The 269512-nt window shown below is 48.5% G+C and overlaps 14 protein-coding genes across 22 annotated transcripts; 9 read left to right on the top strand and 5 right to left on the bottom strand.

Annotated features, from left to right (window-relative positions):
• Positions 1-6867: 6867 nt before the first annotated feature.
• PGAM1 (phosphoglycerate mutase 1) lies at positions 6868-14021 on the top strand. Its single transcript, XM_082854077.1, has 4 exons — positions 6868-7110; positions 11002-11276; positions 11967-12147; positions 12936-14021. Exons 1-4 carry the CDS (start codon positions 6972-6974, stop codon positions 13103-13105), a joined length of 765 nt encoding a protein of 254 aa, XP_082710203.1. The 5' UTR covers positions 6868-6971; the 3' UTR covers positions 13106-14021.
• Positions 14022-17732: 3711 nt separating this feature from the next.
• EXOSC1 (exosome component 1) lies at positions 17733-23629 on the bottom strand. The gene is made up of 8 exons (XM_082853926.1): positions 23572-23629; positions 23349-23464; positions 21467-21541; positions 19882-19970; positions 19064-19097; positions 18510-18560; positions 18296-18380; positions 17733-17960 (listed from the first exon to the last, which is right to left on the bottom strand). Exons 1-8 carry the CDS (start codon positions 23600-23602, stop codon positions 17854-17856), a joined length of 588 nt encoding a protein of 195 aa, XP_082710052.1. The 5' UTR covers positions 23603-23629; the 3' UTR covers positions 17733-17853.
• Positions 23630-27169: 3540 nt separating this feature from the next.
• On the top strand, positions 27170-32699 carry ZDHHC16 (zDHHC palmitoyltransferase 16; the record flags this gene model as incomplete). Of its 2 annotated transcripts, XM_082854317.1 has the most annotated exons (10): positions 27170-27417; positions 27598-27792; positions 27943-28031; positions 28433-28461; positions 29083-29216; positions 29356-29403; positions 30257-30342; positions 30998-31121; positions 31307-31377; positions 32120-32699. In XM_082854317.1, the coding sequence occupies 10 exons, from the start codon at positions 27175-27177 to the stop codon at positions 32232-32234; spliced, it is 1134 nt and encodes a 377-aa protein (XP_082710443.1). In that variant the 3' UTR covers positions 32235-32699. The 2 variants fall into 2 exon arrangements, with proteins under 2 accessions (XP_082710443.1, XP_082710442.1); XM_082854316.1 differs by lacking the exon at positions 29356-29403 and having other exon boundaries at positions 27175-27417.
• A 242-nt stretch (positions 32700-32941) lies between these two features.
• MMS19 (MMS19 homolog, cytosolic iron-sulfur assembly component) lies at positions 32942-65089 on the bottom strand. The gene is made up of 31 exons (XM_082854929.1): positions 64975-65089; positions 54014-54062; positions 51953-52053; positions 51123-51208; positions 50658-50732; positions 50178-50247; positions 49667-49795; positions 49520-49581; positions 43592-43678; positions 43095-43169; positions 42608-42685; positions 41952-42090; positions 41548-41702; positions 41204-41282; positions 40667-40792; positions 40390-40471; positions 39984-40081; positions 39730-39879; positions 38053-38208; positions 37142-37241; positions 36555-36657; positions 36342-36410; positions 35988-36114; positions 35184-35284; positions 34986-35042; positions 34651-34837; positions 34246-34328; positions 33955-34119; positions 33813-33872; positions 33419-33519; positions 32942-33338 (listed from the first exon to the last, which is right to left on the bottom strand). The coding sequence occupies exons 1-31, from the start codon at positions 65084-65086 to the stop codon at positions 33311-33313; spliced, it is 3090 nt and encodes a 1029-aa protein (XP_082711055.1). The 5' UTR covers positions 65087-65089; the 3' UTR covers positions 32942-33310.
• Positions 65090-65699: 610 nt separating this feature from the next.
• On the top strand, positions 65700-117915 carry UBTD1 (ubiquitin domain containing 1). Of its 2 annotated transcripts, none has more exons than XM_082854075.1 (3): positions 65700-66014; positions 115229-115456; positions 116829-117915. In XM_082854075.1, the coding sequence occupies exons 1-3, from the start codon at positions 65945-65947 to the stop codon at positions 117212-117214; spliced, it is 684 nt and encodes a 227-aa protein (XP_082710201.1). In that variant the 5' UTR covers positions 65700-65944; the 3' UTR covers positions 117215-117915. The 2 variants fall into 2 exon arrangements, with proteins under 2 accessions (XP_082710201.1, XP_082710202.1); XM_082854076.1 differs by lacking the exon at positions 65700-66014 and adding an exon at positions 112109-112224.
• A 1552-nt stretch (positions 117916-119467) lies between these two features.
• ANKRD2 (ankyrin repeat domain 2) lies at positions 119468-129209 on the top strand (the record flags this gene model as incomplete). Its single annotated transcript, XM_082853831.1, is given in 10 exon segments — positions 119468-119560; positions 119562-119651; positions 122826-122930; positions 124459-124617; positions 124725-124832; positions 126329-126427; positions 126788-126886; positions 127706-127804; positions 127915-128013; positions 129060-129209. Coding segments are annotated over 10 exon segments (1086 nt in total). The 5' UTR covers positions 119468-119482.
• A 725-nt stretch (positions 129210-129934) lies between these two features.
• On the top strand, positions 129935-151486 carry HOGA1 (4-hydroxy-2-oxoglutarate aldolase 1). Of its 2 annotated transcripts, none has more exons than XM_082854002.1 (7): positions 129935-130353; positions 140850-140978; positions 141205-141332; positions 141826-141960; positions 142219-142315; positions 144031-144164; positions 146119-146430. In XM_082854002.1, exons 1-7 carry the CDS (start codon positions 130143-130145, stop codon positions 146146-146148), a joined length of 864 nt encoding a protein of 287 aa, XP_082710128.1. In that variant the 5' UTR covers positions 129935-130142; the 3' UTR covers positions 146149-146430. The 2 variants fall into 2 exon arrangements, with proteins under 2 accessions (XP_082710128.1, XP_082710127.1); XM_082854001.1 differs by lacking the exon at positions 146119-146430 and adding an exon at positions 149853-151486 and having other exon boundaries at positions 129943-130353.
• Positions 133074-134750, top strand: LOC309971163 (uncharacterized protein C10orf62). Its single transcript, XM_082854000.1, has one exon. It carries the CDS (start codon positions 133609-133611, stop codon positions 134656-134658), a length of 1050 nt encoding a protein of 349 aa, XP_082710126.1. The 5' UTR covers positions 133074-133608; the 3' UTR covers positions 134659-134750.
• Positions 151487-152366: 880 nt separating the features above from the next.
• Positions 152367-164415, bottom strand: MORN4 (MORN repeat containing 4). Of its 2 annotated transcripts, XM_082854948.1 has the most exons (5): positions 164327-164415; positions 156440-156532; positions 154380-154494; positions 153877-153986; positions 152367-153627 (listed from the first exon to the last, which is right to left on the bottom strand). In XM_082854948.1, exons 2-5 carry the CDS (start codon positions 156504-156506, stop codon positions 153479-153481), a joined length of 441 nt encoding a protein of 146 aa, XP_082711074.1. In that variant the 5' UTR covers positions 156507-156532; positions 164327-164415; the 3' UTR covers positions 152367-153478. The 2 variants fall into 2 exon arrangements, with proteins under 2 accessions (XP_082711074.1, XP_082711075.1); XM_082854949.1 differs by lacking the exon at positions 164327-164415 and having other exon boundaries at positions 156440-156655.
• Positions 164416-169537: 5122 nt separating this feature from the next.
• On the top strand, positions 169538-197200 carry PI4K2A (phosphatidylinositol 4-kinase type 2 alpha). 2 transcript variants are annotated; one of them, XM_082854916.1, is made up of 9 exons: positions 169538-170006; positions 176866-177066; positions 181376-181507; positions 181874-182027; positions 186634-186695; positions 188387-188486; positions 189453-189586; positions 190089-190148; positions 193933-197200. In XM_082854916.1, exons 1-9 carry the CDS (start codon positions 169572-169574, stop codon positions 194092-194094), a joined length of 1440 nt encoding a protein of 479 aa, XP_082711042.1. In that variant the 5' UTR covers positions 169538-169571; the 3' UTR covers positions 194095-197200. The 2 variants fall into 2 exon arrangements, 1 of the variants encoding a protein (XP_082711042.1); XR_014326747.1 differs by lacking the exons at positions 190089-190148; positions 193933-197200 and having other exon boundaries at positions 188387-188823; positions 188983-189553.
• A 12-nt stretch (positions 197201-197212) lies between these two features.
• AVPI1 (arginine vasopressin induced 1) lies at positions 197213-205869 on the bottom strand. Of its 4 annotated transcripts, none has more exons than XM_082854918.1 (3): positions 205800-205869; positions 199172-199459; positions 197213-197970 (listed from the first exon to the last, which is right to left on the bottom strand). In XM_082854918.1, exons 2-3 carry the CDS (start codon positions 199456-199458, stop codon positions 197811-197813), a joined length of 447 nt encoding a protein of 148 aa, XP_082711044.1. In that variant the 5' UTR covers position 199459; positions 205800-205869; the 3' UTR covers positions 197213-197810. The 4 variants fall into 4 exon arrangements, with proteins under 4 accessions (XP_082711044.1, XP_082711045.1, XP_082711043.1 ...); XM_082854919.1 differs by lacking the exon at positions 205800-205869 and adding an exon at positions 205450-205790; XM_082854917.1 differs by lacking the exon at positions 205800-205869 and adding an exon at positions 205568-205790.
• A 7682-nt stretch (positions 205870-213551) lies between these two features.
• Positions 213552-214073, top strand: MARVELD1 (MARVEL domain containing 1; the record flags this gene model as incomplete). The annotated part of the gene is made up of 1 exon (XM_082853925.1): positions 213552-214073. One exon carries the CDS (start codon positions 213552-213554, stop codon positions 214071-214073), a length of 522 nt encoding a protein of 173 aa, XP_082710051.1.
• Positions 214074-226850: 12777 nt separating this feature from the next.
• Positions 226851-248519, top strand: ZFYVE27 (zinc finger FYVE-type containing 27). The gene is made up of 12 exons (XM_082854946.1): positions 226851-227012; positions 228754-228951; positions 232403-232473; positions 234045-234231; positions 236004-236099; positions 237316-237428; positions 238163-238308; positions 239582-239653; positions 241644-241788; positions 246081-246127; positions 246453-246534; positions 247586-248519. Exons 2-12 carry the CDS (start codon positions 228755-228757, stop codon positions 247648-247650), a joined length of 1221 nt encoding a protein of 406 aa, XP_082711072.1. The 5' UTR covers positions 226851-227012; position 228754; the 3' UTR covers positions 247651-248519.
• Positions 248520-255566: 7047 nt separating this feature from the next.
• On the bottom strand, positions 255567-260900 carry SFRP5 (secreted frizzled related protein 5; the record flags this gene model as incomplete). The annotated part of the gene is made up of 3 exons (XM_082853843.1): positions 255567-256577; positions 258131-258208; positions 260378-260900. The coding sequence occupies 3 exons, from the start codon at positions 260898-260900 to the stop codon at positions 256231-256233; spliced, it is 948 nt and encodes a 315-aa protein (XP_082709969.1). The 3' UTR covers positions 255567-256230.
• Between the last annotated feature and the right edge of the window lie 8612 nt (positions 260901-269512).

Genomic DNA, 269512 nt, shown 5'->3' with positions numbered 1-269512 from the left:
AAACAACAATAACAACAATAAACACACACACACACACACACACACACACACACACACACACACACATACAAGGCTGCAAATAAGAGGAGAGTTTATTTTGTTCTTAAGAATTGCAATTCTAGGGCTTCCCTGGTGGCACAGTGGTTGGGAGTCCGCCTGCCGATGCAGGGGACATGGGTTCGTGCCCTGGTCCGGGAGGATCCCACATGCCGCCGAGCGGCTGGGCCTGTGAGCTGTGGCCGTTCAGCCTGCGTGTCCGGAGCCTGTGCTCCACAACGGGAGAGGCCACAACAGTGAGAAGCCCGCGTACAAAAAAAAAAAACAAAACAAAACAAACAAAAAAAGAATTGCAATTCTAGAGACACAAATTTGGGTGAAACCTAAAGAGTGTTCCAGGGAAGGGAGTCAGGGGCTTTTAAAGGCAAAAGCCACAGGCTGCACTCTGGCACAAGAAAGGAGATGTTTGTCCTTAAGGGATAGGCTGTCACAAGTGCTTTAGGGTAAGGGTCTGATAAATACCTTGAGTTTCTGGAACATTGGGCAGATGTCCTGGATGCCTGCATTAAGGTAATAAGTGCTCAAAAGGTCAGATTTCTATCCAGGCCTAGACATGCATAAGTCACACTTCCTCAAAGGCCTCCCAGCTCCATTTCAGAGTGCTGTCTTAGCAACACTGACTCCATTTTGATTTTCCTTTCACATCGTTATCCACATTTTACAGATGGAGAAACCAAAGCTGTGGAAAGTCAAGTAACTTGCTTAAGTTCCCAACAGCATTAAATGGAAGAGTTGGAATTGTAACTTACTTTTCTCTCAAGTCCTTTTCCTCATGACCAGCTGGTTACAAAGAGATGAAAGTAGCCTAGTTCTCACATCCAGCACTCGCACGCTGGTTGGGGTGGCAGCAAAAACACCTGGTGGTGATGATCAGTGCCATCATCCAGGTACACCCAGGAGGACAGGAGCCCCGAGCCCGGCTGGGTGTGGGCAGGCCTCAGAGGAGAGTCAGGGACAGCTTTCAGGTAAAAGGTGACAGTCTTGGTCTATTCGGGCTGCTATAACAGAACACTATAAACTTGGTGGCTTATAAACAGCAGAAATTTGTTTTTCACAGTTCTGGAGGCTGGGAAGCCCAAGATCAAGGTACAGGCAGATTCAGTGTCAGGTGAGGGCCACTTCCTGATCCATGGACTGCTGTCTTCTTGCTGTGTCCTCACATGGCAAAAAGGGCAAGGGAACACTGTGGGCTTTCTTTTATAAGGTTCTAATCCCATGAGCCCTCATGACCTAATCACCTCCTATAGCCTCCACCTCCTACTGCCATCACATTGAGGGTTAGGATTTCAACAGATGAATTTAGGGAGGACATAAACATTCAGTCCATTGCAGTGACATTGGAGCTGCACAGTGACTTGAAGTTGACCTGAAAGGAAAGTTAGAGGTATGGGTCAGGCCAAGGGAACAGCAGCTGCAAAGGCACAGAGGCTAGGGGTACCATAACATGTTTGCTCTAGAGGTGGGCGCCAGTTAGAGACTACTGCACCAGTACAGGCAAGAAAGAATGAGGTCTGACACCAAAGTAGTGGCAGTGGGAGCAAAGAGGAGAGGACAGATTGAAAAGTATATTTAGGAGGTGGAATGGGCAGCACTCACTGACTGACCAGTTATGAGGGATGAGCAGGGTTGCAGTGTGCAGTTGTGCAGACTGTGGACTGCTCAGTTTCCCAGCTGAGGGATCTGAAATCCCATCTTCATTGGAGCCTGTCTAGAAGAAGGGTTGGTCTTTTTCTAATTAACCAAGACATCATAGAGACTATCAATAGCCCTTGAAAGGAGGAAAAATTACTCCCAGAGAGGTGACATTCCAGAATATTAGTGGAGGGTGTCTATGGAAGACACCCCTTCTCAATAGCTGAAACAAAAAGCTGAATCTCTGACTTACTTCAGGAAGACAGAGCACTGTCTGTGGGGCAGTCTCCTTGAGTGGAGCAGGGAAGTGACCCTCTATGCGGTGCTGGGAGGTGTGAAGGTCAGTGATGGGCATGCTTAGAGAAGGGGGAGTTTAGGGATTGGTTGGTGAACTGAAGTGTGGCTGTTGCTGATTGGCTGGCTTACAGAAGAGTGGTCACTGAGGCAAACTGTCATTGTTCAATTAAAGGGAGATGAGTTATCATTGCTTAAATGGTTTAACACCCTTTGGGGTGGTTACTTGTTGCCATGGCAACAGGACAGTCTTTGGGGTATGAGAACTTTTTTTCCCTCAAGTGACAGCTGGCTTAAACCATTCACCCCTCCCCCACAGGGGCGTTTTACTTTACCGATGGACCATGTTTCTCAAGGGGTTAAATCTCCAGAGGGATTTAGGGGCTGTTTGGGGCGAGACACCTGCCTGGTCCAGGCAGTGGCAATAAGGTCCAGTTTCTGTCTTCTCCCTCCAAATCCTGGGCCTGGGGTGATCCCAATAAGGGACAAGAGAAATTAGTTGTATAGCAGGGGAAGGTCCCGGCCTGGGGGAACGTCACGTGTCAAATCAAAAATAAGACCTAGGAGTGAATGAAATTTTATCTGGGCACCTTACTGAGGACTATAGCCAGGGAGACAGCCTCTCAGATAGCTCTGAGGAACTGCTCTGGGAAGGTAAGGGTGGAGCCAGGATACATAATCGTGTTTGCTGAAAAGACAAAACAAAAAACAACCCCCCCCCCCAAAAAAAACCCATGTAGTCAAACATCAAAAGTTTACTGCTAATCACAAAAAACAGACATCTCAAATTAATGAGATGTCTGTTTTACACTTAGAATTTAATCCAAAGAAACAGTAGTCTATGTTTGGGAAACTGGGAAAACAGTTTGATGTGAAGGAGAATAGACGGGTTGGCTTATTGCCCTGTTTTGAGCATTTTTATCATCATAGTTCTCACACACAGGGCCTAGAGGCAGAGGACCCCATGCACCCCTGGTGGTTTCTTTTCAGAGACTGAGAGTTCCATAATCCCGGGAGAAGGGTTTTTATTATGGCTGGGCTGGACACTCAAGTCTGAAGCTGGGTTTTGAGGTTGGAGAAGAAAGGGTTTTGTCAGGGGAGCTGTAGGAAGCCAGTTCCAGCCAGTTCCAGCTCTATCTTCAGATGGCAACTGTAGAAGGCTGTGAAGCATGTGTTTTACCCTTCCTTGAAGCCCTGCTTCCTCTCTTAGAAGCTCAGAGTCTTGAGACATGAGCCACAATCATCTGGGCTCACCTTCCAAGGCAGGAGTCCTCTCCTCCTGAGGCACCAGCTGAGCTGGGGAGATCTGAGCATCACGCGATGAGTTTGCAAGATGTTGAACAAATAAAGACGTGGTGTCCTGATGGGGAGTCCTGTGGGCTGAACAGCAGCCGCCCGCCCCACCTTCCACCCAGCAGAAAACGCGCTTCACCCCACTGGGATTCTAAATCGGGTCCTTCACTGAATGTTTGGTACTTGATAAGGGCGTTACCCTTCTGCAGAAAAAAATAAATGGGAAGGGAAGCTTGAGAGAGGCCTTTAGTATTTTAAGGGACGAGCGGGGGCAATAGGGCTGTGATCACTGATTATCTGAGTTTTCGTAGCAGCTGAACCAACATGCTTGGTGGTTGGAAGCTGTTCGAGTCCTGGGGATTTCCTTGAGGCCTGAGGAATTAGAGCACTGAGCTAGAAGGGAGGCTGTCTGCCCTAAGAGTTCAGGGATTAGAGGTTGGCTGGGGGCCCCAGGAAGAGATGAGAGCTGTCACTGATGAATGTCCTGACCAGGAGATGAGAGTAAAGAAGGCTCTGAAGCACAGGCCCCCACCCGCATGCGCCAGGCAGGAAGGAGGGCTTATTTGGCCATAGTTGCTCCCTGCCGGGCAGGGAGGGAAGGAGGTGACCTGTTTGGACCCCTGTGCAGTGGGTCCCTCAGGCTGCTCCCCAAGCTGCCCCCAAGCTGTGATCAGAGCCTTCACACTGCTCGGTTCTCAGGTTATGTGAATGCGCCCCTGTATCCGCCCACTTCTTTAGAAGGGCCCAGGGATCAGCCCTGACAAATGTCTGTGTGTCTTGTGTTCAGGAGAGATAACAATTAAGATTTAAAAAAAAAAAAGTAGTAGAGGGCAACATACACTGGTTTATCCTTACCCTTTACTGTCATTTGAGAAATCTTGGTTTGATAGGCTCTAAGCTTCTTCCCAGATTTGTGATGCTGTGGTAGATGTTGAATGAATCCCAATCTCTGCCCAGGAATTCTGGCTTCCAGCTGCAAAGCCTTCACAGTCCTCACGTGGCTCCCCCCAGCCCCCTTCTTTTCCAGACTTCTCCAGGCTCCTGCCTTTCCCTGACACAGCAAGCCCCAACTTTGGGGCCCTTCTCCGTGGATCACCTCTGACTTCTCACTTATGAACCCAGTCCCCTGCTCATCTCCTGTGCTTTTGAAAGGCTCACCTCACTTTCCTCATCTGTTACATGTGGACTGGAGGTGGCTGGAGGTGGGGACTTGCAGTGGAGAATTATCAAGGTCTCTCTTAGCTCTGACACTCAAGGACACTCAGGGAGTTGGCCATGGGCAAAGGCATCATGCTTAGTGCTTGTGTATGGGTGTATAAAATAGAGATGCAGTACCCACCCTCAAGGAGTTTCTAGTTGAGTGGATCTGACACATACATAAAAAAATCTCTGATGCTCCAAGGTAGATATGCTGTGAGTTATCAGAGCTCCTCAGAATTCCAAGGAGATGAGAGATCCCTTCTGGAGGCAGAGGGGGTTGGTGAAAGCAATAAAGTAGGACTTCCCGGGCTCTTTCCCAAGGCTGGTGGCACAGAAGCCCTTGGCCTCCTGCCCAAAGTATCCTAGTTATCTGCTCAGTTCCAATCCCAGTGGGCAAGGGATCCCTTACCAGGCATCCTCCTGGAGAGAAAATCTGTCCATAGACCCTCAGATTCATATGCTCTAAATCGGTACCTCATTAAATCTTTTTTGTCTTCTTGATCACATTGCTAATAGTATTTATTATTAATATGTTAATAATACATTATTATTATTTATGGCTATTTGCTGGTGTGAAAAACCCTGGGAGGGCCTGGGCATCAGTACTGGGATGACCAAGCAGAAGGAATGACCAGAGGGAGAACTTCCAAAGAGGGATTCTTCCAAGGTCCCCCATGTGGGCCATGCCAGGAGCTTGAACAAGGAAGCCTCCCAGGACAGCTTGCTTTGCAGCCCTGGGAGACTGTAAGCTCCAAGTGCAGCTTTTAGTGCTGGACCGCATCCCAGTCACCTTCCTGGTCACTGAATTCCATCTTCTCCCAGCTGCAGAGGAGGAAGGTGTGGCTAAAGTGCACAGTAGGCCACTGCACTGCCTGGGTTTGAGTCTTGGTTTCTTCTTCACTTCTGCTCCGAGCTGTGACTTTGGACAAATTATTTCCCCGGGCCTCAGTTTCTTCATCTGTGGAATGGAGCTATAATAGTACCTATATTATATGAATTGCTGGAAGGTTGAGATAATACATTAAAACACTTGACACGCTAAACTTTCACAAACAGTAGATGACATATCTAAAAGCCAGTCTTATGTATTTTGGTTCATGTCATTCCCAAAGTGCCTTTTCTCTGCCTCTCAAAACCTTCCCACTCTTCAAAGTCAATAAATGCCTAAAATGCATCAAATATGTGGAGGCCGCAGAGAGTAGTAGGTCAGATAAGTGTGGACTTGGGAGCCAGCCATACTAGGCGTGAATCTTGGTTCCTATAACCTTAGACAAATTACTTCATCCCTCAGTTTCTTCATCAGTAAATAGGGACACAATAGTACTAGCTTCATAAGATCATCATGAGGATATGAGGATTAAATGAGTTAATGTTTGTAAAGCACTCATAACACTGCCTGGCATGTAGTAGGTGCTTTACGAGTGCATGCTAAAAATTTTTCTATAATCTGTCAAAGTATAGCACACGGCACAATTTCATTGTTAGCTGTTTCCATGTGGGTCTTATTTGCACTCCACCTGCTATGAAGGGTAGAAAACACATTCAACCCATCTTTGACCCTAGCCCACTGCCTGATTCATGTTTGGTGCTCAATAGAGTGGCTAGATTGAAATAAACCAGGAAAAGGGGCATGGGCACCAGAGAGCTGTCCAGATAAAGCAGATACTGAAACTGTGATTGGGTGTAGGGCAGGCACAGGCAGTAACTCTTCTCTTCCTGGAGTGTTTGATCGGCCTAGAATTTGCTTCACTGTGGTTGGTCCAGGAAGCACTGGCCAGAGGCTGTGAGAAACTAGAAGGCCGTGTGTTAGATAAAGAGCGTGGCTTTCGAACCAGCAGTCAGAACCCGTGTCGTTATGGAGATCAGTGTCCATGGAAATGAGATAGAAACAACCACCATTTACTGAGCACCTTCCAGGTAGATAGGCACCAGCTAAGTATTTACTACGTCCATTTACAGATGGGGCTGAGCGAGGTTAAGCGAGATACAAAGCGAATAAAATGGAAGAGTGAAGACTGGAACACAGGTGTGTGAATCACACCCTGCGTACGGATGGGAAAATGTGACCTGGCCGAGCCAAGCGCGATTCAAATGATAAAAGACCATTTGATTACAACGAAGGGCTTATGAATAACGGCAATACGACCACACTCCGGCCAGCGGGCACAACCGGGAACAGCCCGAAGGCCCCACCTCCCTTCGGCGCTTACGTGCGCTCCGTGACTACCGCGGCGGACACGGAGCCGACGACGGAGGCCGCATGCGCCCTGGCGTCCTGGAGGGCGCCCCCTCCCCCTGGCGGCTGCAGCGTCCGCACGGGGCGCATGCGTACATCCGGCGGGCGGATGACGGCCCCCGAGCCAGTGGAAAGATTTGGCCGAGCAAGTGAGCGGGAGCGGGCCGTTGGAGCGCGAGCGCGCAGGCGCGGCCGGGGTAGGGCCGCGACTCCGGAATCTCGGTGAGCCCCAGTCTGCGCCGCACCCCGAGCCGCAGCCATGGCCGCCTACAAGCTGGTGCTGATCCGGCACGGCGAGAGCGCGTGGAACCTGGAGAATCGCTTCAGCGGCTGGTACGACGCCGACCTGAGCCCGGCCGGGCACGAGGAGGCGAAGCGCGGTGGGCAGGCGCTGCGAGGTGCGGAGAGGGCCGGGGCAGTGGGTGGGGGCTGCGAAGGCTCGGGCAGGCGCCGCTGGGTGAGGGCCGCTTGGCCGCCCCCGCGCCCCCCCCGGAGAGCCCCTTCTCTCCAACAGTTTATTTTACAGTTGAAAAAATGGGCCCAGGGTGGGGGATCGACTAGCTCAAGGTCACCCAGCGGAGTGTGAGGGGCAGTGCCAGGAAGAGGACCCGGGCGGTAGCCCCGCAGCTTACTGCGCTCTCCACGACACAGCCTTGAGAAAGTCCCCTTTTTCCTAGTCCGAGCACTTAGTAACTCGGGGACGGGTTGCTAAATGGGATGCCCGGTGTCTTCCAGCAGCTATAACCAAGCCTACTCAGGAGGATGCTGGGGATCCTGGTGAAGCGGCAGGCCACATGCTTCTCCCCGCTGCGGGGGAGTGACGCGGCCCCCGGGGCCGGGGCGGGGCGGGGGGCGACCAGCAGGGTTCTAGGTACAAAGACATCCACGTGCTTGTGCAGAATGTTGTTTACCAGCATTCCGCAAATCCTGTGTCCAAAATGCGTCCACAAATGTAATTGAGTAAATGAATGATTTGAGTAGATCCTCTTCACAGCCCTATAAATTATACAGGTTTTATTCCCCTCCTTCCCATCCCTCCCTGGCCCTCTTTTCTAGTTGGGAAAGTGAGGATTGGAAAGATGACTTGTCCAAGGTCACATCATATTCCTAGTCTGCCGCCCTGGCCTCTGTTCTGGGGTTGAGTACCGGGTAAGTGCGAGGAACTGGTAGGCTGTTATGGGCAAAGGTGGAAGTGGCAATGAGATAAGCTGGCTTACCCAGGCTTGCCCCCGCTGGCAGACAGCTCTTTGTGATTTTGAAGCGCTAATAAGGAAGCATTCCCTGCTGCCAGCAATTCAAAGCGTCTCTGGACCGAGGAGGTGCTTCCACCAATCCTTCCCTGCTCCCTTTTAACCTCTGGACAAAGCAGCAGCCATTAAAAAGGGTCACTGATTCCTGGCTGATGTGAATCAGGTATTTGGCCCCAGTTTGCTCTCTCTAGCTTCTTGCCTTCACTGTAGATCCTTTAGAAATGAAGCAAAGGTTCGGAAAGTATGGGAAATGTAATCCTGCTGGGGATGTGTGTGAATACTTTGGGATGGCCTGGTGTGACCTCATACCGGTTAGGAGAGGCCAGGATAGGGAAAGTGCTGGTAAAGGAGGCCATTTTCCCTCCTGCTGTCTGGCAGGAAGAACTGTATGGGTCTGTGGTGGTTTGCTGATGACTAGCCTAGGACAAAGCAAATTGCAGCTGTCCTCTAAGACTGATCAAATGCCTTAACTTGTAATATCTTAAAATAACAGACCCTATTTCAGTTTTTAAGTAAATGTTAGTAGCATTAGTTTCAAAAGAAATCCCATTTAAAATTTTAATAACTGTTTAGGGGCATCACAGATGATTAAATAAAAAGTGAAAGACCAAAAGCAAAAACTGAATGATGAAGACCATATGAATAATCTAATACTGTAAAAGACCTAAAATAACATTAAATTCACTAGGGCTTTAAGTATTATAGGGTTTATAAAATCTTGAATGATTTCAGGAGGAAGCTACCAAGAACTGAGTTTTCCCATGCCGTCTTGCTCCTGGGGGGCGGATGGAGTCCACACTGCACAACACCAGCTAACCCCATCCCTGGAAGTGGCCTAGACTATGCTTTTGTTTGATGGCCAAGTTGAAGGAAGAGGATTTAGAGTTCTCTGTTAAGAGTTGTAAGGGGAACTGCTCTTTTCCTCGGGGACTGACTTGTGTATCCAATGTGCAGCACTCCATTGCAAGTGGAAAATGCAGTGAAACCACCAACAGCTTTTCAGCATGGGAGCTGAGGCTTGCACTGTGGATACTCAATTCCCAGTGACTCCCTTTTATTGGGGAGCCATTCCTCCCCATAAGATTAGGGAGGGGATGGTAAGTGAGTCTACTCGCACTTGTCAGTGAGCCTTAGTGATGAAATCTGTGTCTTTTCCCTTGTGGATTGTGGTGAGTTTCTTGGTGATTAATTCTCCCTTCCCCTATCAGTGTAGTTCTTACAGGCCTTATTCTCAGTTGAACGGCTGGCAGGAAAATTCACTTCACATTTCATTAATTACTGTTGGCCACCTCAACATGAGGCAATGCGCAGGGAAGTTTGTGCTGAATTTCAAAGAGGGCCTTGTAGCCTCATGGAAGAAAACAGGAATGTTTTCCTGGTCCACTACTTAAGGAAAGGACCATCTCCCCATTGAAGTGGGAGGGAGAATAATCGTTTGTGAAACATGAAGACAAATAGTTGTAACTTACTGGTTGGGCCAATATAACTTGATACCACCCCTCAGTAACTGCTGTGTATGGAGGAGAGGTTCATTTACAAATGCATCAGACAGTGCACAGCATTTGCTCTTTCTCCAATGAGTGGCTTCTCTTAAACTTGGTTTAACAATTGACGTAGGTAGATTATATTCTCTGGGTAGTGAGGTAATTTGACGATAGCAGAAAGGAACTGTGGATGAAGAGGTTGTGATGTGATTTCCAATACTCTAGGGAAGGTATAATTTCATGCAACAAACTAGTTTTACCAGCATCCTCTAAGAGCTCTTGCTGTGTCCTGATTGTTGAGAGTTCAAAATCCCATTTCTCCTAGACCAGAGGTAGAGAGGACTGAAGTATGTTAATAATTATCAATCAGAAGTGACAGTTCTAACTAAAATACAAACATCAGGATCCTTAGAAATTAGCAAACTATGGAGATAGCTAGAGGTGGTGGTTATGAGTTAGATTTTTAAAAAATAAATTTATTGATGTATTTATTTATTTTTGGCTGCGTTGAGTCTTCGTTGCTGGGCTCGGGCTTTATTTAGTTGTGGCGAGCGGGGGCTAACTTTTTGCTGCGGTGCACAGGCTTCTCGTTGCAGAGCACGGGCTCTAGGCGCACGGGCTTCAGTAGTTGCAGCACGTGGGCTTTGCAGTTGCGGCTCGTGGGCTTTAGAGTGCAGGTTTGGTAGTTGTAGCTCGTGGGCTTAGCTGCTCCGCTGCATGTGGGATGTTCCCAGATGAGGGCTCGAACCCATTTCCCCTGCCTTGGCAGGTGGATTCTTAACCACCGCGCCACCAGGGAAGTCCCCTGTGAGTTAGATTTTAGAGTCATACTACCTGGGTTTTAATCTCTTTTGTGTAATAGCTGTGAGCTCGGATAGTTTGCTTAACTCCTCTAGTTTCTATTTTCACCTGGTAAGATGGGTTGTAATGATGTAACCTTATAGGATTGTTATGAAGACTAAATAAAACACATACAAAGTACTCAGTCCAGTGCCTGACAGATGGATGGTAAGCTCTCTATAAGTACTAACTATTATATTTATTAAAAGATTCCAAGTTTTTTGAATCCTTACCTTGAAAGAATTAAAGCAAATAAATTCTTAAAGTGTGCTTAAGCACAGCACTCTGGGGATTAGGAAAAGTAGCCCAGATCTCAGGTTAGCTGGTTGACAGTACATTTGGGCCTTGGGTTAGATGAATTATTGGGGAACCACTGGGAAGTATATTGTCAACTGCAACATAAATCAACAGATTTTATCTTCCCCGAAGGCAGAATATTGTTTTTCCTGCTAGGGTGTACAAAATAAAATATTTAGCCAAATAATTTTCATTTGGGTTGTCTGTACATGACGAAATTTATATGTAAGAAAATTCTGGCTCTAGGGAATTCCCTGGTGGTCCACTGGTTACAACTCTCACTGCCGAGGGTCCGGGTTGAATCCCTGGTTGGGGAACTAAGATCCCACAAGCCACATGGTGCGGCCAAAAAGAAAGAAAGAATTCTTGCTCTAGAGTGGACCTGATTAGCTTATCACTTTGAACTTATAATTTCCAGATGCTGGCTATGAGTTTGACATCTGCTTCACCTCAGTGCAGAAGAGAGCAATTCGGACCCTCTGGACAGTGCTGGATGCCATTGACCAGATGTGGCTGCCAGTGGTGAGGACTTGGCGCCTTAATGAGCGACACTATGGGGGTCTGACTGGCCTCAATAAGGCAGAAACTGCTGCCAAGCACGGTGAGGCCCAGGTAAAGATCTGGAGGCGCTCCTATGATGTCCCACCACCTCCGATGGAGCCCGACCATCCCTTCTACAGCAACATCAGTAAGGTATGGACAAATGGAGGTTTGGCTCGCTCCACCCAGGACTAGGGTGTTAGAATCTGGGCTTCACTCTTTTAGCTTTTATTAGGGTCTGCCTAGACCCACTGAGTTTCTAATTTATGATAAAATAGTTACTTGTTTTTTTCTTTTCTTTTCTTTTTTTGGCTGTGGGGTTTGTGGGATCTTAGTTCCCCAGCCAGGGATCAAACCTGGGCCCTCGGCAGTGAAAGCACAGAGTCCCAACCACTGGACCACCAGGGAATTCCCTAAAATAGTTAATTGTAGTCCCCTTTCTCCAAGGAATGACCTCCACTTGTTAAAAGATTTAGTTAAGAGTTTATGTTGTTTATCTAAAAAGAATATATCTTTTTTACATCTACTGCCATGTTTTAAAAAAACCCATCCATAGCTGATAGGGCCTTCCTAAGCCAATTGCAAGATAAAGTGAATTGGTTAGAGCCTTGTAGCCTACCTTTTTTTTCTCCTTTCCTAAGTTATGTTTCTTTTGAACTGTCAGTCTTCCCTATAGAGGGTAATGGGGGAGGGAGGGGCAGGATAATAATTATCCCCTTTCCCAAGCTCTCAGTGCCCTGGTGAGAGACTTTCACCCATCACTTTGATCCTTCAGGGGATGAGAAATAGGCAGAATGGATGCAACTGGTAATAACTGATACGCTTGGATTTTTTGTTGTTTAGGATCGTAGGTATGCAGACCTCACTGAAGATCAGCTGCCCTCCTGTGAGAGTCTGAAGGACACTATTGCCAGAGCTCTGCCCTTTTGGAATGAAGAAATAGTTCCCCAGATCAAGGAGGGGAAACGAGTACTGATTGCAGCCCATGGCAACAGCCTTCGGGGCATCGTCAAGCATCTGGAGGGTATGTACGTTTTTCAGAGGGGCCCTCAAAGAGGGCTAAAGCAGAACTGTCACTAATCTGGACTTACTTAGTACGAAGGAGACCTTCAGGAAAGGGCTGGACATGTTGATAGCCTTAGAGACAGGCCAGATTGTCTCCTAGTAGAAACACACTTTCTATCCTTGTCTCTCAAAGCATCCTCTGCATAAGCAGAGGCGGCCAGACCCCACTGGGTGCTTATTGCACATGCAGAACCTCAGGTCCCACTTCAGACCTGACTGAGAAGATGCATCTATCACCCAGGTAATTCAGATACACATGGAAGTTTGAGATGCCCACCTCTAGACTAGGATTACCAGTCGAAACTGCTGATAAAAATCCTTCTTAATCACAACCTGGTACAACTCCACAGATGAATCTCAGTTTGCATCTTAAATTGTTCACCCAAGGGCCTAGAGGCCCAGATGTGCTGAGTTTTGGCACCCTGGATGGACTACATAGGACATTTGAGGTATGTATAGTCCAGCTTTACTATGGGCTTCCAGATCTCACTTTGGGAGACATACCTTTCATCCATTTTCTTGCTTTTCAGTGACTGAGAAATAAGCTACGAGGGCATTCCTTGGGTGAGCGACCTACTATAACACAGATCATTACTGTTACGACAAATACCAGAAAGGTTGTCTTGTTTTAGTTCCTACGAAAGTCCTTGGAGGACCTGTTTCCCCACCCGGAGAATGAATAGCAACGCTGGAGAGGTCTGTGGATTCATATCTTGCTTGACTGATCATAGTGGGGTGTATTTTCAGGTCTCTCCGAGGAGGCTATCATGGAGCTGAACCTGCCGACTGGCATTCCCATTGTCTACGAATTGGACAAGAACTTGAAGCCCATCAAGCCAATGCAGTTCCTGGGTGATGAAGAGACCGTGCGTAAAGCCATGGAGGCTGTGGCTGCCCAGGGCAAGGCCAAGAAGTGAGGTCGAGCAGCAGATTACTTTCCCAAGGATTACCCTTCCTCCCAAGCCCATCCATTCCTCTGCACCTCTCCCCTGCACACGTCACACTGACGACATCTGTAGGCATCTTAAGCTGTAGCTGCGGATGGGGAGCAGTGGCTCCCAATTTCATTTTAGCCATCTTCTCTCTTGCACCCACTCCCTTCATACAGTCTAGTCAGAATGGCACGTCTGGGACATGGACCTCAGTCCAAGCCAAGGGAAGACTTATCCAAGAGCGTTGAGAGGTAGTAACTGGGGCGGGGCGTTGCTAGTGGCTTGTTTATTACTAAGGACCTGCTTGAGTAGGGGATAGGGAGGAACCATGCCAAGGTGTGACCAATGAGGAGAAGCAAGAGTGCCTATTTGTGTTCCCAGAGGCTAGCTGGGCACTGTTCTGTTCAGGTGACTGGGGGCTCTAGTCATTCCAGTGGAAGATGAATGTAACCTGCATGGTGATTCAATCAAACACTTCCTCCCTGACTCCAAAAGATTGGGATCAATCCTGAATGTTTATGTGTTGCATTTACTTTTACAAAAGAAAAATTTATATGTATATATAAATAAATTAAAAAAAAAACCCTTCTGGGGTTTCTAGTGGCGGTTGAAATATTCCCACATGTGGTCATCAGAAAATGAGCCATTCCTTACACTTAAGCTTCTTGACTTCTAAGGTGTAGGAGCTCATCCTGCTGTGTGTTTTAGAATCCCTCCCCCACCTTATTGTTTTATGGCAGCGGAATGCCTCTTGATCACATCCAAGTGTGTCTTTCACTGTGCCTGATTTCTGAACCATGTTCCAGTTGCTTGGCCCACCACTTAGGCCCAGTACTCATTTGAGCATAACTGTAGTAAATCTTTTTTCCAGGTCAGTATGATAAAGGAGTGATGTGCAATATTTTCTGTGTCATGTGTGGTATGTCTTATCTGAGGAAATCAACTCAAACATTCAACTTGAAATGTCTCTCATTACCCAAGTCCTTGTATGACAGATTAAGAGCTTTTAGGACAACCAGTCACAACTTTACATAGCCTGGTCCAAGTATCATGTATCTCATTGGGTTTTCCGTGTTGGAGAGCTGAACTCTGTATTCCTGTTGCCTCTCTACAGCTCTTGCTCAGTGGTGCTGTACCGAACACTGGAAAATCAAATTCTGAAACTAGTATGCCCTCTTTAGAGTAAGGTAAATGCTTGTTTACTAGACTTAAAAAAGCCAACCCTTTTTTTGTTAGTAACTTTTAAACTTGATTCACACCTTTCTTTTTGGCCCCTAAAATTTTAACCCTATCAGTCAACTAATTAACATCCTCAAAAGTTACACATGCAGGAGAAAAGGGATATACAGTCATCCCTTGGTATCTGCAGTGGGGGACTGGTTCCAGGACTCCTGTGGATACCAAAATTAACAGAAGCTAAAGTGCCTTATGTAAAACTAAGTAGTACAGTTGGCCCTCCGTATTCACAGGTTTCACATCCATGAATAGGGAGGGCCGACTAATTATATACGTAATAGGGAAGGGGCACTACTCACATTTACCTTTTCTCTAAGGCCTTTGAAAAGATCACTGGAACATGAGAAAGCCCATAATGCCTTTCTCTTCTAGTAGGAGCAAGTAACACCATCTCTAAAGCTCTTATGAAGTGCCTCTATGCTAGCCATTGGGTGAGTACGTTACCTACATAATCTCCAATCTTGACAGCCTCCGAAAGGGCTGGTATCCCCAGTTTACAGAAGAGGAAACATGCTGAAAACGATAACAGAAACTTGCCAGAAGGTACACTACTAAGTACTGGAACCCAGATGAATGTTACTGCAATTAAATCAAAGATTCTTATTCTAAAATTTAAGTACTTTTAAGCATCTTGCTTTTCAAGTTTAGTTTTTTATTTGATCTACACATTAATCCTAGGAAGACCTTTAGTAATTTAAGTCTCCAGTAGCCTGGTGGGATGTTAGTTTACTTAGCTGGTACTGAATCTTAGACCAGAAGTTGGTAATTTTGTTTGATCAAGTGCTCTTCACCCAAATCAGGCTGGATCAGCTTTGATTACTACTACTCTATGTCCTGACATCACTTGAGTTTACAGCAGTCTCCATTCCTTGCAACTTAGACTCCTGGCTAGAACTCCTGCCTTATGGGCAGGAAAATAACAGAAAGCCATCCTCATTTACCATTATGGCTAGGAGGCCAACAACTACTATCCCTCCAAGACAGTGTCTCTTGGCCAGAGTAGCACATCAGAATCACCTGTGGAGCTGAACAAACCCTTAACACCCACAGGTTCAACCATGAGATTCGTAAGCAGGGCTAGGGCACCTGCAGTCTTTTTTTCCCCTGCACTCCCCCTGCTACCCCTTTACCACTTACAGGCAATTTTGAAGTTCACCTAACCCAGGCTGAGAACCACTTTTCCAAGGCACAGAAAGTATATCCTCCCTGTCTCTAGATTAACAAATATCACCATTACTACATATCAATCACTGTTTGGGCATAGCTATTCAGTCAGCTATGAGTACGCTCAAAAAATTTTTATTGAGCATTTGCTACGTGTTAATCACAGTACCAGGTACTGGAGATTTGAAGATAGAGAAGACAGCATGCTGCCCTTAAAGCTAAGGTAAGTAGGGGAGACACGCACACAACTAACAAACATGTAATACAATATTGCATGGTTAAGGGTGAGAAAATCTAACCTGGTTCGCAGCAAATCAGAAGGCCATTACCCAGTTGTTTCAAATGTTCTTCTTTATGACACTTTTTAAAATTACTGTTTGAAATTATAACATTTCCGTATTTGTTTACTTTTCATTTGTCTCCCCTCCCACCAATGGTCCCCCCCAACTAGAATGTAAGCTCCACAAGGAAAGGATTCTATCATGTTCACTGCTTTACTCCCTAGTTCCTGGAGCAGTGGTGGGCAGAGGAGTTGCTCAAATATATTTATATAATGAATGAATGATGTCCAACAAGCACATATAATTAATTAACCAATGTCAATTTGGAGAGCCTCTAATTGCATGCCTGAAGTTTCTGTTCAATATTTGGAAAAATGAGGCACCATGGTACAGAAGGAAGGGCCCAGGCTTTACAGTAAAACAGATCTGAGTTTGAACACTGTTCTGCCTCTTGATGTCTGTGAGATTTATTAATTTTTCTAAGCCTTAGTTTACTTATCTGTAACATGTGGAAATAATTGCTACTTTTCCGGGTCACTGTGAAGTTCAGAGATAACGTAAGTAAAATGGCTAACACTGTTGAGAAAATCAATTGGTAGCATCTTTCTGCAAGGCAATAAGGGAGAATCTAACCAAAAATTTAAATGTGCATATTCTTTTACTCAGCATTATACTGCTAGGAATCTGTTTTGCAAAAGAATCATAGGCATGCACAAAGATATATGGTATAGGGATTTTCCCTGCAGCACTGTCTGTAAAAGAAAAAAAGTTTAAAAATATCTATCAATAGGAGACTGATTATATCAATACAAACTACACTGAAGTATCTAGCATTAAGTCCTGGCATTTAGTAGATACCTGATAGAAGGCAATCAGTTATATAATAACAACAATAATATATAACAGTAATATTGGCATGTACTAACCACTTTTATACATTTCCTCATAATAATCCTATGAGGTCATACTATTCCAGATGAGGAAACAGACTTAAAGAAATAAAAATAATTTACTCAACGTATAACCCGGCTTAAGGCAACGAGAGGACACAAACCCAGGTGGGATGACTCCAAACCTTACCCCAACCATTCTCACTTCACAGAGAAGACATGGGCTCCCTAATAACATCTCAAGAAGTGACATAATTCATCTCTCCTTTCATTCTCTCTGCAACCTCCCCATGCTTAACCCTCATCCTTTGCTTGTCCTCAAGCTTGTGTGTACATTCCTGATTCTGCACTTTGCTTGGGCTTCTCTCTCTGCTCTGAATATCTTCACCTCACTTATCTTAGTTCTTTAATTCCTCTCACTTCATGTTACAAATCCTTTCCTGGCCACTTCACATGATAGTGTTCTGTACCTCTTTTCAATTCAGATTTAACATTTCCTGGAGTATCTACTGTATCAGTAATACTTTGTTTACCAAATTACTTTCAGAATTACTAACATGCTACCTGAATCACCACATGTGTCCCATAATTTTCACTAAACCATAATCTCTCTAAATGAGGAAATGTATATAAAGTACTTAACCTAGTGCCTGACACATAGCAAGTACTCAATAAGCAAAAGTATGTACAACAGAATATACAAAAAAGATTGGCAATTAGGCGTTGTCTAGAGCAAGAAAGCACGTAACACATGTCTGTTAATCGGTGCCACCAGGCAAGACCCTGCTCTAAATGTCATGACACTGTTTAGATTCTTTTCCCTACTCAATATAATAGAAACCATAAAATTCTTTTCATAAAAATGTTTTCTTTTTCACAGCAAAAAATACATATTTATAAGACTGTCAGAAAGAACAGGCTATTTCCACCATCATACAGTTGGTTTGCTGGTGCCTCCAAAAGAGAAATTTATCACTCAAGAGGATGAAATCCACTGAACGATTCACAGGAAAAATGTTTTGCCTATAGAGTAAGATTTTTCTAGAGGTGGCTGCTGGCCAGCCCCAGGTGCCTGAATGAAGACAACAGCACCCTGATGTCACGTTCACACATGTACTCTTGGAAAGAGCTTACTCCTATGCATGGGGTAAAGTGTGGCTTCTTAGGTCTGTAAGAATTCAGGCTGTACTCGGGCCACTTTCCGGAATTCTTTAGTGTGGGTCTTAGGGCACTGCATCTCACACCAGCTGATGGGAACCATCTGGACACCTGGAAGGGAAAAGGTGGAGTTGGAGATGGGACCCCAAATATTTGCTTGAGACCCTTCTCTTTTCAGCTGGGTATGAACTGAAGTGTCACCAAGCTGCCTAGTGAACCTCACCTCATACAGAAAAAAACCTTGTTTATTCCACTGATTTATGGAGTGAGTGCCTCTTTTCCTTAGATTATATAAGGAGAATCATTCTAATCTCAGTAGTAAGTATCTACACTAGTATTGCTTTTTAGATAATTAAAAAACAAGGGAAATGAGGGAAAACAATGGACTAATCCCAAACCCTAGCTCCCAGGTAAAGGTAAGCATGTGGAAGCATGGACAAACTCACCCGATTCACTGTGGGCCACCACCACTCCCAGCTCATTTTCAGCAGTGGTTAGGAGGTAGTTGGACTGCGTATCACCTAGGGAGATCTAGTCACATCACACTGGTAAAGGAAAACAGAGTTATAAGCCATCCCTCCCATAGCCACTTGAGTGGTTTCTCTACTTCCATTTCTTCTTTTGACAAAGGACTACAAGTCTGAGGGGAATAAAGGATACCACTTTGGCCAAGACAATGTCCCCTGGGCGGAAACTCTTATAAATTTCAACCTGTAAAGAAAGAACAGGAGTGTTAAGTGAAAGCTCCGAATCAGGTCTACATGAAACTATTAACACCCCTGGCAGAACCAGTCAACTTCTAATCTCAGAGGGTAGAAGTCATCACTACTTAAGTCAATCAACAACTTTTATTGTTTCTGTGGCATCATCACATAAATGAAAGATTTTGAACTCAGTAACCTAATCAGGAATCTGGCTTGGACAAAAGTACTATAGTTGCTCTGAAAGGCTCCAGAGTAAGTCTGAGGAAACAGCAATGAATAAATACGTGGCTTCAAAGGCAAAGAGTAAACTAGCCCCTCTCTGGTCAACAAAGTGAACAAAAATGATATGAAGAGGAAAGGGACAGTGAAGTGAATTCCACACCTTCCAGAAGGGAACACCTTAAAATTCCTTGGACTCCACATTTCCATAGACCTTTCAAATTCACTGGAATAATTTAAAAGGATTGAGATTCCTAAAGCCATGAAAAAAAAAAGAACCAACCAACAAACCTTGTCTTTTTCAGTAGCTCGGACGTCTTCCTTGCTATAAAGAAAAAAGAATTAACAGAAAGGTTAATTATCTGTGAGAAAGAATTATCCTGCAGACTCCTGGCAGACAAAGAGCTACAACAGCAGAGAGAACAAGTCCTAATGGGGACCCAGCGGCCACCCAGAGGAGCAGGGTGAAGATGTATCCCTAGTCTTCTCCTGGAGGAGAAAACCACATTTCCCATTCTTGGATCACACAGAGCAGCAGTATCAATACCTCCCACTAGAGAAAAGTGGATCAGATTTAGCTGGGAAGGATAAGGAACTTCACTGCCTTAGGAGAGCTTGAACAGAAGCACCACAGAACAACACAGAATCCTGACGGTGGAAAGAGCCTCAGATGTTAAATTATCTAGCTCACGAGAATTGTTTGTCCCTTCTCAAGAACCCATAGGAAAAAATTTACCATTTCACCCACTACCCTTTTTATTGTTTTACACTCCTTGGGTTTAATTGATATTAAATTCAAGAAAGAAAGGTACTTCTTAAAATGCTTTCTACTTTGTTTGATATGAATCATCCCTACAATGCTAATCTCCAGCTTAGCTCAACCCTTTTTGTTTTATTTAAAGCCCTATCTCATTAATATTTTCCTTTTGTCCTAACTCACATGTTTTAACGTTTTCTTTGGCTACTACCTGGGGAGAATCAAAGCACAAAGGAAGAGAGAAATGGGCAGGAATAGAGAATGTAATTGTTCCTAAAAATTCCAGGCTCCCATTCTATCCTAACCTCATTCCAGGTGCTGAGGCAAATATGAAGACAAAAATACTTCTTACCGGATAGTTCCTCGAAAAGAGTTCTTAAGCGGTGTGGACCCCACATATAGGATGTGTACTTTGGCAAAGCGTGAATTGATGCTAGAGACCTGTGCAATAGAGAAAAGAGCAGCACTAGAGTGAGTATTAGTCGTTGTCAGCTGAAGGAGGCGGGAATAAACTAGGATTCTGGTCCAAGCAACCCTACTAAGTATAGAATTTAAGACAAGTTAACTCCTACTTATCCCTGTATAAGTCATATTTGTAAAGTGGAATAAGAGCCACTCTGGCCACTTAATAGAGTTACTGTGGAAATCAAATAAGATGGAATAGGTTTTGAAAAATATACAAGTCTAACATAAATACACAAGGGTATTTATAATATATAGCAAATCTAGCTAGACCTTTAACAGATCTTACTATGAGCCCTGTAGTGTGAACAGAATTTAAGTCTCCATTTCAGCTGCTGCATAATATTTAGATCACTGCCTCTCCAGTTATTTTCAAAATAACACATACATTCTCTCTCCCGTTCTGTTTTTTTTTAAATTTGGCATGCTTCGCAGCTTGCGGGATCTTAGCTACCTGACCAGCGATTGAACCCACGCCCTCAGCAGTGAAAGCTCGGAGTCCTAACCACTGGATCGCCAGGGAATCCCCACATAGATTTTCTGCTGGAGAAATTTATAGAGAAAAACTAAGAGCTGCAAGTTAATTTAACTGGCAGAGAGTGGGGATGGGCAGGGAGTACTGATATATTATAGTTACTGACCAGTACCGCATTAATGTGTACTTTCCCTCAAAGACTATCAAATCTTTTGTTTCTCTGCAGAAAGAGTTTTGCTTCAGTTGTTCAAAAATGGGCCTTCTGGGACTTCCCTGGCGGCGCAGTGGTTGAGACTCCGTGCTCCCAGTGCAGGGGGCCCGGGTTCAATCCCTGGTTGGGGAACTAGATGCCACATGCATGCTGCAACTAAGAGTTTGCATGCCACAACTAAGAAGCCCGCATGCTGCAACTAAGGAGCCTGTGAGCCACAACTAAGGAGCCTGCCTGCCACAACTAAGGAGCTAAGCCACAACTAAAGGAGTCCTCGAGCTGCAACTAAGGAGTCCACATGCTGCAACTAAGGAGCCCACCTGCTGCAACTAAGACCCAGCACAACCAAATAAATAAATACTAAAAAAAAAAAAAAAAAAAAAAAGGGCTTCCTTATCACCCTTTGGTGCCCGTCTCCCAGACAAAAGTAAAAAATTACAAACTCAGGGAATCAGCTCTGTGAAAGAACTATGCAAGCTTGAACTTGACCTCATTGATCATTATCCTAGAAATCTCTAGACCAGCATAGTCCAGTAAAACTTTCTGTGATGATAGAAATATTCTGTGTTGACCAATATGGCAGCCACCAACCACCTGTGGCTACTGAGCACTTGAAATGTACCTAGTGGAAGTGAGAAAATAAATTTTAAATTTTGTTTAATTTTAATTTATTTAAATTTAAATGGCCATATGTGGCTACTGGTTACCATATTGAACAGTGCAGCTCTACAATGATCATTATTTCAGCATTGGACAGTATCCTAAGCAGGGAGGTTAGGACCAACTTACCTTACAGGTTACAATAGCTCCCACATCTGGCAGTAATTGGGACTCTGTTTCTCTCATCACAGATATGACAGGAAGCTACAGAGAGAACAATAAAACATGAATATCCTTGCTAAGTCTTGGGTAAAAGTGTCTGTGGCTTGAGAATAATATAGGAATGCCATGGGCCACAGTTGAGGTCACAAGTGCAGGTGGACTACAGATTCATTTGCAGTCCAGAGCAGAAAGCCTTAGACATTTTAGGCTATAGGATGGCCAAGGGGCCACAGGAAGAAAGCTGCTAGAAGACATAATCTAACCATTTCAGACGAGTTCTAAGTTTTCTGGTGATTTTCTTAGAGCTTTTTGGCATACAACTATATTGCTTGTAATCACGGATAATGTGACTCTTTCCTCCAAAGTTATACCTTTCTTTCTGTTTGTCATTTTATTGGACAGGCTAGAATTTCCAAATAAATGTTATATAATAGCATACATAATAGCACCTTGTTCACTATGCCTCAGCTCTCCTGGCCTTTTTTCAGTTTCATGAATTCACTAAATTTCTTCCCATCTCAGGATCTCTATTCAACCTGTTCTTTATGCTCACCCACTCAACTCTTATTTATCCTTTATTCAGGATAAATATAAATATTCAGGTTAAAGATTCAGGTTAAATGTCACTTCTGACTAGGGTGGGTTTGCCTATTACATGTTCTCATGGTACCCCGTAATATGCTTTCAGAGCAGGAATCACATTTGTAAGCATACATTCATTTGAGCATATATTTGCTTACAGTTTGTGTTTGTGCCCCCGATAAGAGACCATGTGTATTTGGCTCATTACAACATCCCTAGAGGTCAGCACTGTGCCTGGCACATGAAAATGCTCCATAGATAGCTATATGTATAGCTATGTAATGAACAAACTTTCAAATCCTAAGGAAATTCCCAAATTGATCGAATAAAAAGTCTCTCATTTTATAGATGAGGAAGAACCTAAAACCAGAGAGTTTAAGTTTCTTTTTTTTTTTTAAGTTTCTTATCTAAAGCAGAATCAAGGTTTAGTCAATACTGAAGTGTTCTCACTCTGAATCCTCTTTCTACTACGCTCCTTTAAGCTGCTCCTTCAAGAACTGCTTATCTGATCCTGAGCTAATCGTGGATCAGCCTCTGGAACCAGGGAGAATAATATTACTCATGCATTCAACACACATCTACTGAGCATTTATCTTGTGCTAGGCGCGGCGGTTATGGAGTCTACGGGAGAAGGGTCTAATGGGGAACTTATTGATATAACTGAGTGTTTAATTACATGCTGAGCTAAGTGCTTAGAAAGGGAAGAATACAGCTCTTTGTGAGTGCTCAACAAAACAGACAAAAACAAAACTTTTTTCGACCAGTGGCTAGGACAGCTTCTCTGAGAAAGTGATACTAGTGAGGCTATCTGAAGGGTAGGTAGGAATTGAATAGGCTAAGGAAGAGAGGAGCGTGTTCCAGTCGGCGTGTGTACAAAGGCTCTGTGGCGCACTGGCGACACCGAAAGAAGCCAGTACTACTAGATAGCAGAGGGTGAGGCGCGGGTAGCGGAGCGAGACAAAGTCGGAGAGGTAGGCGACGTTCGGACAGGATTCAGCTCACTGCAGGGCTGAGCTCGCCTCCACTCTTCCCCCAACTTGCTTCCCCGAGTGTCAGCAACACAACCAAGCCGGACCAACAAAACTGTTCTGTGATGGCTAAGTGCCCGGCAGCGGGGACCACAGCTGTTCAAACTTAAGAGACCAACTTCTTTTACTGAACGAGGCACTGAAGACGCGCCCGCAGGTCCCCTGCCTAAGAACTGCGAAATCAAAGGCAGCCTAAGAAAAAGGCAGAGACGGAGAAGAGGGGAAGCCGCCCCCTTTACCGCGCCGTTCTCGCTGGTCTTTATCAGGCAGCCAGCAAGCGACGAAAAGATGTAGCCATGCCGGGTGTAGGTGCCGCTGCCGGGGCTGCCCTCTTCCAAGTTACACAGACGTTCGCCTGCGGAAAAAACGCTGCATCAGCCACGGGTCCGCAGAAGCTGTTGGTCGTCGGGCCTTCCTGCCTCCGTCCCTGCCCAGGATTCGCTCTGGGCACCGCTGACTTACCGGGGATGCAGTACCTCACGGGTGGCGCCATGACTGCCCCTGTCCCAAGTCCGGAGGAAAATGAAGCCGACCTCTCATTGGCCAACATCCAGGTGCAGTTCCGCAGTAAGAAGCGTGCCAATTGGTGAGCTTTATCACGTGACCGCCGGGAGCGCCTCCTTGAGATGTAAACTCCATTTCCCAGATTACCCCGGGACGAGACCGGGGGCGGATCTCCGGCCCGCATGCGCTTGCGCTTACGCTTGCGCTTGCGGATAAGGATGGGCGGGCGGCGGGTACGGGGCTGGAGGGTGAAGCTGTGGGCTGTGGGCCATGGTTGGTTGGATTGAGCCAGGCCGGGCCGGGGCGCCGAGCTGGAGGGGGTGGCAGTGAGCGGCGGCGGAGGCTGCGGGGTTCGATTTGGCTGACTGGGGAGTCGGCCGGTGGCAGGTAAGAGCGAAGCCGCGGCCTTTGCTGCCCGGTCCTTTCCCTTTTTCTAGGGTCGGGCCCTGTTCTGGGGCCTTGTGAGTTCCTGCTCTGCACGGCCTTGCCCTCGAACCGGGCGGAGCTCACCCTCCGGGCAGCCTTAAGGCGCGGAATTGGAAGGTCAGCCCACCCAGCTCGCCCATTTCACAGATTTGGAAACTCAGCCCCAGAGATAGGATTTGACTTGTACAGTGTCTCTAGAGACCAAACCGGTACCCAAGTTATTTTACTTCCTGCCCATCATACTTTGGCCACGCCAGCCTTTTTGAGAAATAAAACCTTTCCCCGGTTTCTGTAACTGCAGCTTTCCGATCTTGCTGTCGGATCCTGTCAAGTGGAGCATGTTAGTCTGGAAGGGAAGTCTGCACATGAATAAAATGCTGCTCTTACTGATGATTGACATCTGCTGCTTGAGGCTGTAAACATCCTGAGAAAGCCTTTGTCCAAATGAGATTTGTCGACCTTCTTCTCAGTTTCCTCTGCCTTCTGGTGGCTTTGGAATCTGTGTGTGTACTCCCACTCCCACCCCTATGTCCCTCATATACGGTTTCCCCTTGGGAAAGAGATGGTGACTTAGACCCTTGAGAAGAGGGGGATGCTGTGGCCTGCCGTCCCCTCTGATCTGGTGGCAGATGTCACTAAGTGGCTACTACTGAGGGATCAGAGTGCTCAGAGCTTGTGCTGGGGGTGATAGCGAAACTGTGCGTGCTCTATTTCCTGCCCTGTTCACTTCCATCACCACCCCTCGCCCCTACCACACACAATTTTTTGAGCTCTGCTTTACCTCAATTTCCTGAGAGGAAATGTTCAGTTGTGGTCCCATGGACTACATATCTCTTCCCTGGCATTCCCATATCCCCCAAACCCCACTAAATAAGTGGTGTGGCGGGCTTGGCTTCAGGTTTCTTTTACACAAATCTGATCTTTAGCTCTGCACCTACAAGCTTTTGGCTTACATGTTTGGGTTGATTTCTGGTTGGACTAGTTTTTAAAAATGACTTCTAGCTCTTGAGTGCTATGATTCTAACAATGGTTTTCATTTCTCAGTAGACACTTACTTAGCGTTATCATGTTGGCAGGAGTGTCCTTGCTGTTATTTGTAGGACAGATAGACATCTGACCAGCCTTTCCACTTCAGCATCCCTCCAGTTCATTCATTCAACAAGTATTTATTGAGCACTTCCATGATCCAGGTATTGCGCTAAGCACTTTATAAGCATTTCGTTTAAACATCTTACCAAGTGTATATATAGAATCATAAAGGGGTAGAGCAGGAAGGGACCTTAGTATTTAATCCTACCCTCTCACTGAATGGGAACACAAGAAAATTGAGTGCCAGCAGGGTTTGGTGATTTGCCCAAGGTCACAGAACTACTTAAGGGCAGAATTGAACCCTAAGTAGTCGAGTTATGGGGCAGGTGAGAGTTGGTAAGTCTAGTGCTTGAGGCAGTCATTTCCTGTAGAGCTCAGTTATTCTGGAAGTGGTTGAGAACAAGCTGAAAAGTGGAGAATCAGAGAAGGGAGATTTTTTTTTGTAGACAGGAGAGATGGCATATAATTCATGTTTATTACAGATGAGGAATGCATCTTATTTGAAAGTTATCGTTATAAAAAGTATTTTAGTAAATAGGAAACTCTCCATTAGCCATAGAAGGGGAATGAACAATATGCGGATGACCTAAGTCACCTGGATTTGCTATGGGGTAAAATGTTTTGTCCCACTCTTACGTTAGATTTTAGCTGTATACTATTCGAAAACTCATGCTTTAAGCCAAATCATGATTCGACACAATAGGAGTCCAACTCAAAGGAGGTAGGAAGAAGTTTGAGCTTTTCCTTTTTCTTTTTTCTACACGGCCCCTTAATTCTCTTATACCCTTGGAGGTGATGGGAATGGCCACTTACTTTATCCTGGTACAGAGAGCAGGTCCCTACTGAATTGTCTGCCTTCTCTTTGCCGGCCTTGTCTGCTGGATTTCTTTTTGCCTTAGGTCTTTAGAGGGCTTGTGGAAGGAGATAATTAAGTTTTCTTTGAAAGGCCTCTTGTGGGGATGAGCCAGGGTGCAAGGAGAGTACCTTGCTCCAGTTACTGAAATGAAACCACCCCTACAGTGGAGCAGCCTCCTCCAGTTTCTGCTGGGTTTTGAGCTGCCTGTTAAATAAGTCAGTGGAGTTGCTGAGGACAAAGTAGCCATAGGAGAAAATCAGATAATTTCCTTTCTGGTAAAGCCCTTAATCTGCAGAATTGATGAGACTGTCATGAAGGAATCTGTGTCTTCTGTTCTGGGCATTGCCTGGGCAGCTGACCTCCTGTGGCTATTAGATAAGGTAAAAACCACATGGAGGAGGTGAAGGCACTTGCAGAGGAGCCATGCACAGGGCTAAAGAGCTGGGAAGGTTGGTTGGGAAGCTTGGGGCCAATGGCAGCAGCCACAGAGAAAGCTCTCGAGTGTCCAACTAGAACAGGGCGGGGGAGACTCATCACTCAGAGGGCAGGCCCTGTGGTCTTCAGGAGCCACTAACCCTCCTCCCACTGCCCGTGTCTCCTGCCTGTGGTGGTGTTCTGCTCTGAACACCAGAAATTGTCTTGGCTTCAGTAAGCTTGCGGTGGGGCTGGGACTAGAATTGGAGACAAAGCATCTTACATCATGCAAGGGGTAGCTGAGCTGTCCTGACAGGAGACTGGGACTCTTCATGCCACCAGGCCTGTAACGTCAGCAGGAAGGATGAGTATCTTTTGCCAAGACTCAGGTAGCATCAGGGAAGATCTAGGTGCAGTATCCACATGCTGTGAACTCACTCCCCCACTGGCTGTTCCTGGTGAAGACAATTGTTAGGAGGTAGGCCAATGGGCCAGGGCAGGCAGGAGATGCCGGGACACCTCTGCTACTGTGGCCAGGCCCTCAGAGGCACGTGGATGGCTTTGTGCACGTTGGTCGGGCTCCACCCAGTGGTCTGTCTACACAGACAACTCCAGAGATCCTGCTTTGGCTTGGAGTCACCTCCCTACTTCCCACACCTACTGACTGGCCCAGCGGGCCTCGGTCTTAGGTCTCTGCCTCTAAGCGCCCCACTGGTGGGGCAGGGAGGGACAGGACCCAGGCTGGCCCCTCACAGTTGCGTGCTCTCCTAGGAGCCATGCGGGGCCAGCGGAGCCTGCTGCTGGGCCCTGCCCGCCTCTGCCTGCGCCTGCTTCTGCTCCTGGGCTACAGGCGCCGCTGCCCACCTCTGCTCCGCGGCCTGGTTCAGCGCTGGCGCTATGGCAAGGTCTGCCTGCGCTCCCTGCTCCACAACTCCTTTGCAGGCAGTGACACCGCTGTGGATGCTGCCTTTGAGCCTATCTACTGGCTGGTGGACAACGTGATCCGCTGGTGTGGGGTGGTGAGTGATGCCTGGGGACAGGAACAGGGATGTTTGGGGGTAGCAGAGGGACATGTGTCTGATGGACCTACACTGGGTTTGGACTCACACTGGCCTCCTACCCTGGGGAAACTCCCGAGTCTACCCTGGGTGTTGGCAAGCTCTCTCACTGCGTCTTCTTGACCTCCCTGGTGTCGGCAGGTGTTCGTGGTGCTGGTGATTGTGCTGACCAGCTCCATCGTGGCCATTGCCTACCTGTGTATCCTGCCCCTCATCCTTCAAACCTACTCAGTGCCACGACTCTGCTGGCATTTCTTCTATAGTCACTGGAATCTGATCCTCATCGTCTTCCATTACTACCAGGCTATCACCACTCCACCTGGATACCCACCCGCGGTGGGTACCCCCTCAGGGGCATGGGGGAGGGAGAGAACTGCAGGCTATTGGAGCCAGTTCCAGGAGTGCGGAGGGAGAGTGCCTTGGTATTTTGGAGGTACGAAACCGGTGCTGCCACAGTTGTCATGGTGCTTTTCTCCCTCTGCACAGGGCAGGAATGATATCACAACAGTCTCCATCTGTAAGAAGTGCATTAACCCCAAGCCAGCCCGAACACACCACTGCAGCATCTGCAATAGGTGGGTCTCTGGGAACCCCAGATGTGGCCCTTTTGCTGTAGTTCTAGGGCAGAACCTAGACCTGGAATTTGACAGGACATTTATGAGGCACCCCTCATGTGCCAGGCAGTGTGCCCTCTATATCGGGACACCTGGTCCTCAGGATCGTCCTGCAAGTTCCGCATTTTCACCACTTGTGGAAAGTGAGATTCAGAGAGATGGGCCAGGGTAGGCAAGAGACCCGGAGTTAGCTTGTCCAGTGTCATGTAGCCAGTGAAGCAGGGTTTGAAGCAAGGCCTGGCTCTCCTCAAAGTCTGTGCCCTTTCCACCTCAGCAGGATGCTGGTCCTTATAGGAAAGGATTGGCACTGACATCTCAAGATCCTTGGCCACCGTAACAGAGCCTGTGTCCCTCCCTCACAGGTGTGTGCTGAAGATGGATCATCACTGCCGTATCCTTTTATTATCTCTTCTGCCTGAGGCCTCCTTCTTTAGCTCCAGAGCACTGCAGAGGTTTAAGGGCCACAAACCCAAGGCTTCTAGCATCACCCTGCAGAGAACACTGGGCTCATGAGAAGTTTGTAGAAGAGCAGATTTGGGGGCTGACATCTCCTGGGAAAAGCAGGAGGCTTACATGCATTCTGGGATGGATCTTCTTGGAGCAAGGCACCCATCCCTAACAGCTCTTTCTTTTGTAGACTGTCGTGCTAACATCTATTGGATGGAAAGAGATGTTTGGTTCAGTGGGTTGTCCAGTAGGTGTCCAGATAGAACCATTGGTCCCTTGCTGCTGTCCCACACAGATGTCTGGTTAACCCGTTAGGTTGAAGTATTGGCAGACTCATTTTACTGAAGGATTTCAGTTTTCATGATCTCCTGATGGGACTTGTGAGGGCTTTGAAAAGCTTTAACACTTTCACCTCAACTTCAAGGAAGTCCCATATTTTCCTGCCTTTGGTGACAGGAAGCCTTGGGCTTGGATGATGTTGTCAGGAACCAAGGATGAACCAGAGAAACCTGGACACCCCCTGAAGTTGTGTGTTTGGTCTTGTCCTTAATCCTGCCCCCACCAGCCTGGCTAAACAACTGTGTAGGCCACTATAACCATCGGTACTTCTTCTCTTTCTGCTTTTTCATGACTCTGGGCTGTGTCTACTGCAGCTACGGAAGTTGGGACCTTTTCCGGGAGGCTTATGCTGCCATCGAGGTGAGCCTGTAGTTAGGAGCAGGGCAGCTCAATAGAGAGCACTTTGGGGTGTGGAATCCGTCCCTAAGGAGTGGGGCTGGTAGCACCCCCCATCCTAGAGGTCTGGGAGTATAACCAGCACTGTTTTCCATCCCCTTAGAAAATGAAACAGCTCGACAAGAACAAACTACAGGCGGTTGCCAACCAGGTGGGCTGTCCCCACCCCACTGCCTCCTGCTGCTCAGGCCAGGGGTATAGAGTTGCTGAGGCAACTGGGGCCCACCTGTTAGTCGAGTTGTAGAGGCTGGGGTAAGGGGCCAGTCGAGACTGGATCGGGGTGTTTCTGGGCACTGTCGGCCGTGGGCAGACTAAGTGGCCTAGGGGCAAGCTGGGAGTCCCTGGTACGTGACAGTTTTTGAGTCTCTATTCCATTATCACCTTCTTTGGGCTGAGCAAGGGCTCTGCCTTGGTGATGGCCTGAGCAGCAAGGAGTCTATGTTAGTCTGTGTAATGGGGTTCCAGGGGACAGAGGTCGGGCTGGGCCAGTCTGACCATCCTTTGTTCCTGGTCTGTCTGCGTCCGCAGCAGGATCGTCCCTTCTCCCCTGGCCTTTTAGGACTCCTTATTCTGAGCAGATCTTGGGCTTGTGATTGTGTCTCTGCTGCCCTTTCGGTCCTTAGTGGGGCTCACAGTTCTCCCCCTCCAGTTATTCCATTCTGGGTATGGGTCTCGTCCCCTCTTGGGGATTACAGCCACACAGTTCTAGCTGGGGAGTGGAGTGGCTTCCCCTGGAGCCCCATTTGTGTTGTCAGAGCTAAAGGCCCAGGGTTGGTCCCTCCTGTGCTTTACCATCCTGTCCAGACCTGCTCTGCCCCGTGTTTGTCCATGATGATGCCGCCAGCTTGGTCCACCCATCTGGCTGCTGCCCTGACTCCTCTGTGGCTTAACCCCCTATTTTCTCATCATGGGCTTGGATCACTTCCCTGCCTGCAGGTGTTGGGCTCTGGTAGAGAGAAACCAATGGAGCAAATGATCCAGACTTTGCTGTTTTCTTTTTCTAGACTTATCACCAGACCCCACCACCCACCTTCTCCTTCCGAGAAAGAGTGACTCACAAGAGTCTTGTCTACCTCTGGTTCCTGTGCAGGTATCTCAACTCTCATTTTTGACAGTTTGAGGGGCAGCTTCAGAAAAACCTTTTTCGGTGCCCACAGCCAGGCGGGAACCCATCCCCATGTAAACTGCTGCTGTTCTTATTCTCACTTAGGTTGGCAAAGAGTAGGGCTTAATTTGCTTCAGCATTTCGGGGCAGGGAACATTAAAGATTTGGCATTGTTTGGTATGTGCCAAGGGAAGTTAAACTCCTACTTAAAGGGTAGGTGCATTTCATAGATGAGGAAAATTGCAGATCTGAGGGGTGAGGTGATTTGTTCCATGATACACAGCTGGGAATGATAGAGCTGGAACCTGAATGTTGTGCCATTTTATTCTAATTGTTAGTGCTTTTACTACCTCTTCTGTCTCCCGAGCATGGGTATTTTAGGAAATATATAACATTTTCATTAATAGAAATAGACTTATTTCCCCATCTTGCTTTCCACATCATTTATTCTTAGCCCACATTGATGCTTTTTCATGGATGCAGTGAAGTAAAAGTTCGTCTAGGACATGTACGCTGGGAGTTAAAGCAGACTTAGACATAAGCCCCTAGGCAGTCACTGTTGCTCAGCTCAATTTCAGACCTACACATGGCCTCTAACTCCCTCCACACTATCCCACGGTCTTTGCCCCTCTTTTCTCAGTTCCGTGGCACTTGCCCTGGGTGCCCTAACTGTCTGGCACGCTGTTCTCATCAGTCGAGGTGAGACTAGTATCGAAAGGCACATCAACAAGAAGGAGCGACGCCGACTGCAGGCCAAGGGCAGAGTGAGTAGGGCCGGGATTGGGGTGGAGGGATGGGTAGGTAACTGAACCTGCCATCCTATAAACAGAGGCCATGGTCAGGGCCAACTAAGGCAGGCATCATGAAATCCAGAACTTGCCTGGCCAATTTAGGCTCAAAATTGGTTTAAGGAAAAGGATTCATAGAAACATGTTTTTCTTTGCTCTAGGTTTTTAGGAATCATTACAACTATGGCTGCTTGGACAACTGGAAGGTATTCCTGGGTGTGGACACAGGAAGGTAAAGTAAAATATTTAGACCAGCACTGTTCACTGAACTTTCTGGAATGAGAAAAATATTCTATACCTCTGCTGTCTAAAACATTAGCCATTAGTCACATATGGCTTTTGAGTGCTTGTAATGTGGCTAGTATATCAGTGAATTGAATTTTAAATTTAATTTCATCTTCACAAATTTAAATAGGCATGTGTGGCTAGTGGCCCCCATATTGGTACGGTAGCAGGTGACTACGACAGAATCCTTAGAAAGCTGTTCTCGAGAAGGGACCTCTAGTTAGGGTATGCTGGCCACCAGTCACCTCTCATTTGTATGGCAGTGTCTGGATTTCAAGCACATAATTTGTGGGATTGAAGTCATCTATTTGTGACAGAGGTCCTAAGACAATAAATGAAGCTAGTTCCCTCAGCCCAAGAGACAAAGGTAAATCATTCTTCAAATTGCAACTACTGAGGCAGTAAAAAGTAGGTGACTGGAAGTACCTGCCCTCTTCCTTTTCCCATCCTATTACTCCTGTCTGTCACTGTGCTTACAGTGGCCCCTTAGAAGTTTAGCTCAAAACCTCTAAAGGCCTTCTAGTCACCAGAGGGCACATTTATTGGACAAAACTGGAACTTTTATTACTTTTGCGATGAATGCCAGGGTAGCTTCAGACTACCTTGATATATCTTTGCTGAGGAATGAGGCTCAGGAAGGAAGACTAGGAAATCTTAGATCTCACAAGTATTTCTGTCTTCTCTTATAGGCATTGGCTGACTCGGGTGTTGTTACCTTCCAGTCACCTGCCCCATGGGAACGGAATGAGCTGGGATCCCCCTCCCTGGGTGACCGCTCACTCAGCCTCTGTGATGGCAGTGTGAGCTGGAGTGTGTCAGCCACAACTTGAGCACCACCCTGCTTCCGACATTGCCTCAAGGGCCTCCAAGGATAGCTTCTTGGAATCCTTGAGCAAAAAGAGCCAGTGGGCCTGCCTTACGGTACCATGCAGGGACAGCTCAAGGACCAGTCTCCCGGCCATGGCGGAAGCAAGGCATGATGTGGAAAAATCCTAGGACTGATGTCCCTTTACTCAGGCAAACAGAAGTTCCAGCCCCAGACTGGAGATCAGGCAGCTAGCAACCTTGCCAGGTACTGACCCCGACCTCCTCCAGCTTACAGCACTGGGGTTGGCTACCACCTCTTCCACTTGCCGTCTGAGAAAACACCTGAATGGTAGAGCTGAGATCCTGGCTTCTCAACAGGGCAAAGATACCAGGCCTACTGCTGAGGTCACTGCCACTTCTCATGTGCTGAAGGGAGCAAAAATAAAGGTATTTGATTTTTTAAAGATATGTAGCTTTTCACTCTTTGCCTTTCTCTTGTGGGGCGGGGAAGGGGAAAGTCAGGGTCAAGGCCTAGTGAGTGGGTGTTACGGTCCTGCCACCTCTGCCCCACTTGGAGGGGCTGGATGTCCTGAAGAATTCCTGGCCAGTTCCTATCACTACTGTTTCTCTAGCTTATGCAGTGTTGTTTCTGGTTATGTACTGCTGAGGCATAAGTGGAGAGAGGGAAATAACTGACGGCCCCATTACCAAAAGAATCTTTATTCTCCAGCAGGTACACACACGCCACCATCCCTGGTCCTCGGGGCCACGCTCATCTGTATTCACCCTCAGCAGCATATCTCACTTTTTCTGACATATAAATGGAAGAGCCCCAAGACCAAGATCATTCTTCAAACACAAGTAGTCTCACACTCAGTTATTCACAAATCCATTAGAAGTCAGGATTCCTATGTTTCTTGTACAGCCATGCGACAGAGGCCCAGCATTTGTGCGGTGTCTGTGGGAAAGGCAATCAGAAGCCAGTCATCTCCCTGCTTTGGGCAAGATGGCTTGATAGTTAGTAATTTCAGGTTAGATTGTCTGTCAGAACAGTGTAGGCCAGGATGGAGGGCTCAGCTGCCAGGGCTCCCCAGCAGAAACCTGTAGGCAAAAAGAATGTTGACAGCATTAGTGGTGAGGCTCATTTCAGTCCCATCTCTCCCCATGACCTAAAAACTCACCATTCTCCCCTGGCTGACACTGCTTCCTTACGCACCAGTCTCTTCTTGTCATCCAGGGGTTTGGCTAAGGCCCGGATCACCTGCAGTTTGTACGGCAGCAGCTGTGGAGTTAGAGGAGCTAACCTTAGCCTTGTTCAACCAAGACAACCAAAAAAGCTGCTCTGACTCTACAACTAATACTCTTCCTATTCTTCTTTAGTGATTCCAGAGAATGCTATGTGGCAGGCTGGCCATTATATTTTAGGGTAGTCAGGAGATCCTTGCCTATCTGTACCCTACAGTGCATATCTCAGTCACACAGCAGGGTAGCCAGTCCCTCTTGACTAAGGCAGAAAGGTACCTCTGGCTCTTCTAAGAAGCTTCCAAGCCAGAGAGGGACATCTGCGGTACTCACCACGGGGGTGGGCAGGTGAGTAACAGCGTGCATACACTGCAGTGCAGCGATCCGGACAGCCTGGAACACAACCATAAGGAGGTGAGGGGAGACCCACGAATGGGAGATGTACAGGCCAAAGAGTTGTTCAGGCTCAACGCACCATGGAAGGGCTGGAGCTGAGGTTTAGGAACTTGGTGACGAGGGTGTCAACGTGAAGACTCATTACTTGGGGTGCTTCCAGTAGAAGAGGCTGAAGGCAGCTGAGGGTGGAGAGCTGTACCACAGAGTCTGGGCAGGACAGGGCCTCCAGCAGCAAGGAAAGCAGCTAAGGGGCCACAGGAAAGGTGGGATGACCACATCTTTTGATGAGCCTGCCTTTCCTCCCCTTTCTAGCCCCAGCTGGGGGACAATGGCTTGGTCCCTGCTTAGAGGCTGTGACCGCAAGGCTTACCGTGGGCAGCTCCGGCAAGAGCACAGGCTTTGGCAGCCTGTTAAGTACATGAGCCAGACCCTTCAAGTAATTTGGCTTCACATCTGTAAAAAATGGAAAAGCTTAGGGGAAAAACTGGGCTCAGACATAGAGCTTAAGAATTCAATTCTAATCTCTGGTGAAGCTGGGACATTAGCCTACAAAAAGTTTTTTTTTTTTTTTTTAAAAAGCCCCTCAAGCTCAGAATAGCCAAGATATGCCAATCAAAGGAAAAGAGTGGGTCAAGAATCTAGATGTTCAGCGCTTCAGGTACAGGTCACACTACAGCTCTAAAGAAGCACTCAGGTCCTAAATTATTTTAGAGACTGTGGCCTGACCAATGGAGAGGTCTGTATATTTGAGGACTTTCCTTTAGACTCTCCTCACCTCGAGGAGCAGCATGGAAACCCCGGACCAAAGCAGGCACGTTATCCGTGAAGAACCGCTGGCGAAACATGATCCGCACTTCAGCATGGCCAGCACGAGTCAGCACATCAGTGCAGTCAGACATGAGCAGAGAGAAGCCATCAGCTGCTGCTGGGCCTAGTTCTGGATCACTCAGGAGGCCCATGAGCTGGAGAAAGGAGAGCCTTTGAGGTACATCAGCGGGGAAGAATCTTAAATACCCAAGAGGAGGACAGTAGTCATTTTTGGGAAGAAGAGGATCGACAGGGAAGTTCCTGTTTAGGTCCTAGGTTCTGCTGTCTTCAGCAAGGACTTACCCGGTCTGTAAGGCAGGAGCTGAGAGGATGATATCTGAGCACTAGGGCCTTTGTGACCTGTTATCAGAGAGAAAGAGAACAGTCAGGGCATGACACTCAAACCCTGAGAAGCATGCATGCGCTTCAGGGTTAAATGGAGAAATTCTTTTTAACCAGACCAACTGCTCTGTCTAACTGGAATCCACTCCGACTCCTTACCCAGAGAAGCAGTGTGAAGGCCTGACTACGATAGGGCCCAGAGCTCAGCCCAGCCTCCACTTTGTCCACAGCCAGCTGTAGGAATTCATCCAGCTGTTGCCCTAAAAAGGAGGGAGGAAATGCTGATGCAGATGCTACACATGTCCGTTTTACCAACAAAGGTGTAAATCGTTTAAATGTAGAAGCCATTAGAAAAAAACCAATATTGTTTTGGTTGTGGATTTGGCCCACTCAGCTCTAGGACACCAGCACAAGAGCCTGGTATTTCCATAATGTAGGGGTGCTGGCATTCGAAAAAGAGTTGTCTACTTCTAATAAAGAATTACCCCTAAGGGCTTCCCTGGTGGTGCAGTGGTTGAGAGTCCGCCTGCCGATGCAGGGGACACGGGTTCGTGCCCCGGTCCGGGAAGATCCCACATGCCGCGGAGCGGCTGGGCCTGTGAGCCATGGCCGCTGAGCCTGTGTGTCTGGAGCCTGTGCTCCGCAACGGGAGAGGCCACAATGGTGAGAGGCCCCAGTACCGCAAAAAAAAAAAAAGAAAAAAGAAAGAAAGATTTACCCCTAATAGCTCTTTGTAGGGAATAGGATGACAGAACTAGATAGAGCACTCTGCTTGAAGCCCTTATGTCCTATAAAGCTTTGCCCAACTCTGGTCTTGACTCTTGTCCCACGGGCTGTCCCTTGGAAAGCCCTATTACTGATATATTAGCTAACTTCCTTTAAAAAGAGAATGAGAACTAAACGTCAAGATTTCATCAGAAGTTGATTCAGGGAGGCTCCCAACCCACAGCCTCACTCCAGTACCTGCAGGATGCTTGTTCAGAAGTCCTGCAAAGCACTTGGCAGCAGCAGTGGAGGAGAAGGGGCAGCTGTGGCAGCAGCTCAGCTCTAAAAGTTCCCGCATGAGTTGGTTCAGCTGAGGGATTTCCACCTATAGAAAACCTGGCCATGTCAGGGACCCAGAGAACACTTGAACTCTAAGAGACACCCAGGAGAGAGTGGCGGCAGGGGCCAGGGTGGATGGGAAATAAATTCTCCAGTGGGAAAAGCAGAAAATCAGCTTAGCTTGTGACAGATTTCAGCCCAGAAGTCACCCAGGATCCACCTCCCCTGGTCAGGGTTAAACTAGGGTACTCCCCAAATGTTGTGGTCACTTACATTTCGAGGCAGGGAGCAGACAAAGGCCATAAGCAGTGCAACCAGCCGCCTCTGCCCTGAGGAGCCATCCTACAGAGGAAGAAGAGCCTTAACAAGCCTGTCCTGCTAGCAAGAGGCTTGTCTGCCCTGAGGATACCCATCCCAGGTTAGCCCTAAAAATCTGAAGGACAGAAGTCCTAAGATTCTCCCCAATCTGATCCATCAGACCCTTACCTGGAATGGTTGGAATCTGCCAGGGAAGCTGTTTTCAGGCAGGAAGGTGATGTTGCCATCCAAGAAGAGGGGCACAATGTGGGCGACACTCTGGGCAGCCAAGCTGGGGGGAGAGCACTAGGTGTCACCGAGGAGCTGGGCTCTACAGCAGCCCTGGGGTTCCTGGTAGTCACTGAGTCCGTGGGCCAGAGCTTGATCATTCACACCTTCAACAAATACTAATTCAGCACATATTATATGCCAGGAACCATTCCTGTTCTAGGCCTTGGTGCTACAGCAGTGAACAAGACAGATCAAATCCCTGTTCTCCTGGACCTTACGATCTAGCGAGAGAACTCAATGTGTATTTCAGAAGTGCTCCACAGGTGACTCTCATGCACATTTGCAGCTAAGAACCACTAGTCTCTGGCCCCCAGTCCATGATGCTAAAAGGCCCCTTCTTACTTTGCCAGCAAGACTTAACAAAACAAAAGCTGCCTCCATGTTTCAATCTGGGTAAAAGGACAGCTCAAAAGGAAGTTATTTGCTGCTTCTTCCCAAGAATTCTGTCCTCCCTGGGATCAAGTCACATCCATGATTATACTCACTCAGGGCTCAAGTGGGTGGTGGCAGTGCCAATGACAGACACCATGGCGGCCAAGACCTCATCCTGCAACAGCACTTTCTTCAGAACTGAGTGCTCCTTCTCTGCAAAATCAAAACACACACAATCACAGGCCATGACTGTGGCTCAGACGATTAGGTCCTGTCATCATCATGACTGGGCCTTGACTCTAGTTACAAGAGGAGCAGTTTTTAAACTGTCCTCTAGTAGTGCTGTAGCCCTGAGAAGCAGCAAGGCACCAGAAGTAGGAGTGTGTAATGCAGGCCATAGGGAGCTCCCGAGAACTTTGTGCAGTCCTTTTGACTGGGCAACAGTGGAAAATAAGGCTAGCTAATGTGAACATTCTTAACATCAGAAATGTTAGTCTTTTCAAAAACTTAAAGGTAACATGGATTTATCTTCATGGGTCCTTTTATACAGCAGCTACCACACATACATACATTACTGTTGACAAGCACTGCACATTAACTTATTTAATCCTTACCAACTACCCTGTGATATAGATATTACTCTCTATCAACCCCATAAAGTGAGGAAACAGAAGCTTAGAAAGGCTATCTTCATCTAAGTTGGCAAGTGGTAGAGTTGACCACGAAACCCAACCAGGTCTGCTTGACTCCAGAGCCTAACTCTAACTAATCTAATTACACAGCAACTAAGGGGGAAAAAGTGTGCATCCTTTTGAATGTTGCTAACACTAGTAGATTTTGGTTCCTGCCGAAGGTCAGCTTGGCACCCTCTGCTTGAAGTGAAATCTCATGTGGACACAGGATTCAAAAGAAGCCTCTGCTGGTACAAAATGCAATACCAGTGATACCCCGAGGGTGGCAGTGCTGTTCAACACTAGTGGAAGGCTGGTTCGGGAGGAGGGACGGGTGAGGTGGAGGAAGTTACCTGGCATGGAAGCCTGCACAGCCAAGGCAAGCAGGCAAGGTATAGCTGTCTGATGGAAATACCAGCAGCTCTCGGGGTCTTGCTGGCATTTTTCTGCCACCTGCTGGAGACTCTGACAGACAGCAATAACTTCACTTGTTCCTGCAACCGTATTCCCTGTGTGGTGAGAAAGTTCTCTGTAAGGTTTTCTTAACAGCACTTCCAGGTCTGTCACATACAGAATATGGGAAGAATAATCGAAGACGAGTAACTAAAGAGACCAAGAGTGTCTTATAAAGAGCCAAGTCATTTTATCCAGGAGCTGAGACCTGCCCAGCCAGCTCTGCAACAGAAGCATTCATACACAGCTGATCGTTGAACAAGGCGGGGGTAAGGGGAGCCAACCCTCCTGTACAGTCGAAAATCCACGTGCAAGTTATAATGGTCCCTCTTTACACAGTTCCTCCATATCTGCAGTTCTGCATCTGTGGACTCAACCAACCACAAGCATATTGTACTATAGTTTTTACTACTGAAAAAAATCTGTATACGTGGACCTGTGCTGTTCAGACTTGTTTTGTTCAAGGGTCAGCTGTACATTCTCATTTAGTTTTCATAACAACTCTCTTAGAAATATCATTTTCCCCATTTTATAGAGGAGGATGTGGAGGCTCAATCAATTACCAGTGGTTTTTCCAGGGTAACAGTGAAAAAGTCAGGAATCAAACCCAGGCCACGCTCTGAGTCCAGTGTTCTTTCTACTTTACATCAGGTGCTGGATCATCCACAAAGGGCCGGGCAGTACAGAGTGGGGCACTTAGGGAATTAGTGAGGTTCTATGGTGTGCATGCACAGGTTCACAATAGCAATAGCTGCTGTCACTTATGAGGAGCAGTGCTTCTCAAACTCCAGGGTATGTACAGGTTACTTGGAGATCCAGTTAAAATGCAGATTCTGATCAGTGGCACCTGAGATTCTGCATTTCTAATAAACTCCCAGATAATACCCGTGCTGCTGGTTGATGAACCCTATTTTGAGTAACTTGGCCTTACAGTGGAGCTTTTCTTAAAAATTTTTATTTATTTTATGTTTTTATTTTTGGCTGCGTTGGGTCTTCGTTGCTGCATGCAGGCTTTCTCTAGTTGCGGCGAGTGGGGGCTACTCTTTGTTGCGGTGCATGGGCTTCTCATTGCGGTGGCTTCTCTTGTTGCAGAGCACAGGCTCTAGGTGCGTGGGCTTCAGTAGTTGTGGCGCGCAGGCTCAGCAGTTGTGGCTCACAGGTTCTAGAGTGCAGGCTCAGTAGTTGTGGTGCACAGGCTTAGTTGCTCCGCGGCATGTGGGATCTTCCCGGACCGCGGCACAAACCCGTGTCCCCTGCATCGGCAGGCAGACTCTCAACCACTGCGCCACCAGGGAAGCCTGGTAGGCGATTCTTAACCACTGCTCCACCAGGGAAGTCCCCAGTGGTGCTTTTCAATGGCCTCCGTGGGCATTCTTAATAACTGTTGCCCAAGTCTCATCCCTCCTCAGAGGATGAATCAGTTGGACTAAGACCCGCGCATTCAGCACTTTTTAAAAGTTCCCATGTGACTCTTACTATAGCCACCACTGGAACCACTGCTTTAGAGGCATCAACTCCAAACCTGACTATGGTTCCGCCTTCAGCCCAGTTCCTTGAGGACTGTTCTTGGTAGTTACCTTTGTTCATCTGGCGGAGATGCTGCAGCAGAAGAGGCAGGGTCTCCTTGACAATACTGGCATGTGTGGATATAGCTGACAAGGCTTGCAGACAGCGCCGATGCTGGGAGCATTTGGTGGGCCCATCTCCTCTAGCCAAATCTGACTCCTCTGAAAGCAACCCAGGAGACAAGGTTTCACTGTGTGATGGCAAGCATGAAGGCCCCCAAGCCTCCCTGGGAAGGGGTAAGCCACGGAAGATCAGAGACACATACCTATACACAGCTCCCCAGCAAGCTTGGGCACTAGGTGGCTGCTGAAGGCCACAGGGTAGAGAGTGGCCAGGGTTCCTGATGCTTCCAGTGCTGCCACCCTGCCGGGGCACAAGGCAGATGAGCACTAGCTGAGCCTTGGTCCATGGCTCTCTTGCCTAGGCCTGTCACTAGGCAGATTCAGGAGTGTGGGCTTCTGAGGCCACCTTGCTGAAGAGTAGGATTCCAGTACTTACACCACTAAGTTGGACCGGGCTTCTTAATGCCCAAGAAAAGAGAGCATTCCCACACCTCCAACCAGGGAGCAGCCAGAGCCAAGCATGGGGCCCACCTCCCCTACGGAAAGCCACGGGTCGGAAGCACAGAGCCCCGGAACAGCTTGCTCGATCTCGCTGCCTTATATTCTCACCAACTCTGGGAATCCTCCTCCAGGAAGCTCAGTCTGTATAGATGACCCACTGCCAGCTCCAAGTCCCCAGAAGACAGGAGATCTGTACAGGAGGGAAACACGAACCTCACCTTTCTTCCCCTGCAGCCATCACAACCCTTCCTGAAGTCCTATAAGAAGTCCCAAATCATCCAGAGTTGTAGTGAGAACCAGGGAATTAAGATTGCTCTTCACTTAAGACAGAAAATCACAAGAAAGGGACCAATACTCCTATCTTTTCTCTTTCCCTTTAGCACACCTGGCTGGGCACCCAAGACTGTGAGTGTACGGATGCCAACAAGCTGAAGCTGGGTGCTGGGGTCCGTCAGGGCCATGAATACCAGTGAGCACAGCTGGTCCTTGAAGTCACTCAGAGGCCTTTCATCTAGGAAGAGACAGAGTCCAGGTTAGAGGGAAATCCTATTCAGAAGTGATGCAAAGATAACCTGGGACAGATTTTTTTTTTTTTGCCGTGCTGTGTGGCATGTGGGATCTTAATTCCCTGACCAGGGATCGAACCCGTGCCTCCTGTGGTGGAAGCACAGAGTCTTAAGCACTGGACCGCCACGGAATTCCCGGGGCAGATTTAAAGAATTTAATCCATTGGGTATCTGGGAAGTACACTAGGAAAGAAATCAACAGCTCTCAACTGTTAAATGTTCTCTTGGGCTACATCCTCAGAACAACAGGTCCACTGTTCTAGACTACTTCTCTGTAGCGCTCTTTGCCTGCCATCCTTTATAGGGCTATAGTGCTCAGCAGCCCCCAGGATACCACATCTAGAAGATGGCCTCACCCTTGTCTTCATAGCTCCATTTCTGTTGCAGCTTCAAGAAACCCAGGATCATTTCAAGGATTGTCCGCCGCTGGTTGCTCTGTAATGTTTTAAGGGGTATTCAAGTCTAAAAATACTTTATTTTTAAAGGATTTCAGTCCTGCTACTTGCAGAATTGGGGAGAATTATCCTTTTACATAAGAGTGTCAGGAAAAGAGTGAACAAGGGAACCAGCAGCAGCTAATGGGAGCAAAACCCGAGATCTACTATATCTAGGCCCAAGCTCAATGCTTAGCGCTCTCTCTGTGAGACAGCGATCCTGGCAAGGGGTCCCATCATTTCCCCAACAGATTCTGCTTCCTTACCTGACTGTGCTTGTGGAACTGTTCCAGCAGTAGGGGCAGCACGTTGCTGGTGATGTGGTCACAGGCCCGGGCAGACGCACCTGCAGCCGCCTGCAACAGTTTGGCACTAGGCCACACCAGTTTCATGTCTGGTTCACACAGATGGTGCCTGCAGTCTAGAAAGGCAGCACATCACAGACCTAGGGAGTAGGCTGAATGTTGCCTGGTTCCCCTGCAGGCCATAGAAGTTGGAGGCTGAGCCCTGGGACAGTTGGCTAGCAGTTACCACTTAAATTGCTTTCAATTCAAAGCAGGGCTCCAGCACCCAAATCACTGAACATGGGGGCCACTCATGAAAGGTCACTGGCCTTAAGGAATTTCTCTGTTGTGCTCACTCCCCTTTCTAGCTGCCATGGCCCCATTACCCTGTAGAATGTTGCTAAGGAAGGAGTCAAGGAGGTCCTCAGCATCAGCCCTCAGCACAGAGCGAGACAAACACGCAGTCAGGGAGTTAAGGGCTGCCAGGCCCTCGGCCTCTACCCGCTCACTTGCCGTCTGGAACACCTGTCAGGGAGGGATCCCATGGCTACTGAGGTGAGCCTGCACCAGGTGAGACCCCACCCACCTACTGCCTATTTCCTTTGCGGGGAGGGGGTGATGAGAACCTTTGGGGCACAGCAATGGATATTAACCCCCCAAATGAGTTTCTTCTCAATTGGTGTATTCTCACTAAGTCCTCAGTCCCACTAGGATTGATACACATACTTTTTGAGAAACTGAATACAACTTTGAGCAGTGGTTGTTGGGAACCCCTTTCCTAAGTCTCTTCCTCTCCCGCTCTACTCAGCATGACCTATGCTCCTTACCATGGAAGGACAGGAATTGGGCACTGTGTGAGACTGATCATGTGCCACGACCAAACAGCTGACCCTACCTTGTCATTCAACTAGAAGTATGCCCCCTTGCTCTCTTGCTGAATAACCAAGCACAGCAACAGAGGGAAAAGGATACGGTGTGTTATTTCCCCTCGTGCCTGACAACCAGGAGTTAATGGTAGTGAGTTTATCTAAGTAACACTCACCTCTCTGCGGATAGAAGCCCAAAGGCTGGGGAGGAAGTCCTTTAGTTCTTTCTGTCCGTACACAGCACAGCAAGCATTCTGCCAAGGAAAGCACAGGTAATGGCTATCTACACACTCAGACTTCCTAGGACATGCAGGCCCCTCAGCATAATGGCACCTGAAAGACCCCGGCTCTCAGCAGTAAACCAGCAGGATTTCATAACCATCCTACCCAGGTCACTGAAAAATAGGAGCTTGTCCTGACTGATGGAAAACAAGCATGAAGAGGGAGCCCTGGTCAGCCTTTCCTCAGCTGCCACTCAGTTACTACAGAACAAGACAAAATGCAACTGGGGGCTTTAGGTCAACATATAGGCCCGGATTCTGGGTATCCCTCTCTTGAGGCCAATGAACTATTCCCTGGCTCTCCAAGAATCAATTCATAATCCTTTAGCACCCCTAAATTGTCTAAAGACAGCTGGATCCTCAAAAGAGAACAATCACTCACCAGAGTCTGCAGAGAATCCAGCTTGGCACTCAGAATCTCGGAATCCACTTTCTCAATCAGCAGGGGGAGCAGGAACTGTGGGAGAGAAGGAAGAACTAAAGAGTGAGATATGGGTAGTGCTGCAGCCACACCAAGGCCAACCATGTCCTCACTGCCACCAGTTCCCAGGGGTAGGTGTTACATCAAGGAGCTATACTCGAGTCGAGAGTAGTGACTGTAAACCAACCTCCCTCTCAATCCATGGCCAGACTCCCAGTGACCTGAGAAGTGGGCTAGCTGGCAAAGCTAAAGAATTTCAAAAGATAGCACCAAATAGGGATTGGTTTACTATTTTAAATGAAGAGATGGTGAAGTTTTTTACTTCGAAGGTCTGAAGACACTTGCAAGATGCCATAACCTAAAATGTATACTGGAACTTTTCCCCCATGCTTCTACTGTTCTTTCTTCAGACCCTTCTGTGGGTTGAGGCTACATATCCTAACTTTGGCTAGACCCACCTCAGCAAATCGCGGTGTAGAAGCCAGCACAGCTCGAAGACTCAGGATGAGATCTTCTCTCTGGATACCATGGGGATCATTAGGTGGCTGGAAAAGGCAGAAGGGGGCGTGAGCTTGTATAACTCTTCAGACCACCCCTGGACACAGGCGTGAACCTGGCAACCCTGCAGAATAGGGTGAGATTTACACCCAATCTGGCAGAAGAAGTTTATGGTATGAGGCCCCAGCAGGAAGACTGCTTGCTCTTACATGTTCCTTGGGAATTTTTGTCTGTTGGGCATTTATTTTCTATCTGATCACACAGTTTCCATCTTATCTATCATCTCACCACTCAGAGATAAGCACCCTTAACTTTCTGGTGCAAGTTTCTTCTCTGTATATATACTATCATGACTATGTGATTGGTAGACGCTGTTTCCCTTTAAAATATATACACTTTTTAAAAATGTGATCTTTTGAATATATTTTCTGCAATCTATTTTTTCACTTAATACTAGGTACATTTTTTCATGTTATTAAATTATTTTTTCATAGCATTACTTTTAGTGGCTGATACTATTTCATTGTGTGGTTAAGCCACAGTTTATTTGGATAATCACCCTTTGATGGACATTCCTATTTTTTTACCATTATAAAAAGCTGTAATTCTGGCATTATAAAAACTTTCATGATTTCTGCGTCAAGAAGGCAGATTTTTTTTATTGAAGTATATAGTTGACTTACAATACTGTGTTAGTTTCAGGTGTACAGTAAAGTGATTCACTTATATACATATATATTTTTTTCAGATTCTTTTCCACTATAGGTTATTATAAGATACTGAACATAGTTCCCTGTGTTATACAGTAAATCCTTGTTGTTTATCTATTTTATATATAGTGGTATGTATCTGTTAATCCCATACTCCTAATTTATTCCTCCTCACCTTTCCCCTTTGATAACCATAAAGTTTGTTTTCTATATCTTTGAGTCTGTTTCTGTTTTGTAAATAAATTCATTTATATTACTTTTAGATTCCACATATAAGTGATATCATATAATATTTGTCTTTCTCTGTCTTACTTTACTCAGTATGATAATCTCTAGGTCCATCCATGTTGCTGCAAATGGCATTATTTCATTTTTTTATGGCTGAGTAGTATTCCATTGTGTGTGTGTGTATGTATACATACACACACACACACACACACACACACACACACACACACACACACACACACACACGCACCCCCCCCCCCAACATCTTTATCCATTCATCTGTTGATGAACATTTAGGTTGCTTCCATGTCTTGGCTCTTGTAAATAGTGCTGCTATGAACACTGGGGTGCATGTATCTTTTCAAATTAGAGTTTTCATCTTTTCTGGATATATGCCCAGGAGTGGGATTGCTGGATCATATGGTAGCTCTATTTTCAGTTTTTTAAGGAACCTCCATACTGTTTTCCATAGTGGCTGCACCAATTTACATTCCCACCAACAGTGGAGAGTTCCCTTTTCTCTACACCTTCTCCAGCATTTATTATTTGTAGACTTTTTGATGATGGCCATTCTAACAGGTGTGAGGTGATACCTCATTGTAGTTTTGATTTGCGTCTTTTCATGTGCCTGTTGGCCACGTGTATGTCAAGAAGGCACACTGAAAACATACATCAGATTTTCCTTTTCTCTTTAGAAACCCCACCAAAAATACAGTAAAGGGATTTTCCTTTCTTTTCTTTTTTTTTTAAAGCTATAAAGCTAAAGGTTGACGAGAACAGGATAAGGGATGTTAGCAACAAAACTGTAGAAGGTGAAAAGCAGATGGATAAGAAGAAAATGACTTAGCAGAGCCAAGACAACAGAATCCTCAGTAGGCTTGGGGAATGCTGAGTAACTCCCCATATACACCAGTCTCCTCAAAAGGCTTCGCAACCAGAAGTACCAGGTACCTTTGGAATTGGGAGTGGGGTTCGAGAAGCAATCTGACCTCCGAGATTGCTTCTCAAGTCCTCCCTAGCTGCAGTAGAATCTGGAGGTTTAATTCTTTAGAGAGGGTAAGACAGAGGTCTAGTCTTAGAGACATAGGTGCAGCTGAGGGCCTGGGTGCTGAATCAAAAGAGGTCTAAGTGGGAATTCCCGGTGGTCCAGTAGTTAGGACTCAGTGCTTTCACTACCAGGGTCCGGGTTCAACCCCTGATTGGGGAACGGCACGGCAGGAAAAAAAAAAAAAAGGTCTAAGTGATACAGTTTTGAGAATTGAGACTTTCCAACCCCTTCCAGCCCTATTTGCTTGTAGCCAGACTTCTCCCTCTAGGCTGATCTAAGGTCTTTTTCTAGAAGAACCTGACTAGCCCAAGAGGAAGAATACACTGGGGGTTCCCAAGCTGTCCATGTAAGCCACTATACAGGGAAGTTCATCCTCAGCCAGCCCATTCCCTGTGCTCAGAGCTCCCACTCAACTTTATAATTCTCACTTTGAAACATGTGCAAACTCCCAAGGATTACCAGATATCTGAAGAAAGCCTCTAACCTGGAAATAGAGACCAAAAACAAACAAAAAAAAACTTGGAGGAAACAAAGACCACATGTGTGGGGAGAGTTTTCAAAAACAGTAAGAAAGTAATTCATTCATGGATTAAATAAGAACAGAATGCTAAAGAAAAAAAGACCACCAGTCTTAACTTGGTGGTCCAGCAGTTAAGACTCCGAGCTCCCAATGCAGGGGGCCTGGGTTCGATCCCTGGTCAGGGAACGAGATCCTGCATGCCACAACTAAGAGCCTGCATGCCACAACTAAAAGATCCTGCATGGTGCAACTAAAGATCCCGCATGTGGCAACAAAGATCCTGCGTGCTGTGACTAAGATCCAGCACAGCCAAATAAATAAATATTTAAAAAAACAAAACAAAAGACGTTCAAGAGATCATCAAAAATGACAATAAAAGGCCCTGGGAAAATGGATAAAGAAGATGTGGTACATATATACAAAGGAATATTACTCAGCCATAAAAAGGAATGAAATTGGGTCATTTGTAGAGACGTGGATGGACCTAGAGAGTGTCATACAGAGTGAAGTAAGTCAGAAAAAGAAAAGCAAATATCGTATAATAACGCATATATGTGGAATTTAGAAATTGCAAATGCAAAGCAGATATAGAGACACAGATGTTGAGAACAAATGTATGGATACAAAGGGGGAAAGGGGTGGGGTGGGAGGAATTGGGAGACTGGATTGACACATATATATTATTGATACTATGTATAAAATAGACAACTGATGGGAACATACTGTATAGCACAGGGAACTCTACCTAATGCATTGTGGTAACCTAAATGGGAGGGAAGTCCAAAAGGGAAGGGGATATCTGTATGTGTACGGCTGATTCATTTTGTTGTGCGGTGGAGGCTAACACAACATTGTAAAACAACCATACTCCAATAAAAATTAATTAAAAAAAAAAGGTCCTGGGAAATTCAAAGCATGAGAGCAGAAATGAGAAACAAAATCAATAGAAGGGGTTAATAGGAGATGTGCTAGTCCTGGGCCTTTCTGCCCTCAGAGCCATTCCTTGGGCTGACCACTGCAGGCTACATTTCCCAGGCTCCCATAATGGCCTGGGTTCAGCCAACGGGAAGCAGTTGTAGAAGAATGCAGGTCAGAAGGAAAGGAAAACCCAGGGCATTTCTTCCCATTTCTCCAATTTAGTGGGCGCTTTCAGCATTGGCAGCATCTCCTCCATGGCTCCAGCTTCTACTGATAGGCCTATGTTTTTGTCATACTCTCAGCCCCTGAGGTCCAGTAACATCAACTCTTCCCTTTGTCCCTCCAGCCTAGGGGTGATAATGGCTTCCTGCTATTGATAGGTTGCCTCACTATCCTGTTTGGCTTCTCAGCTTTCCCATAACTTGTAAAAACAATTTCCTGCATTAAATTATTTCTGTTTTAAATACCAAAGTGGTTTCTGTTTTCATGCCTGGACTTTGACTGACAGAAAAGATAAAACTGTAGAATTTTCTTATAAACTAACAAAAAGGGAGAGGTAAGAAATATGAAAGAAAAGTAGGAGATTCAGAGGTCTAACAGAAGACTGATAGGAGTTCCAAAAGGAAGGAACAGAGAAAACAGAGGGAAAGAAATCATCAAAGAAAGAATGCAAGAAAATTTCCCAGGACTGAAGGACATGAGTTTCCAGATTGATGGGACCTACCAAGTACCCAATACAATGCATGAAAGCAGACCCGTACTAAGGCACATAATTGTGAATTTTCAATATATTGGGGGAAAATAATCAAAACTTAAAAGCTTCCAGAAAAGAGGAAAAAAAGTGACCATAAAGTTTTGCAAATCAAAAAGAATTTAGACTTCTTCACAGCAACTGAAAATTCGAGGTAAATGTAGGAATGCCTTCAATTTCATACCCATATTGTCAATAAGTGGGAGGAAAGAATGAAGACATTCTAGATTTACAAAAATCTAAATGTTTCACTCTTTTTACACACTGGGGAAGCTAATAAGGGATGTGCACCACCAAAATGAGGGAGTAAACTATAAAATAGGAAGTACATAAACCCAGGAGATAAGAGATCCGATCCAAGAGAAAAGACAAAGGAATCCCTAGATGATGGTAAAGGAAGATTATCTACTCTGCATTAAGAGTAGGAAGCAACCAGTTAAGACTGTATGGCCAAGTTAAGAATGGTTTTTACATTTTTAAGTCGTTGAAAAAAAATCAAAAGAATAGTATCTTGTGACACATGAAAATGATATGAAATTAAAATTTCCGTGTCCATAAATAAAGTTTTATTGCAATATAGCCACTGTACCACATTCCAGTGTCTATGGCCGTTTCTGTGCTAGAACAGCAGAGGTGAGGAGCTTCAACAGAGACCATATGGCCTGCAAAGTCTAAAATAGTAACTATCTGGCCCTAACAGAAAAAGTTTGCTGACCCCTACACACAGGATAGGAACCATCACTCATACTGATGTGATCCACTATGAGGATGGCAAACGGCCAAAACAGATTGGTAAGACCATAAAGAGTATTTCTAACATAAATTGTTACACTAAAAGCCAGGTGTCCCTATTTAAAAGGCTTAAGTTCTTCTGAGAAGAAACAGTGATACTGATTACAAAAGACATGAAAAGAATATCAGAGAGGTGGTCCCAAGCAATTGATGTCAACTAGAATAAGCTGGTTAAGAAATTCCCTATGGCAAAAATGGCTGTGTATCTTTAAAGGCACTGAGAGTCAATGCTCCAATGTAGTTTGGTATGCTGTGGTATAACTCCTTTCATTTTTTCCAAATCACTAATGCTTGCAGTACACATACCCATGCGTACCCATATAGTGATGAGACCCTGAGTATTTGGAGAAAGAAGGAAAATCAAGATGCAGAGTGGGAGGAAAGTCCGAGGGCATCAGAGCAAACACCTCCTGTACACACTGTGCTCAACTGTGTCGTCTTTGTTTAGTCAATTTGTTTCTACTGCCTGAGATGCACCCTCAGAATCCAGGATCATATCCTACACATCCTTCAGAAACCAACAGAAATCCTATCTTATCTGTGAAGTCAGTTCCTGCTTACTCTAGCTCACACTAAACTCTGTCTTCTTTGAACAATTATAACACCACTTGTTTTGGTCCACAATCTCTTACTGTTACTTAAATGTTTCAACTTTCAAGGACATGAATCATGTTATACAATCCTGTAGTTCGAAGCACTACATACTTTGTCAAGGACTCTCCCAAATACCTGCCGAATTGAACCCTTCCTCCCATGGCAAATGTTTTTCCACTTCCCAGTTTACTAAAACGTTAAGTTCTTGAGGGCAGGGATTGTTTCTTTTGTTCACCGCTGCACCCTCAGGGCCTAGAACTGGGCCTGGCACATAACAGACATTGGACAAATATTTGAATGAGTGAATGAATGAAAGGTACTACTTACAGGGGTAAAATCAATAGGGAAGTAACAGGATGTCACTTCAAACAACTCCTCCACAAAGGGTCCTAAGGCAACAGAAAAAGAATGAGGACTTATAAGCCTCTCATCTGACAAGCCCCAACCAGCTAATTCAAGGCTACAAGGGTGTACCCAGGCTATAGTCTCTGGAGATGAGGTCATGGACGATGCGGAAGGCCACCAGAAGATTACGGGGATCCTTTTCCCCATCCATCACCTGGATGAAGCCAAAGGTGAAATCAGCTCCTAGGCCCTTCAGCTCTGCGGAGGAGAGAACAAGATCATTACTGTCCCGTGGGATAGAAAGCTGGGCTTTCTTCTGGCCTGTGTTCTCCCTCTGCTATCACTGACTTTCCTGCCTACCAGAGCAGGCCCTTTCTGTTTTCCTATTCCAAGAGAGTTCTCAGTGAAGAGAAGATGTGCAACAATACATAATTGTTACAGAGGTAAGAATTTAAAACATCAGCTCAAACTCCACCGTTTCTTTACTTTCCTGGGGAGTGAGTGGCTCCCAGTTTCCCTTTATCATCCTCTCAAAGTACTGGCTCTTCTATATCACCCCTGGGCTAAAATGAGTCCTGGTAATGGGGGAAAAAAAAGATGTGCTCACTTTTCAGATTTTCCAGAGAGCCCTGCCTCTTACCTTCTTCCCGGGTTCGCATGAAGTTGGTAATGATACTGTAGACTGTGTGTCGGTCCACCTGTGGCAGGGACTTGGTAGGAGAGACAGGAAGTAAGTAAAGAAAGTGCCCAAAGAATACCTCAGCTGACAAAACTACTTCCTGCTTCACAATCTCTAAGTGGACAGTGCTCTTTACACCAGTATAAGATGAACCTCAGAGGAAATGTAGAGAAAGGATACGGCTATTGCCCAGCAGTCCAGCAGTGGAACCGATAACCAAAACCTGTCTGCTGTATGCCTTACTTTAAGTGTAAGAGGACACAGGTCAGACATAATGGCATGCCTCGCTCTCCTTATACAGTAGCAAGGGATAGCATGTGAACGTGGTCAAAGACCTGAAAGAGTTCAGAACTTAGAAGGCAATTTTTTTTGCCATCTAATTCTAGTTATGTCAATGGCTGGGAGATAGAGGAGAATACCAAGGTGACTGTTATCACTCACCTGTACGTGGACCTCCTGGAAGATGGCTTTAAGCACGGAGACAGCCAGCCCTGGGGGCAGGGCCACACACAGGCTCTGGGGGAGAAGAGAAGTGTGAGCACAGAGGGAATTCTGGGAATTCTAGCACAGCCTTCAAGACACAAGCCTAAAACAGGGCTATTTAGCTACAGTGGGAATCACAACATCCAGGTTTGGGAAGAAGTGCTAACAGTGAGATACATGGTCCCTTTTCTCAAGTTGATTAGGTCTCTGCAGCTCCTTCCAGTTTGGCTTTGAATTGCAGTCCCCAAAGGATACTTTTACTCTACAAACTAAAAACAGAAGTGGAGCTGGCTGAGACTAGTTTAGTCCCACATCTGGGTATCTGCTTTGAAGCACTTGAAGTCTCACCCTCTAAGGGGAAGGAGAGAATTCACTGGAAATAGGTTCCTGCAAACATGGTATGTAATACAAAAAAGAACTCACAAGTGCCCTCAAACCCTGCAGGACAGACGGGATCACAAGATGATGGTCCTTCAGCCGGTTCTCATAGAATAGGATCAAGTGTACCACTGCACAGACCAGAAATTCAGCCGTTAGTTTACACAGGCTGGAGGAGGGCCCACCGGCTTTGCTCCTTCCCAAAGTTTATAAGGGCTGTTCCTGCTTGGGCTTCACTACAAATTTTCTCCTTCACTGAGAGATATGTCCCAAGCCCTCCCATTTGAGGGTGACTTCCTTGATCTGTCAGGAAAATAGGTGAACATCTTTTATTATCCATTCTCACTAGGTCACAATCAAACCCATTCTCAAGCCGAGAACTGCCTTTCTACAGAACTTGGGTTGGCAAATTTTCTCAAAGGGCCAGACAGTAAATATTTTAGGCTTGTAGGACAAAGTATGTCAAAACTACTCAACTGGGCCGCTGTAACATAAAAGCAGCATACACAATAGGTAAATAAATGGGCATGGCTAGATGCTAATAAAGCTTTATAGAAGATAAATAAGTTGTTGGCTTTTTTCCTCAGGACTTCAAAACACTTTGATATTTCATTACTTTTCCACTCCATCTATGAAACACTACTTTGTCCATTTTACAAAGAGGGGAAGATATACTGAAAAATACTGTCTAAGGCTACATTTGAAATCCATGTGTCTTGTGTCTCAATTCTTATCTTCTCTGCCACATATACCAGTGAGGAATGAAGACCCTGAATTAAGAGTTCACAGATACCTTATGTCCTCCCTCCCTCCCTGTAAAGTTGGCTTGAATAGACAAGGCCTTGGCTCAGCACTCCTACTAGCGATGCCAGTACCTTCCTTCTCCAGGAGCAAGGAGTGACACTGCAGTAGCACCTGTGACAAGAGCTGGATTCCTCGTGCCCGAGTTCGGGGTTCTGGATTCTCTAGAGAGGACCTGGGGTAAAGTAAGATAGAGACAGCCTGACATTACCCAGTTCAAACTTTTGAAGTAAATATTTTGCAATTAGTCACACTCACCCCCTGGGCATGGAAGCCAGCCCAGGAAGGTATTCTGGAGGTGCTTAGCATTACAGACAACACTAAGGCCAATCCCCAGATTGACCTGGCATCGTTAGAGGCATACGTGACACCACAGCCAACGGAAGTGTCCATCTCCAGGCACTGACTGGGCATGGGGCTTACTCCTTCTCATACAACTGTGACATTCCTCTGAAACAGAGCTTAGCAGCTAACCACAGGGCTCAAGAGATGACTGGCAGCTGCAGCTTCTACCAAAACAGGAGGAGAATAAATATATCACTGTTAAAGCAACCACTATAGTCTTAGGGACCATATCGTCTTTATAACTGGAAGACCATTATGGTCTTTATAATTGGAAGTTTACAAAGTAAGATGGTCAGAGTAAAGGTTTTAACTATTTAGGATTATTGATATGGGAGGACCTAGGCTGAAGCAACAAGGAGGTGATTTATCATCAAAACAACCCACATTTAGACATACCAGAAGGAATCTAAGTAAATGCAGGAGGTAGAAGACTTCTGAAGGAGAACTGGCCAGGATACATGAATGAAACCTCAAGGTTAAGAGTATCTATAGCTAGGGGTAATGGGGTAAAAAGAAGCTCACTTTTGACAGGATCCTTAGGACAGGAACTTATAGAAAGGTAGAAGTAGAAAACTGTGCATTTAAAAATGGACCAAGGCACACAAATGCTCATAGCAGCATTATTCAGAATAGCCAAAATGTGGAAACAACTCAGATATCCCTCAACGGATGAATGGTTAAACAAAATGTGGTATACCCATATAACAGAATATTGTTCAGCAAGAAATGAAGTACTGATACATGCTACAACAGGGATGAACTTTGAAAACATTATGCTAAGTGAAAGAAGCCAATCACAAAGGTTACATATTACTGTATAATTCCATTTATGTGAAATTTTCAGCATAGGCAAATCCACAGAGACAGAGTAGATTAGTGGTTGCCAGGGGCTAGGAAGAGAAAGGAATGGGGAGTGATTGCTAATGGGCGTGGGGTTTCTCTTTGGGGTGATGAAAATGTCTTAAAACTGACTGTGATAAGGGTCGTACAAATCTGTGAATACACACTTTAAAATGGTGAACTTTATGATACATAAATTGTATCTCGATAAAGCTGTTATTTAAAAAAAAATGGACCAAGGCCACAACATGAGGAGAAAGGCCAAAAGGTCTCTTATGTGGGAAAAATGCATAATAGTGACCTTACTCCCCCACCCTCTCCCCAATTTTCTAGTTTTTTCTGTTTTAGAAGACATGCTAGCCATGACAGTTAACAACCTTCGCTAATTTAAATGTCAATTTAAATGGTCTACCAAGTATGAAATATGAGGAAAGCAGACATTAGACTACAAGCATATAGTTCCTCTGGAGCTTGGAATATCTGGTGGTAACACTGGTCTTCCAGCTGTTTTTCCAAGCCTTTTCCTATAGTGGGGAACCTGGTGCAAGGTCAGCCTCTTGACCACTCCCCAGGCTGGGCTCACAGCAGGTGTGAGTCAGATGTAGGCTGACTAGAATCCTATTGGGGAGGGTGGGTCTAAAGAAGCAGAAGAGGAATCCCAGCTCTAATTAACTAACAGTTGATGGCTTTCAACCACCCATCTCAGCCTAAACCTGTGGGCTGACCCAGGAGCTAATGTGACCCACAGGCGGTGTTCCCAACACTTCCTTAGGGGCCTCAGTCAGGTGGCAAGAATCATTTTTCAGGAGAAACACTGGCTTAACCTGAGGTACTGATATGGGAGGGGGAGGAGGGTGTTGGGCTACAGCAGGAGAAATTCAGGACAAAATAACTTTTTCAGAGTGCAGCGCCAGGGCTGGAGACTGGTATTCTAGAGCAGAGGCTCTTACCCAAGGGCTTCCACCACTTGTAACACCGTATAGCTTCCAGATTTCACATCTAAAGGAAAGAAGAAAAAGAAATCTGAAAAAATAAAAATAAAATTCCATCCCAGGGTTCAGTGGCTCTAATTACCAATGTTTTTGCCTACCCTAGGTCTTACACCATGGGGCCCACCATGCTTGCCAAGAGCCTCTCCTACATGAAAAGCATTTCTGTAACACTTCAAGTATGCAGCTCCAAGTATAAAAATTGAAAAGAAAATCAATATATCATTTGCAGGTAACTGTTTATCTAGAAAATCCAAGAGAAATAAATGAAAAAAATACTACAAACAAAATAATTCATTAGGGTGGCTAGATACAAAATTAATATGAAATTAAGAACTTTCACATACACACATACAATAACCTGAAAAATTATATAAAGGAAAAAAGAGCCTATTTACAATAGCAACAAATAAAAATTAAAAAAGAGAGAAAGAGAGAGAAAAATACCTAGATATAAACCTAACAAAAAATGTGAATATCTGGGGACTTCTCTGGTGGCTCAGTGGTTAAGAATCTGCCTGCCAATGCAGGGGACACAAGTTCAATCCCTGCTCCGGGAAGATCCCACATGCCGTGGAGCAACTGAACCCGTGTGCCACAACTACTGAGCCTGCACTCTAGAGCCTGAGAGCCACAACTACTGAGCCCATGCGCCAAAACTACTGAAGCCCGTGCGCTCTATGGCCTGGGTGCCACAACTACTGAGCCCATGTGCTGCAACTACTGTAGCCCACGCGCCTAGAGCCTGTGCTCCACAACAAGAGAAGCCACCACAATGAGAAGCCCACGCACTGCAACGAAGAGTAGCCCCTGCTCACTGCAGCTACAGAAAACCTGCAAGCAGCAACAAAGACCCAATGCAGGCAAGAAAAGAAAAAAAAAAAAATATATATATATAAAAATGTGAATATCTGAATGGTGAAAACTTTAAAGAACCACTGAGAAAGTTACTGTGTTAAAAATAATACATAATTAGACAGGCAAATTCTGAAAAAGAGCAATGAGGGAGGGAGGGAAGGCAGTTCTTCCAGATAGTAAAAGATTGTTATAAAGTCACAGTAATTAAAATACTGTATAGTTTTTTGTTTTTGTTTTTGTTTTTTTGGCGGTACGCGGGCCTCTCACTGTTATGGCCTCTCTCGTTGCAGAGCACAGGCTCCGGACGTGCAGGCTCAGCGGTCGTGGCTCATAGGCCCAGCTGCTCCGTGGCATGTGGGATCTTCCCAGACCCGGGCACGAACCCGTGTCCCCTGCATCGGCAGGCGGACTCTTAACCACTGCGCCACCAGGGAAGCCCATAAAATACTGTATAGTTTTGAATATACTTTATGTTTTCCATAATAAAAGTAAAAAACAAAATATAACCAGTGTAGTATGAGTTCATATTCAAAGAAATCAATGGTACAGAAATAGAATAGCAAATCCAGAAAGAGACACAAATACATGAGAATATGATTTTAAAAATCATATTTCAATTAATGAAAAACAGACTATTCAATAAATGGTGTTGGCATGATTGGGTAAATATTTGAAACAAACAAACAAACAAACAAACCAATGGCTCCGAATCTTTCACCAAAGTAAATATCAAATGGATTAAAGAAAAAAACACACGAGAACATTTCTAAGTATAACATAGTTATATTTAGCCATAAAAGAAAAGATTGGTTAAAATCAGCTACATTAAAAAAAAAATTGGATTTTCTGCAAGGCAAAAACAAACATCATAAGACAAACTGGGAAAAAATATTTGCAATTCTTATAACAAAGGGCTATTTTACCAATATAAAAAGCACTTCTACAAGTCATTGAGAAAAAAGACCAACAACCAATTTTAAAAGATGCTCAACCATATTAACAACAGGAATGCAAATTCAACTCCCCAAAACGTTGGTTTTTAACATACTAGACTGGCAAAGATCAAACATTTTGTATCACGCTTATGTTTGGTGATGGTGTGTGGAATTAAGGCACTCTTAAACACTGTAGGTGGAGTAAAAATTGGTACTGCCCTTTTATGGAGCACCCCCCCCCCTTTTTTTGGCCGCGCCTGTGGGGCATGGAGGATTTTAACTGCTTGACTAGGGGTCGAACCTGCGCCCCCTGCAGTGGAAGCGCGGGTCTTAACCACTGGACCACCAGAGAAGTCCCTATGGAAGGCAATTTGAAAATACTTTTTAAATTACAAATGTACGTAGGCTTTAATCCAGGGAATCTTCTCAGAATTTATCCTATATACTTGTAAAAGTGCAAAATAATGCATGTACAAGTTTTTTCATTTCAGAATGATTTATAATAGCAAATGACTGCAAACAACAAATGGCTGGGACATGGAAGCAACCTAAGTGTCCATCGACAGATGAATGGATAAAGATGTGGCACATATATACAATGCAATATTACTCAGCCATAGAAAGGAACGAAATTGGGTCATCTGTAGAGAGGAGGATGGACCTAGAGACTACAGAGTGAAGTAAGTCAGAAAGAGAAAAACAAATGTCATATATTGACGCATATATGTGGAATCTAGAAAAATGGTACAGATGAACCAGTTTGCAAGGTAGAAATAGAGACACAGATGTAGAGAACAAACCTATGGACACCAAGGGGGGAAAGTGGCGGGGAGGGTGGTGGTGGTGGTGGTGGGATGAATTGGGAGATTGGGATTGACATGTATACACTAATATGTATAAAATAGATAACTAATAAGAACCTGCTATATAAACAATACATAAATAAAATTAAAAAAAAAGAAACAAGTTAAATAAGTTATAGTACATCCATAATGGAATTCACTGTAACTACTTAGGAAAAAAATTGAAAAAAGACTGAGGAACCTGTATATTTATACTGATAGTGGGAAAAGATTTAAAAGCAGAACATAAATAGAGTGTACATAAATAGTATATAGTATGTGCATAGCATTGTTTTTAAAGGGAGGGAGAATTATTTCTATTTGTATTTATTTATATCTCTAGAAGATGAAAGGAATTAGTAACACTGGTTGTCTCTAGGGAGGGAGACGGGTAGCTGGGGATTGAGAGGTAGACTTAAAAAAATGTTTTACACTTTGGAATAATTTTAGATTTAAAAAAAGGTTGTAAAGACAGTATAGAGTTCCTGTATACCCCTCACCCAGTTTCCCTGAATGTTACCATCTTACATAGTATATCTGTCGAAACTAACAGAGATTAGCATTTGTATATTACTTTTAATTAAACTCTAGACTTTATTCAGATTTTACCAGTTTTTCCACTAATGTAATTTTCCTGTTTCAGGATCCAATTAAGGACACCACATTGCAACTAGCCATCATGAATCCTTAGTCTCCTCTAGTCTGTGAAAGTTTCTCAGTCTTCCTTGCTTTTCATGACCTTGGTATTTTAAAAGAATTACTTTATAGAATGTCCCTTGATATGGGTTTCATTGATGTTTTCCTCATGTTTAGCCTGGGGTTATGGATTTGGAGAAAGAATAGCATAGAGGTGAAGTGCCTTTCTCATCACGTCATATCATAGGTACAGTATATCAACATGACTTATCACTGGTGATTTTAACTTCGATCACTTGGTTAAGGTAGTGTCAGCAGGTCTCTGCACCATACATACTGTTACTATTTTTTCTTTTCCCACACTCTTTCCTTTGGAAGGGAGTCACTAAGTCCAGTCCACAGTTAAGGGGAAACAGGAGATTAAGCTTCATTTCCTAGAAGGAGAGTATTTATCTATCTATGTTATTTGGAGTTATTCTAAGGAAGATTCATCTCTTCTCTTTTCTTCATTTATTCAGTTGTTTACATCAGCATAAGCTCATGTATATTTATTTTATTCCTTGGGTTATAATCCAATACTAGGTGTTTTTTTGTTTTTTTGTTTTTTTTTGCCGTGCGCGGGCCTCTCACTGTTGTGGCCTCTTCCATTGCGGAGCACAGGCTCCGGACGCGCAGGCTCAGCGGCCATGGCTCACAGGCCTACCCGCTCCGCGGCATGTGGGATCTTCCCAGACCGGGGTGCGAACCCGTGTCCTCTGCATCGGCAGGCGGACTCTCAACCACTGCGCCACCAGGGAAGCCCCAATACTAGGTTATTTTGTTGCTCAAATTTTCTATCTTTGGCCATGGGGAGCTTTTTTAGGTTGGCACCAGTGTCCCTTTGCCATGCCCCATCCTTTTATTTTTTTAAGTGCTTTCTTACTTTCTGGCACTACAAAATACTACAGGGTCATCTTGTAACTTCCCTGACCCAACCCTTGAATCAGCCTTTTCTCCAAGAAGCCCTGGTTCCTTTTATTGGAGAATGGTATTAAAAACCAAGATCTGGGTGTAACTGTGCTCATTGCTATTGGGGTGTCACTGCTTCTAGGCCCTCCTCAGCAGAGAGAGCTGGGAAATATATGTACGTATTCTAACCCACGTATACACACATATTATCATTATGTCTGTATCTACCCATATATATTAAACTAAACATAAGATCATATTAGTCTCCCCTCTAATCTAGTGCCACAGGGGTCGTTCTAGCCTTCCCCCTTGCTTATTTGTAATTTATTTCTCTGACAGTGAGAAACCTGGTTCCCATTATCTATTATACCATTTATTATTCTTTTCAACACTAGTGTAGCTAATAAACTACTTTCAGAATTGTCAGCCTCTGTGAGAAACAAATTTATAAGCAGAGTACAGTATTTATGTACAGTTTTCTCTTTAGCCTTATAGTCTCCAGACAAAATATTGTTTTCCAAAGTCACTTAGATCAGCTTTTCCCCCCACCCCCTTTAGCAAGGATGTATCATACACTAGTAATATAGTAAATTCATTTGTCACAGTCTGCATGCCATCTTGGGATGGAAGGGAGACTCCTCACTGTGTATCCTTTTGCACCTTTTGAATGTTGCACCATGTGAGTGTATTACTTATTTTTGAAAATGCAATTTTAGCAGCACAATGGTAATTCACATAGATCTAACAGAATCATCTTGGGATAAATTTTCAAAGGAGAAACAAAGAGCAAAGGTTAGCCATCTTCCTAAGCGTTTGATTAACGTAGAGGGGTTTTAGCTCAATAAGGTGTGGCAATCAGGGAATTACTTTCGCAGCCTGTTCTGGGTCCCCAACCCACCTACTTCTAAATGCAAGACCTAATTAGTCAGCTCTCGACAACACCAGACTTTGGCTAGGTGAAAAACAGGCTTGAGAAAACTCCTAAACTTCCGGTCCCCCTTAAGTCTGTGGTCTCTGAACAACAGCTGTGAACTGAGCTGAGGCGCAATCTGGTACTAGAGTAAGAAGTCCGATCTGACTGAGGAAGGGAGTGCTCTAGTTGGGATTCATAGCTCGTGACTGGCACCAATTTAGACATCAGGCACTCTTAGCCTTACTCGTGCCAGGATGTGGAAGGCCCAGTGCTGCCCCTGCTCCTGAGAAAGAGCCAAAGGGAAAAATGCGCAAGCTGTGGGGTGGGGGAAGGGGCAGCAGCTAGACTAAAAGGACAAACCAAGGCACTATCAGTTGTTCTACACCCAATTCCTTAACGTCAGTACTGAAGAGAGATACCCATTTCTGGGTTACAAAGTTGCACCATTTGGGAGGGTGGAAAAGGGTACTTTTCTGGAACCTCCTGGACAGAACCCAGGAAACTCTACTGAAAAACCCATCTAAAAAATAATTTCAGTAGCGGCCACAAGGGTGTTAGCACATAGGAAGCCATAGGGGACTGATAACTGTTACTGAACTGAACCATCCTTCTTCAGCAACACCATCAAAGTCCTCTGTGTATGCTGGGCTAGGGACTCTCTTTGGAAGTACCTCAAGTGCTGTTAAGACAAAGTACCTGACTATTAGGCCTCACTCAGTCACCTCTAATTTTTTCATTAAAAAAAAATTGAGGTATAATTTACATACAGTGGAATGCACAGTGAACATATAATTTGATTAGTTTTAACAAAAGTATACCCAGAGTAACCAACACCCCAATCAAGATATAGAATATTTCTACCACCAGAGAAAGTTTCCCTCACACTCTCTACTAGTCAATCTCACTGATATAGGTTGCCTCAAATTTTATAAATGAAAAAGAGTTCTTCAGCATTCAGTATACATCATTATGAAACTGGCTGTTTTACAATTACAAAGAAACATCCATTTGCATGTGATTTCTTGAATCCCAGTATATGGGTGAATTCTCCTGGCAAAGCCCTTTAGTCTTCATACTTTCACAAAGAATCCATCTTGAATTAATGCAGCACAAACATAAAAGTGAAGTACAAAAGTCATACAAAATTAGGAAAAAATGAAGAAATAATAAAGCTATTGCAACAGTAAATAAGAGTAAGGAAAATGGCAAATAAGGTGGCAAAGAACTAGAATCAGTATTTTGAAGATGTTTTCACAAAGGTAACTAAATCTAACATCTTATTCTAGTTCTGTTGAGCCTATCTTAGAACGTCTTTCAAATTTTCATCTTTTCCTTTTCATCCCTTATAACCAGACTATACAGGGACAGCTGTCAAAATAACCTTCAACTTTTTAGTGTAATGAAAAGGTTCTGTAATTTTTAGATAGTGGTGGTAGTTGTAGAACATTGTGAATATACTAAAAGCCACTTATTTGTACACTTAAAATGGTTACAGTGGTGAATTTTATCTCAATTAAAAAAAAAAAGCCTTCTGATCCATCCCTAATCTATCTAAAATGCACAATTACTTCCCTGCTCACCAATCTCCCTTTGCCCCTCATTGCCTAAGACCTGACTCCTTGGCTTGATGTCATTCACGATTTAGCCCTCAATCCCCTCCAGCCTCACCTTTGATCATAACTCCTATCATTCAGTCACATGAAATCTCAACATGTCAAGCTCTTCCATATCCTTAAGCCTGGAAACACATTCCCTTGGTTTGGAATGCCTCTTTCCTGCCCTTGTCAGTCTGAGGAACTTCAACTCCTCAAGACCCAGCTCAAATGGCAACTCTTCTGTGAAGCCTTCCTTGATTCCCAAAACAGAATTACTCCCTCTTACACGTTCCTTGAATCATTCTTTAAAAAAATTGTCATGTACGTTTGGTTTCATTTATCCATTCAACATTTATTGAATACCTATTATAAATCAATTACTGTGTTAGGACTGGAGAGAGAAATATAGACAGGGAGCTTTTAAGGAGCCCAGTCTGTTGGGGCAGAAAGACACTTAAAACAATCAAAGAACAACAAGTTCAGTGTTACCACAGTGATATAAACAGAGCCTGGGGTAACATAGGAAAGGAGTAAAATTCTTGGGTGTATGGGACCGTCCATCACTAACTTTAAGTGATTAGTTCTCTTAACAATAAAAGTTCTTCCAAATGAAAAATACCTGGAAGTACTGTTAATTATGCACTTGGACTCTAGGGATGAAAGAAGCTAATAAAAAGTTAATTTTCCTAGGGGTAGTCTCACTGGCATAAGAAAAACAAATGTAAGTTCCTTTCCCTATATAGGTTGGCTAAGTTTTTCCAATGTGTCCAAGATCTGTTCTCTAAAAATGACCTACTAGCACCTGCTAAATACCCACTCTTTCCTCAGCAGGGCACCAGTCCGTGTGGGGCACTGAGGAGTCGTCAAAGGAGTATTTATATGAGCACTGACATAGAATGCACAATCAGACCTCTGTCTGATGGAGTTGCAGCCTCTTGAGAATCTGGAGTAGCAGCCAAGGGGGAAGGGGAGAGGGGGGAGGATGTGAAGGAACAGGAGAGAGAAAATTCCCAATCAGGACTCAGTTCCAATCAAGCTCTCAAAATGCCCTTTCTGCTGAGAATGCCACAGACATTTCTCAGAACTATATTTTACTTTTCTTTAACAGTTTTCTGGTTTCAAGAATAGTGGTCTCCTCGTGGAATTACAAATGTAGGAGAATACAATAAAGACTGAAATGAAGGCAAATCCAAATAACCAAGAGGAAGAAAATTTATATCCATCACCTATAAATCCAACATGTTCAAAATCAGCTCCCTTCCCAATTTTTGGACATAGTACTTTTCTTTTGCTCATCTTCAGGCTCAAAAGCTGAGGTCATCTTAGAGTCCTCCCTCTCCTCCAAGCCCTATAACTAATTAGCCCTCAAATTCCAGATTCTTCCTTCAGCATCTTTTATTCCATTCATTTATACCACCTACTTATGCTAGTCTCCAGGAGACTATGGTGGTAGAAACAGGCAGGTAGGATGCAGAGATGTGTACAGAAGTAGCTACTAAACAGTCTGCAAATAAGTATGAGTGGTTGAGAAATAAGTACCACAGAGATTCTGAACTGTGAGATGATGTCTGGCTGGAGTAATCAGGAGACACTTGGGGGCAGGCAGTGAGCACTCAAACTGGGCCTTTAATCCCAGGCCTAACTTTAATTAGATGGAGCCAGTGGAGGGATCTGGGAAGCAAAGCAATCAGGGGAACAGCAAATCAACTGGCTGCCTGGAACTAAAGATCCAGGAGGGGAGTGGTAGCCATTGAATGCCTGGCTGAGCAGCCTTTAACTCTTAGGCTGCCAGGTCATTCCTCTTCCATCATTTGCACCTTTACATCTGACACCTACTCTTATCAGGAACCCAGGTGCAAAACAAAGTTGGTGGTAGCTGCCTTTGTGATCACAGGACGTTCCTTCTGCAGTTACAATTTGTAGGAGAGGCTGCGGCTATGAGTGGCTGAATAGAAAGCTGGTCCCTTCAGCACTAACGAAGCTTGATTTAGGCTGGAGGATTAGAAAGCACATCTTATTCTTTCTGGGGATGCTTTAAAACTCTGTCAGCCTTCAACAACCCTAACTAAGGCTGTGATCTAAGATTGAGAATACCGATTTAATCCTTCTCAAATTCATCTTCACTATATGACTCCCTTGCTCAAGGATCTACATTGATCCCAATTACCTACAATAGGTCATTTAAATCCCTCTGTTTAGAATCCAAGGTTAGGCATCATCCAACCCCACCAAACCTTTTCAGCCTTATCTGTTATTACCCCTCTGTTAGTTATCTGTTATTACCAACCTCCTTTCCTAATCAGGAGAGCTAAATTACAACAGGGCTAGTGTTACAGTCTTAGCTGAGCTAAATTTAAACTAGACAACAGTTTAGGCCACTTTTTTTTCAAAAAATATAAATTCTACAAAAATATTTATAAGAACTTGGCGGTCTTTATTCATGCTGACTTCTCAAGTGTGTTCTGAATTTGAAGAACCCTAAATTACTGTGTTCATAATGTATAAATGTGAAAAAAGTTACAAATAACACTTTTTATAGTAATGTTCTTTATCTTGATAGTGGGTAGGTATAAGCATTTTTCAAAATCAGTGAATGTATGCTTAAGATTTGTACACTTCATTGAATACAAATTTTACACCAAAATTTGTATTAAACTATAAACAAACCCTAGTCAATGATATACATACCAAAGCAGTTAGAGGGAAGTGTACTGCTATCTGCAATTTAAATGACAGATAGATACATGATAAAGCAAATTATATTAAAATGTTAATGGTAGAATCTAGGTCGTGGGTGTATGTGTGTTTTTCTTATGAAAAAATTACTTAGACTTTGCTGTATGTTTGAAAATTTTCATAATAAAACATGGGGAAAAATGACATTGATAATACACTGTAGTTGTTAATCATAAGCACTGACGACACACTATACTGCACAAAGCTGTAAGAAGTTAACTTAGTGGAAAGGCTACATCAGGCATTTATTTGCTCCTTGGTGCTTCCATGTCACCCTGCACATAACTCTTACAGCCCTTTTCATGGTGTACTATCCGTTTGCATGGCAGTCTCTCCCACCATATTATAAGTCCCTGGCAGGCACACATCTAGCGTAATTTGTATTTATATCCCTATTACTTTGCATCGTGTTTCAAGAATAATGTGTTCAATAATGGTGGAAGGATTAAATTAAATTGAAATATTGCTAAGGATCAAAGTATTATACTTCTGGCAGATTCACATTATTCATTTCTCACATATTCTAATAGTGAATATGTTCAATTTTCAAGAGAAATGTATCCTTTACTTCTCCCCAAACACGCAAAATTTCCAAAAATAGAGACAAAAAGCATCTGTGCTGACAAGATTATTTTGTATTCTATTACTTAAACACAAGGTCTGAAGGCCTCCTAACATTCAATAACTTTTTAGATTTTTTTTTCTAAAAGAGTGAAAAGTCTCAGAATTCCAATGAAATCTGTAATTTGTTTGATTCAAATCTTAGATAAGCTGTCAGAACTAAGAGATCCCTAAACTGATCAAAAGCAGGAAAGTGGAGTTCTGGGGAAAAGATAAAAACAAACTCCACGTTAAAAAGTCACAAAGCAAATTAATCAAGAACTTTACCAAGCAACGGAGGGAAAGCCTTAAGGAAGATACGCAGAACTTCTCAAACTCCCCCTAGACTGCTTTCTCTCCTCCTCTCTCCAACTACAGCCAGTCAGATATCCGGCCGCCCGGCCACTCCCAGCATGCCACGCGACTGGAGCTGATGCCGCTGAAGATGCTTCTTGTCACGTCAACTTCCTAGAAACAACGTGCTTTTGCGGCGTGAGCCCGTGATTCTGAACTGCAGGAACTGGGTCCGAGTCCCAGCTCCCCCACCGGCCTGATCTGAGAGTCTCTTGCCCTCGCTGGGCCTGTTTCCTCATCTGTGAAATGGTAATTAATCTCCTAACCCCGGCCGGCGCACAGGATGGCTATAAACCGAGACAAGGGGCGTAAGGGCGCTTTAAGGAAGACTGCAAGCGACTCGCAATTTGTTATGGCTCTTAAGCACGCGGTGCTCACAACCAGCCCCGGACTAATCTCTCAAAGTCACCGCTGTCCCTCACTCCCTTCCCTCCCGGCGCCTGTGCTGAGGCCGCTCCCTCCTGGAGGCCCCCAAGCGGAAGCCGTGCGGCGCCGTCGGCCGTACCTGCAGCCACTTGGTCAGCGGGGCCCTCCTGCTGACCCATGACGAAGTCTTGCACGAGGCCCCACAGAGCGCCCGTAGGCGCCACCGCCTCCAGAGCGGCGGCGGCGGCCATGACGCGAACTGGAAACCGTGGGAGGGGAAGTGGGAGGTGGCATGGGACGGACCTCTCCGCGCACGCGCCTCCTGAGCCAATTGCGTGGCGAAAGATGAGGGGGCGGGGCTCTCTCTGGATTACGTGCCTGCCGGCTCCAGGCCCGGCAGTTCCAGGGAGGGATGGGACGGTCCCTCCCCAAGGGGCGGGGCCTGGAGTCGGGGCGGTGGCTCAGGAAGGGAGGGCGGCTGATGGGCACGTAGCCGGGGGCCTTTGAGGGCGAATAATTCCCAGCCCAGCTCCCTGGGAGACGGGCGGTGGGGCGGGCACCTGGCTGGGTGGGGCCGAGGGGCGGTACGCACCCTGGGGGAAGCCAATGAGAAAACAAGGCCGGCCCAAGGAGGCGGTGTCGTCGGTCACATGCGCACCTGGGGGGGCGGTGCCGCCGGCGCGGGCACCAAGAGCGGATGGCAGGGAGCGGGGCCGGGCTGGGGCGGGGTTAGGCAGGTGAGTGACAGGCTCCGGGGGGCCGGCGCCAGCTGGGAGCCCCGAGCGAACCGGGAGTAGCTGCGGCGGTGCCCGCCCCCTCTCTCCGCCCCTCCAGCGGAGCTGGTCTCCGGCCGGGCACCGTCGCGGGCCCCCCTGGCCCGGCCACCTGGGACTGTGCTGGGTAGTCGGCCACCTTCCTCTCTCCCCTCGCCCGCAAAGTTTGTGGCGAAGCCGGTGCAGGGGTAGAGCACGCCCCCGGGGGAGATTGGGGAGCGCCGGATGCCGGGCGGCAGGAGCCGTTGACCCGGGACGCCGCCGTCCGGGGCAGGAGCGCGGAGCAGCCGACCACCCCGCCGCCTCCGGTGCATGGGGCCCGGCTGAGGAGCCAGCATGGGCAACTGCGTGGGGAGACAGCGCCGGGAGAGGCCGACCGCCCCAGGACACCCCCGCAAGCGAGCAGGTAACGACAGGGAAGGGAGCAGGGTCGTCGGCGCCCCGCCAGTTGTCCTCCTTCTTGCCCGAGACTTGGGCTTCCCGAGCGACCTCCCACGGCTCCTGGCGCCTGGGTTTCCCCGATGGCTGCTCCGGAGCCAGACGGGGTCCCCCTGTCCAGCCCCGCGGGCCGGGGGAGCCGAGTTGGGGCAACGGCGAGCGCTGACCCGGCTGCGAGCCCAACTCGCTCCAACTGGGAAGCTCCGGGTGGGGGTGGGGGCGGGGGCAGGAAATGTTTGCAGACCGCAGCTGGGCCGGCGGCGGGGAGGAGAGCCCCGGGCGGGGGCGCCGCTGGCCCGTCAGCGGTGCCGGGGTCGGACGCCCGCCCGTCGGGGCACGGCGCGGGCGGCCAGGCGTCCCCAGAACTTGGAGCGAGCGAAACGAGAACAGTCGCTCCTTCCAAAGACTGTGTCATTATCGGGCTGCAGATCGTGTCTGCCGGAATCCGACTTGCAAAAGCAGCGCAGGACTCTGGGAAAGAAATCTTTATTTTTCCCGCAGGGCTTCTTAGAGCCTCCCGGTCGTCTGAGAGTCTAAGATAGGTGGGGTGCGGGGTGGGAATGGCACTCGGGTTGTTGGGATCCTTCCCAGCCTTGGGAATGGGATCTGCTCCCTGGTGATCCGCGAGGGCCGGCAGCTCCTTCTCACTTTCTGGGTACGCTCCTCCTATCCTGGCGCTTCGCCTGGGTAAGAGGTCTGGCGGTCGTTTCCCCGGGTCTTGTACTCACTTCACTTCCTTCTCTGAGGGTGTTGCGAGGGCCTTCTGAGAATGATAAAATCGCAGACTTTAGAGCTGAAAGAGACCTTCGAAACTTGTCTAGAGTTCAGATAGACCTACCTCCTCTTGTCTATGAAAAGCCCAGCTCCAGAGAGGTTGAGCAGCTTGTCCCCAGCCACACAGCTAGTCAGTAGTACAGCTGGGGCTAGAATGCAGTCTCCTGTTCCACTCAATTGCCACATATCCCTTTATGTAAGAGGAGCCACAGGCAGAGTTGTTAATGAAGTAGAAACTCTAGTTGGAGTTTCCTGTCTCCTTTGACACCGAAGGTTTGTGTTGCTTGAGTTCCGGAAACTGGGACGGAAGATGAGGGGAAACATGGGGGAAGCAGGGAAGGATGTCTGTGTGGTGGACAGGATGACTTGTGCAAGAAGCAACATGTGTTTATAGGGAGGACGATGTAAAATTTAGCGTTGAAGTCCTCTTGTCTGAGGGCAACCCTGGCCATTCTTCTGACTGAGGAAAGTTGATTCTCAAATCCAAAGGCTTTCTTCCTTTCATTCATTCACTTATTCAACAAATACTTATTATTTATGTGCTCAGCCCACATAGTTGATTTGTAGCATTTTTTATTGTTGACAACCCTCTCCCATTTGAAACTCCAACACCTCCCCCAACTTTTCCCTCCTTGGCATTGTTTTTTTCTCTGATCACTCCCGCCCGCCATCACCTCCTAGTGTGGGACGCCCATGGTTCAGTCTGACATTCCGTTTGTTTCTCTCATCATGCTCCCTCCCAGAGGAATCTTACTCAGCCCCCCAACTCGTCCATTGGGAAGGCCCCTATGCTGTATCTTCAACTATTGTCTCTCCAACCCCAGACTCATATATCTAAATGCCCACTAGACACAGATGTAGTTAACCTTAGGTTCAACAGTTCTAAAACCAGCTCTGCATCTCTCCTCCTCAACTAGCTTCCCTTTACTCTTCCATTCTTCCAGCTGCCTAAATTTATACTTTGAAGAATTCTCTCTGCTGTCTTTGTCTCCATGTCCTGGAGGAGTCATTCTCTGGGCCCTGCTGGTTCTTCCTTCAGCAGGTCTTACAAACCTGCCCTTTGTCACCTCAAGGCCAACTCGTCTCCCAGACTGAAGTTAGTTCCCCACCAAAGGCAAATACATCTTCAGTTATTCATCCAGTGCGTGCACATGGTAGTGTCCCAGAAGGCATTTGTTAAATTAACCTGTTCTGAATCCTGTAAGTTCTATGTTCAGAAATCTTTCTGCCCCTCCCACTCCTACAAGAACTTTAACTTTCAAGGCTGTTCAAATCTGGTCCAGTCCTACCTTTTTTTTTTTTTTTTTTTTTTGCGGTACGCGGGCCTCTCACTGTTGTGGCCTCTCCCATCGCAGAGCACAGGCTCCGGACGCGCAGGCTCAGCGGCCATGGCTCACGGGCCCAGCCGCTCCGCGGCATGTGGGATCTTCCTGGACCGGGGCACGAACCCGTGTCCCCTGCATCGGCAGGCGGACTCTCAACCACTGCGCCACCAGGGAAGCCCCAGTCCTACCTTTTAAGGCGTGATTTCTTTCTCTTCTTTGACATTAATGTCACCTGTGTTTGCTCATGCCCTTTCCCCCTTCTTATCAAGAGCCTTTCTTCTCTTCAAGGTCCACCTCAAATCCCTTATCTTTCTGGAAGCACCTTGCCTGACAAGTCCCCCCCACCCCCCAGCAAACATGATTGCTCTTTCTGAGAACTCCTGCAGTCCCATTATACCACTTACTTAACAATTATCTATTCCACATTATTAGTCATTTCTTTGATGTTACAGTCATATCAGCAACTGCACTGCAAGCCTTGAAGACCTTGTGTGTGTGTGTGTGTGTGTGTGTATGTGTTTGTGTGTGTGTGTCTGTCTCTCTGTCTCACTCATTCATATAGTCATACACACACACACACACACACACACTAGGCGCTTATCACAATGACTTGTACAGAGGAAGGACTCAATATTTGTTGATTTTAGAAGGCTTACACGGGAATTCCCTGGCAGTCCAGTGATTAGGACTTGGCTCTTTCCCTGCCATGGCCTGGGTTCAGTCCCTGTTGGGGAACTAAGATTCCACAAGCCATGTGGCGCAGCCAAAAAAAAAAAAAAAATTAAAAATAAATTAAATAAATAAATAAAATTTTCACCTAAATATTTTACTGAGGTATATATCTGCATTTTAAAAAAAATCTGTTAGTGTATCTTTATTTCACTTCTGTGGGTCCTACTATGAATAGCTTTATTCATACAGTCCAAAGCCAAGGGGAAGTCTGGAGGATGACAAGTTTGGTATAAGGGATGGACTCTCTCTTTTTTTTTCCTTTTAAGTAATTTATTTATATATTTATTTTTGGCTGTGTTGGGTCTTCGTGGCTGCACGCGGGCTTTCTCTGGTTGCATTGAGTGGGGACTACTCTTCGTTGCAGTGCACAGGCTTCTCATTGCGGTGGCTTCTCTTGTTGCGGAGCACAGGCTCTAGGCACACGGGCTTCAGTAGTTGCAGCACACAGGCTCAGTAGTTGTGTCTCATGGGCTCTAGAGCGCAGGCTTAGTATTTGTGGCGCTCGGGCTTAGTTGCTCCACGACATGTGGGATCTTCCTGGACCAGGGCCCGAACCCATGTGCCCTGCATTGGCAGACGGATTCTTAACTACTGCGCCACCAGGGAAGCCCGGGACGGACTCTTTCTTAACTTCACAGCGTGCACCTGGCATTCCTGTGACATCTGCAGTTTACCCTTTGACAAGGACATAGTTTCATGTTGTAAGACAAATGCCTAAAACTCCCCCTGCCTCCCACCATAACTCTTATCTTTCCTTCACCACTGCCGTAGTGGGAAGAAACCCTCAACAGAGAGCTAAAACCTGACTTCTAGGTCTAGGCCTGCAGCTGGGTAACCCTGGGCAAGTCATTAACCCTCTCTGGGTCACACTTGCAATATCTCAGAAAGGGAGGGGGCTATACCAGATCATTAGAGCTGTTTTTACCATCTTCACAAAGGCAGCTGTTCTACACTAGAAAGTTAATGAGCTGAAATCTTACGCATTCTTATGTCACTCTTTGGCCTTTGTTCTGTCTTCCTAGTCACTTGATGGGTGAAGCAGAGACACAAGGCCTACCGGTCAGGGAGTCTTCCAAGAGCTAGAAGGATTAGGCGGTACTCTCATCTCATCAAGATTTGTGGTTGTCACTCTTTTTTTTTTAACCTATTACTCTTAATACATTCTCAGTAGGTCTGAGTTCTCCCCTTCAGGTGCTGGGTGGTCTTTGCATGCTCCAGAGAATACGTGGGGAATTACTCCTTTGGGGGGCTCCCACCAACCCATGCATATACCCTGGATAGATCTGATATCTCTGCCCATGAAGTGGGTGAGGCAGCCCCTCCCAGGCCCATCCCCGGGAGAAATAGAGGTGGTAGAACAGGCAGGTGTCTTGCCCAGTTCCACCCTTTGAGAATGTGGCAGGGCTGAAACCCAGCTATCTGTGATGTGCCAAGCATATCCACTTACGTTCTGGAATCTCAAGCTCGGGGTGGACAGACCCAGGGCCCTGTTTTGGGCTGGCTGGGCTTGGCTCTGTGGTTACAAGAGAGCCTACTTCTCATTGTGTGGGCTGCTGTGGCTATTCTTGAGGGAGTAATTGGGCAACTTCCCCATTTGCTCAGTAAATATTTACTGAGTGCCAGGCACGTTGCTGGCTGTGAACAGACAGAGGGTCCTTAGCCACATGGAGCTTATAGTTTTGGGGGGCGCAGACAGTAAATATACAAAGTGTGTGTGATCATACATAGAAATCCGGTATGATAATACATACAATTTTGTATTATTACGTATGCTGGTGACTCCCACATGTATAATTTCAGCCCAGTTTCTCCAACTCCAGCGTTGTATATTTTGCTGCCTGCTCAACACACCTAATGTCTAAAAGGCTTCTCAGTTTAACATTTCCAAAACAGAAAGAAGGCCCACCCCACCCCCTGTCCTCCCAAAGTCAGCCAATGGTGATTTCATCCTTCCAGTTGCTCAGGCCCCCAAAACTCTAATATCATCCCTGACTGCTCCCTTTTAATCCCACCTCCACTTAATCAATAGATCCTGTTGTCTTTGCCTTACATGTATCCAGAACCTGACTCTCACCATCTTCACCACTTTCACCCTGGTTTAAGCTACCACTGGCCTTTTAACTGACCTTCCTGCTTCCTCCCTTGTCTCCCGACAGACTATTTTCATCACAGCAGCCAGAGAGATGCTGTAAACTGTAAGTCAGACTTTGTTACTCCTTTGCTCCCCGTCTCATTCAGAGTCCTTGTGTTGGCCTACAAGACACGATAGGATTTTCAGTACCTTGCCTTTCCTCAGCCATCTCTTGTTCTTCATCCCCTGTTCCACCCCCTAAAATCTGAATGGGTCCCTCTCTCTCCTCCTCCAAGGCTCCTCCCTTCTTGTCAGTCAAGGCCTCCCAGGCCATCCTTTTTTTTTTTTTTTTTTTTTTTTTTGCGGTACACGGGCCTCTCACTGTTGTGGTCTCTCCCGTTGCGGAGCACAGGCTCTGGACGCGCAGGCTCAGCGGCCATGGCTCACGGGCCCAGCCGCTCTGCGGCACGTGGGATCTTCCCGGACCGGGGCACGAACCCGTGTCCCCTGCATCGGCAGGCGGACTCTCAACCACTGCGCCAGCAGGCCATCCTTTTTAAAACTGATCCCCTTCCTTCCACTACCTGCTCTCAGCATTATCTACCACCTTTTCCCTATTTTATTTTTCTCCCTGGCACTCACCACCGCCTGACATTGGCTATCTCCCCTACTACGTGTGACCTGAGATTTTTATTTTTTCGTTCCATGGCACCTAGAGCAGCACCTGGCATGTAGTAGGTGCATAATAAATATTTGTGGATGAAGCTAGTGTGTAGAACAGAGTGGGTACAGTCTGTAGAAGAGCAGGAATGAGCAGGCCTGATTGCTGTCTCATCTTAGGTGGGTGGATGTATCCTAATGGACGGATTTAACTGCAACCTCAAAGTGGTGTTCTGTTCCTGGGACTGGCTTCTCTCTCACCCCAGGCCTGGGTAAGGTCTCAAATACCTGGGATGTAATTTCCTGTGGTTTGGGAGCCTCTTGCTAGGAGTTGCTGGGGCTGAAGCAGGAGGACAGAGTGAAGCCCCTTACTAGGGTCCCAACCAAGCAGTTAGCACTTTCTTGTTATTTTACGTGTGCAACTATGTAAGAGTGGACCCTTCTCCCAGGCACACATGGTATTTGTGGTCATTAACTCAAGAGGTGGATGTGGGGTGGTCTGATAGAGTGTGAGGCAGGAAGGCGGGTGACGTGGACTCCAGGCCTCTCTACCCATTGAATTGACTTGCTGGGGAATTTTTAGAATCATAGAATTTTAGAGCTGAAAAGGAACTTAAAGATTTCTTTAACCTCTTTTTCTTTTCCAGCTATTAAAAAGAGAATAAAGGTATGTCTACTCCCTGCCAAGTTCACAGAAATATGGTGCAAACTATATAAAAACTGCATAAGCTCCTTTAAGTTTTGAGTATGCTAAGGTCAAGAAATTGTGGTCAAGGTTGAGCATATTCAAAAGGGAGGGGGTGTGGTCTCTTTGCCACTTTCTTGAATGGTGATCTTGGGCAAGTCATTTGTTTGCTCAGTTAATCATCTCTTAAAAAAAAAAAGATGATATTTCCAGTTTACTTCAGAGAGATGTTGTGGGGATAAAATAAACTAACATTGTTTTTAAAATCACTTTCATGGCTTAATGGTCTGCTCAGATATGAGGTCCCAATCCAGAGTGTGATCTGCCATTGATGGGAAATAAGGCCTTGGTTCTCTGCTCCTTCCTAGTTGTGTGTGCAACTTTAGACAGGCCTCTTGATCTCTTTGAGCCTCAGTTTCCCCATTTGTACAATGGGATGACTGCTGCCCTGCTCACCTCCCAGAGAGATTGTAAGAATCAAGTGCGATCCTGGATGAAAGGAGACTTTGTGAACTTATGAAGTTCCCATTATTCAAAGGTAGAGGATTTTTACACACAAAAACCATAGCCAGTGATTTTCCCCAGATCATTGAAGCTTACTCTTTTTTAAAGAGCAAAACTATAAAAGAAATGTTTAAAAACTATTTTTGGATGGGAATCTTTCTGAAACGGATGATATGCTTCCCAGCAAAGTATACTGAGCATGAATAACCTCCTCTTTGCAACTTGGGGGTGTTGAGTTTGGACCTGTATGTACAAAGCCCTGCTTGGTGGAGATGGGGACCACAAAAGCCTCTTTCTCTCAAAAGCCTTTATCTCTGAAAGAAGGTGAGGGTGAACTTGTGGCAGGTGGAAGGTAAATTGCTGAGGAAGAGCCCATTACACAGTGGCCTGCCTCGCGGTCCCAAGCAGTATTGGTTTGGGTAGGCTCTTGAACCCTGTTCTGGGCTCTGAATGAAAATAGCAGTCCTGCCTGATCAGTTACTGTACTCACGACAGTGTGAGGCCCCCAGGCTTTTCAGAATGTAGGACATTGGGTCCCAAACTAAATGGTTCCCAGCTGCTGTGCTTTTGGGGTTCATGTTTCCACCTATAATTGTTGCTCTGTCTTCTCCCTGGTAGTCAGTGTCACTTTTTTTTTTCTCATTAAAAAACTTGTGGTTAAATATACACAAGATAAAATATACCATCTTAACAACTTTTTTCTTTTTTTTTTTTTTTTTTTTTGGCGGTACGCGGGCCTCTCACTGTTGCAGCCTCTCCCGTTGTGGAGCACAGCCTCCGGACACATAGGCTCAGCAGCCATAGCTCACAGGCCTAGCCGCTCCGCGGCATGTGGGATCTTCCCGGACCGGGGCACGAACCCGTGTCCCCTGCATCGGCAGGGGGACTCTCAACCACTGTGCCACCAGGGAAGCCCCTTAGCAACTTTTAAGTGTACAGTTCTGTAGCATTAAGTATATTCACATTGTTGTGCAGCCATCACCACCATCCATCTTCACAACTTTTTCATCTTCCCAGCTAAAAATCTGTACCTATTAGACACAGACTCCCCATTCTCCCCTTCCCCAGCCCCTGGCCACCACCGTTCTACTTTCTGTCTCTATGAATTTGACTACTCTGGGTACCACATAGAAGTGGAATCAGGCAATATTAGTCCTTTTGTGCCAGGTTTATTTCACTTAGCATAATATCTTCAAGGTTCATCCACGTTGTACATGTGTCACTTGCCTTGCTTTTTAGGGGTGAATTCTATTGTATGTCTATACCACATTTTGCTTATCCATTCGTCTGTTGATGGACACTTGGGTTGCTTCCACCTTTTGGTTATTGTGAATAATGCTCCTATGAACATGGGTGTACAAATATCTGTTCGAATCCCTGCTTTCAGTTCTTTTATGTATATGTCTAGAAGTGGGATTGCTGGATGATATGTTAATTCTGTGTTTAATTTTTTGAGGAGCTGCCATACTGTTTTCCTCAGCGGCTGCACCATTTTACATTCCCACCAGCAATGCACATCCTAACCAATGCTTGTTATTTTCTGTCTTTTTGATAATAGCCATCCCAATGGGTGTGTAGAGGCATCTCATCATAGTGGTCACTTCTTGAGATCCTGACTACCAGGCTCAAATAGCAGCCCCTCCAGTTTCCTGGGGGAACATATGGCTGAGATTGTTAGACTCGTACCTAGAGAGAGAGTAGATGGTCTCAAAGTGAAGCCCGAGGGGCCCTCCAGAGAGGGAAGTACAGGAGTTTGGGCAGGTAGATTCTGTGACATCTTTTCTGGTCAGTCAGAATCTGGCTTGCTTCTGGGTTTCTAATAATGTGGTCGATGGCTGGGATGGATGGACAGTGGCTTCCAGTTAAGCAAAGCAGTTCTTTGTTGTTACAATTCATGTGGCTCCCGAAGAACGTTAATGCTGTCTTACTCATATTGAGTGCTCCCTTTTGCACAAGAGATGCAGGACTATGGTTCAGGTGGGAGCACTTGGGATGGGTAAAAGGCAGGGAGTATTATAATGACAAGGCCACCTGGTGAGCTTGTCCGCTGCTCCAGGCCATGTGCTTCTCTCTAAGCTGTTGGGGACAAGATCTCCCTGCTTTCTGAGCCCACAGGGAAGGGGGACCAAGCTTAGTGTACCCTCACACCTCTGACCAGCCCCAGGCCATCAACTTGTGTCCCTTATTGCCCTCGGAAAGGGGAACCTGTCAGGAAAAGGGCTGGCGCAGGGTATGGGGTGGGGGGAGTAGGGGGATGGGAATGGCTCCTCATTTGTACCTGTCTCCTCTGGGAGGCTGCCACCAGAGCCCAAACCTAGGCAGCCAGCCAGTTACCAGGCAGCCTGGATCTTAGAGGCGAGCCTGTGGACTTGGAATTTTGTTCTTTTTAAGGGCTTGTAGAGATGAAATTAGCAACAGCTCACCTTTGCTGGGTGTGTACCATGTGCCAGGAGCCTCCTGAGCAGTATCTTGATTAAACTTCATATCCATCCTATGGGTGAATACTATTATCACCTTTTCACAGCGGAAGAAATGGAGCCTTAGAAAGGTAATGTCTCCTCTCTAAGGCCATGCAGCTTGTAAACAGCAGGGTCTGATCTCAGAGCCTGAGCTTTTGGCCCCTGTATAGTTTACCTTCCCAGGAATGGGAGGAAGAGAGCACAGGGTTTTTTTGTTTTGTCTAAACAAGAGTTTGTTATTGAGTACCTTAAGGCACCCTGCTCACCTTGTTCAATCATCTCTTTTGATTCTCCTCATTTTGCCTTATGAGAACATTCCTACCCAATTTACATAGGGGAAAGTAAACTGATTTCTGGTGGTCACAGGCTGAGCAGAGGCAGAGCTGGGACTCACTTTAATACTTTGACTCAAATTTCAGTGCTCTGAGCTCATTCCATTGTGCTGCCTCCCCCTATCCCCATGAGAAGAATTGGGAGGTGGCTGTGAAGTCTGCAAAGCTGCAAGGACTGGAGTCACTCCGCTCCCTTCCCATTGCTGTCTCCTCATCCTCTCATTTCCTCACCCCCAGACTATATCTCGGGGTCCCATGAGTCCATCATTATGCATCTAGTACTTGGCACTTTGGCACATAGTAGGTGCTCAGTAAATGTGCATTGCATGTTTGAGGGCTGAGTGTGGTGGAAGCAGTAGAATCTCAGCCAGCTTGTTCCTGAAGAGGAACACCAGCAGAATGCAAACAGCATTGTTTTCTCCCTCTTCTGCCAGAAGGAACCTCCACTTCCCAATGCCCAGATGCCAGGGACTTGAAGAAAAGAGTGCCTTGGCTCTGCAGAATTTCCCAAATTCCCAAGGGAAAAGAGGCAACAGAGCTACATTAGCAAAGTGCTTGCAGGATCAGGTGTCATTCTTTGTAATTAATAAGACTAATGATCCCTTGCAATGTTCATTTTGCCATTTTCAAAGTGCTTTCTCAAATATTATGTGTCATTTGATCCCCACAACCATCCTGTTAGGTGATCAGGACAGGAATCATTTTTCCTGTTTTACCGATGAGGATACTGAGACTTAGGATGTTAAGAGCTGCCCAAGGTTGTTGACAAGTAAGTTAGGCAGAAGCCATGGGAGGCAATGGCCCCTCTGCTTTCTCATTGTGGTGAGAAAGCCTCAGGTCAGAGCCTCAGTTTCTGCATCTGTGAAATAGGGACAAGAGTAGACCACTTCAGGTATTCAGGGATTAAATGTGATGATTTGTGTGAAGTGATCAGTGCAATGCTCACACAGGGAGATGCTTAGCAAATGATGGCAGTAGGCCATTAATGACAATAACCTAGGCTAAGTTCATTGTTTCTTTGGGGACTTGTATTCTACTGACTCTTGTTCAGCTCAGAGCATTGGGAAGAGCAGAGTGTAGCCTCCCTTACCTTGACCTGGGAAGTCCGACTCTGGCCGCCCTCTGGCCCTTCCGCTGCACTCAGAGTGTATAGCAAGGGCTGACCCTGAATTTCTCTTGATTTGCAAAATCTGAGGTCTTTCAAAGAGGACGTTTATAAGGTAAGAGTTTTTCTTTTGGTAACAGGTAATTATGACAATTATGACAAATATTTTATTCACTTAGTATCCATTTGCATTTTTTTATCCTAGCTCCTCCAGCTCATTAGCTGTGTAATCTGGGCAAGTTGTTTTGGATTTGGGGGCCTCACCTTCCTCACCTGTAAAATGGAGATAACAGTATCTACTCATAGGGTTGTCTTGAGGATGAAATGAGTTAAAGCACGTAAATGCTTAGACTGGTGCCTGGGGCATATTAAAATATTCAGTAAATAGTAGGTTTTTTTTTTTCATTATAACCAGCATGCTTGGCACTGTATTTAAGCCAGCTGTCCCCAGCCTTCTTCTTCCCCCCAAGTTGAGATATATGGCCAATGAAGTTCATATACAAGACCTAGCTTCTGCTCTGTACCCTGGCTATTTACCATTCTTGTAACTCCACTTATTCAGGAAAACAAACGGGAAGCAAGTTGCACAAGAGTGATATTATTGCAGAGATAGCCTTGAATCTAGCTTCATTTTTTTTTTTTTTTTGCGGTACGCGGGCCTCTCATTGTTGTGGCCTCTCCTGTTGCGGAGCGCAGGCTCCGGACGCGCAGGCTCAGCGGCCATGGCTCATGGGCCCAGCCGCTCCGCGGCATGTGGGATCCTCCCGGACCGGGGCACGAACCCGTATCCCCTGCATCGGCAGGCGGACTCTCAACCACTGCGCCACAAGGGAAGCCCCTAGCTTCATTTTTTTAAAAATGTGAATCATTCACAAAAACTTGAGAACTTCAACTCTTGTTAGTTACAGATCTCTTGCAATGTCCCGCATATTCTTGCCGATTCCAGCAACAACTAGTAGCTGCTTTTCTGGGCTCTCTTGGAACAGATGCAAACACTTCTTGCCTGGTAGGTTCAGGGCTCGGGAGTGCCCTCAGTGTGCTCATCCTCAGCTTGGCAGAACATGTCTGGGTCTGCTGGGGCTTCCTTCCTGGAGCCTGGCACCTCCTCCGTGAACTTCCAAGAAAGCAGTGATAAACATCACAGCAGGGCCACTTGTCCACACTTGATACCCAACTCCCTGCAAGTGGATTCAAAAACAATTGTTTTATAGTTATTATATACTGCTGTTTATTGAGTACTAACTGTGTGGCAGGCCCTGCGGTAGGTACTTCATACACATCTCCTCTAATCCTCCTGTTAATTCACTGCAAGTGATGTTGTCCTCATATTAGGGGAGAGGCTCCGTGTATACTAACTATTGCGCCCAGGGTCACATGGTGAGAAATGGAAGATTTTGGATCCCAGGTTACTGTTTTCCATTTTCAGCCCTGCATTCCTTCCATGAAACACCTGCCTCACTGTCAGTTTCAACTGAGGGCTCACCGGGCCCTAAACAGGTATAGCTGGTTTACTGACGTCATTGCCACCCATGACTATCAAATAGTCTGCTTCTGCCAGTTCTTGCACTATGTATCCCGAGTATGTTAGGAAGTGCACTTTGCGACAGCCTTCATGGGTTTGTCCCCCCTTCCACCTCTCCCCATCTACCCCTACTGCAGTGTCTGCTAAACAGACCACACTGTCCTCTGTAACATGGGATATCACACATGGCATTAATTTTTTTCACTTATGCAATGCGCTCTGTTCCCCCAAAATAGACTGTCACGTGGCCGGAGCATTTCCTTTCACGAACCCTCACAGCAGCTCCAGGAATCATCACCCCTGAAGCAGTCCCGTTTATGTGGTGATTACCACGTGCATTAGGCACCCTACTACATGTTTGACATCACTGCCTTCAGTGTTCACGTCAGCCCCAGGAGGTAGGCATAATTACCTCCACTTTACAGATGAGGAAGCTGAGGCTCAGGGAGGTTAAGACCCTAGTCCACGAAAGTGGGGGAACTGCTGTTTGAATCCTAGTAGGGGGATTCAAGGGGCCTGTATCTTAACCGCTATGGGAAACTGCCCCTAAATATTCACCGTAACTGCCTTGTCCCGGCCGTGGTGTTAGCACAGGGCGCAGCATGAAGAGTCAGTTCCTTTCCTCAAGGAGCTCACGGTGTGGTGGGCTGAATAATACCGAGCTTCTGTGATCTGTTTTTATTTATTTCATTTCCATGTGGGCACACCCAGGTGTGCAGATTCATGACACACAGCTCCAAGGTTGCAGGGTGAGCTGAGGGGACAGTCCCTGGCGAGCTGGCAGTGCTCTGTACGGCTGTGTTTATGCCCCAGGTTTACTTCTCCGTTTGCTATTTGCCCTTCTTCCCTCTGGGCTCTCACATCAGGTTCATAGAACCCCGAGCTCATCCGGGTCTGGCCCAGTGTGATATTCCTGTTTGTGGCCCAGTGCAGGGCTGGCTGGTGAGGACAAGGGAAGCCTTATTTGACTGGAAACTTGCTGCTATTATGGCTTTTTATAAGGCCCCAAATTATTTTTTGAAACATGCTGTATGCGCTGTTATTTGGTCCCGCTCCCTGAGGAGCAGAGTGGGCTAGTCTTTGGAGTCCATAGGCAGAAGGAAAGCTACATTGGACCCTTTAATCTGTAGCTGACCCCGCCTATCTGAAGCTGAGCTTAGCGTTGCCCTGCTTTGACGTATGTCCCATGGAAGATCCAGGGCCTGGATGTCTGGTCCATTTCTGGCCATTAAGCACGTTTTCCCGCAGCCCCGGACAGAGATTCTCAGTCTGCTGCTGTTGACAGCACCACTCCTTGGGCATTCACCTATGCCAGGGGCCTAGGCCCAGGGGAAATATCCAAGGAGAGACTTCAGCCTGTGGGCCCTGTTCTGCATGTGTCTGGCTCACCACCCGATGCTGGTTTGGATATGGATTGATGGGGACCCCTTTTGTAGGCTGGGCCTGGGGCCTCAGTTTTTAGAGGTGAAGTGATCCAAAAGCTGTGGGGCTGCTCAGAATCCACCCTTACCTTTTAGAAGAGAATTGGCATTAATAAGGAATTCGGATGGAGGAACTGGTTCAGAAATGTCAAGCCCCTGGTCTGTGGTCTGTCCTGTGCAGTCAGAAGTGGAGCTGGTACCTGACCCAGGGAATTGACTCCATTTCCTGTGTCTTTTCTGTACATCCTGCCTCATTCCCGTGTATGCATATTATACATGTATGTCTCATCATCCATGATGGCTTACAGTCTATCTGGGGGAAGGAGCAAAGACAAATAGAGGTGTGATACAATTTCAGGCAAGATAATGTGTAGACAAGTGCTGAATCATGCGGTGTAGACAGGTAGAGACAAAGGCAACGTGTAGACACTTGAGAAAGAGTCGAGGTTGGATAGGGCAGATATTAAGGGTAAGTGAGGAGAGTTTACAGAAGGGTTAGTGATTTGAGTAAGGGGTGCAGGTTGGAGAGAAGCAAGTAATACGATTTTCTTTATTGTAAAAGCAGTCTGTGTTTATGTAAAAAATGTGAGCAATACCAGAAAGCCCAAAGAAGAAAATCTCCTTCATATTCCCACCACTCAGAGTCTCCATTCCCGTTTGGCGTTTGTTCTTCTAGCCTTTCTTTCTTTTTTATTTTTTAGGCAGTAGAATCAAATTGGCGGTGTACACCAAGGTTAAGGGAAGGTCTCGAATAGCAAATGGGGGGCGTAGGTCAGAGCAAGCCTCTGCTGGTTCCTGACACATGGAGTGCAATGAATGAAGTGCTTCAGGAAGAGGCACCCAACATCCGTGAGCAGATGGGATCGGAGCCTGTGAGGAAGCAGGGCCTCTTCCACCCAGAGCTGGGACTCAGATTTCGTCGCCCACTGCAGAAGAGTCTCAGGTTTACTCCTCACTGCTGCTTCCCAGGGGGTCAAGCGAAAGAATTTGTCCTGAGTCGTCTCAAAAGCTCGCTCCCCCCGACACACCCCTATCCCACAGACTCCTCTCTTTCTTACTTACCATCCGGTTTCTCGAGCAGAGTTCTCCTCCCCTGGAGTCGGGGCCACACAGCCGATTTTGCCACACCACAAAGCTGTGCTGCTACCTGAGGTCATTTCAGGGGAGAAACTATATATAGCGGAGGACTAGCATCAGGACATCTCCATATTGTTCTGACGGTGTAGCATTGCCCTTCAGCTGATGCAGACAGGGTCACCTGGGACTCAGCGCCCGTCAGATGGGCTCTGCGTTGTATCTTCAGCGCTCTCTCTGTGTTCCCCAGCCAGTGCTCACCCACGCAGGACCGGGGTTCTGACCCCTCCCAGTTCCAAGAGAGCCTTTAAAGGAGCTGCCTAGGGAAAGGGTCAGGAGGGAGAGTTCAGAGCCCAGAGTTCTCTTCCAGCTCAGTCACTTGGCACCTGTGTGGCCTTATGCCTATGAATCTCTGGCTCCTCATCTGAATGATAAAGGAATTGGTCTGGAACAGGTATTTTTGTTTGTTTGTTTGTTTGCAGTACGCGGGCCTCTCACTGTTGTGGCCTCCCGTCGAGGAGCACAGGCTCTGGACGCGCAGGCTCAGCGTCCATGGCTCACGGGCCCAGCCGCTTTGCGGCATGTGGGATCTTCCCGGACCGGGGCAGGATCCTGTGTCCCCTGCATCAGCAGGCGGACTGTCGACCACTGCGCCACCAGGGAAGCCCAGGAGTTTTGTACTATTGGTTTAAGCCACTGGAACCCTTTCAGATGCAAGCTTACAAGGTAGCCTGATACATACAACCAAATGGGCGTGCCCCTGGTTGAGGCTGGGGACACTGGAGACCCAAGAGGTTCCATTGAAGTCTCAGGGTCCCGCAGAGTGCACAATTTGAAAACCACTAGGTGAGACAACCCTCTGAGGTTTCTTCTTCTAGACTTAGGATTCATGGTCTGGCCTTGCAATGGCCTCTGGCATAAATGACCCATCAATAGGGGTGGAAACTTTGTGACCTCTTGGAGACTTTGATGGTCATCTTGGGGGAGGGGAGAATGGTACAGGGACAGAAATCTCGGGGCAGAGGTTCCTGTAGTGGGGGCAGCCCAGGGGAGCAGTTTGCAGATCCAGTTGGACGTGCTGGCCCGCACTGCCATGGGCTATTTTTCTCCAGCCTGCTCCCGCTTGCCTTTCCTTTGAGTGCTGGTTTGTCCCAAAGATGAGATGAAAATGAGGATATAATGCACTTCAGGCAAGGAACGTGCATTTAACTTAAGTTGCCTGGGGCTGAGTTACATACTTGATACGTGGAGTATTTGTAGAGCATGGTGGTACCTTTGGCAGGAATCAGAAAGCCAGGATCTGGGGCCAGTTTTCTTCATTCAGCAAGTTTGTTTGTCAGGCACCTGCTTTGTATTCCTGGAGAAGCATAAGGGAGATCCCAGCTTTGTTAGGACCCCTTGATTTCGAGTTAACAGAAACCAGCTGAATCTAGCTTAAGCACAAAAGGTGATTAATTACAGGGTTTCAGGGGGTGCGCAGGACCCCACGGCAAGATTGCTGCCTGGCCTTAAGCAGGGATTGGAAAAACCTTGTCAGATTCTCTCTCTTCCCCTCAACTCGGCTTCTCCTTGGGCTTCCTCCTGTCTCTGCAGCCGGGCTTCCTCCTCCTTCAGGCCACACGGCCCCAGTGTTCCTGCTGCAGCTCCAGCCACACTCAGGGGGGCTTAGCTCTCCCAGCCCAAAGTCCAGATTACCAGAGCAGTGGGTCCAATTGGCCCAGCTTGGTCCACTCAGCTCCAGCCAGGGGGTGGGGTCACATGCAGTAAAACCTGTCTCGTGGGGGCCACTTCTGACCCCGTGCGGATGCGGGGCAGCTCCAGAAGAGGGGCACTCGTGAGCCGCACAGACAGCTCCAAAGCTGTGTGCTCCTCCAGACCTCGGTGAGGAGCTCCAGTCCCAGGGCAGGAGCAGGTGTAAGAGGAGCACTTACCAGGCTCCCAGGGAGGCAGGAAGAGAGGTGACCCTTGGCAGAGCCTGCTTGTTGCCGAGTACACGGCTCTCCCAGTTGGGGCTGTCAGACGGAGGCGGCAGGGCTCCCCGGGCTGGTGTTGGCAGTGTTCCCCACAGAGCAGGGGCCCCTCCGCGTTAGCTCAGGGGGAAAGGGTTTGTTGGCAGGATTACAGCGAGGCAGCCGGCCTCAGGGAGCTGGGCCTGAAGAGCAGTCAGGAATGGAGGCGGCTCTGTCTTTTGGGGGCTGTTGGCCTCTCCGCTTGTGTCTGAGCATCTGCTCCTGGCTTCCCCCTCCGTAGACCCAGCCTTCTCTTCTTACTCATCGGCTTGTTCCGTGACTGAGCACACCAGTGCCAAGTTCTGGCAGCGAGTAGATTGGCTACTCTGTGGCCAGGGACCACCCAGGTACAGGCAGCAGGTGGGCGCCTGATCCTGCAGGATGCTGGGCTGCCCCTTTCAGGACTCTGGGCAGGGCAGGTGTTAAGAAATGGTCTCCTCATACCTCCTGCAGTCAGGGGGAATGCTTGCGGACAGAGGAGAGGGGAGCCTGGAAGATGGAAGAGAGGAGGGGGCTCAGGAGGGTGACCAGTCTGAACTGAAGCAAGGGTGCAGGGAGGGGCCGGGGGGCCAGTGCGTGCTTCGGGGAGGGGACAGTAAGAGGCAAAGTCTGAAAGGCACCTTGAGAGCTGAGCTGTGGGCCAGGGGTGTGGAGGGGATGGGGAGCCACTGGGAACGTGTGGCCAGGGCACGCTGCCGGGGACTTGAAAGGGTACCCTGGACTCCGAGGCTGAGAACGATGGCTGGGGAAGGGATGGAGCATGGCTGAAGACAGCCAGGCCAACTAGGGGGAGGAGGGGAAAGGTCTGCCCTGATATGTTGGGAGTGGAAGTCCCTTTGAAGAAAGAATCCACAGGATTGGGTGACAGGTTGTCGGAAGCAGAAGGAGGGCCAGAGGCGTGGGGGGAGGGGTGGGAACATTGGGGAGGGCCTAGCGACACTGGGAACTTGGGGAAGGGAGGCTCCTCTAAGGAGAGAGATCGTTAGCCTTACAGAGCAGCAGGGCTGCTGGAGTGCTTGTTGTTTTATGTTGGGAGAGCTGAGCAGAGTTAACAGAGAAAGGGAAGTCCCAGGCTAAAGGAAGGAGACTTCTGGAGAATGGGTCCTGGGCCCACCAGCTCTGCTTCTCAGGAACTGTGATCCTGCCCAAGGCGCTCAGCTTCCTCATCTTCAAAATGGGAACAATATCTGCCCAGTCTTCCTCCTAGCGATGTGAGGAGGGTCAGAGGTCACACACATGGCGATGCTTTGTGCACAGCAAAAGCTTGTACAGATGCGGGCAGCCCTGTTACTGTGGCTGTTGGTGTGCCGGCCTGCACGGTGACCCCCTCTGCAGGGTCAGGGAGCCTTCCTTCCCGTAGCCACCCCCGACTCCCGGATGATGTCGCTGCCAACTCCATGTTACCTGGGGTCATGTTGAGATCAGCACCCTTCTGGAATTTGAGCCTGGGGGTACCTGGATGGCCGATTAGGTCTAAGATTAGTCACCCCTCACCAACTTCAAGCATTCTCCTGATGGGTGCTGTGTGTGTGTGGAGTCCAGTGGGCCGACTGAGGCTGAGCTCTCCCTCCGGGAGAAGGAGAAGAGGCAGTTGGGGAAGGGCGGGATGTGGGCAGGCTGAACCATGTACATTTCAGAGTGGAGCTGGAAGGTGATTTCTCCCCCGCGTGGGCCTCCTTGGCCTGTTCCCCAAAGAGAAAACCACGGAGCACTTGTTTCAAAGTTCCCAGGAAAAGGGGAAATGATGAAACCTGCATCCTGTTTTGCCACCAGCCTAGGGAGGAGGACCCAGGTGGGGACAATAGATGGTGGCAGTGACGGGAGTACTGGTGAAATCCTGGGGCCTGCAGAGTTGGGGCAACAGAGGCTTGAGGAGGGGACCCAAGGTCAATGAGGGGAGAGCGTGTGGCCCTCCTTCCCGTTCTGTCGCCACCTTGCTCCATTTAGTAGCATCCGGCAGCCTGATAGCCTGCTTCGTTTTCCCCAGCCACCCCTCCCTCAGGATGTGGCCCGGCTTTCCCCTGCTGCCCACGTCCTGTGCTTCCTGGCTTCCTCCTGGCTCACCTGCAGCTTCCTGTCTCTGGGAAGGCCGACTTCCTGTGCCCTCCTGTCTTTGGTTTGGGTCTTTCCCTGGTGCTTTCTCTTTTTCCCCCTCCAGCCCCTTTGGCTGTGTCTGTCTGTTTCGCTCCTACAGAGCCTCTGCTCCTCCCAGCCCAAGTGAGACTTTGTATCCTCCTGCCAGCTCCTTTCCAAACTCGGGCCCCTTGGAGTATTACTTTTCCTAAATCGCAGCAGCTGTGCATTTTGCTGGCCTACCCAGCTGTTCTTGTCCTTGACCACAGAGGTCATGTCGTTTATGACAATAAATAGAAAATGAGAATGAGAGGGTTGCCCGGTGCCTCTGGGCTCCCCTTCCAGCTGCCTGCAATCCTACTGGGAAACAGTAATAGTAATAAAAATAATAAAGCTAATGCTTATACTCTGTATTTTCACTTATCATTTTCCAGATGCTGTGCTAAATATTTTACATGCCTTATTACATTTAATCTTCATAATAACCTAGAGACATGAGTTGTTTAGTCATCCTCTCACAGCTGAGGGAAACTGAGGCTCCAGAGGTTATGTAAGTTGTCTGACATTACCTGCGAGTAAGCGGCAGAATGAGAGTAGAACTCGTGTGGGTCTGACTCCCATGCCCATCTCCTAACTTTGGCGACCTCTCTGCCTTCCACTGGAGGAGGAGAGTTGCCACAGGGCCAGGCATCCCCTCAGCCCACCTAAATTTCCAAGTTCACCTTTCCCCCAGTTGCCTGTTGAAACTAGTAACTAGCCCAGATAAGGAACCCTTACAGCGTCCTTCTCAGAGCTGTGCTTTGGAAAGACCTTCAGGTGGCAGGGCTCATAGTATTTCTCTTTGCTGTGGACTCCCCCATACCAGTGTCCCATTTTACAGATGGGAAAATGCCTCCTAGTCTTTTTTTTTTTTTAATTCTTATTGGAGTATAATTGATTTACAGTGTTGTGTTAGTTTCAGGTGTACAGCAAAGTGAATCAGTTATACATATACATATATGCACTCTTTTTTAGATTCTTTTCCCATATAGGCCATTAGAGAGTATTGAGTAGAGTTCCCTGTGCTGTACAGTAGGTTCTTATTAGTTATCTATTTTAGATATAGTAGTGTGTATATCTCAATCCCAATCTTCTAATTTATCCCTCTCTCCCCCACCCTTAACCCCGGTAGCCATCAGTTTGTTTTCTACATCCTCCTAGTCTTAAGAACTTAATTTGACATTATCCAGACAAAGGAACTTCAGAACTAGAAATAATAGTCTAATCTCTTGACTTCCATTCGATACTCTTCCCACTGAGATCATGTTGCCATTCTGTTCTGAGTGTGCTAGAACTATGCCCCAGAGGTTGCCTCTTCCACACATTCTGTTTAGAACACTTCTGCTCTTTGCAGTCGGCCCTCTGTGTTCTATTCTTGTCTGTGAGCGGTGATCATCAATGGGAGAGAGATTGAATCAAAATCTCTGGGGATTGGGGCATATAGGAAGTTTGAAAGAGCATATTCAGTATCGTAATCACATCTTAGGTTTGGAAAATAAACCATTTTTAAAATGTAAACTATCAAAGGTAGAGTTTGGCAAAAATCTTGCCTGATGTTACAGTAATTCCTAAGTCGGGCATGGCACAGTTGTGTGTGTGTGTGTGTGTGTGTGTGTGTGTGTGTGTGTGTGTGTGTGTGTGTGAAGTCTGTATTTATCAAAAGGGTGTGCGCTTAAAAAGGCTGGGAAACGCGGTTTTCCAACAGGAGACTGTATTGTCTTGTCGTTCTGTGTCCTGCGGCCCTACAAGTGTTTACTGGAGGTGCCTCAGGATGGCTCGCACTATATGGGGGCATCCTGCCTGCCTTGTCTCGGTTGGACCGAACCCTCTTGGGGCTCTGGGTGGCCTACCCGATGGCTTTGTTGTATGCCAAATGAAGGTGATATCTAGTGTGGAGGCCCGGTCCTGGAGAGTTCAAAGCTAATCTGAAGTATATACCTTCATAAAGCTCAGGCGTGCATTGAGTTTGTATATGCCTGGCCCCATGCTTGGTCCTGGGTATGCAACTGAACAAAACAGGTATAGTCCTGCCCTCATAGAACCCACAGAGTTGTGGGGAAACAGATTATGCCCAAATAATCAAAATGCATATGACAAAGGGGAGAAGAGGTGTTGGGAGAGAACTGTGGGGTAGGGGGAATGAACTATTTTGGGGTGGACGATCAAAAACACTTCCCTGACAAAGATGCCTAAGCTGACACCTGAAGGCTGAGACTGAGGGAGCCACGTTTGTCTCATGTGACCACACTCCACTTTGGCCAGGACTACTTGCTGGCCCATGAGACCCCTCTAGATAAATTCGAAGGAGATGCTTTTGGGCAGAGGCAGTCCTGCTGGGGCCCATTGCTGATGATTGAACATGAGCTGGCCCCTGCTCCTGGTGCTTATGTGCTGGGTACAGTCCAAGGCAGGGAGGTGTGGGGGGAGGATTACCCAAGCCAGATAGAAGGAACTGCATGAGTGAAGGCCCTTGGACAGCAAACAGCTTGATGCCTTCCAAGAAGTGAAAGAAGCCATTGGAAGAAGCAAGTTGCCACCTCAGCTTTTCTCCCCTGGTAAGGAGGTATTTTCCCTTTCAAGGAGAAGGGAGAGAGAGGCCGTGTCTGGGGCACTGTCCAGAGCTGCGAGGCTGTCCAACAAGCACTTGGATTCTGGCTTCCATGGGGCCATAGCTAGTTGGTGAACGTCTGCTCCCACCTTCTTCCCACAGCAGATGTCCCTTCCACAGTGTCCTAGGAAGAGAGAAGGACCCTTAGGAGGGAGTTCTGGGGAAGCCAGGACAGAGACCAAAGCCCAGGGCCTTCCAGCTTCCATTCAGCCACCCCAGGACAAGTACCTACTCTGTGCCAAGTTCTGTGCTAATCTTGCCAATTTGGAATGTCATGAACCTTTAACCTTTTTCTTTGTCTTACCTGGGACACACAGCCTTTCATTCCACAGGTAGGGATGATGGACTCAAATGCGAATGATGGCTGCTGGGTGCAGAGCTCTGCTCGCCTTGGGGAAGGAATTGGCATTTGAGTTCGGTCCTAGGTGCATGGATGCACAGGGACCATTAATTTATGGAGTGGACTAAACTCTAAGCTCTTGAAGGGAGGGCTCCTGTTGTTGGTGGTGCATCTGCAGTGCTTAGCGTGATGCCTGGCTCGTCACAGGTGCCTAGTATGATATAGAGATTTACTTGGAGATTCAGCATCTCTCCAGGAAGGCCGTCCAAATTCGAACCCAGGTTTCTGTCCCTTTGCCCGAGGCCTGCCACTGGGCCACAGCTACCTAGTGACAGAAAAACTAAGGGATGTTTGAGGAACTTGAAATCATGTCTTGGGGAACTGGGACTGCTTGGCAAGAAAACACAAAGGCACAGGGGGATCAGGAACGTGGTCTTTAAATCCTCCAAGAACTGTTGTCGTGATATTGTTACCAGTTACTGAGCCCTTCCTTTGTGCCAGGCACTGTGCTAGGGGCTTCACACATGCAATCTCGTTTAATCCTCGCAATAATCCAAAAAGGAGAATATTATTATCTACATCTGAGAAGGGAGGGAACTGGGGCTTAGATTAAATGACCCCCCAGGATTGTCTACCTGAGATTTAGAATGGGTCTCTCTGACTCCCAGACCCATAATTGCTGAGAGATTTTAACCAACCCAACAGCACTGCCTAGAGATTTTGTCATGTGCTTTCAGAAACTAGAGCTGGCACTCGTGGGTAGGAGCTCCAGGAAGGTAGTTTCCTGTTCCCCATAGGGTGATTTCTCTTCCTAAAGGAGAACAGTCTGAAATTAGAATGGGCTGCCCAGCTAACACTGCAGGACCTCCCAGGATCTTCACCTTCAATGGGATCTGGTTCTACAAAAGCTGAAGCCCTCCTGCCTTAGCCTGCTAGGGGCTTTTTCTGAACTGAGTTGACATGAGCAGCAGTACTCAGACTTCCTGGGTCAACCCAGCCCGGACTCTGTGTTCTGCTCCCTGTTCTCCCTGAAGCCCAAGCTATAGGGCTGGGTTCAGGTTTCTTCCAAAAGGAGCTGGGCAGGAATGTGCACCTGACCCCCTTTGGAATGGGCCACGCAACCACATGGCCAGGTCTCTGGACCCTGGCATGGAAGCTGGCACTTGTTTGGGCTTCAGGGGAGGGCAGATTAGAGTGGACGCACCTATTCTAGGCTCTTTAGGGCTACAGATGTTTACATGCATACATTGATTGTCCTGTGCCTTTCACTTTGCCTCACTGACTTCCGGTGGCCATGTGGCAGGCTCCAGGATACAGAAGGGTATGGGTTGGCTCTTGAGCCCCTGCCACACATCGAGTGAGTTGATATCAGTGGTTTACACAGGAGGCTGCAGGAGCAGGGGACAACCAATTGGAATTGCAAGACATGGATGAGATCGCCTTTTCAACTCCAGAGCATTTTGACCAGAAATTAGAGTTGGAAAGCCCTAAAGGTGATATTGTCCAGCTACACACCCAGCGTGGAGTTGCTCCACTCAGCACCCCTGCCAGGCAGTCGGCCAGGCTTTCCTTCAACAAGGCTAATTTTGGATGGCTCTAATGAGGAGGAACTCCTTCCTGGCCCTCTGCAGAGTGTGTTCCTATGCACTGCCTTATTGCCTCTCACCGTGGCCTTGTGAGGGGGTCTGTATTCAATGAGCTTGCGTGATCCTGGGCAGGCTTTCTTTGTGTCTCCCACCCAGTGGTTCTGCATGAGCACGTCTGCTTCCCTTTGGTGAAGTTTTCCTGTTACCACTCCTGGGATACGAATCCAGGGTAAGCATTGGTGACCTGTCTTACAGCGTGGTGAGGATCAAAGATAAGGCATAGGCCTTGCCCAAGTCATCCCACACGTGTGGCCAGGCAAGGACCACAACCCCCGAGACGCTCAGTCTTGTCCTTTGCTGCTCAGGCACAGTCTGCCTCCCTCCTGATCTCTGGCATGTTTTATGTGCAAGATTCAGATTTCCAAACAGCAAGGTTAAAGCTTTTGGCTTCCTTCTTTAGAATGTACCTGGCTGGTGGGGTGAGTGTGGGGATGGACACGTAGGAGCCACATGGTACCAGGAACAGGACATAGCAGCAAGGAGGAGGGATCTGGAGGGGGGCCAGGGTGTGATGGCTGAGTGCCTCGGAGAAGGGCCACCGCCACGGGAGGCTGGGGCCACCCTGCTAACTCCCTCCTTTTCTCCTTCAGAGGTCTTTCATCTCGCTGCCTCCTTTTTCTTTTGGCTTTTCTCCTTTTTCTCTTCTTGTGAGGCAGCCCTGAGCTGTTCTGCCTTCCAGCTCTTTAGCATCTTCTCTTCTGTCTACCTGGAGATTCCCGATCTTAAGGTTTAGCATCCTTGACACATCATATTTCTTTATAACGTCTTCTCCTTCAGGGCTCTGCAGCCATACCTGCCACTTCAGAGCAACTCCTGTCTGTACCTGGGAGCTTTAACACTGAGCCTCAACCAGACAGTCTGGATGCTTGGCTGCCAGCCTGCCCAGAACATTTAATTACCTCTTGCAGGTGACATCTTATTTCACAGCGACATTTCGCGACAGTGCCTTAATGCTGAAGGACAGGTCCGGTGGTAGGAATTTGATGTATCATGGCATGCCAACCAGAGGACGTTTGGGGGCAATAGAAGGAAATGAGTAATTTGTGGAGTACTTTCCACATGCCAGGAACAGGGCGAGCTTCTCCTTCCAGTGAGCCTGTGAGGTGGCACCATTATCTCTGTTTTACACATGCGAGAACTCAAGCTTGCTTAGGGTCCCAGGGCCAGTTAATGGGTGGGGTCAGAGTGTGAATCCTCTTCTGCTTGACTCCAGAGCCCAAGCTCCTTCCCCTGGTCTGTGCTGCCTCTCCACAGGGCCTCTGTCTTCAGTGTTTCCTACTAGCGCCGAGCCCAGCACCTGGGGTGAACATGAACATGTGATGGTGGTCGTAGAAGGTGGGATAGGGCTGCTGTCAGGTAGGGGCCTGGTGAGCTGGGTAGACCTGGGATGGTTGGGCAGATGCCTGAGGCACCTGTGGGCTGGGGGAAGGCAGTGGCTGTCCTCGGTCCTTGTACCTTCTGTTTGGGCGTGACTCAGTGGGCACCCAAGCTTGAGAGCATCTAGAAGTGGAATGAGGAGTGGTGGTGCTGGGTGTAGCAGACCCAGAGTTATGTCAGGGCTGTTGATCTCAGCGGGCTCCCAAGGCTGACGAAGACCAGCTTCCTGGTACCTCTGTGAGAGGTGGTATTGGTGAGATTATGTCCACCATCTCCTGGGCCAACTTATTCCCCATTTCTCTGGTTCTCCGCACCTCCTGCCCCATGACAGCCAGCAGGTTGAGTGTGAGGGGACCCATCTAGGGACTAGAATAAATGTTGGTGTGCATTTGGTTTTGCATCCCTTAACCCTTTCTTAACAGTGGGAGTCAGGCTTTCAAACCTTTGGGGACCAGGTTTGTTTTTCTGGTTCCGTCCATTGGCTCTGATGCTGCCTTTTCCCTGCTCTCACCACAGTGCTCTTCACCCCTGTTCGTGCCTCCTTATGGGTTCCTCACAGAGTGTTTGCTCTCACTTGTACACCTTTCACCTTGCCTCCTCTCCTCACACTCCTAGATCTTAGAGGCTTGTGTGGGGGTTAGGACTCACCCTTCCCCAGTAGGCACTGAGAAAGGTATTTGACGATGATGAAGATTTATGTCCCATTGGTGCCTGGCTCACCCTGTGAAGGCAAGTGCGTTTATTCACGTTAAAGCTATTCTGCCGTACGAAAGGGGCCTAATGATACAATTGCTTGAAGAGTGAGAAATTTATTTTTCTGTCTCATGTAGTGGCCCTGATTCTCCCTGATGTGAGCAGACCGGGTGAGAGGGCACCTCTGCTGCTTGTGGTCATTCTGGGATCCCTTCCCTTTGGAAGCGCTGCTGCATCACAGGACATCATTGTCCACATGGCTGAAGCTTGGTTTCCAACCAGGGGAAGGGAAAAGAGGAGGTGGAGGACGCAAGCCTGTTGTCCTTAGGCCCAGGTCCTCTGTGACTCATTTCCCTACAGCTCACATTCCATTGGCAAGAATAAGAATGTAATTACAGGGACTTCCCTGACTGCAAGGGAGGCTGGGAAATGTGGTCCAGCTGGGCTGCCGCTTGCCAAGAAGGAGGGCAGAATGGACTTGGGTAGACAACTGCCAGTCTTAGCACAAAAGATGGAGAGTATTTTCCTTTGCATGTGCTGATATGAAGAATGTTTCCCTGCCTGTAATGTGGCCACTCTCTTTGATAACTTGTACACATGCCTCCCTCCTTGGCAAACATCTGTGCATCAGACTCAATGCTGCACAAACTGGGTGAACCAGAAGCTGAGTAAGGCAATTCCTGCCTTTTAGCAACTCAGTGTGGTCTGGAGAGGGCAAGTGTGGAGGCCAGAGAGTCTGTAAGTGCCAACACAGAGATTCTCTTGTTCTTGTGTGCGAGGCACTGCAGATACAGAACTAAAGGACCACACATGGCCTCCATATGCGTGCAGTCGTGTGGTCTAGGAGATGGAAGTGAAGTGCTGGGAGCAGGGCTGGCTTGGGGAATAAGGAGGGCTTCACAGAAGAGGTGACACTGGAGCCAGGCACAGAAGCGTTCAGTTTCAACAGGTAGAGGCGGGAATCTTCAGGAGAGAAGACCAACAGCGAAGGCGTGCAGACTTGCAAACCCGTGCAGGGTTGCCGGCCCGGGTGTGGTCTGAGCATAGTGGGAGCGAATCCAGATGTCTGTGTGGCTCATTCCTTGCTCCGTTCTGGCCTCTGCACCTGCTCCTTGCACCTGCCTTCCCTGGCCACCCTTTCTACAATTGTGCCCCCTCTCGTGACTTTATTTTTCTGCTTTATTTTGAGCATAACACATAGAAATACCTGGCACATCTATATTGACCTGTGCATCATCTGTCTCTCCCATTAAAATTCCATGAGAGCAAGGATTTTGTCTTGTACAGTACCTGGCAAATAGCAGGTACTCAGATGTTTGTTGAATGAATAAATGAATGAATAGAAATGTGTGTTGAAGATCATATTCTTGGAAAACCTTGATTTCTTTTTTTTTTTTTTTTTGCGGTACGCGGGCCTCTCACTGTTGTACCTCTCCCGTTGTGGAGCACAGGCTCCGGACGCGCAAGCTCAGAGGCCACGGCTCACGGGCCCAGCCGCTCCGCGGCATGTGGGATCTTCTCGGACCGGGGCACAAACCCGCGTCCCCTGCATCGGCAGGCGGACTCTCAACCACTGCGCCACCAGGGAAGCCCAAAAACCTTGATTTCTATGCCAAAGGGTTGGGCTTTTATTTTGTAGGCAGTGGGAAGCCACGGAAACTTTTTGAGCAGGGGAGTGACACAATCACTGTAGGGAAGGTTATTGGCAGCAGGAAGATGGGTTGGAGCAGGGAGAAAGTGCCCCTTCCCTGGTCCTACCCCAGCTCCGCAGCAATATACCCTTCAGCCTAGTGCTCCGTTTGTGCAGCCTGGAAACCTTTTCGTGGGCACGGTCATTTTGTTCGGGGCCGAGCAGAGATTCAGTCTCTGGCAAGTCTTCATTCCTAGCAGTGGGGTGGATGTAAGCTGACCTATGCTTTTCTTTTTGGAGGCCAAAGAAGGTCTAACAGCCACTCTTGTGCACGTCACTGGTGAAAGTGAAAATTGATACAGTCTTTCTGGAAAGCAGTTTGGCAAAAGGTAACCAAGTATCTTAAAGATATTGTTAAAGATACCTTTAACCTAGAAATTCAACGAGGACTCTGTCATAGGAAAGTAAGCCAAAGTATGTGCAAAGCTTTATGTATGAAGACTTTCGTCCCAGTGTAAAAAATTAGAAATTATCTAAATGTGTGACTCAAGTACCTCTCATCTCCATCCCACTAAAACTCTGCCTGCCACATAATAGGCACTCAATACAGTTGGAGTCCGGGTCCTTGTTTTCTCTCCTGAGCTAATGCAGCGGCCTCCTTACTGGTCTTCCTGCTGCCAGTCTAGTCCCCTCAAACCCACCCTATGCATGGATTCCAGAATGAATGATCAAAAATGCGTGTCCTGGGCTTCCCTGGTGGCACAGTGGTTGAGAATGTGCCTGCCAATACAGGGGACATGGGTTCGAGCCCTGTCTGGGAAGATCCCACATGCCGCGGAGCAACTAGGCCTGTGAGCCACAACTACTGAGCCTGTGCGTCTGGAGCTTTTGCTCTGCAACAAGAGAGGCCGCAACAGTGAGAGGCCCGCGCAACGCGATGAAGAGTGGCCCCCGCTCGCCGCAACTAGAAGAAAGCCCACGCACAGAAACGAAGACCCAGCACAGCCAAAAATAAATAAATAAAATTAAAAAAAAAAAAAGCGTGTCCTTTGGGTTCGAGCCCTGGTCCGGGAAGATCCCACATGCCGTGGAGCAACTAAGCCCATGTGCCACAGCTACTGAGCCTGTGCTCTAGAGCCCACGAGCCACAACTACTGAGCCTGTGTGCCAGAACTACCAAAGCCCACGCGCCTAGAGCCCGTGCTCCGCAACAAGAGAAGCCACCGCAACGAGAAGCCCGTGCACTGCAATGAAGAGTAGCCCCCGCTCACTGCAACTAGAGAAAGGCCATGCGCAGCAATGAAGACCCAACACAGCCAAAAATAAATAAATAATAAATAAATAAATTTATTTAAAAAAATGCATGTCCTTCTTCTGCAGCATCTTTTCTGGGTTCTTCCAGCTCTTGGGGGTAGTGTCCACACTGGCCTCACACCTTCCATAGCCTACTCTCACCTCTGCTTTGGCTTAGTTTCCAGCCGCCTCCTGCCTTGCACGTCACACTCTGGCAGCACTGCTTGTGCTTCCCCTGCTCACCTCCAGGCCCTTGCTCCCCTTCTTTCCACTGCCTGACTAACCCCTGCTCATCCCTAGACTCGGAGCCGACTTCAGGACCTCTCATAGACTGAGTGAGACCCCGTCTCCTGTGTTCCCGTGGTCCTGTGTGATCGCAGTCCTTGTGTTTGTACATTGTTTTCTACTATCTCCTTATGTGTCTGTCTCCCTTACCAGCTCTGACCTTGAGAGCCTGTCTTATTGGCTTTGTGTCTCTGTTCCCCAGCATGGGGTCTGGTACATAGGAGAAGCTCAATACATTTTCTTGAATGAGTGAATCAATGAATGGAGAATGATGTAAGCTTTTTGTTGTGAAAAAGTACATCCTGTACAGTGCTAAACATGTAGTAAGTACCCGGTAAATATTTATTGAATGATTCTATGTGAGACAGAAAACAACAGGATTTTTTGGAAGTGTCTTATTTATTCTGGATTTCCTTTATTTCCTGAGTTGACCTTTCGGGGTACAACCTGGGCATCTGCATTTTTACAGAGCTTCCACAGGCGAATCTGATGAGCAGCAAGGGCTGCAAATCACTGGCTTAGCAGATTAAAATAAAAGCAGGATTGAGGACATACTAATGGTGGGAGTTTGGATTGTACACACTATGTGATCCCAGCAACACATGCGTGCATTGAGAGGAACAGAAAGACAATTGCTCAGCATGTTATTGCTGCTTATTGCTGGGTGTCAGGATTTGGGTGACTTTAATTTTTTTTCTTTTTGTGTTTTATTGTGTACTTTTTCTCTATTTAGTATATGTCACCTTTTAAACACACAAAAAAATGAAAAGAAGGGCAGTCAGACAGGAGTCCTGATCGTGCTTGGCATGGCGGGTCCTGGGGTCAGCCCTGGGCCACAGCCTTTCACTGGGTCCTGTGACTGATTCCGGTACTGGGTCTAGAACCCGACCCTTTATGCTTTCTGAGCTCCAGCATCCTGGTGCTCCGAGAAACTGCCCAGTGACCGGGGACCTTGGAAACTGCCGTAGATGATTCCTACGTCCGAAGCAGGCTGCCTTGTCATTCCAGGTCTCCAGGTGAGGAATGTGGTGGGAATTTGGTAAGAATTTGCCACCCCAGGGTAGTCTCCAAACGGGTCCAGAACAGAAAAGCTGAGCTGGGATGGGATGGGGGTGGGGCCCGGATCTGAGGGCCAAGACCAGTAGGTTCACTGTGATACTGGGGGCTGGGTAGAGAGCCACCTGATAGGTATGAGGAAGGGCAGGGGCAGCCAAGTGGGACACTGAGGGTTACAAAAGTGGGACAGTTGGGGAGCAGGTAGCAGGGGACTGACTGGCTTGAGGAAAGCAGCCCACTGGAGGGAGCACCCCTGAACCGAGGGGCTCTTGGTTTGTAGTCTCTTGGCTCTGGAGCTAACCAGGCAGCTGGGATTGTCCACAGGGTAGGGGTGGGGCGTGTTTGCTTGTTATCTAATGCCGTCTTCCTCCCAGCAGCCTTTCTGAGTCTTTCCCTTTATGTTCCCCATCAAGGTGAGCTCTTTCTTTCCTTTAAAGCCCCGATGGTCCTTGTTCATGCTTCTTATGGCCTTTGTCACTTTCTGATTTTGTGTTCTTGTTTCTGGGCGTGTCTTGGGCCCTCCTGAGGCAGGATGAAGTCTCATGAATCTTTGCGGTCCACACAGGCCGTGGTCAGGTCCAGCGAAGGTGGAGGAGTGCTTGGAACCTGCTTTCCTAGCTGGAAAGGTCAAGGCCAGGGCTACAGCAGGGAGGGCTCTGCTCCTGGCCTTGTGGCTGGCTCCTGCCTGGTGCATCTCAGGGTCGCCACGGCGACAGGGTGCTCACACGCAAGTAAATAGCATCCCCCGTGCAGGGCTGCCGGCCTCAGCAGTTCTTGACCCCGACTGAGTTGAAACTGAGAGGATGCCTTTTCCAGCAGCCGAGAGCCCAGCCCACAGGGCTCCCTCCCTGTCCTTTTAGTGGCTGTGCTGAAAACAGATACCTCCTGCTGCCCCGGGTTTGCCGCCTCCTTCTCCCCACTGCCAGAGCCTGTCTGCACAGTCCACGGCGGGGAGGAGGCTTGGGGCAAAACAGGTGGTCTCCCAGCACACAGCTACCAGCTGCATCCTGTCTGCCAGGGGGCCTTCCTAGGGCCTTGCTTCTTCTGGGTTTCAGCACCCTGGGAGCCTGCCTTTCTCCTCTGCCCCAGAGGTGGATTGAGGGGAGGATGAAGAGGCCGCTCCTGCCTGGCCTTGGGCCGGTGGAGCCCACCTGAGAGGATGAGGCCTGACCTGTCCCCTCAAGTCTGACTCAGCTCTTGCTTGACACAGATCTTCAGTCCTCGTCAGACTGTCTCAGGGAGGGCAGGTGATGTGGGCCACGGCCGAGCTGCCCGAGACGGGCCGGGCCCTGTAGCCTTCTACTCTGGGAAACCCCGCAGGCAGGGCCAGCTGCATCTTTCCTAGCCACACAGCTGGCTGCCTTTCCCGGAGACGAAGGCCTGAGGGCGGCTCCACCAGGAGGTCAGGTGTTTTCCCCTCCGTTGTCCCCTTTCCCACTCTCACCCTCATCTCTGCCCAGGAGACCTGGGCTCTCACCACCCCACCGTGTGATCCTCTCCCTCGATCCTTCTCTCAGCCTTTATTGAGCACCGATTGTGTGCCAGGCACTGGCCTGAGCCCTGGACCTCCAGAGATGGTTAAGGCCCAGCCCTGCCCTTACAGTTTGTTTGCGGCGCAACTCCTACAGAGTGGCTTAAATGGGAGTTTTATCAGATCCAGGACAGCGAGGAAGAATCTTTCCTTAGAGGTGCCTTGTGGGCCGAAGACACCCAAAGTCCTGGCTGAGTTGTTTCCACCTTGTCATGACAAGCATCTTTTATTGCCTTTCCCTGTAAGGCTTATAAAGTTTTCTACCAAACCACACTTAAACAAAAGCTTAACACACACACACACACACACACACGAGACCTTAGTTTTTTAAGAAGTCAATCCATATACAAATATATATTCTAGAAAGTTAAAGGCCCATCACTACACCCCTCCAGTGGAAAGACTGGTGTGTATCCCCCAGATTTTTTTGCTCGCTGATGCTAACACTGTCTTTATAAATTCGGGCTCATTTGGAGCTGCCTGTTTTCTTGGGAAGCACACAGCCTCCAAGGGCCACCACCTACCTGTGGCAGTTACTCCAGCCCTAGACCTCTACCCAGAAAAATGGCGTCAAGCTCACAGTCCTCCTTGCTCCCTCCCCCCACCCTCCCCACTTTGCACCAAGTCAGGATCTAAAGCTCTGTGGTGAAAGCCTTTGATTGGCTAGAATTTCATTTGCCAACCTCCCCTTCCCCGCTTGCACCCCAGACTCCTCTTCCCTTGAAGAGGAGCGTGTGGGCAGTGGGGAGATCCCACCTGGATCTAGAAGTGGGACCTCTGGGGTTTTCTGCCCATTCCTCCTCCTCTGACCATGTCTCTCACCTCCTTTGTTCTTCCCCCATCTCCTGACCTCAAGAACTTGAGTCACAGAAGCATCACAACCTTCCAGAATTGACCAAAGCATCTTTCCTGGGCTGGAATTCTATGAGCTCCGTGAGCCACTAGTTTCCATGTGCTGATCAGAAGCTTTAGTTGACAGATGTCTTAGCATTTCCATTAGAAAAATTATAATCTAAATGTAGTTGGAGAGAAATTCTTTCGAGACTTGTGGGGGGAGGGTAATAAAAGGTCTTTGTCACGACCAGGTTGGGAGTTGCCCCGCCGTCCCCCAGTGGTGGCATAGCTGTGTAGAACCAGAGCCAGTCAGCCAGGGATGGACACTAGAAAAGAAGAAAGCGGGGCACAGCCTGGATGCCACAGCGAGAGTTTGATTTAGAAATGACCCCTGCTCACCACACTGCAGACTTTTGTTCAGATATTTCTATAGTCCTGACCTTGTCAACGAAGAGTGAAGAGCAATGTTGAGTAGGAGGCCGGTGGGCCGGAGAAAGGGCACCCATCAGGGCCCGGGCGGACTCATCAAACTTCAGCCCATCTTGCTGCCCGGCACTCACTGTCCCAGCCTGACTCCAGGCCTTTGCTGCTTCTGTACCTTCCACCTGGAACGCCTCCTCTGTCACCCACTTCAAGGCCAAGTTCACAATGTTATACCTCCTCCATGGAGCCTCACAGATGTGCTCACTCCCTCATTTGTTTCCCCACAGCCTTCTGAATCTTTTTTATGTCACTTCTGGCTTGTCTGGTGGTGTAGTCATTCATTCATTTGTCCATTCATCCATTCATTCATTCAGCTAATACTAAGGACCTACTATGTGTAGGGTGCCAGGTGCCACTGTGAAGGAGAGACCAGGGCCCTGCCTATGAGCCGCTGGCATTCTGATGGGGAGACAGACAGAAAAATGAGTAAACTAACCACAGCAGAATTGGGATCGACACTACTTAGAAGGAAAGGGGCTGGGATGGGGAACAGGGGAGCCCACCTTAGTTAGGTCAGCAGGGAAAGCCTCTCTGAGCAGGTGCTGTTTAAACCTTAAGGTAATTAAAATGACATCCTCACAGTCTCAGGCCCCTTGAGTGCCTGGTAAGATCTTGAACACAGTGGGTGTTCAGAATTGTGTTGAAATGAATCTAGGCCATGACCCTTTTGTCTGGGCGTCAGCACCCTGGGAGCCAGTAACCGTAGCCCTCTCCCGCCTTAGGGCTCCCTAGCCCCACCTCCAGCTGTCATTTGACCGAGAAGAATTGGGTTACTTTGGGGGTGGGGTGGCAGGGTCCTGTGAACTTGGGTGTGGGCCAGCAAGGCTGCTCCCAGGCCAAGGCCGGCAGCATCAGGGGGCAGGAGAGAGAGAGAGAGCATGAGCAGGGGCTGACGACCTCCAGCCAGCCTGGAGGCTCTACATGTGACTGGGCCTCTTGCATCTGGATCCTCCATCAGGGACGCTTCCCCTCCCCTGCCACCCCCATAACCCCAGAGGGAAACTGAGGCCCAGAGTTCGGAAGCTGCCTCTTCCTCTAGCAGCAGCAGAGGCCAGAGTGGGTCACTGTGCTGGGGAAGGAGAAATGGGAAGTCTGAAATGTGAGCACGAGGGGAAGGCTTGTCTAGCCTGCCCTCCTAGCCCACTGGAGCCTGCTTATTTCCAGAGTCCTTGTCACACAGGGTCGTAGGTGGAAGCTGCCGGCTGTGGAGATGCTCTAACCCAGCTCCTGCCCACCCCTTTGACAGATGCGTAGACGAGGCCTGGTTGTCAGGGTGTGGTTCCCGATGTGCTTTCCAGGTACCTCTGCTCTAGCACGCGGCAGTTTGCCTGCTTGTGTGGGGGGCATATCATTTACTTATTATGCATTTGTTTATTTTTAAAAAATGTGCTGCAGAGTAACATACTACAAGGGTTTCCTAAATTATGCGTTCAAGTATTTTCAGAATAGGGAGCATGAACATAATGTATCACAAAACCAGAAAGCATCACTTGCGCGATTCAGCCCCGGCCCAGGTGACGTTAGAAGCTCATCTGGTTGGGACGTGTCATGTTCTCCTGGGTTGCACAGTGCCTGGTGCTGGTGGATGGCTGTGTGAGATCCGAGCCATTTCCACTCAGCAGGGATCCCATGGGTGTCTGAGAGTCTCTCTCTCTTGTCAGTCTTGCAGCATTTTTGTGCACAGAATGTCGTAGCTCTTTGAGTGCATGCAAGATCACACGTATGGTTTGCCTTGTGGTTTTGGGCGGGACCCCTGAGTTTTTGAAGGAAGAGATCTTGCTTTAGTTGTCTTTGTGCCCCTCACTGGCCCCGCACAGGTCTCTCCACAAGGAGATTTGAGTTGAGTCTTAGAGCCAGGAGGGGCCCTGGATCTGTTAGTCCAACTGCCTCATTTACCAGATGGGGGCCCAGAAGAGGGCCTGCAGGGAGATGACCTGCCCCAGGTCACAGGGGCTGAATGAACCAGGTGGTCCTGGGGCTGAAGTGTGCAGCCTTCAGAGCTGAGTCGGGAGCTGCCCTGGAGGTGAAGAAGGGGTGTGTCCCCGAGAGGCCCGGTGGGCAGTGTGGGTGGGAGCTGAAGCTCACTTGTGCCTCAGGAGCCTAGGGTTTCTGGGGGCCACTGGGGAGGTGTCAGGAGGGGTGAGCAGTGTGTTGTGTCCGTGTTCTCCCCGCCTTCCCTGATCGGGTCCACTTTACCTGCCTCCCATGATAAGTGGGCTTCTCTGAAAACCGTTCCCACTTTTCTCTGAAACAAGGGTTTTGCTGCTTAGAGAAGAGCTGCCCTGGGGCTGGCTGGGGAGACCTCTCCTTGTTTAGCTTGAGGGCCTGCCCTTGCGGCCTGGCTGGTAGCAGGACGGGGCCCTGTGCTCCATACAGACGCCAGGCCCACTCCTGGAGGCCGCTCAGCCCCTGTGAGCTCCCTGCCCTCCCAGCCCACCACCTCCTCAGGCGTTGCCAAAACAAACAGCACGAGGTGCCTGGGTGCCCAGAGACCCTTCCTCAGAGGCACCCTGGGGGGCCACCACAGCCAGCACCTTTGGGCCTTTCTGTCCCCTCTCCTTCTGAGGGCTGGCGCCTTCCATCTGGAATGTTCTCTGAGGAAGGGGGAGGGACCTGGGGAACTTCCCAGGTTGGGATCCCTGCCTCTCGCTCCAGCAATCTGGATCCCATTACCCTCCTGAGAGGGGTGAGGAGGCCTTGCTTTTTAAAAAACTTGTTTTTCTTTTTTTGCTTTATATTTCACAGAAACTTCAAATAACCCAGTTCGCCTGTACACAAAATAGGACTCAGTGGTAAATGCTTGCTGGTGGAAAGGAAATTAGACCCAAGGAGGTTCATTCATTGATTCGGCTCAGAAATGCTTTCCGAGCATTTGCTAAACTAGCTCCCGTGTGATGAGCATTCATGACCTACCGAGCACTTGACGCTCAGCAGAGGCCGTATCTTTTTTTTTTTTTAACATTTATTTATTTATTTATTTGGCTGCACCAGGTCTTAGTTGCGGCATGCCGGAACGTAGTTCCCTGACCAGGGATCCAACCCAGGCCCCCTGCGCTGGGAGTAAAGAGTCTTAACCACCAGACCACTAGGGAAGTCCAAGAGGCCGTATCTCATGGGGGTTTCAGAGCCAGCCCGCCACCTAGCTGTGTGACCTTTGGATTAGGTGGCTTAATACATGTAAAGGGCTTAGAACAGTGCCTGACATATGATAAGAACTTAATACATGTTAGCCATGATTATTAATGTCCTGGTATTTACCATAGTGCTCATCGTAACCCTGTAAGGTAGTGACAGTTGTTGTTCCCATTTTCCAGATGAGGAAACTGAGATTCTCAATGGTTAAATAACATGCCCAAGTCATACAAGTAAGTGGCAGAGCCAGGGTTCCATCTCAGGCCTGGAGTCTGAGGCTTTTGGCAGCCGGACTGAGCTGCTTAGCTGGCCCCAGGCTAGGGGCTAGGCATTCAGGTGCCTATACTAACGAGACTAGGTGCTGCCTTGAAGAGCTCATCACCTGGCATGGAGGCCAACACACACATAGGCGTCACTGAGTGAATTTCCAGAGGCACCACGTGGGTTAGAGTCAAGCCAGGCTGAGTGAGAGGCAGGGCAGGACTGACAGCAATGCTGCACTACACACAGGACTGGTCAGTGGTGCCTCCCGCTAGGCCTCCCCTTTTGGGCTAGAGGCGGAGCTGCTTCTGTGCCTGCCAACTGCCTGTGTCATAAAGCAGAAACTAACACACCATTGTAAAGCAATTATACTCCAATAAAGATGTTCAAAGAAAATTATGTGTGTCGGAGGGGAGAGGGGGTCACCTCCTCTCCCACCCCCCTCCCAGCCCCAGCCAGGGCGTTCTTCTCACTGCCCTGGGGAGATGGCATGCCGGACAGGGTCTGGGACAAGCACTGAGAGGGCTGAGAGTGAGAGGATCTGAAACCACTCACTGGATTCCTGCCACTGTTCCAGGGTTCCTGAACCTCAGCGTCCTCATCTGTAAGATGGGAGTAACATTATTTGCCATACAGGGTTGTTGTAAGGATTAAGTGAAATGATGTAAAAAAATCTCTCTATAATCCTAAGTCTAGTCTTACATGACTAATAATAATCACTACCGTTTTTGAGCCCCTACTTGGTGCCTCACACAATACTAGACTACACGCAGTACCTTGTTTTTGTTTTAATTTATTTATTTTATTTTATTTATTTATTTTTTTGGCTGCATTGGGTCTTCGTTGCTACGCATGGGCTTTCTCTAGTTGCGGCGAGTGGGGGCTACTCTTCGTTGCGGTGTGTGGGCTTCTCATTGCGGTGGCTTCTCGTTGCGGAGCACGGGCTCTAGGCGTGCAGGCTTCTGTAGTTGTGGCTCGCAGGCTCTAGAGCACAGGCTCAGTAGTTGTGACGCACGGGCTTAGCTGTTCCGCAGCATGTGGGATCTTCCCGGACCAGGGCTCAAATCCGTGTCCCCTGCATTGGCAGGCGGATTCTTAACCACTGCGCCACCAGGGAAGTGCCAGTACCTTGTTTAATCCTTACACTAGTTCTTTAAGGTGGATATCATTGCTCCCATTTTATGGATGTGGAAACTGAAGTCCAGAGGCTCAGCTGCCTGGGCTCACACCTGTGAGGGGGTGGACATGAGAGTCAGACCCAGGTCCTCTCTGATCCCTAAGCCACCTCTCTATGTTCCAGACCTTCTGAGTTCTCTCCCCTTCCCAGCCCTGCACCACCCCTTGCTGGTAAGTTACTGAACCAGCCACGGGAGGGTGTGGCTGTCAGGGGGCCAAGCTGAGCAAGACACTCCTGCCAGGCCGCCACTCAGGCCTGGCAGCTGGTGGTGGGCAGGGATGGAGGGATGGGCTTTACCTGCCCACGGCCCCCGGTTGTGGTGGGAGCAGTGGGCTCTCCTCCCTGCCGGTCTGGCACGTAAGTTTTGTTGGCCTATGAGTCACACAGCTCTGATGAGTCAGGTTTTTCCCTTCTCCTTGCCCAGAGCAGCTGGGGAGAGGGTGGGGGTTTTGTTAGGAAACAGGACCTCCCTCCCTCTGCTCTCCACTGTCCCCCAATGCCTTGGAGCTACATATTTTCTCTCCAAAAGTCTGTGGCTCAGCCTGTGTCCCTACAGAAAAGGGTATCTGGGTGCTGGCCGCACAGGCTCGAGGGAGCAGGCCCCGGGCTGAGTAGAGTGGCGAGAGAAGGGGCCCTCCTTGTTAGTAAGGAGTGTGAGGTAGCTAGTCCAGGGCTGTCTGACTCCAAAGCCCTGCTCTTGGCCTCTCGTTTTGGCTTACCCACTCCTATCTGCAGAGAGGGCCCTAGCCCTGTATCCTCTGGACATTGCAGCCGGGTTTCCCAAGGCACAGGGTCCCCTGAGCTATCCACTCCTTGCCTTATGACCAGCCTGGCTGCGAGCCTTGAGAGGACTGTCCAGATGGACTGTCAGGGTTCTCCCTGAGTACCCCCATGCCAGACCCTCTCAGAGGCCTCATTAAACAGTCAAAGCAGCCAGCCTAGTTCCACATCAGTGCTTGTCAGTCCTGGCCACATATTAGAATCATCTGGAGAGCTTTTAAACCCCTCTGATGCTCAGGCCATACCCCAGAGCAATTAAATCAGAATCCCTGGGGCTGGGTCCCAGGCAGCTGTGTTTTTGATGCCTGTATTGCCTCTCGAGAGCCTGCCCTCCAGGAGCTGATGGTCAAGTTGAAGGGACAGCACAACGTGCAGGGGACACGCACACATGTCAGCATGTGACTCAGGGCGGTGTGGGACAGTCACACCCCACGGGGCCAGGGGTGAGGTACATGTGGGTCCCGGAGGGAAGACGCTTCTGGCCTGCATTCTGATGGATGGAGGTCAGGACCAGGCAAAGCATGGGAAGGAAACAAGGAGGATGCTGGCCTGACAGGGCCAGTGATTCACGGGCTGTAGAGGAAGAAGGGGAAAGAATGAGTCAGGCACAGCCAGCTGCCTGCAAGGCCCGAGCCTGGCTTTGGAGGAGAACGAACGTGCTCAGACGAGGAGTTCTCTGTTGATCCACAAACAGAATGTTGCAGGCTCTGAGCTGTGGCATGTGGAGACGTGGGTGAGCCTAAAAAAGGTGGGGTTCCAGATCTCAGGGATGTCAGGCCTCTGTGTACACCTCACACTTGACCAAGGCCCTTCTCACAGAAGCTCCCTGGAGCATTTCAGCGTCTCTGAGGTACACAGAATTGGGCAGATGTGTTTGGAGAGTGAAGGGCCGTGCCCCAGGTCACCTGGCACAGGCCACGATGGAAACAGACTCAGGCCTTCTCACTCCAAGTTCACCCACTTAAGACAGGCCGGAAAGAAAGACAGGGTGTGGACTGTAAACTGACACCAGGCCACAGAGAGTATAGAGGCACAGCCGGGGGAAGGGTTGTGGGGTCTTTTCTAGCCCCAGCAGTGCTGGGCAGACTCGCTGTCGTGTTTGCGGTGGAGGCAGAGGGGCTGGCACTCAGGCAGAGGAAGCGAGAGCCCAGGGAGGCTTGGTGCTGGGCAGATCTCACGTGGGCTGTTAGGTGAGTTGGGTAGTTGAGAGGAGGGTGGACGGGATGGTAGAGAAGCTGGAGTAACAGTAGAGGGAACAGGGATCTTCAGTCTGGAGAAGAGCAAAATGGCACAGTGACAGTCGTGGTGACTTGTTCTGTGTCATTCCAGAGAGCAGAGCCAGTGGATTCCAGGTCAAAATAATAATCTTAATAATGGCAAAAACAATTTCAGTGACAATGATAGTGCCTCCTCTGTAGCAAGTACGGTGCTGGGGTGTGTGTGTGTGTGTGTGTGTGTCTTCCGGTTGAGGAGACAACCTGAAGGGCTAGGGAGACTGCACCTGGGGTGTGGGGTGTTAGGTGAGTTGATTTATTATATATCGTCTTCTTGATCTTATTAGCTAATGTAATATATATGTGTAGATTTTCAATCCTCCCAACCTCCCTAAGAAGTGGGCCGTTACTAACTCCCTGCTTCTCAGAAGAGGAGACTAGAAAGCTTAAGACATTTACCCAAAGTCACTTAGCTAATTTATGATGGGGCTGATGTTAAAACCCTGGTCTGTCTGACTCCAAAATCTGGACCTTCGGTCTCTGTGTTTCTCGGTCCTACTGCCTGCTACATAGTTAGTGCTCAGTGAAGGGTGACTATAACACTTAACTTTCTAACCATTTGATCCATCCAGCAATGGGATAGGTTTCCTCCTGGCATAGTGAGTGTCTCCAGAAGTGCCCACAGAGGCTGAATTGCCCCCCGCGGGAGTGTCATACGGGTGGGAGGTTGGTCTCCATCACTGAGCCCCATACCAGCCATGCGGAAGTAGAGTCTTGGGCTAGTGCCTGAGTCTGTGTTTCTCTCTAGCCCACAGGAGACCTGGATGCACAGTCAGGCCCTGGAGTCCGCTCTTAGGTTTCGTTCTTTCCTAGTGGGAACAGACTGACTCGTACGTAACTCTTCCACTCTTGCTCCTGAAGCGTGTTCTGCTTACTGCTTTTCCTGTTGGAGTTTTCATCTTTGGGTCAAAGGCCTATCGTTTTAATGTTCTAGTTATAATTGAGCTTTCACTGGCAGTGGAGTGGTTTGATAGAAACAATTTACCATCCCCCACCCCGACACACACACGGGCAAAAGCTGTGGGTTTTGGGACAGGTACATCACTTCTCAGAGCCTCGGTTTCCTCATCTGTTAAAATGAAGGGGCTAGAGTAGATGACTTTAAGGTCACTCCTGGCTTCAGGATTCTGCCATGCTCTGGGGGACCTGCCCTGATGGAGTGGCGCATGTCTGAGTGAAGCACAGATGGCGCTTGACACCCAGGGGGACAGAGTCTTGGGTGTCAGAAGTCAGGCCTCTAGGCACCTGGCTACCAAGCTGGTGCTGGTCTGGATCCTCCCTGTGGGGACCCTCCTTGACAGCAGGGCTGTAGAAAGCAGTGGTAGAGATGACCTGCCTCTCCTCCCTAGAGTCCTGAGGTAGCAAGGGGAGCTGGCCAGATGCCGGAGACCTTTCTAGCAACCTCTGGGGGGTTCCTGTTTTACTTATTAGCCGCCATCCTCACTCTTCTGCCCCGGGAAAAGTGCTGACCCTACGCTGTGCAGCCGAACAGGGAAGCGGGCAACCATCAAGCCCGCTCTTTTGTCCCTGTCAAACTTAACCTCATTTAACCCCTGCATCCTACCGCACTGGGGGAGGTAGAGACCAAGAGTTCACTACAGCAGGGGTTTTCACAGTTTTCAAAATCACAGCAACTTTATGGAAAAGGAAAAGAAGATGGTAACCTTTCATTCTGTTAATTGCGTCATGATAATGAGCACGATTGACTCAGCTTGCTCACTAATTACAAGAGCTACCGTCTTTTAAGTACTGGGCAGGGTGGTCTCTGTAATCCTACAGCAGTCCCATGAGGTGGGAGTCACGGCCTCTGTACAGATGGGAGTACTGAGGCTTGGAATGATAGGTTGGGCCCCTGCACTCACACAGGTGGTCAGCAGCCAAAGCAGCCCCCACCCCCACCCCATCCATCTCTGAAGCCCATGCATAAGTAAGTAGCCAGATTGGAGAGAGAGCCTATGCTAATGTGTCTCAAGTCATGGTTATCTGTAATCTAGGTTCTTTCTAGAGCTGGTAGCCCTGGAACTGTTCACATTCAGGCCGGGACTTTGTTACACCTGGGAACAAAAATCAGCACATGAAGAAGATGGGAATATATTCACTACAGGAAAGGAACAGGCTGGGTTTTTGTTTTTGTTTTTAATTCATGTGAACTTAAAACAAGAAGAATCACTGTCATTTCCCGAACACCTGACGTTTTATAACTCTGCTTATGAAATACATCATTCTTTCCCAGCCAGCCCCAGAAAGGGAGCTGTTGATTGTATAGCAGGCTGGATCCCAGAGTAGGCCCTGGGGATTTGGGGGTTCTGTTTGTAGAGATCAGAAAGGCCAGTTTTCCAGTTTTCCCTCAGGAAATGGGACAGGGGAACGGCTGGGGGAAGTCAGCTTGGGGGAGCGGGAGAGTTGGTCAGAGCCCAGCCTGGGATGCCACCTTTAGCCCTGCCTGGCCTCTCAGCCGGGGGCCCTGGGCTGGGGGCACCGAGCAGAGAGCAGATAAAAGGCCTGCTCCGCTGAGTCCGCCCCAGTAAATGTGTGCGTTGTGTGCAAGCACAGTGAAAGCGCACACTGTCTCCGCGGTTCTGTGTGCCCCCTTGTCCACGCTCACAGCCGCCCAAGCAGGGGGGCTCTGGGTCGGGTTAGTTTTCTTGGCTGCACTTTGGTCTCTCCCGTTGCCACGAAGCTTCCAGGCCGTCCCTGGGCGTGGTCTCTGACACCCAGGCCCTCATTCTCCGGCGGGTTTCCTCACTGTACACCTCCGGAACGGGTTTTGTCCCTCCTGGACTGCCACTTCTGCCACCCCCTGTCTTTTGCCTCTCTCCGTTGCTGGGATTTCTTCCAGCAGAGTTCTTCTGCTCCGGTCTCTGATCTGGCCTCTGCCCTCTCCAGCTCCTCCCACTTTTCCCAGATGGCTCGTTCACTTTATTCACTCATTCATTGGGCAAACAGTGGTTGAGACCCGCTGTGTGCCAGACCGGGGCCTGTCCCCAGGAGGCGAGTGATGAACTGGAGGTGGTCCCAGCCTCAGGGGGACAAACTGGACCATTTCAGGGAACTGCAGTTGCCCCAGGCTGGGCGCCATCACAGAGCTGAGTTCAGGGCTCCCAGAGGAGCCTCGAGTCCTTCAACCCTGCCCAGGACCCCCGGGACCCAACGTGCCCTAGGAAGGGATGCAGTTTAGGAAACCTGGGCTGTCACTTAGCAACTGGCTCCACCCCTTTCCCTCCCTGAACCCTAGAGCTGGGCCGGAGGGAATGAATGGGGAAGATGGGCCCAGGCTGTAAAGAGGCCAGGTGGGGAGGCCCCAGCTGAGCAGAGCTGGGCTAGCACTTTCCTTTTGAAGGTTACCCAGGCTCTGAGGGTCATCCTGGGCTAAGTCTAACTATAAATACTGTGCTTCCTGAAGGGATTACCTGCGCTCTGCTTCCCCTGCCTGCTCCCTCCTTGGCTGGGCTGATCCTTTTCTGGGCCTGCTGTTCTCTTGAATCTCTTATCCCCTCTGCCAGGTGCCATACTTCAGCCACATCTCTCCAGCCCCCTGCAGCCCAGCTGTGACTGCCAGGGCGGAAGGGGAGGGGAGGACAGATTGGAGTCTGCATCCTGGTCAAAGGGCCATTGCAGCCCAGGCTGTTGGGATGGGGAGGCTCTTGTCCCTTCTTCTGCCTGAAGCCTCATCTCTCCCACCAGCCAGAGCAAGCCCAGGCTTGTCACATAATCAGTACTTCTGGGGAGAACATGGCTGGCCCCATCCCTGGAGCAGGGACCTGGGTATGCAGCTTGGTAACCGAGTGTGGAAATAGAGCTTGGGGATTGCCACAGGTATAAATAGGGCCGTCTCCTGGCTTGGGTGGACTGACTCTCCTGGGAAATCTCTGGTTCCCTTGGCTGGTCTCAGACTTGGTGTCACGTCCCAGTGACTCAGGTATGCCAGTCCCCGAGGCCACAATAAGGATCTCTTGGGGTCTGAGATCAACAAGCAAAGGGACTGCCTGACTTTTCCCTCACGGCAGCCCCTTCTCCCACTTCCCCTGCCTGCCCACTGCTGCTCTCAGCTGTGATTCCTCCACCATGCTCCCACACCGTTCACTGTGCATTTGTCAGTTCCATTTTCAACTCAGCAGACACTTGCTGAGAACCTGCACTGGGCCAGGGATATTCAGAGGGAAGCAGCCAGGCCCGCTGTCCTTCCGTGGGTTCTTGAGAATCCCCTCTTGTGTAGTTATTCTGAGTTAAGCAGTGTGAATCACACACATACGCACACATGCGCATAGATGCACTCCAGCTCTATGTAAATTGGAAAGGATCTTTAGTGTTCTCTCTCTCACTCTCCTTTCACCACCGCCCCTTGGGGGTGGTATTGCCAGACACCATTCCTTATCCAGGCCAAACCACAGCGTCCACCATCATTATCCTCCCCCAACCCAGACATCGTGCCCTCTCGCTCTCTTCCCCCTTTACCCTCTGAATCTGCTCTCAGCAGCAACTTTGGAGGTGATCCATTGAACTAGCTGATGTTAACATATGGATGAGCGGGCCATTTCCACTTTGTTTTGCTGTGCTCACAAGTGGCGTTCTTCAATCAGAACCGAGTACCTACTCCAGCCTAGCCCTGCAACTCTGGCTCAGTGGGTCTGAGGTGGGCCCTGGGAAGCTGCCTTTCTGTTTTTGTTTTTTGGGTTTTTTTTTTTTTTGGCTGCATTGGGTCTTTGTTGCTGCACGCAGGCTTTCTCTAGTTGCAGCAAGCGGCGGCTACTCTTTGTTGTGGTACACGGGCTTCTCACTGCGGTGGCATCTCTTGTTGCAGAGCACGGGCTCTAGGCGCATGGGCTTCAGTAGTTGTGGCACGCGGGCTCGGTAGTTGCGGCACACGGGCCCTAGAGCGTGCGGGCTTCAGTAGTTGCAGCGCGTGGGCTCAGTAGTTGTGGCTCGTGGGCTCTAGAGCACAGGCTCAGTAGTTGTGGCGCATGGGCTTAGTTGCTTCGCGGAACGTGGGATCTTCCTGGACCAGGGATCGAACCCATTTTCCCTGCATTGGCAGGCGGATCCTTAACCACTGCGCCACCAGGGAAGTCCGAAGCTGCCTTTTTAACCAGCACCTCAGCAGGTCCTAACACAAGTGGTATTTCAGGCAACCCTCAACACCCCAGCTTTTGCGTCTACTCAGAAACATACATACTCTGCTCAGTTCCCTTCCCACCACAATCATAGAGACCCATGATTGTCATGGGCGTTTTGTCCCTCCCCATACAGGTGTGTACTTTGATCTTTTATTTTGTTTTTAAATCTCTCTTTCGTCAACTTCACTGGGGATAAGGACCATTTCTGTTACTCTGTTTTTGACCTGGAGCTTATCTAGGACAGGTGGAGACATAAGTAGAGGCCACTAGATGCTGCTGCTGCTGTTGCTGCTGAAACCAACAGAGCCTGCCTGGCCCTGAACAGAGTCACCCAGAGCTGCCAGCAACTGAAATCCTAGAGGCTGTGGGCCTTGGGCTCTCAGTTCACCACCACCCTCAAACCCCACCTCTCAGCTCCCCAAACTCTTCCTCCTTTTCTGTGGCTGCTCCTCAGAACTTTATGTACCCTTTTTACTTGTCAGCAACTTTCATTATATTATTCTTATTACTAAAGTAATTAATGCTTATTGTTGGAAACTTGGAAAATAAAAGCAAAATAAAATCATTGGTAACTGTCAATCAGATATAACCACTGTTAACATTTTGGTGTAAATCCTTCCAGTCTTTTTAATATATATAATATTACATACGTGTTTTTTTTGTGTGTGTGTGGTATGCGGGCCTCTCACTGTTGTGGCCTCTCCCATTGTGGAGCACAGGCTCCGGACGCGCAGGCTCAGTGGCCATGGCTCACGGGCTCAGCCGCTCCGCGGCATGTGGGATCCTCCCGGGCCGGGGCACGAACCCGCGTCCCCTGCATCAGCAGGTGGACTCTCAACCACTGTGCCACCAGGGAAGCCCTACATACGTTTTTAGAAATGAAAACTGGAGCACAGTGCACTGGCTGTTCTCTAACCCTTTTTTTTCACTGTATAACGCACATTTCCCCGTGTTACTCAGCCTCCTTCTGCCCCATTACAGAATGGCTGCTAGGGATGCACAGATGTTAATGTAGCCTTTCTCCTGTGCGTTTAATTTATTTCTAGAAAACCGGGCTGAGCTAAATAGCTTTGTAGCTGAACTTTCCCCACACGCTTGTGATTATTTTCTTAGAATACTTTCTTAGAAACCAAATCGGTGAGCCAAAGGGATGCACACTTTTAAGTTTTTTGGTATCATAGCAAATACCCTCCAGAAAGTTTGTAGCAATTTGTACAGCATATAAAAGTGTTCACACCCCTTCCACTGCCCAATATTTTTTGACTCAACTAACTATAAAACATCATTTTCTTTTAAGTAAATGAAATTTAAAATACTCATCATCAATTTGCTTTTTTCAATGTTTGGAGTAAAAACTTCCTTTTCTGTTTTGTCTGTATTTGTGCCTAAAATTGTCAGCATCAGTGTGTAGGGATCTGGACATTTTGGCATGTCTCTTATGCATGCTTGCCTTGGGCCTGGGGAACTTTGCTGCATGTTTTTGTGCTGTGTTTGACTCACTGTGAAGGGAGCCAGCCCCTGGCCCGAGGTGCTGCGCCTGCCCCCTGCTGGCAAAGAAGTGCAGTGACAGCTGAGACAGCTGGGCTTCTGCTGCCCTTTTCTTACATCAACCCTCCCCCTTCCCACCCCCACCCCCACCCCATTCTAATATTTTCTCATATTTTCAGCCTGAAAGGACCAGCGTGCAGGGCGAAGAAATTTTAAGCCCTTGTGTCTTGGGTGATGGAGATGCAGTTAATACTTGGGGAGGCTCACCGGCATCGTGTCCATCCTGGGGTGAGAAGTGTGTCTCTGACAGCGCAGACAGGAAAGCATGCTGTTCTCCGTGTGGAGGGGAGGGGACTCTGAAGGCCAGGTATTCGAGCAAAGCATCCCTCAGGTACTGGGGGCCTCCTGAGGTGACAGCTTTGAAAGGTGACACCATGGGGCTGTGTTCATATTAAAGAGTGAGATGCATTCATACACAGTTACATGTCAGGTGTCCTGAGGTCACCAGTCCAGCAACCTTGATTGTCAGGGACAGAACCAAAACCTGACCATTTAAGTAAGGGGGTGGTGGGGCATCTGAGCAGGAACAACACATGTCCCGAAGCCTAGTCTCTTTCTTCTTTAGGAAGCCTCTTTCCTAGAGCCATATGCTCTCAATTTTGACAGTGCTGACAAAGCTTTCTCAACTCTCAGCAGATTAGGAGTGGCCCATTAGCTGGGCCTGACCTCTACCCAATAGGAGCTGCAGTTAGATGGAGACCAGTAAGAACTGACATCTGGCAAAGAGGAAGGAGAAAGGAAAACTTTAGAAAACAGCTCAAGAAGTTAAAAAGCCCTGACGTCTGGGTCCTTGAGTGGAGAGGCAGAAATGCTGCACCCCAGAGGTCCCGAGGGTGTCACTGCATAATGCCCGTGAGTCCTGATGGATCAAAGCTCTTGTCAGTGAGTCATCAATGCTAAAGGACCGAAGAGAAAGGGGGTCAGAAATCATGATGCAGAGCTACTTGATTGATCCAGGCAGAAACACCTCCAGGCCAAACCTTTTCAAAAAAGCACATGGACAATACTGTCATTTTCTGTGCTGCCTTCTGCCTCCTTTCTGTCGTTCATACTTAAACCTTTGAGCCATCTGGCTTTTTCTTCTTTTTCTTTCTTTTAATTTATTTTTGGCTGTGTTGGGTCTTCATTGCCGCGTGCGGGCTTTCTCTGGTTGCGGTGAACTGGGGCTGCGGGCTTCTCATTGCAGTGGCTTCTCTTGTTGCGGAGCACGGGCTCTAGGCACGTGGGCTTCAGGAGTTGCAGCACACGGGCTCAGTAGTTGTGGCTCGTGGACTCTAGAGCACAGGCTCAGTAGTTGTGGCGCACGGGCTTAGTTGCTCCGCAGCATGTGGGATCTTCCCGGACCAGGGCTCAAACCCATGTCCCCTGCATTGGCAGGCGGATTCTTAACCACTGCGCCACCACGGAAGTCCCGAGTCACCTGGCTTTGATTTTTGTGTCTGGCATGAGGTAGGACTCCTGTTGCATGTTTTTCTATATGGAGAACCTGTAGTCCCAACATCATTTATCAGTAGCCCATTATAAAGAAAAGTCTCTAGTGTTTCTCCTCTACTGGTCACACAGAATACTTCTGATGACAGTTATGTGGGTGTTTTTCCCATACCCTCTTCATATTGTGAAGGCTCTCCTTTCTTACACTCAGTTCTTTTGTAATCTGTGTCTGATGAATTCCATATCTGAAGTCTTTGTGAGTCTGATTCTATTGCCTGTTGTTTTTGCTGGCTCGGACTCATATTGCCTTGTTTCTTTGTATGCTGTGATTAAAAAACAGAAACAAAAACAAAAAAACTATGACCTTGTTATTTGTTTTTCTCGGAACTTCATCTCAGGAATTCTTTGAGGCCTGGTTTGAAGTTATTTTCCTACAAAGAGGATTTGCATTTCCTTCGGCTAACCTAGGAACACTTCAGATTAAATGTCTGGCTTGAGAGTTTTCTGTCTGCACTGGTAGCAGCAAACCCACAGGAGGGCCGTTTGTGGATTCAGTCTGACCTGAGGTGGAACTCTCACTCTGTCACTTACTGTGTGACCTCGGGCGAGTCATTTAATCTCTCTGCCTGTCCCATCATCTGTGAAGTAGTAATAATAACACCTACCACCTAAAGCCATTGGAAGGGTGAAATGGGATGATATATATATAAGTAAAGTGCTTACATGGTTTTCTTTCACACAGTTGGTAGACAGTGAATGTCCTTCTCTTCCCCTGAGGAGCCGCCACTCCTGCCCCAGCCCGTGGGGGCAGTCCTCAGCCTTAGTTCCGCATCTCACCCAGGACCTGAGTTATAGCAGGAGCCAAGTACTCTAGACCTCACTCCCGTGGCTCATTCTGCCTTCAGCTTTGAGGTGCCTGAGCTTCCGAAAGCCTTTGAGAGATGCTTCTTCCCTCAATCTTGACTGAGGTCTGGAGTTGTCTTGGAGCTGGGTAACAAGAATGATGACATTTAACAGAATTGTTTTCTTCTTCAGAGGCTGCAGGGATTTTTTGGTTAGTTGGTTATGGTTCTAAAAACATTCTTTGTAACTTTATAGTGGAACATTAATAACAAGACATTAAAAACGTTTATAATTTTTAGTCATGGGAATATACATGGACAGTAATATAAGTGTGAAATAACAGAAAGTTGTATATTGGCATGAAAACATTTTAAACCCTCTTTATAACAAGGAATATTTTTAAAATAAATTGTATGATACGAGCCCAACTCTACTGAGAAAAATGGGGGAAAGAAAGCTGGAAGGAAATATGTCTAAGTGTCAGCAGTAGTTACTTCTGAATGGTGGAATTCTTAAGTAAGTTTTCCCCAGTGGCAGCACGGTACAGACAGTGGTCAGAGGGTGGCCTTCTGAGTCCGGAAGCCTGGTATTAAATTGGTACCTGTGTGGCTTTAGACCAATGACGAGCTCTTTGGGTCTCAGTTTCCCCGTCTGCCGGGGCATTTTGAGGCTACAGTGCCAGCCTGTGATACGGCACAAGCTGGCTCCGTAAACCGTGGCAGTTATCTTTTTCAGATTAAAAATTGTTTACATTCTTTACAGATTTTAAAAGTACTGAACACGTCCTACTTTATTATCAAAGAAAGACAGTAAAATTAAGACTTCAACAGCAGCAGCAACAACAACAAAGGCAGTACATGCTGCGTCTGCTAACAGAAGTGGTTTACACCCCCAGGTTGGGTGTGTGCAGTTTCCAGACTCTTCCCTGACTCCAGGAAAGGGCACGGAGACCCGAACGTTCAGGAGCCACTGCAGTGAGGGCCAGGGAGGCAGGGCTGGGAGAGGGTGGACCACAGCTCTGGCTTTCTAGATGCTGAGCTTCTCCCTTCTGTCCTGCCCAGGACGCAACGAGCCCCTGAAGAAGGAGCGGCTGAAGTGGAAGAGCGACTACCCAATGACCGATGGGCAGCTGCGGAGCAAGAGGGATGAGTTCTGGGACACAGCGCCCGCCTTCGAGGGCCGCAAGGAGATCTGGGATGCCCTCAAGGCTGCCGCCTATGCAGCCGAGGCCAACGACCACGAGCTGGCTCAGGCCATCCTGGACGGAGCCAGCATCACCTTGCCACATGGTGAGCAGGCAGGGCGGGGGCTTTCCCCACCGGAGTGAGGGGGCCGTCAGGGTGGAGGAGAGCCAGTGGCCAGCCCCATGTCAGGAGCTCCCATCCAGGCTGGTGGGTGGCAGGTGTGGCTAGTCGCTTGTTCATTCAAGCAGCCCTCATGAACATGGTCCAGGAGTGGGACACCAAGAAAAATGAGACACAGTCCCCACTTGCCTAACGAGGGCGTGGAAAGACACCAGCAAACCTCAAGGCGGTGTGATGAGAGCAAGCTAAAGATTGCTCAGGGCCCTTTGAGATCCCAGCACATCTCAGGTAACAACCTTCTGTTGAGGATTATTATGTGCTGGGCACCGAGCTAGAAGCTTCTGCTGCATTATCTCATTTAATTTCATAATGGCCCCTGGGACTATGTAAAGCAGAGGGCAACAATGGAAACTCTATAGAGTCAGAGACTGGGTTTTAACCAAGTGTCTCTTTCCTAGCTATGTGACCGTGAGCTTCTTGAATTTAAAGCCTCAGTGACTAAACAATTATAAAGTGGTGATACCAGCCTCATAGGATGGCTGTTAGGATTCAACAAGATACACATAACATCATTTAGTCCAGTCCCAGCACTTAGCTGGTGCTCAAGATACAGTAAATATCAATATATTACTATATGTAACACATTGTACAAGTAAGAAGATTGAGGCCCGCTGGGTATAAGTCATGAACAGCAGGGCCTATGCTATTTCATTCATCCTTGTAACCCCAGCACCCAGCACATATGCTCAGGAAGGAGTTGTTGAATGAACAAATGAAAAGTTAAGTAATTTTCTAGGGTTGAATGAGCCAGTACCTGGTGGAGCCAGAATGTCAGCCCAGATCTTCCTGCCTCTACCTTGAGCTCCCACCAGCTGTCCCAGGAAGACCTGCCTGTAGGGTGGGTTTGAGGACTGTGGGATGACCATGACAGGTGTATCAGTCTGCTCAGGCTGCTATAGCAAAATACTGCAGACTGGGTAGCTTATTAAACAACAGAAATTTAGTTCTGGAGTCCGAGAAGCGCAAGATCAAGGTGGCAGCTGATTTGGTTTTTGGTGAGAGCTCTCTTCCTGGCTTGTAGATGGCCACCTGCTCTCTATGTCCTCATTGTGGGAGAAGAGAGAGAGCTTGAGCTTTCTGGTCTTCTTGTAAGGGCACTAACCCTTACTGGATCAGGGCCCCACCTATATGACCTCATTTAACCTTAATTACTCCCATATAGGCCCCTATCTCCAAATACAGTGACACTGTGGGGGTGGGGTTAGGGCTTCAATACATGAAATCGGTGGAGGGGACACAAGTTAATCCATATCAGTTGGTCCCCAAGCCGACTCTGACCACCCTGCCTTTCCCACAGGCACCCTCTGTGAATGCTACGATGAGCTGGGCAATCGCTACCAGCTGCCCATCTACTGCCTGTCGCCACCCGTGAACCTGCTTCTGGAGCACACTGAGGAGGAGAACCTGGAGCCCCCCGAGCCCACCCCCAGCGTGCGCCGAGAGTTCCCGCTGAAGGTACGCCTCTCCACGGGCAAGGACGTGAGGCTCAGCGCCAGCCTGCCTGACACGGTGGGGCAGCTCAAGAGGCAGCTGCACACCCAGGAGGGCATCGAGCCATCCTGGCAGCGATGGTTCTTCTCTGGAAAGCTGCTCACAGATCGCACGCGGCTCCAGGAAACCAAGATCCAGAAAGATTTTGTCATCCAGGTCATCATTAACCAGCCCCCGCCGCCCCAGGACTGAGGATCCCACGGACCCCTGGGCAGAGAGACCAGGGAAGGCCTCTGCAGGGCTGAGAGGCCTCCCGGCTGGAGCACTAGGCACCCCCACCCTGCCGCTGCCTTTGAGAGCCGTTCTTTTCTCCAGGGGAGCCTCCCGTGTATGGCTGCCGGGCGAGCCCTGAGGGGACCCTGCTTCCCAGGGACTCCGTGGGCCACCAGTGCCCAGCACCCAGGAAACAGTGTGCTGCCACACACAGGCCTTGCCAACCTTGTCAGAGAAAAGGCAAACCAGGGCCCTCCACCCTGCCTCTCCCCCGCGGCAGGTTCAAGCCACGAGGGCCAGCCCGGAGGCCCCTGGAGCCCAGATCTGTCATCTGGTGCTGCCGGCTGTGCTCACTCCGGTTTTCTGCTCAGGGTCTGAAGCAGCTGCTGTCTCCCTCCCTTGCCCCTACCCCCTGACTCTGCCCTGGGCCCAGTGCCAGCCCCCTAGAGGGGAGGGGACCACTCGTGAGCCCCGGGGGTGGGGAGCCTGAGGCCGGCCTCTGCCTCTCCCAGCCCCCAGCACAGCTGGCAGAGATGAGGTGGTGGCCGATGGCTGGGCTGTCATGGCAGAGGCCTGCACAGGGCCATCTCTTGGCTGTAACCCCGGCAGTGGGGGGTCTGCAGCCCGCTCACGGCCCCGCAGCAGGTCCCTGTGTGCAGACATGTCTGCATATTTATCAATAAAGCCTTTTGCTCCTTCCTTCTCTCTTGCCTGGCTTTGGCTTTGGGTTCTCCTGTAGCTCTCTGGAGCCCTGGAGCCAGTTCTGGGGCGGGAGCAGGTGGGTGCACGGCCTCCCCAGCTGCTCCGGGTAGAGCAGCTACTGCTCCGTGCTCTCCACCGCAGAGAGTACGGTGGAGCGAGCCGTGAACTGCCAGTATGCGGGCCTGTGTTCTCGTGGGTCCTCCGGAAAAGCCTCTTAACCTCCGAACCCGCGTTGCTTGTCTTTAAAGTGGAGGTGATGCCGCCTGCCCTGCCTCCCCTCTCAGCTGCTGGCAGGATTACATGGGATAACAGGTGTGAACTCGCTTTGAAAGCGAAGGCAGCACCTCAGGAAGGCGGCGTTAGTTACCTGCTGCTCTGCTCCTGCAGCACGAGGGTGCTGGCTTCAGACTCCAGCCCCCTGAGCCAGGCCCTCAGGACTGAGATGTGTGTGGACGTCCTGCAGATGCTGCGTGCACCCTTGGCGACGTGAAAGCAAAATCTCTGGTAAATTTTGATGATGAACCTGTGTCGGCTTGCCAGCAAGGGAACCAGAGGGAAGAAGGAGCCGGGTCTTGTGCTTCCTTAGGGGAAAATGTGCACGTAAGCAGAGAGGGGGACCTTAGATAAGGTGGTTCAGCTGAGGGCAGGCCACGTGAGTGTCACAGAACCACAGGGCTGTGGTGTCTGTGGTTCACTGGCAGGTTCAACCTGGGTCGTGGTGACCCAGGCCTCACTCCCACAGTTCCAGGTGCGGAACTGAGCAGTACAGGTCTGCTTCTTCTCCAGTTGATAGTATTTTTCTTTCTCAGTGAGCACCGGTCAGGTTGGCCTGACTGGGAAACCGGGGAGGGAAGGATGATCAGTCAGAGCTGGTGTCTTCGTCAGCAGGGCTTGGCGCTGCGTTCCAGCCCTTCCAGTGGCTCCTTGAAGCAAGACCGTGTAAGTCCCACAGAGGCCCCCTGCGACAGACTGATGGGTGAGGTCTGTCAGGGACAAGTGGACTTGCAGCCAAATGCTGCGGTGCTTCACTAGGGGGCGCTGTGGGACCCGAGAGGCAAGGCCTGCGCGAGCTGCGTGCAAAGAGGCAGGCGGCTGCCCTTACCTCCACCCACTGCCTGGCACTCCAGCCCAGATGAGGCAGAGTCTTGCCCCTTCCCAGAGCAGGCAGGGCCTTTTCACGGGACGGCCTGGGGATGCGGGATTATCTTGGGTCCCCACATTTGGCCTTTAGGCTCCCTCACTGGCACTGGCTGGGCAGGGTTTCCAGGCGTCCAGCAGGTGGCACCACCATCAGGGCTAAGGGCAGCCAGCGATCCTTTGTGCAGCGCGGCTGCCCGGCCCATCTGGGCCTCAGCGCTCAGGACAGAGGCTGGGCAGGCGCCTTCCTGCAGTCCTCGCTCTCGCTCCCAGGGCACTGGGCCCTGCGGCTCCAATAGGCCAGAGGTTGGGGGGTGGCAACTGTCCCTGCCGCCTCCTGCTCCTCGGGGCTGCCTGGGGTGAAGGTGACAGGTCGGGAGGCAGCTGGAGAATTGGGCCGGTGAGCTCATGGCAGAGGCGCCTAGCAGGGCGGGGGTGGGAGCCCTGGCATATAAAGCCCCTGGGGCCCCGGGGCCTGCAGGGGCGGGTTGCGCACGGTGCCATGGCGGGCTCCGAGGAGGTGCAGAGGGCCACGGCACTCATCGAGGAGCGGCTGGCACAGGAGGAGGAGAATGAGGTAGGGCGGGGTGTGGGGCCCAAGGGGGTGCTGAGGAGACCCAGCTCTGCTGTCAAGGGAAGGAAGAGCCTGGCTGCCGTACCTGGAAGGAAGGAGGACAGGTGTCCCCAGGGGCCCAGCTGGCTCTACTGCAGGGTGCTCCTGAGAGGGGGCTGCTGGCAGTGGGAGACGGAGGCTTCAGCCCCCAAATCTGAGAGACAGTGGAGTGGGCGAGCCAAGCTGGGTTCCTCGAGACCCTGTCCACCCACCTGGGCCTCGAGGAGACAGGCTGAGCTGCAAAGAGCAGGACAACTGGGATGCTGCCTGCAGATTGGGGCCCTGAGATCCCCCCAGCTGCCGGCTGGGAGGCTGGGACAGGAAAAACTCCAGTGTTTGGTCCCTGAGGAAGGATAAAGACGGAGAGCAGAGTGAGAAAGGGATGCTGGCCAAGGAAGCATGGGTTTTCTAGGACCACCAGCCACACCCGGGGAGGCGACTGAGCATGGGGCTCTGGGCAATTGTATTTTCTCTGGAATAAAGAAGTCGGGGAGGAGGGTGCGGGCTGGTTCTACTCTTCATTTTATGGAGATGAATACTTCACCTAGAGTCTACTCTTCCAAGATCCCAGTGCTGGGAGGAATGAGAGGCTCAGGAAGGTCAGCCTCTGCCTCCTCTTTACCAGCTCTGTGTTCATTTTAGCCGACATCTGCCAGGTGCACGGTCAACTAAGAAACAAGGCAGAGTGGAAAAGGGTGAAATAGAGGTGTAACTCAGAAGTGAAGGAGCACAAAGGGTGGGTGAGGCATGCCGACCGTGGGCCCTCGAGGACTTCTCTGTGGACAGGAGGGCATTTGAGCCAGGCCTTCAAGGATGGCCCTTGAAGGATGGAGGTCAGGAGTGGGGAGAGTATTCCAGGCTAAGGAAACAACAGGCGCCTGTCGTTGGGGTGAGCGGAAGCATGATTGTCGGGAGAAAGTCTGGCAGGAGGGGCTGAGGCTGGGAAGGGAGACAGGGCACAAACCAGACAGTGAGGACCACGTGAAAGATACTTACTCTGTGGGCAGTGGGGAGCCACTGCATGTTGTTGAGTGAGGCACAGTGGTACCACCTGACATGTTTGGGGAAGGCAGCTCTGACAGCCCTGAGAGGGACTTGGAGGGGGAAAGACTGGCCCTAACAGGAATGGGAGGGAGGAGATAAATCAGTGTAGATGTAGACTCCATTCAAAAAAGGAAGAGTGACTGAATGGAGGTGAGGAAGAGGGAAGGGTCAGGACTCTGGTGGAAGAAGAGATGAGGGCTAGGGAAGGGAGGGGAGGTTTGGCTGGGAAGGACCTGGACTGAGCCTGCTGAGTCCCCGCCGGCGCATCCCTGGATCTCCAGGAATGCCATTTCTCACTCCCCCAAGGGCATGTGCACCAGGGCCAGGCAGGGGAGTCATGTTGCTGGGCCATTTCTGGAATGCTGCCACTGGACACAGAGACCTTCAGTAAGGGGACACGGAGCAGTCTTCATCCATTCATTCATCCAACAAATATAGCGGCAGGGCTGTCAGGGCCCCAGGTGCCCACAGAGCCAGCCTCACCACTGGTGCCTCCTACATGCCAGGCACCGTGCTACGCATTGGACAGGCATTCTCTCATTTCCTCTGTGCAACCATCTATGAAGTAAGGTGGAAGTTTTGTTGGGTTGTGTTTCACCGACAAACACCCAATTCAATAAACATTTCTTGAGCACCTACTGTATGCCAACCTACAGAGACAAATCTGAAGCGAGGGGCTATGGTGTCTGGGTAAGGCGTGGGCAGGTGTTAGAGTCCCCAGTTGTTCCCACCAGGCCCCAGCCCAGCATCATTCTTAGAGGAGAACCGCTGTTCAGCCTGCACCCACTTCATGGGGTGGGTAGGGAAGGAGGGTCTTGGAGACCAGCCCAGGGGCTGAGGCTCTCTTGCAGGGGCCTTACTGGGCTAGGTCATCACTGAGGACTTGGAGGTGTGCAGAGCTGCTGAGCCCGCCTGCCACCATCCGTGAACTCATTCATTCATTTATTCTCCAAACATTTGCTGAGCACCTACTGTGTGCTAACTCTTGTCATCGGTGCTGGGGATGCCAAGATGATTAAGACCAAGCCCACTCTAGATGCTCCAGGAGCCCAGCCAGGGCTCCACATGCAGTAGTAGTAGCTGAAGCCCTAGGTGATCTTGTCCCTGGGTGAGGATGCAGCGTTTCAGGCGAGGCCGGCACTGGGGAGACCTCAAACCATGTAAGCCTGACATGGAAGGGAGGAGATGCCAGTGGGCAACAGAACATTCGAAATAAAGACCTGGAAAATCAGCCCTCAGCTGACACTTGAAGAGTATAACACCGGAGCTCGGTGTCGAACGACAAAGGCAGCTGAGAGCTCTGTAAGGGAGATCATTCCTCCCCAGCTGCCACCTGGACTCGGCACTCTCCAGCCTGGACGAATGTTTCCGGTACATGGGGACTTCAGAGATAGGGGCGCCAGCACTTAACAAGGAGTGTTTTCCTTTAGAAGAGAGGAAGCGGCCATGAGGAAGTAGTCCAGGCAGGTTGGAGCTACAAGTGGGGAGGAGACTTGGACAGAGTCTCCCCCATATTATTAAAACGAGAATAAGGTTAATACTTAGAGTTCACATCAAGCTGAGAGCTGGGGAGCTGCGGGTTCCACCCCTCAGGTTCCCTGAGAGCAACAGTTTCCATGCTCTAGGATTTCACGGATCAGTAAAATCTGAGGGAAAGAAGTTGGTAACTGACAGAGTTGCCAAATTTTTGTATTCTCAAGTAAGCCCACTAAAAAAAAAAAAAAACTATCATCTCATCTCAAGTATTTCATCAAAGTGAATTTTAAACACCAAAAAGAAAAAAAAAACCAAAACCTCAGTGCTTGAAAAAAGTGAGTATGTTTAATTTCATGAAAACTCATTCCAGTAGCCCTTAATCCTGTTTTGCTGGGGACACAGGGCAGTCAGTACACAGGTGTTTGAACTGGGGTTGGGGCCAGGGAGGCCGGCTCTGACCTGGGGCCTCCTGGACCAGACAGGAGTGGGGCAGATGACGGGCTGGGAGGTCACACAGGAGGAGGTCCTTGGGGTCCTTGAATTTGTTGTGGGCGAGGCTATCTGGCCCCCGAGGCACTGCAGGCAGTCCTGGAACCCATCCTGTCCTTGGCTCACCAGAAACTCCGAGGAACCACCACCCATCAGAAGTTGCCCATGGAGATGCTGGTGTTGGAAGATGAGAAGCACCACAGGCCTCAGAGTCCATCCTTACAAAAGGTTAAGGTAAGTGCTAGGAGAACCCAGTATCTGCGCGCTCAGGAGACAGACCAGGCAGTTACGGCCTTGCCCCTCCTGGTGCTCCTCCAGCAGCTCAGCACCCCTGGGAGATGTTAGCGATGCAGCATCTCGGCCCCATCTCATACTTGTAAAGGAGAGCAGAATATGCCACCCCCAAATATGCCACTTTGGCATACTGATTTTTTTTTTTTTTTTTTTTTGCGGTACGCGGGCCTCTCACTGTTGTGGCCTCTCCCGTTGCAGAGCACAGGCTCCGGACGCGCAGGCTCAGCAACCATGGCCCACGGGCCTAGCCGCTCTGCGGCATGTGGGATCTTCCCAGACGGGGGGCACGAACCCGTGTCCCCTGCATCGGCAGGCGGACTCTCAACCACTGTGCCACCAGGGAAGCCCCATACTGATTATTTTAAATTAAAGTTATCTGAGAAAAAGCCAGTGCAAGAAGGACACTCTGACCCTCCTTTGTTCCCCTGAAAGTAGCAAATAAATCTGCCATGGGAAGTTACCCTCGCTGTATCAGGAAAGTAGAAAGCTTCCTTATCACTAGATCTCAGGAATTCAGGGCTGAGAAGGCTATATAAACAAAACTTGTTTCTTCACTAATTAGTTCCTCCAAAAACAAACTCCTTTGTCTTTTCAATGTGGCACAAATGTATTATTTCTTTGTCTAAAATGTGTAAAAGCTGCCTGCTTTGGTCACTTCTTTGAGTCTCATATTTTTATGGACTACCATACGTCTGAAATTAAATTTGTTTTTCTCCTATTAATCAGTCTTACATCAATTTAATTATTAGACCAGCCAAAGAACTTAGAAGTGAAGAGGGGGGAAGTTTTCCTCCCCAGGCCTGCTAAGTCAGAATCTGCATGTGTACAAGATCCCAGGGGACTCATTTTGGAAGCGGCAGTCATGGGGCAGCCATACAACAGGGCATGATGCAGGTGTTAGTGGGCTGGGGGAGGCTGTGTGTGCTGACAGGAGACATCTGCACGCTGATAAGAGAAAAGCAGAGTTTCCAGACCACTGCGTGGAGGATGATCCCGTAGGATGCATGTCTGAAAGGGCATCAACAGAGCTATGATAGAAGTTCCTCTGGGAGAGAAGGGCTTTCTCTTCAGAGCTTTTATGTTTCTGTATTACTTTTATGGCCAGAGAGAGAGAGAGAGAGAGGCAGGGAGGGACGGAGGGAGGGAAAGAGAGAGAATTACGTGGAGATATGAGAATTCGTACCCTGTTCTGGAGGCCTGGGCTAAGAACTGCCCTTGAGATTTCCTCATCAACTCCCCACCCTATGTGGAGCCTTGAAGCTGGGCAGCTCCCAAGCAGCCCCCTGAAGCCCCCTGTGCATCTGTGTCTGTCTCATTGGCTTCACCTAGTCCTAGGCGGCAGAGCTAGACCTGGATTCTTTCTCCCTTGAGAGGCTCTCCCTGTCCTCCACCTCCAGCCTAGCTCAGAGGTCCCCAAGCCCCACATTCTGTGCCCCAGTGCGGGGCTTGATTGGCTATCCCCACGCAGGGTCAAGAGCGCGTGCGTAAAACATCCCTAGACCTGCGGAGGGAGATCATCGACGTGGGTGGGATCCAGAACCTCATCCAGCTGCGGAAAAAGCGCAAGCAGAAGAAGCGGGAAGCCCTGGCAGCCTCCCAGGAGCCGCCTCCAGAGCCGGAGGAGATCGTAAGGGTCCTGGGGAGGACACCTGTGTGGGCAGGGGGAGCCGAGGAAGGGGGAATGGCTCAGATCACAGCGGAGCGGCCCCCAGGGACTGCATTCACTCTCTCCAGACCGGCCCCGTGGACGCGGAGACATTCCTGAAAGCGGCGGTGGAGGGGCAAATGAAGGTCATTGAGAAGTTCCTGGCGGACGGGGGTTCCCCCGACACCTGCGATCAGGTGATGTTCCCATCGGGCCCTGCACCTGTGCCGGCCTCCCTTTCAGAGCTGATGCCCGCACCCCGCCCGCTTGTGCATTCTTTGAGAAGAGGCGTGGGTGTCCTTTGGGAGGGGGCCCCTCAGAAGATGTGGGATGCCCCCTTCCCCACACAGGAGTTTTTCTAAATCCTTAGACCCTTTCCAACTTGAACCACCTCCAGAGTAATAAACACCTGGATTCTTAGGGGAAAAAATGGAATGGAATCCAATACAGAGTCCAAGACCGGGAGATTTGGATTCAAATCCCACCTGTACCACTCCCTAGTTCTGTGACCTGTGGCTGGGCCCGTCACCTCTCTGTGCCTGTTTCCTTCTTCGTAAAACTGGCTCCTCCCCTCAGAGCATGTTATGGGGATCAAATAGAATATTAGTTCTTCAATACATATTTATCGAATGAAAACACTATTAAAGCACATGCTTGGATATGATATTTTGTGTTGCATTGTATATCATCATAATTTTAACAATTATTTTTATCTTATGGTTAAAATATATATATATATATATATATATATAAAACATGAGACATGCCAAATAAATTTTAAGTGCACAACTCAGTGGCATTAATTACACTTATAATGTTGTGCACCCATCCCCACGATTTTCAAAATATTTCCGTCACCCGTCATACTTCTTTTTGTTTTCCCTGAAACTGCCTCTTTCATACTTTGTAGGATGCTCTCTCGAGATCATATCCTGGGATTGAGCAAATTAATGGTCACCCCCTTCAGCCTGCATTATTGCAGGCTTAGACTACATGTCCTTTCCACTTTTTAGATTCCAGAGTTTTAATCCTCTTGGTCTATCTAAGCATCTCCTGCCTCTGTGTTGTGCTAGGAGCACAAAACCAAAAAGACCAGCGTTGACAGTAGCTGGGAGACTGATGCACAACTGGTTCATTAGAATATGGAAAGATATGCCCTCTGGCCTGAGTGTTTCAAGAGACCAAAGCAGAAAGCAGACTGAGTTGGACAGGAAGTTCATTCCCTCCTTGAATCAGTAATCAGGGTGCACCTGGCCCTGGGCAAGGCACTCAGGGGACATAGTCAAGTAAGACTCAGCTTGCCTTTGACTGTCTATCACAGTGGAGGGTTGTCTGGACCCCGGGACAGCTATGGCCTAGAGGTTTCAAGAAGTCGATGACACTTGAGCTGCATCTTCATGGAGTTACAAGAATTCATCAAGCACTCACAGGGAGTATGCGCAAAATGGGCATTTGGGCACAGGCAATAGCTTGTGTGTTTAGGGGGCAGTGAGAAGGTCAGAGTCCACAGTGCACAGGAGGCCTCCAAGGCTGGTCCAGATAGAGCATGAAGGAGCCGGCGGAACATGGAAGATATGGGGACCCGGCACAGGGGTCAGAATCGGGCTGGGATAAGGCCTGGGCTCAACTTGGGTGGGCGATGGGCTCAGGCCTGGGGCCAGAGTTTAGGCCCTGACAGTTTCTCTGGGGACAGTTCCACCGGACAGCACTGCACCGAGCTTCCCTGGAGGGCCACATGGAGATCCTGGAGAAGCTTCTAGAGAGTGGGGTCACTGTGGACTTCCAGGATCGGGTGAGCAAGAGGCCAGGTATTGGGTGAGGGGCAGGAGGTGGTCCAGCACTCATAGACTCCCTATCCCTGCAAACCTCCGACCTGGGACATAAACAAGCTGCCTCGGGGGCCAGGCTCCACCTCTAGTATGTTATATGACCTTGAGGGGGGGTGGGCATCTCCTCCCTGAGCCTCCTCTGTAAATCTGGCTTGGACGAGATGGAGCCCGAGGGTTCTTCGGCTCCACTGCATCCATTGCTCAGTCATTGGAGTGGCCCTATCCTTCCCTCGATATCTGCCTGCCCTCTTGGCTGGGGTCCTTTCCCCCAGGGCACTTTCTTCCCTGAAGCTCTGCAATTAGGCTCCACCCTTCCTTTCTAGCTGGACTGCACAGCCATGCATTGGGCCTGCCGTGGGGGCCACTTGGAGGTGGTGAAGCTTCTGCAAAGTCGGGGAGCAGACACCAACGTGAGGGATAAGGTGAGGCCATAATGCTCACAGATGTTGGGGTAGCAGGGCGGAGGGGTGGGGGGGAGAGAAGCAGAGGGTAGAAAAGCAGAAAGCAGGAGGGTAGTGAGCTAGTCTGGTTTCTGGAGTGGCTGCAGAGCCCAGGGATGGGTCCTTGCCATCAGCTGCAGCCCCTTGGAGACCACCATCTGGGAATGGGAGGAAGAGCAGAGGAGAGGGGAGGAGAAGAGATCCACTAGCTTGGCGGCTTTGGGACCACCCAGAGATGCAGGATTTGTTCACCCATGCCATCGTTCATCATCCTTCTATCTGTCTATCTATGCGTCCATCCATTCATTTATTCATCTGTTCACTTATTTATTCATCCACCATTTTTAATTCACTCAATCCTTTGTGTATAACCTTGAACAAGTGACAGCCTCTGAGCCTCTGTTGCTCATCTATAAAATGTCTTGCAGAGTTCTTGTATAGATTGGATGGGAAAATTTATGTAAATTAATTATTTATTCAGCATAAGGCTAATGTTTTGTAAGATTTTGCTGTGCTCATTACATAGTCATTTCTCAGTAAATGGCATCTACTATAATTATTTTAAAAGGGCAGAGGAGTGAGCAGTTGCTCACATCCGGGTGAGAGGGGAATCATAGAAGGCTTCCCCGAGGAGGTGGCATGTAATGCCTTAGAGCTGATCATCAGATAGGGTGATGGGAAATTACAGCGTTCCCTACCCCTCCTTGGGAGAAGGATTAGGCTAGAGTTAAGACGGCCGCCTCCCAGAGGCATCACAGTCCAGGTCCCTTCAGCCAGCATCTCCTGATTCCTCCCCACCAGCTGCTGAGCACCCCCCTGCATGTGGCAGTCCGGACGGGGCACGTGGAGATCGTGGAACACTTTCTATCCCTGGGCCTGGACATCAATGCCAAAGACAGAGTGAGTGTCTGGGTTCCTTCACGCCCAGCCCCACCACAGGGGGCTCCACATGCCCCCTGAGGGCTCCCACGTGCCCCCGTGGGCCATGCTGAGTGTCTCACTGGTTCTAGGAAGGGGACAGCGCCCTGCATGACGCCGTGAGGCTCAGTCGCTACAAAATCATCAAACTGCTGCTCCTGCACGGGGCTGACATGATGAGCAAGAACCTGGTAAAGCCACCCCTTCCCTGACTCAGTAAACAGGGTGCGCTGCCCTCCCGGGCCCTGTGCTGTGCTCGGAAGAAATACAGAGCGGAGCAGGACTCGGCCGGCCCGCCCTGGGGGCAGCGTCACAGTGGAGGGTTTCTCTGGGCCCCAGGAGATTGGCGGCCCACCCGGCTTCCCAACTCTCTCTATGCTTCTCTACATCCAGAAAATCTAAGTGGAGAAAACAGCCAGGAGGGACAGGAGGAGGATTTCCCAAAGGCCCCCAAGTAGACCACAGGCGGTCCTAATGTCCAGGCTCAGGGAGGCCAAAATCGTGGAGGGACAGAGCCGGAAGGAAGCTAAGCACTCAGTCAGCATGATTGTTCCTAGCACCCTGTGTTGGCTCCTGTGGCCCTCCGGTTCCTTTAGGAACCTGTGCCCCCCCGTCCAAGCTCTTCTTTGGGGCCCAGAGCAATCACAAAAGAGAGGAGAATTGGGTAAGGGGGGACCTTGACTCAAGAAAGGCTGGGGGGTGCAATATAAGGGTAGGGGATTAAGAGGTACAAACTGTTATGTATGATATAAGCTACAAGGATATATTGTACAACACGGAATATAGCCAATATTTTATAATAACTATAAGTGTAGTATAACCTTTAAAAATTATGAATCACTGTATTGTGCACCTGTAACTTATATAATATTGTACATCAACTATACTTCAATTTTTTTAAAAAAGCTAGCTATATGAAAGAAGAAAGAGAGGCTGAGGAGATAATGGGGAAGTTAGGAAGACAAGGGGAAGGTGGAAATGAGGGCTTCTCAGCCTCACACGTGTTGGGCGGGATAACTCTTTGTCGTGGGGGGGGCTGTCCGTGCATTATCAGATGTTTGGGCAGCATCCCTGGCCTCTACTCGAGATGCCAGTAGCATCCCCTCCTCCAGTGTCATAATCAAAAATGTCTCCCGACATTGCCAGTTGCTCCCAGTTGGGAACCACTGGCATAGATGAGGGTACCTCTTCGTACAGACTTCTGAACGGTGACTAGATATCCTCTTGTCTCCCCCAGGAAGGAAAGACCCCCACGGACCTGGTGCAGCTGTGGCAGGCTGACACCCGGCACGCTCTGGAGCACCCGGAGCCGGGGTCAGAGCAGAACGGGCTGGAGGGGTCTGCTGAGAGTGGGCGGGAGACCCCGCAGCCTGTGCCAGCCCAGTAAACGACTGTCCCAGCCCAGCCAGGCACCTGGCCTGTCCCCTGCGTACAGCCGGAGGGTCATAAGAATGGCCCCCAGAGCTGAGGACCGCATCATACCTCTGTACGCCCCGGGAGCCCCCACAAGCTACCGCAATTAAAACAAAAAGTCATTTTTGCTGTGTGTGATGTTCATTTCTATTTGTGCCTAAAACATTTAGGAATGAAGGAAGACTGGGGGCAAGGGTGGGCTCAGGCAAGAGGGGAACTTGGAGCCCTTCGGCCCCCCTGAGCCAGCCCTGCTGCTTTTCCTAACAAGGCCTCTTTTTGCTTCTTTCCTGCCACCCCACTTCCCAAGTCCCAAAGTGGATCAGCTTCCCAGGGCACTTGTCCTGGGGTCCCCTCCTGGTGACAGCCGTCCTGTGGGGCTGTGTGTGACCAGCACGGGCCTGTCACATGGCAGGCTTGGTGGGAGGAGCTTGGCAGGGGAGTGGGGCAGTGGCGGCAGATCACAGGTCTCATCCAGCCAGCCTCGCCTCCCACAGGGAAGGGCCGGCTCAGCCAATCGGCTCCGCCAAGCTCTCAGCTGCCACGCGGAAGTGGGGAAGCCAGCCTGGCTCCTGGCTTTGGGGCTGGGAATTGTGGGAGGAGGGCCGGGCCCCGCTGGAGGCACCCTTTTGTGTAAGGACCCCAGGAACCAGTCCTCCGTCTGGCCACAGGGACACTGGGTTGTGGCATTTCTCCAGCTGCTCCCCAGGGGGAGGGAAGACCTCCCTGGAGCCAACAGGCCTAGCCTCTGACCCTGGAAACACCCAGCCCAGGCCTGCCTGAGAGCCAACAAGTCAGGGGGCAGCAAATTTTTAACCAGACACATAGATCATTAACTGGGGTAGGAAGGAGTCCAAATTCAGCATCCCTCGGGGGCAGAGACCAGCTGGGCTTTGAGCCTCCTGTGGAGATGCTGGGCCCCCGAGTCTGGTCCTCTGTGAGGCAGGGGCTGAGCAGGGCCTTGTCCAGCACCGTGGGGGGCTGGGCCTCAGGGGAGGGGAGGAAGGTGGACATCTCAGGCATCTACCCCCCTGTGACCACCCCCTTCACTGCCACGGCCGAGGTGGACTATGGGAAACTGGTGGAGAATCTGCACAAACTGGGCACCTTTCCCTTCCGAGGTAAGCAGGGTCTGTCTGCTGTGGGAGTTGGGGAGATGTGAATGACCCTGGTCTCCTCAGCCAGCAACCAGAGGAGGGTACACAGGCTCTTTCGAGCTGCTCTTGGTCAGTCGGGTACCCTGGGAGTCATTTTATTATGGGAGAGGAACAGGGGGGCATTGGTCTGGAGTCAGGAGCCAGGCAGGAATCTTGGGTTGTGATCTTGGGTTGAATCTCCTCTTGGGTTGGCCTGTGATCTTGGGTTGAATCTCCTCTGCCTCAGTTTCCCCAGCTGTAAACTGTTGAAGTTCTTAGCCCAGCATTATTGTGAGGATGAAACTAGATCATGGGTGTGAAAGCCTTTGTCAACCAGCCACTCTGTGCAGATGTGAGGGTAGCGGGGTGTCACGTGGCAGCCCCACCAGCGGGCTCATCTCCCTCAAAGCCTTGTTTGCACACTCTCTTCCTGGCAAAGCCTCCCTCGGCCAAATTAATTCCTGTCCTGGATCCTCTGACTCATTTCCCCTGTTACACATGGGCCTCCCCTCTCTGAGATCAGGGACCAGATCATATTTGTGACACTCAACATACAACACAGCCACAGGCACGATAAATGAAGATAAAAGAAGCGGCAAATTCTGCCGGTCCTGCCCTGCCCACCCTCATCCATCACCCGTGACAGTTCCCTGAGGCAGTGCTCTCAATAGGCCTATTTCACAGACTGGGAAGCTGGGGCTCAGAGTGACGAGATCACTTGCCCAAGGTCACTCAGCTAATACGTGGCTGAGCTGGGATTTGAACTCAGGTCTGACTGCACAGCCATGCTCCGTTTCACTCCACTGCACTGACTGATGAGTCGCTAGGTCAGATTCTAATAAACAGACCTGATGGGCACCAACTTGGGAATGGAGTGGTTCCGACTGGAGTAATGCAGTGGAGCAGTTGGGAACGTGCACTCTTGATTCAAACCACAGCTCAGCCACTGACTTAGCTGTGAGATCTCTCTAAAGCTCAGTTTCCCCATCTGACACGTGGGAGTAATAATGGCCACATCATAGGAGGGTGGGGAGAAGAATCTGAGAGAATGCAAGTGAAAGCATGCTGTAAATTGTGAAGGGTATGTACATGAGAAGGTGTGGATTCCAGTGATAACGATGATTAGAATGACAGTGTGATCGCCACTGCGGGCAGAGCCGCGTGTGACAGTGCCCGCTGGCATGACTGAGACCCCATTCGTATCTCAGTGCTGAGGCGATGTGAACCTTCCCTAGCGGCCAGTGAATGCCCTGTGGACGTCCACACTGAGCAGTGACACAAACTCTAAGTACATTTCTGCTGGGGCTCAGCTCATTGGAGCCTGAAGGTTTGGGCTGAGGCCCGGATCTCTTGAAGCAAAGTGAGAAGCTCCTTGAATCTCTAAACGAAGACTCTGCTTCACCTCCCAGGTTCAAGGACACCCTAGTGCAGGGGGTGGGGAGGGTAGACTTTGCATCCAGTGTCTGCCTGCGCCCCAGGCTCTTCTCTGGACCCTTCCTTCCCCCTCCCCACAACTCACTGCTGCAGTGGGGACAGGGGTGCCTAGGAGCACAGGCTGCAGAGGGTTTGGCAGGCTGGCCATTGGTAAACTACGCAGGCACCAGCTCCCACCTCAGCTCTCTCTTACCCCCGCACATGGGGGAGCGGGGCACTGTGTAGAAGAGCCCAACACCCGGAGTTAGAAGACCTGTAGGAGTTCTAGTTCTGCTAGTTACGGCGACCTTGGAAAAATCACTGAACCTCTGATCCAGCTTCCTCATTTTAGAATGGCAACCGGGCCACAGCATTCAACACAGTCCTCCCAAGGAACCCAAACCCGAGGTCCTGGCACAGATAACACCGGGCCGTAGGGCCCAGTCACAGCTCCCAGGATGCAGCCGGGTTGCCTGGGAAGGGAGCAGTGAGCCACTCTAGCGCGAAAATCTATGTCTCTCTTGCTGGATCCTCACCCCCTTTTGCAGCCCAAACTCAGGGGCAGGGGAGGGAACCGTCACGTATCACATTGCCAGGGCCTCCTGCAATGAGTTAAAGGTCCTCCAAAGAGGAGATGGGAACCTGCCCTTGATGAATTAGTGAAGAGTTAAGAGATTCTTCTGAAAGGCATTGCCTGAAACTGTGCAGCTCTATTTATTACTTATTTTTTTCAGCATATTTAATTTGTACTAATTATTTGAATAAAGAGTATTCTTTTTAAATAAAACTTATAACCGGAGACCAGAGGGAAGGGTTTTTGCAGAAGGGCCATTGGTCCCTGAACTCACACCCACAAACAACCTCAGAGATGAACTTTGAATTGTTATTTCCAAATGAGGTTAGTGGATGACCCCAGAGGTACTCCAGCAGGATCAGGGAGGTGATTTTTCCCAGAAAACCTTAAGCTTCTGTCTTATTCCCTTATTATGAAGGGAAGACTATGGTTTCTCGTGATAAGGTATAATATTTTATGTATATTAAAGCCATTAGTTCGTTAAATAAAATATTTTGTTTAAAATATCACAATTTTTATAACCCTATTTGGCATTGAAAAATGTGTCATACACCTCTGGGAGTGGCCCAGGCCTGTTTCTGCCCTGAGAGGCCCTGGGTATAATTTGGGATTGATGGTCAGACTCTCAGTTGTCTGTACGCACAGAGAGCCTGGCCAGCTGGCCCACCCACTCATAACCTGAACTCTGCCCACTTACAGGGGAGTTGGGGGCAAATTCTGGGTTTGCAGGTGCATTAAGGCAAGAGGTAGCAGCCCCCATCCTGAAACAGCCCCAGGGATCTGGGACGGGCTGAAGTCTCCTGTCCTGCGTATTCTGCCTTCTCAGCCTACTGCTTGTCTTCCCCCCAATTGTGACCTCATGTTACTCCAGAATGAGCTCCTTTCTGGACCCCTTTGGCTTCCGGACCCTCTCTGTTATGGGGCTGGGGGCTGTAAGTGGGGATGGAATGCACTGAGCTGGCAGTGGGGCTCGGCCCTTCATGGAGGGAGACACTAGCCTTAGGCAGCCAGGAATGGATGCCAGCCCAGCCAAGGGGGTCTTTCAACCATGGCCAGCTTGACCCAACAGCTTCTGCCCCTTGGGTGCCATCAGATGGGGAGGAAGAGAAACCAAAGACTGGACGATAAGAAGGCCTGACTTGCAGAACAGGTCACAAGCAGGAGGCAGAAGGGACTCAGAATTGGGGAAGCTACCCTTCCACTGACCTTGGGGACAGCTGTCAGGGTGGGAGAAAGGTCCCAGGCCTCAGCCCATGCCGGTCAGACTAGACATAAAGGATCCTGTGACCTCTCCCCGCCCCGCCCCTCAACCACCTTCCTCACAATGGGGTTCATTGCTGAGGTGGGAGGGGCAGCCTAGGGAGGGCACAGCGTGGGGCCTGCCTGCCAGACAACCTCGGGGAGCCTGTCCTTTCAAGCATGAGCCATACCATCTGGGCTCCCCGACTCCCAGTGTGCTCTTAGCTCTGCCCGCCTGGCGTGGGGTCCTGGAGACCTTCTTGGAGCTCATCCAGCAACCATCACGCAGGGTGGTGCTGGGGACCGCCCTCTTACTCGGAGGTGGAGCCCTCATGTTGTGGATGCAGAGGAAGAGGAGAAGGAAGATAGATTCTGAGACTGCACAAGACGAGCAGGAGCCACCAGAAAGCGACAAAGCAAGGAAGGAGAGCTGGATCAAATCGCACTTCAGCTGTCTTTCCGAAGAGAAGCTGGCTGCCGGCAGCAGCCCCACCTGCAGCCACAGCGCCGGGGCCTGCAGCAGCGGTGCTGCTGCCCAGCCTGAGAGCGGCAGCGGGGAGGCCAGCACCACGATTCCTGTGGACACCTTCACCACGAGGCAAGGAGAAGAGGGCACTGCTCTTCACCGGGAGCCCTTGACCAGCAAGCAGAGGATGTCTGGGACCTCAGTGACCAAAGAGACCCACGAGGAGTCTGGGAAACCCTCGTCCACGGATGAGGCCACGTGGGCCGCCGTGGCTGCCTGTACCAAGGAGATTGACACCAAGGGGCAGCAGCTGGCTATCTCCATGTTGCAGCGTGCCATGGCTTGCCAGAACTCAGGCCACCTGGAGTCCAAGGACATCAGCCAGGAGGAGCTGAAGGCCCTCGAGGAGGTGGAGATGAAGCTGAAAGGGAATTTCCTCACCCAGCAGGAAACCACCACAGCTGGTGCCAACCACATGCACACCTTCCATAGCCATGGCCACCATGGCCACCAGGGTTATCCAAGCCACCCGAGCCACCCGTGCCACAGCCCGCCGAACAGCAGCCACCAGGCCTACCAGCCCTTTAAAGCCACCTAACCACAGATGGAGATGCCCCTTCCCCCCACAGGGCTGGCACACAAGCACAGGCATCCTATGTGGTCCGTCTCTCCGATGGGGCAAACTATGTGGCCCAGGCCCTCACAGGGGTCCCGGGTCCCTTGGATTCTGTGAGCGGGGTCTGCCACTGATGGCCCCTGATGGAGGGAGAGCTGGGGGGAATTGAAGCAGCTGAGACAGACTCGCAGGCCACGGAAGACCCAGCAAGAGAGGATGCGCGAGGCAGATCCCAGGAGCAGCTGAGAGCACCACGCTGATGCCAGCTGCCTGGAACTGAGCCAATAAAGCCTTGTATACCTTCACTCTGGGTCTGAGGGCTTTGTGGCCAGCCCCACGTCTGGGCGGGCCTCTGGGGAGAGGGTTCCTCCTCCCACAGTCCTCTTCATGTGGGCTGATTCGAGACTCCATAATTCGGCCTCCCGGGTCTCAGTTTCTGGGCGTGGGGAATCTCCAGGGGGCTCAACTGCCACCGACCTGCTGCTACCAAGGAAGGAGGGAGCAGCTGGGAGTTGGGAGGAGTGGGGAGAGACAGGCTTTGAGAAGCCAGGAAGTAAGCAGGGGTGGGATGTAAGTCACCCTGTGTACTACCGCCCTCTCCCTGCCCGCACTGGGATCCGTGTTGGTGCCTCCCCACCGCCTACCTTCAGAGCTACCGTGCCATATGCTCTCTCCTTGTTCATGCTACTCTTGCTGGGGCTGCCTCTGTTGCAGTACTGCTAAACTGTAGTAGGATTAGTACTACCAGTAGCTCTGCCCACCTTTTTTTGAGTGTTTGGTATATGCCATGTTCCGTGTTGTGTTACGGCACAGCCCCATGAGGAGGGTATTATGTTATCTCCATTTTGTAGTGAGGCTCAGAGGTGTAATTTTCCTGAGACAGCCTAGACAGTAAGTGATGTTGCTGGGGTCAGAGCCCAGCTTGGCCTAAGTCCAAAGCCCGTACCCCGAACCCCTGCCCTGTGCTACCCCCGAGTCCGATGTCCACCATCCCCCAGTGGGCCTATCTCTCTTATACTTATCCCTGTCCTCTTCCCACATGTCCTGACACTCGCGGTGCCCTCCGGCAAGCCTGGGACTCTCCTTGCCTCTTCCTGGGTTTCACAAAGCCATTTCTGGAGCAAGCAGTGACCCCCAGTTAGGCAGTTAAGGGGAGGCAGCTGTCTCCCCCATGAAACTTGAGAGGAGTCAGCTTCATGGCACTGTCTAACCTCCAGTGTCTCCTTTACGTAGAAATTTCTTACCATTTGCATCTATTATGGATTTACCAGTGGTTGCCAACCTGTGGGCCTCCAACTCCAGGAAGAAGGTGCCCAGAATCATTGCAAAGGATGGTTAGATCTGTAAACACCCTAAATGTTGTCAATTGATTTTAGGGAGCATAGTTGGGAGTATTTGAATATTTTTGACATTACTAATAAGTGACTTTATATAAATGTTGATGTGTGTGTGTGTGTGTGTGTGTGTGTGTGTGTGTGTGTGTGTGTATTTAAAGTACTTCATAATAGGGACATCCCTGGCGGTCCAGTGGGTGAGACTCCACGCTTCCACTGCAGGGGGCGCAGGTAAGATCCCTGGTTGGGGAACTAGGATACCCCATGCTGCACAGCGCAGCCAAAAAAAAAAAAAAAAGGACTTCATAATAAAAATCTTAGTTGGAAAAAAATAGGGTCAATCATACTGGAAAATGTTGGGAGCTGCTAATTAGATGGAAGGCGAGAGCAGTGAGGTTTGGCTTCTGTAAGTGATTGTTAAAATGCATAAAATGCATGCATTTATCTGGAAGACCTTAAATCCCTTATTAAAAACTTATTACATAAAATTTCAGATTAGCTAATTATGACTTTGGAATCTTAACTTTTAAAAAGTTTCAAACTGGCAAAATTCAAAGTGTGTAGTTAGCATTGTACCAATGTTAAGTCTTTGGTTCTGATCATTGTACTCTAGTTAGGTAAGATGTTGTCATTAGTAGGGGGCTGGGGGAGGGATGTATGGAAATGCCCTGTACCATTTTTGCAACTTTCCTGTAAATTGGAAAGCAGTTCAAATTAAAAATTCAAAGAAGTTTTCAGGCAATTTAGTTAAGAGTGATATCAAAGTTTTATTACAGTTGTGCTGCAACAAAAATAGCTTCTAAGCAGCCAACTCAAGTATATACTCTTGGAAAGGATATTTTTATAAGAAAAGAGAATGGTTAGATCATTGTTAGACTAGATAGAAAGAAGAGAGGTTAACAGTCACTAGACTCTTGTCTGAGAGTCTGCTGGGAGAGTGGCTGGTTTCCCAGACCAAGGCTTAATTCCATTGAAGCTCATTAGGAAATTGCTTAAGCATTTCATCAGGAACTTTCATTTCTTCCTAGTGGGAGGTTATGAATTACATCATGCAAAAAAGTTCTGCCCTAGACCAGGTTTGGGACAATTTTTCTTTTATACAACAAATTGTCAACGCACATGTCCACAGGCAGTGTGCTGGGTGTCACGAAGGAGGCCAAAATGAGGACACCATCTTTGATCTTGATGCTTCTAGACAAGGTAGGGCAAGTGCTGGGCAAGGACAAAATGCTATGGAGCACAAGGGAGAGGGGGATTAAGGAAAGGCTTCATGGTTCTTGCAGCGTCTGAGGGGCTGCAACTAGGGAGGTGTTCTGGGCAGAGAGAAAGGTACAGGAGCAAAGGTGTAGAGGCAGGATGATGGCAGTGTGTCTGGGGACCCTGACAGTCAGTTTGGCTGGAGGGGAACATTTAGAGATAGGCAAAAGAGAGGAGGAAAAGCCCGAAAAGTGACTCCAAAGCCTCAAGGCAAAGAGAACTTAAGAGACTGTCCCATCCAATTTCCTCATTTCACAGCAGAGGCCAGTTTGAGAAATTTTGTCAAGTCCCAACAGGTGGGGGTCGGGCAGATTGAAGGGTTCTGAGGATCTCTGTGCACTTTTGAGTAAGCAGCAGGGAAGGACAAGGAATAGGTAATGGAAGTTCAGAGGAGAGATGTCCAGTGAAGGCTTGATCCCAGGAAGACTTCTCGGAGGGGGTGGCAATGATGATGGGCCAAGGGGCATAACACTGACTGGGGATACTACTTACATAAAAGAGACTGTGATTCCTTTTGGCCACAGTAAATCACCCTGTTGCTTGTGTGTCCTCAGCCCCCACCTACTCCCCTCACCAAGCCTTTCTGGCTCCCGAGAGCAGCCAGAATAACCATGGCGGCAAGGGAGAGAAGCTTCTGAAATGAGTCTCTTTCCTCTTAGAGCTGGAGGGGGCCTGAGAGGTTCCTGAGTGCAGCCTCCCGTCCCACACCAGCCATCCTCCCCCTCCTCAGACTGAAAGTTGCCACCCTCCTGATTTAAGGCTTGAGCACTCCTCTGACTAATATAATGATTACAGCTAACATATTGAATGCCAGGTTCTAGCTATTCCAAGCACTTCACAAATAGTATCTCATTGAAACTTCACAAGTCTTGAAAAAGGGCACCAATATTACGCCCATTTTTCAGTTGGGGAAGCTGAGGTTTGGTTAAACCATTTGCCCAAGGGCTCAGAGCTGGCGAGGGGCCACACTGGGAGTTAAACCCGGGCTCTGACAACCCTACTGTGCTGCTCCCTGCTTCCCCACCGCTCACTTTCCTCACTCCCCACCCATCTGGAACCCTGGCCTTTTCCTCTCCTTTAGCCCCACCTCTACACCATGGTGGCACATTAGGCCTGAAACTGGACATCTGGTCAAGGAGAAGGAGGGGGTTCTTGGCAGTATCAGTTCACAGAATTCAAAGTGCTTTCTTTCTCCTACATTTTCTCATTTGAGCCTTTAAGACAGCCCTATCAGGTAGGATTGAAGTGACTTTATTGTCGTCCCAAAGAAAAGGAAATGGGGTCTCAGAGAGCGCTGTGACTTGCCCAGTAACCAGAGGGACTGGAGTCCAGCGCCTGCCTGACGCTATCACACTTCCCCTCCCCCAGCCTGGCATCTCTTCCTTCTTGGGAGTCAGGCCTGGGTCGGATGCTCCCTTAAATGAAATGAGGAGAAGCCACTAGGAGTCTTGAGCACAGGGGGAGCTCAAGACCCAGCTGTCCTGCTGTTTAGGCCAAGTCCAACTGTGGGGACTGGAGGCTTCTGGAACTGACCACCAGAATGAAAGGGGACTTGGGAGTGAGTGACTGTGTCTGGAGACATGTCTGAAGCAAGAAGCCCCCTTCAAGGGGGCTGGCAGGAAATGTTGCGGAGGCAGTGGCAAGAGCTTGTTCTCTAAATTCTTAGCCAGAGGGTGCTGGTCCAATCGTGGCTGGATTGGAGCCCTCTCTGGGGTTGGCAATTCTGCAAGTGGGGTGATGCACTGGGAAATCACTGTGGCCTTATGGAGCAAGACAGAAGGAGGCTCCCACCATAGGCCCCTAGCCTGACACGGAGGAATTGATCCTGAGGAGGCAATGCAACAGAAGCCAAAATCTGTTTGCTTCAAGATGTTCCCTGCGATGTTACCAAGGCAAAAACTGGGGGAAATATGCTAAGTATCCGGTGAGCTCTTCTGGCAACCCACTCAGTGGACTTTAACGGTAGAGTGAACAGCACAGAGAGAGGTTTGTGGTGTAAAGTTGTCTCCCCATCACACTGTGTCCCCTTAAGGATGACTCATAGGAACAACCTCTCTTGGTCCCAGTGCCAGGAAACGCTGTGTTTCTCCAGGACAGCTGCTTTGCTTTATCTTGATTTCTACATATCTGTCAGCTGACCACGTTTCCCTTTTAGCTTTGACTGTCAGGAAGCTCCAAGTCAAATTTCTGGCCCATCAGAACTGTATGGCAGGGATTTTGTATACCAACATTGCCCCTGGCTTTCTTTTCTTTCCTTCCTCCCAAACGGTCTTCTATTTATTAATAATCTTCGTTTATTGTACGCTGTATTTAAGAAAAAAAAATTGAAATGGAATGGAGAGGAGAAAGAACAGGAATGAGAAAGTAAAACGAAAAAAGCTGAGAGGAAAATGGTTTAACATTCCGTTTAGATTCAGCTGAAGAGCATCAATTCTACTGGTCTCTCATGGATATAAGTGTTGACACCTTTAACTGGTAAAGTTAGAAATCTCACAGATGATGGTTATAAAAGGAAAATGCAAAATAAAATAGTGAGATGTGGGCTTCCCTGGTGGCGCAGTGGTTGGGAGTCCACCGGCCGATGCAGGGGATGCGGGTTCGTGCCCCGGTCCGGGAGGATCCCACGTGCCGCAGAGCGGCTGGGCCCGTGAGCCATGGCCGCTGAGCCTGCGCGTCCGGAGCCTGTGCTCGGCGGCGGGAGAGGCCACAGCAGTGAGAGGCCCGCGTAACGCAAAAAAAAAAAAAAAAAATAATGAGACATCATTTTCCACCCAGAATATGGGCAAAAATTAGTTCTGACAATACTCAGTATTGGTGTGGATGAGCACTAGCATTTTTTTCTATGTGCTGCTGGGGCATGAACTGGCTAATTAGAGTTTTGGCACGTGAAGATGCACTTACATGCGACTCAGCCTTTACACGCCTAAGTATCTAAACTGAGAGAAACTTTTAAACGTGTTTGTTTCAGCATTGTCTGTAATAGCAAAATTAGGATGTATTCTAAATGTCATCAAAGGGAGAATGAAAAGTAAATTGTGGTCTAACTTCACAAGAGAATATTATACAGCAATGAAAGTGAATGAATCAGAGCTCCCTGTACTGCTGTGGCCAAGGTGCAAAGCACAATGGTGAGCAAAAACGGCAAACTGCAGAATGTTATGTAAGTGTGATTCCATCTCTATAATGTTTTAAATGGCAAAACCCATCTTATAGATTGTTTATGGGTCCAGATGTATGTTTTAAGGGTATAAAGACATGAATGGGAACAATAACCACTTGAGACACGCCAGAGGTGAGGAAGAGGACGGTGACGGGGTGGGGGGCAGGTGTCGTGGGTGCTGGGTACACCGATGTGGATTCTATTATTAACTATTCTTTGTGGCATGCCTAAAATATCTCATTAAAACAAAGAAAAATAGTGTGAACACTGTCACGGCAGCTGGGTAGCACGCTCTGCCTGCATCAGGACTGGGACGGAAATGTGTGATAAACTGTGGTGTCGGGGAGGTAGGAGCCTGGGTGAGCATAAGTCCAACATCCGCTTTTTCACAAGCACGTGGGAAGGTGTTGCCTCTCTTGCAGGCTTCGTGGTCCAGGGCTCCAACGGCGAGTTCCCCTTCCTGACCAGCAGTGAGCGCCTGGAGGTGGTGAGCCGCGTGCGCCAGGCCCTGCCCAGGGACAAGCTCCTGCTAGCCGGCTCGGGCTGCGAGTGTGAGGCCTTAATGCCCCGGCCCTGGCGGTAGCTGCTGGGGGCGGGGGCGGGGGCGGGGGCGGGGGCGGGGGCGGGCTCCCTGACCCGGGGCTGGGTCCGGTCTAGCGCTTGCTCTGTCTCTTCTGCTCTGCGCCCCTTGCTTGCCCCAGGGTCCCAGCCCAGTCCTCTGCCTCCTGCCCTCGCCCACCGCGGCCTGTAGGGAAGACTTCCTCCTTCCTCCTGCAGCCACTCAGGCCACGGTGGAGATGACGTTGAGCATGGCCCAGGTCGGGGCTGACGCCGCCATGGTGGTGACTCCTTGCTACTATCACGGCCGCATGAACAGCGCCGCCCTCATTCACCACTACACCAAGGTGGGTGTGAGGGGTGGGTGTGGGCTTGAGGTCTGGGGCCAAGAGGAAGCTGGGTGAGGCAGAGATACTGCTTGGGGAGGGGAGGGGAGATGAGAGAAGCTGGGAGCAGAGTGGTGAGCCTACTTCCCATGAATGGCAGCTTTGGGAAAGGGGAGGGATGCCACCAGCTACCAGCTGTGTGACAGTGGGTGACTGACCTAACCAAGCTGTATTGCTGTTTCCTCCCCTCCCAAATGGGAGGAATAATGGAATCTTCCTCCAGGGTGGTTGTGAGGACTAAATTCAATCAAAACATAAAGGACTTAGAACTGTGCCTGACACGCAGAAAGCACTCCTAAGTGTTAGCCAGGATTAGTGCTTGCAATCAGGGTGCATAGCACTGTGACTTCTAGCCCAGCAGGTGGGCCTGTCCAGGTAGCCCTGCAGAGACCCAAGCCTGGACCGCCTCAGGCCTGGGGCAGCTGCCCTCTCCTCTCTTCTCTGTGCCCCTCAGGTTGCTGACCTGTCTCCAATTCCTGTGGTGCTCTACAGTGTCCCAGCCAACACGGGGCTGGACCTGCCTGTGGATGCGGTGGTCACGCTTTCCCAGCACCCGAATATCGTGGGCATCAAGGACAGCGGTGGTGATGTGAGTGGCAGCAGCTCTCGGCTGGGGCGCCCTCCTCCTCTTCTCTTTTGCTACCAACTTCCGGGCAGCTCTGGGACCCGCTTCAGTCCTGGGCTCCTGTGTGGGTTCCCTCTGTCCTGTGGGCTCTCTGGGGTTCATCTGAACTTTGAGGCATCTCTCTGGGACCTGGGCTCTCATTCTCCCACACTTGCCCAGCCCCCATCCAGGCTGGTGGCAGAGCTTGTGGGCCCAGCTCTCACACCAGGTTTGCCGTTACAGGTGACCAGGATCGGGCTGATTGTTCACAAGACCAGGAGGCAGGATTTCCAGGTGTTGGCTGGATCGGCTGGCTTCCTGCTGGCCAGCTATGCCGTGGGTAGGCCTCTCACTGCTCTCAAACTGTGATGCGTGACCAAGATATACGTAGGCAGCTGGGTTCTGCTGGGAGAGATGGCGAGGGCCAGGACTGGGTGTAGAGGGGGCCTTTGCCAGCCTGCCTGCTCAGAAACCTCAGAGGTCTGGCACACTGCTTACTTATCTGAAGAGTGGGTGCTTGTGGGTGACCTTGTTGGGCAGAGGAGGGTGGCCGAGTACAATCCCTGGCCTGTAGGGGGGATGCCTACAGTTTGCTCGAAGTCTCAAGCTCCCTGCTTAGGTGACAAACGTAGCTCCTTTAATCTCACCTTGTAAATCATCCTCTGAGGGAAGAGGCCTTGGGGCCCTTCCCACTAGTCTGGGGGTGCATTTTCCTCTCTCCGTGGGTCCAGGCCAGAATGAATTGTCAGGCCTGCGGGGTTGGGCTGGGGGTCTTCAGCTGCCTGATCAGACTCTGTTCCAGTCCAGGATCCTAGGAATGTCACCATTAGACCAACTGCTCTTATCTGCTTGGGGTCAAGGTCCTTGGGTTCAGACTGGATTTGAGCCATGGAGCGGAGGGAAGCCTCTGCTCCCTTCAGCTGAAGCCCCAGTGAGTGTAGATTTGAGTTACTTTTCCAACGATGCAGGGGAAAATGCTGGTTCCTATTCTCTCTTGTCTCTGCAGACTTTGACTTGTAGTGTAGGTCCTGTGTAGCTCCCCTCTGCCTTGTCACAGTCTCTAAAGGGGAGAGTAGAAGGGACCCATTTATGCTTCATTCCTGAGAGTGTGGTAGGTGGAAATATCACAGGCTCTGGAAGTTGGGGATCTGAGCTGGAATCTGAGCTCTGCCATTTATTCACTGAGAACCAAGAGGGAAAAGTACATGACCTTTCTGGGCCTAGTTTCTACTCTGCAAAGCAGGGAGGTGCTATGAGGGTTAGAGAGCATTGGCCCTATGTCTGCCATAGTGCTCGGCACATAGTAGGTTTTCAATAAATGGCATCTATATTAGCTCATTCAAGCTATATTAGCATTAGCTTGAAATGCCTACTCTCTCTCCAGTCTTGAGGCCACTCTGCTTTGAGTCACCCCTAACTAGCTTTGGAATCACACTCACAGGCTGGCAGAAGCGGCAGGAACCTCTGAGATCACAGCCAGCCCGTTTTCATTGCCCACATGAGAACAAAGAGAACTGGAGAGGGTTGATAACTTGTCCAAGTTCATGCAGCCAGTGGGAGGAAATGCCGGGTCTCCTGCCTCTGTCTAGTGCTCTTTCCCCTCCCCTAACCTCTCCCTCACTGCTGTCCCAGGCTGAATTCACTGCGGGGAATAAAATTTCAGTAGAGCAAAGGCTTCCCATCCACTCCATCCCCTTCCAGGGCTGATGAGTCAGGGGGCTATTGGAGGATCGTGGAGGTGTCAACTGGCAGGTGGGACTCTACTCTGCAGGGGGTGGGGGGTGGAGGGAGGGGTGTGCAGGGAAGGAACTGTCCTTGAGTTAGCCTTCAGGCTCTGCTCCCTGCCCCTCAGCCTGTGGGAGTCTATTTGGAATATGCTGGAAATGTTCTCTCTGGAAATCTGTGAACTCACAGAGCATGTCTCAGATATGGCTAACCAGTGGCCTAGAAATGCACAGCCTGTCTGCCCAGAACAAAGGGGTGCTGGGGACCAGGATTTGGAATTCTCTGCAGGCAGAGGCTCTGGCTGGTATTCTGCATCTTACTCTGTGGCAGGAGCTGTAGGGGGCGTGTGTGCCCTGGCCAATGTCCTGGGGGCTCAGGTGTGCCAGCTGGAGCGACTCTGCCTCACAGGGCAATGGGAAGATGCCCAGAAGCTGCAGCACCGTCTCATTGAGCCAAACACTGCGGTGAGTTCCCAGCCAATGGACCCAGAGTGGGGGTGGTCTGTGTCCTCATTGGAACAGGAGCCAGTGCTGGCACAGGGGTCCCCACTTGGTCTCTTCCCTTTCAGAAAGTCCTTTTAGAGAACATCCCAGTGTGGGAACTCTTTGTGCCTCCCCAGAAAATCTTGACTTCAGGAACAAAGTCGAACCACATTGGTTCTCAAACTTACGTGTGCATTAGAATTCATTTAGGGAGCTGGTTAAAATTCTACTCCTTTAGGCTCAGGAACAGTCATTGAGACAAGCATCCTGGATGATTATGACATCAGGAATCCTGGAACCTCACTTAGAGATGCCCTGCCTAAAGAGAGGGAAACATGGGCCTTTATGTCAGCTTTATAAGGGGCCAGATCCTGAAAAATAGAATGATTGAGAGTAATAAAGGAGTGGGAAGGCTGGAGGTATTCAGAGCGCAGCTTTCCCAGGAAAGTCCTGTCTTCAAATAATCCGTTCTGTAGTCAGACTGTGTACCCCAGCTCTGCTGGGCAAGTCAAGGAGAAGAGGCAAGATGGAATGCTTGTCAATTGCAGGCAGCGCTGTGCTGAGCCATATTGGAGTCTGAGGCATAAAGAAAAACGTGTGTCCCTGGAGACATGTCTTTATTCATATTTTAAATTAAACTTTTAATTTTAGGATTATTGTAGATTCACGTGAAATTATAAGAAACAATACCGGGAGATCCCAAGTACCTATTACCCTGTTTCCCCCAATGGTAACATCTTAAAAAGCTGTAGCATGAAATTGCAGCCAGGATTTTGACATGTATACAGTCAAGATACAGAATATTTCCAGCACCATGAGGATCCCTCGTGTTATCCTTTTAGAGCCACACCTACTCATCTCCTGCCCCCACCCCCTCCTTAACCCCTGGCAATCACAGATATGTTCATTTTTATAATTTTATCAGTTCAAGACTGTTATATAAATGGAATCAGATAGCCTATAACCTTTTTATTTCCTCTATGAACAAATCTTTTTTTTTTTTTTTTTAGTCTGTAACCTTTTGAGATTTGCTTTTTTCACTCAGCATAATTTTCTGGAGATTCATTCAGGCACATGTAAGCAATAGTTCCTTTTTATTGCTGCATAGTAGTTCATGGTGTGGCCATAAACAGCTTGTTTAACCATTCTCTTGGTGAAGGAAAGCTGGTTGTAAAGCTGCTATGTACATTTATGAACAGGTTTTTGTGTGACCATAAATTTACATTTTTCTGGGATAAATACACAATTGGTGGGTCGTATGTTGTTTGCAAGTTTAGTGTTTTAAGAAACTGTTTTCCATAGTGAGTGTACCATATTGTATTTACATCAGTGTAAATGTATGCATGACCCAGTTTCTCTGCATCCTCACCAGCATTTGGTGTTGTGACTTTTTATTTTTTTTGCCATTCTGATAGGCATGTTGTGACATCTCGTGGTTTTAATTTACATTTTTCTGATGGCTAATGCTGTTGAACATCTTGTCATGTATTTATTTGGCATCTATATATCCTCTTAGATGAAATGTCTGTTTATGTCTCTTGCCCATTTTCCAACTGGATTTTTTTTTTTTTTTTTTTACTGTTGAGTTTTGGAAGTTCTTTATACCTTCTAGATACTAGTCCTTTGTCAAAAATGTGGTTTGCAAAGATTTTCTCCCAGTCTGTAGCTAGTCTCATCATTCTCTTAACAGATCTTTTACAGAGCAAAAGTTTTTAATCTTGAGGAAGTCTAATTTATCAATATTTTCTTTTATGTTTATGCTTTTGATGCAAGTCTAGGAACTCTTTGCCTAGCACTAGATTGTAAAGTTTTTCTATTTTTTTCCTAAAAGTTTTATATTTTACAAGCCTGTGACCCATTTTGAGTTAATTTTTGTAAAACGTATGAGACTTAGATCAAGGTTCATTTTTTTTTTATGTTCTTTTTTGGCCTGTAGATATCCACTCGCTCCAGCACCATCTGCTGAAAAGATGGATCTTTCCTTTACTGAATTACTTTTGCACTTTTGTCAAAAATCAGTTGGGTGTATTTGTGTAGGTCTATTTCTGGATTCTCTATTCTCTCCATTGATCTATCCCTCTGCGGTACCATACAGACTTGATTATTGTAGGTGTGTAATAAATCTTAAAATCAGATTTTAAGATTTTAAGCTAGACTGATTCCTCCCACTTTGTTCTTTTTTTCCCCAAAAAATTGTTTTAACTAATCTAAATCATTTGTCTTTCCATATAAATTTTAGAAAAATATTGTGTATGTCTACGAATACTTGCTGGAATTTTGATAGGAATTGTGTTAAACCTGTACACCAATTTGGGAACAATTGACATTTTTACTGTGTTGTCTTCAAATCCTTGAATATGGTTATGTCTCCATTTATGTAGACCTTCGCTGATTTATTTCATCAGCACTTTGCAGTTTTTGGCAAACCAGTCCTATACAAGTTTTGAGAGATTTACACCCAAGTGGCTCATATTTTTTGAGTGATTATAAATGATATTGTATTTTTAATTTCACTATTCATATGTTCATTGCTAGTATGTATAGAAACACAGTGGATTTTTGCTTCTTTATGTTGTATCATATGACTTTGCTGAACTCACTTATGGGTTCTATGAGATTTTTTTCTATATTCCTTGGGATTTTCTACATAGACAATCATATCATCTACAAATAGGGGATGTTTTATTTCTTCCTTTCTGATCTGCATACCTTTTATTTCCTTTCTTGCCTTACTGCACTGGCTAGAACTTCCTGCACTATGTTGAATAAGAGTAGGGAGAGTGGACATCCTTGCCTTGTTTCTGATCTTAAAGAAAAGCATTCAGCCTTTCTCTGTTAAGTGCAATGTTAGCTATAGGTTTCTGTAGATGCTCTTTTTCAAGTTGAGGAAGTTCTCCCTCATTCTAGTTTTCAGAGAGTATTTAAAAATCATGAATGGGTGTTTAATTTTTGTCAAATTTTTTCTGCATTGATTGATTTGACCATGTGATTTTTTTTTTCCTCTTTAGCCTGTTAATATGGTAAGTTACATTAATAATTTTCAAATATTGAACCAGACTTATATCCCTGGGATAAACCCCACTTGCACATGGTGTATAACTTTTTATATATTGCCAAATTCTATTTGTTAATATTTTATTAAGGGTTTTTCCTGCCTATATTCATGAGAGATATTGGTATGTAGTCCTTTTTCTTTCTTCCTTCCTTCCTCCCCCCCACCTCTTTCCTTCCTTCCTTCTTTCTTTCTTTCTTTCTTTCTTTCCTGTCTTTGTCTGATTTTGGTATCAGGGTAAAAATAGCTTCATTAATTGATTGGGAAGTGTTCCCTCCTCTTCTGTTTTCTGGAACAGGCTGTGAGAATTGATGTTAAGTCTTCTTTAAACGCTAAAAAACAATTCTCCATTGAAACCATCTGGGCCTGAAGATTTCTTTTTTGGGAGTTTAGAAATAATAATGGCTCCACACTAGGCCTCTACGGATACCTCCGTAGCTGAAAGGGGTAGAAGTGCCTTCTTACTGCTACTCGTGTGGCCTCCATTGACATCTTTTTTTTTTTTTTTTTCCCGTACGCGGGCCTCTCACTGTTGTGGCCTCTCCCGTTGTGGAGCACAGGCTCTGGACGCGCAGGCTCAGCAGCCATGGCTCGTGGGCCTAGCCGCTCCGCGGCATGTGGGATCTTCCCAGACTAGGGCACGATCCTGTGTCCCCTGCATCGGCAGGCGGACTCTCAACCACTGCGCCACCAGGGAAGCCCTTGCATTTTTTTTTTAATATTGCATTAAATATTTGTCTTGTGACTGAGTTTTGCCTCTGAGGCAATAGTCCCAGACAGAGCCTGGCAATGTTTTCTTTGGGAAAGTGGTGGGAGGGCTCTAGATTTCCCTCACAGCTTATATCTTTACCTCAAAAGGACAGATTAACTCAGATTTAGAGAAAGGACAGCTGAGGAGGCAAGCATGAGTTTCCCTGGATGTGAAGGTTCTCCTGGGATAGGACGGGCTACAGATAGGGTATAAGAATTGCAGAAATGAGGGCCTTTCAGCTGAGCCCCATCAGGGCCCAGGCTGTACTATACATTCTGACATTCCACTGGGGCAGGACTTCTTCTCTCCCTGTCCCATCTGCCTGTGAGAGAGAAGGTCCCAGAACCTGCAGACCACCCGGATAGGAAGAGGAGGAGTTTCCAGGCCACTTCAGGTCTGGCCTAAATAGTGGCATTTTTCTCATCCAATTCTTGTGACATGGGGTAGATGTTGTTACCTCCTAATTTGATAGACGAAGCAGCTTGGGCTGTCCTTTGGGAAGAGAGGATACTTGCTGCCTTCCTAGCCCTTGGCATGCCATCCTGCCTTACCCTTCACTCTGCGCCCCGTCCTGTGCCAACTCTGGGCACACACTCAGGAATGTCTGGAACACCTTTCTGCTGCCCGGGCTGTAGGCTCAGCCACCCCAAGAGCAGCTTGATGTCACCTTATTGCCCTGCCCTGCTCGAACACAATGTGCGTCCACTGCCCTCCCACCCAGCCGGCCTCCTGCCCAGGCTATATTTAGGATTTTCCCTGTTTTTTACCTCCAAAGTGTTCAACCCTTTCTCAGCATCTGAAGAGGAGCAAATCAGAGATCTTCAGACCCTTATGTGGAAGAAAGCTTTCCTCTAGGTACTTCTTGTTTCCATCGTCTTTCCCACCCTAGTCAGGTTTTGGGTGAAATGCTCAGGTTATTAGAACATGATGGGGGCCAGGTCTGGGAAGAGGCTTGTTAAAGTCTACTGGCCTCTAGTGGTGAATAGTTATTAGCCAGTCATTCATCAGTGGTTCCCAGCCTCTTTACCCCAAACAACCTCTTTTATTAGTTTTACCCTTCATGAAGCCCATATTTCTAAGGTTTTACTTCCCTCAAAATGAAACTTTATTAAGTAATAATTACTTTCTTAGTTTTTAGGTAGTCAAAGATTAATCTAACACTTCCCAACAGCATGAAACAACCCGTTGCTATGCTAAACACAAAGAAACTTGATTCTTCATTTTCTGTAAAACTCCATGCATGATTTTAAATTAGATCTCCCACTACAATGGAAAAGACTTTAGAGATCGTGTTATCCGGCCCCCTCGTGTTTTAGGCAAGTGAACTTGCTCAGAGATAAGTAAATGATACAAGGTTACAGAGTGAAACTTCTTCGGACAAGGATGCATTGTTTTCCCTGTGAGAGCATTTGGAGTTGGGGTCAGGGAGGAGCTATGGGTGCATGGGGAGGGACCCTGCTGCGGGGGCAGTAGAGGTCTGGGCTGTTCCGACTCTCCACTCCTGGTGTGCCCTGAGTCAGGTTCCAGGGAACTGGGCTGCAGACCAGTGAGTCTCTACCGCCCAGACCCACAGCGCTGCCGCCTTCTCCCAACGCAGTTTGAGGACCGAATGCCACTCTCCTCCCCGATGGGGCGGATTTCTCTCCTAAAACCAAAGCAGGTGCCTGCCTTCATTCTAGGTTTTGGCATTGTGTTCTCTACTGCCGACCTGCCTTCTGGTGACCTACCCTGGGTGTCATAGATTTGGTAGTTAGTTTACCGGGAGGGAAGGGTGGGAACCCTAACTTTCTGCAAGTGACACATGTCTGGGTCCCAGATGTGTGTGCAGGGGACTCCCGAGTCTCCTCTAACAGGCCCTGCTCCTCAGGTGACCCGGCGCTTCGGGATCCCGGGGCTGAAGAAAACCATGGACTGGTTTGGCTACTACGGAGGCCCCTGCCGCGCCCCCTTGCAGCAGCTGAGCGCCGCCCAGGAGGAGGCGCTGCGCCTGGATTTCACCAGCAACGGCTGGCTCTGAGCGTGAGGACGGGACGGCTGGACCGCGCACATCCCAGCCTCTTGCCTTGCGGTAGCAGCCTGAAGAGGAACGCGGGGGGACGAGGGTTCAAGGCCCCTCTTCTTATTTCAGTCATCCAGGTAGCCTCTCTCCAGGCGCTGCCATGCACGCTCGTTTCCTGTTCTCCTGGCCCCGTGACCTCTTGCATTTGTATCCTGAACCCTGGGTCTCTAGAGACCTTCAATCTGGGAAGGAGCAATGACTTACTTGTCTCTCTACTGTGCTTTTCTATCCCCCGAGACACGTGAACCAGGACCCAGAGGGGAAAGTCACGGGGGCAGTTGGGCACAGAAATGCCATGTTTTACTGAAAGGAAGACTGCTTAGACTTGGGGGGTACAAACCTGAGTCCAGCACAGTGCAGCAGGAAGCCAGGGTGACTCCTGAGAACCCAACTTCTGACTCCTTCCAGGGGAAGCAATAGGTTGGGAAACCTGATCAGAAAGGTGTCACTGGTCTTTCAAAGATACCCCTCCACCCCGCAAGCTGCATTCTAATCCTTTCCTAAACCTATTTTGATTGATCTCATATTGTCTCTAGCCTTTATCCCAACCATCACGTGCACCAGTGAGACAGCCCAGTGGCTTGCCAGAACTGGTAAATAATGACAGCTGGTGGATAAATGTTCCATTCTAGAAGGCTATTCTAGCCAACCCAGGTCTGAAACATTAGGAAAGGGGACTTGGCCTGAGATAGGACCATCCTCTTGCCTATACACACTCTGCTTTTATTGTTAGGAACAATTACTTTGTTACTGCAATAAAATTGAATAAGTTAAATTAGTGTGGCTATGTACAGATTAACACTCCACTGCTATGCAGATCTTAGGTTTCCAGCCCAGATATCAAGAACCTTCCCAGAGGCAATTTAGCTCCCAAGGTCTGTGTTTTCCCAGCTCTGAGAGAGGCCCTAAGAATACTGAGCAAACATAACCATTAGATTATTGGAGGCCTAGGGAAAAAGTTATTGACGTTTTAAATGGTAGAGGTAAGAGGCAAATAGGTTCAAGTGAGATATTTAGAAACACTCAGCACATTCATTAAAAGGCTGCTTTCTCTAAAATGTTCAACCTTGGGAATTCCCTGGCGGTCCAGTGGTAGCAATCCGCGCTCTCACTTCCGAGGGCCTGCATTCAGTCCCTAGTCAGGGAATTAAGATCCCACAAGCAACGCAGCCAAAAAAAAAAAAAAAAAAAAAAAAAAGTTTAAACTTATTCAGTGATATCTGACTAGTGGCAGAAAACCTGAGATGAATTTTTTAAAAACTATTCTCATAAAAAATAAATAAATAAAAAAAAACTACTCTCGTTTGAAAGAAAGGTAAACAGATCCTTGTTTAGGGCAAGGGCTAAAGGAGAGAATATAAAAGGTATCAATCTTCAGCAGAAACTGGGCATCTGGTTGGCACTGAAGCTTGGGGCTTAGCACCTGGGCTCTTCTCACAGGCAACTTCTGGAAGATCTGGGCTCAGAGGAGAATCAGGTTTAGGGATGGGGCAAAAAGTTAGGGCTAGGGAGGCAGCCTAGAATACTGGTGAAGAGCTCAGTCTCTGGGATTTCCATTCTTGGATTTGTACCTTAGTGTCTGCAAGACCTTAGAAAACTATTTAACTGCCCTGAACTTCATCTGTAATACAGGGATAATAATGGTACCTTCCTCTCAGGGCTTATAAGGTCATGCAAGTGAATGGGTTAGCATGGAAGGTGGATGTTCAGAGAAAGACTTGCCTGAGGTAACCCAACAGGTGTGACAATAAATGGTCTCAGGACTTGGGCACTCTGACGTTCAAGGTGATGAGGAATTCAGTGGAAAGTGCTTTGGAGTCAAAAAGTCCCAGATACAAATCCCACCCAGCTCTGCCACTTACTAGTTTGGGCAACCTGAGCCTGCCTGGCTTTTTTTTTTTTTTTTTTTTTCGGTACACGGGCCTCTCACTGCTGTGGCCTCTCCTGTTGTGGAGCACAGGCTCCGGACGCGCAGGCTCAGCGGCCATGGCTCACGGGCCCAGCCGCTCCGCGGCATGTGGGATCTTCCCGCACCGGGGCACGAACCCGTGTCCCCTGCATTGGCAGGTGGACTCTCAACCACTGCACCACCAGGGAAGCCCTGCCTGGCTTTTTTTTTGGTGTGTGTGTGTGTTTTTTTTTAATGTTCCTACCTTTCAGAATTAGATGATATTATGTAGTAAAGTGTACAGTGTCAGTTTCAAGCCCCCATCTATAATTAACTTTCAGAAACAGCAAATGGGTCAGTATTCATAAGAGTGTACAGCAAGAGAGTCAAGAAAACTAAGTATAGGCAGTTCTGTTGATTGTTTAGTCCTCATAAACACTTGTTTCTACAGTACAATTCAGAGAATAAATAGAGGCACACGGCTCTAATTTCCACCACAATCTGCTGTTGAGGAGACATTCAGTGTGAGGATAAGGGGCTGGGGGGGGGCATGTTTGGGTCACAGGGTAACTGGAGGCCTCTGTGATGAACTGTGCAGGGATCCAGTCGATCAAGATCTGATCCCTAGGCCTGATGGCCAAGGCTCATGGTGCAAGAGTTACAGTGAACCAAATGCTCTTTTAGTTCACTGCCATCCCAACATGGGTCCAATTCTACCTGAACCCCAAGGGGTTGAGGTGGGTCTGACCTACTGGTCCACTGGGAAGAAGCTGTGTCAGCCCAAGCCATCCTTAAGGATTTAGTTCACTCCATGACAGGGCCTGATGGGACCCACAGATATCTGCCCTTGCCCTGGAGTTAGTTATAAATACAAGTTATAAGATGACTGTTTATATCGGTTTCTTTCTGACTAAAGGGATCCTTTCCCATGTCTAAGGAAGGAGAGAGGAGCACAAATTATCTGTTTGTAAAGTCAAGGGAGAGGGAAATAGCATTCACTGAACCCTTCACAGGGGCAATAAGCAGACACGAGGACCAGTCTGGTCAGACAAAGTGGAAGGCCTGGGGCCATGATGCCAACCAGAAGCGAAGGCAGGGGTAACATACAGAAAAGCTCTGGCCTTGACTTTCTCAGGACCGCTGTACTGTCTAAGCCACTCCTATCGTTTTCCTTATTTCTCCAGGGCAGCACAGAGCACTGGCCCTAATCTGGGGCTGGGATCATCTGCCCCAAATAGAGGTGGAAGGAAGAGACTCTGTATCACTTGGCAGAAAATGAAGTAGCAGGTCTGCACCGGGTGACCCACGGTGTTAGGGACAGAGAGTACCAACGAGCAAGAGAAGGGCAGGGCACACCGGGTACCACTGCTGCAAGGCCAGCGGCCCAAGCCTCAGACCTTCTGTAACCGAAGCCGTGCCTGGCAGGTGACGGGGCCCCTCCGGGGACTTCTGCTCCATGGTCATTCTCATCTCCTCTCACATCGGATTCTTTTGTTCACCCCCAGCGGGTGGTGGGGCGTTGCTGTCAGCTGGGCGCAGTGCCACGTCAGGCGGTGAGGCTCCGGGCTGACTTGGAGGCGCTCTGGGCCCGCTGAACCACCGCCGAGCACTTCTCGCGCCGCAAAAGCTTGTTGTTCTCGAACAGACCTTCGTTGCGGGGTATTCCGTGAGAACCATCGGGGAAAGTCAGCAGGCCTTTGAGGGGGACAGAGAAAATATGGGTGAGACAGTGGCATTAGTGGCTGGGAGGTCTGCTTGCTACGTAGAGGCGGAGGGAGAGAAAAGTTTGCAGCCCTTGGGTACTCTATTGGTGAGTCCGATGACCCGGCATCGGCTCCCAGTCACTATGCATTGCTGGGCATCCACAGGAGGATTAAAGCTGCAAAGGTGTCCTTCCACCCATTTATGCTTGTCAGTCACCTGTCCTGCTGGCCCGCAACTTACCCAAACCATCCACTCTGCCGTTTTTAAATTCCCCCTCAAAGGTCATGTTGTCATGTCGAATGAAGACTCCGACGCCGTTGAACTTGCCCTGGGCAAACTCCCCCTCATACCTGCAGAAACACGAGATGTCAGCCTTCAGGATAACTGAGTCAGGCAGCTGCCAACACATTCACCAAGGAGCAAAGCTGATTCCACTCTTCCAGAGCTCCCACCCACCCAGCCAGCAGAGAAGGGTCAGGGAGTGTGTATGATACGAGGCTCTAATCTCAAGGAAATAACCTAAGAGGACAGTGGTGGGGTGGGAGGTCACTGACCTCCTTCCATTTCAAATTTTAGATGTATTTATAAAGTAACCAATAAAAGAACGAACGCTGCTCCTTGCCTGTTTTCAGAGGGCCCGGGACCAGCTCAGGTTTGACCAGGTGTTTCTCACTGTCCCTTTTAGAACAGAACTTCCCTTCCCTAGTTTAAGGCTGAGAAAGGAATGATGACCCAGTACCCACCTCGAGCCATCTGAGAAGGTTAGTACCCCGAAGCCATTAAAGAGCCCATTCTCAAAATGGCCCAGGTACGCGCCACCATCTGCAAACATCAGCTGACCAAAACCATGTCTGCGGCCTGAGCAAAGAGAAGACAGGTGTCAGGTTGGGATGGGGCAGCTTCAGGGTCCCCTCTCACAGTCAACATCCCTTGCCTTGCATCACCCCACCCACAAAGGAAAGAAGAGAAGCAGTGACATTAGCAGGGCAGAGAACTATTACCCAGAGTAATAAGCTGGCCTCTAAGATCTTCCCTTCTTAAGTCACAACCATCAGATTTGGAGCAGGTCTCTCCAAGTATGAAGATAAGAGAGCACTGAAAAATCACAATAGCTTAAAAAAAAATTTAAATAAAAATCACAATAGCTAACTTCACAGGGCCTTCACTATGTGCCACGCACTCTTCCAAGCACTTTGTATTTATCATCTTATTTAATCCTCACAACAACCTTAGGAGGTAGGCCCAATACTATTATTATTCCCATTAACAGATGCAGAAACCAAGGCAAGGAGAAGATAAAAAACTTACTCAAGATCACAGAGCAACTAAAAGTGGTAGAGCAAGACAGCAAATGCACCTGGCAGACTGACTCTGGAGCCCTCGACACTTAACTGCCTTGACACTCTGAGAAAAAAATTAAAGTACCCTCCAACACCATGAAGCTGCTGGGCAAACCTAACAGCCTGACTGGCAATACTAGTTTGAGCTTTGTTCCATCAATAGGGCTGTGCTTACCCACTGAACTGACCAGAGAACAGAGCAAGATACTGGAGAAGCAGCAATGCCATTCCGGGTACAAGGGCGCTCTTGGTGGATAGAGACTGCCCAGCAGAGCCTCGAGAAGACTCTCCTCTTAAAAGGTCACGTTAAAGGGGACAGTAGGTGTTTGGGAGGCAGGAGAAAAGGCTGTGGGTGTACGGAGGCAAGGTCACGTCCCATGTGCACAATTTCTCCTCTCAAGGCTCAAAAATCCATCAGCCGCAGGGATCTACCATGAAAAGAATGAGGCATCTGGAAAGAGCGTGAACTGCTCTTCGTTGGCACAACTATAGAGAGTCAAGTCTCCTCGGGGCAGTTCCAGGTTTGCTAGGACTGGACCCATGAGACTTTTAAGTGGCCAGACTGTTTCCAAACTGAACATCATTAGAGTGCTTCCTGTATAGCCTCAGGCTGGAGGAATTCTGCCCTTCCTATGAATAGATACTTCCAAATGTAATGAGCTGTCACAGGAAATTCAAGGCAAGGAATGTCATCTGCTCTTGAGTGTCTGCCCTAATTTCTTCCTTAAGATTCACTAGAATCAAGTCATTACAATGAATCTGTACTTTGCAATTTATGGGCCCTAAAAATAATTCATTTTGCTCTGCTGAGTTCCTTAGCATTTATAAAAACAATTCCCAAGTAATACCACTAAAGGGTAAAAGAGTGTTGGGGGGGCTTCCCTGGTGGCACAGTGGTTGAGAGTCCGCCTGCCGATGCAGGAGATGTGGGTTCGTGTCCCAGTCCGGGAAGATCCCACATGCTGCGGAGCAGGTAGGCCCGTGAGCCATGGCCGCTGAGCCTGCGCGTCCAGAGCCTGTGCTCCGCAACGGGAGAGGCCACAACAGTGAGAGGTCCGCGTACCGCAAAAAAAAAAAAAAAAAAAAAGTGTTGGGGGTTCTCCTGGCAGGCCAGTGGTTAGGACTTGGCACTTTCACTGACATAGGCCCAGGTTCAATCCCTGGTCGGGGAACTAAGATCCTGCAAGCCACGAGGCGTGGCAAAAAAAAAAAAAAAAAAAAGAGTGTTAAAACACTTCAAATTTAGAAGTGGGAAGATTTAACTTATTTCTGGAGATTGGAGTAACAATAGCATTTTCCAATTCCTTTATTTATAATCCTAAAATCAAATAAAGGAAAGGCACTCTTTGGCTTCAGAAGTTAGAAATGAAGACTCGTAAAGTTGTCCTATATATATCCTGATGTATTTGTCCTTCAGCCAAATGAAGTGTTCATCACTGGATGTTCCCCACGGGTCCTCTCACCCTCCTTCCACTCGCCACGATATTCCTCCCCACTGGAGTAGGTGAAGGAACCTTTTGTCAGGGTCATGGTGACAGCTTACAGAAGGATGAAAACTGCAAGAAATAAGCAGAGGAGAACCAGTGTCATAGGATGGCTGGAGGAAAGGCCTGTAAAGCAATTTTATAGATACTTTCTAAAGGCTACCAGCCTGGTAAGTGTAAACTGCCTTGAGTACATTTAACAAAAATCCCCCCTCTCCAACCACCACCACCATCATCGCCACCTCTGCCCAAGCAGTCTTAGCCTCCTACTTGTCTTAAAAGTCTTCAGCCGTTTCCAATTTTCTAAGACCTGGGATGGAAATTTAGGATTAATTTGTAAATATTTGCTTGATACCTACTATGTGCTTAGTCAATGTATAAAATATAGTCTCATTCCTCGTTGAGTTTATAATCTAGCTGATAAGACTAACAACTGAAACACTGAATAGGAGAGATAATATAATTAAGTGCCAAACTGGATGGCAGAGATTACAAAGAAAAGGGACGGGCAGAATTTAAAACAAGCAGTGAAGAACGCAAAGGGCAATGCCAGACTGAGAAAACATGGGGAATGAAAGCACAAAGAGCAATATAAACACGACATGTGTGGTGGGAATTAAGAAGCCGGGTCTTATTCGAGTTGAAGGTTTATTTAGGGAGTAACAGGAAACAAATTCATCTATGTACACCCAGCCTAAATCTTAAATCTGAAAAGAACCTCTCAGATTTAATCCAAACTCCCTCATTTTGGAGGGAGAAACATTTGGAGAAAACAGAAGCCCCAAGAGGTTAAAAACTAGTTAGAGAACAATGATGATGATGGAACTCGTGCCCATGCCTCCCCTGACTGCCGCTAGTTCTTTTTCCCCTGTACCACGTGCTCTGCTTTTAGGGTCAGGCCAGCTTAAGGAGACCTTTGAAAGCTAGGCAGAAGGGTTGATAGCTGATAAGGTATGGAAGAGAAGAAACCTCTGGGGGTTATAATACGAAATATGAAAGCAGAGTCTAAGGAAAATGAATGTGGCAGAAGGAAGCAGGATGGGCTGGAACAGCAAACGCCTACAGCCAGAAAAGCTGCAAGGCAGGAGATGTGATCATTTAGTCAATTGTAAAATTGGGCACAAAGTGTTCTTCCTCCATCCATGCCCTTGCAGATATGGCAGATCCTCCATTAAGAGGCAGCTTATTTATTCCTCTGCCTGTTGGATCTGGGTGGGTTATCTGACTTGCTTTCGCTAATGGAACATTAGCAAAGGTGACGTAGCAGAGGTTTGAAAAGCATTTGTTTGTTGGGCTTGCTCTCTTATTGCACTTGGAACTGTTCTGCCTCCATGTGAATGAGCCCAGGCTAGTCTGCCAGATGGTGAGAGGCCACGTGGAGCAGCTGTCCCAGGTGACCACAGATGCATGGGTGAGCTCAGACAAGACTAGAAGAGCTGCCCTCCTGAGCCCAGCCCCAAATTACTGACCCACAGAATCACGGACTAAAGAAATGGTTGTTGTAGCCACTATGTTTTGGGGATGGTGTGTAATAACACACCTAGCAAAAGCTAACTGATATACCCAGGTATGAGATCATAAAGCCTGAACTAGGGAGATAACAGGGTAATGGGAGCAGGAATGATTATCACAGATATATCACAGGATAAACAAAAAAACCTGGTAACATTTGGAGACTGGCTAGGTATAGCTTCATATGAGGGTAAAAGAATATTTATACTCAAGGATATTCTATAAGAAGGGAGTTAAGATAGCCAAAACATCAATAAATATAAAGAGACAAATAGAATCACTTGACATATTTTTTTAAATGCAATCCCTATTTCTCTTTCTTTCCTTTTTTTTTTTTTTTTTGGGTAACTGGAAGTTTGTACCTCCTAATCTCCCTTACTTATTTCTCTGATCTCTCCACCCCCTCCCCTCTGGCAAACACCTGTTTGTTCTCTGTATCTATGACTTTGTTTGTTTTGTTATGTTTATTCATTTTTCTTTGTTTTTTAGATTCCACGTATAAGTGAAATCATATGGCATTTGTCCTTCTCTGATTTATTTCATTTAGCATAATACCCTCTATGTCCACCCATATTGTCACAAATGGCAAGATTTCATTCTTTTTCTTTTTTATGGCTGAGTAGTATTCATATATATATATATATATATATATATATATATATATATATATATCTCCAGTGTGTGTGTGTGTGTATATATATATATATATATATATGGAATATATACACACATACCATATCTTCTTTACCCATTCATTTATTGATGGACACTTAGATTGCTTCCATATTTGGGCTACTGTAAACAATGCTGCAATGAATATAGGGGTTCATGTATCTTTTCTAAGAACTGTTTTCATTTTCTTCAGATAAATACCCAGGAGTGGAAGTGCTCCACTTCCACTCATATGGTAGTTCTGTTTTTAATTTTTTGAGGAACCACCATACTGTTTTCCACAGTGGCTGCACCAATTTACATCCCTACCAACAGTGCATGAGGGTTCCCTTTTCTCCACATCCTCCCCAACACCTGTAATTTGTTGTCTTTTTGATAACAGCCATTCTGACAGGTGTGAGGTGATATCTCATTGAGGTTTTGATTTGCATTTCCCTGATGGTTAGTGATGTTGAACATCTTTTCATGTGCCTCTTGGCCATCTGTATGTCTCCTTTGGAAAAATGTCTATTCAGGACCTCTGCCCATTTTTAAATCAGGCTGTGAGATTTTTTGATGTTGAGTTTTATGAGTTCTTTGTATATTTTGGATATTAACCCCTTATCAAATACATTGTTTGCAAATATCTTCTTCCATTTACTAGGTGGTCTTTTCATTTTGTTGATAGTTTCCTCCACTGTGCAAAAGCTTTTTAGTTTGACTAAGTCCCATCTGTTTATTTTTGCTTTTGTTTCCCTAACCTGAGGAGATTTATCCATAAAAATATTGCTAAAAAAAAATATTGCTAAGACTGATGTCAAAGAGCATACTGCCTACATTTTCTTCTAGGAGTTTTATGGTGTCATGACTTACATTTAAATCTTTACTCCATTTTGAGGGTTTGTTTGTTTGTTTGTATATGGTGTGAGAAAGTAGTCCAATTTGATTCTTCTGCATGTAGCTGTCCAGTTTTCCCAACACCATTTATTGAAGAGTGTGTTTTCCTTATGGTATATTCTTGCCTCCTCTGTGGTAGACTAATTGCCCATATAAGTGTGGGTTCATTTCTTGGCCGTCTGTTCTATTCCATTGATCTATGTGCCTGTTTCTGTGCCAGTACCATCCTATTTTGATTTCTGTAACTTTGTAGTATAGTTTGAAATCAGGGAGCGTGATACTTCCAGCTTTGTTGTTCTTTCTCAAGGTTGCTTTGGCTATTCAGGATCTTTTGTGTTTCCTTACAAATTCAAATGACATTTTGAAAAAATATCAGCAATTTTGACTAATGAGGTAAGTACTAAGTAGGGGAAAAGTAAATTATAGCCACTCATCTGTTCTTTATCAGCACCCTATGGGATATTCTAATTTTGGCCTATGTCATAATGATTTTGATGCAGATGCTGAAAGCTCAGAAATGGTCTGATGTGTAGACAGTCTGGCCTGAACAGAGCAGAAGCCCTGTGCTCTCACCCAAACATGGAGAGACATTCATTTCTACCCCCATAATGAAGGCCAGCTTTGTGGAAGCTCTTTTGGTGATGTTTGGAGTCACTCCCATTGGTACAACAGGGATTTTCTCACTTTTCTAGTTACTCAGGAGCTCCATGTTCAGGGTCCCTCACATTGTAGAAGATACCCCAAGATCGGGATCATTTTCTTGTCTTAATGCCCCTCAGTACCTCTGGGGGGCTATTTTCTCAGTGGCTGGCACCTGGTGTGCCATCTCTGTCCCATCAATGTTCCACAAGGTCAGCATCTAATTTCAGGCTCACGAGCCTCTTATCATCAGCCCAGCATCAGAGTATGCCTGGGGTAGAGGTCAACATGACTCCATCGCAAATACAACATTAATGAGAGGAAGAGAAGCAGTTTTCCATCGAAAGTACAGAGGAAAATGTTTTCCAGTCCAGAAAGGCATGTTGACAGCTAGAGGTCACCATCAGCTCTTCTGAGAACTAATTACATCAGAGAACTAAAAGTCAGCTTATGGCACAAATCTGAGCTGTTTCATTCCTTCAAAACAAGTCAGAATATGAATGGTTACATCTTCTACTAAATCTTAGAACAAAACAACCGTTCTGACACATAAATGCAAAATCATTATTTCTACAGGAAGATGATAAGATAAGGACATTTCCTTTCAACGTTCAGCAGCAGCTGACTAACTTGTCTTCACTCGAAGTTTTTTTGTTTTGTTTTGTTTTTGTGGTACGCGGGCCTCTCACTGTTGTGGCCTCTCCCGTTGCAGAGCATAGGCTCCAGATGCACAGGCTCAGCAGCCCTGGCTCACGGGCCCAGCCGCTCCATGGCATGTGGGATCCTCCCGGACCGGGGAACGAACCCGCGTCCCCTGCATCGGCAGGCGGACTCTCAACCACTGCGCCACCAGGGAAGCCTCACTCGCAGTTTTGGAAGGAGTTATTTCAGTGCAATTTGAGGAGCCAGACTGACTACACAGGGGCTCAGCCTCTTGTGCATTTACTTTTTCTCAAGGCTATGTAAAACTTCCAAACAGTGGCATCCCACCAGTAGAAGGAACTTGAAAGAAAGGGAATGGTTCTTCTCCAGTTTGAGGATTATCTAGGGACTGAGTACTACCCAGCCCCCCCAACTGTAAACCTAGCCACTCTTTTGGTATGCTGTTAGCTCTTGGGCAATATATCCTAAATATTTCAAAGAAGCCAATGAAACTTGAAAGATTAGCTTCTCATTACCAAATACAGTGGACTGAATTTTCCAAAGATATTCTCAATCATATCTCCTGTCTTATACATTCTTCTACAGTTTGACCTTGCCACTGCCCCATCAAAAAGTAGTGGCTAACTCCTCATTTATGAATCTGGCTAGGTTTGTGATTGCTTCAACCAATAGAACGTGATGGAAGCGATGGTGTGTTCTGAGGTTAGATCATACAAGGTAATGCAATTTCCATCTTGCTAACTGGTAGACTTGAGCTTAGAGACCTAAGCCACCACATAAGTAGTCTGATTATCCTGAGGCTACCATGCTCAGTGGAGGCCGAGCCACATAAAAAGTCACATGTGCTGGTGCTTCCAGTTGGCAGTCCTCATCTCTGAATCATCCTAGCCCAGGCACCAGGAGTGAGTGAAGGAGCCTTCAGGGATTCCAGTCCCCAGCCACTGAGCCCACATCCCAGCTGATGTATCATGGAGGAGAGAGAGAGATTATCTCCCAATTCCTGACTCACAGAATCTGTGAGCATCCTATGGTTGTTTTAAGCAGCTAAGTTTGGGGTAATCGGTTACACAGCAATTGTAATGGGAACATCATCCCTCAACCTATCCCTGCCACCATCCTCTCCCATTTGTTTTCAAAAGAACATACTACAAACTCCCATTCCTTTTTGTTCTAGGGAGATATAGCAAACTTCAATAGCTGCTTGTCAAAACGATGTCCATTCCCAAGAACACAATTAGAAGTGCTAATTAAAGGAAACACATGTACACTCCATGTGTCTCAGGCCATGGTTGAACACACTTGACTTGAAACTTCTACGTGTGTCCAAATAATTGATATTGTCACTGCCTGAGGCAGAATCAGGGTTTTCATTTATGACTTCTGTAGTTAGCCATGCTAATTAATAGCTGTATAGCCACTGACCCCAAAAAGAACTCTATCAGTAACCATGGTCCTTGAGACAAATCTAGTTTAATAAAGTATAGCCAGTGCTGATGCAGACTAAAAAAACCAATACTTTAAAGGAATGCAGGGACTTCCCTGGTGGCACAGTGGTTAAGAATCTGCCTGCCAATGCAGGAGACACAGGTTCGAGCCCTGGTCCAGGAAGACCCCATATGCCACAGAGAAACTAAGCCCATGCTCTGCAACAAGAGAAGTCACTGCAATGAGAAGCCTGCCCGCAACTAGAGAAAAGAAAGCCCATGCACAGCAAGAAAGACCCAACGCAGCCAAAAATAAATAAATGTATATTAAAAAGAAATAAGGAATGCAAATCAGTATTTGTATCAGCTATTCAAAAAATCTTTTTTCTTTTTTGCGGTATGTGGGCCTCTCACCGTTGTGGCCTCTCCCGCTGGGAAGCACAGGCTCCAGACGCGCAGGCTCAGCGGCCATGGCTCACGGACCCAGCCGCTCTGCGGCATGTGGGATCTTCCCGGACCGGGGCACGAACCCGTGTCCCCTGCATCGGCAGGTGGACTCTCAACCACTGCACCACCAGGGAAGCCCTCAAAAAATCTTTTTAAAGAGGACAGATGGCCTAGGAGTTTAGGCTTCAGATTTACATGTGGAATCTAGTTACAAAGCCAAGATGATTCATGCTTCTTAACAGATGCCCACCCTTTCTCTCTCTTGATAGATGGGTTGCAAAGGATCAATCCAAACATTTATCTAAAAGAAAATGACTATTTTGTGCCTATAAACCAACACACTATTAGTCTGCACAATGGACTATATCCTTGCTATCTTTATTTTCTCCCGCCCCAGACATTTCCAAACAGAACTCGAAGACAGGAATGAGAACGTTTGTTTCCATTCCATTTGTCTTTTTTTTTTTAATTTCAGAAATCAAACTGGTTAAAAAATATTTATGCATCCACAGTAACCTGTGTCCAAATCCAGAGGATTAATAAAAAAAAAAAACTAACATAAAAGAGAATAGATTTTCAGTTTAAGAATATTTTTTGGAGGCATCCACCTTAACTATCTACATATAGCTTCACATTGTCCCCCTAAAGCCACCCTCCCCAGGGTATGACAGTCTTGAAATTCTTTCAGTTATAAAGAAAGCAGCTCTTAGGCATTTAGAATCCTAAAGAGAAGAAAATGAAGGCTTTGATGAACAAAAATCAGGCTTGTAATGGACCTAGAACAAAAAGTCAAATGTTCTTTTCAAAGTATTTTAAGTGAGCTTAAAATAACTGTCTTTGTTTTAAGTCTGTAAGTCTTTCACTGTAATTCTTCCTTCCACTGGAAAAGTAAACAAATGTACCGCTACTAGATAAAGGTCTTATTTAGGAAGACTGTGGGACAGCTAGACTGAAGAAAGTGGGAAGAAAATCCTGACACCAGAAAGAAGGTCAAAACAAAACAAAACAAACAGAAAAAGCCCAGACGCCTTGGGGTGATGGGGACTGCCAGGATACTATTCTATTTCATGTGAAAGTAAAATTCCTGGGCTGGGTTCTAATACAACCGAGTGACTCCCGGTGGTACCTAAGCAGTTTGGAGATGCTAGACAGTAGGGATGCCACCATCAACTAATTTAAGCATCCTACTTCCCAAGGATGTGTGTGAGGGACGTCTCTCCACCAGAGTGTGACAGAGGCGGACCCAGAGCAAACAAAGCCCTAGACCGCAGCAAGGCAACACTTACTCGTCGACCTCCCCAGTCCTTCTCCCACCCGGTTCTGGCTTTCCAGCACCGCTACTTCCCTCACCCCGGGTCCGCTCTCCAGGGCGGGAGGGGTCTTTAGCTCACACTGGTCTGCGATCTCCTCTGCACACAGCGCCCACGTACCCCGATCTCTATCCCGGAGGCCATGGGCTCGGGCCTCGGACCCCGCGGTAGAGACGGGAGGCCCGGGTTTGGGACCTCCGGGGCAGCAACCCTCGGGATGGAGCCGCGCTCCCGCAGCCCCTGTCATTTCGGGCTGGGCTCCTCAGTCCCTTCCTCCCAGACCACACTCTCCCGGCCCCCTCCCACCCGCGCTGCCAGCCAACCTGGGCTCGGCCTTCCGGGATGACCGTCTCGCCCTGACGCGGGGCGGACCTCCGCTCCGCCGGGCTCGACCCTGCCACCTGCCTCTCCGCCACCACCTCCAGTGCCTGCCGCACTTGACGCCGCCATCCCGGGCAGCCGCACTGGGCACAATTCCCGCAGCCCATTGGCTGTTACCTAGGCAACCGGGAGCAACGCCACTCTCCATTGGCCCAGCCTGGGCTCTACGCCATCTTTGTGCGGGGCTGAGTTGCGAGAACCCTGGGCCAAATACCAGAAAGAGGGGTGGGGCTGACCCACGGTGCTACCTCAGCCACCCAGAGAACTCAGTTCTCGCCTACCAGGAGGTAGCCTAGCTGAAATGTCAACTCCAAACCAAACAAAAACCAAACCTGCGTCAGAAGCAACAGTCACCACCTACACAAGCGGCTCCGATCCTGCTCCGATCTCCACAGTTGTCAATGGCACCGACGCGGAGCTAAAGGACAGAACCCAAAACTGACTTTTGAGGTGCGGCTTTGTAAATTGTGAAGCGCAGGATGGGGCAACTGCAGTTTCATGAGTATCAGCCCTGTGCCAGCATTGTGATGATACCAGGGCACTTTTGCATTCATTATACGGATTTGTGTTGCCGTTGTCATGACTCATATCCTTTGTATTTAAAATATAGGGCCAAGATTGGAACAAATCCTCCCAAATACCATGCACACCAACCGGTTTATCCATATGTTTATTTACCGAACAATGTGAATACAGCATGATGCTAGGTTCTGCCAGGCTAGAATAGACATGAACACTGCTCTCATAAGATTTACGGCCTCGATGTGGAGAAGAAAAAGTTCATGTACATGGAAAAATCCAAGTCTATATTTAATTATTATATACTTAATTATTAAGAGAAGGCAGGCGAATGAAGAGAGTAAGCAAATTGCTTCTCTGAATTTGGATTTCCTAATCTGTAGAAAGGATGATAATAGTAATAATGATCAAGTCTCCCCAAGACTTGTATGAAAATACAATGTAAAATGCTCAGTACTGTGTCTGACATTGTAAGTGCTCAATAAACTGTAGTTCTAAAAGATTTGGATTCTGTTTTCAAATCCCATCTCTGCCACCAACTGTGTGTGACTTCAAGCAAGTTGGTAAGCTCTCTAGCCTGTGAAATGAGATTGCACTAGCAAATCTGTAAGATTCAATCCAGCTCTAACTCACTGGTTCAACATGCTGAACTGTGTGGTGTTAACCATGGATATAATTACAATAGTTGAGGAACAGAGTGTCAAGAAAACAGATATTAGATTGGAGAATGTGTATTTAGAAAATATGAAGAAATAAGGTTAAACAGATTGTGGTCAAATTATGGATAGACCTGAAAAAGTAGAAGATACGGTTTGCAAAGTGTAGTTTCTTGAATCTGCAAATTTGTACACACAGAAAGTAGACTAGAGGTTACCAAGAGCCAGGGGAAGAGGATGTTACTGTTTAACAGGTACAGAGTTTTTGTTGGGATGATGAAAAAGCTTTGGGTATAGAGAGTGGTGATGGTTACACAACATTGTGAATGTATTTAATGTCACTGAATTGGACACTTATGAATGGTTAAAATGATAAATATTACATATATTTTACCATAATAAAAAAATGTAGTTTCTTGATCAGAGCAGTGACACAATAAAACCAGTGTTTTTTTTTTTTTTTTTGCGGTACGCGGGCCTCTCACTGTTGTGGCCTCTCCTGTTGCGGAGCACAGGCTCCGGACGTGCAGCGGCTATGGCTCATGGGCCCAGCCGCTCCGCGGCATGTGGGATCTTCCCAGACCAGGGCACGAACCCATGTCCCCCGCATCGGCAGGTGGACTCTCAACCACTGCGCCACCAGAGAAGCCCAAAATCAGTGTTTTAAGAAAATTAATCTGGCAGTGATACCCAGAGATGATCAGAGAGAGATTGGAAGCAGAGAAACTCAGAAGCTATTGCAATAATGTAGCTAAGACATCCTGAGAGTCTCAAAACTAATGTGGTATCAGTGAGGATGGAAAGAAAGGGGTAAACATGAGACATTTCGCAGAACTAATTAATAAGAAGCAATATAGTGTTAAAAGCATGGAGCTAGTCTGCCTGGATTTTGATCCAGTTCTGCCACTTACCAGCTGCATGACCACAAGCAAGTTACTTTACTCAATTTCCAACATCATAGGGGCTGTAATGCCGGTTACGTGGCTTAATCTGTGTAGTGGACAAAGAACAATATTTGCCACATGCTTTGCATTTGGTAGGTGCTAGCTCTTGAAAGGCAATAGAGAATGTATTGACACTTTTCAGTAAAAGGAGAATCAAGTTCTAAGAAGTAAATACAGAAATAATTTCTGAGGGTTTTCCATAGAGAAAACTCAGAATTCAAGGGAGAACTCTGAATCTTGGAGCTTTCCTTGACCATAATTTGAAGCTTATGGGCTAAATGAGATGAATCATACTAAGAGGTCATCTCTGTGGCTATGGCCTCTGGAACATAAGAGGCAAGTATTAGTTAATTATTTGATGTCTTGTTAGGAAAAGGAAATAACATGTCTTGTAACTGAAAGGGGAAATTGAACCATCTGTATGGACCTTTGCCTAGAATGGTTTATTTGGCCAAAAAAAGTTTAAGATATTCTCATTGTTAAAAACAAGACAACAGACCCCAAAGGGAGCCTTTAGTCCTATGTCACTAAACCCAAACTTAATACTTTACTTAATTACAGTTTCAGCCTCTCCCAGACATGGAATCTTTTTTTTTTTTTTTTTTTTTTTTTTTTTTTTGCACAGGCTCAGCGGCCATGGCTCACGGGCCCAGCCGCTCCGCGGCACGTGGGATCCTCCCGGACCGGGGCACGAACCCGCGTCCGCTGCATCGGCAGGCGGACTCTCAACCACTGCGCCACCAGGGAAGCCCCCCAGACATGGAATCTTAAATGAGGCAATCTGGACTCACCTGGTCAGCACTAGTGAGGTAATCTTTCTGATAGACCCCTGCATCCCGGCCCGAAAGGAAGGTGAACGCTGCCATAACCAATCTGCTTTCAGCTATAACTTCCTTGGCCCACTGCCTATAAAGGTCTTTCACGTTGTACAGCTCCTCAGAGCTCCTTTCTATCTGCTACGTGGGATGCTGCCCAATTCATGAATCATTGAATAAAGCCCGTAAGATCTTTAAAATTTATCCAGTTGAATTTTGTTTTTTAACACCGTACGTACAATTAAACGATTCTTTCAGTTCAGTACTTCTACTTAGTTGTGGCAATAATTAGATTCAAGAAAGAATGATTTTAAAATATTGGTTACAAGGGGTCTGGTCATCTTTTGAGAAAACCCATGCCTCTAGTCTGTTGGTTACTTTAAACGTAAAAACAAAAACAACGTCAACAATAACCTCAGGTCCAGTGGTTAAGAATCAGCTTTCCAATGCAGGGGAGTCGGGTTCAATCCCTGGTCGGGAACTAAGATCCCACATGCTGAGGGGCAACCAAGCCTGAGTGCTGCAACTACAGAGCCCATGTGCTCTGGAGCTGGCGTGCCACAACTAGAGAGAAGGCCACATGCCCCAGTGAAGGATCCTGTGTGCCACAACTAAGACCCAACGCAGCCATAAATAAATAAATAAATATTTTTAAAAAAACCAATAACCTGAGCAGTGATAAAAAGCTACCATTCGTTGAGTGCTTTTTATGTACTAAACACAATGCTAAGTTTATTTGTTTTTTTTTTTTTTCTATACGCGGGCCTCTCACTGTTGTGGCCTCTACCGTTGAGGAGCACAGGCTCCGGACGCGCAGGCTCAGTGGCCATGGCCCACGGGCCCAGCCGTTCCGCGGCATGCGGGATCCTCCTGGACCGGGGCACAAACCCGTGTCCCCTGCATCGGCAGGCGGACTCCCAACCACTGCGCCACCAGCGAAGCCCTATGCTAAGTTTTTATGTACGTTATCTTGATTCTTATTTAACCAGTTGAGGAAGGGATGATTATTCTCATTTTATAGAGGAAGACACTGAGGCTTAGAAAGTTAAGTAACATACAAAATAATAAGTGTGGCGCTGGAGTTCAAACTCAAATGTCTTTGATTCACTCTTTTCCCAATGATGAAATAAACATTCACATTTTAAGGCAAGACAAGAAAAACTTAAAAATTTTCTCTGCCAGTTTGGGCTTTCTTCCTCTCTAGTGTGCATTGTGCATCTGCATTATGCATTAACCAGACCTCCCAATAGCAGAAATACAAGATCAATTTTTCTTCTGGCGCCAACCATATAACTCCTTAGAAAATAACATTCCTTTCTCAATCCTTGTGTGTACAGACATAGTTGGTGAACTTTATGTACAATTCCAATGTATCATTTCGCTTAAAGATAGCGATTAGTGAAGAACAGACTGATTAGACGACCTGGGGAGATACTAGCCTGCACATAAGAGAAGTTCTTAGCATAAATACTTATGACTTTATTAATGTTACTAGCTATATTACTTGTATTCTGCCTGTTTTACAGGATTGTTTCTCACATTACCAAATGTGTGACTGAGCCTCTGATAAAATTAATGATGATTAGCTGACTTGAAATGATTGACCAAATATATAGTCCTATAAGATCAATGATGTAGGACCTCTCTGGCGGTCCAGAGTTTGACTCCGTGCTTTCGTAAGCCAGAAAGAGAAAAACAAATATCATATATTAACACGTATATGTGGAATCTAGAAAAATGGTACAGATAAACCTATTTGCAGGGCAGGAACAGAGACGCAGACGCAGAGAATGGACATGAGGACACAGGGGGAGAAGGAGAGGGTGGGACGAATTGGGAGATTAGGAATGACATATATACATCACTAGGATGTGTGACTGAGGAGCTTGGCTGCTTTATTGTAAACTTCCAAACAAGGGCCAGCAATCGGAATCTGAGGGCGGGGCTGGGCTGGTAAGAGCAGAAGGAGTGTCTGACCCGGGGCTGGCTCCTGGAGCATGCGCAGTCTTCACAGAAAGTGATCAGCGAAAAGTGCTGAGGACGCTATTGCGTAGCATAGTTTCTGATTGGCTACCGTTCGCCCGCGAGGGGTCGTGTCTACTCGTCGCCAAGTAAACAGGGAAGGTAGGGGCGGGGCCAAAGAGGCGTCGGGACCTGGTTGGCCCGGGGAGGATTGGGGGTTTCGCGGATTGGTCCCAGCCGGGATCTCAGCTGTGTGAAGCGCACCGGGTCCTGGAGCCCGCGGCCTGAGGGATGGACGAGACTAGTCCACTCGTGTCCCCTGAGCGGGCCCAACCTCCGGACTACACCTTTCCGTCCGCCTCGGCCGCTCACTTTCCGCAGGTGCCGGGAGGCGCGGTCCGCGTGGCGGCGGTGGCCGGCCCGGCCCCCTCTCCGCAGGGCTCGCCAGGCCACGACCGGGAGCGGCAGCCACTGCTGGATCGGGCCCGGGGCGCGGCGGCCCAGTGTCAAACCCAAACCGTGGCGGCGCAGGCCCAAGCCCTGGCCGCCCAGGCCGCGGCGGCCGCGCACGCCGCGCAGGCCCACCGCGAGCGGAACGAGTTCCCGGAGGACCCCGAGTTCGAGGCGGTGGTGCGGCAGGCCGAGGTGGCCATCGAGCGTTGCATCTTCCCCGAGCGCATCTACCAGGGCTCCAGCGGAAGCTACTTCGTCAAGGACCCTCAGGGGGTGAGAGCGGGCTGGGGACCGCGACCGCCGGCATCGGGGAGGGTGGGCCTGTCCGGGGAAGTTTGAGGGTTCGCACAGCCAGAGGGAGAACGGGGGTTTGAAAGGCTAAGAAATGGAGAAACTTCACAGTGCAGAGCCCCTTGGCAGGATTTTGGAATTCTACTGAGGACTGGAGACGGATAAGCTGTCCGGAATGAAGAAATAAATCAGAACTTATTTGGTAGGGGAAGAGTGAGCGGAGAATGAAAAGAGGAAATTGACCAGATACAGGCGGGGGGCCCTGTGGTGTGATGGGGCAGTCGGCCTCTGGACAGAGACGCGCGGGGAGATGCTGCTTTCTAGTAGGTTCCTTATTCGGCCACTGACGTACTGTTTTGAGCTTTGAGCCCGTCCTCTCTTTTTGGACTGAACCAGTGTTGTCGCTGTTCACTGAGGAGGACGGGTGACCCATCAGGGGCTCTGAGGGTTCATTCCCAGCCTTCTCTGTTGTGGGGGCGCCTCCTGCCACCACCCCAGGCCCCTTATTGGCAGACGTTTGTGGTAAGAGTGGGCGGACTCATCAGTTTCCTTTGTCCTGGTATTGCTCACTTCTGGGAAATTGTTCAAATCCTTCTTGTGGCTCCTCAGTTTGGAATGTGAAGTTTGAGAAACATGGGACTGTCAGCTACTTTGTACTTTCATTTCTCACCCAGGACTGTCAGCAGTTTGCTTTTTGAACAAAGGCGGAATGTTTGTTTGACCTTTATTTTGCCCCTTGTATGTGTTTAAAGGGGGATGGGATGGGGCATGGAGTGACCAGGGCGGCTGAAAAGTGACCTTTATTCTTTTGATAACCATAGGAGAATTTAAGGCATTTAGATCAAACTAGAGGTATCTTTGGAATATCAGTGAGTAAAAAAAACATCAAATCTTCCCTGTTAAAGTTCTCAGATGGACCAGAATGGTTTATTGGGAAAGTGTATTATTGTTATGCTTATTAAAATGATGGGTCTCAGAGCTCCCTCACATTTTCTCTGCATCTCTCTTGTGTGAACTCTTGAGATGGGTGGTGTGTTCTTTTGGCAGGAGTGCTGTGTGGCCAGGATGGACTGTGACTTGTAGCTCTTGGTTAGGTTCATTGAAGGATTCAGTTAATTCTCCCAGATGTTGTTGTCCCTGAATTATCACCAAGAACCAGAGAGCAATTCTGCCATCAAATCAGTTAACATAAACTGAGACGGGGGAAAGCTTTGAGAGTAGTAAGTCTTTCAAATAAGGGAGCAGTGAGTTAAATCGAAAGCTCAAACAGGAACCGTCACTTGTAGAAGAAAAGAAAGGTGGGTGTCCTGAGGTTTAAATGTTAGCAAGATGTTTTCATCTTTTTTATTCAGGAACCAGAGTGAGATCTAAGATATGAATGGATTTTATTTTATTTTGTAGTTGTTTGCTTGTTGGCTGATGTAAGAATGGGCTAAGATTATCTTTGTTAGGTATAGAAGCAGGAGGAAGGTTTTTGTTTTTCTTTCATGACACTGTTACAGCTCCACTGTAACACTGGAAGTGTGTCAGGTCAGCAGAGAAGTGTTCTGGTGCTCTGACAGGTGGGAGTAATATGATCTCTCAATTCTACCTGGCAGGTAAAGTACTACCACCTCAGTACATAGGCCACAGAGAATGACACACTATGGGTATGCTTCTTGGTGATTTGCAGGATCTTAGTCTCTCAAATTTCCTGGCCACTGTCCTTTCTTAGAGGGGAAGTCAAGACACATATGACTGGATAAAACTTATTAGTGTAACCATCCTGTTCACACTGAGGAAAATGTGGTTCAGAGCAGAGGATCACTTCCTAACTGCTATGGTGGGTTATACTGGACCACAGACTCACTGTAGTTAGTTTTGTCATCTTTGGCCCTGCTGCAAATGTGTTTAACTATTTTATTTAAAAATACGTAGATAGCATTTACTGTATGCCAGGTACTATTTAAAATGCTTTACAAATAATAATTCACTTAATACTCATAACACCTTCAGGGGTAGGTACTATTATTGCCCCCACAGATGATGACACTGAGGCACACAGTATACCTAATTTGCCCAGGGTGTCACAGCTATTAAGTAGGAGGCAGGATTCAGACCCAGGCAGACTGGCTCCAGAGTTCATGATCCTAACTACTATGTCCTGCTGCCTCAGAGTTAGTCATCTGAATCTCTGGTTTCTCTTTTCAGCTACCATATTGGTTAAGACTAAATTTGGCTGTGTGTGACAGAAAATTTAAAATAATAATAACTTGAATAAAAGTACATTTGACTCTCCTAAAAGAAGTCTACAGACTGCTCAGAGCTGGGATGGCATTTTCCTTTATCATGGATGCAGTATGAACAATATGCATCCGACCGTCCGGCTGGTCAGCCATCCCTAGCATGTGGCTTCCACTTCGTGATCCAAGATGGCTGCTCAAACTGCAGACATCTTGCCTGCTTTTCAGCCAGTTGGAAGAAGGAGAGGGAGAGGAAGAGGGAGAGGATGCCCTTTCCCTGTAGGACGTTTCCTAGAAGTTGCACCAGACTCTTCTCCTTACATCCCATCGTCCAGGACTTAGCTACAGTAGTGGCTGGGAACTGTAGTCTTTATTTTGCCCAGCTAAAAATCAGGGACCTGTGTCCAGGCAAGAAGAGGGAACAGAGATTGGGGGAACCAACAGTTTCTGCCACAGGTACTTTGGAGTTGGACAGTCTGAAAGGTTCTTAAAGATAACAGCCCTGATTCCATTTCCCATTGTAGGGTGGTTCCTTCCTCAGGATGAGCAAGTAAGGGACCTGGAACAGTAAGATGGAAAATGCTAGATCAGGAGTCATGGTAGAGTGCTCATATTACCCTCCTCATCTACATACATCCTTGTGCTTCAGGTCTCATGCTTAATCATCTACGAAAGTATTTTTTGAGAATTTTCTGTTTTGAGAGGCTAGTAATTCTAGGTGTTCATGTTGCCAAAACATAGAACAGCATGTGATTGACTAGTTTATTGGGAGGAGTAAATGAGATACCACACATGAAAGCCCCTGGCCTAATTCCTGGTGCTTAGCAGGAGTTCAGAGTGTTTTGTTTCGTTTTTAAGTTACATGCCCACTGACCTCTGGATTAGGCTTTCTTGGATACGTGGCACTGAATAAAGCAAAAGTAGTATAATTCTGAGATGATCCTTTCATATTGAGAATAGTAGTTCATTAGATAATGCTCATTGGTGTTTGCGACACAATTCTACAGATACTGCTCACATGTTCTAGGAGCTTGGCCTTGTATCAGTAATTTTCAACCTTTTAAAAATACTTCATTCACCAAGAGTTTGTCATGAAAACAGTACAGTATTATTTTCCATTTTTCAAATATAAAATTATGTTGTAATATTGAATGTGTTTCTTCTAACCACCTGTTCCCTACAGGAAATTTTGATGTCCTAACATTCGGTTGAGAATGACACTAATAGCCAAATAAAGAATAAAGATCTCAAACAGAGTAACGTATTTATTACTAAAATGTTAAGACACAGTCATGTTTGTATACCATATATAGGTGTAGTTCTGGAGATTTTTAAGCATCATCTACCATCTGTTATAGGGAGCTGTCCCAGGCTACAAGTTGTAATGGATGAGGCAGGTTGGGTCGATGGCAGTGGATAGGAAAATAAATACAGGCTGAATCTCTTTTATTACATTCTACTTACAGCCCATCTTCTTTCAGGGTCTCATATATTTGGAGTAGTCCATCCCTCTCTTTTGTAAAAGTGAACTTGTAAATAAGGCTTCTCTACCTAAATAGCTAAGTCAAAGAATGCTGTTTCCATCCAACCTCTACAGAATACAGACTTGCCTTTTTCACTTTCATTTCCTTATGAGTGTACAGCAGAGATTTCCAGAGGTCACATGTTTTATGATATTGAAACAGATTGAATTTTAAAGAAGATGTGAGAATACAGTTGTCTTTTATTGAGCCAAACATTAGAGATTTGCAAAATGTAAAACAATGCCAGTCTTCTCACTAAGTGTTTTTTAAAATATAGTTATTTCTCATAAAAACATGTCACTTATGTTAACATGTAATAGGCTTATTTTTATGATTAGGTGAATTAATAAATAGTTTTAACATTTTAGTTTTAATTTCTAGTACAGCAAATATAGATTTTACCCATGTATATAAAAGCTTTTGGGGTCTTTAATAGTTTTTAAGAGTTTAAAGGGGCCTTGAAACCAAAAAGTTTGAGAACCGTCCACTTCGTGTTTACCAAACTTAAAAAACCGTTTATTATGCGCTAGTTTTGCATATTTCACTGCATAGTATGAGTGATGTGCTTGAACTGTGTTAGATTTTAGCACAGCATAGACCCTCCTCCGTGGGGCTGCTGCATAGATACAGGAAACCCTTTTGGGTTCCAGGTTTCAGTAACTGGTTGTGGGTCTGGCACCAGCCAGTGAGTGGCCCCTTGCTTCCTTGTGCAGTGCTGTTTTTATCCCCAAGTTCATGGATTGCTGCTACTTGAGCTACCTGCACCTTAACCCCTTTATTAAAAGGGGTTTTAGTAAGTGGGTGTTAAGGGAGGGTGTTTTTAAAATATTGACATCAAACTGAAGCTTTCTCCTAAATGTAATAAAGGAATTGAAAGTATATTAAAGAAGAGAAAGGTTGGTGAAACAAATTAGGCAGTAGTTATTTTCTTTCTCAACCAAATATTGGTGGGTGGCTTTAGAATTTGTTTTCTATGAATTAGAATATTCTTGAGTATTCTGTAACACAGTTGATTATTTGACGTTAACATTAGCTTTGGAAATTAGGCCAGAGGCTGCTTTATGTGTCTGTCTAGGAAACCCACAGAGTGCTGATGCACTGTCTTATAAGAACTAGGTACTGAGCAAATGTTGGCAGAATTGAATTGAACTGAGGCAACGCTTAGTCCTGAAAGGCACTTGTCTCCCCTTCTGTCTGAATGTCCTTCTGTTCCTCCATCCTTCCCACCCTACCATTCCCCTATTTGTCCATTCCAGGCATTATTATTTAATGAAACCCTTGTAATACTGAGAGACCCACGATTACTAATGCTTTTAGAGTCAACAAAATGCTTTCTGATTCTCCTTATGATGGAAGGAAATTGAGAAGTTTGAGAGGTCAGTCTATAAAAGATGCTTGGCTGCAATGTTGGCCTTCAAGTTCTGCTTTCTTTTCTTTTCTTTCTTTTTTTTTTTCCCCGGCTGCACCGTGTGGCTTTCGGGACCTTAGTTTCCCAACCAGGGATCAGCCCTGTGCCCCCTGCAGTGGAAGTGCAGAGTCCTAACCCCTGGATTGCCAGGGAATTCCCAAGTTCTGCTTTCTTTAAGTGGAAGTATTTAAGCCTTAGCCCTGTTATTTTTCAGCCTCACTAATAGTAGGAATGTCTTGGTTTCCCTTTCATTGGGGACCAGCTTGCAGAACTCCACATTGTGCCTCAGTTGAACTGACTGGTGGGTTCTGGGATGGGCCTCAAGTTGTACTGTGGTTTCACTGCCCAGGTTCCAGAGAGTTACATTGGAGTCATCAGTCATTCTCTGTATGGTAAGCCACTTACTACTGCTGCTGTGTGATTCAGAGCCCAGGGTTCCAGGGGTACAGAGACAGAGAGGACGACTGCTAAAATAGGCCTCTTCCTAGCCACTTTAGATAAGAATGTAATTCTGAAGACTTAGAATATGAATATATGCATTTGACTTTTTCTGATGAATAAGTAAGTTTGTTTATCGTTAAGAATAAATTGATTCTTTTGGAGGAGGAAAGTTCTGTGTTTCTCTTGCCCTCTCAAATCCTTGCAAGGCTTCTTGAAGGGACTGTCCTCAAGATTGACCAGTTATTGTTTTAGACATGTGCCTAGCCAGTTCCTAATATGAGTACTTAATGCAGTCAGGTGGATTTGTGTTTTTTGCTGTGACCAGCCATTCAGGAAGTGACACCCACAGGAAAATGACTTATGACCTAGACTAGCTTGAGTTGGCTGTGGGGTGAGGGGAGAGGGAGAGTCATATGATACAAAGATGAATCACTTGAATAGCATATTTACTTTACTTTTCTTCCTTTGAAAGTACCAGCTTGGGGACTGGAAGGAATGACATAAATATAAAACCACCTCAGAGGGCTGACTGGCTTGGGGAAGAAACCTTCAGGAGGGAAGGCCTTAGTTTCTAGATTGCAGCAGCATCCCATAGGTCCAAGGATCTTTGAGGATTAAGTTACTGTCTGCCAGAGAAGATGGATCTTAATCTTTGTGGCCTCTCATGTCCTGATCTCTTGCCTATCAGAATTACTTAAAAGAAACCCATTCTAACCAGGTAGCAGATCCTTTTTCCTGCTGTGATTTTTCTCTTCCATTGCTTTCTTAGTTTGTCATTCCTAAACTTTTTTAAGGTTCGTTAACACGCGGAGGGGGTGGGTGTGGAATAGCAAGGCCGATAGAGGAAACTACCATTGATGAAAGAACTTTCTTAACCTCATTCTATAAGACCTTACTAATTTCCTTTCAGCTGATACTTTTTGGAGTCTTTCCATAATTGATGCAGAACAACAGCATGTATGAGTGTACCTTAGAAGTTGGGGTTTGATGGTGTTAGAATCTGTTGTACCATATATACCAGACTTGGCATCTTCTCTGGCCTCAGCCCTTTCTGGCAGGGGATTTCTCAGCTGCTCATGTGAGCTGGTGTCTTCCCCTTACAAGCTGGGGGAGAAGCCAGTGTCTAACTGTACACAGGGATTGTCTGCCTATGCCCTCTCATTTCTTTCTAGATTCCTGCTGACCTGGTCTGTGAGCTACTTTAATCAACTTGCCTTTAACATCCTCTTTTTCTTTTGTCTCTGTAGAAAATCATTGCTGTTTTCAAACCCAAGAATGAAGAGCCATACGGGCATCTTAATCCTAAGTGGACCAAGTGGCTGCAAAAGCTGTGCTGTCCCTGCTGCTTTGGCCGTGACTGCCTTGTCCTCAACCAGGGCTATCTCTCAGAGGCAGGGGCCAGCCTGGTGGACCAAAAACTGGAACTCAACATTGTACCCCGTACAAAGGTTAGTTTCCAGGAAGCCTTACTGCCTGGCCAGAGTTTTCCTGGACCTAAGCCCTGCTACGTGTTAGTGGGACTGCTAGATCCAGTGACAGCTATTTGTGCCCTGAGTCTAGGGTTCTCAGCCCTTTTTTTTGGTGGGGATGGTAGGTTTCAGCTCATGGTTTGATCATGTGATGAAAGCTATCCTGAGAAGGATACACATAAATTTTCTGCACACAGTTTCAGGAAGTTCACTGACCTGATGCACATGTATGGACTCCCTGGGTCTTTGGATCCCAGGTAACCCCAAGCTGGTTAGAAACCTAGCTACTTTTGTAGCTTACTCTGTTAGATTTCTGAGCTATTCCAGGATTTAGATACAGTCTAGAATGGACTAGCTGATGTCAGCTAAGCACTAATGCAAGGTATGCCAAGGAGGACTCTAGGATTGGCTGAGGGTTAGAGTAAAGGTCTGGCCTGAACACCTACAGGGAGCTGACATGGAATTCTCCTCACCCATCTTTATGCTGTGGAATTCTGGTACTTGTCTGAACATAACAAAATCGGGTTCCCAGATCCAGGCAATTCCACACTTAGAATGGATTTGTACGTACCTTGTATGTGTTATAGACTTAGCTGAGGTTCTATTGAAGGGTCTGGACCATACCCGCCCCCCGCCCCCTTGCCCCCTCGCCTCTTGCAAAAACATGCTTTAATATAGAATTTATTGCATACAATTTCAGGAAGTTTACTGACACTAGGTTAAGAACCCCTGTACTACAGGGTGTCTCATGAAACCTTCCAAGGGTTCTGAGGGGAAGAAATCTGCTTGTCAGCATATGAACATCTAAGGACACGTCGTCACTCATTTAGTATGTGGCTCCCTGAGATTTAGTAACAATTTAAGGGGGAACTCTGATCTGATGCTTTAAGGCTGCAGGGGCATCTTTGTATCTCTGGGTCTTAATCCTCTTTGAAAACCTGATAAAAGCTATAAATCTTGTTCCCACAAAAAATACATATATTTTCAATTATTGCATATAATTTCAGGAGGATGGTTCATAGACAAGTTGAAGTCTACCCTTTGACTCATAGGATCTAGATTAAAAACCCCTGCTTAAGGTTTTCTTTGCCGGTTTAGATAGCAGGCTGTGGGCAAAGAGCCTGATCAGCAGATAGGAGCTTCCCTTCAAATCTGTTTTTTCTGTTTTCCCAGGGTATGTTAGAAGAAAATGTGATTGTTGTGGATGTTTAACTGTGTCTGCTCCTTTGCCACCAAACTTCAAATAAGCCAACTAATTTGTTAAGGTTGTAGAAGTCAGGGACCACTTCTTGAAATTTCCTTCTCTCATTCTCAGCACCTAGCAAAGTACTATACTTACAGTAAGCATTCCTTAAGTACCAGCAGAATCAGTGGATAGATAGCAAACCATGAAAAAACAGTAACAGAGATCCCCCAACCTCAGGCCAATGGAGAGAATGTTTGATTGTAGTTCCGGGCTTGTAGCTCCCATCTGACACCTAAGTCACTGCCTGGCCTTGTGCAGCTCATTCCTTCCCTTTATACTTAGTTCTCTCTGTGTGCGTATAGTTAAACGGCACATTGAACATCTTGTATGATAATTAAAGCTCCTAAGATCTCCTGCCTAACCTGAAATCCTCCTACTAGGCCCCTCTTAGACTCTAGAAATGCTTCTAAGTACTCCTTGCATATCACTGTAATTTCCTTTCTTTGCTAGGTAAATAGCAGACCACCCATGCCCTGTGCCTGTCTGCTTTGCCTGTGCTTCTCGAGTGCAGTGCCTAAGAACCAGAGGGCTTGAGTCCAAATTCTGGTGCTGCAGCACTTTACTGGGTGACCCTTGGGCAAGTCACCCCCACATCCCCTGCCCATTCAGTCTCCTCACTATAAAAATAGGGACATAAAGAGGTCCTACTTTAGAGAGTGGCTATGAAGATTGCACAAGTTAATCCATGTTGAACATGTAGCCCAGCAGCTGGCACAGTGTAAACACTCCATACATCTTTGCCTGTGGTATTTTTATGACTATTCTAATCATTAATGTCACATAATCCCTTCCTTCCCTATCTCTGGGCTTCCTCTTTCCCTGTTAGAGAACCTTAATGAGGACTGAGGATCCTTTACATCAAAAAATCAACAACAAAAACACTTGTCTTCCATGAGACTGAGATGAGACAGAACTTTGCAAGCTTAACATACATTTGTGAGGCTTTCCTGGTGGCGCAGTGGTTAAGAATCTGCCTGCCAATGCAGGGGACACAGGTTCAAGCCCTGGTCCGGGAAGATCCCACATGCCGCGGAGCAGCTAAGCCCGTGCGCCACAACTACGAAGCCTGTGCTCTAGAACCCGCGAGCTACAACTACTGAGCCTGCGCTCCTAGAGCCCATGCTCCACAGCAAGAGAAGCCGCAACAAGAGAAGCCACTGCACTGAGAATCCCATGCAGCACAATGGAGAGTAGCCCCCGCTCAACGCAACTAGAGAAAGTCCATGCACAGCAACGAAGACCCCCCAATGCAGCCAAAAATAAATAAATAAATAAATTATGCTAAAACAAAACAAACAAGCCAAAAAAACCCACATATATTTGCAAACTTTACATTACAGCTGTTGGACAATAGTAAGAGGAAATCTCTCCCCTCCCTCTGTCCCCACCCTTGTGATAGTATTCTATCCAGTTGATCAGAGCATCTGTCACTATGGAAACGGGGCTCACGCTGAGATGGAGCTTCAAGCCGTAAGGCTGTAATTCTCACTCGATCGCTATCTCTGCTCTCTGTTCCTGCAAGGTTTCAGGTTGTGATAGTTTCATTAGTCATAGGGAAAGAGTGGTTTGTTACAAAAATTGATCGAAAATAAATCTCATGGGGGGAAAGGGTGGTTTATGGCTTGAGAGCCAGTGTTTTCACCATGGAAACTGGCCAGGTAGTCTTAGGAAAGCCTTTTTTCCCCTTTATTCCTGTGCCTGTATTTCCAGATTTGTAAGGCAGAGAGTGCTAACCTACAGTACTTTGCACATCCGTTTTAGGTACTCTGTTAAAACTGGATGGATGGATGGATGGATGGGAGGAAGGGAATTATTTTATGCTGTCTCTGAGATTTCGGGGGCAAAATAATTAGTTATTTGTAATGAATTTTGCAAGGCTTAGGAAAAGAAAGAATTTTCTTATAAATTTGATCTTAGGTATTTATATGGTAAAACTCACTTATAGCTATCTCTGAAAGAAGTCGTAACTCATTCATTCATTCACTTAATAAATGAGCATGTGCCAGGCACTGTGTTAGGTACTAGGGATGCTAATGTAAATAAGATGTTCTCATCCACCCCACATTTCTTTAGTCTTAAGAAACAAGTTAGATATACAAATGGATAATCACGAGACAGTGTGATAAGTGTGATAATGGACACACATATGGATTATGGATTACAGTGATATCACTGCAGTTTGACAGTCAAGTGTAATATTGGTGGCCTATTAAAAAAATTTTTTGAATAGGTTATGCATGCATCTAGTGCAAAAATTACAGTAGAGTAAACAAAGAAGAGTAATTCAGCCTCTCTCCCACCCCTGTCTTCCAGCCACTTGGTTTCCTTCCTCAGAGGCAGCTGTTATTACTAGTTTCTTGTGTAATATTCTAGATACAGTCTATGTAAATATATAGCAACTCACTAAAAATTAAAACCAATTTTAATATTTGTTTAATTTTTGAATGTAAATAATTGTGCATAGTACAGAATTCAACAGGAAATAAAAGGATATAGAGTAAATTGCAATTTGTTTTTATTTGGAGAGAAAATAGGCACTGGGCCATCTTCTCCTAACCCAGGAGGTAGCTGTAGTGGTCAGGGTAATTCATGCTAGCTGCTGTAACAACCCCTGAATTGCAGTGGTTTAACACAGTAGGAGTTTATTTCTTGCTCACATCAAGACCCATGCTAGTTAGGCAGCTCTCCTAGATCCCATGTCACTCCAGGTAGCGGCAAGAGATCTGGGATCTTTCCATGATGTGGTTTTGCCAGCTCAGAGCCCTTCATTTCCAGCTGCACAGATTGGGGAACGTGAGCTAAAGATCATGGGAAATTTTAGGGGCCAGGCCTGGAAGTAGTGGGCATACATCACTTTGTCAACATTCTCTTGGCCTGAACTAGTCATATACTCTATTCTGGCAGCTAGAAAGGCTGAGAAATGCATTCCTTCTATGTGCGGAAGAGGAACAGTATTGGTGAGCATCTAGCTATTCTCTGCCATAGTGGTATAGTTCCTTAAATTTGACTCTAACCTAGGTGTCTCTTCTATTTCCACTGTAGGTAGTATACCTGGCCAGTGAGACCTTCAACTATAGTGCCATTGACCGAGTGAAGTCCAGGGGCAAGCGGCTTGCGCTGGAAAAAGTGCCAAAAGTTGGACAGCGGTTTAACCGCATCGGGCTACCGCCAAAGGTATAGACTGCGCCTAGGTGGCTTACCAAAGGTGATGATTTATAGTGGCATAATCATCCAAGTGATGAAGCAAGGTGTCAACAGACTTACCTATGGACTTTTGAATAGTCTGCCGGGAGGCTTCTGTCTTGCTCATTTCTGTTAAGGGCCTAAGGTTTGAGGAATAATTCTCCAAAGAGACCCTAACTTTCTCACTTTACTCCTCTGGACCATTTAGCTGGGCTTCTTGAATTTGGATGAGCAATTACTGTCACAACCCTTTCCTGATATAAACTCCACAGGGCCTTAGTGGGTACCTGGCTTACTCCTGGGATCTTTGCACTTGGGCTGTAAGGAAATACCTTTATTCTTCCTTTTTGATTGCAGGTTGGTTCATTCCAGCTCTTTGTTGAAGGGTACAAAGATGCAGACTACTGGCTACGTCGTTTTGAAGCAGAACCTCTCCCTGAGAACACTAACCGGCAACTACTGCTACAGTTTGAGCGGTTAGTGGTGCTGGATTACATCATCCGCAACACTGGTGAGCAGCTGTGGGTGGTCCTGTGCCCTGTGCCAGACTGTGATGAGGCACGGGGGAGACCTGGAGGCTTGTAGAGCTTAGTATCAGAGTACCCTATCAGGATGAGTTTAGTCTAAGACATAAGGGTAATGCACATTTGGAGAGGGTCTTGAAAATACTTTTCCTAGACAAGCCTTGTTCAGGCACATCATGTGTAGTTATCAGGAGTGGTGAGTATTTACGTTTTACCTTTGCCTCTTTCCCGGTCCTAGACAGAAGACACTTTGGCTCTTCCAAAGCAACGTGAAGAGTCCTCTTATCCTTGATCTCTAGTCATTCATGGTAGCCCGGCCTATCACAGGACAGTTTTGTCTTTAAATACCTCATCTAAGTGGACTTATACAGCATTTTCATTCTCTGGCTGGCTTATTCACTTAGCATAATGTCCTCAAAGTTCATTCATATTGTAGGCTGTGTCAGAATTTCTTTCCTTTTTAAGGCTGAATACTAGTCCATTGTGTTTATATACCACATTTCACTCATCCATTAATCTGTCTACAGAAACTTGCTTCGTGGTTGCTTCCACGTTTTAGCTATTGTGAATAATTCTGCTATGAACGTGGGTGTACAAATATCTTTGAAACCCTGCTTTCTGTTCTTTTGAGTGTATACCCAGAAGTGGAATTGCTGTATCATATGGTAATTCTATGTTGAGAATGTTTTTAGGAACCGCCGTACTGTTTTCCATAGCAGGTGTACCATTTTACATTCCCATCAGCAGTGCACAAGAGTTCCAATTTGTCCACATCTTCACCATCACTTGTTATTTTCTGTTTTTTTGATAGTAGCCATCCTAATAGGTATGAGGTGGTATCTCATTGTAGTTTTGATTTGCATTTCCCTAATGATTAGTGATCTTGAACATCTTTTCATGTGCTTTTTGGCCATTTGCATTTCTTCTTTGGAGAAATGTCTGTTCAAGTCCTTTGCCCATCTTTGAATCGGGTTGTTTTATTTTTGTTGAGTTGTAGGAGTTCTTTATATATTCTGGATATTAATCCCTTATCAGATACATGACTTGCAACTCTTTCTTCCCATTCTGTGGGTTGCCTTTTTGTTCTGTTGATAGTGTCTTTTGATGCAATTAATTGAAAATTTTTCATGAAGTATTATTTTTCCTTTTTTTAATCTATGCCTTTCGTGTCATATCTAAGAAATCACTGCCAAATCTAATGTCATGAAGCTTTGCCCTATGTTTTCTTCTATGAATTTTATAGTTTTAGGTCTTAGATTTAGGTCATGAATCCATTTTGAGTTAATTTTTGTATATGGTGTTAGGTAAGGATCCAGCTTCATTCTTGTGTATATAGATATCCAGTTTTCCCAGCACCATTTGTTGAAAATACGGTCTTTTCCCTATTGAATGGTCTTCCTATCCTTGTCAAAAATTGTTTGATCATAAATGCAAAGGTTTATTTCTAGAGTCTCTATTCTAGTCCATTGGTCTGTCTTTATGCCAGTACCACACTGTTTTGATTACTGTAGCTTCGTAGTAAGTTTGAAAGTTTTGGAGGAAATGTGAGTCCTCCAACTTTGATCCTTTTCTGGATTGTTTTGGCTATTTGGGGTCCCTTGAGATTCAATATGAATTTTAGGGTGAGCTTTTCTCTTTCTGCAAAAAAGATCATTGGGATTTTTATAGAATTGCATTAAATTTCTAGGTTGCTTCACTTCAAGTAGTATTGATGTCTTAACAATATTAAGTCTTCCATTCTATGAACATGGGGTGTCTTTCCATTTATTTATGTCTTCCTTAATTTCTTTCAGCAATGTTTTGTAGTGTTCATTATGGAAGTCTTTCACCTCCTTGGTAAACTAATTTCTAAGTATTTTATTCTTTTTGATGCTATTGTAAATGGATTTCTTTCTTTCTTTCTTTTTTAAAATAATTATTTATTTATTTGGCTGCGCTGGGTCTTAGTTGTGGCACATGGGATCTTTGTTGCTCTTAGTTGTGGCACATGGGATCTTTGTTGCAGCATGTGGGATCTTTTAGTTGCAGCGGGTGGGATCTAGTTCCCTGACGAGAGATCGAATCTGGGCCCCCTGCATTGGGAGCACAGAGTCTTTTTTTTCTGTTTTTGTTTTTGGCTGCATTGGGTCTTCATTGCTGCACACAGGCTTTCTCTAGTTGCAGCGAGTGGGGGCTATTCTTCATTGCGGTATGTGGCCTTTTCATTGCAGCGGCTCCTCTTGTTGTGGAGCACAGGCTCTAGGCGTGCAGGCTTCATTAGTTGCGGTGCGTGGGCTTGGTAGTTGTGGCTCGTGGGCTCTAGAGCGCAGGCTCAGTAGTTGTGGTGCACGGGCTTAGTTGCTCTGCAGCATGTGGGATCTTCCCGGACCAGGGCTTGAACCTGTGTCCCCTGCATTGGCAGGCGAATTCTTAACCACTGCGCTACCAGGGAAGTCCCTGGATTTGTTTCTTAATTTCCTTTTTTGAATTGTTCATTGTTATTGAACAGAAATACAACTGATTTTTGCGGTCGACTTGGTATCCTGATACTTTTGCTGAGTTTATTTATTGGTTCTAACAGTTTTTTGTGGAATCTTTAGGGTTTTCTACATATAAGATCATATCATCTACAAACAGAGATAATTTTACCTTTTTATTTCCAGTTTGGATGCCTTTTATTTCTTTTTCTTGCATAATGCTCTGGTCTTTCAGTACTATGTTGAATAGAAATGGTAAAAGTGGGCATTTTTGCTTTGTTCGGGATCTTAGAAGAAGAGCTTTTGGTCGTTTCACCACTGAGTATGATGTTTGCTGTGGGTTTTTCATGTATGACTTTTATTATTTTGAGGTACTAGTCTGCTGGTGATTAATTTCCTATTTTTTGTTTGTCTGAAAATATCTTTATTTCAGCTTCATTTTTGAGGAATATTTTTGCTGGGTATAGAATTGGGGATTGGCAATTATTTTCTTTTAGCAGTATTTAAAAAACATTCCGTTATCTTCTTGCTCCCATGGTTTCTGTGGAGAAGTAAGTCGTCCATATTACTGTTGCCTTTTCGAATGTAATCTGCCTTTTTCTCTAGATTTTTTTGAGATTTACTCTGTGTTTGGTTTTCAACATTTTTACTGTGATATACCTAGGTATATTTTCCTTTGTATATACAGGCTTCCTTGAATCTACAGTTTGATATGTTTTGTCACTTTTGGAAAATTCTCAGCTATTGTCTCTTTAAATATTACTTCTGCCCATTTTTCTCTCTGTTCCTTCTGGGACTCCAAATTATATGTTGTTAGATATACATTCATGTATATATCTTTTTTTCCTGGGTGCTTTACTCTGGTTTATTTCTTGTGCTCCGTCTTTCAAATCACTACTTTCTTTAGCACAATCTGCTATTAAACTTATCTATTGAGTTCTTAATTTTGTTAACTGTATTTTTCATTTTTTGAATTTTTATTTGATTCTTTTTATAGATTCCTGTTTTCTGCTGATGTTCTTAATCTTGCCTTTTATCTTCTTAACCATATTAAGGATGTTACCTTGAACATTTCAGAGTCTATATGTTCATTATTTGGGGCCCCTGTAGATTTGGTTTTAATTTTCTTTTGTTTTTCTTGTTTTTATTTGTGTCATGTTGTCTCTTTGTATACCTCGTTATTTTTAATTGTCAGATATCATATATCAGAAATTATAGAAACATTTGGAGGCCTGAGATGTTGGTATAAATCCTGTCTGGAAGGAGATGTTTGCTTTTGGCAAGCAGCTAGGGTCATCAGCAACCCAGGATCACTTTAACTTCAGGTATTGCTGGGAAATTCTGCTTACTTCCAGGGTTGTAGCCTTTCAGGTTTCAACCAAAAGCATGGATGATTTATCAGGGTTCCCCCACCTTATCCATCATCAGGCTACAACTTTGTCTCTCTGGGTCCCCAGCGCTATTAGAACACTGTTCTGCCTCGCAGCCACCTCTTCCCAAGTCAGCAGGTGCTGTAAGAGAAAAGAAGTCACGAATGCTGGACTCCCCTCTCTGGATTACCTTTTTCTCCCAGATCATGACACTTTAACTCTTAAGGGTCTTATAAAATCTCTAGTGCCTTCAAGAGATTTAAAAATATTTTATCCAGGGACTTCCCTGGCGGTCCAGTGGTTAAAACTCCACGCTTCCACTGCAGGGGGAGTGGGTTCAATCCCTGGTCAGGGAACTAAGATCCCATTTGGCGTGGCCCATAAATAAATAAATAAATAAGAATAAAAATATTTTATCTGTTTTTTGTAGTTGTTCTTAGTAGGATGATTGGTCCCCAAGTGTCCAGAGTATCTAGTTCATCATTGCTGAAAGTGAAAATCACCCCAGTTTTTTTTGTTTTGTTTTTTTTTTTGGCGATACACGGGCGTCTCACTGTTGTGGCCTCTCCCGTTGCGGAGCACAGGCTCTGGATGCACAGGCTTAGCGGCCATGGCTCATGGGCCCAGCTGCTCCATGGCATGTGGGATCCTCCCGGACCGGGGCATGAACCTGCGTCCCCTGCATCGGCAGGTGGACTCTCAACCACTGCACCACCAGGGAAGCCCCACCCCAGTTTTTTCTACTAACTTCATATTTCTGTTCACAGATCGAGGCAATGACAACTGGCTGATTAAATATGACTGTCCAATGGATAGTGCTAGCTCTCGGGTAAGTGGTTGATCTATATCTTGAAGGAGAGGATGAGGTGTAGTATATGCATAATATGAAAGCATGTAGTGGGGTGATATTTAGGTCACATAAGTTCAGAGGAATCAGGATAGCACATGTCTTTAAAATTGATAGGTTAATATTTGGAAGAGCTTTTCTCAATTTGTTTTTTAAGGAATATCCTGCTAATGATAGGGATAGACTGAAGAAAAGTACAAATAAGTTTGGAACATATTACATACTTTGTGCCTTTTTTGGAGATTCACATTGCATAGTAGCACAGGAAAGGTCTGAGAAATAGTGCGTTAGTGCACCTGTGTGATTTTGTTTGGCTCAGTGATTTCTAAACCTTTTGACCATGGAATACTTTTCTCACAAGAATACAATACCACAGAACATCAGTTTAGAAAAAGCTGCTTCCTGCAACTTTCTTTACCCTCTCATTGCTTTTATACTCCACCACACTTCCCCATCCCTGTTCAATCTGCACATTTAAAAAAATTAGCAGGAAGGCTACCTGGAGAAGGAGAGTGAGGTTGGCTTTTATTCTTTATAGTGTTTTTTTTTTCCAGCTTTATTGAGATATGATTGACATATAATATTGTGCAAGTTTAAGATGTACAATGTGATGATTTGATGTATATATTGCAAAATGTTTACCACAATAAGATTAGTTAACACATCCTCGTAGTGTTTTTACTTCCTTTTGTAATAGTGGTTCTCAAATTCTGTACATCAGAATCACCTGAAGAGCTTACTAAAAATAGTACAGATTCGGGGGACTTCCCTGGCGGTCCAGTGGTTAGGACTCTGTGCTTCCAGTGCAAGTGGTGCGGGTTCACTCCCTGGTTGGGAAACTAAGATACTACACACTGGGCAGAGTGGCCAAAAAAAAAAGTACAGATTTTATTGGGTTGGCCAAAAAGTTCACTCGGGTTTTTCCGTAAGATAAGTACAAGCCTTTCCTCCATTAGGTCTGGGGTAAAACTGAGGATTTCACAGCTTAAATAAGGTATCCCAGAGGATTCTGATGCAGGTATCCTGGACCCACATGCCCTGTTCCTGTGGTGGCACTAGTTAACCTGAACATGGAGCCAAGTAGACAGTCATGGGAATGTCTGACATGGGCTGCTGTCACAGGCAGTCTGCTCCGCTCTCTCTGCATTCAGCTCTCATCCTTTTCCTTTTAATGTATCACTGAAGCAGGGGAACAGACTCCCTTATGCAAGAGCAGCCAGCTGTTATCTTCCATGGTTCCGTTATCTTACTAGAAAATGTGGTCACCACCACTGAAGTGGCATCTGAGTCAAGGTCCACACCAAAGGACCTTGGCTGACTGATAATTGACTTTTCTTTCTTTTTTTTTATACTCGCAGGATTCTCACTGCCTTTCCCTAGGAGGAATGGCTTATAGTTATCTTTTGTTATTGTCATTTCCCATGTTACCAAGGACTGTGGCAACTCTTGGGGAAGAGCACCTTTTCTAAGATAAGAAAGGGACTCCGGGAAGCTTGAATTAGCCAAATCAAAGTGCCATGAATGTATTAAGTCAGGTAACAATATGGAAACCAGTTCAGAGGTTGAGTAAGGACTGATGCCTGAGGAGATTGAGATGGGATGCTTTGCTGCTATTTTAAAGGGCCTGGGGCAGGTGGGACTCAATAAATATTTAATCTTCCCTTGCTCTTCAGGACACAGACTGGGTGGTGGTGAAGGAGCCTGTTATCAAGGTGGCTGCCATAGACAATGGGCTGGCTTTCCCCCTGAAACATCCTGACTCCTGGAGGGCGTGTAAGTCTCAAGACCGCTATGGTCTGGCTCTTTTCTTGCTCAGTCTCAGTTTTCTTATGTGTGCAATGAAGATAATAATTCCTCTATCACAGGATTGTTCTAAGAATTAATGAAATAATGCAGCTCATGCACTTGAGCACAATGGCTGGCACATGGCAACTACTCCATAATGTAAGCTATTATAATTTTTACCTTACATTATTCCCATTTGAAGCACAGAGTTGAGTTTTCGCATCTCTGCTTTGCATTTTGCTTATTCTTTCTGAGGACTGTCTTATCATAATTTATTCTATTTGTGTTTCTAAATACAAGCTGCTGTCAGTGTTCTGTCTTCCATGTTGACATTCTAGAAGCCAGCCCCTGCCCCATTATTACTGAGAAACCTTTAGAAAGGGAAAGATACAAGTAGAGGGTCACTAGTCCCTTTGCAGTACTTGTCTGTTTTTTCAGAAGGAGCATCTCAATGTTTCGGTGGCAAGTAATTGCTTCTAGATAGGCTTACACCTTGGAAAGTCATATAATGTCTGGGAAAGAGCACAGGCTCAGGGATTAGGCAGACCTGGGTTTGAAGCCCAGTTTCTCCACTTACTGTGTAACCTTTAGGGTTAACAGCCCCTATAACTTTTTTTTTTTTTTGCGGTACGCGGGCCTCTCACCGTTGTGGCCTCTCCCGTTGCGGAGCACAGGCTCTGGACGCGCAGGCTCAGCAGCCATGGCTCACGGGCCTAGCTGCTCCCGTGGCATGTGGGATCTTCCTGGACTGGGGCACGAACTCATGTCCCCTGCATCGGCAGGCGGACTCTCAACCACTGTGCCACCAGGGAAGCCCCCCTATAACTTCTATTTTCTGTTGTGTTTCAAATAAGAGCAGTATCCTACTTTTGCCAGTGCTCTGATAGGTGGAGGACATAGATGGGCAGGGATTTTTTCAACACCAGCTTTGCTTTTGACTTTTCCTCTTTTCAGATCCTTTTTACTGGGCCTGGTTGCCCCAGGCAAAAGTCCCATTCTCTCAGGAGATCAAAGATCTGATTCTTCCAAAGATATCAGACCCTAACTTCGTCAAGGACTTGGAGGAGGACCTATATGAACTCTTCAAGGTTAGCCCTGGGAACCTCAGCCTTATAACCATATAGAAGAAAGAATTCCAGTGGTTTTTCTAATTGGTCCTGATACAAGCCCAAAGAGAATGGAAACACCCTTCTGGCTTGTGTTAGCCAATGAAGAGCAAGATTCCCCCCTGTGGACAGCAAGACCTAGTTTGAGTTGGTTTGAAAAAAAATTGGCAGCTGTGATGAATCACACTGGTTTGTGTCCTTTGTGTCATGTGGCTGCAGTGTATCTGCAGAGCTCTCATTTTCAAATGGAGCACTAGCACCTGGAGTTCTCTAGAGTTAATAATGAGACTGAGGACAAAATAGTTACTTGTTCTCTATTTCCCCATCTGTGAGACAGGGAGTTCTTGGGGTGGTGGTTAATTTCACTAAGTCTCTGACGCTTCATGTAGGTTCTCTTTATTAGAAAGTTTCTAACTGGGGGAGGAAAACGGGTTCTTCTGAGGGATTCATGCAGGTTCCATCTCCTTCTGCCCTTCTTTTGCAGAAAGATCCTGGATTCGATAGGGGCCAGTTCCATAAGCAGATTGCTGTCATGCGGGGACAGGTAAGCCTGGGACATCCTCCTGGTGTCATCCCTGGGATCTCTCTGAGAGGGTTTTATGCTCATGTTGAGTAAATGTGTAAAGCTTGTATTTTAAACCCATTTTAGTCTATGCCATACATATTTGTAACTCTCCGTTAACACCTGAGGGGGAAAGGTAGCCATCCCAAATCTCCCACCTCTTCCATGGTATCTGGTGCTTGGTGAAGCACTTACTATGTGCTTAGCTCTGTGCCCCTTGCTGGATAGTTCATTGGTAAATTTACCTGGTGGTCTGTGTCCTCAAGTTGTGCAAGGCAGCCATGTGCCTTGGTGGTCAAGAGCTAGGCTCCGGAGTCAGACTGCTGCTTGACCATTCCCAGCATTATGGCCTTGGGCAGGAGTCTCTGCTTCCTTGTTTATAAAATGGGACAGTAATCATACTTTGCATAGTTGGCCAGAGGATTACATAAGATAATGTGTATCAAGTGTTTAGTAAAAACAATGCCTGGCACATGGTAAGCACTCAGATGCTGGTCATGGTTATAAGTTTTGTTGTTATAGTTACAAGCCATATTATTTCTTTTTTCTCCACTTCACCTTCAAAGAGAACCAAGGAAACCCCCAGGGTGTTGTTGACTTTCCCAAGCATAGTAAAGAATAGCTTGAAAATTGTCTAAAAACTCTGTAGGACACTGACATTCTGCTTATCACTTTGAAGTCTTAAAGATAGCTGGGATGGCTTAGTGGTTAGGGCACAAACTGGTCAGAGTGCCTGGTTTGAATCCTGGCTCTGCCATTTACTAGCTATGAGGTCTTGGTTGAGTTACTTAATCTCTCCTTCTTTTAGTTTCTCCATCTGTAACATGGGATTAATAACAGCACCTACCTCGTTGGGTTATTATGAGATAAATCATTGAAAACAGTTGGAGTAGTGCTGGTGTACTGAAGTACTCAGTATGGGTTAGCTATTTTGATTATGACTTTGTATACAGCTTCTCACATCTTTGAAGGACAAGGGGGTGTTCTCGGTCATAATTATACATTTACCTCTTTCTTCCATTTAGCAAAAGGCTTCTGGTGAGAGCAACTCTTGAGCTTACCGAGCCCATCTTCTCTAGATATGGGACAGACGGGTTTTAAGAGCTGCAGTTATTATAGCTGCCTGAATACCATAACATGGTCTTCCTACATTTCCCAAATAATGTAAGGGCCCAGTTAGGCTGGCAGAATTTGTAGAAACCTTAAAAGCCACGTGATGTAGTCTGGTATTATGGAACTCAGCATAAAGGAACAAACTTCTCAAGTTTATGTAGGCTGTACCTCTGTCCCTATTGTAGTTTCTTCTCTACTCCCTTCCCAACTCCAGTCTCTTGCCAACATCATAGCAATCTTCCTCTCATGATATTTAGTTAGGACCATTATCTAGAGTAGCAAAAGGCAGGCTGGGGGCATGGATTGAGAGAGTGCAATCTTAGCTTTCTTTCCAACTTGTGCTCTTAATGTCCTTTGAGGGCCTGTGGCATCTTACAACCTAGAGTGCCTCCCTCTGAAACCATAAGGTTCCATGAGCGTCCAGCTCCTCCTCCTAGCATGCAGGTGAAAGGAAGGCACCACCTTCTACCTACCTGAGCTGTAATCACAGAGTGGGCTGTACAATGGCCCAGAGTCAAAGGTGAAGAATGAGGAACCCCTAGAGAGATGGAGTTGGGGGGTAGAAGTTGTTCCGCACCATAAAGGCTTCTAACCAGGAGTTAGATAAAGAATGCAGGGTCTGAGAGAAAGCTTCTTTAGATAACATTTTCAAAGACAGTATTTCTTTTTTGGCATTATGTGCCTGCTATAAATTTTTCTTCAACTTTTTAATTTGAAACACTTCAAACCTCAGTAAAATTGAAAGAATGAGTGGGGTCTTCTAGACTTCACCAATTGTTACATTTAGTTAGCCACGTTTGCTTTATCTTACTGCTCTAAATATTATCTATCTGAATAGTATCTATCTCTATATATCTCTATAATTTCTCTCTTTAATGTATCTATATAATTTATCTCTCTCCCTAGATAGATAGATTTTGTCTGTTTGTTTTTGGCCAAATCTTTTGAAAGTAAGTTGTAGACAGTTTGACATTTTACCCCATTTTAAACATGCTGGAAAGGTGGCTTCTAACCCAAAGAACCAAAGAAAGCACAGGGAGACCCAGCCAGGGCCGGTGTGAACTCCTGTCTCTTAAGTTGGGCGGGTCTCCTGCACAATTCACTCTGATTCCATCTGAAGCTCCTTTTAGTTCTCTGGCCTGATCTTGTACTCAAGGCTCTTCGAAGCAGTGTAGGGTGCTGGCAATACCTAAACAATGAAGTAAAAAAGAAATTAATTACTGGTAGGATCAACTTCTCACTTCTGACCTCTGTTCCAGGCGAATCTCTGCCTCTTTTGGGGCAGCACTTGTAGGCCAAGGATATTTATGGCTTGAGGCCTGTGTGATATGGGGGTGCCGCCTAGCTTCCCCTCCCATGTGTCTAGCCTGGCTGTGAAAATCTTCAACATCCAGTGGTTTAAAGAAGGCTGTCATAGGACAACTTCAGCTTTTGTACTGTCCTACCAGAGACGATAAATGGTGATGACTATGATTTTGACAAGGGGAAGAAAATGTGTTCCTTTGGACACATATCTGTAATACATGTAAAATACAGACAAAAACTGGAAAGGAGCTGAATGCACTGTGGCATCTTGGAACAGAAAAAGAACAGTACTGGAAAAGCTAATGAAATCCGAATTAAGCCTGGAGTGTGGTTAATACTAATGTTCCAATGTTGATTTCCTAGTTTTGGTAAATGTACCACTGTTATATAAGATGATAAAATTAGGAGAAATTGGGTAAATGGTACATAGAAACTGTCTGTACTATCTTTGTAACTTTTCAGTAAGTATAAAATTATTCCAAAGTAAAAGTTTTATTTAAAAAAAAGATGATGAAAAGACAGCATGAGAGGGACAATTCAACTGAAATGGCTTTTTTTTGTTTAATACATGGTCTTTGTAGGAAAATCAGAAAATAAGGATAAACAAAAATCACCCTATCTCTAGGTCACCTTCCTTGACCCAGAGATAATCACTGCCAACTTCCAGACATTTTTTCTCTGTAGATAAGTAGATAAGAAAATAAAGGTGGAGTCACACTATAATACTGGTTCCTTATCTCCTTTGTTTTCCATCTAAGACATTGTGATCAGTTTTCCATGCCAAGAGAATATATTTTTTAACTGCTTGTTTCTAATCCCTTAAGTTATTAGCTGATCCCATACTCTCAGGTATTTATATCATTTTCACTGTTACAAACAATACTGCACTGTATTGATTGAAACTAAGTGTTTTGTGCATGTCAGTGATTGTTCCCTTAGTCATTAAAAATGGTTGCTGAGTCAGAGGGCCTGTTCACTTTTAAGCCTTTATGTTCCACTTGCCTTTCTGAAAAACTGTCCCACGATCCAGTCCCACAGCCACGTCTCTGAACTCTCCCCAGCTGAGTCGTCATCGTCGTCTTCTGTATCTTTACTAACTAGAAGGGCAAAAAAATAGGAGGTATTTGTTTTCATTTGTATTTTTTCAACGAGTAGAGAGGCTTCCATTTTCTGTATATTGCCCACTTATATTCTTACTTTAGTAAATAGCCTGTTGGTACAATTTTCCATTAGTGGATTGTTTATTTTTGTTTTGATTCATAGGAGCACTCTATCTGCAGGTCTCCCTTCAGAGGCAGACCAGAATGCCTAGGCCTTGCCCTCACTGATCTCATTTTTCCCACTGCAGATCCTAAATCTGACCCAGGCCCTGAAAGACAACAAGAGTCCCCTGCACCTCGTCCAGATGCCACCCGTGATTGTCGAGACGGCCCGTTCCCACCAGCGATCTGCTAGCGAGTCCTACACACAGAGCTTTCAGAGTCGGAAGCCCTTCTTTTCATGGTGGTAGCCCCAGAGGCAGACAAAGGCACATTGTCTGAGACTTGGCCTGGGAGAAAGCCTGGGGAGCAGGTTACAGGAAGAGCCAGAGAAGCCGGCAGAGATCAGTGCCCTTAAGAGCCCTCCCTGTCTGCTCACCACCCCCTCAGAGCTTTCCCAAGCACGGGGAGAAGCACAATCAGAAGGACAGTGTGTGCTGTTGGGCCCTTCTGAGAGCTGGCGTAGGGGGGCTGGCGCTCCGTGCAAGTAGTCCAGATGCCCGGGAAGGAGCATCTCCCTTCCAGCATCTCCTGGGGGAAGGCTGGGAAACTCCCTTCCCTTCCTGACACCCTGCCCTGTAGCTATTCCTCATTATATTCTGCATCAGAAAAAAGTAAATACAAATTTAAATATAAAACCCAGGCAGAATCCCAGAACCTCTTATAGCAGAAAACCTCTGATCCAGACCTAAATTTGCATGGGCCCAGACATCCAGGTGTCTCACAGTTCCTTACCCCCACGGACCAAGGCAGCTAGGTGACTCGCAGTGCTGGGACAGACAGAAGCCACACTTCCTTTTGGTTTTCTGCCAAGTCTTCTTCCCTTTCTCCTCCCACTGGTGCAATAGGCTGACTCCAGACACGATTCTCACAGTGGGGAGACTTTTGCTCTAGAACTCCCAGCAGTTTTACAGTGATGGTATAGATCACCTCTGCTCCCTTCCTTGCTGGGGACCCAACCCCTCTAGTCTAGGCCTGTAGGTTGCTTGTCACTCAGGCAAAGGCAGGAGGGAGGAAGTTGACTCCCCAGCATGCAAATGTGATCCATACCACCTGGGTATATGCTGGGAACTGTAATGGTCTATGGGTGAACTTATCCGAGCCTTGCTTCCTTAGTCCTTGGCCGTAGCCAAAGGTGACAAACTCTCCCAGTCTGCTAATTTGTTCCTGTTGTTTTAGATGTTTTGTTCTCAACTCTTGAGTTAGTGCTTCAGTTCTGGGTTCTGGAGTGGCTCTCGATGAGGGTTCTGGGGTGGGTCTCAGCACATAAGAGGACAGGATATTAGGTCCTTGGACTTCTTTTTCCGCTACCACTGTTGCTTGCTGGAGGTAACAGGACTTGTGTTCCGCCTCCTGGTTGGCAGCTTCCCTTTGCTCCCCCACTTCTTGTTCCAGGCCAGTTTTTCCACGGTTTCTTGAGAAAGGCAGGGCCCTAAGGAGAGAGGCCTTCACACTGCCCCCCCCCCCGGTGGCTGCCCAACCCAGTGTGCATCTTCTTGCTTCCATGTCTCTCTTCCCTCAGCTGTCCCCCTTACCAGCTGTCCGAGCCCTTTCTACACCAAAGCAAAGAATGGCCTCAGGGGGGAGTAAAGAGGGTGCCACCCGTGGCTGTGGGGCAGCCCTGTGCTACTGGACGTTTCAAGTTTCCGGCGTCCTGCGATTGGTCAATCAGCTTTGGAAAGAAACTATCTCGAAGGTTTGAAGAACAACCAAAGAAAGGGAGCAAGGACTATGGCTGTGTTCCCTCTGCTTGCCTAGCTCCCGCCATGCAGGAGGTGTGCAGCTCTCTCGTCAGCTGCGCCAGGCTGGGCACCTTCCAGTCCAGCCCCCAGGAGCCAGCTTATCCTGGGCTTCCACCCCGCTGACAGGAAGTCTCTGGAGCTGGGTACGCATGCCCTGTGGACAAGGCACAGCTCCCCACCGGCCCCAGCCCTGACAATCCCGTTGTGCCGACCCCGACTTTGGCCTTAGGGATCATTTTTGTGAGAACATGGGAGCAGCAGGGCTCCCAGAGGCCGGAGAGGACCCAGGTGTGTTTAACTCTCCAGACATCTGTGTGCAAACGTGTTTGTGAAGCCCCCACCTGGGTGTTGAGAGAGCCTGAGCAGTCTAAAGAGCCCGGTGCTTCCCTCACTGAGCAGATCTGCACATTGTCCTCAGGCAGACCAGCTCTGGGATGAGAAGGAAATTGGGTCCAATGTAAGAGGGAGCTGGTCCCAGTCCTGGCAGGCCAAAGAGTATGGGGCATCTTTTCCTGGCCCACATCCGTTCTCCTTGAAGCCTGTACTCAGGTTGCCTTGAATGTGGACTTTGGGAGAGCTAGGGCCCAGAGTGCCGGGGCAGGCTTCTGGGCGGCACTCGTAGAACCGCCCGGCCCTCTGCCAGCCACAGGCCCTGTCTCCCAGTGTCAGGGAGTAGAGGCTGGGCTGTAGAGTGCTGCTGCCTCTGTACTGTTCTAATGCACTGTAGAAATTGTATGTAATGTATTTAAATCAATGCAGATGTATGAATAACAAGTCCAATTCTGACCTTTTTTGTCTAGTTTTCTTTGGTGGAAGGAAGACAAGGTAGGATGCAATTTTAAGGACAAAGAACCCTGTGTTGCCATGGAGTTACTGAGATATGGCTCCTGAGTCTCTTTTCCTCTAGCAGAGGAAGGTACAGGTCCTCATTTCCCAAAATATTTTCATAACTCATTTGACACCAACACCTGACTTGCAACTACACAGATGCAAAGCTATTTGTAATCATCATGTATCCCTTTTACTGTGAATATTTGTTGCAGAAATATTAGTGTTCTGTTATGAGATGCTCCCCCAATAGGGATTATACAGTTTTTGCAATAACTCCTTTCTAAAAGCCAAAAAAATTCTAAATTACAAAATCATCTCTCCCAAAGGTTTGGGGTAAGGAATGTGGACTGGCTTCTCTTTTTGGCCATAAGAGGGCAGCTCTGCTCTGTGTGTGCATCACTGCCCACTTGGAGCAATTTGAACCCTGGCTCCTTTAAGTGACGGATAATCAAGCAGATAGGATGGGTGTGAGGGGAGCTGAATGCTAATGAACGTACAGTAGGCTTCTTTTGAGCCAAAGTTAGAATAGTAGTCAAAAATCCTCACCTCAAGCGTTTTCAGGCTACAGGAAACCTCAGTAATGCAAAAGGCATGATTGGTGCAGCTGTCGAGCTGCCTCAGGATGGTTGCTCCACAGGGATGCAGAAGCCAGCTGAGGAGCTGGTGCCCACTACACGGACGGCAGACCCATCCGGTCTAGGGTCACGGCCCACTATGCAGGTCTGACTGTAATGTCTCCCCTTCCAGAGCTGGCTAGGGGCCAAGAACCCTCTCTCCTCATCTTGGACCAGGACTGCCTGTGGAGAGGCTTCCATCTCGCCTCCCAGTCTGACAGCCTCTGGTAAAGGAGGCCAGCCCTATTTTCTCCTTCCTTCCCTCCCTGCAGCGAGCCCAGTGCCTCACCCCCAGCTCCAGAGTGTCCATTCTGGATCTTCCCCTTCTGTGACAGACTCACAAAGCTCTTGATGCGAATGGTTTTATTTTGCCACTTAAACTATGGTTTCCTTGTGCTGGCCTGAAGGGGCAGGGGTGTGGGACAAGCTGCTGGACCACGGGTTACGGTAGTAGTAGGAGGGTCGGTAGCAGGAGTGGTGAGATGCTGAGTCTGAGTGCCTGTCCTTGACTCCCAGGGGAATATCATGCAGCCCAGGTATAGTGTTAAACTGAGAAGGGCTGAGGCAGGAACGGTCACTGTTTCTCCTCAATCTGGTGAGGAATGGGTCCCATATAACAGCTCAGTGGAAGCCTCCGGGCCTGTTCTGACTCGAGCAGGCCAGTGGCAGCAGTGGGGCTGTCTGCCTCAGCTCTCTTCCTTCTTCGCTTCCCCAGACCCTTTGGCAAAAGTCCCTATGAATCCTGGGGAAGATAGAGCTGTTCCCAGCCCTTTCCCCGGATCAGTGTCTGATCTGATGAAGGTAGCTTGGGGGACCTGGCTTCCTCCAGTTCCGGCGGATCCTGGCATTCGTCCTCCTGGAGTTTAGATACTGCCCGCTGGAAGCCATCTCCGTGGCACTGCTCTGTGGGTCGGCCGGTGGAGCGCGGGACTCTGTGATTCTGCAGGGAACAAGTGTGTTTTAAGCCAACATCAATAGGAAGGACAGTACAGGGACTGAAGAGATTTTGGTCATGGTGAACTATTAAAACACATTGTTCAGGGGGACTTCCCTGGTGGTCCAGTGGCTAAGACTCCACACTCCCAATGCAGGGGGTCTGGGTTCGATCCCTGGTCAGGGAACTAGATCCCACATGCCGCAACTAAAGGTCCCGCATGCCACAACTAAAAGATCCCACATGCTGCAACTAAGACCTGACGCAGCCAAATAAATAAATATTAAAAAACAAAACAAACATTGTTCAGGGCCAAATGAGACCAGGGCTCTGGTCTCATCTCTGGCCAAAGAGCTGCGTGACAAGGCAAAGCTTTCAGACTGCTCTTTTGTAAAGAGAGTGGGGCTAGATCAGGGGGTGAGACACTCAGCATTTCTCCGTCTTCCTCATCCTGTACTCATGGCAGACATCATTAATCTGTCCTGATACAAGACCAGAGGGCAAGTATCCATCTCAAGATGATTTCAGTAGGGATTACTAATCAATTGGAACTAATATGAGCAATGAAGCTGATTTGCTGCCCCTGGACCTGGTGATCTCAGAAGGCCTGCTCGGATCTGATATTCTGACTGTGGGCCCAGCGTGTAACCCATAGTGATTGGTTAGGCCATGTGGTTCAACTTGATCTCTTGGGGCTTGCTGTTCCTGAGCTGGCAGTGACCTAATAAGCAAAGAGGTGGAGGACTAGGGAAAGTTTAAGGTAAAGTTTCTCAACCGTTTTTAACCCTTGATGTCTCTACAGTACTCTCTTATGCTATTTTCTTAGTAATCCCACAGCCAAGGTTTTCACCAGGCTTACTTTTGAATGTTACCTGTTCAGCAATAGGTAAACAGGATTGTTTTTTCTTCCAGACCATAGTCCCTCGCACCTGGTGGAGAATCACTGCGAAATGAGGTGGCACTGAGAGGACCCAGGCACCCGTTCCCATGGGAGTAGGGTTAGGGTCATAGATGATTCCAGTAGTAAGAGCAACCTCTAAGTGTCAACCACATGGTAAGTAAGCGCTGTGTAGACCTCACAACAACCCCAGTGGTAGGTACTTAGAGGTGAGGCCAGGTTAGCAGCTCCAGGCCCCAGAGCCAGGAAAGGGTACAGTGGGCATGTTAGTGCTCTCCTCCCCGCGGCCCTCCAGCCCCAGGGGCCTACCTGAGCCGGCTGCAGTGGTGTAGCGAGGGGCCCAGGGGCTTCTGCCGAGGGGGCCTCTTCCTGCGCAGCCTCTTCAAGGCCTCCGCCACATGGTGGTCCCCTGCACACTCCCAGACGACCTGCGCTCGTTCCTCGGCCAGCTGGTCCCCGCTGCGGTGAAACAGGCCCTGGATCTGCAGCAGCTCAGCGTCCTGGAAGATGTTGGCCGAGGCCTGCTTGCGGCCCCGGGCTTCTGTCGGGGCCTGCCCAGGGGGCGGCTCGCTCACCACAGAGGCGGGGGTACCCATCCTGGGTGCGGAGGAAAGAACAGGGAGGGAGGTCAGCAGCTCAGCGGGCCCTTCCCAAGCCCTGGGGTCCTGACTAACGCAAGGGCTTCTGGTGTTTCTATTCTCCAGGAGCCGAAGTGGAGGAAGTCTTGACTTAAAATCACTCTAATTTCCCAGAGCACCTTGGGGAAATAATAATGATGATGACAGTCAAACTATACTATAAAGTGCTTATGTGCCTGACATATGTATTAAGGGTCACAGAAGGTGAGGATTGTTTATCTCCACTTTACAGATGAAGAAGCGCACCCCAGATGTTAAATGACTTTCTTGCAGGCACAAAGCCATGTGTAAGTGCAGAGCCAGAAGTAGAACCCAAGTCTGTCTGGCTGTGGAGTCCACGCAGACCCCGGGTCCTAGTGATAACGCCTGTAGCAGCGGCAGCTGAAACGTGTTAAGCACTTATGTATCACGCTTCACTGTAAGAGCTGTATTCACATAACATCGTTGAAATGTGAACACAACAGCCCTATGAGGAAGGTACTTTTTAACCTCCTCATGTCACAGATGAGGAAGCTGAAGAACAATCCAGAATACTCTGATGCTGAGACCTAAGCTTCGTGGCACAGAAGGAAGAGAGGGGCTGTGGACCTGGGCTCCCAGGTGGGAATCCGGCTTCTGGCCGCCTGCACCACTTACTGGCTGGGTGACCCTCCACACCTCATCTGCTTCCTGTGGAACTTAGCCATACTAGTACCTACTTCGTAGAAGTCCTGTGAGGACTGAGTGAAGACATATAAAGCATTAAGACCACTCATTTGCTTTTCCATCTACAACATTGAGAAGGGTCATCCCACTTTCTATTTTCAAGACCCTGGGGATGAACCTAGTCCATATAATTTAGTAAACACAGTATGAAAGAGACCAATCATATCTAACCACAGTCCAGAGGACCACAGAGGCAAAGGTAGGGGCAGAAGAAGGGGTTACAGGGTTAGAATATCCTATCAGGGCAGAGGCAGAAATCGATACTAAGTTCAATAAAAGTTAGGCTCTGGTCAATGCCCCTGCCTCCTCACATGCAAGAAATGAAAATCGAATTACCTCAGTTCTAGATAGTTGTTTTTGAATGATAAAGGGATAAGAGGCTCACCCACCTTATCCTTATCTTCACTACAGCCTGAAAAAGCTATGGCATTGGAAAATAGACTGGAGACCAGGAGACCAAGGACTTTGGCATTACACAGAATTGAGTTTGAATCCCAGCTCTGCCACCTTCCTGGCTGTGACCTTAGGCAAGTTACTCAACCTCTCTGAGCCTGTTTGCTTAACTGTAAAATTGGGCTAATAATCAATTCTCAGGATTACTGTGAGGATTAAATGGGTCTAGTGTGGTATCAGGTCCCCAGTGGGAGCTAAATAAATGCAAATGCCCCTCTTCTTGGCCTCTTTGACTTTTTTACTTGGGTCAGGGGTGTAATGTAGACCCTCCTTTTCCTCTGAGCAGCCTGGCCTGAGCCAGCTGAAGGCCTGCCTGTGCTCCCTTCACCCTTCACAGTCCTGGGCCTAACAAGGAAGGCCTGGTTGCTAAGTCAGACCTCATTCCACAGCCAGCTATAGAGATACCTATCAAACAGCAACTGGCTTACAAAGGGGGAAATCAAATTTAAAATATATTTAAATTAAAAATGTACATGCTCACTGTAAAAAGTGCAAAAGAACAGAATCAGGGACTTCCCTGGTGGCGCAGTGGCTAAGCGTGCCAGTGCAAAGGACACGTGTTCAAGCCCTGGTCCGGGAAGATCCCACATGCCGCGGAGCAACTAAGCCTGTGAGCCACAACTACTGAAGCCCACGTGCCTAGAACCTGTGTTGCACAACAAGAGAAGCCACCGCAATGAGAAGCCCGTGCACCGCAACGAAGAGCAGCCCCGGCTCTCTGCAACTAGAGAAAGCCCATGTGCAGCAACAAAGACCCAGCACAGCCAAAAAATAAATAAATAAAATAAATTTATTTAAAAAAAAAACCAGAATCATATAAATAAGAGCATCAGCAGTTTCCTATCCATCCTCAGCCCACCTGCCGAAGTAACCCTTACTCTCACCTGCATTTTTTTTTGTTGTTGTTGTACGCGGGCCTCTCACTGCTGCGGCCTCTCCTGTTGCGGAGCACAGGCTCCGGACGCACAGGCTCAGCGGCCATGGCTCACGGGCCCAGCCGCTCCGCGGCATGTGCGATCCTCCCGGACCGGGGCACAAACCCATGTCCCCTGCATCGGCAGGCGGACTCTCAACCACTGCGCCACCAGGGAAGCCCTCACCTGCTTTTTATGGTCTTGAGAATTTGAGCCATCTCTCCTTCTCATTCAGACTCCTCAGATATGACTGTCCCCCTCCTTGCCCTGGCCATCCCTCCTCCTCATCCCAGTAGCCATCCTCCTTCCAGTAATTTCCACACTCACCCTGTTCCAGTTTCTAGGCCTTCTATCATAAGAATCCCACTCTCTTGAAAAGATTTAATAACTAAAATAAACCTTCAGAAGACTGTCAGATAAATGAACTTCATAAAAATTGTGCTTTTTGGGGGACTTCCCTGGTGGTCCAGCGGTTAAGACTCTGCGCTTCCACTGCAGGGGCCGCGGGTTCGATCCCTGGTCAGGGAACTAAGATCTCGCATGCTGTGTGGCGTGGCCAAAAAAAAAAAGTTAAAAAAAAAATGTACTTGTTATCTGGAAAATGGGAATTTTAAAATTTGCCTCGGCCACAGCAGTGAGAGGCCCGCGTACCGCAAAAAAAAAAAAAAAATCTGCCTCTCCATAGGCACAATTATGAGAATCCAGTTAAGACCTAATATGCGTGGTAATTAAACCCCCAGTGCTTGATGATGTAAATATACTGTGACCAGACAACAACAGTCACCAAGTAACACTTTCAGGCTGATAAAGAGAAACTAAAGCTAACTATGGGGTGTTTATTCCGAATCAGCGACATGTGTGATATCATTTCATCCTCAAAACAGTTCTTAGGAATCAGGCACTGTTATCCTCATTGCCATTCAAAGGGGACTAAAGAGTAGCTGAAATACATATCTTTGGCTCAGCGGAGGCCAGAACCTCATTTTAATGACTGTAGCCCGAGCTTTTAAACCACCAAGTTGCCCTCACAGCCAGGCAGCTCAAAGCACAGTTCTTCCCATCACTTCTGTGAGGACTGTTTCACTATTCTTATCTAATTCACAAAGGGGGTAAACTTGCCAGTGGAAAGGGAAGAACAGTGAATGTCCCACATACCAGGCAGCAGTGGGGTTGTGGAATTTATTTTAATCTTCACTAGCACCAGAGCTCTTTACCAGGTGACAGGCTGCCCCAGCCTTGAAGCCATGAACCTGTGGCACTCTGAAGAGGAAGATCCCCAGCCTCCACAAAAGAAATCTGGAACTGCAACCCGGCCCAGTGCACAGAGCACTGGCTTATGAGTCAGAGGACTAGGTTCGAGCCCTAGTTCTGCCACTCACGGGCTGAAAGGCCTCAGGCACTTCACATGGCCTCTGTGGGCCTGTTTCCCTCTTACATCTGAAAGGACAGATTGATGCTTGTGGTCTCCAAGGACGTGTGCTGGTGTTGAGTCAATGATTCCATGACAAGGCTAGGTTCGTAGGGAAGCAGAGATGGGTTTGCTTGTCTGCCAGGGCCCAGGAGCAACATGTGTGGACAGGTCTGGCTCATTAAGTGCCAGGGAACTTCCCCACCAGTAGCTTCCCTTTTCTGCCCTCCTCAGTCTTCCCTGGAGGCCAGACCCTGCTGTGCTGCTGTGGGCTGTGGGGTTAGGGTCTGGTAGAAGACAGAGAACTCACTGCTCTAAAGCATTCTCGTGACCTAGGCTGGCTATGGCCAAGCCTGGAGCAGACGAGCAGACTGATCTTGGTGGTGGGAGAAGGGGTGACAGTTCTTTTCTTAGACTCAGGCAATCTCACCCTCCCTTCAGAGAGAATGGCAATGGGATCAAGTAGCAGCGGCTGCCTCAGGGAGGATGTGGCTCGGAGCCTGACCTCCCAGATGGTCTAGCCACCTCTGCCAGGGCTGCAAGGCCCTGCAAGCCCCTGCCTCCTGCCTCTAGCCTCCAGCGGCCAGTTATAGAGTTACAGTGAGTTACAAACACACCAACAAGGAACCATCTGGGAGAGTCTGAGCCTTCAGCCTCAACCACAGCCTCCATGAATCTCGAGAGGCCTTGGCACCTCCAGATTTTGAGGCCCCTCACTCCTGGCTCTGCCTCCCACTCTGGGATTCAGACAGCAGAGTGAGGCTGGGAATAAACATCAGTGGATTTCACGTAGGACTATCTGGTAAACTTTGAGAAAACTGAATCAGAACACTTTTATTATCAGAAACAAATTTCCTGCCTTATTCAATGTGTTACTTTCCCACGAATTTCCTGGACAAGACCTGAATCCAGGGAAGTCCGTGTGTACTTGAACAATGGCAGTTTTTTAAACTGGGAAGTGAAACCACGGATCTATTAAAAGATTATAAATGGATCTTTCATTTCAGAGCTGACATAAAAAATAGGTATGGGTCTGTGAGCAAATGTGTAAAGACTAATTGTGAAATACTTCAATTTGATCCAAACTAGCTTAGAAACGAACTCCCAAAGTAAATATCAAATGTTGAAAATGAAGTTCAACTTGTTTTGAAACAGGCAATAAATGAACTGCAGGGCTCTTACAAAGAAATATATTTAAAAGGTGACTCACCATGCACTGAATTTGCAGTACATAAATATGGTGCCCAACTCAATGTTCTTTGTAACGTATGAAGCTCAGTTCAGACAGCCATTCTCTCTGTAGTCTCAGGGAGGTACAGGCAACTATGACAGGCACAACACACTTGTATGACCTGGGCAGCAACTGGGCCCTCGCTCACCCCCTTCAGATAATGCTGGTGATGGTAATAATCTGTAATCAGAGGCCAAGGGCCTCTTTAGAAAAAGAACTGGAGGCTCTGGCCCAAGGCCCAAATCAACACCTGTGGTCTTGGCCTGCTTCCCTGCACCGACGTGCCACTGGACAGCAGCCAAAATCAGTGGCCCTTTCAAGCAGGAGGCTCAGTCCAAATGGCCTTGTGGGCCTAGCTCAACCAGGAGAGAACTGGACACAGGCTGGTCTCCAATTCTGTGTCCTGGGAGGTAAAGAAAGGAAATGGCCCCTTCCCCCAGATCAAGTCTCAGATATGACCTGGAAGTAAACTCCTGCTAGATCTAGGAATAACTCTTTTCAAGAGTTCAAGAACCCTGAATTCTGGCTCTGCCTCTGATAACTGGGTACCTTGGCAGGCCTCGGTTTTCCCCTGCCTCAATTTGCACATCATCAAAGTGGTGAGAATAAATAACCCTTAGGGGATAGGGAGATAAAAGATGCCAAAGCATCTACGCCAGTACATTACATCGTGAGTGAATGGCGCAAGGGAGAGAGGCTGTTTAACCGCCAGGGACTACAGAGTCACTGCCATTTCCATCCTCACTACTGTCATGAAACTCGCTCAGAAGGGACCTTCACGCTTGGGAGAAGAGAGTAAAGGGAGATGGATTCATCGGTGGACTTTTAAATCATCGCTGCCACTGAGGCATCTTGCTCCCTGTCAAGTGCAGAACAGCACTTTCTGAGGAGTAATATCTTTAATCCTCACAACACCCCTATGAGGAGGCACTATTATTGTTACACCCATTTTACAGATGAGAAAGCCGTGCCCACAAAGGTTAAGTAACTTCCCAAAGTCACACAGGTGGTAGGTGACGAGGCTGGGATCGTGGGCACGCTCTCAACCACTGCTATTTTTGTTCCTGCCGGATGGCTGACGAGGTCTTCTGGGGGAAGAAGGACCCAGGAGGCTCTGAAACGGCCTATCTGCTTCTGCGGGTTTTGGAAGGCGCAGGGATCGAAAGTCAGGTCTCCCAAGCCAGCCTCTGTGCCCTCGACACTCCACCGCCCCGCGGGGAGTTAGAGCGATTACTCACCACGCTGAAGGGCAGAGCCGACAGACCTCAAATCGGGATGGGGTCAGCTAAGATGCACCCACCCCAACCCCTTGCACGGCTTTCGAAAGGGCGGGCTTCCTGCCTCGACGGTGCTTACAGGGACCGGACGGCGCTCATCAACAGGACAAGACCTTGGGAGGGGGTATCCCGGTCGAGGTCACACGGCGATATCCCCAGCACGGGTCCGCCCCCGGGCTCAGACGTGGCCGCTTCGCACAACGACGGGCTCTAAGTGGGCCTGGGAATTCGGGTCCCGGCGACAACCCTGCTCTGACGGCCCGCCCACTCGCTTCCACCGCAGCTCAAGCCAGGCTGCCGAACCTACGTACCTGGCCGCCTGAGGCGGGCCACCTCGGTCACAGCCGCCGTTCCCCAGAGAAAGCGCTCCCTGGCTCGGGAACAGCCAATCCTTTGCCGAGCTTTGGTGTGAGCGCCCCGCGAGCCTTCCAAAATCGAACTCGGAGACTCCGTGAGCCAATCGGCGGCGGCAGAGGGGTGAGGGGCGTGTCCCGCCTAGCCCCCTTCTCTCCCAAGGCCTCGAAATCCGAGTGCGAAGAAGCCCCAGGTCCAATCAGCGGCGGAGCAGCAGAGAGGGGCGTGTCCTCCCGGGCCCTTTCCCTCCGCCCCAGGCGGCCCTCGCTCAGCGCGCGGAGGTGCCCCCTTCATTGACGTCAGTCCTCAGGAAGAGCGCGGTTTTGCTGGCTCGGGAGCGGGGGCGGGGCCGCATTCCTGCCCCGGGGTGCGGCGACGGCTGGCCGTGCTGGTTACACGTGACGGATGCCCCCCTCCCCTGGGCCCGAGGCCTTTGCGCGCGGCGCCGAGTTCCTTGCAGCATGTGGCCCTCTGCAAATAAATAGACTTGCAGCTCCTTAAACTCAACTCCCAGACCACTTGTCTTCTGGCTGCAGCTTTGCGGGAGAGGAAGGGACAGTCAGTGCGGTGGTAAGACCTTTGGTTTCAAAGCCAGAATGTCGTGGGTTCGAATCTTGAATCAGCTGTGCAATCTCGGGCCAACCTCCTAATGAGACACTATTAAAAAGGTTTCATTCATTCCTTCGACAATGGTCCATTAGGGACTCACCCTGTCCGAGTTCCTTGACCAGCAGCGAACTGGAGACACCTTTAATAAGCCTTGCCCTGGGGGAATTTACAGCTTAGTAAGGGAGGCAGACATTTAAAAACTTAAAACATTTAGTTGTGATTACAATTATGATAAACATGAAGGAACCTAAGCTCCCTTGGGGAGGTCCTAGAAGGCAGAAGTAACATTTCAGTTGAGTTGGGAAGGAGGAGTTGAAATTAATCAAATGAAGAGGAATGGGTCTGGGCAGAGAGAAAGCCACATGCTAAGGCCAGGAGGCAGCGTGACTCAGGAGGACTTGAAATGAGGCCTGGAGTAAGGTTAGCAAGGGAGAGAGAGGTGGGGAAGCAGAAGGCAGAGGCAGGTAGTGAAGAAGTTTCCATTTGGTCCTCTGAGGGGAATAGCATTGTATGTGTTTATTTAATAGATTCGTTATAGCACTTACTATGTGCCAGTAATGCCAGTGAGCACTTTACAAATAGTAGCTCATTTCATCCTCATGACAAATTTGTGTTTTTAGAAATTCACTTTGGTTGCAGCTTGAAACGTAGGGGGACAGGAGTGGATGCCGGGTGTCCAGTAGGCCCTTGATAAGTGCTTGTTTGCTTCGTTGGAAGATGAGTTGTTTGTGCACTGGTTCAAAAATGTTCACAAAGGGCACCTGGGAATAGGCAGCTGAGTCTCCCTGACTTCTTTTTCACTTCAAAGCTGACCTTTGTAGTCATTTGAGTTCTCTTCTGTAAAAGTTCCCAGGGGGGAAGAGTAAGAGCCAGCACACTGGGATTGTGGGTCCCTTTTGGCAAGGTGGAGGGTATGTTTGGGAGCTGTTCTTCCTCATCCCACGGTCTCTAATTCCTCTCTGTGTCCTGCACAAAAACAGTTATCAGCAAGTGCTTTATTGTAGCTTAAAGGGTTTTAACAGTGGCTTCTCTTTGCTTTCCTGAAGCCCTGTGGAAATATTGAAAAGAAAGAAGAAATCAGCAATGTTCATCTCCAATAGAAAGTATTGCTGCAAAGCCTTTCATCCAACTGCTTGGCTAAGGAGAGTACTGTGCAGACAGTTAAACCAGGAATCTGGGCTTCTGAACTAGGAACTCCTTCTACTCCATTCCCCACAACAGGAAAGCCAAACTCTTGGCATATCAGTGCTTGGAGAGGCTAAGAATTCTGATGCCATGAGCTCTGCTGAGCATATCAGTGTAGGAATTGGGGACTTGTGGCTTCTGGGTCAGATGTGACTAAGGCTGGGTAGAGAATATCTGGTGCCTCCAGACATCTTTGCAGGCATGTGACCATTGTGTGCTTACCACAGAATGGAACCATTTCTATTGCTACAGCTTTGTGATTCAATATTTCTGATGAGAAGATGAGGCACTTCCGTGAGGCCATGCAAGAGTGGAGGATCTGGGATCCACTCCCCAACAGGGCCCTGTTTTGTGAAGGCCTACCCTGGGGAATGGAGCCCTGGGGTAATTCAGGCCAAGACCTGGCTTTACCAGGGATCAGATTAAGGTGAAGCAAGGGGAACACTCCTTGGGTGCAATATTTGAGGGGGCAACAAAAAACTCCATAATTAGGATAAATATTTTAATGTAATATCTTTAAAAATCAAAATAATGCAAAATATCCATGATGAACAAAGTATTGACATTTAACATAAAGACAGGCTGTTGTTTGTTTTATGACACTATCATTTTGCAATGGGAACAGTCATTTCCAATCAGCCCGCGGTTCCCAGGAAGGCCGCCATTGTGTCTCCTGCCAATTGGCTTTGTGAGTGTTGACAATATTGTGCGAACAGATTGGGCAACACAGGGCTTTATATATGGTTGTGTTTTTTGATCGTAGAGATTTTATCCACTTTTTCCATTTGGTTCAAAATATGGAAGGATGTTTTGATAAGTGCACATAGGGGCACACAGTTTTCCTTTCGCCCTAGGTTCCAATATGGCTCAGCAAGGTGCTAGTTTTTAGGGGAGTAGAGTCTAGGAAAGGGGTTCTAGCTGTTTAACCTTAGGCAAATAACTTAACCTCTCTGCTTCTCTATTTTCTCATCTATAAAATGGGAATAATCATACCCACCTCTGAGCGTTGCTGTGAGGATGAAGTAAGGTGCTATAGGCACAGTGCATAATATAAACCTTGCTACAGACACTAAAGCAGCATTCGACTCCTTCCCTCTCTATGCTGCAGGAATTGTTCAAGCAGCTGGACAGTCACAAATGATCCCCCAGTGGGGCTGAGACTTGTTCCCATGGGTTTGTTGTTGCTGAATGTTCTGTTCTGGGGAGAACAGAGAGAACTTCCACACTCACTTGACAAGCAACAGTGGGACTCTTGAGTCAACTCCGTTTTTCTTGATAAATGACCTGATCATTCTAAACTTTTTAAAAAGCATCCTTCTGCTTAGGACGTTACAAAAAGCAACTTACAACAACCCTCTTCTGTGAACTTACAAACTGAACAGGCTGAAAACAACAAAGTCCTACAGGCAAATGGTGCATTATAGAAACATTAAAAAAAATACACCGTTCAGGGGCTTCCCTGGTGGCGCAGTGGTTAAGAATCCGCCTGCCAATGCAGAGGACACGGGTTCGAGCTCTGGTCCGGGAAGATTACACATTGCCACCGAGCAACTAAGTGCGCCACAACTACTGAGCCTGCGTGCCACAGTTACTGATTTGGGTCAAGTGCCAGCTCAGGGCTTGGGACATAAAAGGTGTTAAATCACTGTGAGTTGAGTCTATATATGCAGTATGTTTACAGTAGCCTAGAGACTGAGAACAGAATAGAATCTGACTGTGAACAGTAAGAGCTGATCGTGGGATCTCAGAGTGGGCTACACCTTCCTCCTTATTACGGGTTGCCTCCCCCTCTGGGCATATCGAATGTCATTGCATTGGGGCTCACAGTATCTATCTAGTGTCACTACTTGTTCCCTAGACAAGCTAGCCCCGTTTTTGCTCACACTGTTCCCTCTGCCTAGAACACCTGTCAGGGGCTGGGATTTACCCCATTTATAAGCTAAAAAGCTAGCCTGCTGCCATTTCATAAATGCTGGCAGAAGACACAGGATTCCTGAGTCAGAGACAAAGGATTGACCGCTGTTGGCACAGCAAGCAGCATTAGCACCATTGTTACACATCTTTCCCTTGTTCTCAAGTTTCACGGGGGCACTACAGAGGGACCCAGGTGGATGTTACACATGCAGCGGGTTTGCGTCACAGCTGCGGAGCTCTGAGCTTGGAAAACCCACCACAGTCCCCTCCTACCTCACCACTTTTATCGTAAGCAATAAGTGAGTCTGCTCTGTGTCTGGGAGAAGATGTTCCCTCATCCCTCAAAGTTGCTGGCTGCAAACACAACACTGAGAAATGGTTGTGGAAAGAGCTGTCATGGTCTTGCATTCTTGGCATACTCAGTGATAACATCCAGGGATGCTCAGGACCTGCCTGATGGGAGGCTGCCTCGTCCAAGACACCTATCCCCCACCTCTGCTTGTCAAAACTCTATCCATCCTCAAATGACACTTGTTTTTGAATCTTTCCTCAGCCCTCCCATCACGATACTCTTTCCCTTTTGTATTTTCCTTATAATTCTCATCCATGCCTCTTTTTTGTGTCAATTTGTGTCCACATCTGTCCCTCCCCTACCAGCAGAGTGCAAACACTTTGAGGGCAAGCATTGGTCCTCTTCATTCCTGCACTCCACACCCAGATTGTTTGCATCCAGCAGGTGTTTAGACCATACTTGTTGAGTTGGAGGTATCAAGATCTTTGTGCATGGTTATGCTTTTGCGGAGTCTGTGGACCGTCTTTTGGAATGTCTTCAAGATTCCAGAGGCTAAAAATATCTCCTGAAAGCCGCCAAAGGCGCTTCCTTATAAGGAGTAGGATTTGCCTTGTGAAGCCAAAAGTTTGTGTCCACCAGGTGGCGCCCCACCCCAACTCTCCTGATGCCTTTTTAATTATTTATTTATTCTTTATTTATTTTTGGCTGCGTTGGGCTTTCGTTGCTGCACGGGCTTTCTCTAGTTGCGGCAAGCGGGGGCTACCCTTTGTTGAGGTGTGTGGGCTTCTCATTGCGGTGGCTTCTTTTGCTGCAGAGCACGGGCTCTAGGCGTGTGGGCTTCAGTAGTTGTGGTGCATGGGCTCAGTAGTTGTGACTCGTGGGCTCTAGAGCGCAGGCTCAGTAGTTGTGGCGCACAGGCTTAGTTGCTCGTGGCATGTGGGATCTTCCCGGATCAGGGCTCGAACCCGTGTCCCCTGTGTTGGCAGGCAGATTCTTAACCACTGTGCCACCAGGGAAGCCCCAGATGCCTTTTTAGAAGAGGGAAGGATTCTCTTGTCTGCCTCTAAATGTTTGTTGGCTTAGGTCCCCCACTTACAAAGGCAGTTTGTGTGGTTGTCATAATTCTCTGTCATCAGTGCAGCACCCAGATTCAGTGCCCAGCTGCACATCCTAGCCCCAACCACACTCGAGACTGGCACCCTGAAGACATTGAGGATGTCTCTCCAGGGGTTGCTCAGGGTTGCTGAAGGAACAGCCCTGAAATTGGGATCGGAAGACCTAGGTTTGAGTCCCCACACTGACACTTAGTAGCTGTGTTTCTTTGGGCAAGTCATGTAACCTTTCTGGGTCCCTGTGGCAGTAGCTGAGAATTAAATATGCGAAAGTATATAAAAGCATATTGAATGTGGACCTGGAGTCAGCCACACCCAGGCTCCTATGTAAACTGTCACTCATCAGCTCTGTGAGCATGGTCCACTTCCTTACCTCTCTAAGCCTTGGTTTCCCCATCAGTGAATCAGTTAATACCAGTTATTTTAAAGAGCTGGTATAAGGAGTAGGTAGAACAATAAAGTGCTCACTTTATATAAAGTGTATAGTAAGCATTCAATTCATAATAATCACATATATATTATGTATCCCTAGCCCCTCAGATGGTGCCTAGCACTTACTAGGTGCTTAATATCTATTTGCTGAATGAAAAGATTTCACAGATGAGGAAACTGAGATACAGACCCCCCCAGGTCCCAGCACCAGGGAGTGGTGAAGCAGTGAGAAGTAGCCAGGCAGTCTGTCTCCAGGGTTTACACCCTGAGCCTTTATGCCATGCTCTCTTACCAAAAAATGCGGGTGGTATACACCACCATTTGTTCACTTAAAATATGCATTCCGGTACCCGTAGGTGGGGCTGAGTTGGCAGTGGGAGGCATTAGCTCCCTGAGAAGCCACGTAGTTTTTCTCTCTCAAGGGGAGCCAGGGGCCAGCTGCCTCATCCCATTACCAAGAGACGAGAAACGAGCTCTGTAGGGTAGGATAAGCTGGGGGTCTGATGCATGTACAGTCCCCAGGACAAGAGGGGTCCTCTCACTTCCACTGCTGTTCCTGCAGCCACCCAGTCTTCCACTCTACAGACATTTACTGAGTCTCTTATGTGCCAGGCACAGGAAAAGATGGATAAGACTTGATAACCAATGGTTATGATGTAGCTGACTCAGCTACTAGAGAGGGAACATCCAAGGGGGGCCTAGAAGAGCCAGCAATCAACAGCCTGGGGGGCTAAACCAAGGGGAGGAATATTTAAACTGGGCATTGAAGGATAAGTAGGAATTTGCCAGACAAATGGGGTCTGGGAATGAAGGGCATTCTGAGACTCTTTGGGAACCCTAAGAGGTTTGGTGGCGTTGGCATGCTGGGTGCAAGCATGGGTAAGAAAAGGAAGTGGAAAACCAGGAAATTGGAAGTCGGTTGGGGCCAGATTGTGAAACATCCCCACAGAAGAGATAGAGCCCTATTCTGTGGTCAGTAGGGGAAACAGTGTATATACAACCAGGTCTGTGTTTTAGAAAGACGCCACAGTGCACAAAGGTTGGATCAGAAGGGGAGGGAAGAGAGACCAGCAGCAGTTACCAGTTTCGTGGTCTTAACCTCTGTAGGTTCCGTTTTTCTCCTCCACAAGATGAGGAAAATAATTGTATGTATCTCGGGGGTTCTTTGAGGCTTAAATGAGAATTCCTGCAAATCACAGTAATCGCAATAATGTAAAGCATTGTTGGGCTTTGCTGTCTCTTAGAGCTGGGTTTGTGTCCTGGTCATGCTGGGAAGCCTATTTTTAATATGCTCGATGGCAAAGAAGGTTGGAAAAAAGAGATTGGACTAATAGGACTTTGCTTTGTGGCACGGGAGGGGCAGTGCGGCCTGGAGCAGGTGATGGTCCCTTTCACTGACATGAGAACTCGGATGGCTGAGACAAAGTCTGAGCCCAGCTTTGCACAGAATAAGTTTGGGGTGGGCACTGGCAGGATATGATATGCGGATGTCCAGGTGAGAAGAGATGGCAGCTTAAGCCTGGCACTGCTCTCCTCCAGCGCCAAGGAAGGGCCGGGAGGCCCCAGTGAACGATTAGGGCAGGAGGGAGAAGAAACAAAAAGGCCCAGCCTAACACTGAGGGGACGCTCCACCTCCAGAAGACGACTCTCAGCTCCGAGGCTGGACCGGAGCCAGGGAGCCAGGGCAGGCAGGGTGAGCAGTTGTGGCAAACTCGGCCCAGTCGGACGGAGCGGAAGACCCACGGCCAGCTGGGGTGCCCTCCGCCCTGCTCCAAGGAGGAAGGAATCCGAGCTGGGAGTTTGGCGCCGACGGGAAGGGGGGCACCAGGGTGGTGGGCGAGGCCCAAAGAGAGAAGGCAGGAAGCCCGGAGGAGCGAGTGGGGGTGGAGAAGGAGGAGGGGAAGGGAGAGGGCGGACAGGAGGGGTGGAGAGAGAGAGAAACGGAGAAAGAGAGGAGGGCTGCGGGGAGGAGAGAGGGGAGGAGAGAGAGGAGGAGAGAGGGGAGGTAGAGTGGGGAGAAGGGGAGAGGAAGAGAGGAGGACTCGGAGGGGAGCGAGGAGGCCGCGGCGGGCTCAGGGGCACGTCGGCCGGGCCACCTCTGCGAGCCAGACGTCGCCATTCCGCTGCTCGGGGCGCCGCCGCCGCCGCCACCGCGCCCGGGGGCCATGCTCCCGCCGCCCCCGCGCCAGCCGCCGCCCCAGGCGCGGGCGGCCCGCGGCGCGGTGAGCCTGCAGCGGGCCTTTCTGCGCGGCCCGCTGGGCATGCTGCGGCTGCTGCAGCTGTTGGCCGGCGCCGCCTTCTGGATCACCATCGCCACAAGCAGGTACCAGGGCCCGGTGCACTTCGCGCTCTTCGTGTCCGTGCTCTTCTGGCTGCTGACCCTGGGCCTCTACTTCCTCACGCTGCTGGGCAAGCACGAGCTGGTGCCCGTGCTGGGCTCGCGCTGGCTGGTGGTCAACGTGGCACACGACCTGCTGGCGGCCGCGCTCTACGGCGCCGCGATGGGCATCATGATCAGCCAGACGCAGAGCCACAGCTACTGCAACCTCAAGGATTACCAGATGTCCTGCGCCTACCACGCCTTCCTGGCGGCCGCCGTCTGCGGCGGCCTCTGCCTCGGCCTCTACCTGCTCTCAGCGCTCTACGGCTGCTGCCGCCACTACCAGGGCGAGCAGGAGGTGGCATAAGGTCGCTGCGCCGCGGGGCGGGGGACCCATCCTTCCTGCCGCCACCGCCCCGCGCCCGTGCGCCCCGGCTCCCTCCCCTCGCCTCGCCCTGCGTTCCTGCCGCCGCCCGCGCCCCGGCGCCCGGATCGCAGTTTCCGTCCGACGGCTTCGCCGCAGTCCAGAGTCCGGACAGCTGCGCCGTCTCCTGGGACCAGGGCAGAGCCGCATCCGAGGGGCGGACGCACTCTTTCAGTCGGGCGGCCCCGAGGCGAAGCCTCGCGGTTCCTCATCCCCTTCCCGGCCGAGAGCGAGACGTGGACAGGCGCCGCGTAGATCCGGGGGAGGCTCCCAAATTGGAACCAGTCTACTGGCGGCGCCACTGCCCCCTCCCTCTCGCTCCGCGTTCGGAAGAGCACCCCCTTGCCCTGGCCCCTCTTCCAGCCCCGAGTGCTGAAAAAGGCAGGCATGACGCCGCGGGCGGAGCTGGGGACGGGCCTCGACTGGTCCTGGGATGAGCGACGGGTGTGGTTTTAGTTTGGGATTGTGCGGGCATCCTGCGCAGTCCTTCCGGTCCATCCCTCGGTGCTTTGATGTCTTGCGCTGGGGCCCATCTGCAAAGGTGAGGATGGATAAGGGGGCTGTACCCTTGCACCTTTGGAGTCTTCTTTCTCCTCCTGTTCCGTCTTTGTCCTCGCGGTTCACGGAGGCCAGTTCCTAACGCCCACTAGCTTCCCTGGCCTCGCCTTCCCAGCCTTCCTCTCACAGGTTTCTGTTCCGTCCCCACCTCCCAATATCTTTGTTGCATTAGGGATACCACACCAACGTCATGGAATGCTAGGCGAGCCCCACCCCTTTCTTTTTGCAGATGGAGACTCAGAGCTTGCTCTTGCGAACAGCCAGAAAACGATTAGAACCCGGTCTTTGGACTCTCAGTCTAGCGTTGTTTACTTTAAAGCATTGGTTGTTCCCAACAATCCAGACTCTGGAGCTACCCTCTAATAGAGGGTTTCAAGGCCCAAAGGGTTTGTCTAAGGTGCTTTCTCCCCTTCTTGAAGATTCACAGTGCTCATTAGCATATGAAAGGCTTTGAGAAGTCCTGCTCTAAAAGAAGCCCAAGTAACTTAGTTTACAGTGTTAACTGCCTCTGGACCTGGACCAGCTTTCTCCACCTAAGGTTCCAAGCAGCCGTGCGTCGTCCTGGCTCTCATTTATCACCAAGGGTCCCGACCCATTGGCTGTGGTCTGTTTGAAGACAAGGGGCACTCCTTCTCTTTCCCAGGGAATTTCTATAGCAGAGGGAGGCCCCGCACCCGCTCCATTAAAGAGAAGATAGCCGGCCCTGCCAGGCCAGCGAGAGCCTGGGGAAACTGTGGATTGAACATTCCTTTACATTGTTTGGGAAATGAAGCCAAGGTTGTCCAGATGGTTTCCTGGTTTCCCAGTCAAAAGGAACATCACCTGTAAGAGATGCTGGCATTGACCATAAGCAACTGGCAGGGGTGGGTCACACCAAACAGAGAAGAAAACTTGGGATCTGGGATGAACAGCTGGCCCAGCCTTGATAAGGTAAGATGCCTCTTGGCTATCTGGCGAGCTCATAGGCCCTTGAATAAAAAAACCCAGAGCCCGCTCCTTTTCTAAAAGATAAAGGATTTGGGCTTCCCTGGTGGCGCAGTGGTTGGGAGTCCGCCTGCCAATGCAGGGGACACGGGTTCGTGCCCCGGTCCGGGAGGATCCCACATGCCGCGGAGCGGCTGGGCCCGTGAGCCATGGCCGCTGAGCCTGCGCGTCCGGAGCCTGTGCTCCGCAACGGGAGAGGCCACAACAGTGAGAGGCCCACGTACCGCAAAAAAAAAAAAAAGTTAAAGTGTTTTTATTCAGGAGCAAGTTGAAGGGGTGACAGTAATAACCACAATGTCCAAAGGGTTATGACAGCAATTCAACCTTTTTGCTAAATCCTTCAAAGGTCTGCTCTTTGAAAAAGTTCAACCCTCTCTGGATTAGAAACTAGAATAGGGGAAGCCAGAATGCTTTTTTGTGAGCGTGTTTGTAGAGTTTAGGAAGAAAAGTCTTAGGTTTCTCTGTTGTAGTGGTGAAGATCTGGGTGGGGATGTGGAGTGCTTTTGTGAGTTTTACATAGTCACCATCTTTACATCTTTGTGCCCGGCACTGCTCAAAGCACTTACGTATTCATTTCATTCTCTCAACAACCCTACTGAGCTGGGTTCTAGTATTATTTCCATATTCTGTATGAGGAAAATGAGTCACAGAGAGGTTAAGTGACTTACCTAGAGTCTCCCAGCTGGTGAGTTCGGATTTGAACTCTGGCAGTCTGACCTCTTCAGAACCAGGCTGTGCTGTATACAGTAGGGGGTCAATACCTGTTAGATGCTGTTAACATGGTTATCTTTATTTATTTATTTATTTTAATATTTTTGGCCACACCACGTGGCTTGTGGGATCTTAGTTCCCAGACCAGGGATCGAACCTGCACCCTCGGCAGTGAAAGCGCGGAGTCCTAACCGTTGGACCGCCGGGGAATCCCCATGGTTATCTTTGGGAAAAAAAATTTTTTTTAATTGTGGTAAAACATTCATAACATACAATTGACCATCGAAACTGTCTTTAAAGCGTACAGTTCAGTGGCATTAAATCCATTCACATTGCTGTGCAGCGATCAGCACCGTCCCTCTCCAGAACTTTTTCATCTTGCAAAACTGAACCTCTGTAACCATTAAAATTGTGGTTATTTGTGTTATTGTTGTTGCTATTGTTTTCTGTCCTCCGGGAAATCTCAGAACACTGAGCCCTTCAGCATCTCAGTTAGGCTGGTGTCCTGCTGCCATGCTCCAGGCAGGGTACCTGTTTCCTCAGTGCCCACTGCTGGTGCCAGCCAGAACCTGGGGGTGACCTTTGCTGGGATACTGGAGGTGTCTTGGAAGCCCAGCAACTTTGGTTCTTCTGTTGCAGATTTCCATGCTGTTGAGGCCATGGAAACTCCCAGAGCCAGTCATTCTGACCTCTCCCAGGGCCCCTTCCCTGGGCCAGCAGAGGGTTTCAGTGTTTTCACTGGCCATATAAGGAGGTGGGGAGAGGGAATAATCTTTGCCCAGCAGCTCCCTTTCCACATCATTCGGTGGAAGAGCCAAGACGGTGAAGGTTCATTTTGCCTTGACGTAGAGAAATTCCTATTCTGCTTGCGTTATGACTTGGGCACAAGCTTCCAGATACCTGGAACTGAGCCGTGCACCCCTGAACCCTAAACAGTGGCTTTTGAGCTCCAGCATGTGTTCTTTTCTCTTTTTTAGATCATCACATAAGCTGCATCCTCAGCTCAGATCCAGCCCTTTGAGGACCTCTTCTTAGCCTGCAGCCCATAGTGCTTTGTCTGTGGTTAGCTGACCTTACTCAGGAGCAGACGTATCCTTGGCCTTAACCGTACCTTATACAGCCACATGTGCCTGAAACATTCCAGAGCTCACTGGCTCGTCTAGATGTGCCTTCCCACTTGGCCTCCCACGGCTTCTCCAGATGTGAGAAGGACATGAAGACAGCTCCCACACCCATCCTCTCCTTCCCCTCGGGGCCCTGTGCCATGGGAATGACTACCTGAGCTGGGCCGGAACTTTTGGATACTGGAGGCAGTCTCCTTGGCCTCCCTCTCTGGACTCCAAGACTCGATCCAACCTGACACTGCTGTGGGCTGCCCCCAGCCCAAAAGTCTGGGACCACTTGTGGGCCCAGGAGAGGATATCTCCAGTATTCTACAAAGGCCAAAGAGAGGGTGTGCGTGGGAGGGTGAGGGAGGGTAGGGAGAAGAGGGGACCGATGTGCTTCTTTCAGTAGTTTAGTGGTGATTACTAATATGCTTTTCTGAATAAAGTTTGTTTGTCTGATCTGGGTGTATGTGTCTTCTCTCCTGCCCCCTGCAGTAACACTCTGTGTCAGGTCCCCTAGCCTCCCTCCATCTTCTCATTTTGCCACATTTGTCTGCCTCCCCGGCTTCCCCTTCTTTCTGGGAGGGAAAGAAAAATGAGGTCATAGATTTCCAGTACAGTTAGGGCAGGGCACAGGAATCAGGAAGAGAACTCCCTGTGTCTGTCCCTGACTGAGGCTGAAGGGAATTCCAGAAGCTCCCACCCCTGCTCTCAATGGACCCTCTGTTTGGGAAGTTCCACTGCCTGATAGGCGGGCACAGAATGACTATGGTCACGGAACCAGAGGGTCCTGTTCTGGTCCAAGCCCATCATATTACAGAAGGGGAGATGAACCCCAGGGTGGAGTGGCAACTTGCTTAATGTCACAGAGCTGACTGGGGCCAGAGTGGGGTCTCCTGGAGCCCAGGCTCTGGTTCTTTCCTGCAGATCATTGTTCTGGTGTTGCCTTCTAGACACACCCAATCTGGTCCCCCCTCTCTGCCTTCCAGCCTCAGCCTGCTGACTAAGGTACCCTGGAAAGGGCTGGAGGGCAGTTAACAGGCTTCTTGTCGGCTCCTCCCTCCTGTGACCTGGGCCTGATGTCCACAGCCGGGACAAAGAGTTCTGCTGGCAGATCTCAAAGCACCCCTAGAACAGCTCCAGGCAGGGATCTGATGCTGTGTGTGCTCCACACCCACTCTCTTCAAAGCACCCTCCTCAAAATACAGCACAGGGCTTCCCTGGTGGCACAGTGGTTACGAGTCCTCCTGCCGATGCAGGGGACACGGGTTCGTGCCCCGGTCCGGGAAGATCCCACGTGCCGTGGAGCGGCTGAGCCCATGAGCCATGGCCGCTGAGCCTGCGCGTCCGGAGCCTGTGCTCCGCAACGGGAGAGGCCACAACAGTGAGAGGCCCGCGTACCGCAAAAAAACCCAAAACCAAACAAACAAAATACAGCACAAACTCTCTCTCTCTCTCTCTCATCCTCCTCTTCATGGTTTGCATTTCCAGGTTGGAGGAGAATGCCACCAGCTGCCCAAGATCCTCCCTTTCTCCCCCCTTCCCTCTGTGTCAATTAATGAATATCACACGAAATAAAAAGTGGCCTTTATGCAAAGGCTGGTAAGCCACCTGCTCTACTTTAGTGGAATATTTGCAATTGAAAATGTTGCATTACCTTATTTGATCTTGTCACCAGTCTTAGAGGTTGGCATTGTCACCCCCATTCAATAGAAGAAATAGAGCCCCAGAGAGGAGAAGGCCTTATCCATGGTCACATAGCTGGCAAGTGGCAGGACTGGACCTGGAAAGTAGATGTTCTCTTACTATCCTCAGCAGCCAGTTGCTAAGCCCTGTGGGCCTCTGGGCAGGCTCTGAGGTAGAGGTGGAGTTTGGTTTTCCCTCCCAGAGACCAGGTGTTCAGGAATGGTCTAATCTGACATTTCCTGTTTAATGCTGGGGGCACTTTGAAATAAGACACTGCTCCTTGGGGACATAACTGAGCCCATTTGGGTCTGGGGAATCCGAGGGGTTTGTTCATTTCTATCTATTACTTTTCCTGCTTTTCTAGGCATGGGAGTGGGATGGTCAATGGTGAGGAAGGAGAATTAAGAATTCCTTTTCAGGCATAAAAAGGAAAGGGCAGGGATATGGGAGAAAGGTCTCGTTAGCACTATTTATATTTTTATTGTTTTTGTTTGTTACAATTGTTATTTGTAGAATAAAATAGTAATATATACCCATTAAATTTTTTTACCTGTACAGAAGTGTACAAAGTAAAAAGAGAAGTCATTCGATCATCCCAACCTCACACCTGAGCAATAAGCCATTGTTCACTATTAAGCCTTCTTCCTTAATTTTTATAACTAACGAAATATCTGGATGTTCACCCAAATACACACATATACATTCAGGCTCTTCTACAACTTGCTTTTAAAATTTAGCAATAATATAGTTCTAAACACTTTCTAATGTTCTATAATATAATAATATAGCTCTAGTCCTTTTAATTTAATTTTATTATTTTTTTGGAGAAAGAGTTCCACTACCACAGTGGGAATTTTTATTTTATTTTATTCTTTTTTTTTTAAATTTACGTAATTATTTATTTTTGGCTGCGTTGGGTCTTTGCTGCTGCTCGTGGGCTTTCTCTAGTTGCAGAGAGCAGGGACTACTCTTCTCTTCATTGCGGTGCGCGAGCTTCTCACTGCGGTGGCTTCTCTTGTTCTCTTGTTTGAGCACAGGCTTTAGGCATGTGGGCTTCAGTAGTTGTTAGTTGTGGTGCACGGGCTTAGTTTCTCCACGGCATGTGGGATCTTCCCGGACCAGGGATCGAACCCTTGTCCCCTGCATTGGCAGGTGGATTTTTTTTTTTTTTTTTTTTTTTTTTGCGGTACGCGAGGCCTCTCACTGACGGAGCACAGGCTCAGCGGCCATGGCTCACGGGCCCAGCCGCTCCACGGCATGTGGGATCTTCCCGGACTGGGGCATGAACCCGTGTCCCCTGCATCGGCAGGCGGACTCTCAAGCACTGCGCCACCAGGGAAGCCCTCTTTTGCTATTTTTATTACCTATGTTCCAGATGAAATTTGTTTATTTGTGTGTGTGCTCTTGCCTGACATTTGTATCATGGATGGTAATTCTGGACTCAGAATAAATTGGAAAGTTTTCCATCTTGTTCTGTTCTCTGGAATAGTTTAACCATATCATTTTACTGAAGGGTTTAATAAAATTGTCTACAAAATAACCTGGTCCTGATGCCTTTTAGGAAGCTTTTTTTGTTTTATTTATTTGTTTTTAGCCAAGCTGTGCGGCTTGTGGGATCTCAGTTCCCCGATGAGGGGTTGAACCGGGGCCATGGAAGTGAAAGCCTGGAGTCCTAACCACTAGGCCACAAGGGAACTCCCTTTTAGGAAGTTTTTTGGTTAATTCTCTCAGTTTCGTTAATGGTAATTGGTCTATGCAGGGTTTTTTGTGGCTCACCTACTGCCTTTCCATTCGTGGCATTTTTATTCAAGTTGTCTCTCCCATTAATTCTCTCATCTAATTCTCCAATTTAGAATGAGAACTTTTTGAGGGAAGAATTCCAGGCCATTCTTCTCTATATTCCCATGAAAGGCACATAATAAGTAGTTATTTGGTGGAATGAATGAATATTGGTGTTTAGCTGCTGTAACAAACACACCTCAACATTTCAGGGGCTTAATATAACAAAAGTCTATTTGTTGTTCACATACAAATCTATTTCTGCCTCACATAGTTGTCCATTGTGGATATTCCAGGTCAGTGGGAGGTTTCCAGGATGTGATGATTCAGGGACTTAGGCTCCTCCCACTTTGTGGCCCCGCTATCCCCTCTGCTTTGAGCTGGCATTTGGGAGAAAAGCGGGAGGAGTAGATTTCCGACATTTAAATGCCTTGGACTAGAAGTGACTCTCATCACTCACTTCTTTTGGGGAGTCACATGACCGAATAATCTATATCCAAGGAGGCTGGAAGGTGTAGTCCATGGTGGGGCAACAGCTGCCCGGCTATACAACTCTATACCCTGGAAGAGGGAAAAGGACTTTTGGGTGGACAGTTAACTACTTCTTTGCTGGGAGGCCACAGGTTTCATTGCTGAGGTTTTCATTGCCTTGCTCTTCGAGACTTTTTTTGCCCCTGTGTTTGATGAATGGTTGTTTTCATGGCTGCCAAGAGCTGTTGAGTAAGAGTATAACAGCAGACATTCATTTCCGTGCTGTGTTTGTCCAACAACTCACTGTGTCACAGCTGGAAAACTCATTACTCATGAGGGCTTCTTTCCCAGGTACAAGAACATAAAGATGTTATTTATTGAACACTTTTCAGAGCAATGGCAGTGAGTTATTAATCCAAAAATATACCCAAATATTAAGTTTAAATACTAGAGTAAACCCAAATATTAAAGAGAATCTAAAAATACATATCAGTCAAATGTTTCTTTCATTTATTCATTCATTTAAAAGAATTGAAACAGTTCCTGTAAGATAAAATTTCACGCAGAAATTCTCCGTTTTAGAGTGTACAATTCAGTGGTTTTAGTATATTCACAAAGTTGTGCAACTATCACCACTATCCAATTCCAGAACATTTCCATCACCCGAAAAAGAAACGCTGTACCTATTAGTCACTCCCAATTCCTTCTTCCCGCCAGTCCCTGGCAGCCACTAAATCAATCTACTTTCTGTCTGTATGGACTCGCCTGTGCTGGACATTTAGTGTAAATGGAATCATACAATATGTGGCCTTTTGTGTCTACATGGCATAATGTTCTCAAGGTTCATCTATGTTGTAGCATGTATCAATACGTTCCTTTTAATGATAAATATTAATATTCCACTGACTGGATATATCACACTTTCTTTATCCATCATTCCTCCGTTTAAAATTTTTAAAAATTGTGGCAAAATGCACATAACATAAAATTTACCATCTTAACCATTAAAAAAAAAATAAGTTTATTTATTTATTTAGGCTGCGTTGGGTCTTTGTTGCTGCACACAGGCTTTCTCTAGTTGCGGCAATCAGAGCTTACTCTCCGTTGCGGTGCACTGGCTTCTCTTGTGGAGCACGGGCTCTAGGTGCATGGGCTTCGGTAGTTGTGGCTCGTGGGCTCAGTAGTTGTGGCTTGCAGGCTCTAGAGCACAGGCTCAGTAGTTGTGGCGCATGGGATTTATTGCTCCGCGGCATGTGGGATCTTCCTGGACCAGGGATCAAACCTGTGTCCCCTGCATTGGCAGGCAGATTCTTAACCACTGCACCACCAGGGAAGTCCCCATCTTAACCTTTTTTTTTTTTAACCCCACATTTGTTTTTATTTATTTATTTTTGGCTGTGTTGGGTCTTCGTTTCTGTGCGAGGGCTTTCTCTAGTTGTGGCAAGTGGGGGCCACTCTTCATCGTGGTGCGCGGGCCTCTCACTATCGCGGCCTCTCTTGTTGGGGAGCACAGGCTCCAGACGCGCAGGCTCAGTAGTTGTGGCTCACGGGCCTAGTTGCTCCACGGCATGTGGGATCTTCCCAGACTAGGGCTCGAACCCGTGTTCCCTGCATTAGCAGGCGGATTCTCAACCAGTGCGCCACCAGGGAAGCCCCTTAACCATTTTTTAAATGTACAGTTCGTTGGTATTAAATATGTTCACGCTGTTGGGCAACCATCTTCAGAACTCTTCTCATCTTGCAAAACTGAAAGTCTGTACTCATTAAATAATCAATCTCCATTCCCCCTCCCTCTAGCCCCCGACAACCACTATTCAGTACTTTCCGTCTCTATGAATTTCACTGCTCTAGATACCTCATATAAGTGTAATCATACAGTATTTGTCTTCTTGTGACTGGCTGAGCTCTTCACTCAGCATCAATGTCCTCAAGGTTCATTCATGTTGTAGCATGTGTCAGAATTTCCTTATTTTTTAAGTAAAAATAGCCCATTGTGTATGTATACACCACATTTTGTTTATCCATTCATCCATTAATGGACACTTGGGTTGCTTCCACCTTTTGTGATTAAAACTGCTGTGAACATGGGTATACAAATATCTCTTCGAGACTCTGCTTTCAGTTCTTTTGGGTATATGCCCAGAAGTGGCATTGCTGGATCATGTGGTGATTCTGTTTAACTTTTTTAGGAACTGCCATATTGTTTTCCATAGAGTCTGCACCATTTACGTTCCCACCAACAGCACACAAGGTTCTTGTTTCTCCACATCCTCCCCAACACTTGTTATTTTTTGTTTTACTCATTTATTTTAAAACAAGCATTCATTGAGTACCTACTATGCCAGGGCTGTGCTATATACTTGGCAGAAACTGGGACTGGCAAGATATTAAGTCACAGTCCCCCTGCTCTCAGGAATCCAGGACACAATGAGGGAAATAGTCATGTTCAAGAGAAAGATTGAAATGCAAGGTGAGGGACTTCCCTGGCGGTCCAGTGGTTAAGACTCCGAGTTTCCACTGCAGGGGGGCATAGGTTTGATGCCTGGTTGGGGAACTAAGATCCTGCATGCTGCGCGGCCAAAAAAAAAAAAGAAAAGAAAGAAAGAAAAAAGAAATGCAAGGTGATAGGTGCTTAATAGAGATGAAAGAGTTCTGTGTAAACACAGAGGAGGAAGTGAGGAATTATTTGGGGAAGTCTTTACAAAGAACCTGATATTCAAACTGGATGTTAAAAGGTGAGCAGGGGGAGATGAGGTGGAAGGAAAGGTAATCTAAGCCGACAGAGCAGCACATAGCAGCCAGCCTCCAGGATGGCCTCCAGGATGGCCCCGATAATTCTCACCTTCTGGTAGTTATGCTGTTGTATAATCTTCCCACTATGCATTGGAATGTTGACTAGTTCGCACCTGTAAAACCAACAGGATATTGTGAAAGTGACAGTGTGTGACTTTTGAGGATATGGCATAGAAGACCTTGTAGCTTCCTGCTTTGCTCCCTCTTGGATTTCCTGCTCTGGGGGAAGTCAGCCTCCATGTCGCGAGGACACTCGAGATGCCTTCTGGAGAGTCCCAGGTGGAGAGGAACTGAAACCCCTTGCCAGCCTGTCAGCACAAGAGCCAGCACCAACCGGTCTGCTATGTGAGGAAGCCAGTCCTCCAGCCCCATCAAGCCTTCAGATGACAGCAGCCCTGGCCAGCATCTGCGTACAACCTCACAAAAGCCCCTGGGCCAAAACCACCCACCAAGCTGCTTGCAGTTTCCTGCAAAAACCACCCAAAAGCCAAATAATACATATTTATCATTGTTTTAAGCCACTAAGTTTTTTGTTTTTTTGCGGTTTTGATAAGCCAGTAAGTTTTGAAATAATTGTTACACAGCAAGAGATAACTAATGCAGCTAGAAGCATGAGAAGATCTGGTATATGCAAGAAATGGTGGCATGAGAGACCATCGCCAGAAACCCCAAGTTTAGAGAGGCTTCTGAACAAGTCTGTGTAAGAGTGGGTGAGAGCGCCATCTGGTGGAGAAAGCTGTGCTTAGACATTCCCTTCTCTTCCTGCTCATATTTTTCCAGCTTGTTCTACCTAACATTTCTTGCTAATATTTCTCCAAGAGCCCCAGTGAAATTCAATTATGTGGACCATATACACACTTGCTTATAGATTCAAAGACTAACCTCTGAAAAATGTCATGTTAAGGTATTAATTATCCTCTTTTTCTATTTTATTTTCTCCCTTAGTCTCTCCCACCTATCAGCTATCCAGGGGAAAACATCAGTGGCACCAGGATTTGAGGCAAGAAGTGAAGACTCAGAATGCTGGAGAAGGGAAGGAAGGAACCAGGAGAACTTGATTATGAAAAATCAGAGTCAGTTCCCAGAAAGCAGACTCCAGTTGACCAGTTTCTAGTTACCAGGGGAAGCCTTTGTTCATTGATGGGCCATGACTGTTGTCCCTTTCTGGTCTTTAGAGCCTTTTTGTATCCTCCAGTGTTTTCCTCAAATAATGTCTAGGAGTTCTGGAATGATATCCCTCAATTCTATAGCTGCCAGGAGAGAGAACCAATAAAACTACTAGCTACAGTCAGCCTGAGGCCAATGGTCCAGGCAGACCTAAGAAGGAGGGATTTCAAAGAAAGTGAAATCTACCTTTGGAGTAAATTACTGAAGGTGGAATTACAGGTAAAGATAATGAAGAAAAAACATTCTTCTTTCTCTGCTTCTCCTAGCCTCATCTTAAAGGAGAGGCAGAGTCCATCAGACAAGCCTGGCCCAGCTACAAAGCCAGGCCCATTCCTCTAAAAAGCAAGGGGATTTCTGAATATAGTTTAGTGGTGAGTGGCTGATTTGTATCTGTCTACCTTCTGGCTGTTTGGAGGGGGAAGTGATTATTTCTGGCTGGGGCAATCAGGGAAGGAGTGTAGACATTTGACTCCTGCCCAGATGAATAGGTTGGATTTGGACCCAAGCACAAGTGGGAGAAGGGCATTCCTCCCGGAGCTCACAGCACAAGCAATGTAAGGAGACCGGAATGCAAGGGGCACTTGAAGGTAACAATGGAGGAGTTCAGTTGGCTGAAGTTAAGAGGCTCCTGTAGGGAAGTAGCAGGGGATTAGGCCAGTAAATGCAGACTAAGGTGGTGATGGTATGGTTGGGGGAACCAGGGTCAGATGACACAGAGGTTAAAATCCCAGCTCACAGTTGCATACTAGCTGAGAGACACTGAAGTTCCTTGACAAATCTCAGATTCCTCATCTGTGAAATGGCGATAACCCTAATAGCGTTGTTGGAGGAGGACTAGCTAAGATAATGCCTACAGAGAGCTTAGTCCAGTGCCTGGCGCCTGGTAAGCCCTCCGTAAATAAATGTTAGTGTTATTATTATTAATGCAAAGGCATCGGATGCATGCTTTAAGGGCGATTAACCGGGCAACACAGTGAGAAGTGGGTTGAATTGGGAAGAGCTTGCCCAGGACCCTGTACACAGTAGCTACTCAGGAAACGCTGAACGGAATTGCATTCTCTGCTAGGCATCGGGCAAGCAGGGATATGGTTTCTGCCTTTTGTAAGCTCATGGTCCCCAGGGTGTGAGGTAAGTGCCAAATTTGGTGAGGGGAGGATGCAGACGTAAATTCTTCAGATTAGCTTCTCTCCAACTGTTCCCTGCCGGAATCCAAAACGACGCGGGGACAGCGAGGGGTGGGGTTCCCTAAACTCCCAGGGTTTAGCGAACCGCCGTCGCGTAGGACTACAGCTGAGCCCAGGATCCTGTCTGAGGAAGAAAAGGCGCGCAGGCGTAGTGCGGACGAGGGCGCTCACCTGTTCTAGAGCGGGCGGAGCTGAACCCGGGAGTCGGGCGGGAGGCGGGGCGGGAGCGATGACGTCAAGGGCACGCCGCCGCCGAGCAATCGCGTCCCGGAAGCGGCGGCGGGGGAGGCGGTGGAGGTTCTCAGTACTGCGACTTCAGAGAGGCCTTGGGAAGAGGCGCGTCGTGGTGGGGCGGGCCTGAGGAAACGCGCCGGGGTCCAGTGGCCCTATCAGTGCCTCCTGGCCGTCCCCGCCCCTTCCCCACCGTCGCAGCGACCGCTTAGGTGAGGTGCCACCCCCACCCCATTCTGGTGTGTCCGCCGACTGTGCGGAGTTGGGCGCCAGAACGCCGCGGGGGCCGCCACCTGCTGGCCCAGCGACCTCGGGTGTGGTCTTCTGTGGTTTGGGTCTCAGGGCCCCGGCCGGCTCCCTGGGCTGCAGGGGTGATGGTCCGGCCTCTGCCGGCGCAGACCTGCTTCACCCCTTCCTGGGCGCTTACCTCGCGCCCGCCTTGGGTCCTTTCGTCCTAGCTCCTCCTGAGGGGGTCTCGGGTTCCTGGTGGCCCCTTTGTTACCCTCCCCTTCAAACACCCTCCTCCCCCCGTCGTCCCAGATCGCAGCTCCTTGCCTGGAACTGGCTTTTGTTGCTGTGGTTGGGCCAAGGGTCTACCTCCTTGTTTACTGCTTAGCGTTTGGGTCGGACTTTGAAATTAGGAGAGACGGTGAGAGTTCTGTGGCTATCCCCATCAGAGAAGAGAGGAGGGAATGGGGTTTTATGGAAGGTGGTGACTGCCCCGTAGGGTTCAAGGGGAAAAAGGGGTGGGTAATGGGCAGGGATGGTTCAGGAGGTTGTTGGGAACAGAAGGGAGAGGGAAAGCTTAGAGCATGCAGCAGGGCGGAAGAAAGCTCTGGGGTCCTGGAGGGTGGGCAATTAATTCACTCACTCAGCAAGCATTTATTACATTCCCATTGTGTGCGGAAACAGTGGTGAATGGAAGATGTAGTCTTTGACCTGCTGGAACTCAAAGTTAAGAGGGGCAGACTGGCAAGAAAGAAGGGAGTTTTGCTTTGGTGTGATAAATGCTGTTAGGGTACTGAGTACATGATCCTTTGGGAGAATTGGGGAGGGTCTCCCAGTCCAGACTGGAGTTGTTGGCAAAGACTTCTCAGAGCAAGGGAGTGGTGTTTAAGCCGATACCTGAGTGATGAGTAGGAATTAACTAAGTAAAGAGTGGGAGAAAAATATTTCAGGACATCGTTTCACTTGAGACCCCAGGCTGCCTCTCACCAGCAACCATGTGTGCTTGGTCTTTATGGTTTATACTCTTGATGGGTCTGTGGGGAAAAGAACATTAGATGGAGAGTCAGAAGAGCAGGATTTTATACAGTTGACCCTTGAACAACGCAGGGGTTAGGAGCGCTGACCCTCTGTGAAGTCAAAAATTGGAGTATGACTTACAGTACGCCCTCCGTCCACGCGGTTCCTCCGTATCCGCCGTTGGGCATCCGAGGATTCAACCAACTGCAGATTGTGTAGAACTGTAGTATTTACTGTTGGAAAAAATCTGCATATAAGTGGAACCGTGAAGTTCAAACCCATGTTGTTCAAGGGTCAGCTCTATCTGGGTGATTCACTTCACCTTGCTGAATGTGTCTTCCTCTGTGAAATAGGCTTTCCACCTGTAGCCCTGCCTACCTCATAGGTTTATTATGGCATCACATGAAATAATGCAAGTGGGGCTTCCCGGGTGGCGCAGTGGTTGAGAGTCTGCCTGCCGACGCAGGGGACATGGGTTCGTGCCCCGGTCCGGGAAGATCCCACATGCCGCGGAGCGGCTGGGCCCGTGAGCCATGGCCACTGAGCCTGCGCATCCGGAGCCTGTGCTCCGCAACGGGAGAGGCCACAGCAGTGAGAGGCCCGCGTACCACCAAAAAAAAAAAAATAAAAAAAATAATAATAATGCAAGTGAAAGTGTGTTGGGCATTGGAAGTGCAAGGCAAATGTCAGGGATTCTTATGGTTACAGGATGCAGACCTCAGAGCGAGAGGGGTGTGGGCCAGAGGTGAGCCCCAGCATGGTCCCCGAGGCTCCCCTGGAGTCTCCAACTGCTCCTGCCAAGTCCCCGGCGTTTGATCTTTTCAACTTGGTTCTGTCCTACAAGAGGCTGGAGATCTACCTGGAACCTCTGAAGGATGCAGGTGATGGTGTCCGGTATTTGCTCAGGTACAGATTTTATTTAGGGTTGCTCTAATCTGCTGGGCCTTCTGCCTTCCTGCTTTGTAATTGCACTGGCCACTCAGGCAGTGGGTGGGTTATCCTTTCTGCGCTGGTGAGGAGCAGTTCTGGGAGGTCCTTTGGGCCTCTGGGCTTATTCTAGACCTTGTGTCTCAGGCCCAACCCAGGAGAGGCAGGCACTGGGAACCATCTGGCCTTTCACCAGGGTTTCTTCTTTGTGGCTGAATGAGCTCATACCTCAGGACTGCTAGCTAGCCTTGACCATTGGGCCTTTTATATCCAGAGCAGGCTTTTTTTCCCTTCTCTCCCAACATTAGCATAATTCATATTAAAATTAGGATGCAAATAGCTGTGAATAAGCAGATACTATTTTCACTAATCCTTTAGGATTATGGTTCTCAAAAGTTTTTGTTCCTGTTCTGCTTTGATTTTCATCCTTGGTAATTTTCTTTTTTCTCCTTTCAGCTCACTTTATTTCTTATGCTAAAGTATTTAAAATTATAGATACATACCACTCTGCTCCCTAAACACATTATTTAGTTTGTCTCTAAATAATAATGACTTTTTTAAAAAAAATAAGGTAACATCATACCTAACACAATTAACAATGATTCCTTGTTGTCACCCTATACCCCGTTCATATTCAGATTTTCTCAGTTGTCCCAAGAATGTCAGTTACCATTGTTTTGGTCAAATGAGGCTCCGATCCAGCACCATGCATTCTGTGTGGTTATTACATCCCTTAGGTCTTTCTGAATCAAATGGTCTCCTTCATGACACTGACTTGCTGGAGAATTTCCTACCTAGTTTTGTCTGGTTGCCGCTTCTTCCTGGTGCAGACTGGAAGTTAAATTTAAAGGTTGGATTAGATTTGAGTAAAAAAAAAAATTTTTTTTTAATTTTTTGTGCAAAGGTTATGTGTTCCTAATACTGCATTGCAATGGAAGTCACATAAAACCAGCTTGTCCTAAAGAGCAGATGTTCTTCATCTAGAGCCTGTGGGTGGGGCTCTTGGGGTCAGTGAATCTCCTGCATGTAAAGTTGTGTGGGCACACGTGTGTATTTCTAGGGAGAAGCTTCTAGTTTTCGTCAGATTCTTTTAAAGGCCTTCAACCATCTCAGATGCCTGAGAGACACAGGTAGGAGCCAAGGGCGGGTAGGGTTGGGTTAACCTCTCAGGGTGCTCTGGAGTATTTATTCTTACCTCATTCTGGAAATAGTGGGAGGTTTATTTTTAACTCTGACCAATGCCCTGAGTTTTTCTTGTTCACCCCAGAACCCCTTTAATTTATGGCATTATCCCTAGAGATGAGCTGGTCAGTGTTCCAGAGCAATGTTCTCTACTTTTAGATGACTATGCTGTTGATGTAAGGGGTAGGGAGATGGTGTAAGGAGGGGCTCGCTTTGTAATCCCACCATGACCAACTAGCTGAAATGAATCGTGGTCTTCCTTAGGGGAGTGTGTGGGCTCTGGAAAGCACGGGGCTGTGCTCTCTGGCGTTTTCTACTGTGTGTGTGTGTGTGCACGCGCACGCATGCACCTGTGCATGCAAACGTATGTGTGTATGTATATACATGTGTATGTATGTATGTGTGTTTTGCCTTTTCGTGGCAAAGCACAAAAGTTAAATATATCCTGCCCTTCTCCTTTTCCAGCACTGGTCTCTTAGTGCTTCTTGGCACTAATGTATTAGGATTTTTCCATTTCATGAAATTAGAAATCTGAGGATGTGGTGGGATTGACTAACCTGGATGGAGGAGGAGCATCGGGACTCAGAAGCCCCCAGGAGCTTATGGTCTCCGAGCCGCTGGGAGATGGAGCGCTGGTCTGTGAAAGTGGCTGTCAGATTTGTTTGTGTGTTTGGTTGTTCTTTTCTTAGTAAAGAGGATTTGACTTTGCAGAGGGATCTAACCTTGAGCTTCTATGAGGTCTGAAGCCTGGAGCTACAGTAGATTTTTAAAAGACTTCTCTCTTCTGGGATCAGCTACTCCGGTAGGTGGGTCTCCATGACCAAAGTGTCGGTAAAGACAGATAGAATGGGAGAGGCTGGGAATTCCCTCGCGGTCCAGTGGTTAGGACCCTGCACTTCTACTGTAGGAGGCGCAGGTTCGATCCCTGGTCGGGGAACTAAGATCCCACATTGCCACGTGGCATGGCCAAAAAATAAACAAACAGATCTTTAAAAAAAAAGAGAGAGAGAGAGGCTTTAAAATGAAAGCGATATCAGTGGCTGTGTGCTATTTTTATTTCTGAGATGGGATTGGCCTTAGACATGACTTAATTTGCTTTTACCCTGGTAGCAGCCACTAGATGGGTCTGAGGCCTAATTAGGGTGGTGTAGTTGGAGTGTATGGAATTTTAAGACAAAGGCAGAGAGAGGTCATTTCACTCCCTTACTCATAACTCTTGTTAAAAAAGAAAGCACCCCATAAATTAGTTAACCTCATTTAGTAACTGTGAAATATCCCAATTAGAGCACAAGAAAATGCACTGAAGTTCTGAATGCATTGCATCCGACCTGTTGAGTTTTCTATTTGACTCTCTCCTCTGAGGGCCCGCCTTCTATCCACTGACACTGCTCCTTAGAATACAGGTGTCAGTGGCTTCGTGATTACGTCTGTGCTCCCTTTACCCTGTTAAATGTCCTTTATCAAGGACTAAGCCAGCACCGTTGCTCGTCCTCAGCAACCTGTCTCTGATTTTCTTTCCTCCGTCTTTGGGGGCTTCTGCTTGGCATTTGGTGGTGGTGGGAGCTGGGTCTGTGTTTGCTTCTAAAAGTTCCAGTTCACTTTGGGTGTGTTTGCTGAGGGAATGCCAACCCTGGTTTTGTCTTCATTTTTTATATGTTGAAATGAAACCTTTATTATTTTCTTTCCTTTGGAATTAATGTATGTTTAAAACAAACTCTCAAAATCACAGAAATAAGAGAAAGTCGTAAATAAGGTCAAAGAAATCCTTTACATTTTGTTCTCTCAGTTTCCATATTAGATGAGTCTTGTGCAGTAAGCATGTGTTCTTATGAAATTGTAAAAAAAAGAATGCGTTACATATCAACTCTGTCTCAGTAAATACAAAGAATAAAGGAAAACTCTTAAAGAAGAATGTCATCGGCACCTCTTAAAGAGAATAGAACCTTACAAAACACAGGTTATAACATTAACAGATAATTTCATAAATTCTTCCTCCTCCTGGGAAAAGGTTCTACAGGTCTTCTGGTTCTGAGAGGATGCCCTTTCTCACCCCAGGGCCTAAAGTGTGGCCTCAGCTCCTCTCCCAGTCGCCTGTCCAAGTGAGAGACCCACTTTTCATTTCTCCCTGACCCTCTGAGCTCCAGGGCCTCCTCTTCCTCCTGGTTTTGAAGACCCGCCTGTGTGCCCGTCTCCCCTTCCTGGCTGGAGGGGCAGCTGTCTTCAGTGACCAGGACTCTCTGTGTTGTAGGTGGCAGACACCTTTGTGTTCCTTGCTGACCTGCCTGGGCCTCAACATCTTGTTCCTCACCTTGAATGAGGGTAAGAACCAGGGGCCAGGGGTTTTTGTGAATGAATGTGGGGAGGAATTCTGAGAAGCGGCCCATGTGAGGGAGCCACCTGTGTCGCCATGGAGTTGGCCTCCCTCTGTGTCTGCTCGATGTCAGAACACAGGCTCCTGAGAGACCCACCCTGGGCTAGAATCCTGGCCGGGCCACTGGTGTGACCTCGGAAGTTCTTTAACCTGTCCATTAAGGCCTAATTTTCCTCATCTCTGAAGGGAGGATAGTAACAGTGCTTTCCTCAGAGGGTCGTTGTGAGGAATGAGATAATCTATGTATAACACTTAACACAGTTCCTGACACAGAATAAGCAGTCAGTACATTATAGCTGTTATTATTATTTCCTTCTGGACTGAATGCTGATGCATTAACCTTTTCCCATTTTGGTTTCTGGGGTCATTTGGGGACATGACATGGGGTGAAGGTACTAGGAAGGTGAGCTGATCAGGGATTTTTGCCACATCTGTTGATTTTCTCTGGCTCAGCGAGTGAGCCTGGCCGGGGCTGCTGGGCAGTCACCAGTGGTGAGGGGTCTGTGGCATGAAGCCTTTGAGGTTGATGTGTGGACGGGTGGGTAGCTGGTGGGGTCCTGGATAGTGCTGTCTTCTGGGGACCTTTTATGACAAGGTATGCTGGGACCCAGCCCTTTTAGTCGGAACTGGCAGATGGCTGCAGAAAAAGCCAAACCCCTCCAGGGAAATGAGTGAAGGGCCTGGGGCAGAACGTTCTGAGGAGCTGAGTCCTTTCTTCATGCGTTTGTTCTATTGAATTCACATTTCTCAAGTGTCTCCTTTGCCTCCTGTGGTTTCAGTGGGTTGAAAATAAACCCGTTTCACATAAAACCTCATCTTCTATGTCTTAGTAGGACTCTTCTTTGTCTGATTGAAACTCAGATATCCTTCCCAGGCTGTTAGATTTTTCTAAATATATTTCCAAAGTAAATCAGTTCAGATGACAGGTGCTTAACAAGCATTTGCTCAGTGCCCAGTGCTCTGTTAGCTTGCTCTGGAGGGCACCATGTTGCCGTGGAAGAAGTTCCTTCTTTGGATTTTCTTTTAGCCTCACCATTGCTTGATCCACAGTGGTCTGTGGTATCCTAAACTCCAAAGGAAGGCTTCCAATCTGCCCTAGTGGCCCAAAGATCAGACTGTCAGTCATTGGGAGCTCCCAGCGGCCAGACTCCAGGCACGAGCCACCTGCTGTGTGCTGTGTGCTAGTGTAGTGATTTTTAATATTTTAAAAAAAGGGTCTGGGGCTACAGCAGTGACCAGATGGGGAAAGTCCCAGCTCTTAGGAGCCTACATTCACAGAGGAGCCAACGACCGTATGTGTAATCTGCCATGCGGTGATAAGTTCTATGAGGAAAACTAAAGCTGGGTTAAGGGGCTGGAGGCCGTGGGGGGGCGGGGGTTCTGTTTCATACTGGGTGGTTGGGGGAGGTCTTTTGGGCAGAGACCTGGAGCAGGTGAGGGAGCGAGCATGTGAACATCTGGGTGGGCGGAGGCTCCTGGTCCTGCTATCTGCTTATCTGCAGTGTTTTTGCTCCCATAGGTGCATGGTACTCAGTGGGTGCCCTGATGATTTCCGTGCCCGCCCTGCTGGGCTACCTTCAGGAAGTCTGCCGGGCACGGCTGCCCGAGTCTGAGCTGATGCGGAGGAAGTATCATAGCGTGAGGCAGGAGGACCTTCAGAGAGTTCGCCTGTCTCGCCCTGAGGCCGTAGCTGAGGTGAAGAGCTTGTGAGTATGGAAGGGGCCAGGGAGGTGAGGGACAGTGACAGTACCAGCTGCCACCACACTGAGTGCTTGCTGGGCACCAGACATCGTAGTGGGCAAACCATGGATGTTATTTCATCTTTTTTTTTTTTTTTTTGCGGTACATGGGCCTCTCACTGTTGTGGCCTCTCCCGTTGCGGAGCACAGGCTCCAGACACACAGCCTCAGCGGCCATGGCTCATGGGCCTAGCAGCTCCGCGGCATGTGGGATCCTCCTGGACTGGGGCACGCACCTGTGTCCCCTGCATTGGCAGGCGGACTCTCAACCACTGCGCCACCAGGGAAGCCCCTCCTTTCATCTTTTTAACAGTTCTGGGAGGTAGCTACTATGATTGTCCTCCATTTATGGATGAGGAAAAAGGCAATTGACCAAGCTGGGATGGGAATCCAGATCTAGCTGATTTCACAGTTTAGGGTCTTGACTGAACGCACGCACACACACATACACACACACACACACACACACACACACACACACACACACACGAGCCACTGCCTGGGTTCAAATCTCAGTTCTGCCATTTAATCGCTGTGACATTGGGCAAGTTACTCAGGTTCCTCATCTGTTAAATGGGATAATTATAGGCTTACCTCATAGGTGGTTGTGACAATTAAATGAGTGTCTGGTACCCAGGAAGTCATCATCACTATGCTGTGGAGGAACTTCCCTAAATGTGACAGAGCTGGTACTTCTGAGGAAGCACCTTACGACTGTTGGATAACATTAACCATAACAACTTCAGTGGCTCTCTTGAAATACAGCAGGGGTTCTCATCCCTCCCTGGGCAGCAAAGGCCTCTGTGGAGCTCCAAAGGAAACTTATAAACCAGTGGAGGGCTGGGCCCCACCCCAGAAATTCTGAGTCAGTTATCTGGAGTGGGGCCTGGGTATCTGCAGTTTTTCAGAAAACCTTTTCACTTTGAAATGATTTTAAACTTACAGAAGATTTCCAAGAATAGTACAAAGAACTCCCACATGCCCTTTACCCGGATAGAACAATTATTAACATTTTGCCACGTTGGCTTCATCTATCTTTCTACACTAAGACATTATTTTTTTTCTTTCTGAACGATTTGAAAGTAAGTTACAAACATCTTGCCTATTTACCCCAAATACTTCAGCATGCATTTTCTAAGAACAAGGGTATTCTCTTCTATTTCCAAAGTCCTGTAATCAAAATTAGGAAATTTAACATTGATAACATTAGCATTAGTACTATTATCTAATAATTGTTCATGATCAAATTTTGCCATTTGTATTAATAAGGTCTTTTATATAAATTTCTCCTGATCTAGGCTCCAATCCAGACTCGTGCATGACATTTAGTTTTTATGTCTCTTTAGTCTCCTATGAACTGGAATAGTTCCTTGGTCTTTGTTTCTCATGACTTGACATTTTAAAATAGAACATGTTTATTATTTTGTAGAATTTCTCTGCATTTGTGGTAGTTTGGTTCCTCATGATTAGATTCAGGTTCTGCATTTTTGGCAGGAATGTGACTAGTGACATTGTCATTGTATCATATCAAGAGGTACATGATGTCACTGTCTGTTATGGGAGATACTAACTTTGGTCACCTTGGTGCAGGTTTCTCCACTGTAAAGGGACCATTCATTTTACCCTCTGGAGTTAGTAATCTGAGGGGGGATACTTTGAGACTTTCAAACTGTCTGATCCCTCTGGGTGAGGCAGGGCGTATAGCTTGCACAAGCCCCCTCCCTATGTTGTGTCTGCAGCTTGATCCAGCTGGAGGCCTTCCTGAGCCGCCTGTGCTGCACTTGTGAAGCCGTCTACCGCGTGCTGCACTGGGAGAACCCCACCGTGTCCTCACAGTGAGTGCCCGTCCGCTCCCACCACCGCTGCCCTGAGGACCCCAGGCAAAGCCAGCTGCCTCGAGAGGGCTCCTGTTGCCCTAGCTCAGGGGAAAAGAGCCCACTAGGCTCTTGTGTGCAGACCTGTACGTAGGCTTGTGGGCTTGAATGCGCTGCTTTTGTTCAGACACCTTCTTTTAGGTGTGGTCATAATATTTTAATAATAGAAAAATAACTCACCATGGAATCTCCCACCCTGATATAGCAGCCAGTCTCATGTTTGGATTGCCTTGTAGAGTTTGTCACATGCAAATGCTCTCTATAGCTCATAGTGTATGTGAGAACCCGTTTTTTTTCACTTATTGTTATCATATAACTGGTTTTCCATGTTGCTACATAGCTTTTGGAATTACTTGTAATACAACATTAATATAGATGCTGATTATACTATATGGAACCATTCTGTGATATATTTAATCAGTTTCTACTTTTGGTTACTAACCCTGTAGTGCACATTTTTATGGGTATAGCTTTAATCTTTCGAAATTTTTTTTTTCTTAGAATACTAGGATGGAACTATTGAATCAAATGAAATGAATGTTTTTAAGGCTTTTTGTATATGAATAATAATGACAACTAATACTTGTTTAGCCTTCCCCTGGTGCCAGGCACTGTGCTCAAGGCTTTCCATGGTACTGTCTCACTCTTGGTAGTAATTCTATGAGGAAGGTGCTGTTTCAGTCCTCATTTTTTTGGGCCGCACCACTCCACATGGGGGATCTTAGTTTCCCGACCAGGAATCGAACCCACGCCCCCTGCGTTGGAAGCACGTATTCTCAACCACTGGACCACCAGGGAAGACTTAATCCTCATTTTACATGTGAGGGAAGTAACACTCAGAGAGCCAAGGGACTTGCATAAGGTCACACAGCAAGAAGTGGCAGAGCGGGATTCAGATCCAAGTCTGTCTTATTCTAGACTTCAGGGTCTAGATCCTGAGGAGAGATGTGTGTTGGACCAGTTTAGGCGGCCCCGCCCGTGTCAGTTGTGACCTGTTGGTGGTTGTAAATCCTTCCTCCTCACTTTACTTTCCAGTTGTTTGATTAGCAGATCTTGTCAGCTTATTAACTGTTCCCATAGCTGTTTGTTGCCCAGACCCCCGTGTGGGTGTGCCCTGAACCAGTTTCCTTCTGATCTTACGAATTTCTGATCCTGTGGTTCCTCTCTGCCGATCCAGGTTCTATGGGGCTCTTCTGGGCACGGTTTGCATGCTGTATCTGCTGCCGCTGTGCTGGGTCCTTGCCCTTTTAAACAGCACACTCTTTCTGGGAAATGTGGAGTTCTTCCGAGGTAAGCCCTGAAGAACCTGACAGAGATGGGACCCGGCTCTGAGGGCTGGTTAGGCTCCCCTTTATCTCCACGGCTGATCATCTGTTTGCTGTGCCTTCCACAAGGGGGCAGCACCACACTAGGGTCCTCCCTTGGAGAGTGGTGGGCTCTGCCTCTCAGATGTTCAGTGGGATACAGGGGAGGCTGCTACTAGGGGTCCCTTTCCCTTCCCCAGACAGATGAATCATTGCTCACATGATATGGTGGCTTCTGGGAGATGAGGGAGGGATGTTTTCCCAGTGTTATCATCCACCTCCCAGGATGCAGCCCCGCAGGAATTGCTGCCTCGTCTCTGTGATCCCAGAGTACCTGTCTGCCGTCTGGCTTCGAAAGCACTGAAACAGTCTGGAGAGGCCTTGAGCCGTAGAAGCCTGGGCCTGTACATATGTTGGGGTGATTGCTATACTTGTTTTCCTCCCTGTGGTTGGAAATTAATTATAGAAGCCATGATTTATCAGGCACTTACTACATTTAATCTCTCTTTAACAATCTCATGGGGTAGGTATTGGTACATCTGTCTTGTTTATGAGGCTTGGGTTAGGTGACCTGTTCAGAGTTACGAGGGCGACTGTTTCCTGCTGCCGAGAGGGGGTGCTGGAGGAGGCGGCCAGCTGGCTGCAGTAGTGGGTACCCCCAGAGCACTGCTCATTCCATCCTGATTCTGCCTCCCACCCTGTTCTCCTTGCTTTGGGTAGTGGTGTCTGAGTATAGGGCATCTCTGCAGCGGCGGATGAACCCCAAGCAGGAAGAGAGTGCCTTTGAGAGCCCGCCACCGTCGGATGCCGGGGGGAAGGGCGCTCTGCCGGACTGCACACCTGCACCTGCGCCCACGCCCACAGAGGTGAGTGCCCCTAAACACCCGGGCAGAGCCTGCTGCGGGCGGGCTGCCCAGCCTCCCTGTTACCAGCTTGTTCATACCAGATAACTCCTGGGCTGGCCTCTGTAGTTCCTGCTCCTTCCCAGGCCCATCTCCTCTGAAGTGCTTAATGGTAATGACTATAGTTAACTAGTAACAAGAGCTACGCTGTGCTTTATTGAGTGTTTACTCTGCTGTTCCAAGTACTTTATAGACGTTAACCCCAGGAGGTGTAGGTTATTTCTGAGAATGAGATTATTCTCCTTTGTAGAAGAGAAGGCTGAGGCACACAGTGGTTGTCCAGGGGCAGTGGGCCCAGGACTCAGATCCATGCCCTGTGGTTCTAGAGCCTGTGCTCTCAACCACAGTGCTCTCCAGCCACTGTACGTCCTTTTGTGGCCTTGGTCCCATCTCCCTGTCCTGCTAGGTTACGGACTGCTCTCTTTCCCCTGACTTCTTCCTTTCTGGCAGTTGTGCCATTTCCTCTGAGGCGTGAACCGTTGTTTTTCTTTTCTTTTTCTTTTTTAAAAATTAATTAATTAATTAACTTATTTTTTGGTTGTGTTGGGTCTTCGTTGCTGTGCGCGGGCTTTCTCTAGTCGTGGCGAGCAACTCTCTGTTGCGGTGCATGGGCTTCTCATTGCGGTGGCTTCTCTTTCTTGCAAAGCACAGGCTCCAGGCATGCAGGCTGCAGGAGTTGTGGCATGCAGGCTCAGTAGTTATGGTGCATGGGCTCTAGAGTGCAGGCTCAGCAGTTGTGGCACACGGGCTCAGTTGCTCTGCGGCATGTGGGATCTTCCCGGACCAGGGCTTGAACCCGTGTTCCCTGAATTGGCAGGCGGGTTCCTAACTGCTGTGCCGCCAGGGAAGTCCTTTTTTTTTTTTTTTAATAATGTTTTTTATTTTTAAATTTTTGACTGTGTTGGGTCTTCGTTGCTGTGCGCAGGCTTTCTCTACTTGCGGTGAGCGGGGGCTACTCTTTGTTGCGGTGCGCGGGCTTCTCATTGCGGTGGCTTCTCGTTGCAGAGCATGGGCTCTAGGCGCGCAGGCTCAGTAGCTGTGGCTTGTGGGCTCTAGAGCGCAGGCTCAGTAGTTGCAGCCCTGCATTGGCAGGCGGATTCTTAACCAGTACGCCATCAGGGGAGTCCCTTGAACCATTGTTTTGAGAAATCTGGATGCTGGCTCCTACCTGGGAGGTGGCCCTACCTTTGGGGCAGGGCTGCCATCTCTCTGACTGTAATAGAGTCTCTCTCCCCAGGACCTCACGCCAGGCAGTGTGGAGGAGGCTGAGGAGGCCGAGCCTGACGAGGAGTTTAAAGATGCAATTGAGGTGGGTGGCCTTCCCGGGCACCCTCAGCTGACCAGGTCAGAAGTTGGGTGGTCCTGGAGCCATGTAGCTTCTCACATACCAAGTCTGGGTTTTTAAAGTTTTCTTATGTCCAAGTGAGAAGCTGAAACTTGTTCTGAGCTAAAACTCACTGGTTCAAAGGGTGCCACTGAACCTCCACCCATCCTTTTGCTGACCTAGCATCTGTCCTGGGTGCCCAGGGCAGGGATGGCTCTGGAAGACTCTGGAAAACACCCTGCTGGGGGAGGTGGGTCATTTACTGCCTTGGCTGGGCTGTGGGCTTGGTGCCTTAGATGTGGGGAAGGCAGATGTGGAGGAGGGCACTGCTGGGGTCTCTGCCTGCTCTTCTGAAGGATGAGGGCTGTAAGATGTCCCTTTGACGGGTGAGGATGGGACATTGGAGAAAGCAGTTGCATGGCCAAGTGCTAAGTCAGTTAGACAGTCTTCCTGGTTTTAGGACAGTGGTTCACACTCATAGTTTGCAGAAGTGTTTTATTTGGCATGAGAAGCTTTAAAATAATTTTTTGAGCCAATATTTAAAAATGGAGAGATTGCGGTGGAAACTCTAGATTTTCAGTTTTTCTAGAAGCTCAGAAGCTCTGGGAGCCCTGAGTCTGCAGCAGTCAATGTAGCCGAGGAGTGACTGTCTCCTTTAGAGCAGTCACACAGTCCTCACCACTTCCTGTCCTCCCCGGTCACCGAGTCCTAGTTGCAGTTGCCATTTATTGTCACGTTTGCACTATGGCGTTTCTTTTTTTTTAAATATATATTTTAAAATTTTATTTTATTTATTCTTTTTTTTTGGTTGTATTGGGTCCTCGCCGCTGTGCGTGGGCCCTCTCCAGCTGAGGCAAGCGGGGACCGTTCCTCACTGCGGTGCATGGACCTATCACTGCGGTGCACGGACCTCTCGCCATGGTGGCCTCTCCCGTTGCGGAGCATGGGCTCTAGGCGCGCGGCCCCCAGCAGTTGCGGCATGTGGGCTCAGTAGTTGTGGCTCACGGGTTCCAGAGCACAGGCTCAGTAGTTGTGGTGCACGGGCTCAGTTGCTCCGCGGCATGTGGGATCCTCCCAGACCAGGGCTCGAACCCGTGTCCCCTGCGTTGGCAGGCGGACTCCCAGCCACTGTGACACCAGGGAAGCCCTATGGCTTTTCTTATAGTAGGAAATCACTTCTCTTCATGTCTCTTTGTAAAGCGGGGGATACAAGAAATGGAGGTTTTGTGAGTTTTCACCAGGCCTATGATTTACACCCAGCCCGCTTTACTATTATTACCTTATCCTCGTCCATGTGGGCATTTACATTTTCAGCTGCTAAGATTTCTCTAAGACTTGAAGCGGCTGTGGACTCAGTCTTGGTGGTGGTGGTAGGGAATATACATAGCAGGGGCTTTCAAGCAGGTTGGTTCATGACCTAGAGTAAGGAACACATTTTACATCTTGACCCAGTTCACACTTACGTCTGTGAAATATGAAAAACTTAAGTAAAACGAGTTTCCTGAAAAATACATTGTAAGGGATATTTTCTTTCCTGTTCAATTCTGTTCTATTAAGATAATGACCAAATTAATTTCACCCAGTTTGAAAAACAGTAATACACAGCTTCCCCCAAGCTTATTTGATGTTGGGGTCCTTTTACAGGGGCCTCTGTTAACGTCACCCTTTGGGACGTGCTCAGACAAACTCAGCATAGCACTTATGTGCTTCCTTTCCTTTGGGGGTCCCCCTCCCAGCAGCTTCCTTCTTGCTATCTTCTCTCTGTTTTCTCTCCTTCTCCCCTGCACCTTGGGAGGCAGGAGACCCACTTGGTGGTGCTGGTAAGTAGCAGCCTTGGTGAGGTGGGCAGGGGCTGGCGGGATGGGGGGAAGGGTGGCCGAGCCGGTGGTCGCCACGTCTCTCGGGGTCCGCCATGCACGCAGATCCCGGAGCCCTGCCACAAGGTGGGCAGAACTGGAAGCAGCTTTTCCCACAGGAGGATGACGAGGGGGCCCCGTGCCCGGCAGAGGATGAGCTGGCCCTGCAGGACAACGGGTTCCTGAGCAAGAACGAGGTGCTGCGCAACAAGGTGTCGAGGCTCACGGAGCGGCTTCGCAAGCGGTACCCGACCAACAACTTCGGTACGGCCCAGGGGAGGGCTGGTTGGGGGGCGCCCCGGCCGTGGGGCCAGAGGTGCTGGGTTACGAGGAGAGCAAGGAGTAAAGCTATGTCCACAGGACCCTGGGGAGGTAGCACATGCACAGAGGGACTGAGAGGGAGGGAACGTGGGTTCCTTCTTGTGTCTCTGTCCTTATTAAATTTTGAGGGAAGATGAGGAATTCAGTTCCAGAAGCGCCACTCCGGGACTGCAGAGAGGTGTGGTCCTGAGGCAGGCAGAGCTGTGGTGGGCAGTGGAGCATAATGGCTGGGAACTGAGTGTGGAGTCTGAGCGCCTGGTGCAAACTCCAGTGCTGCTGGATGTCCTTGAGCAAATTATTTAACTTCCCCTTGCCTCAGTTTCCCCTTTGTAAAAGGTGGATAATATAAGTTCTTACCTCACAGGGTCGTTGTAGGTCTCAAACGAGATAATGCTCATAAAGTGCTGGCACGTTCACAGTAAGTGCTTTGTAAGGGGCGCTGTTAACGTGAAAGGCCCTGGTCCATCCCGCAGGTGCCTAGGAGCCTGTCTGGATCTTTCCAGTCCGATTGGAAGCAAGTTGAAGGAAACAGTGCCTTCCCCTGGGGATGATGGAGCCCTGATGTTTCTTCTCCCCAGCCAAGCTGGTAGATTGGCTAGTCCTTATTTAACTGGGCATGGAGGTGCACCCAGGAAGGTAGCTTTGGAGAAGGGCGGACTTGACTGTTAGCACAGCTCGGAGACCTGGCTCTGATCAGGAGAGTGGGAGTCGAGCCGAGCCATTGTGATGAAGTTATAGCTGAAGCCTGGGGAGCCGGTGACTTGGGAGTCACCCTGGTCCTGACGCAGAACCTTGCTTCTGCCTGCTGTCAGCTGACAGGAGGAGGACGGTCTGGCTGCGCTGTCGGTTCTGGTGGGAGTGAGTTCCGGGTGCTGCGCCCTGGGAGAAGCCCCTGGGGTTTATCTTGAGGCATTTGACCCCAGGCGCTCAGGGCCTACCTTCCTGCCCCTGCAGCAGCCAGGGCAGTTGTTTCCTGAGCGTTAGACCTCCTGGACATGCTGTTTCTTTCTGCTCTGTGAACGTCCCCAGTCATTCAAGATCCCTTCCTTTTATTTGTGATGATCGCTGACTGCTGCTGAGTGCTCTGTGTTCAGTGCGCTTTCACGTACACTGTCTCATTTAGTCCTTAGGAGCAGCCAGGTTCTGGAAGTCCCAAGTGACATTACACAAGACTTAATACTCTTGTTCTGGCAAATTATACTTTTATATCTATGAATTTTAAGTAAAGCCCCTTAGATGTTCCCATTTGGTGGGTGAGTAACCTGAGGTTGAAAAGAGTGATTTGCCCAGAGTCTTCAGCCAGCACGTGGTCGAGCTGTGACTCAAATCCAGGTCATCTGATTTGACTCCCATGTTCTTTCTTTTTTAAATTTATTTAATTTATTTATTTTTGGCTGCGTTGGGTCTTCGTTGCTGCACACAGGCTTTCTCTAGTTGCGGCGAGCAGGGGCTACTCTTCGTTGTGGTGTGCGGGCTTCTCATTGTGGTGGCTTCTCTCGTTGTGGAGCACGGGCTCTAGGCGTGCGGGCTTTAGTAGTTGTGGCACACGGGCTTAGTTGCTCCGCGGCATGTGGGATCTTCCTGGACCAGGGCTCGAACCCGTGTCCCGTGCATTGACAGGCAGATTCTTAGCCACTGCGCCACCAAGGAAGTCCCCATGTTCTTTCTAACTCATCATCCTCCCTTTGCCCTGTGTCTGAAGTGCCCTGGTTTTATGCCTATCCTGTTTCTGTATTTGGCTTTTGGTTCAGATAATCCCAACCAGGATAGGTGAAGGCTTGTCAGGTTCCCACGAGGATGGCAAAGGCAGAAAGTGCTTCTTTTCCTAAGCCCCCCTTAGCCCTCCATTCTTCAAGACTGCTTGCTGTCCCTCCCTTGAGATATTCTTAAGCTCTGGGCCGTGAGGGCAAGTGTAGCAGCTCTGTCTTGGGTCTGCCTCCCACAGGCCGGGGTGAGTGAGCTGCTTTGGTGGCTGTTCCATTCTGGCTGCGAGTGGATGAAGGGGATGCACGGGAGGAATGAGGGCAGGCTGCTCACGAGCTTCTCTGTGAACTCGGAGTGGGAGAGTCCTAGTGGGAAGGTCCCCTCTATCCTGGAGGCTCCGTGACCATTGCCTTGGCAGGTCTGTGTGGTCTTAGGCTCCTTCCTGCTCTCTGCCCCCGTGGCATCCTCACATGGTGAGTCAGGACCTTGGCTGAAAACGAGCAGGAAGAGTTGGTCAGTGTCGGAAGGGATCGGGGTGCCCTCCTCCTCCACATGCCTACCTGAGCTGGCGTCGGCACACAGAGCCCTCCCTGGCTCCAGGTCTGTGCGTGGTACAGGGCTGTTTCACTAGACCACGTGGCTGTCTTGGGGCGGTTGGCCCTGGTACTCCATCCAGTTGAGAGGGGCCAGAGTGTCAGTCTTTGAGCAGCTCCTTTCCCCTGTCCCATGCCCCTTGCTAAGGAGAGCCGGAGGTGGGCTGCCTTGACCTAATTTGTAGTGTGGGGGACAGAGTCTTGGAGCAGCCTGTTTCCTGGGTTGGCATTACCAGCCAGCGGGGCGCTATGCTCTTCTCTCTTTTCCTCTGCCAGGGTCACGGGCTGGCTGACAGCAACAGCAACAGCATCTGCCTTAAGCCCATTGTTTTCAGGTTTCTCCGGCTCCAGCTAGGGTCCCCTCTCCTTGAATGCAGGGAGTGTCCTTTAGCGAGAGCTGCAGGGGATTCTGGCTGGATAGAGAAAGGGACCACATCGCTTTGGGCCTTTGTGTGAAGGTGAGGCCTGGTGCTGTGTACCTGGCCAGACAGATGGTCCAAGAGGCCCAGCAGTGCACCCTGAAGCTGATAATTCCTCTGGTTAGATCACAGGAGGCCTTTGGGCCCCAAGTCTGGAAACCTCCTTCAGTAATCTTGTCCCCTCTCAGGTTTTTCTAGGACCCTAGCCGGCTCTCTTCTGGGCCCACAGCCCTTGGTTGGCCTCTCTGGTCCCCTTTTGTGAGCCACCCTCCTGCCTAGTGTGGACCCCTGCCTTTTCTCCCCTGGCTCAGTGCCCCCCATCTGCATGGAGATTTCTGTGTTGAACTATAGTCAGTATTCTTGGCGGCAGCCCTTGCACCTTTCCTTGTTCTCATAAGTTTTTGCTTCTGCTTCTGGAGCTCATTGAAGTCATAAGGGCCCAGTGTGGCTTTTCCTCTCCTCCTCCATCCTTTTGATTTTTTTCACTCACCTGCATGTGCCCCCTTCATCAGACTGTGTCCTTGTTGCAGCCCACCTTTTCCTTCTTTAATTTTCTTGGAAGCAGGGGTGGGTGGTGAGCACAGCTTCTATTAAGCCCCTTTGCCTTGATGTCACCTTGAAAAAAATGGTCGGGGGAATTCCTTGGTGGTTCAATGGTTAGGGTTCCGCTCTTCCACTGCAGAGGGCATGGGTTTGATCCTTGTTCGGGGAACTAGGATCCTGCATGCTGCGTGGCGTGGCCAGAAAAGAAAAAAAAAAAAAAAAAGATTGGTCCCCTCTTCCCCATCTTTCATCTCTTCTTACACCCGCCTTGCCTCCTCCCAACAGTTTTCTAAGCTGCTACTGGCTTCTCTGCTTGAAACCGTGTCTGAAACCTTGTCGATTCATTGTGTCTGGTGGTTTAGGCAGGATCTCTTTCCCGGCTGTATATCGCCCCATCCGTCCACCACTCTTAGTGCCTGCACCTCTTGCCCTGTGCATCTTTTTGGAAGGTGCCTGGTTCTGAGCTTCTCTCCTGGAATCTTCAGATGACAGAAAGCAGGAGTCTGGTGTTTTAGGAGGCATTTCTCTCTTTAGCTGTGGGCAGAGTACTTGTAAGGAGACACTTTGGAAAGGGTTGTGTCAGGCAGGTTTCCTTAGAGATCATTGGAGCCACCTTCTCTGAGGGATGCCTGTTGTCAAGTCCCTGCCAACTTGGTGTGATTCCCAGGGGGTAGATTCTGCTGGATGCTCTTCGATTTGGGCTGGCCCTACAGGTGGGGGGTCTCTAAGCCCCAGGTGGGAGCAGGGGCAGCAGCAGTGTATAGTCTGGGACATCGATTCTCGGTGGCCTTCGGTTTTTCCTTCTTAGTTTGAATCCCTCCTTCTGGCTCTGGATCTGGACTTTGCACTCTGCTCCCAGCCAAGGAGTCTGGGCTGGGCTGGCGCCCTGAGTGTCCCCATTTAGAAGAGTCAGGAGAAGGCGAGAGTTGCAAGGCCTGGGCTGGGTCAAAGCTGAGCTGCTGCCTCTGTTTCTCAGGGAGCTGTACGGGCTGCTCGGCCACCTTCTCAGTGCTGAAGAAGAGGGTAAGTCTTCTCGAGGGTGTGTTTGCTGGGGACTTGGGACGAGATGTAGGGGAGTAGCCCGAGGTCACAGATGAAGTCTGACTGCTTGGGCCACATTGGGTCTGAGGTTTGCTCAAATGAGTGGGTCTCCGGAGCCCTGCCCCTGTGCCCATGCCTTCACCAGCCTTCTCGTGGGATGTCCCATCTGGTTTCAGTCCTGCCCCGCTCGGGCACCTCCCCACTCCCATAGTTGTCCCAGGTTCTCTGGGTGGTGCCAGCTGGTGGAAAGGAGCTCCAGGTGCCCGGGGGCAGGCGATCCAAGACTGACCCTGGCTCTTGTCTGCAGCGGAACTGCAGTAACTGTGGAAACAGCTTCTGCTCTCGGTGCTGCTCCTTCAAAGTACCCAGGTCCTCCATGGGGGCCACAGGTGAGTGGTGCAGGCTGGGGGTCTGGGCAGCAGGAGGGCGCGCCTGCCTCCCACCTCCTCTGGGGGCTGCTGTGTGTGGGCAGGGAGCCAGGGGTCAGTGAGAGGTCCAGGGAACTCGGGATCTCCTCCATCTCCCTTTAACAAAGGAAAAACGAAAACATTTGATGCGCGGACAGGAGTATATATATATATAAAACGCACCTGAATCGTGAAGCACAGTAAGGACTACCTCCCACCGCTCACTAAAGTTAGAAAATAGAGCACGAGCAGCACCACCAAGGCTCCCAGCGCCACGCCCGCCTTCCCCAGGCAGACCACCTCCTGAATTTCATTCTTTCTCATGGCCTTGGTAATGCTTTTAACTAAAAAAAAAAAAAAAAAATTTCTTTTCCTTCTATAAAAGCTATACCTACTCATTGTAAACAAAACAAAAAGCCAAAGAAAGGAAAACATTCCTAATCTCTCCCAGAGAGAACTGTTAGGCGTGGACCCTTCCCGGTCATTAATGCCGTCACACACGGGATAAATACATATGCATGTTCTAAAAAAAAATGGGAGCATGTATGACATACTGCTTTGCACTACGTTACAATGTTAAATGGAGTGTCCTTTTTTCATTCTTCTGGTCATGCTAGTAACATACGCTTATTCTAGAAGATTTGGGAATTACAGAAGAAGAAGGAAGAGAAAAATAATCTTGTAATCTTACCACCCAGAGATAATAACCACTGTTAAAACATTCTGGAAAATTTTCTTCTGGTATTTTATTTAAAAAACATTTTTAAAGGTATTCTTTTGGTGCTAAAATAATTTCTAATGCATAGAACATCTGGGTGAGGCCTGCTGTTGGTATGGTCACCCCCAAAGCCCCCAGTTCCCATGGAAAGAGAATTCTCTGAGGGCAGGCTGGTGAGCTGGGACAGCGAGCTTGTAGGCTGGGCGATGGGTGGTCTGTGTGGGGCTTCGGGGAGTGGGGAGGAGGTTCTAGTGTTTGGGGCCATGAGCCAGAGGGCACGAGGAAGCGTCTCACCAAGTTCTTCCTCCTTTTCAGCCCCTGAAGCCCAGAGAGAGACTGTGTTTGTGTGTGCCTCCTGTAACCAGACTTTGAGCAAGTGAGAAGAGGGCCCAGGGTCCAAGTGGGCGCCTGTCCCTGGGGCCAGCAGTAGACCCCGCTCTCCCCACCCTTAGCCCCATGTGGCATGTGCTGGGCAAATGTGGCCTGAATGCTAGGTAGGCTTCCCCTTCCTGCCCTCGCTGACTCCAGCCGGGTTCTGGAGCTGTTTTCCACTCCTACGGATGGCCAGTAGTGGTTGCTCTCAAACAAGGACTGGAGTGTTTGCCCTGCTCTGCTCTGGGCTGTTAGTGGACTCAGGGTTGGGCAGGGAATGTAAGTTAGAGGGCAGCAGTGAGCCAGACCTGGTCTCACCTGGGATCAGGGTGTCCCTGCAGGCCTGGGAATTCTAGAAGACTGGAGGTCAGAGATTGGGAAAAGAGATTCTTCCCCTGCTGGGTATTGGGCCAAGCCCTTGCCCTTTGAGAGCCCGCAGAAGGGCTTGCACGTGTCCCAATTCTGTTCGAATGTCCCTTCAGGCATCAGGACCTCATCATTTCCCCACCAGAGGGTGTGGTGAGGGCTGTCAAGACCAAAAGTACTTCTAGAAACAGGGTTGAAGTTCCCAAATTCCCCCAGAGGAGGACGTGTCTAGGAGGGCCTGGTAGAATCCTTCAGTGTTAAGCAGAGCAAAACAGGCACCCCAGCAGCTCAGAGGGCCTCAGCCCCACCTTGCAGGGACCTTGACTTACAGAATCTCAGCCCACATGTTATTCTGGTCTTTTCAGCTCTGCCCGGTAGATGCTGGGCACTCAGATCACTCCTGCTTCCTGTGTTCAGAGCCTTGGGCACCCCTTCTCTGGCCTAGAGCTACAATTCCCCTCCCTGGCCCCTTGTCCCATGGAGTGTGAGACCAGGAAGCAGAGCAGAGGTCCTGAAGCCCTCAACCTTTGGGGGCCTGAGAAGTGTAGGATCTCGCTGGGCTGGGTCTCAGATTCCAGGGCTGTTCTCCAGCAGGACAGCAGTTATGGGATAAGGCCACTTGGGGTCCCTATCCCCTCTCCAACAATTTCACATTCACTCTGGGCTTCTAGGGGCACAGTGTCTCTCCCGAAGCCATGAGCAGGCTCAGGCACCCCTTCCTTCCCCAGGAGCTTCCCTGCCTTTTTGAAGTATTTATTATTTATTGCATGGTTCCCGGGAACATGTGGCACAGGGAATGGGATAAAGAGGACGGGGACTTCTCCTACCCTAGGATGCTTCCCTGAACTCATGGGCTGCCTGGGACTCAGAACCCTGGGAGGCGGAGACGTTTCTATACCCTAAGCAGGGACACAAGGTGGCAGGTTGGGGAGACAAGGATCATCCTAGGCCAGCTTTCCCTCCAGGCCAACCAGTCTAGGAGCCAGGGGACTTCTCCAGGCCAAGTGGGGCAAGTCCCTGGGGAACCAGACGGGCTTTGGTAGACCCCTTTCCTTGGGCTCCTGTGGAGATACGAGAGTTAAGGGTCCCCCTTCCTCGGGTCCTGTGGAGATATGAGAGTGAAGGGTCCCCCTTCCTTGGGTCCTGTGGAGATATGAGAGTGAAGGGTCCCCCTTCCTTGGGTCCTGTGGAGATATGAGAGTTAAGGGTCCCCCTTCCTCGGGTCCTGTGGAGATATGAGAGTGAAGGGTCCCCCTTCCTCGGGTCCTGTGGAGATATGAGAGTTAAGTGCTCGTGCTTTATTTACACTGGAGAGGAACTAAAAGGATGTCTGTGTATATGGAGAATTGTCAATAAAAAGGCCTCAAGCTTCCTATGTTTTCGTCCTGGTCCTTGCATGCCCCCTCTCCCTGAGGCTGGAGAGCCAGGTCCCCCCAGCACTGGCTGAGTTTGCAGGCCTGGGCTGTGTCTGCAAGACGGGGCGGAGGGGCTGCGGAGGCTGAAGTTGGGGTGTGAGCTGGGGTTGGGGGAGGAAAGCTGTGCCTTGCGCAGGAGGGGCTCAGCGAGATGCCTGTTGGATTGACTTGTGACCACATTGTGAGGGCTGGGGGTTGGGCTGGGGACCAGAACTTGGTAAATACTAAGCGATGCAGGCTTTAGAATGGAAAGATTTTAGCTAATCCCTCTGAGAAAGCAGAAAAGGATCAGCCCTGGGGGAGGCTGAGAACCAGCCGGAAAGAGGATTGGCTGTGAGATGGGAAGTAGAAGCAGTTCCCTGGGAGCTGGGGTTTGGGGGGTGTTTACTGGGTGCCAGGCGCTGTGATACATGCTTTACACACATTATTTCATTTAATCCTCAAGATGGCCCTAAGAGGTAGGCACTTTTTCTTCCCCTTTTACAGGGGAGGAAATTGAGGCCCAGGGAGGTTAAGCAGCGGCTGCAAGAGGCTTGGCACTTTGCAGACCACAGCTGGGTAGAAGCGGTGTCTTCAAAACCTTCGGCCTGAGGCAGTAAAGGGGGGTGGAGAGACTCTGCCTTGGAGTCGAGGTCAGGTTGCAGCCACATCCTCATGACCCCATGCACGTGCAACTCAGACTGCGGTGCCTGAGGGGTCCTCGCAGCACACTGAGGCCTCGGTCTGGGAACTTCCTCTAGTACGGGGGAGCCCCAGCAGGGGGCCCAAGAGACAGGGAAGCAGCCAGAACCTTGTCCTAGCAGTTTTTACAGAAGAGCATGTTCACTTTAAAAAGTACCAAAGTGGCAAAAAAAAGTACCAAAGCGACCTCAGTAGCCTGGTAGTCCAGAGGAACAGTAAAGATGCTGGAGGAGTGGAAAGTAGGGCTTTTGAGCAAAAGGGGACAGCAGTGGTAGCAGAGGCCCAGGAAGGCAGTTTTCTCATGGAGGGCGTGTGTCATAGTAGGTCAGTTGGAGGGATGCTCAGAGATAATCCAGTCCAGCCCCTCACTGTGGGAGCCACACCATACCCACTTGAAGATGCGGGTTCCCCGCAGCATTGGAGGATGGAACCAGAAGGGACTTCCCTTAGAGCAGGAGCAGCCTGCACTAGCCAGAGAGCATCCCGGTGACAGTAGAGGCGGGTGCTGCGATGGACCGGCTCCACACTTGGCCCTGTTCTACCATTGGCTGCAGCCACACTGGAGTTGCTGCAGGGACCTTGCCCCCAAGCCTTTTTGTGCTGCTTTCCTCATCTGTAAAGTGGGTAGATAGTGATCTCTATCTTGTGTGGCTGCTGTGAGGATTAAATGAGATAGTCCACTCCAGGTGGGAAGCGAGGTGCCTGGCACATAGTAAATGCTCAATAAACACTAACTCATTTCTCTCATTCTGGCCATCTTTAGGAATATCAAAACAACTCTGCCCTGCATGGCTTAGAACAGCAATTTTTTTTTAAACTAGAGAATAATCATAGATTATTTTCAGGAAAGAATGAGGCCAGAGTATAGTTTGAAAAAACAGAGTCAATATTTTATGTTAGGAAAATGAAAACAATGTCTAATGGTGAAATACAGACTATAGCACAAGTAGCTTTCAGGACATGGGATTCAGAGTGTGAGAAACATGGTTTTCATCATTTGGGGTCAGTGGCCTCATAGAAGGAAAGCCACCTTCTTGTCCCCTTGAGGTGCGTATGAGGGCCTCAGAGCAGGCCAGTGATGGACATCTTCAAAGTGCAGGTGCCACTGGGAAAATGGAGCCATGGAGGGTTTTACTAGCAGTGGATTGTGCCTTCCCGCTGCCTGGGGTCCACAGCATGGAGAGGACCAAAGGTGGGATGGCCTGGAAAGCAGATTGTCCGTTGTAGAATTGGATGCCTGGTTTAAAAGATGCTTCCCAGTTCGTTCTCAGGGACCAAGTGAGGGGACAGTAGCCAGGTCTGCGACAGCCCTGGAACCTGCTGGGCAGACCTGGATGGATGGCCAGCTCCCACGGCCTGGCTTGGGTTGAGGTTTCTGGCCATCTTTTCATGGGTTGCTAGTGGTGGGGAGCAGCCTCCAGTGAGCCTTGGCAGACCTTGAACTGGCCGTGGTTTGTGGGGTCTTTGGGATTTGAGGTCGCTGGCCACCTGGCTCTCAGAGCTGAAGCCAAACGAAGTGCCATTTTCATCCCTTTGTCTCCATGGAAGCTTCGGGGCCCTGGCTCCAGCATCTGTCCTGCAGCTGGTGGCTCTAAGATCATAATACCTACGTTTATTGAGCACTTGTACTGGGCAGTAAGCTGAGTGTGTCGTCTCATTTAAACCTCGTGACTGTCCCCAAAGCTAAGTTCTACCATTAACTCCATTTCACCAATGAGTAAGTGGAGGCCTAGGGAGGTTAAGTAACCTGCCCCAGGTCACACAGCTAGTGAGCCATGGAGCCGCAATGTGAACCGTGCCACAGGTCTTGTGGATGCCTCAGAGAAACTGGTCACCATAGCAGTCCTGGCTGTCACCTCCCTTCTGTTCTGCCTTGTTCCCACTAGCTCCAGGAGGTTCTGAGCCATTGAGCTAACAGGAGGGCCTGCCCACCACGAGCCCTAGTGAAGTGGGCTCAGCCTCCAGGGGAACAGAGGCAGCCTTGTGGCAGGAGCTCCCCCAGCTCCCAGCACTGCCCCATCTCCTTGGCTGGGTCTGTTGCAACACCCTAGGGTAGCACATTCCATTCTCTGGCACAGCAGGGGGCTGGAGGTTCTGGATTCCCCTGGCCCCAGCAGAGCCTGCTGTCTGGGCTGGGACACTGGGTCCCAGCCACACACATTCCAGCAGCAACCACCCCCCACGTTGGATTTCCCAAGGAGTGAACTTTAGCCAGGATTACAGTCGACTAAACAGTTGTGGGATGTGAGCTTCCTTTGTGGGACCCGAGAGGCTGGATGCTGATGGGGCTGAGAGAGGAGGAGGGGCGAAGGGGTGGGCTGCCCTGGGATTCGGGAGAAAAGCCATGGTTCAAGGATGGCTCTTCTGCTGCTCTCAGGGTGCTTGGAGTGAGGTCTGAGCAGGGTCCCCAGAAATCTTCCTGGGAGGCAGGGTAACAGACGCATGGCTGCTTGTACTCTGATCCTGCCCACCTGTCCTCGGCTTTGCCCCCTGCAGGCAGTAGTACAGGGGTTAAGAGCATGGGGTCAAATCCTAACCACACCACTAAGTACAGCTGTGTGTCCTTCAATGAGTTCATTAACCTTTCTGAACCTCAGTCTCCTCACCATTAAAATGGGGATAATAATAGTACCTACCTCAGGAGGCTTAAATTAAAATGCCCAAGTGCTTGAATATTTATATATTAATGGGCTTGCTATATACTGAATGCTACTATAGTATTATACGTCTTCTTTTCTCTATTGCCCTACATACTACCTGGGGATGTATTTTCTGATGCAAAACCACAAATGTGAATTCTCTCCCCCTTCTGAAAGTAACAGTTCTGGCCTTTAGATAAGATGTTCCTGTCTTTTCCTTGCCTTCCTGCCAGTAGCATTTCTTAGTTGATTAACAAATCAATTAGGAATTTAATAAGCACTTATTTTGTGCAGGCACTGTGCTAGGTCAAGGCCTTTGGTTAATAAAAATACTAATTACCATTTAATGAGCATCTTCTAAATGCTGGGTATTGTTGCCAGGTATTTTTCATACATTTCCCTGCTTAACACTCAGCCGCCCTGTGAAGTAGACAGAATCACTCCGTTTTCCAGCTGGGAAATGTCCCCAATGTCACATGGTCATTAAGTCACAGCACTGGAAACCAGAACTGGCCTCTTCTCGCCTGATCCTGAGTGTCATGGGCCTACCCCAAAACCCTTCTGTTCTCTATCAGAACTCTCACTTTGCACCCAGCTGAGACACTTCCTCTGCTCCCTTGCAACTTGGACTGGCCATGTGACTTAGTTTTGGCTGGTGAGCTTAGTTTTGGCTGGTGAGCGAGAAGTGGAAATCTACCAGGTGGGACTTGTTGGGAAATTACTGTTTTCCTGATCAAAAGAACCAGAGGCAGCTGACGCGCCGCTTCTGCTCTTAGCCCTTTCCCGCCTTGCTCCCTGGAATGTGGCTGAGAAGTTGGGAGGAGGAGGCACCACCCACTGGCAGAGCAGGAAGGCAGAATGAGCCTGGGACACGGACCTCCCAGCTCCGGATCTCTTGAGTGGGGAAGCCCCGCTGTTTCTGGAGGGTTCTGCTCCACGCGGTCAGATGCCATCATTCACCGGTACGCCGCGCAGATGCTCGCTGGGCACCACCAGCCGCCTGTCCCAGGCTGGCCAGGAGGGAGTGTTCTGTGGCTGCACTGAATGCAGGGAGCGCTCAGGCCTTGCAGGGCCTCCTTGGTCTTTGGTCCCAGGGAAGAGACTGCCGGGGGCTCTGACGGCAGGTGCCGGGGACAGAGCCAAGGTGCAGAGCAGGGCCTGACCCCTTTGTGGCGGTGGGTGAGGAGCGCCTTGCTGGGGCCTCGCAGGATGGGCTAAGGGAGCCCCTCCCCGCCCGCTCCCTCTCATGGGCTGCCAGCACCTGACAGAGGTCAGTATTGTGCTCCGGCCAGAAGCAGCCTGAGTCCTGTGTGTTCAGTGAAAAAAGAATCCCTGGTCCTGGTTGACCCTAGAAGGGCCCGTAAATATTTGGTCAGGGTAGGAGGCTGGGAGACAAGGGGCGGTTTCAGGGAGCCAGGTGGGCTGGGCAGGCTTTGGGCGAGGGTGGGAGGCAGCGGCTTCCTCAGAGGTGAGGAGAAACACGCAGGCCGCGGCCGCCCCTGACCTGTGTGGGGCACCTGACTGCCAGGGAGGTGACTTATAGGCAGGCTGTCAGACCACCTGCTAGCCCGCACTGGCCCCTTGTTTCTCTGTGGCAGCGCGCTCCTCTGAGAGCTGCAGAAGCAAGCCAGGGTTTTCCTCACCTCAGGAGAACGTGGCTCCATTGTTTTGGAGGATCAGCAGGCCTTGACTGGACTTGGCATCCCAGCTGTACCCCAGTTGGTGAGGAAAGCCTTCTGGGGGTGTCCCCAGCCCCGTGCTCTGGGTACGTCTGCCCTGTCCCTCAGCATCTGCTGGCGGTCACCTCAGGACTCTTTCCGGGCACCACCCCTCCCAAGTTCTGGACGCGTTACTGACAGCAGCCTGTCACCTCCGTTTCAAGCCTTCTCCCCTCACTGTCCCATCCAGCTCAAGGTAGCAGCCTCCATCTGCACTGAGCTCGCTGAAGAAGCCCCCTGAGGCATTATAGCTGGTCCGCTCCCTGCGTGCAGGACCAGGGCCCTTCCAGCCTGAGGTAGCCTCAGCCCCTCGCCCTCCTGCCTTAGCTGTCGGCTTATCCGGATGGAGGTTCTCAGCCCTGGCTGCACACCGCCCCAGTGGGCATCTAGAAATGCTGATTTTGGACCACCCTCCAGAGGTTCAGATTTAATTGATTTAAAGCAGAGCCCAGTAATTTGTGAAAGCTCCCTAGATGATACGAAGGTTTATGTATTAAAACGCAGGTGTGGGGTGGGGCCTGAGCTTCTGTGGTTCTCACCAGCTCTGAGGTGATCCTGATGCTGTGGTCCAGGGACCAGCTTGGAGTAGCACCTGTCCACACCATCATCTCCTACACGTCCAGTGCCCAGGGGTGTTTGAGCTCTAGGGGTAGGAGTGACACGTTTAGGCCTCTGGGTCTTCAGAGTAGTTCCCTGTGGCCCAGCCTTTTGGGGGCTCCTCAGAGCAGGCACTGCCCGTGTCAGGGAGATGCTGCAGGACTGTGGGAGCCTTCTGATGGTGGGAGAAGGCTGGGGAACTTGGCATCTCTGTCCTTCCTCTGAGACAAAAGGACAGTCATCTCCATCGCTCAGTTAGTCTCGTTGTGAGGATGAGAAGGGTGACCCTCTCTATGTGTTCTCGGGGGATCCTGCGAAAACATGGGAATTGCTCTTTTTAGGCATTCCAAGTATGTCTGTGTGGACAGGCCGTGGGTTACAAAAAGGCCTCTTTCGCGAAGTCGTTTCTGAACACCCTACCGAGGAACCAGCTGATAAAGAAATCACCTGGTTAAAACCAGTTTGTTTTCTTTGATTTAATTAAAAACTTAAAAAAAAAAAAAGAAAACCAAACCCTACCTGCATCAGTCTAGTATCTATGGCCTCACAGTAGTAGCAGTAATTTACTGGTCATCAGGATAAAAGGGACATGCGGAGGCTGAGGAGTGCGCGTCTGGGAGCGGGGCTGGGTTGGGCTTCTCTCCGGTCCAGCGGGAAGGGAAACGGGCAGAGACGGGGAAGGAGGGGAGGCGTGCCTGGAGGGCACTGTGACCCTTTCCTTTTGGGGGGCTACAATGAGGACATGTGAAGGGGCCCTGGGGGCCAAGAACTGTTCCTCAAGTAGCTCAGCCTAATACCAGGACTTCCCTCTCCCAGGCGAGGCCCCACCGCCAACAGAGGGGAGCTGACACCACCGGCTATCCTGGAAGCCACCTCCTCAGGCTGCTTAGAGCTCTCTTTTCTCTCTGCCTACTTTCTCCCAACTGAGAAACCTCTGCTCCTATGGGAGGAAACCTTCAAGGACCCCAGAACCCCTCGGTCAAGGACAGCCTGGCTCCATGTCCATCCCTTAGTGCCTGTGCTGGTAGCAGCTCTGCACGAACCACCCTCCGGCAGGGGCTGGGTCAGCCTGGGAGTAGGGGGAGCCAGGTGGGCAGGAGGAGAGAGTGCGCCCCAGGGGTGGAGACAGAGACAAGGCACAGCTGGCTGGGTGGGGCAGGGAGGAGTGCCCTTCAGTGGGGCTCTGCGGCCCCATAGAAGAAGGGGTAGTAGAGGGAGCAGGGGTAGGAGAACATGAACTTGACCGCGAACTTCATCTCCTTGTTCTTCTTGTCCCAGCGGTAGACAGCCGTGAGCAGCAGCTGTCCATCCACTTTGCGGCCCATGACCAGGAAGCTGCCGGCCAGGCTCTCCAGCTGCGGGCAGGGGCAGCCAGCGCCGTTCTTCATGTGCAGCACCAGCCTCTTGGTGTCCTTGCGCTTCAGGGGCCCCGGCTTGAGCAGTTTCTTCTTTTTCTGGGCTCCAATCAGCTTCCGGTCCGCGTTCTCTATCTTGATCTCTCTGATGCGCATTTTGACCACTGTGTGTTGGGGTGGACAGAGGGATGGCCTGAGAACCGTCACGTTTGCTCAGGACGCTGGTGGCCCCATGCTTGGTGCTCTGCCTGAAGCTCCAGGCCTGGGGCTTGGGGAGATGGAGCTTCTGCGTGTACACGCTGACATTTATGAAGCTCCCATCATGTGCTGGACTCGCACGGGCATTATCGTGTTTCATCCTTGAGGCGTGGTGGGGAAATGAGGTTTGGAGAGGTGGTGATGTGCCTGAATTCTAGAGCCTGGGTTGAACTGAGGTCTGGCCTGTGCCTCTCCATGACACCAGGTGCAGGGTGGAGAGCTCTCCGTGGGGAGTGGAGCTGGGTGTGGGCTCCCTGGGGAAGGGAAATATTGGGGGTGGAGCTGACCAGTTGGAGGGAGGGTTTGGTGGAGGGGGCGTCCTTGTGATGGAGGAAGGCTGGATTTCATGATCTCTGGGGATGCTTCCGAACGGATTTCTGGCTGCGTGTGTGTGTGTGTGTGTGTGTTGCAGGGGGTGGTGTTTGGAGCAGTGGTGGCTCTAAATGCTAGACAGCCAGCTCTGGCGGGAGGTGGGGGGGCCCTTCTCTGTCGCATGTGCTGATTTCCATGGGTAAGTGCTCCCACCGTGACCCACTGAGTCACGGAGCGCAGGGTTGGGAAGCACCGCGTACAACCAGCTCTTGCTGGGCGAACCCACTGCTGTCATTTGTGTGCGACTGTGTAGTGTGGGTGGGAGTGTGGAGTGTGGTGCTGTGTGTTTTTGTGTGTGAGAGAATGTCTGCGGTGTGTGTAGGAGTGCGAGTGTGGGGTAGTGGAGGAGCTGGTTGAAGGCCAGAGAGCCTAACGGAGTTAGTGGCGGTCACTTAGGCCAGGGTCCTCCTTCTGCAGGCCTCAGGGTCCCCATCTCTGGGAGCAGCCAGGGAGAAGCCACAGAATAACTTTGGCCACCCAGGAAAGGACAGTGTTATGAAATCTCTTTCCTTCTCCCCCACCCCCTCTTTCTCTCTCGGGCACGCACACACCTTGCAGTAGTAGTGTCCTCTTTCCAAATAGACTAACGACATCAAAGACCTGTTGCAGGAAGGATTTCATTGCTTTCTCTTTTTCATAGACAGAGGAGGCTAAGACACAAAAGAGGAGCTGACCTGGCCAAGACCACATGCTGGGCTGCGTGGTCCGCACAGGAGCCAAGTCCTGACTGCCCCAGGAATGGGGAGGCTCCAGGATGAAGCTGTGGGACGGGTGACCACAGCTCCCCTGGCCAGAGGTGCATCAGGTACTAGGCAGAGGTGCCCAGGGACGAGGGGGCTGCACTTCCATCCTGGAGCCCATCTCTCCCCTCTGCTACCTCCATCCATCTCTGGGCCAAGCCTCCTTCCCCTAAAGAGAATCCAGCCCTGGAGGCCCCTCTGTAGAGAGTGTCAAGGGAGGGCTGCCGGAGCCCTGGCCAGGGATGGACCATGGCCTTGAGGGGCTTTTGAAGTCCCTGGGATGATGTGCAAAAAAGAGGTACATTTCTCTGGGGAGAGGGCAGTGGCCACGTGGGCTCTACACTCACCGAAGTCGCTGGAACACATCTGCTCCATGAGGCCATCAGCGCTGTGCTCCATCTCACACTGGGCGCAGATCTTGGTCACTGAAGAGAGAAGCAGGGGTGGGGAGAGGGGATCAAAGTCCATATAGCCACTTAGGGTTCAGGCTCCCCCACTGACCAGCCACCTCCCCCTGCCAAGCCTCCACTTCCTCATCAGGAAACATGATGATAATGGTAATGCTCACTGAGTGGCTGTGAAGTTCAAAGGGTCTGAAGGGACAAAACTGACCAGGTGGGCATGATTGCCCCGTGGCGCTGGCAGCTGTGGCCATGATGTGCACTGTCTTTTTCTAAATTTTGTCTCATTTAGTCCTCAGCCTATGAAGTAGGTATCGTTATTCCTCTTTTTTCTTTCTTTTTTTTTTTTTTTTGCGGTACGCGGGCCTCTCACCGTTGTGGCCTCTCCCACTGCGGAGCACAGGCTCCGGACGCGCAGGCTCAGCGGCCATGGCTCACGGGCCCAGCCGCTCCACGGCATGTGGGATCCTCCCGGACCAGGGGAACGAACCTGTGTCCCCTGCATCGGCAGGCGGACTCTCAACCACTGCGCCACCAGGGAAGCCCCATTATTCCTCTTTTAAAGAAAAGGAAACCGAGGTCCAGAGTGGCTACCCAAGTCTGCAAAGCTAGTGAGAATTGAGCTTAGAACTCAGGATTTGTGACTCCTAGACTAGTGTTAGGGTGGGGATGTTTGCGGGGTCTTTCTAGGAACCCAGGCTCCAGACAGGTGGGTAAATGAGTGATGCCGGCAGGGTAGGGACTGTGGTAAACTGAGGAGCACCCAATTTAGCATTACCAGAACTTCCGATTTTTCAAGGGAAGCCAAAACTCTTTTTGTATGAAATATTCTCAGTTTTGTCTGTTGGCCACACAGATACCTCGGGCTGCCTCTGGTCCTACCACACAGCATCTGACCTCGCTCTGTGTCTCTGCCTTCTGGTGGGTGCCCCATCATGGGGGAGAAAGGGGCTCAAAGCGGGTGAGAGTGGGAGGGCAGAGCCAGGTGGGAATCCAAGCCTGGGATTTCCCTGCTTTCCAGGATGTTAATGTTTGGGCTCCAAGAAAACCAGAATAAAGGAGCCATGCCTAGGATCCCTGCTGGGGACTATGCTATCTGTGCTTGAGCTGCGTCTTTCTCCCCTGCTTCCTGGTCCCATTACTAACCTGAGAATAAGGGGTTTCTCTTCTCTCAACACTCTTTGGACACAGGACCCCCACCCAGCCGCAACTCTCAGATCCTGTGTGGGTGTGTAGGACTGGGGACTGCCTGGGTGAGGTTAGCTTTGAGGGGTAGGTGGGGTGTGGTGGAGTCCAGTTGTTTCTGGGGGGCCGGGTCAAATGGAAAATGGGGGAGTGGTGCTGCCCCTTGGGAGAGTCCCAGAGCCAGGGGCTCCCTAGATTCTGGGTATTAGCCACCCAGGCAAAGCTGCCCTGCTTGGTGCCACTGTTTATCCTCCTGTCTGGTGCCCAGCCTGGGCTTACTCTGCCTGGAAGGAGTCTGGCAGAGGGGGTGCACAGTGAAGGGGGGGGCTGAGACCAGAGAGGAATTAGGGGTAATGGGATTGGAGGTGGGTGGGTGGGAGGTGGCACTTAGGATCTCATAAATGTTGGGAACCTGGGATTGCTTCCTATTTTACAGATGAGGAAACCAAGGCTCAAAGTTGAGCAACTTGCCCAAGGGCTCCTTGTCAGGGGCCAAGCCTGGCAATCTGCTCACTCTTCTGCACTGAGCCTTACCCAAAGGTCTCCCAACCTGGGGGACTGGGGAAAGAGTGGGAAAATTTAGGGTTCCCACGTGCAGAAAATGGGGACAGGGTGGAATTCATAGCCCAGAGTGTGCTTAGCAATCCTGGGCATTTGTGGGCTGAGAGAGGTGATAAGGCATTTATTGGAGGCCTCAGGATGGAGTGACAGCATTGGGCTCCCCCAGGGATTCCAGAAGCTTGGGAAGGTGGGAGCTGTGAGGGAAGTGGGGGAGGTTTCAGGAACGGAGTTGGAATGGGGGAGAACCAGTGGGAATGTCCACAGCCGCAGGTGGGAAGGCTGGTAGGCTTTGGGCGACATGCAGGGCTGAGCAAAGACGTGTGTGTGTGGCACCTCTGGGGGCTTGAAGAGCTGTGCTAAGGGGTTGGGGGAGCGGCATCTATCCCGTCGGAGCGCGCGGGGCGCTGGGGGCTGGGGGTAGGGAGGTGGCGGCGGCGGCAGCGCTACCTGGAGGCGCGGTGGCGGGCAAGTGCCCGAACTGCACAGCGATGCAGAGGTCGTTGTCCAGGGGGAACTTGTGGCAGTGCAGCATCTCGGGCCAGGGAAAGCCATAGGCCTCCATGAGCGGCGCGCAGCCGGCGCGCACGGCCTCGCACAGCGAGCGGCAAGGGTAGATGGGCCGGTCGAGGCAGACGGGCGCGAAGAGCGAGCAGAGGAAGACCTGCGTGTCCGAGTGGCAGCGCTTGGCCAGCAGCGGCAGCCAGCTGCTCGCCTGCTGCTTCACCTCGGCCAGGCTCTCGTGCTCCAGCAGGTTGGGCAGCCGCATGCGCTTGTAGCCCACGGTGTGACAGAGCGGCAGGTCGGCGGGGATGTCGAGGCACTGGGGCGGTTTGGAGTACGAGCGCCCGTGCAGCGGCTCGGTCTGCCAGCCGTAGTAGTCGTACTCTTCGCCGCGCCCCGGCGCCCCGTGCAGCGCCCCCAGCAGCAGCGCCAGCGCGGCCGCCCGCGCGCCCCCCGCCGCCGCCCGCATGGCTGCACAGGCCCCCGATACTCCCCTGCCGCTGAGGTCGCCCAAGTGGGTGGCAGCCTCGTTCCGCGCCCGCGCGCACAGAGTGATCCTGGCGCCTCCCACCTTGAAGCTCCAGCCCCGGCCTCGCCGCGCGCCCCAGCCAATCTCCGGCCGCCCGGCCCCCTCCCCGAGGCGGGGAGGCAGGGTGGCGCCCCCCCTGCGTCTCCTGCCCCGCGGCCTGTGCGTCCCGCTCAGCGCCGGCTCCTGCGCCCCTCTGCCGCTCGCCCACTACCCTGCCACTGACCCAGCCTCGCCTTGCGCTTCTCCCCGGGGCTCCCTCACTTCCCTAGGCTTCCTCCTCGCCCCTCGCCTTCTCCATCCTTCCTCCTTATCTCTCTCCGCCACAGCCTCTCCTGTTCCTTTTCTCACTCACTTCACTTGGTTATCTCTCCGTCTCGGCCCTTACCACTCTGCTCTGTTTTCTCTTCCCTGACACCTCGGTTTTCCCTTCTCTCGGCAGGAGGCTCCTGGCTGCCCACACCCTCCTGGTCCAGGCAGGCAAGTTCTTCACTCCCAGTCCTCACGCATTTATTGAGCTCCTGCTTGGTGCCGGGCAGCGTGCTGACTGTGTGCAAGGCTCGAGGTGCTGGGGAATCAGAGAGGGATATGATCCAGAACCCACGTCCGGGACATCACAGCTTAGTGGGGGCAAAGATAATCATACCTACTATTTAGTGAGCGCTTATTAAGTGCTTCAGACACTGCACAGCACTTCACAACCTTATCAACCATTTCCAATGATAGCTAACACTTATTGGGTGCTTCCTGTGTGTCAAGTCTGTTCTGAGCATATTGCATAAACTACCTCATTTAATTCTTATAATAATGCTATTAGGTGGGCAGATACTATTACTATCCTCACTTTACAGATAAAGGCACTGAGACAAAAAGGTTAAGTAAAGATTGGTGCCAGGACTTGAACCCAGGAAGTCTGATTCCAGAGTGAGAGCCCAGATATGACCAGGAGGTCTGGGTTCTGAGTCTGCAGGCTTAATGACTGCGGTGGGAGGTGCTCAGAAAGGTGAAGTAACTGGCCCTTGGTCACATTGCTAATAGATGAAGGAGCCATCATTTGAGTCCAGGTGTTGGGTTCCAAAGGCCAGGGTTTAACTACTCTGCCCTAAGATAAATTCCAGCCTAGGGTAGGAAACGCTGAGGGAGGAGACTGTACCTCCTCTGGGAGCCTAGAGAAGGAAGGAATTGAAGAGGATATCCAGGGAGGCATCACAGAGGAGGCAGCTTTCAGGAACCCCATGTCTGGGGTCTTTTCCTTGTCTGGACCCTGCCTGCCATTGGCTTTCCTGTGGGAGGAGCTTTGGACAAGAGGCTTGGGGGTGGTGGTGGGGGGCTCCTTCCTGAGAACCTAGCTGGGTAACTGACTGTGTGCAAGGCTCGAGGTGTGTATCCCACAGATGGGGCTACAGAAATACAAAAGACATAGGCCCTGCTTCATCTGATCCAGTTGTGAGAAAAAGACACAAGGCAGGGCAGAGGAGGCAGAAGAAAATTAAGCAGACAGAGCCCTAGGGTGGGACAGGATGTTCTTTTGATGTCCAGGATGACCTAGTTGGGTCTGGGGAGAACAGGCTTTCCTGCCCCTTCTCCCTCTCCCAACCCCAGCGTGAAGAGGTTCTGGGGATGACCACTCAGAAGGTGAAGGACCGCTCTCTGCAGGGCCAGACAGTGTAGTAATGGTGCAAGAGCCTGGACTCTGCAGACGGAAAGAGCCAGGTTCAAATCCAAGTGTATACTCTCTGAGTGACCTTGGGCAAATACTTAGCCATTCTCACCCTTCACTTCTTTGTTTGTAAAATAGAACCGCCTCAGCAGTTATTGTGAGGGGCAAACAGGATGGTGCATGGAAAGAAAGCCTCCTGCACAATGCCAGCACATAGTAGATACCTGGGAATGTTAGATTGCCAAGGGGTGTGTGACTTTAGGGGAGAAATGCGTGTGTTCTGAAAGCTCCCTAGGACACCTTGGCCCTGGCTCTGGTTTGGGACGCTCAGCGGCAGCTCTGCTCCTTGCACTCCAGCTTACCCCTCACCACCCACTCTGGGCTTGGCAGGGCTTCTGCACTCCGGGGGAGCTGTGGTTTCAGTCCCTGGCGGGGGTGTTGGAGTTCCCAGATGGTTGTACAAGGTGCTGGCTCCCTGTGTAGCTGGTCTCCTGTGCTGTTCTTGGCATCCCAGTGCCTGGCCTGGACAGAGTGAGGCATTGTTCCTGCTGCTGCTTATGTAAGGACTGCACATGGTCTGAGAGCCAGGAGAGTCTGTACCTGGCAGTTCCAGGGGCTCCGAAGAGCAGAGGGGCCAGGCTAGAAACTTCCTGGAAGAGGAGGATGGGTAGGCTTTACCCGGCAACTTTGCCTTGCGGACCCCTGAGGCGCCCTGACATGGGGCCCATGATGAGATTGAGGAGGGAAGCCCTTCACAGGAAAGGAACCCAGGTGGGGGGCTACACCCTGGGGTAGCTGTTCAAGGACGCTCTCCCCCTGTGGCCAGAGAAAGGAGGAGGCTGCGCTCTGATGTCGTATCCCTTTCTGATGAGGCCGTCCCAGCTGGCTGGGACACCTGGCATGCTGGGCATCTGTCCATCTTGGAGCGTCTGCTCTCTGTCCAGGCACACGTTTCCCCCAGCTGATGGAGGGAACCACTTGTTCAAAACGTGTATTCATGGTTTGTTGTGAGCACAGTTCTACATAGAGAACTCTTAGGTTAAACTTGCTACTTATGGGGAATTCCCTGGCAGTCCAGTGGTTAGGACTGCGTGCTAAGATCCCGCAAGCCATGCGGTGCGGCCAAAAAAAAAATTGCTAATTATGTTATCAAATCCTACATTTTTCTACTTTTTTAGTGCCTACTTCAGTGGTTCTCCTTGTGGTCAGGGTTCCCTTGAGGGCCCCCAAGTGCCTTTCAGGGAGTCCGCAAGGTCAAAATTGTACGTAATTTGAAGATCCACTCAAGGTGCAAGATAGACCAATGGATTTTAAGGATTTTACTCTGTTGAGTAAGAAAAGTTTATTGATGCGGATTCAGATTCTACATTACAACCAACATTTAAGGAATTGTCACCTGTCAATTTTTTTGTAGTATCAATTTGATAGCCATAATATCTAAAAAGGCTATTAAAATACTCTTTTCCAATTACATTTCTCTGTAAAGCCAAATTTTCTCCATATATGTCAACCAAAACAACATACAACAGATTGAATGCAGGAGGTATAAGAATCTGACTGTCTTCTATTAAACTAGACATGAAAGAGATTGCAAAAGTGTAAGACAGGGCTTCCCTGGTGGCACAGTGGTTAAGAATCCACCTGCCAGTGCAGGGGACACGGGTTTGAGCCCTGCTCCGGGAAGATCCCACATGCTGCGGAGCAACTAAGCCCATGCGCCACAACTACTGAGCCTGCACTCTAGAGCCTGTGAGCCACAACTACTGAGCCCGCGCGCCACAACTACTGAAGCCCACGTGCCTAGAGCCTGAGCTCCACAACAAGAGAAGCCACCGCAGTGAGAAGCCCGCGCACCGCAACTAGAGAAGGCCTGCACAGCAACGAAGATCCAACGCAGCCAAAAAAAAAAGGTGAAACAGTGCTACTCTTCTCACTAAATTTTTTTGTTTTGTAAAATGTAATTACTTTTCACAAAAATTTATGTTGACATATAATGGGATTATTACGGTTATTTGAAATGAATTAATATATAAATTTTTTCTCAGTTTTCATTTTAACCATTGTAGATGTTGATATAAATGGTAGATATCTATATAAACAAAAGTTCTTTGATTTAATCTAAAACCTCAATAATTTTTAAGAGTGTAAAGAGGTCCTGAGACCAAAAAGTTCAAGAACCACTGGCTTAACTTCCTCTGTTCATTTCTGATAGAGGTGTATAAAATCTACTTTGTGAGGTTTGCTAATTTTTCCTTTTCTTTTCTTTTTTTTTCTTTTGATTCAATTTTGCTTTATATACTTTGAAGCTGTGTTGTTAGGAGCATAAAGTTTCTTTTTTTTTTAAAAATTATTTATTTATTTTTGGCTGCGTTGGGTCTTCGCTGCTGCTTGCGGGCTTTCTCTAGTTGCCATGAGCGGGGGCTACTTGGCTACGCTTTGTTGCGGTGCGCAGGCTTCTCACTGCGGTGGCTTCTAGAGCACAGGCTCTAGGTGTGTGGGCTTCAGTAGTTGTGGCGCACGGACTTAGTTGTTCTGCAGCATGTGCGGTCTTCTTGGACCAGAGATCAAACCCGTGTCCCCTGCATTGGCAGGCAGATTCTTAACCACTGCGCCACCAGGGAAGTCCCTGGAGCATAAAGTTTTGTGATTATTGTATGTTCTGGTTGGATTGTAATTTTTATCTGTATGAAATAGCCTTCTTTGTTCCTTTTAATCTTTAGTCTTGGGAAAAATAATTCCATGAACTAACATTTAGCTAATGCCTGCTATGGGCCAGGCATACACGAGTAAGAGTCTCAGTCCCAGCCCATGTGGAGGACACAGACACACGAAGGCAGTGAAGTGTAGTGGGAGGGGCCGGGGCTTTGAGTCAGCCTGACTGGTGGTGAATTCTGACCACATCCTAGTTGTGTGTCTTTGGACGCATGTCTATTGAACTTTAGACCTGCGTTTATTCATTTGTAAAATGTGGTTAGTAACGTTTATTTACTGGGTGGTCGTGAAGATTTACTAGATAAAGGATGAGAGAAGCACCTGGCAGAGTGCCTGGCGTACAGTAGCTCTGTGATCAGAGCTATAACAGAGCCAGGAGCCAAGAGATCTACCCCATTCATGCCTCTACAAAGCCTCTGGGAGAGGCAGTGTGTAGCAGTGGGGAGTGCACCATGCTTGGATTCTGAAGATCTGAGTTGTATGTTTTCAACTTAATAGCAAGTCCTTCCCACACCCTGAGTCTCAGTTTACTCATCTGCGGACATGAGGAGGAATGCAGTCTCTGCCCTGCATTCTCCATGGGGCTGTCTTGAGGATAGTGAAGAGGAAGGGGGCTGGAATGATGATGGAGGTGAGGCTGTGAGGAGCCTTGGCTTGAGGTGGGACCTCTTCCATCCCTGGCTGTGAGGAGGTCCTGCCAGCACAGGCTTGCCTGCCTCCTGGAGGGCTGGGATGCCCGAAGAGGTGAGAAAGAATCTTGTCCTTGTTCCAGAGCCTCCTGGAAGTATCTGCCTTTTACAGTCTCAGTGTTCCTCTGCTGGGACACCTGTTTTCATAGCAGCTGCTGCTGAGTGCTCAGCAAAGAGCGCAGGGTGAGTGGTCTGTGAAGTTAAGAGAACTATTAGTGCTAGCAGGGAACAACTTCTATTGTCCCCCAGCATCCTCCCATCCCCCACCACTTTCTATAAGAGGAAACTAGAACTTGACCTTCCTGACTTCCAGTCCAGTGCTCTTCCTACCACACCTACAGCACTGCTTTACTTTCCAGCATTTTAGTTTTGTCGATTGCAAAGTCAACATCTGTCCCATAGGCCCCCAGCTGCGCCGAGCCTTCCTGCTGCACAACCTGTGCTGTGGGCAGCAGTTCAAGAAGGCCTGTTCAGGATCTCTGGGTGCCCTGGTGGCAGTGGGGGCCTGGTCCTGGAGGGGCTGGGCTCACTGTCACTGAATCGAGTGGCTAGGGAGGTGACGTAGTCCTTCCTTCTATGAGCCCGGGCACCAGCAGGCTCTCCATTTGTCCTGGATCTCATGTAGCTCTGCAAAAAAAGCAGAGGCCAGTCTTGTCTTGGGCCTGCGCCTTGGTCTAGTCTAAGAATGACTGTCTGAAGTACAAAAGGAAGTGGGGTGGAGGGTGGGCACGGCTGGTAGTCTCTGGACAGGGCTGGGATGGAGAGAAGGCTGAGTAATGCTCTCCTCTTCTCTCTGGGTCCCCAGCACACCTGGGAGCCCTGAGCTGTGGCTGGTGGGCAGCCCAGCTAGAAGCACATCAGAGAGGCAGCCAAATGTTTGGGTTAAGACCACAAACCCTGGGGACTTCCCTGGCAGTCCAGTGGTTAAGACGCCACGCTTCCACTGCAGGGGACACAGGTTCGATCCCTGGCTGGGGAACTAAGATCCCGGATGCTGTTGGCATGTTCAAATATTTAAAAAAAGGAGGAAGAAGAAAAAAAAAAACCCCACGAACTCTGGAGCAAGACTGGATTCTAATTTCCTCAATGCTGCTTGACCTTGGGCGAGTTATTTAACCTGTCTGTGCTTCAGTTTCCTCATCTGTAAAATGAGGATAATAACAATAGTGCCTTATAGGATTATTGGGAGGATTAGAGTTCATTTAAAAAGTGCTTGGAATCGTGCACAGAGGAGAGCTTTCTATATAATTGTCAGTTAAAACTATTGAACATTGGTGCGACAATGGTCTTTAGAGACTGTCACCAGATTCTGTGGCTCCTAGCTCCTAAATTTCTCGTAAATACACCTGTGCTGTCCCTTTCTCACTGTTGCTCCTCCTCAATGCTGTCCTTCCTCACTGCTTGGGGCTGCCTTCTGGTCTTGTTTTCCACTCTGCAGGAGTGAATCATTTCAAACTGCAAACACGGTAGCCTCACCCTTCAGCTCGAGACCCTCAGTTGCTCTGATTGCTTTTAGCATAAAGTTCCTCCCAAGGCTCCAGGTAGGCCAGGCCTTCTGGCTGGGCGCACTCGTAGAACCCCAGACCTCCCTGTGCAGCCCTCATCTCCTGTTCGTCATCTCACTAGGTTGATTTTTTTCAATTTCTGGCTTCCCAGTAGGCTGAGGGTTCCACAGAGGCAAGGCCTGTCTTGTCCATCTCCGTTCCTCTGGCTCCTAGAATACTGCCGGTCACCTAGTAGCTGCTCAATACATGTTGCGTGAGTGAATGACTGACTGGACAGATGAATGCTTGGTGGAAGGAGGCGGCAGGAGAAAGGAGTCTTTGGAGCCAGATGGGCTCAGGTGGGAGCCAGCTTCCTTTAACCTTTCTTGGTCTCTGTTGGAGTTCTTGGGAGGCCCAGGGAAGATCCGGAGGGCTATAGGGTGACTGTGGGGAGAGCTGGTGAGGACTGAGCGGAGCAAGTGGAGTAGCATGAGATGCTTGCTGAGGGACTTGGGGTGATGGGCAAGCCCCCTAAGCTCACGTAGGCGCCCCCGCTCCCTCCTTCCCCCTACTGTCTTGAACACTTGGTTAGGGCATCCTAGGTGCCTGGCATAATGCTCTGTGCTTTCCCATATATGACCTCATTTAATTTTTCCAATAGCACCATGAGGGAGGCATTATCATCCTCATTTAATATGAGAAAATTGAGACTCAGAGAAGTTTAGTAACTTGCCCAGAGTCACACAGCCAAAAAGCAGAGCCAGGGCTTGAACCCAGGATTTCCCCCTGTGGTTGTGGATTCCTGTCCGCATGTGAGAATGTCTGGAGGGAGTTCTACACTGTCTAGCACTGACCCAAACTGCCTTGCAGGGGAAGGGGAGCCCTGGGGCCAGAGCAGAAACTTCAGTGGGACTCAGGTAATGAGGCTGCAGCAGGTTTGGCCCTGGTTGCCTGGGCCACTGCCCTCAGGGAGTATGAGGTCTAGAGGGGCAGCCAGCCGATGAACAAACACACAAGTATCTTCTAATCACAAGTAGAGTGGGTTCCTAGTTGGGGGCTTGGAGAGGTGCCCCAAAGCCTCTCGGTGGAGAAGAGAATGAGCCCTGAATGCAGTCAAAGGCACCTATGATTAGGCTTTTGCCTTTACTGCTTATGTGGGAACTTGGGTAAGACACAGCTCCTGGTGCCTCAGTTTCCCCATCTGCAAAATGGGGACTTTCCTTTTGTAGATTTGTTGGTAAGATTAAATAAGTACCTGAAGATGCGTAAAACTGCTCTAGTGTGAGTGCTGAAAGAGTTTTGTGCAACCACAGGAGGTAGGTGGTGCACGGCTCCCACTCTCAACCCTGGCTGTGGCTGCATGGGGCCCTTGGGACCCCAGATTTTTAAATGTTTCAGCTGAAAGCTATTCTCTATTCTGCTGGTTCCTGACCACCCAGGGTCTGGGAAGGAGCTACTAAAGCTTCATAAGCTATTCACCATCTTTCCCCAAATCAACACAGAATGGTGCATTTGCCCGTAAATAAAAGAGCAGATTTCTTTGCTTTTGACTGGAATTACATGCTCTCAGGATGGAACTCCTCTCATGCTGAACAGAAGTCAATTGGCAGTCCACGCCTCTTTGATTAATTTAAAAACCAGAGGCTGGGAGAGGGAAGTGAGTGGCCCTGTAAGGGGAACGATAGGTCAGAGAGGCCCCAGGGACCTTTGTGCTCCAAGTGCAAGGGAGAAAGTCAGGAAGCCCCCAGGAGGTCCTGGAGGGCAGGCTGTGGAGGGGAAACCCAGGGCAGGAGTGGCTGGGGTGAGGGCCGGCTGTTGGGGGAACCCTGGGCAAACAATGGCCTCATTAAGGAGAGGGTATGGGTGGGGAGAAGCCGGGCAGGGCCCCGGCCAGTGAATCTCCTCTCCCCCACTCTAGCCAATGGAGCAATTGTCCTCTGCTGTGAGGGAGCTGGGGCCTTGGCCTGGGAACTGCCGGGCGCTTGCCCCGAGGGCCGCCGACGTGGTCAC

Source organism: Leucopleurus acutus (genome assembly GCF_964270905.1).
Source record: "Leucopleurus acutus genome assembly, chromosome: 14".
Lineage (NCBI taxonomy): Eukaryota > Metazoa > Chordata > Mammalia > Artiodactyla > Delphinidae > Leucopleurus > Leucopleurus acutus.
This window is presented reverse-complemented; position numbering and strand designations above follow the sequence as displayed.

Bases quoted from the DNA above. Each gene is read 5' to 3' on its own strand.
- PGAM1 (XM_082854077.1), top strand. From the start codon at position 6,972: ATGGCCGCCTACAAGCTGGTGCTGATCCGGCACGGCGAGAGCGCGTGG. The intron at 11,277-11,966 runs GTATGGACAAAT...TTTGTTGTTTAG, and splicing joins TCTACAGCAACATCAGTAAG to GATCGTAGGTATGCAGACCT. The intron at 12,148-12,935 runs GTATGTACGTTT...GTGTATTTTCAG, and splicing joins CATCGTCAAGCATCTGGAGG to GTCTCTCCGAGGAGGCTATC.
- EXOSC1 (XM_082853926.1), bottom strand. From the start codon at position 23,602: ATGGCGCCACCCGTGAGGTACTGCATCCCCG. The intron at 23,465-23,571 runs GTAAGTCAGCGG...TTTTTTCCGCAG, and splicing joins CGTGAGGTACTGCATCCCCG to GCGAACGTCTGTGTAACTTG. The intron at 18,561-19,063 runs GTTTGTTGGTTG...CTTTCTTTACAG, and splicing joins GAGCTACTGAAAAAGACAAG to GTTGAAATTTATAAGAGTTT.
- MMS19 (XM_082854929.1), bottom strand. From the start codon at position 65,086: ATGGCCGCCGCCGCCGCTCTGGAGGCGGTGGCGCCTACGGGCGCTCTG. The intron at 43,679-49,519 runs GTAAGTAGTACC...TGCCTTTTCCAG, and splicing joins TCCCTATTGATTTTACCCCT to CCACCTAATGATCCCCATGG. The intron at 42,091-42,607 runs GTGAGTGTTACT...CCTCCCTGACAG, and splicing joins GGGCTTCTATCCGCAGAGAG to GTGTTCCAGACGGCAAGTGA.
- UBTD1 (XM_082854075.1), top strand. From the start codon at position 65,945: ATGGGCAACTGCGTGGGGAGACAGCGCCGGGAGAGGCCGACCGCCCCA. The intron at 66,015-115,228 runs GTAACGACAGGG...TGTCCTGCCCAG, and splicing joins ACACCCCCGCAAGCGAGCAG to GACGCAACGAGCCCCTGAAG. The intron at 115,457-116,828 runs GTGAGCAGGCAG...CCTTTCCCACAG, and splicing joins CAGCATCACCTTGCCACATG to GCACCCTCTGTGAATGCTAC.
- HOGA1 (XM_082854001.1), top strand. From the start codon at position 130,143: ATGCTGGGCCCCCGAGTCTGGTCCTCTGTGAGGCAGGGGCTGAGCAGG. The intron at 130,354-140,849 runs GTAAGCAGGGTC...CCTCTCTTGCAG, and splicing joins GGGCACCTTTCCCTTCCGAG to GCTTCGTGGTCCAGGGCTCC. The intron at 142,316-144,030 runs GTAGGCCTCTCA...ACTCTGTGGCAG, and splicing joins GCTGGCCAGCTATGCCGTGG to GAGCTGTAGGGGGCGTGTGT.
- LOC309971163 (XM_082854000.1), top strand. From the start codon at position 133,609: ATGCCGGTCAGACTAGACATAAAGGATCCTGTGACCTCTCCCCGCCCC.
- MORN4 (XM_082854948.1), bottom strand. From the start codon at position 156,506: ATGACCCTGACAAAAGGTTCCTTCACCTACTCCAGTGGGGAGGAATAT. The intron at 154,495-156,439 runs GTGAGAGGACCC...CTCTTTGCTCAG, and splicing joins TCGTGGCGAGTGGAAGGAGG to GCCGCAGACATGGTTTTGGT. The intron at 153,987-154,379 runs GTGGGTACTGGG...GTGTTTCTGCAG, and splicing joins ACCTTCTCAGATGGCTCGAG to GTATGAGGGGGAGTTTGCCC.
- PI4K2A (XM_082854916.1), top strand. From the start codon at position 169,572: ATGGACGAGACTAGTCCACTCGTGTCCCCTGAGCGGGCCCAACCTCCG. The intron at 186,696-188,386 runs GTAAGTGGTTGA...CTTGCTCTTCAG, and splicing joins TGGATAGTGCTAGCTCTCGG to GACACAGACTGGGTGGTGGT. The intron at 188,487-189,452 runs GTAAGTCTCAAG...TCCTCTTTTCAG, and splicing joins TCCTGACTCCTGGAGGGCGT to ATCCTTTTTACTGGGCCTGG.
- AVPI1 (XM_082854917.1), bottom strand. From the start codon at position 205,587: ATGAGCGCCGTCCGGTCCCT. The intron at 199,460-205,567 runs GTAAGCACCGTC...CTCCGCACCCAG, and splicing joins ATGAGCGCCGTCCGGTCCCT to GATGGGTACCCCCGCCTCTG. The intron at 197,971-199,171 runs GTAGGCCCCTGG...TGTTCCCTGCAG, and splicing joins CACCACTGCAGCCGGCTCAG to AATCACAGAGTCCCGCGCTC.
- ZFYVE27 (XM_082854946.1), top strand. From the start codon at position 228,755: ATGCAGACCTCAGAGCGAGAGGGGTGTGGGCCAGAGGTGAGCCCCAGC. The intron at 228,952-232,402 runs GTACAGATTTTA...TCTGTGTTGTAG, and splicing joins GGTGTCCGGTATTTGCTCAG to GTGGCAGACACCTTTGTGTT. The intron at 236,100-237,315 runs GTGAGTGCCCGT...CTGCCGATCCAG, and splicing joins AACCCCACCGTGTCCTCACA to GTTCTATGGGGCTCTTCTGG.